Here is a 288,358-nt window from a genome sequence, read left to right as displayed (position 1 = left end):
TATTGAACCAAAAAAAATCAAATAAGTTAAAAATACAGTCACCACTCCACTGTAATATCTGAATGATATCTGAATATCTGAAGTCAGTGGATCAAGAGGGAGATCAGTGCACTTTCTCTCACCCCCGTCACTTAAATGGCAAATTGCTGCCAGTAGTCAGCTTACAGTGCCACTAAACACCTAATCTAAGTTGTGGGAGCGCGGAGCCGTCAACCCACTGAGACCGCAGCACACTAAGTGTTGCATGTGCTGTCATGCCAATATATATATCCTATTGACAGTGGCCACTGCAAACGGGCAAGGCTCAGCTTTTGATGCCGTGTCTAACTGCTAACACATGCTAGCACTGATAAGTAGGCCCGCAGGAATTGTTCGGATGACGCCAGCTTTATTAATGAATGTAACACTTTATATGATAGGTTCCGAGCAAGGGGGTACCCCAAAAAGGTTTTGCATCAGGCTTTTGCCAGGGCAAGTAAGATCAATCGGACAGAACTACTAAATGCTGCACCCAAGCCCCCTGGCCCATATGTGGTCAGATGTATTGGGACTTTTGATGCACAAAACAACCAAGTATTCCGAATTTTGAAAAAACACTGGCATGTCCTGTGGGCAGACAATGATCTAAGGACTGCTATTACGCAGAATCCCAGTGTCACCTACCGCCGAGGGAGAAACTTGAAGGATGTACTGGTCCATAGTTTTTACCGTCCTACACCGCAAAGAACCACTTGGATAACATCTAAACTAGTGGGCACTTACCCGTGTGGTGATTGTGTGTTCTGCCCCTTGTGAAAAAATGTCGGTCATTCACCAATCCTGTAGACGGAAAAGAATACCATATAAGACAATATATAAATTGTAAAACCAAAGGCATAGTATATGCCATTCAATGTTCTTGTCCCAAGATCTACGTTGGAAAGACGTCACAGGAGTTTAGGAGAAGGCTCTGCCAGCACATCAGTAGTATTAATACTAAGGCAGATACCTCCATCTCTAGACATGTAAGGGCCTGCCACAATGGAGATCATTCTGGGGAATTTGCAAAAAAACCCTAGGCGTCAGAAAAGGTGATATCGATACTATTATTTTGAAAGAAGAAACAAGATGGATTTACCGTCTTGACAGCCTTAATCCAAAAGGGCTTAATGAGGGATTTGCATTTACCTCTTTCCTCTGAAAATGAGGAAGGGGTGTTCTGCAAAGTGGTAATAATCATGTATTTTCATACATTTCACGTTCATCAATTCTCTTATTTCTCAAGTGTCAGCTGACACCTATACATATAGAGCCAAAATTCTGAGAACCGTAGACACTGGTTTAGAGTATTGTATACGTCTTATTCTTGCACACTTAGTGTGCGCGTCCATCTGTACTAGTGACAACAATATGAATGCGCGTCCATCTGTATTGGTGACAATAATATGAATGCGCGTCCATCTGTATTGATGACAATAATATGAATGCATCCTTCCAATAACAATCAGCAATAACTGTCATGCATAACAACAATGCCATGCCCTCAACTGTGTGGATGTGTCATTATACATAGGGATTGTGTGGCAACGGTGGCTGCATGTGTCACATAAAATCTCAGTAGTGTTTAATATGTTAGTCACCTGGGCAAAGTATCATTCACATACTCCGCAGCATATGCAGCTACTAGCATGTCAAAAATCCCACACAGTGTAGTACTAACACAGGGCATAAACTAGATGCACTGTTTGGGCCTAGGTCTAAGTGGCTGCGCAGCAGATGATCGCGCAGTGAATCCTTTCCGGTTGGAGTTAAAGACTGCGCGCATGCGCAGCTTGGGCTACTTTCGCACTACGGTTCAGAGCGGATCCGTCTGGGGTGGTGCAGACTTGGGATCCGTTCAGAACGGATCCGTCTGCATTATATTGTAAAAAAATTCTAAGTGTGAAAGTAGCTCCAGACGGATCCGTCCGGACTTTGCGTTGGGGGTCGGTGGGGGACGGATCTGTTTGAAAATTGAGCCATATAGTGTCGGGTTCGGGCGGATCCACCCCCATTGACTTGCATTGTGGGTCTGGACGGATCCGTTTGCCTCCGCGCGGCCGGGCGGACACCCGAACGCTGCAAGCGGCATTCGGGTGTCCGCCTGCTGAGCGGACTGGAGGCTGAACGCTGCCAGGCTGATGCATTCTGAGCGGATCCGCATCCACTCGGAGTGCATTTGGGCAGTACGGATGCGTTCGGGGCCGCTTGTGACCCCCTTCAAACGGAGCTTGCGGGCGGAGCCCTGAACACTAGTGTGAAAATAGCCTTAGTTAAATCGGGGTTAAAATCGTGTATGCATGTTTTTTTCCGAGTCGGCACGCATGCGCAGTTCAGGAAAATGAGATTTCCTGTTCTAAGCGCCTGCACAGCCGCAGTACGCACAGTATCTTTCCCCCTTCTGGAGTCTAAGTCTGTGCGCATGCGTAGTCCAACAATATCGGATCCTATGCTCAGAGTGCCGGCGCAGCCACCGGCTGGGCAGGACGTCACTGACGTCCGACCTCTGCGACCTGCATCATGATGGTGTGCCCTGGATGGAAAACCAGCTAGTAAGGTACGATGGGTGTGACACACCTCTTTAGGGGGTGGGATCCATGACGCTACCGGCTGACAGGTATTGTGTCACAAAGTTCATTGGATGCCTAGTCTGTCAATCAAAGCATGACCTATATATACTTCCACCAGGTCATGGTCACTCATTGCTGCCCATTCCCCTGAAGAAGCCAGGTTTACTGGTGAAACATGTTGGGGGGCAGACCCTGTTTTTAATCCAGTAAATCACTCCACTGTTAGACAGTTAGAAGTAGTCCAGCCGGCCTACTTATCAGTGCTAGCATGTGTTAGCAGTTAGACACGGCATCAAAGCTGAGCCTTGTCTGTTTGCAGTGGCCACTGTCAATAGGATATATATATTGGCATGACAGCACATGCAACACTTAGTGTGCTGCGGTCTCAGTGGGTTGATTAGGTGTTTAGTGGCACTGTAAGCTGACTACTGGCAGCATTTTGCCATTTAAGTGACGGGGGTGAGAGGAAGTGCACTGATCTCCCTCTTGATCCACTGACTTCAGATATTCAGATATCATTCAGATATCACAATGGAGTGGTGACTATTTTTAACTTATTTGATTTTTTTGGTTCAATAGTTTAAGTTCAATTAAAGGTACTGAGCACAAGTTTAGATATTAATCAGCAACAATAAAAGTGAAGTATTAATTTTCTCCTGGGGCAAGATAGGTTCAACGCCTGTATAGGCATTTGTAAATAAACTATTCAATAAACCCTACCCAGGTCATGTCCCGATTGTAAATAGGGGAACATAGTTACCCCTAAGACAACTCACTTTCCTCCCAAAATTGTGTAAGACTTACCTTCATAAAGATGAATCAGTTTGGATTAACCAGAATTTCTAGACACCGGTGCCTGATGCAACAGAATAGATTATTCTGTCACTAATGATCATACTGTATTCTGCTGCCACACTGGAATATTGTATAAAATGGGCCATTACTTCTAGACATGTGCTGCTGCTGCCACCATTCCGATGCTTCCACCCACCTAAAGCCACCCACCTGCTGCCTCTAATACCATTCCTGCATTGGGGCTTCTTGGCCTACTGATATGTACATTTCATTTTTACAAGGCTATACATACCACTGGCCCTTTCTATCACACTGCTGTTGTTGGGTTCTGCTACTACTGTTACCTGCCACCATCTTGTGCTGTGTGCCAATGCTGAATTCTCCCCTCCCCACTCTGTCATGGGGCCACCATAGTCACTGTTACTGCCACTGCTGCCACCCTCCCACTCTGTCATTGGGCCACTATTGTCACTGCTGCTGCCACCCTCCCCACTCTCTCATGGGGCCACTACTGTCACTGTTGGTGCTGCTGCCATAAGCTTCCCTGCTCTGTCATGGGGCAACTACTGTCACTGTTACTGCCACTACTGCTGCCCACCTCACCACTCTATCATGGGGCTACTACTGTCACTTGCTACTGCCACTGCTGCCACCCTTCCCACTCTGACATGGTGCCACTATCGTCACTGCTGCTGCCACCCTCACTACTGTGTCATGGGTCCACTATTGTCACTATTACTGCCACTGCTGCTGCTGTCACCCTACCCACTCTGTCATGGGGCCACTATTGTCACTGCTACTGTCACTGCTGCTGCTTCCATCCTCCCAACTGTATCATGGGGACATTATTGTCATTGTTACTGCCACTGCTTCTGCTGCCACCCTCTCCGCCATTCATGGGCCTCTACTGTCACTGCTAATGCTGCCACCCTCCCCACTCCACTCTGTCATGGGGCCACTACTGTCACTGTTACTGCCACTGCCTACTTGAATATTGGTGAACTGCACAGTTATGTAATGGCAATAAATTGTAGCAGACTCCTACTCATACTCTCTGCCTGCACTGTCTCTGCTGTTTAACTTCCATGCCTTCACACTGAGATTGGGCTACCAAGTGGAGAAAAAATATGGTTAGGCAGATTAGCCTGGGTATACCTGATTTATTGTGATTCATGACAAATTAATTCTGAATGAATCAAATTTCTTGTTGAACTTTGGCAAAGCTGCCCAATCAAATTTTTGAAAACTTTGTTTTACCTTAATTGAAATGCTAACTTATAAACTGCAGAAGTTTTTAAAAAGTTTTTTGGACAAAAATGCTGACTCTTGCACATAAGAATAGATTACTTTTTATTCATAAGTTTATGTCTCTTTTGTAGTGCCGCATTTAAAGTTATTTACAGCTCCAGCCCTGACTACAGACACACAGTATGCTAACTGCCCTTAGGCTACTTTCACACTTGCGTTTGGTGCGGATCCGTCATGGAGCTGCACAAATGCATCCGTTCAGATAATACAAATGCATGCATCTGTTCAGAACGGATATGTTTGTATTATCTTTGACATAGCCAAAACGGATCCGTCTTGAACACCATTGAAAGTCAATGGGGGATGGATCCGTTTTCTATTGTACCAGATTGTGTCAGTGAAAACGGATCCGTCCCCATTGACTTACATTGTGTGTCAGGGCGGATCTGTCTGGCTCAGTTTCGTCAGATGGACACAAAAATGCTGCAAGCAGCGTTTTGGTGTCCGCCTCCAAAGTGGAATGGAGACTGAAACGATGCAAACTGATGCATTCTGAGCAGATCCTTATCCATTCAGAATGCATTAGGGCAAAACTGATCCGTTTTGGACCGCTTGTGAAATCCCTGAACGGATCTTACAAACGGAAACCAAAACGCCAGAGTGAAAGTAGCCTTATACTGTCCCAAGTGATAAAACCTGACTTACTATCTAGTAATTCAGTCTACCTAACTAAATATAGCTTCTTCACAATCTCTACACTGTCCCTGCAAGACCCTTAAATGGCTGGCTTGTGTGTCTGTCACAGACATGGCAAACACATCCTATCACATCGGTTGCTGAGGTCACAGTAGTATTTGTGCTTGAGAGCTAGCAAAGAGCCTGGTAGAAGAGTGAATATCCTCCCCCAATTGGCTATCAGGCTGACTGCTAAGCATTGTGGGCAAGCCCTCTGACCGGGACCCCACCTGGGGTTGTGTGATCATCTGTTTTAATCTCCCCTGCCCTATTTCCCTCACTAATTAATGTACTGATTTTTAAAATGTAAAATGGCAGGAAAGTTATTTGTCTTAAGTGAATCGGCAAAAGTTTGGATTTGTGTAGAAGAAGTTTTTGTGAAATTTGTGACAAATCCTATTTGTTTAAAATTGATTCACTCATCTCTATTAAAGTCCATTATTACCCTCCCTGAGAGTGACCAACCAACAATGTTCACGCCAAGAGCGAGGCGTGTAATAGTCAGTGAGGTCACAAGGGAACTCAAGGTAACCTCAAAGAAACTAAATGCCTTTCCCAGATTTTGTTAATGTTCATTAGACCACCATCAGAAGGACATTGAATAACAGCGGTGTGCATAGCAAGATTGTAATGAGAAACCCTCTGTTTTCAAAAAAGACCAGTGCTACCCATCTGCAGTTTGCCAAAGAACTCCTGGACAAGCCTGAAGTCTACTGGAACACTGTTTTGTAGATAGATGGGGACAAAATTGAACTTTTTGGTTTAAATAAAAATTATTATACTTGGTGAAATGAAAACACTGCATTCAAGCATAAAAAACTCATCTCAGCTGTGAAACACTGTAGTGGTATGGTTGGGCCTTTGTTGCTGCATCTGAATCTCAAGAGATTATGGGTAATGCAGCAAGACAAATGTGTTGTAAACTGAAGTTCATGGGAGAAAACTCGCCAACATAGAGTTTATACTGTTTTGTATGGAAGAATGGGCTAAAATTCCTCCAAACCAATGTGAAGGACTAATTAACAATTACCAGAAGTAATACAGATAAAGAGAGGTGACGCACTGGATCTGGAGCAGATTATGGTAGAGGTGCTCTCAGTAAAAAGGAATCACCCTTCCTTTGATAAAATGTGCAAATGAAAAAAGATACTGGGCACTCTCTAGAATACAAGGAACCTCACAATTTATTATCAATAATACATATAAACATATAGACAGTTCATTTAATACCATTAAAACACCATAACATAAAATCCGGATAAATATACTAAAATATAGATATAAAACTAGATTCCTAATAGTCTAAAAATATATATAGGAATAAGATCGCCTCTGATTGTTCGGGGATAAAAAGTCTTTGTAAATAAATGTTCCTCCAACTTTGAGTTTGGGTATACTGTAGAAATATTCTTTAGGGTATTGATAGCCCAAATATAACTTCTCCTCCACAAATGAAATGAAATCTCAGTTTTTCAATACAGTGATTTAGTTGTGCGGCGTCCCGCTATTACTCACTGTTCAGTTGAAATGCTTTATTCCGCTGCTATGCCGGTACTTTGAGTTCAGGGATATCACATATGAGTTTCGTTCCCCTCTCTGTCTCGTAGGCGCCGCTCTATCAGTAGAAGAGCTGGCGCTCGATGGATATTGCAGGCTCCTTTTTCTGCGCTGGATTTGATTTGTGGATGAGGGTATGATACTCCTCAGAAAAGTCCTTTTGGAGTGCGCATAAGGTCTGCAGTGAGACACAGTTAATCCGGGTATCTGTGATACTTTAGCACGGAAAATCAATGTCCATCAGGGTGGATCCTAGCACCAAACGCGTTTCGGGGTCTGTTATCACCCCTTCCTCAGTGGTCCACTGAGGAAGGGGTGATAACAGACCCCGAAACGCGTTTGGTGCTAGGATCCCCCCTGATGGACATTGATTTTCTGTGCTAAAGTATCACAGATACCCGGATTAATTGTGTCTCACTGCAGACCTTATGCGTACTCCAAAAGGACTTTTCTGAGGAGTATCATACCCTCATCCACAAATCAAATCCAGCGCAGAAAAAGGAGCCTGCAATATCCATCGAGCGCCGGCTCTTCTACTGATAGAGCGGCGCCTACGAGACAGAGAGGGGAACGAAACTCATATGTGATATCCCTGAACTCAAAGTACCGGCATAGCAGCGGAATAAAGCATTTCAACTGAACAGTGAGTAATAGCGGGACGCCGCACAACTAAATCACTGTATTGAAAAACTGAGATTTCATTTCATTTGTGGAGGAGAAGTTATATTTGGGCTATTAATACCCTAAAGAATATTTCTACAGTATACCCAAACTCAAAGTTGGAGGAACATTTATTTACAAAGACTTTTTATCCCCGAACAATCAGAGGCGATCTTATTCCTATATATATTTTTAGACTATTAGGAATCTAGTTTTATATCTATATTTTAGTATATTTATCCGGATTTTATGTTATGGTGTTTTAATGGTATTAAATGAACTGTCTATATGTTTATATGTCTTATTGATAATAAATTGTGAGGTTCCTTGTATTCTAGAGAGTGCCCAGTATCTTTTTTCAATTACCAGAAGCAGTTACAGAAGGGGGTCACACCAGATACTGAAAGCAGAGGTTCTCATACTTTTGCCACTGACAGACGTGATATTGGATAATTTTCCTCAAATAAATGATCAAAAGTCAAATTTTTTACTTATGTTTTTACTTATTTGTTTTATTTGGTTATCTTTATCTACTTTGGGGACTAGTGTGAAAATATGATGTACTTTTAGGTCAAATTTATGCAGAAATATAGAATATTCTAAAAGGTTGAGATAAGCTGCAATATCATACATCCTATATATATATATATATATATATGTTTATTTATTCAATCTAACCTCACCCCCTACTACACAATTCTTTAGGTCCCTTTACATGGGACCATGGAGCAGGCGAATGTGGGGAAGGAAGTGTACCTTTTCAGGAAGCGCCTGCTGGCCAGTGAAGGAGACTGCTGTATAGTGCTGCGTTCACACTTAAAGGGGACCTTTCATATGGCAAAACATTGTGAACTAAGTGTCATGATCTGTACAGTAGTGCCCAGGGATATCACTGCACTTACTATTATCCCTGGGCGCCGCTCCTTTCTCCCGCTATGCCCTCCGGTATGTTCGATCACTTGGTTATAGTAGGAGGAGACTGCCCTTGTTCTCCTGGGCGTCATCTTCTCCCAGGCTGTAGCGCTGGCCAATCACAGCGCAGAGCTCACAGCCTGGGAGAAAAAAAACCTCCTACTATAACCAAGTCCCCTAAGTCTCCGCCTACTGTAACCAAGTGACCAAGCATACCGGAGGGCATAGCAGAAGAATGGAGCTGCGCCCAGGGATAATAGTAAGTGCAGTGAGATCCCTGGGTGCCGCTGTACAGATCATGACACTTAGTTCACAATGTTTTGCCAGATGAAAGGTCCTCATTAAGCTGGTTGTTTTTCAGCAACAGTAAGCAAACTTGTTATCAGTCATAATCCTAACTTTATCTCTACTAAAATCCAATGACAAAATATAGTAATATAAAGATAACAAAGCACGTTAAATGTTCTGCTGGTAGATTCCAGCTCAGAAGAGTACAGAACTGTAAATAAAAGTATGGCATGTACCGGTAATGAAATATGAAACATCTATTTAACTGTATTCTACTATGTTTCAACTGTAAACTAACATTCAAGGGTAGACCTAAAACTACATTTGTAAGGTGAATTCATCAACTCTCAGATAGCATGCTCTAAACACCATCCAAAGATATGGCCTTGGGTGATATTTGTAGAGGAATCATTTGTTACAATATAGTATACAGTGATGAGCGGCAGAGGCAATATTAAAATTTGCGATATTTTGTGAATATTTGGGCGAATATTCGTCATATATTAGCAAATTCGAGAATTTGTGATCTCCAGTCATTATTTTCTTAATTGCGAAAATTGGCAATCGGAAAATTTGTGATAAAAAAGGGCTATACGAAAATTTGCGATCAACACTACTTCTAAAGTCAAAGATATTGCAGCTTTCTCATTGGCCCACAAGCAAGAAGCAGTGAGGGATCATGGGTACTGATGAAAAAAAATCTAGAATATTCGCAATTACGAAGATATAGCACTATATTCTAGATATTTGCGAAAGTGCCAATATTCACACAAAAAAATTGCGATTACAATATTTGTGATCAACACTAATAGTATATAGACACAGTAACTGACTTCAAACCTCTACGGCACTATTCAATGCCTCTGTTTTATTTTTACCCCATTTTAGTAGAAGGCATTTTACAGACTTTTATTGTATAACAATACCAAAGAGTATCTCTTCATCCTCTATCCTTCTCAGACTTTAAATATAGCTTAAAAGAAGAAAGTGAGCCAGAGACATATTTTTAATCTGAGACGGCTGCTATGTACCTTTTTGATTTACCTTTATGATCCAGCCAAGCTCAACACAGGGCACAATACATAAAGATGTTTAGAATACATTCTGGTGATTTCTGCTAAAAGGGATCAAAACCAAGGCAAGTAAAATAGTTGTAAAGCGGTTAATAATTTTCACTTTTTTATGTTTCAGTTACAGCCATATAAAAATATTGTTCTGTTTGAGTGGAATAGACATACTGTCTATCACTCATTCCAGAAGGGGACAATGCAGCAGGACAAAACAGTCAGATAGAAGTCACCAACTTGTAAAGGTCATTCAAAGGCTACACATACTGTACAGTACATATTCAATCTAAATGTAAACCAGAAATCAGTATAACTCTGCTTAGAGCTTAAAAGGGTTGTGCAAGAATGTTTTTTTTTTTTTTTTGCAACCCCCTGCCATTCTGCCAGACCTCAGTGGATGTCAGTGGCCTGAGGAAGCGCACTAGCACAAAATGGTCATCACCAGTTGTCGCCTGTGTGGTATGTTTATCCACCCCTGCCTTGTCATCCAGTACATGCTTTTTGGATGGAATAAGCGAAAATTGTTCACTACGAAGGTGAGTGTCGCCTGTTTTTCTATTTTTGAATATTGTGCAGTTATCTTGAGGCTTGAGCACCGCTAGTAGTGTGAGAGGAGACCCGATTCTGGAGAGGCTTCATCCTGTCAGTATATAAAGGAAAGCAAGCAGTACCAGCCCTTCTTGGGTCTTTATTTTTTCTAACACTGTACCTGCTTTCTGGTGCTGGTTCTCCGCTCCTTTTCCTGTAGGCTTGTGATGCTTCACTGGGATCCATCGATAGGAACCACTGGTATCCATCATCAACATTCGGTTTGACATTGCCGCAGCCAATCACTGGCCACGGCCGTGTCCAGCTCCCCTTATGTCATGACAGATAGTCAAATGACACAAGGGGAGCCAGACACCAACGTGGACAGTTATTGGCTGCGGTAATGTCAAACCAAAGGTGGCTGTGCAACATGCTTTAATCTACGCCAGTAAATAAGCTAGAGTGGAAAATGATGAATGAGACGGACGGTTGGCTCACCCTCTTCCCCACTAACCTTTGCAAAAAATCTGCAACCCAAATATGCGAAAAAGTGATATAACATTTTAGCAATAGAAACACCTCACTTATTTTTACATTTTTAATACATACAACCTACTGCATGCCCGAACTGTGAGGGCCTGGTGCTACATATTCCTTTTCCAGGACCAAGAGTGTTAATGTATATTCAGTTGTGTGTTTGCATCCCTGTTAAGATATTATTATGCTGTTATTATAATATCAGCTGCTATTACTTAGCAGCATGGTATAACTGCTACTCTGTTATTAGCAGTGATTGCAAAGGTATCCGCTAGCTACTTTATATCACCAACAGTGATTACAGTTTACATATCTGACTTGTTTTATATTTCATTTTTTTTATTTTGGACTATTATTAGTTTAGTGTTTTATCAATTAAAATGTTTGATTTAACAACATTTTTGCCTGGTGTCCAAGTCACCTGAGAGACAGTCTGAATTACAATGATATTTTTCAAAGTTACATCTTCACGGTGTTTGTGATACAGTTCTAGCTTTTACTTAAAGGGATTGACCCATGAAAAATATTATACAGTTTTCAAACCAGCACCTGGATCTGAATACTTTTGTAATTGCATGTAATAAAAAAATTAGTATAGCCTTTGATTTATTAAATAAAATGTGACGCCACCTGCTTTTTTTATTTAATTTCTCTGTACGGCTGACTGAGAAGGCCGCACATGCTCAGTTTCAAACTTCGAATACCTCCTGAGCTGTGATAGGTAGGGAGCTGTAGGAGAAAAGACACTCCCCCTGTGCTGCAGCAGAAAGGACACTCCCATTGAGCTTGATATAAATCTAGCAGAACAATTGGTACAATGAATGGAGAAGTTTCTGGATGTGAGGGACAGCACTGGTTCTAGCTTTCTTAGAAAGAGATTGTCATGTACTATATGAAGTGTGGTTTTCTTTTCTTTTTTACATAATTTATTTAAAAAAAGCTTCAATAAAAGTACCTCTCAGCTAGAAGTGGAGAAGAAACAGGGTAAGCCCCTCCTTTACTTTTCCCATTCCTTTTCAATCTATGTCTGGCTTTGGCTCAATAAACTGGCTTTTTATTAAAATCTGTTAGCGTGATCATAAATTAGATATTGACTCACTAGCTAAAAACTAATGAAAGCATTTTCAATTAGTAAATTAACTGATTATATTTTTCTTGTATCGTTTAAGAAACATATTCTAATAGGGCAATGTTTTAGTGTTTTTATGTCAGTCACAGAAGCAGGAGTTCAGTGCAGGGTACTCCCTCCCGCTATGTCATCTGATCTGCCTCCATGGAAGGTACTGTACACCACTATATCCAAAATAAAAATAGCATGAAAGAAAAAATTCTAACATTTATTGAAGTTTTTTTCCCCATTAAAATCCATAAGAATCGGGGGGCGGAGCCTGCACCGGAGCTGAATGGCAGCATGAAGTGAAGCTCTGATGAAAAAGTATCCCTTGCAGCCTTATTTTTCGGCACTTGAGAACCAGGATGGTGAAGATCGGTGGCCCTAGACGCACTGAAGCCCAGGGGCATGCTAAAGCCCCAATATCAAACAAATCCATGGAAAAATTTATTAAAAAAGCCGCTGAGACGCATGTGGCTAAAGAATCCAAGATGGCGCCTGGAACGCCGAAAGCATCAGGGAGCGTTCTGAAAGCTACAGTGGCAGTTGAGAAGGTAAGGTATCGGCCCCTGGGGCCGATACCTTGCCCATCTCTAGATCTTTCCTGAAAGATGCCCTATTAGAAGCCCTGGAGCCCCTCAGATCCGATCTCACCTCCATAAAAGAGGACATGCTCCATATTGGGAGGAGAGTTGAAACACTGGAGGACACTCAGTCTGCCATGTTATTACACCAGAGCGCTGTCTCCTCCACGCTGACCCTGCACCAGAAGCACATGAACTCCCTATATACGCTACTTGAGGATCAGGAGAACAGGAGCAGACGCAATAACTTGCGGTTCAGGGGCATACCTGAGTCTGTAGGCCCTGCAGATATACCAGAGGCTGTTATGAATATCTGTCTCCAGCTACCTGGCCCTGACTCATCTCATGAGATCACCATTGAGAGGGCTAATAGAGCCTTACGTCCTAAGCCTCAGCCCACAGAACCTCCAAGGGACGTTATATGCAAGTTTCTTCACTTTCCAGTTAAGGATGCGATTCTTAGCAAAGCAAGAAATATCCAGCATCTAGCTCTGGATGATAGCCCTATCTTTCAAGACCTGGCTCAATCCACTTAAAAAAAAAAAGATCATTGAAACCACTTACTGACTGGCTCCGCAGCAAGAAAATCCTATACAAATGGCTATTTCCCTTTGGATTATCTTTTCTATATGAGGGACAGCGCATATCCATCTTATCTTTCAACGACTTACCTAAAGTGTATGACATTCTACAAATAAATCAGCTACCCATTGAAAACTGGGACTTCATTCAAAGCAATACTCCACTTCTGGATCTTCCATCTGCTGATCCCTGGGAGACACCCCGTCCTGGTAAACCCCAGAGAACCAGAAGAGGACGCCACTCGACACCGAGACGCCTCCCACTTAATGAATCCTGAGTGACTCTAGGTCTAATTCCTGGGATTCACATTCTATTTAACAAGAATACCTTAAGTATCCTTCCCAACTAAGTAATGTCTTAGAGAAATTATTTCCCTGGTCTTGGATTCAATCCTTTAAAGTTTTTGAGCTATGACATGTTTGTTAGAAATATACAGTACAGACCAAAAGTTTGGACACACCTTCTCATTCAAAGAGTTTTCTTTATTTTCATTACTATGAAAAATGTAGACTCACACTGAAGGCATCAAAACTATGAATTAACACATGTGGAATTATATACATAACACAAGTGTGAAACAACTGAAAATATGTCATATTCTAGGTTCTTCACAGTAGCCACCTTTTGCTTTGATTACTGCTTTGCACACTCTTGATGAGCTTCAAGAGGTAGTCCCCTGAAATGGTGTTCACTTCACAGGTGTGCCCTGTCAGGTTTAATAAGTGGGATTTCTTGCCTTATAAATGGGGTTGGGACCATCAGTGGTGTTGAGGAGAAGTCAGGTGGATACACAGCTGATAGTCCTACTGAATAGACTGTTAGAATTTGTATTATGGCAAGAAAAAAGCAGCTAAGTAAAGAAAAACGAGTGGCCATCATTACTTTAAGAAATGAAAGTCAGTCAGTCAGCCGAAAAATTGGGAAAACTTTGAAAGTAAGGGCTATTTGACCATGAAGGAGAGTGATGGGGTGCTGCGCCAGATGACCTGGCCTCCACAGTCACCGGACCTGAACCCAATCGAGATGGTTTGGGGTGAGCTGGACCGCAGAGTGAAGGCAAAAGGGCCAACAAGTGCTAAGCATCTCTGGGAACTCCTTCAAGACTGTTGGAAGACCCTTTCAGGGGACTACCTCTTGAAGCTCATCAAGAGTGTGCAAAGCAGTAATCAAAGCAAAAGGTGGCTACTTTGAAGAACCTAGAATATGACATATTTTCAGTTGTTTCACACTTGTTTGTTATGTATATAATTCCACATGTGTTAATACATAGTTTTGATGCCTTCATAGTCATGAAAATAAAGAAAACTCTTTGAGTGAGAAGGTGCGTCCAAACTTTTGGTCTGTACTGTATGTCTTTTGCTACGTGCCAATATACAGATAAAAAAGAGGGTACTGCAATAAGTCACATTACAATGTGCACAGTTTTCCCCCTTACCTACTACTGGAGTAGAATTGCTCTAGTTTCTGAGGTTTATATACTTACTTTACGTTTTAATATGTATTCAGCGTTATTTTTTCTTCTTTGGTTTTATGACAGGTACCACAAGAAGTCAACTATATACCCCCAAAAGAAGAGGGGACGCTTCTGCATCCCCATCACTCCGCCCTGATGGTTAAGTACACACAAAACTTACTCAAACAGCTCACACTAAAAAATGTCAGCGATGCACAGTTAGACATCTCCCTAATAAATGGCTGACCTGTGCATTGCCACCTTCAATGTTAAGGGTTTTAATGCCCCCTCCAAACGTTGTCAAATATTTTCCTATGCAAAAAAAGAGCAATGCTCAGTCCTGATGCTTCAGGAGACTCATTTCAAATTTAACAAATACCCTGACCTTTCCCGTTCCATGTTTCCACATTGGTACCATTGTGGATCAAACTCTGCTGCATCTAGAGGCGTGAGCATTGGGTTCCAGAGGGGTCTACCTTTCTCATATATTTCACATATTCAAGATGAAGAGGGCAGATACATGTTATTAAAGGGTACAATAGCCAATCAAACTTATACCTTTGCTAATGTATATGCTCCAAATGTCAATCAGATACCATGGTTGGTAGAGATGCTCGCCCTTTTGGAATCTTACAAGGAGGGTGTGGTAGTGCTTGGAGGTGATTTAAACGTTGCACTAGACCCATCTCTAGACTCATCATCTAAGAAATCTGCTTTATCTGCTAGAGCACTCAGACACCTTAAAGATAAATTAAAACAGGGAGCTATCTATGACATATGGCGACTTCGTTACCCCTCCAGGCAGGACTACACCTTCTTTTCCCACCCCCATAACTCGTACCAAAGGCTCGATTATCTATTTATGTCAAAAGAACATCTACACCTTTGTACTCATGCTTACATAGGTAACATGCTTTTATCCGACCATGCACCAGTGTTTATCACAATCCTAGCTCCAGAATTAGAACCCAAAGCATTTAGGTGGAGATTAAATGAACAGCTGATATCCAATGACGAGAACCTAAAGAACACCCAAAAGCTAATAGAGGAATTTTTCTCCTTCAACTCCTTACCTGAGACATCCCCCCAAATATTGTGGGACACCCATAAGGCCTACATGAGAGGCCAATTTATTAGTATGGGGTCAAGAATTAAAAAAGAAAGAAAAAAAAGAATAGATGATCTTTTAGCCCAGATCCATCGATTAGAAAATTTACATAAAAAATCCTTAACGGATTCTCACCTGAAAGAACTCACTGAATTGAAAACTATTCTAAAAAATCTTCTCAATACAGCATCAGCTAAATATTATCTCCATGCGCAGTATAAACACTACGCACATGGAGATAAAGCTTCTAAATTCATGATGCAACGTATTAAGCAGAGGAAATCCCATAACTATATACACAAGATTAGAGGCCCTAATAAGAAAGAAGTTTCTACCACCCCAGAAATAGCCAATTTCAAAAGTTTTACTACTCCCTGTATAATATAAAAGAAGAGGGACAGGAAAGCGGTACTTCCCCTCCCCACCCCCCAAAAGAATCAGTAACATAATTTCTTAACTCCCTCTCCTTACCTGCATTATCAGACTCTCAGGCTCAAATCCTGCAAGCCCCCTTCACATTAGATGAACTTACGTCGGCAATTAAACAACTTCCTAACGGAAATAGCCCTGGACCCGACGGCTACCCAGCTTTATACTATCGCACTTTTCAAAACATACTAGGTTCACATTTGCTATCCATATTTAATAACTCCCTGTCTGGTGTCCCATTATCTACAGATATGACTAGAGCACATATAACATTGATCCCGAAAGAAGGGAAAGATAGCTCCCAATGCACTAACTACCGCCCAATCTCCCTGTTAAATTTGGATTTGAAACTGCTAGCTAAGATGTTAGCTACTCGCTTGTCTATTTTTCTTCCATCCCTAATTAAAGAAGATCAAGTGGGCTTCGTCCGTGGTAGGGAGGGCAGAGATAATACCGCCAAAATGTTAAATGCTATATACTTTGCAAAAAAGTTTAAACGTCCTCTGGGCCTTCGATAGGGTTAGTTGGGATTATATGAGAGAAGTCCTTAAAGCAATTAAGCTCCCATTAACGCCATTTTTTCCTTATACACACATGCCTCAGCATCTATCATCATTAATGACTCCCTATCCCCCTCTTTCAATACCCGCAATGGCACCAGACAGGGTTGTCCAGGGTTGTCCACTGTCCCCACTATTATTCGTCCTGGTGATGGAAACACTACTCCAGGCTATTAGAAAGGAGACGGGGATTGAAGGCATTAGGATAGACCAACAAGAACATAAAGTAGCTGCCTTTGCGGATGATTTGCTTATACTAAATACTAACGGCGATTACCGCACATTAAATTTTTATTAATATTTTAATAGTTCAAACATTTTTGAATGAGGCAATACCTAATATGATATAGATATATATATATATATATATATATATATATATATATATATATATGTATGTATGTACCTAGGATCAGTATTAAGGGTTGAATGCTGGCACCCGGATTGCTATATACAAGGAGTGCTGCCTTGTTACGTGAATATATATATAATTGGGAATGAGGGGATGATTTAAACTTTTTTTTTTTTTTTTTTACTTTTACAGTGACAACTTTTAACCCCCTTAGGGGGCTAGAACCTGGAATCTTTTCATCCCTTGTCCTATTCACTCTAATCGCCATTACCTTTCATTGCGACCGGGTGTCTGTATGTATGATATAGCCTACACCCGCCGTTTATGGAGCGGACTCAAAATGCAGCAGCCCTCTCCATACATTCCCCTTAGCCACTGTGATGTACAGGTATACCTGATTTATAGCAATTTGTGATTAATTAATTCGGAATGCATCAAACGTCTTGTCAAAGATCAGCAAATTGACTCAAATCAAATTTTTTAAACTTGCAATTTTGCTAGTACTCTTTGTGTACCAAACCAATGACTTTCCATCCATAGGCTTCATAATAAAATGCCTAGTAAACAGAAGAGTGTGTAAAATAAAAGACACAGTCCTCATGATGTGCATAGTAGTGCAAACAGTGGTAACATTATCAGCCACCCAGCTTGTAGTATGCCACAGCTCTCCCTGGTTTCCGATAGGCACCACAATATTATTGAGGACAAAGACAATGAGACTGTGGACTGGATGGCTCACTCCTTCTTTCAGCAAATTCACATAATGCACAGCTTTAAATCTTCATTTACTCTCCATACTCCATTATACAAAGTATAAGCATCTTGTTTAAAAATGATTATAGTGCAGTTCCACATAAAGTGCTTTAAAAGATATGCTTATTGGTTCTGTGGCTCTGAAGCATCGATACTGTTCACAGTTGTCAGAGAGTAAAGTCAGTGTACCCACATGCTCGCTTGTCCCTGTGAACAGTCTTGATGCTACAGAGCCACAAAGCTGATTACTGCACTTTATGTGGAACTGCAACTTATTCATTTTTAAACTAGATGCTTGTATTTTGGATATTAGAGTATGGAGATAAAAATAAGATTCAAAGCTTTATCTGTGTGTTGTGTGAATTTGCTGGCCGTGCTGTGGAGAGTGGATGGCTCTCTGTACACATATATGTGCCGTTCAGGGGGTCACTTGGAGCTGCATATTGTTGTATTTACTCCTCCTCTCAGTCACAGCAGGATGATGCTGAAGTCACCGGTGAGTCTGACACCGGACCTTGGAGGCAGGGGTCACAGCATTCATCCTGCTCCTCTTCCTTGCAGCCCCAGAAAATCATTTCAGTTGCATCTTCTTTGTCTTTACTGCCCATCCTTGAGGGGCATCTTCTAAGAAACAAAACCTCTCAAAAGTACTCAAGATAGTCTTCCTGTTGATGACTTATGTGAGAAGCATCAGCATTTGGTCTGCCATCAGGAGAAGGTTGAGGCTGAGGTGGGGGACCCCATGAATAGCTGTGTTAGTGGTGTTAGTAGTAGTGGCACTTGTAGATACAATTGTGGAGGTAGGGGCAATGGCAGTGACAATGGTATTTGGGGCAAATACAGATAAGGGAATTCGGAGGGAGGCCAAGGAAGGAGCCCATGATGACAGTTCTGTCTCGTGAAAGTGATGGGGAGGGTAAGGGCTATGATTAGTGATGAGCGAAGTTTTGAAAAATTTGATTTGGCAACTTCGCTGAGGTTCAACAAGAAATGTAATCCATTACGAATGAATTTGTCACAAATTGTTATACATCAGGTATACTCAGGCTACTCTGTCTTAGGGTAAAGCCAAATGGAGTGGCCATGCTGTGGGAGGGTTGCGGCCATGCTGCGGTGAAGAATCACACAGCCAATTAGCCTGCAGCTGCCTTTCATTTAATAATACAGACCGCAATGTATAGTCAGTCTTCATTGTGAATGGCCATGCTGCACCTTTAATGCACTTTTAAACAGGGGTTGTACCCACTTCTCCAACCCTAGCACTCTCTTACAGGTGGGAGACCTTCTTCTGCCATCTGATTTTCCTCCTTTTCCAAATCATCTAATATTGATGAGTATATGTCATCCAGAACATCCAGCTCCTCCTCTCTCTGCATCTTGCTGACTTTTCTCGGACATGAAGATTTTGAAGGATGATTTGGAGGAAGTACAGCCAGCAAAAGATGAGGATGGTCATCATTAAGACCTGGCCCCCAAGGGATTAAGACTGGATGGTATTGGTTAGCACGCCGATAGTTTAATAATTAAGGCTTCCATCTTATTGATATTGAATTACACATCAGTGTATGGCTGATGTAGGAATAAGCAAATGTAGAAATAAATAAATAAAACTGATGCAGCATAAGACTTCCTGCACTCTCCCTACACTCTCCCTCGCCAATATTGTCCCTAGTGCATGAGCGCTTGCCACGTCTGTCCCTATGCTCAGCTCATAGGACAATTGCGGAGACCGCGTGAAATTAAGGTTTTATCACGGGGGACTGGCTGGCTGCACGGCATCATGTGTGATCTTGCTCTTGCTTGTTTCATCTCCACTTAGGTTTGCGTTGTAACATGTGCAGTCTCCATTTTAAACTTGATTTGTTACCATGAAGCGCGAGGAAATTCTGATTCATTATGAATCGAAGTTTTCCTAAACTTCGCACCAAATTCTGTTTCAAATTCTTCTCTTCGCTTAACACTAATATTAATACTAACAATCTTTATTCAAATGGTGCCAATATATTTTGCAGCACTTTGCAATCAAAGGGTCCATGGATAGGGATGAGCGAACCCGAACTGTATACATTTTCGTAAAAGTTTGGGTTCGGTGTTCGGCGCTTTCTTGGCGCTTTTTGAAAGGCTGCAAAGCAGCCAATCAACAAGCGTCATACTACTTGCCCCAAGAGGCCATCACAGCCTTGCCTACTATTGGCATGGCTGTGATTGGCCAGTGCAGCATGTGACCCAGCCTCTATATAAGCTTGGGTCACGTAGCGCTGCACGTCACTCTGCTGATTCAAGCATAGGGAGAGGTTGCTGCTGCGACGTTAGGGCGAGATTAGGCAGATTAAATCCTCCAAAACACTTCATTCTGTGATCGATCTCCAGCTGTGGATCATTGAAGTGCTAATATCGAATTGCTCACTTTTTTTAGGCTGCCCAGAGCGTTTTTATATCACTTTTTTCTGGGGTGATCGGCGGCCATTTTGTGGCTTGTGGTGCGCGAGCACAAGCTACCACCAAGTGCTTTTAACCATCAATAGTGTGGTTATTTTTTGCTATATCCTACATCAGCTGCAGGCTGAGCCTGTGTCACCGAAGTGCATTTAACCATCAACAGTCTGGTTATTTTTTGGCCATAGACTACATCAGGTGCAGGCTGAGCCTGTGTCACCCAAGTGCATTTAACCATCAATAGTGTGGTTATTTTTTGGCCATATACTACATCAGGGGCAAGTTGAGCCTGTCACTCAGCGCCTAAAAAATAGACCTGACATTTCTATTCAACCAAATCTGTACTGTTTTAGCTGGTCAAGTTATTTGTAGTGACCGTAAAAGCACAGTTTTTGTTCTGGGTTGAAAAACTATTCCCAAATTTGCCATTCTCAAAATAAGTAGTTTATGCTATATCAGGCCTACTTGAAATCTATCCCAAAAAGGATATCTTAGATTCAAGGTGCTGATAGTGTCATTCAGAAAAACTTAACACACACGCTACCGTGCAGATACAAGTCTAATTCTGTGATTAAACGTATACCTGTCACACAGCGCAAAAAAAAAAATAGGCCTCACATTTCTATTCAACCAAATCTGTACTGTTTTAGCTGGTCAAATTATTTGTAGTGACCGTAAAAGCACAGTTTTTGTTCTGGGTTGAAAAACTATTCCCAAATTTGCCATTTTCAAAATTGTGGTGAAAGGGAACAATGAGGAAAACATCTAATAAGGGACGCGGACGTGGACATGGTCGTGGTGGTGTTAGTGGACCCTCTGGTGCTGGGAGAGGACGTGGCCGTTCTGCCACAGCCACACGTCCTAGTGAACCAACTACCTCAGGTCCCAGTAGTCAGCAGAATTTACAGCGATATTTGGTGGGGCCCAATGCCGTTCTAAGGATGGTAAGGCCTGAGCAGGTACAGGCATTAGTCAATTGGGTGGCCGACAGTGCATCCAGCACGTTCACATTATCTCCCACCCAGTCTTCTGCAGAAAGCGCACAGATGGCGCATGAAAACCAAGCCCATCAGTCTGTCACATCACCCCCATGCATATCAGGGAAACTGTCTGAGCCTCAAGTTATGCAGCAGTCTCTTATGCTGTTTGAAGACTCTGCTGCCAGGGTTTCCCAAGGGCATCCACCTAGCCCTTCCCCAGGGGTGGAAGAGATAGAATGCACTAACGCACAACCACTTATGTTTCTTGATGATGAGGACATGGGAATACCACCTCAGCACGTCTCTGATGATGACGAAACACAGGTGCCAACTGCTGCGTCTTTCTGCAGTGTGCAGACTGAACAGGAGGTCAGGGATCAAGACTGGGTGAAAGACGATTCAGGGGACAATGAGGTCCTAGACCCCACATGGAATGAAGGTCGTGCCACTGACTTTCAGAGTTCGGAGGAAGAGGCAGTGGTGAGACCGAGCCAACAGCGTATCAAAAGAGGGAGCAGTGGGCAAAATCAGAACACCCACCGCCAAGAGACTCCGCCTGCTACTGACCGCCGCCATCTGGGACCGAGCACCCCAAAGACAGCTTCAAGGAGTTCCCTGGCATGGCACTTCTTTAAACAATGTGCTGACGACAAGACCCGAGTGGTTTGCACGCTGTGCCATCAGAGCCTGAAGCGAGGCATTAACGTTCTGAACCTTAGCACAACCTGCATGACCAGGCACCTGCATGCAAAGCATGAACTGCAGTGGAGTAAACACCTTAAAAACAAAGAAGTCACTCAGGCTCCCCCTGCTACCTCTTCTGCTGCTGCCGCCTCGGCCTCTTCCTCCGCCTCTGGAGGAACGTTGGCACCTGCCGCCCAGCAAACACGGGATGTACCACCAACACCACCACCTGCGTCACCAAGCATCTCAACCATGTCACACGGCAGCGTTCAGCTCTCCATCTCACAAACATTTGAGAGAAAGCGTAAATTCCCACCTAGCCACCCTCGATCCCTGGCCCTGAATGCCAGCATTTCTAAACTACTGGCCTATGAAATGCTGTCATTTATGCTGGTGGACACAGACAGCTTCAAACAGCTCATGTCGCTTGCTGTCCCACAGTATGTTGTTCCCAGCCGCCACTACTTCTCCAAGAGAGCTGTGCCTTCCCTGCACAACCAAGTGTCCGATAAAATCAAGTGTGCACTGTGCAACGTCGTCTGTGGCAAGGTCCACCTAACCACAGATACGTGGACCAGTAAGCACGGCCAGGGACGCTATATCTCCCTAACTGCACACTGGGTAAATGTAGTGGCGGCTGGGCCCCAGGCGGAGAGCTGTTTGGCGCACGTCCTTCCGCCGCCAAGGATCGCAGGGCAACATTCTTTGCCTCCTGTCTCCTCCTACTCAGCTTCCTCCTCCTCTTCTTCCACCTGCTCATCCAGTCAGCCACACACCTTCACCACCAACTTCAGCACAGCCCGGGGTAGACGTCAGCAGGCCGGTCTGAAACTCATATGTTTGGGGGACAGGCCCCACACCGCACAGGAGTTGTGGCGGGGTATAGAACAACAGACCGACGAGTGGTTGCTGCCGGTGAGCCTCAAGCCCGGCCTGGTGGTGTGCGATAATGGGCGAAATCTCGTTGCAGCTCTGGGACTAGCCGGTTTGACGCACATCCCTTGCCTGGCGCATGTGCTGAATTTGGTGGTGCAGAAGTTCATTCGCAACTACCCCGACATGTCAGAGCTGCTGCATAAAGTGCGGGCCGTCTGTTCGCGCTTCCGGCGTTCACACCCTGCTGCTGCACGCCTGTCTGTGCTACAGCGTAACTTCGGCCTTCCCGCTTACCGCCTCATATGCGATGTGCCCACCAGGTGGAACTCCACCTTGCACATGCTGGACAAACTGTGCGAGCAGCAGCAGGCCATAATGGAGTTTCAGCTGCTGCACGCAAGGGTCAGTTGCACAGTGGAACAGCACCACTTCACCACCAATGACTGGGCCTCCATGCGAGACCTGTGTGCCCTGTTGCGCTGTTTCGAGTACTCCACCAACATGGCCAGTGGCGATGACGCCGTTATCAGCGTTACAATACCACTTCTATGTCTCCTTGAGAAAACACTTAGGGCGATGATGGAAGAGGAGGTGGCCCAGGAGGAAGAGGAGGAAGAGGGGTCATTTTTAGCACTTTCAGGCCAGTCTCTTCGAAGTGACTCAGAGGGAGGTTTTTTGCAACAGCAGCGGCCAGGTACAAATGTGGCCAGACAGGGCCCACTACTGGAGGACGAGGAGGACGAGGATGAGGAGGAGGTGGAGGAGGATGAGGATGAAGCATGTTCACAGCGGGGTGGCACCCAAAGCAGCTCGGGCCCATCACTGGTGCGTGGCTGGGGGGAAACACAGGACGATGACGATACGCCTCCCACAGAGGAAAGCTTGTCCTTACCTCTGGGCAGCCTGGCACACATGAGCGACTACATGCTGCAGTGCCTGCGCAACGACAGCAGAGTTGCCCACATTTTAACGTGTGCGGACTACTGGGTTGCCACCCTGCTGGATCACCAGTACAAAGACAATGTGTCCACCTTACTTCCTACACTGAAGCGTGATAGGAAGATGCGCGAGTACAAGCGCACGTTGGTAGACGCGCTACTGAGAGCATTCCCAAATGTCACAGGGGAACCAGTGGAAGAGTAAGGCGAAGGCAGAGGAGGAGCAAGAGGTCGCCAACGCAGCTGTGTCACGGCCAGCTACTCTGAGGGCAGGGTTAGCATGGCAGAGATGTGGAAAAGTTTTGTCACCACGCCACAGCTAACTGCACCACCACCTGATACGGAACGTGTTAGCAGGAGGCAACATTTCACTAACATGGTGGAACAGTACGTGTGCACACCCCTCCACGTACTGACTGATTGTTCGGCCCCATTCAACTTCTGGGTCTCCAAATTGTCCACGTGGCCAGAGCTAGCCTTTTATGCCTTGGAGGTGCTGGCCTGCCCGGCGGCCAGCGTTTTGTCTGAACGTGTATTCAGCACGGCAGGGGGCGTCATTACAGACAAACGCAGCCGCCTGTCTACAGCCAATGTGGACAAGCTGACGTTCATAAAAATGAACCAGGCATGTATCCCACAGGACCTGTCCATCCCTTGTGCAGATTAGATATTAACTTCCTCCCCTTAACAATATATTATTCTACTCGAGGGCACTTCCTCATTCAATCCTATTTTTATTTTCATTTTACCATTATATTGCGGGGCAACCCAAAGTTGAATGAACCTCTCCTCTGTCTGGGTGCTGGGGCCTAAATGTGTGACAGTGGCCTGTTCCAGTGGTGGGTGACGTGAAGCCTGATTCTCTGCTATGACATAAAGACTGATTCTGTGCTGACATAAGGCCAGATTCTCTGTTACGGGACCTCTCTCCTCTGTCTGGGTGCCGGGGCCTAAATGTGTGACAGTGGCTTGTTCCAGTGGTGGGTGACGTGAAGCTTGATTCTCTGCTATGACATGAAGACTGATTCTGCGCTGACATAAGGCCAGATTCTCTGTTACGGGACCTCTCTCCTCTGTCTGGGTGCCGGGGCCTAAATGTGTGACAGTGGCCTGTTCCAGTGGTGGGTGACGTGAAGCCTGATTCTCTGCTATGACATGAAGACTGATTCTGCGTTGACATAAGGCCAGATTCTCTGTTACGGGACCTCTCTCCTCTGTCTGGGTGCCGGGGCCTAAATATGTGACAGTGGCCTGTTCCAGTGGTGGGTGACGTGAAGCCTGATTCTCTGCTATGACGTGAAGACTGATTCTGTGCTGACATAAGGCCAGATTCTCTGTTACGGGACCTCTCTCCTCTGTCTGGGTGCCGGGGCCTAAATGTGTGACAGTGGCCTGTTCCAGTGGTGGGTGACGTGAAGCCTGATTCTCTGCTATGACATGAAGACTGATTCTGTGCTGACATAAGGCCAGATTCTCTGTTACAGGACCTCTCTCCTCTGTCTGGGTGCCGGGGCCTAAATATGTGACAGTGGCCTGTTCCAGTGGTGGGTGACGTGAAGCCTGATTCTCTGCTATGACATGAAGACTGATTATGCGCTGACATAAGGAAAGATTCTCTGTTACGGGACCTCTCTCCTCTGTCTGGGAGCCGGGGCCTAAATGTGTGACAGTGGCCTGTTCCAGTGGTGGGTGACGTGAAGCCTGATTCTCTGCTATGACATGAAGACTGATTCTGCGCTGACATAAGGCCTGATTCTCTGTTACGGGACCTCTCTCCTCTGTCTGGGTGCCGGGGCCTAAATGTGTGACAGTGGCCTGTTCCAGTGGTGGGTGACGTGAAGCCTGATTCTCTGCTATGACATGAAGACTGATTCTGTGCTGGCATGAAGCCAGATTCTCTGCTATGGCATGAAGAGACTGATTCTCTGCTGACGTGAAGCCAGATTCTCTGCTATGGGACCTCTGTTCAATTAATATTGGTTAATTTTTATTTTTTTAATTTTTATTTTAATTCATTTCCCTGTCCACATTTGTTTGCAGGGGATTTACCTACATGTTGCTGCCTTTTGCAGCCCTCTAGCTCTTTCCTGGTCTGTTTTACAGCCTTTTTAGTGCCCAAAAGTTTGGGTCCCCATTGACTTCAATGGGGTTCGGGACGAAGTTCCGGTCGGGTTCGGATCCCGAACCCAAACATTTCCGGGAAGTTCGGCCGAACTTCTCAAACCCGAACATCCAGGTGTTCGCTCAACTCTATCCATGGATAAACAGAATCAGGCTACTTTCACAATTGCGTTGGGTGCGGATCTGTCTGGTATCTTCACAGACGGATCCGCACCTATAATGCAAACGATGGTATCCGTACAGAACGGATCCATCTGCATAAACAGCTTTTTCAGATCGAAGTTTTCACATCGTGAAAACTCAGATCCGACAGTATATTCTAACACAGAGGCGTTCCCATGGTGATGGGGACGCTTCAAGTTAGAATATACTAAGAACTGTGTACATACATAACTGCCCCCTGCTGCACCCGATCTCTTACAGGGGGCTGTGATCTGCACAATTAACCCCTCAGGTGCCGCACCTCAGGGGTTAATTGTGCGTATCATAGCCCCCTCTAAGAGATCAGCTGCCACCAGGCAGCAGGGGCCAGACCCCCCTCCCTCCGCCAGACCCCCCTCCCTCCCTAGTTTTAAATTCATTGGTGGCCAGTGCAAGCTGCATTTTGGGGTCCGCCTCCAGAGCGGAATGGAGGCGGAACGGAGCCAAACTGATGCATTCTGAACGGATCCTTATCCATTCAGAATGCATTGGGGATGAACGGATCCGTTTGGGGCCGCTTGTGAGAGCCCTCAAACGGATCTCACAAGCGGAACCCCAAACGCAAGTGTGAAAGTAGCCTCATACGTTACATAGCAAGCAACAAGTCAACAATTAAAACAAGAACAATGAGGGTCCTGCTCATAAGAGTTTACAATCTATGAGGAGATAGTGGTGACAGAAAAGGTAAATAAAATCTGTAACAGATTACTAGCAGAGTACTACCTGAAAATGGGTAGTTTTTGGTGCAGATTTCTAATTTGATGGTGGATTTAGAGGAATATCTTGGTGCCTTCACAATTGCTATATATTTTGTTGCAGAATTTTCAGCAACTTAAACTCAATTCCATTTTGTGAATGGGCAGTAAGCACATGAATTTTAGGTTCAGGTGAATGAAACTGATTTTCAGTTTAGAAAAATTCTGCAACATAATCTGTAGCATATGAAGAAAATCTTAGAAGTGCATTTGGTTGAGGATTTGACAGAGTATTTAAAAGAGTATTTAGAAGGTTTTGCCAGTGTTTTTCTTATCCAGAACTTGGTTCGGATATAATTCAGAAGCATTTTTGGTGACGGAAACACAGCTTCAAGCGCTTCTAAAACTGCTAGTGTTTTTTTTTATGCATCCCCCATTAACTTCAATACAAAATCCACTAACAATCCATTTCTTAGAATTAACATGCCACTTCAGAATAGGATTGTGACTTTTTTCTATTGACGTCAATGAAAAGATATTGATGGCTGTTTTCATGCCAGAAAGTGTCAGTTTTCCATGATGAAATCTATGGCAGATTTTATCCATGTCAACATACTATAAAAGTGCTTATTTTGTACAATGGTCCAGCCATCTCAACAAGATGTAGAAGTAGATATAAAGCTGCATGAGACAGTCACCTGCATATATTTGTAGTGCTTCTGAGTGCATGAGATGTGGTAGATATGTTTGATGACCGGAACCAGGTTTAGAAGAATAATGTTGAATGACGGAGAAAATGGAAAGAGTTAGATTAGGAGGTGTGATAGGCCACCCTACAAAGATGTATTTTTATTTAACGCCTAAAACTGTGGACGCTGTGAAATAACCTAAGTGCTTGGGATAGGGCATTCCAAAGGACTGATGCAGCCCGAGTGAAGTCTTCAAGAAGGGATGAAGGGGTTCGGATTATGGTAGATGATTGTTGTGTCATTTGCAGAATGGCAAGCACAGGTAGGGTAGTAGACAGAAATGAGGGAACTGATTTAGGGGGGATTCCTCTGTAGGTGAGAATACACAGCTTAAATTTATTCCTATACTGTGCGGGCAACAAATGCAATGACTGGCATAGGGTGGAGCCATCGGAGTAGCAGTTAGACAGATAGATGAGCCTGGCTGCCACATTTAGGATAGTTTGGAGATGGAAAAGTTTAGTGAGGGAATAAGACTGATTAATAATGAGTTATAATAATCAAGACGAGAATAGATCAGGGCAAGAATGAGTGTGTTTGTTGTTTCCACAGTAAGAAAGGGATGAATTCTAGAGATGTTTTTGATGTTCAAGTGGCATGAGCATTCAAGCTATTGAATTTATATATATTATACATTGAACTTAATAACTCAGTATACAATGAGCCCCCATGGCTTCTTTATGCAGCAAGGGTCCATGATTTAAAAAAATAAATAAAAGTTACTAGGGTGCTTTTTGCTCTTAAGTCAAAAAAATTTAGGGCCCAGATGGTTGCATTTGAGACTATTAAAGCCACCAACTGGAGGTCATTCAACATTATCATGCAGTGCGCACAGAAATTTAAAGGTGACTATGTAAAGAGGCACAGGTGGGAGTTAGCAAGAAATCTTTTTGTAGCAAATAGAGTTTTCCTGAATTACTTTGCTTACTTGTCTTTGTCAAAGAGGCTGTTCTAAAAATCTTATTGCACAGAAAACATGACTTGTGAGTGACCTGAGTTTAGCAGAATCAGATACCTCTAGGTAAAGATCGCTTTACACGGGTTGATGTACAAGCAGATTGTTGAGAAGGAAGTGTTCCTTCACGACAATCTGCTGATTGCTAGCGGAGGAGACCACTGCATTTATATGCACCAATCTCCTCCAGAGTATAAGGAGGAGCAGTCGCTATTGCCATTGCTCTTCCCCATACAGACTTGTTTTTTTTGTGCTGCACAAACATCAGGTAATCAGCGGTGCATTTACACCGCCAGATCATCGCTAACGAGAGTTACTATGAACGCTCGTTAGCAATAATCTATTCAATTCTTGGCCCATCTAAAGGGCCCTTAGGAAACAAAGGAAGTTTAAAAAATTATCCTATGTAAAAGCAATTCCCATTTCCAACTTTCTCCAACAATCTACTACAATGACAAGACATAAGGAGAGTTACATATGTTCAGATTGGAATTACATGCTACTGTGCATTTCCAGATGGTTTAATCAGCACAACAATACAATATGGCTGCTGTTAGCACTGACATGGGCATGTTGAGGATACAGCCTTTTATGACTGGTAGATAATTAATTAATGTAACTTTTGTGTGACACTCTGTATCTTTAGGGGGCATCAGCAGTATAACTTCTGATAAAACCGTTCCATTTTCTCTGTTGCCATGACACAGTTTAATTCTAGAATTTGTACAAATGCATTCTAACAAAGTAAGTGCCTGAATCAACAAAGGAGTTTTATCCACTCATTTGACCTTTTCTGGGCTTCAACTGCATTAGCAATTCACCTTTCCTATTAGCAGTACTGGATGAAGCTGGCGTGTATCAACACCTTGGCAATGAAATGACCTGCAAACTCTTTAGAAACATATCTGCTAGTATTTCTAGTGTGACTGTGACACGCAGACAAACCATAGTATTTTTAAAAATATATAAAACTGTAAAAAATGGAGCACAGATAAATTGTTATTGGGCTATGGCCTCAAGAATATGGCAAAGCAAAGGACATTTACCCTGTAGGATGGGAGAAGATGTCTTAGTAGGGAAAAAATAGTAACTTTAGCGTTGCCTACAATGAAAAATGTCACAATTTTATTTTACCACAGATTCACACAAAATTACACTGACCAAAAATATAAACGCAACACTTTCGATTTTGCTCCCATTTTGCATGAGCTGAACTCAAAGATATGAAACATTTTCTACATACACAAAAGACCCATTACTCTCAAATATTGTTCACAAATCTGTCTAAATCTGTGTTAGTGAGCACCTCTCCTTTGCCAAGATAATCCATCCCACCTCACAGGTGTGGGATATCAAGGTGCTGATTAGACAGCATGAATATTGCACAGGTGTGCCTTATACTACCCACAATAAAAGACAACTCTGAAATGTGCACAGTTTTGCCTTACTTGGGGGGGGGTGGGGGGTCAGAAAGCCAGTCAGTATCTGGTGTGGCCACCATTTGCCTCACGCAGTGCAACACATCTCCATCGCATAGAGTTGATCAGGTTGTTGATTGTGGCCTGTGGAATGTTGGTCCACTTGTCTTAAATAGCTGTGTGAAGTTGCAGAATATTGGCAGGAACTGGAACACACTGTCGTATACGCCGATCCAGAGCATCCCAAACATGCTCAATGGGTGACATATCCGGTGCGTATCCTGGCCATGCAAGAACTGCAATGTTTTCAGCTTCCAGGAACTGCGTACAAATCCTTGCAATATGGGGCCGTGCATTATCATACTGCAATATGAGGTGATGGTCGTGGATGAATGGCCGAACAATGGGCCTCAGGATATCATCACAGTATCTCTGTGCATTCAAAATGCCATCAATAAAATGCACCTATGTTCGTTGTCCATAACATACGCCTGCCAATGCCATAACCCCACCGCCACCATGGGCCACTCGATCCACAACGTTTACGTCTGCAAACCGCTCTCCCACACGACACCACACACGCTGTCGGCCATCTGCCCTGAACAGAACACCTCTCCAACATGCCATACGCCATAGAGTGTGAGCATTTGCCCACTCAAGTTGGTTATGACGTCGAACTGCAGTCAGGTCCAGACCCCTATGAGGACAACGAGCATGCAGATGAGCTTCCCTGAGACGGTTTCTGACAGTTTGTGGAGAAATTCTTTGGTTATGCAAACCAATTGTTGCTGCAGCTGTCCGGATGGCTGGTCTCACATGATCATGGAGGTGAAAATGCTGGATGTGGTCCTGGGCTGGTGTGGTTAAACGTGGTCTGCGGTTGTGAGGCCAGTTGGATGTACTGCCAAATTCTCTAAAACGCCTTTGGAGACAGCTTTTGGTATAGAAATGAACATTCATTGCACAGGCAACAGCTCCGGTAGACATTCCTGCAGTCAGCATGCCAATTACATGCTTCCTCAAAAGTTGCAACATCTGTGGAATTGTGCTGTGTGATCAAACTGCACATTTCAGAGTGGCATTTTATTGTGGGAAGTCTAAGGCACACCTGTGCAATATTTATGCTGTCTAATCAGCACCTTGATATGCCACACATGTGAGGTGGGATGGATTATCTCGGCAAAGGAGAAGTGCTCACACATATTTAGACAGATTTGTGAACAATATTTGAGAGTAATGGGTCTTTTGTGTATGTAGAAAATGTTTCATATCTTTGAGTTCAGCTCATGCAAAATGGGAGCAAAACCGAAAGTGTTGCGTTTATATTTTTAGTCAGTGTAAATGGAGGGGTCACATAAGCTCTCATGGTGCCCAAATGTGCCCCCTTCCTTCCTCAAAGTTTAGCAGAACTTAAAAGTAGTAATGCTTATAGAAGAAAATAATTCCATAAAACAGCATCTAGTGCATAAAAGTTGAAGCACATGGAGACACAATATGGTGCACAAGTTTCTATGACAACCACAATCCACATATGTGTGACGTAAATACAAAGAAAGCACCTGGACACAGGATCTATAAGTCACATCTTTATGTGTAGTCATTTCTAGACCAGGTAGACGGTTTGCCACAGCATGAGGCACCACCGTTACCTCAAGTGGATGCGCCGAACAGACACTCCATTGTAGGAGCACTTATATCCTGCTATAAAATTGTATTGCTGTCCTCAGAACAGGGATAAAGTTAAATGCTGCGACGGGTCACGGAAGCAATGTCTCCCTGCCCTGCTGTACCCTCGGAAAGGCTTCAGGCCTAGTGTCTGTAGCCTGACAAAGTCCGGCACAGGTGGCACAATCACATTATCCTAGCACCATCTGATATGGGCAGCATACAGCTCAAGACACAGACCAGAAGAGGCCTGTATCCTGCACTACATCTTATTTGAGTTTTGGGGGATTCATTATTATAACTGGTGGGCAGGGGGCACTACTGAGGGGTTCTACCAGGGGCCCTAAAAGGGAGGATTGTTTTGTACTGGCACACATAAATGGTGTTTTTTTCCACTTACACACATAAGGGGTGTTGCACTCTAGGGACATTGGTTCTACAGGAGCACTGAAAGGGGGTAATTATTTGTACTAGTAGACATTATAAGGGGGGATCATGTACTTGCACACTTAAAAAGACTTTTTTTGTACTGGCACACATAAGGGGACATTTTTTGTACTTGACTTCATTATAAGAAGGCATTTTTGTACTAACACACATTATAAGTGGAAGTATTACTGCCGGGGGGCTTATGGTGGGCTTTATTACTATTAGGGGACTATAGGAAACATAATTACTAGTATGGACACTATGGGGGCATTATTACTATTGGAGGCACTGTATGGACACTTTTACCATGGGGAAGTTACTAAAACATCCATGTTAGGAGAGGTTACAGGCCCTCATTAATTGTGTATTTGGCCTAATAGTGGTATGGAACTCTTCTCCAGCTGCATTTGGAGTACAGTATGCACATTGTGCCATTGAAGCTGAGGACAGTACAGCTTGCCTCACTTTGCTTGTGATCAATGTCTAGTGCATTTTCAATGAAGCACGATATAGTGTCCTCGGCTTTATCAGTGCAGCACACATGCATCCGAATCCTAGACTCTTCTCCTGTAAGCTTGAATTTCATTCATTATCTTTTATGGCAATTGATAGGTTTGCTATGGGTAGACTTGGGACCATAAACCCTAGATGTACAACAACATGCTGGTTGTTTAGTGTCCCGTAAAAATCTCCTAAACTACTATGATGGCTGCACAGCTCAAAAATACAGATTCAGAATATGTAGCTTGTATCTTTCCTGCTCACATATTCCTCCGCAGTAATCCCAGATTCAGTGTGCTGTATGCAAATGCATACGAAGGACTTCTAAGGACTATTATGGAGGGGACTCCTAAGCACTTCAGTGCACAGACACTTTGTGGGCTGACTTCAGGAGAATAAAAGTAAGTAGATTAAAAAAGAGACATATTGTCAATCTGTGTCTTTTGAGATATCCAGGCATTACAGCAATTCAGGAGCTTTTACATGGACTTCAGAACACTTTGATATTTTTGCATTTTTATCCTCATTATCAAGAGGAACCACAACTTTTTTTAGGCTGTTCACTATAAGTAACATAGTACATAAGGCCGACAAAAGACATTTGTCCATCCAGTTCGGCCTGTCATCCTGCAAGTTGATCCAGAGGAAGGCAAAAAAAAAACTGTGAGGTAGAAGCCAATTTTCGCCACTTTAGGGGAATAAAAAATTCCTTCCCGACTCCAATCAGGCAATCAGAATAACTCCCTGGATCAATGACCCCTCTCTAGTAGCTATAGCCTGTAATATTATTACGCTCCAGAAATACATCCAGGCCCCTCTTGAATTCCTTTATTGTACTCACCATCACCACCTCCTCAGGCAGAGAGTTCCATAGTCTCACTGCTCTTACCGTAAAGAATCCTCTTCTATGTTTGTGTACAAACCTTCTTTCCTCCAAACGCAGAGGATGTCCCCTCGTCACAGTCACAGTCCTGGGGATAAATAGATGATGGGATAGATCTCTATACTGACCCCTGATATATTTATACATAGTAATTAGATCTCCCCTCAGTCGTCTTTTTCTAAAGTGAATAACCCGAATTTTGATAATCTTTCAGGGTACTGTAGTTGCCCCATTCCAGTTATTACTTTAGTTGCCCTCCTCTGGACCCTCTCCAGCTCTGCTATGTCTGCCTTGTTCACTGGAGCCCAGAACTGTACACAGTACTCCATGTGTGGTCTGACTAATGATTTGTAAAGTGGTAGGACTATGTTCTCATCACGGGCATCTATGCCCCTTTTGATGCAACCCATTATCTTATTGGCCTTGGCAGCTTATACATCCCTAATAACTATTCATTTATGAAATTCCAGGATGGATCCCAGACCATAAGGAAGGACCCACAAGGATGTAATCCCCTTTGAGGATTCTTTCCTTATTGCTAATGCAGTTTTGGTGGGATTTTTCCATTATTAAGCCTAAATTAGGCAATGTTTGTGCTCAGCTAGGGTAACTGAGGAAGATTTTTTCTTTCGCTCAGCAACAGGGGTGCCATTAAATTGGGATATTGAAGGAAGCTGTCCTAGGGCTGGGAGCTGTTATTTCTTCAGACTTCTGGACCAGGGGCGGACATATGGCTGCACAGGGGCCCAGCGAGGGAGGAGGCCCTTTCCAGTGCCAGCAGGGGAGTTTTTATTATTTATTATTTATTATTTATTTATTTATTTTTACTCCCTTCCTCTGGCAACAGGGTCACCAAGTCAGGGGAGGGGAGGGGGGGAGGGCTGATTAGGACTTACTGTGTATCTGCTGCCGGTTGTGCATACACTCCATAGCTGAAAGACCTGCAATGACATCATAGTCATGTGATATTTTCAACAATGAAAGTGGTGGTAGGACCTGTGATCAGTGCAGCAGTGGAGAGAAGTTGGAAGAGACCTGTGATACCATTAAATGAATGTGAGTGCCAGAGAAATGCTGGGAGATGTGGTTATCCACTATTAAACCTCCTCCCTGCTTAGTGGGAGGGAAATATGTTATTTAACTGGGACTGTATGTTAGAAGGGCTCAGGGTGCTAGTTACATGTAGGGTTGCCACACAGCATTTTAGTGGCCCTGCCAGTGCTGGTAATTCTTTATTTTGCCAGTATTTTCCTACAAGGACTGCTACTAATGAGCACTTCCATTGCCGAGCGCTCATTAGTGCAGCCTTTACCTTTCCAACCCCCCCCCCCCTTGTGTTATAAAAAAATAATAATAAGCACTCACCTCCTCCTGAGGTGAGCTCTTTATTTTATTTTTATTTTTGGCAGAAACAGAGAAGGGGTCACTAAGAGTGGGCGTTATTCTTAAGGGGGCACTAATGGGTGGCATTGTTATTTCTGGGGGCACTAATGGGGGCATTATTATTCCTGGGGGCACAAATGGGGTCATTATTCTTCCTGGGGGCACAAATGGGGGCATTATTCTTCCGGGGGCACTAATGGGGGCAATTTTCTTACTGGGGTACTAATGGCAGCATTATTCTTACATGAGAGCACTAATGGGGGCATTATTCTTACTGGGGGGCACTAATGGGGGCATTAATTCTGGGTAGCACTAATGGGGGCATTAATATTACTGGGGGCACTAATGGAGACAGTATTAATTCTGGGGGCACTAATGGGGGCATTACTATTCCTGGGGGCACTAATGGGGACATTATTAATGCTGGGGGGCACTATAGGGGGCATTATTAATTCTGGGTGGCTCTAATGGGGGCATTACTATTACTGGGGGCATTAATATTATTGGGAGCCACAGTATGACAGTGACCTAACACCCCATGTTATGGGGTGTGGCTTATCTTGTCCGGTAATTTTTGTTGGGAAAGGTGGCAACCCTAGTTACATGGGACTGTATGTTATAGAACATTGGAGGAAGATGACTGATGTTATTTACATGGGACTGGATATTATAGAGAACTGGAGGGTAAGGGGTGATGTTATTTACATGGGACTATGTGTGGGAGGGGATTTCAGTTATTTGCATAGGACTGTATGTTATACACTGTAGAAGACTGTAAGACTGTAAAGAAAATATGTTATCTAGAGGACTGGTGTTATTTACATTGGACTGCATGGTATAGAAGACTGGAGGAGTGAAGTTATTTACATGGGACTGTATGTTATAGAAGATTGTAAGGAAGAGAGGTTATTTACATGGGACTGTATCATATAGGAGACTGGTGTGAGAGGACTCGTTTAGTCGTTTTATTTACATGAGACTGTATTGTATAGAAGACTGTAGGGAGAGGACAGGCATTATAATTTATAGGGGCACTACAGAGAAGATTATTACTCCAGGGAGTACAGCAGGAGGCATTATAATTACAGGGGGCACTGCAGGGAGCATTACAAATACTGTGGGCAGTGGTGGCGGGCTCTATAAAAGTGCCTTATAGGTTGTCCTTATTTCTATTAAGGGTTCCCTATAGAGGGGCCTTTTTAGTACTGAGGGCACTATAGGGAGCCTTATTACCACTGGTGGTAGTATGGTGGAGGGGGATTCTCCCTAGAACTGAGCCTGGAGACGTCACCAGAACTAATAGATGGGCTTTACCGCTGCCCTAGCTTGTAAAGCCGCCCATCAGAGCTGGTAATGTCACTATGAACACTGACTGCTAGGCAGAAGTCTCCGCCTAGCAATGTAAAATGTAAACAAAAAAGCTCTTAATATCTGGGCATCTGCTGTGAAGGGGGCTCATCTGTGCATAGCTACTGTGAAGGGGGCACAGTGTGGGCATTACTACTATGTGCTGGTACAAAGGGGAATTATTTCTATGTGGCAGCATTAAGGTGACTGGGTGTGTATAGTTATGCTTTGGGCATAGTTAGAGGCGTGGCCTTGAATTAAAAAAAAATATATATACATATTGACCCATATTAACAAGATGTATTGTATTTGCACGTATATGTTTATATCTGTAAGTGTGGTTTGGAGGGGGTAGGTACATTCTTTGCACAGGGGCCTTCTGCTGTCTGTGTCCGCCCCTATTCAGGATGGCTGTCTACTGCCCTCCTTCCCTTCAGACTTTTGAATGTATATTTGTATTCGGGTCGGCTTATGAGTAGTATACCTACCTACCTACCTACTTCTCCTTAAGCAGTAGGGGTATGCCGAGACTGCTGTACGGAGGGTAGGCTAAAGGGGCCCACCCCATTGAGTAGTTAGAATAAAGGGGACTTGGGAGGTTGGGGAGGAGGCTGTGGCTTATAGCGGCATGCCCCGCCTCCCCTCACACAAATGCTGCAAATAGTCATTTGCCTATAACTTACTATGTACTTCCTTTAAAAAAAACTTTTTATTAGAAGAAGGATTAAGTTGCTCTCTTTGTGAGTACACACCCAGTTAATAACTTAGGTTACTTCAAGCTTATGGCTGGACTAGTATTATGATGATTTTAATTGTTAACCCCTTGAATACTGGATTTTTTTCTTTTTTTTTTCTTTTGCGTTTTAATTTTTTGTTCCTATCTTCACAGAGCCATAACTATTTTTCGTTACACATAACCGTCTGAGGGCTGTATGGATACAGTAAATTTACTGTACCCATGTGTCTTATTTATGGCCTTTTAACTTGTTTTATGCACAGGCATCTATGGTGAAAAAACGTAATCTTTTTGATAATTGCCTCATCATGAGCTGAGGTGATTGCTGTATTTGCATTCTTTTGTCAGTGGGTGTGGAACCACTGTGTCAACCAACAGATTTGACTTTGGACTAAACCTAAGGCGATTATCCTGGTGGCCCCCCTGGTATTCACCCTTTAACCCCTGTACAGGGATCTGAACATCAAAGCAGCAGAACCACCAGACCGATAGCTTTTGAAGTTGTCTCAGTGTGATTGACAGCTGACCCATGGGGGTGAGAGACACTGATAGGAGCACTGAGGGGTCAGGCAAAATCCTAGTCTGGAACAGGCCGAGTTCAGGGCAGATTATGTGCTATATAGTAAATGATCTGATGTCAAGGCAGGCAGCAAAGTGTCAATATGGAGGTCAGGGACAGGTCAGGTCAGGCAGTGGTGGGTCAAAATCCAGTAAACAGGCCTCAGCCTGTCAGTATACGGGTAAAGCATCAAGCACACGACAGTGCCGTTTTTTGCGGTCCGCAAACCGCGGATCCGCAAAATACGGAAGCCGGCAATATAAATGCCTATTCTTGTTCGCAGGGCTGCGGAACGGAGCCACGGATGCAGACAGCACACAGAGTTCTGTCCGCATCTCTTGCGGCCCCATTAAAGTGAATGGGTCCGCATCCGAGACTCCAAAACGGCGGCTCGGATGCGGACCCAAGCAACGGTCGTGTGCATGAGGCCTAAACAACAGAATATGTCACGCCTTTGCAGAGAGCTAGCAAGCTAGACAACTTATTGCTCAGGCACTCTACCACAGGGAAAGGTTTCTTAAAGACTATGTAAATCTTCAGAGGTAATTTTTTTAAATTTGGGATTTTACTCATTTTGGGCTAAAAATCACTTTTTCAAATGGTGTTTAAAAATATTGAGCTGTTCTGTCACAAAGGGTTAAATGTTTGTCTAAGCTATGTGAATCATACTTTTTACATTTACTTTGTGCCATTCATCTAATAACCCTTATGTCTACTTTACTAAGAGGTTATAAACAATTATTTAAGCCGCATTCTTATCAGTAAGATAAGAACTGAGCTATAATGGGTGTTTATAATGTTAGAGAGCAGAGCTAAGGAGCCTGTCAGGTTAGCTGGCTGCCTGTACAGAAAAAAAGGATATCTCTTATATACAGTATATAAAAATGAGTTTCAGTCTGTCTGTTCTTTATGCGTGACCAAACGACTAGACCGATCTGCACCAAATTTGGCACATAGGTACATCAGGTGTCCAGTAAGATTTAAGACCAGGTATCAGCTCTCTAGGACATACCATTCCTAAGATATTCCCAAAAATTGCAAATATGGCACCATCACATGACCTGCATTAGCCAATAGAAGCCTACGGGTCTTTCACTCATATCCCAACTGCCATACACACGATCACATGACCCTTATCAGCCAATAGAAGCTCGTAGGCCTTTAGTCTCAACAAGTTTTACACCAGGTTTCCATAACAACCCAGCCACTTTTTCTTCACTGCTGTAGGTCACCTTTAAAGGGGCAGAGCACTGCGGAGGTCAGTGTTAAGGGGAAGAGTGCTGTAGAGGTCACTGTTAAGGGGATGGGTTAATGTGGAAATCACTATTAAGGAGATGGGGTACTGTGGCGGTCCGCTAGTTGTGGACCACAATGGCCTCAACTATAATAGAAAATGCCTATTCTTGTCCACGACTGCAGACAAGAATAGAACATACTCTATCTTTTTTTGTAGGGCCACAAAACGGAACCACTGATGCGGACAGCACACGGTGTGCTGTCTGCATCTTTTGCGCCCCCATTGAAATTACTGGAATTGCGGAACTGATGTAAACTCATTCATATGGCTGTCTGTATGAGCCCTAAGTCTTTTATGTTTAAGAGTTAATTGTGATTACTAATCCAATAATACTTGGTGAATCTATAGGTTAATATTAGTGATGAGTGAAGTTATAAAGAATTTGATTCGGCTGCGTCACTGAATTTCACAAAGAAATATGATTTGTGACAAATTACTACGTCACAAAGTGCATTCCTTTGTATGTTACTGATCGCGGCATCTGATGCTACAATTGAGACCTTTCACAGGTTAATCTGGTAAAAAAAAAAAAAGAAGCATACTAACCTTATCAATTTACTCTCTGAGAGGCCATCGTGGCTATCTTAGGGTACTTTCACACTAGCGTTAAAGTTTTCCGGTATTGAGTTCCATCGCATGGGCTCAATACAAGAATAAAACTGATCAGTTTTATCCCAATGCATTCTGAAAGGAGAGAAATCTGTTCAGTATGCATCATGATGTCTTCAGTTCAGTCCCTCAGTCCCTCTTACGGTATTTGGTCGGAGAAAATACCTCAGCATGCGGTATCTTCTCCATCCAAAATTCTGGAACACTTGCCGGATCCGGGATTATTTTCCATTGAAATGCATTAATGCCAGATCCGGCACCAAGTGTTCCAGCAAAACGGATCCGGTTTTACTGTCTGCACATGCGCAGACCTTAAAAAATGAGAAAAAATAAATACCGGATCTGTTTTTCCAGATGACAGCGGAGAGACGGATCCGGAGTTTCAATGCATTTGTTAGATGGATCCGCATCCGGATCCGTCTACAAATGCTATCCGTTTGCACATGGATTTCCAGATCCAGCAGGCAGTTCTGGCGACGGAACTGCCTGCCGGATCTTCACTACGCAAGTGTGAAACTACCCTAAGGGTTGCCGGAACTGCCTGACGGATCCGGAAATCTGTATGCAAACGGATAGCATTTGTTTCCGGATCCGGATCCGTCTGACAAATGCATTGAAACACCGGATCCGTCTCTCCGGTGTCAACTGGAAAAAACGGATCCGGTATTATTTTTTTCACATTTTTAAAGGTCTGCGCATGCGCAGACCGGGAAACCGTATCCGGTTTTCCCGAGCACTTGGTACCGGATCCGGCATTAATAAATTTCAATGGAAATTAATGCCGGATCTGGCATTCCGGCAAGTGTTCCGGAAATACCGTAAGAGTGACTGAACTGAAGACATCCTGATGCATACTGAACGGAATGCTTTCCATTCAGAATGCATTAGGATAAAACTGAAGTGTTTTTTTCTGGTATTGAGCCCCTGTGACAGAACTCAATACCGGAAAACTTTAACGCTAGTGTGAAAGTACCCTTAATTGAAGACACTGCACAATATTTTGCGCGGTATCTTCAATCAAGATAGCCGCGACAGCCTCTCTGCGAGCAAATGGAAGAGGCAAGTAAAATATATTTTTTTTTACAGCCATTACAGGAAAAATTGATTTGTTAAAACGAAGAATCACATTTTTCCGGAAATTCTGATTGAAGTCAATTTGTTTGACTTTGATTCGCTCAACACTAGTTATTATGTGTGTGTAAGCTTCTATGTTGTATGATAAGAATAGACAGACTTTCAAGTTTTAAACAGAAGTACTGTATGTGATCAGACTGAATAAATACAGTAAAAGCAAGTCCCTAATGTAAGCTACTCTGTCATTTAGGTTGTGCTCTTCTGAGGATTTAAGTTGTCAATAGATAACCAATGGCTGATTGTATCAGGTTGTTAGAAGACTTGCCTAGGAACCTTGCTATCATTATGTAACATCTAAAGAGAATGATACCAAGGATCAAATTCTGGTTCAACACTTTACAACATACACATTTAGACTCACTGATGTTTATGCCTCATTTCACCTTAATATGAAACCCATATTATAATGATATACATATATTTTTATATAGACCTGTTCCTAAAGAAAACTTTTGTGAACTCAAATTGACTAAAAAAAAATACTATAATGAGTAATGATACGTACTGTACCACAAAAAAAAAGATTATTCCCAGAAAGCAACGTGCTTGGGTACATTCCTCATATAGCACTATAGCTATTAATAGAGCTCTTAGATTTTCTTTTATTTCAATTATTGCATTAGATAGAAGCACAGAGGTATAAAAAATTATGATATTTTCAAACAGCAAGGCTATGTTTTTCCATTAATAAATCTTTCCATTTATCTGTAGAGGAGAATGATAATAACTAGGATTCTCTTTTACCCATCTTGTGCTTTGTTGCCTGATTTATTGTCTCATACACCATTTGATCCAGTTACAGTACCATATTTGTGTGAAACATGGGGATTTAGTGAATCATGGCCTATTTCTTTCTAGAAGCATTCACTTTCAGGTGAAAAGTACTTTACATTTCTGGTGGGATAAAGCATGTGTAGTTTCTTAAAGCAAGACATAAAACTCCTGCTGTCTTTGTCAGTTTTTGAATGATTGGGATGACTCCACGTCAACATAAAATATAAAATATACAGATTCTTTAGCAGCACCTACAACATTGTACCATCTCCTGCTTACATCATGAATGTTAATCTGTCTACAAGCATTCAGTACAATGGTTCAACATTTATAATCCCCTCTAGAAGACTTTCTTCATTTCTAGAGATGAGCAAATTTTTCAGAAATTAGATTCGCCGGTTCGCCGAATTAAAAAAAAAAAAAATGGTTCAATACAAATTTATTTCCGGCGAATTACATTAAAAAACAGCTTTTCCTGGCAGCGGATAGCCTTTATAGTGATGTAGAACACTGTTCCTTGTAGTAACACGCATAGGGAGTGCATTGTGGTAGTGAAATAATACTGTGAGTCCGTATGACATGCAGATGACAGGCAAGGTGACATAGTGGTGAGGTGGAAGCTGCATGAGGAGACTACAAAGTGGCCCAATGACAGAGTCTGTAGGTGGCGCCAGCATCATGAGGCTACAGAGTGGCAAGGTGACATAGTATGGAGGTGGCAGCAGTATAAGGAGACCACAGAGTTGCAAGGTGACATAGTTAGCAGGTGGTGACAGCATCAGGAGGCCAGAGAGTGGCAAGGTGACATAGTGTGGAGGTGGGTGGCAATACCAGTACCCGCTGAAGATGGTGGGTGAAAGAAGGAGTACTTGGCATCAGATGCGTGGCATTAGGCGGGTGGCAGCATCAGAATAGTAGCTGAGGCAGGTAGCCAGAAGAAACTGGTCTCTTTTGTCAAAGTGTTGTGCAGCACCATGGATGATCCAGTCTGATGCATAAGGAATTATCTGGTGTAAATCCTGGCTGATCCACACCTGATTGATCTTGACAAAGGTCAGTTTCTCCACATTTTGGGTGGACAGGCGAGTTCTTCTTGGCCCCTGCTGCACTAAACACCCGCTCTGATGCCACACTACTGGCCGGGCAGGACAGCTTTTCCAGGGCAAACTAGGCCAGTTGCAGCCACAAATCCAGTTTGGCTGCCCAGTAGTCCAGCGGATCTTCAATGATGGCTGGCAGGGTGCACTCCAAGTTTGCCACACCTGCTGGTTCAGGTTCTTTTCTACGTCTAGCTGCTGGTGAGCAGTTTCTTCACTATGTGGGTGAAGAAAGCTACTCATCAGCTGCTGCTGATGGAGCTGGTACTGCTCCTGCCACCCCACCCCTCCCCAGCATGCATGGCAGTGGAACATGAGCGCAGAGGGCCCCCCGGTCCTGCGAGAGGATGGACGATGGCACAGATAGGCAGCGGCCAACTGATTACATAGGATGTCTCTATAATAGTTCAGTTTGTCCTTCCTCTTAGTGGGTGTAAAAAAGGCCTCCAAATTGGACCGGTAGCAAGGGTCCAACAAGGTGGAAAGCCAGAAGTCATCCCTCTGCCGAATGGTGACAATTCGGCTGTCACTACCCAAGCAAGTGAGCATGCAGCGGGCTATTTTCGCATGAGAAAGGCTTGCATGCCGAAATGCGTCCTGGTTATAGGACATTTTCTTTCTTGAAATAAAAGAAACCTACTTGCAAAAGACACAGCTGCTGGGATTTGATGTTCCAATCTCCACTGCATACTGCCACGGTGTGTCTGGGTCCTCTGCCTCACCTCCCTGTTTGCCCTGTAGCTCCTCTGGCTGTTCCTGCTCCTCCTCTCCTGTCACCTGTGTAGAAAAACCACCCATTTCGCTACACATTGCTTGTGCTCCAATGTCCTCCTCCTCCTCTAGTTAAGGTCCCACAGGGCCCATGTGGCAGTGAGATCTAGGTGCCACGTCTCCAGTCCCTTGACCAGCCATATTTACCACCATTTGTTCCAGGTCATGAAGCAGTGCAATGAGATCATTCATCCCGTAGTCCTGGCGACTGAAAAATAATGTGGCCTCCTCAAAGATCCTGAGAAAATGGCAGGTGTCACGCATGAGCTGCCACTAGCTGACATTGAAGTTACACAGGAGAGTACTCCTGTCCGCTTGGATCATCAGGAAATTGTGTATGGCCGTTCTCTGTTCGCACAGTCAGTCCAACATATGGAGGGTGAAATTCCAACAGGTGGAAACGTTGCATATCAGCCTATGTTGGGGGATGGCATTCTGCCGCTGCAGCTCAAGGAGGGTGTGTTTTGTGGTGTACGAGTGGCTGAGATGCATGCAAAGTTTCCTGTCCATTTTTAGGATGTCTTGCAGATGGGTGGAAGACTTCCGGAACCACTTGAGAACCAGATTGAACATGTGTGCCATGCAGGGCGCATGGCTCAGACCTCCTTGACGCAGCGCCGACACAATGTTCTTCCCATTGTCGGTCACCATGGTTCCGATTTTCAGTTGTCACAGAGAAAGCCAGGATTCGATTTCTTGCTAAATACATGGAGCAGTTCCTCCCTGTGTGACTCAGTTCGCCCCCAAGCAAACGAGGTGAAGAACAGCATGATACCACCGTGCCCTGCACATGTGGTATGCTGGAGAGGCACTGTGCATTGTCCCTGCAGTGGAGGTTGAGGACACAGTGGAGGATGAGGAGGCCAAGGTGGACATTGTCGCAGGACCAATGGCGTGAGAACGTGGAGGATTAAGCGGTGTGACCTGGCCAAGTTGCTCGTGTGGCTGTGCAGGAACCACATTCACCCAGTGGGCCATAAAGGACATGTATTGTCCCTGACCTTAGTTACAGCTCCACTCGTCGGCGCTTCTGTGCAGCTTGGGACTCTCCACCTTAGCCCGGCACAAGCCATCAGTTCTCTGTAAGGTGCAGAGTCCACCACTTGGAAAGGGAGGGACTGCAGCACCAGCAACTTGGACAGGATCATGTTCCGCTTCTGTGCCGTTGGTTGAGTGCACGCATACTGCTGTCTCTTGGCTTCGGGGATCGATTGCTGGTGGGAATGAGTGATGAGGAGTAGTAGGAGGAGGATCATCAGGACCAGCAGATGATGGGAAGGAAAGACAGCTCTTTGGCTGAGGTGGTGGAGCTTTGATTGCCAGAAACCAGGTGCGTGCCACTGGGTGATGCAGCGGTTACGGCGACAGGCTGGACCGCCACATCGGAGCCCTGGTTCTCCCAGGCCACTTCATGGCGATGCTGCATATGTTGATGCAGGGCCGTACTGCCATAATTGGCACCCTGTCCACGCTTCACGCTCTGCTCACAGATTCTACATATAGTCACATTCGCCTCCAACGGCTGCTTAAAAAAAAACTTCCACACCGCCGAGTAGGCAATTTTACCCACAACACTACACAGTGACTGACTGCTACTGCCGCTGCCTCCTTAAACCATTGCACCGCTACTTCCCGGGCTGGTAGGCTTCCACGAAGCAGGTGGTGTACCCCGAGCGCGTTTGGCTACCGACCTCCTAATGCTGCCACCCTGCTGACTCCCACCCACGCTACCAACTTGCTAGCTCACGGGCAAGTTGCCATCCTCCTGATGATGATGAAGCCCCTTCGTCTACCGGCTCACAAGTGCAATCAGCTACATAATCATAATCAAACTGTCTGTACTTCACTGATGTCCTCCTTAACCGCTCGCAGCACTAGCTCCCACCACTCTCCTCATCACTACTTGCCCGTCTACCGGCGGAAGCGGCGGATGTCTCCTCCAGATCTTGGCTGGGCAGTAGCTTCTGACTGTCCTATAGTAGCTGTTCCTTGCTGAAAAGTGGAGTCGAGCCTACGGCATATAATATAGTTGTGTTCAAAATAATAGCAGTGTGTTTAAAAAAGTGAATAAAGCTCTAAATCTTTCAAATAGCTTTTATTTCCATACACACAAATGCATTGGGAACACTACACATTCTATTCCAAATCAAAACATGAAGAAAAATATATCAAACTTGTGTTGTTCCTCAAAAAATTTAAGAAAAGTGAATATTAGACTGTTCAAAAAAATTGCAGTGTTTGTATTCTTTTTTACAAACTCAAACATTCACTATATAAACTAAAAAATGTTTGAAGATTTTGCTTTCCTTTGAATTACTTAACTAATATTTAGTTGTATAACGACGTTTCTGAGAACTGCTATACACCTGTGTTGCATGGATTAAACCAACTTCTGGCACATGTGAACAGGTATTCCAGCCCAGGATGATTGGACTACATTCCACAGTTCTTCTCTATTTCTTGGTTTTGTTTTAGAAACTGCATTTTTGATGTCACCCCACAAGTTTTCTATTGGCTTAAGATCCGGGGATTGGGCTGGCCACTCCATAACATCAATCTTGATGGTTTGGAACCAAGATGTTGCAACTTTACTGGTGTGTTTGGGGTCATTGTCTTGTTGGAACACCCATTTAAAGCACATTTCCTCTTCAGCATAAGGCAGCATGACCTCTTCAAGTATTCTGATGTATTCAAACTGATCCATAGTCCCTGGTATGCGATAAATAAGCCCAACACCTTAGTATGAGAAACATCCCCATATCATGATGCTTGTGTATGCAAAAGTGAGGGGGCACACTGAGAAGGGAACCACTAGATGGATGGTAAAATAATATTTTAATACTTTAAAAACACACCCTTAAAATTTATATAAAACATACATCACACGTATGCAACATGTAACTTGTAATGTCCTATACACCAATCTCTAATTATGGGGTTAGTATACCAGCAATATAGTAAGTATAGTATATAACAATACGGTAGTAGTGGCAAATTGGCCAAATGTCCCAGTTAGAGTCCTGTTCTTATGAGGTAATGGTATAGAGGTGGCACTATGGCCAATTTAGTTGAAGCAGTAGTGGTGATATATTAGCAACGGCACTGTGGCCAAATCCTGATGGAGCAATACTGATACTAATGTCCCATTATCCAGTATTCTGGACGTACAGAGATATGTACAAAGTTCTTAACTCGGAGACTGAACTCCGGTTACTTACAGTCTCTCGCAGCTTGTGGTATTCCGGTCTTACCCTTCCTGGCTGTCTTTCCGCAGCGCTGGCTTCCCAGGCGGCTGTACACTCGCAGCGTCCCACGTGGTGTACTCGGCTGAAGCGTGGCATCCCACGTGACCTGGTTGTCTAGGGTACCGGCTAAACGCTGGACTGACGTCACTAATATGCGACTTGAACTCCGGTTCTATGCCGAAGAAGGATCTTGTGTATTTATATCTTAAAATGAAGAGCTTCCTTGTTCTTTCCAGGAATCCACGCTCACTCTGTATTGCCAGACGCGTTTCAGGGTCATACATCCCTTCCTCAGTGGCCACCATGCTTAACTGTCTTCACAGTGTACTGTGGTTTGAATTCAGTGTTTGGGGGTCATCTGACAAACTGACTCCAGCCACTAGACCCCAAAAGAACAATCTTACTTTCATCAGTCCATAAAGTGTCTCTTTAGGCCAGTCAATGTGCTCTTTGGCAAATTGTAACCTCTTCAGCACATGTCTTTTTTTCAACAGTCGGACTTTGCGGGGGCTTCTTTCAGATAGCTTGGCTTCACATAGGCGTCTTCCAATTGTAACAGTACTCACAGGTAACTTTAGACCTTTTTTGATCTTCCTGGAGCTGATTGTTGTTTGAGTCTTTGCCATTTTGGCTATTCTTCTATCCATTCGAATGGTAGTTTTTCACTTTCTTCCACGTCTTTCAGGTTTTAGTTGCCATTTTAAAGCATTTGCAATCATTTTATGCACTTCTTTATATGTTTTCCCCTCTCCAATCAACTTTTTAATCAAGGTACCCTGTTCTTCTGAACAATGTCTGGAACAAACCATTTTCCTCAGAATTTCTGAGAGAAATGCACTGTAACCAGCATGTATAACATTTGCTGCCTTCCTTCCTTAAATAAGGGCAATATTTGCCACCTGATTTTCAAAAAAAATAATGACCTCACTCATTGAACTCCACACTGCTATTATTTTGAACATGTCCCTTTCAATAAGTGATTGAATTACAGAGAATCAGCAGCATGCATGTCATGACTGTTGGGTCTGTTGGGTTCCTATTACTCTACTACACCTGCTAGTAAATTATTTGCCATGTAGAAATATCATTTCAACCAAAAACAGTGATTGATCAGGTTAATGATGTCTGACTGCTATTATTTTGAAAACAACTGTACTTCTCGGAGTGAGGGAACAGAAAAGGAAAGAGGCAGGTTAAGGACAGGTGAGGGCACAGAGCCTGTACGCGGGCCATGCCAACTAAGAGATGTGTCTGATGAACCCACCGACTCTTGGCTGGGGGTGTTTGATGTCACTTGCAACAAAGTCGAAGATCGAGTCAACCATTCAAGAATTGCTGGGTTGCTGGTCACAACATGACCGCTAGCTGACACTGGGTGCTCAGGTGTCTCGAAGTGATCCCTGCTGCCAAGGCCTCTTACTCTGCTACAACCTCTGCCTGCGCCACAAACTCCCCTGTGCATGGCCTGGCACTTCTCTGCCTGACATACAGATTGATCAAATAACCAAATGTTCGATCAAATATATCACTGCACCGCTAAACGACAATTAGACCTTATTTTTTCCCCACTTTTACACAACACAACAGGCTTGTCAACAGATAAGTGCAACGCTGAATGACGAATATATTTTAATTTTGCCACTATTACACGGCAAACTGGGCTTTAGAGTACAGGGTGGGCCATTTATATTGATACACCTTAATAAAATGGGAATGGTTGGTGATATTAACTTCCTGTTTGTGGCACATTAGTATATGTGAGGGGGGAAACTTTTCAAGATGGGTGGTGACCATGGTGGCCATTTTGAAGTCTGCCATTTTGAATCCAACTTTTGTTTTTTCAATAGGAAGAGGGTCATGTGACAAATCAAACTTATTGGGGATTTCACAAGAAAAACAATGGTGTGCTTGGTTTTAACATAACTTTATTCTTTCATTAGTTATTTACACGTTTCTCTTTGTTTACATCCATTGACATGTCGCCAAGGTTAACATGTGAGGAGCGGATAGAAATTATGTTGATGTCTGGTGAACGCAGTAACCGGGTCATTGCAGCAGATTTCAATGCAAGACACCCTACGAGACCACCCATCTCCCATGCTACAGTTAGCAAACTGCTTGCTAAGTTTCGTGAAACTGGTTCAGTGTTGGATTTGCCAAAATCTGGACGCATGAAATCTGTCTCTAATGAAGAAACATCAGTGGCTGTCTTAGCTTCATTCAGCAAGAGCCCACAGCATAGCACTCGCCGCATGTCACTGGAGAGTGGCATTAGTCGAACATCCCTTCGGCGGATATTAGCTACTCACAAATGGCACCCTTACAAACTCCAGCTACTGCAGCATCGCAATGAGGATGACCCAGATTGGCGCACTGAATGTGTAGAATGAGCAAAACAAAAATTGGAACAGGACCCTCAGTTTACGCAGAAGATTTTGTTCAGTGATGAGGCAAACTTTTATGTGAAAGGTGAAGTTAACAAACAAAACCACCGCTATTGGTCTGACACTAACCCACATTGGATAGATCCCTCCATGACTGTTGGAACAAAAAAATTGATGGTATTGTGTGGTATATGGGGTACAAAGATAGTGGGGATATTCTTCATCAATGGAAACCTCAAGGCCACTGGATATGCGAAATTGCTACATGATGATGTGTTTCCCTCTTTATGCACTGAAGCTGGCACGTTCCCTGAGTTTTTCCAGCAAGATGGTGCACCACCACATTATGGGTGTCAGGTCCGAGCATTCCTAGATGAACAGTTTCCTGGAAAGTGGATTGGTCATCGTGGGCCAGTTGAATGGCCCCCAAGTACTCCCGATCTGACCCCCTTAGACTTTTATCTTTGGGGTCATCTGAAGGCAATTGTCTATGCTGTGAAGATACGAGATGTGCAGCACCTGAAACTACGGATACTGGAAGCCTGTGCTAGCATTTCTCCTGTGGTGTTGCTATCAGTGTGTGAAGAGTGGGAGAAGAGGGTTGTATTGACAATCCAACACAATGGGCAGCACATTGAACACATTTTATAAGTGGTCAGAAACTTGTAAATAACTCATGAAAGAATAAAGTTATGTTAAAACCAAGCACACCATTGTTTTTCTTGTGAAATCCCCAATAAGTTTGATGTGTCACATGACCCTTTTCCTATTGAAAAAACAAAAGTTGGATTCAAAATGGCCACCATGGTCACCACCCATCTTGAAAAGTTTCCCCCCTCACATATACTAATGTGCCACAAACAGGAAGTTAATATCACAAACCATTCCCATTTTATTAAGGTGTATCCATATAAATGGACCACCCTGTATATCACTGCACCACACTAGGGCAATTAGGCCCTAATTTTTTTTATACTTTTACACAACACAACAGGCTTTTCAACAGATAAGTGCAATGCTGGACGGTGAATACTTTTTTATTTTGACACTAATACAGGGCAAACAGGGCTGAAGAATATATCACTGCATAGCTGAACGGCAATTAGGTCCTAATTTTTTTCTACTTTTACACAATACAAGAGGCTTTTCAGCAGATAAGTGCAAAGCTGGACGGCGAATATATTTTTATTTTGCCACTAATACACGGCAAACTGGGCTTTAGAGTATATCACTGCACCTCACAAGGGCAATTAGGCCCTAATTTTTTTCTACTTTTACACAACACAACAGGCTTTTCAACAGATAAGTGCAACACTGGACGACACAAACTTTTTCATTTCGCCACTAATACACGGCAAACTGGGCTTTACAGTATATTACTGCACCGCATAAGGGCAATTAGGCCCTAATTTATTTTTACTTTTACACAACACAAAAGGCTTTTCAACAGATAAGTGCAACGCTGGACGGCAAATGTATTTTTATTTTACCACTAATACACGGCAAACTGGGCTTTAGAGTATATCACTGCACTGCACAGGGACAATTAGGCCCTATTTTTTTTCTACTTTTACACAGCACAAAAGGCTTTTTAACAGATTAGTTCAACGCTGGACGGCGAATATATTTTTATTTTGCCACTAATACATGGCAAACAGGGCTGTAGAATATATAACTGCATAGCTGAACTGCAATTAGGCCCTCATTTGTTTCTACTTTTATACAACACAACATGATTTCAACAGATAAGTGCAATGCTGTACGGCGATTATATTTTTATTTTGCCACTAATACACAGCAAACTGGGATTTAGAGTATATCACTGCACTGCACAAGGGCAATTAGGCCCTAATTTTTTTCTACTTTTACACAGAACAAAAGGCTTTTCAACAGATAAATGCAACGCTGGATGGCGAATATATTTTTATTTTGCCACTAATACACAGCAAACTGGGCTTTAAAGTATATCACTGCACCTATGAACGGCAATAAGGCCTTCAATTTTTTCTACTTTTACACAACACTAAAGTCTTTTCAACAGATAAGTGCAACCCTGGATTGTGATAATAATTTTATTTTGCCACTAATACACGGCAAACTGGGCTTTAGAGTATATCACTGCACCGCACAAGGGCAATTAGGCCCTAATTTTTTTCTACTTTTACACTACAAAAAAGGCTTTTCAACAGATAAGTGGATGGTAAATACAGATGTACTAGAGTTAACACTCATGCTTTATGAGATATGTTATCTAAACTAAATGCGTTAAAGGGAACCTGTTACCGGGATTTTGTGTATAAAGCTGAGGACATGGGTTGCTAGATGGCCGCTAGCACATCCACAATACCCAGTCCCCATAGCTCTGTGTGCTTTTATTGTGTAAAAAAAAAAACGATTTGATACATATGCAAATTGACCTGAGTTGAGTCCTGTCCCTGATTCTTCTCACATACAGGACTCATCTCTGGTTAATTTGCATATGTATTAAATCGTTTTTTTACACAATAAATGCACACAGAGCTATGGACACTGGGTATTGCGGATGTGCTAGTGGCCATCTAGCTACCCATGTCCTCAGCTCTATACACAAAATCCCGGTGACAGGTTCCCTTTAAGCAAACACCTTCAATTGCTTTTTAATGGCTTTTGTTTCAAAATAACACGATGAGTTAAGAAATTTGAGTTAAGAGTTTGAGTGTTAACCCTGCTACATTTGTATATTTTTATTTTGCCACTAATGCACGGCAAAAAGGCTTAACATATAACTGAACCACAAAAGTGCAAATAGGATGTACTGTAGAAATGTTTCCTTGTAATAAACCCTGTTAATGGTTGTATCAAACAGCACTTGCACCCCAATAACAAGAACGGTTTGCTTGGAATTACAGAGCTGTATAATGGCAATTTGGATCCCCAGTCAGTGCAGCAAGGGGTAACCGGATTGTTCTTATTACCCAGTCAGTAGCCTCCCATACTGAACCCTGTTCTATATAAATGCTGTGGAATGATTCCTCCCTATTCTTTCTCTGCACTTATAAATATATATATTTTTTTAACACAATCAAGTCTTTAATGGCAGTATCAAACAGCACTTGCACCCCAATAAGAAGAACGGTTTGCTGGAATTACAGAGCTGTATAATGGCAATTTGGACTCCAGTCAATGCACCAAGGTGTAATAGGATTGCTCCTATTACCCAGTCAACCTCCCCTACTGAACCCTGTTCTACACAAATGCTGTGGAACGATTCCTCCCTATCCGTTCTCTGCACTTAAAAATAGTTTTTTTCAGCACAATCAAGTCTTTCCTATCACTGTCTAGCGCCTGCAGACATCTCTCCCTGCACTAAGTACACTGGTAAATGGCAGCATCTAAGATGGCCGCCGCTATTTATAGGGCATCGACATCACAGGGCTGGCTGGTTGCTTATTGGCTGCATGCATGGCATTATGGGTGATCCCACCTTCCCAGAGTTCCTTTCTCCATGTCCTCACAGGTGCAGCAGCCATTTTAGGAAAAAATGTGATTCGTTACCACGAAGCGCAAGGAAATTCACCTTCAGTGCAAAATGAATTTTTCCTGAAATTCAGAACAAATTCCACTTTGTCAGCTTTGATTCGCTCATGTCTATTCATTTCTTTACATACTGTAGGTTTCATGTTCAGAAGTCTTACAAGGAAACATATTGACATAGTAGATGCTGTTCCATTGTCTCTAGTAAATGGCAGGCAACATAAGATCACAGAATAGGATTTCGGACAGCTGAAATGCATAGGACATAGGAGTAATATATTCTTGGATGCATAACTTAGGAGTGGATGTCTAATTTGTCTTGGCAGCAGCATGGGCACACAAATTGTCAGAGGCTTCATGTCAAACTCAGAATCGATTCTCACTGCCTGAAAAAGTAAGGGTAATAATGGCCTGTGGCTGCAATAGTAGTCTAGTGCACTGAAGCAAGATTACTTTGGAATATTGACATTTGTGGACATTTGCCCTTTTTGCTACTATACAAAGACATCAACTACCTACTTTATTGCACTTTGAAAGGCTAATTTGCACTGTGATTTTATGCTGTTGTGCGCACTTATACTGTTTCATATTGTTGAACTGCAATTACACGTTTATTGTAATATATCTTGTTCATTTGCATTGCTATTACACTATAGCTGCTCTACATTGTGGAAAGGGTTAATGCAGAAGCAGCTATTACTGAGAGACTTTATACCTATGCAAAGTTTTGGAGGGAAAAAAAGACATAATGACCTTTAATGTCAGGTTTAGCTCTATATACTATATTATATACACCCATTTATTAGGATTGAAACTATACAAGTCTATGACAGACTAAAATTGGGACATTGTTCCTGTTTAGGCTGTGCTTCTCCACCCCTCCCATTTGAAGATTCTACTGTTAATAAGGAGAGCAGTCAGAGACTCAGAGCCCTTAGTTGTCTGCAGATAGGGATCAGGGCTTAGACTGAAAGACTCTGCTAGACTGCATGAATGACCAGAAGAAAACACTGAGATGGGTTTGCTGAGCCACAGACCCCAGGTTACCAGGCTGCTAGCCAGGAAGCCAGGTGTATGACTGAACCACAGACCCTTAGCCGCCAGCCTTGGCCATGGTACCAGCCTTATGAGAGAGAAAGCAAGAGACAGATAGCTCAGGCTTTTCCTCAGCATGAAACCTTCTTCTGCCCAGGAGGAGAATGGAGAAGCCAGCACAGTGTCTTGCTTGCATTGTTTTGTACTTCAACAACGACTGTGTCTGGGTGACCCAGAGTAGCATTGGGGCCACCCCAAACTCAGCCACTGCAGTAACAGCAGCAGTATCAGCATGGAACAGACAAGGCAGTAGATAGTAACATAGTACCATAATTTATAAGGCCGGAAAAAGACATCTGTCCATCTAGTTCGGCCTGTTATCCTGCAAGTTGTTCCAGAGGAACGCAAAAATAAAACTGTGAGGTTGAAGCCAATTTTCCCCACTTAAGGGGGAAAAAAATTCCTTCCCGACTCCAATCAGGCAATCAGATAACTCCCTGGATCAACGACCCCTCTCTAGTAGCTATAGCCTGTAATATTTTTATGCTCCAGAAATACATCCAGGCCCCTCTTGAACTCTTTTAGTGAACTCACCATCACCACCTCCTCAGGCAGAGAGTTCCATAGTCTCACTGCTCTTACCGTAAGGAATCCTTTTCTATGTTTGTGTACAAACCTTCTTTCCTCCAGACGCAGAGGATGTCCCCTCGTCACAGTCACAGTCCTGGGGATAAATAGATGATGGGATAGATCTCTATACTGACCCCTGATATATTTATACATAGTAATTAAATCTCCCCTCAGTCGTCTTTTTTCTAAAGTGAATAACCCTAATTTTGATCATCTTTCAGGGTACTGTAGTTGCCCCATTCCAGTTATTACTTTAGTTGCCCTCATCTGAACCCTCTCCAGCTCTGCTATGTCTGCCTTGTTCACAGGAGCCCAGAACTGTACACAGTACTCCATGTGTGGTCTGACTAGTGATTTGTAAAGTGGCAGGGCTATGTTCTCATCACGGGCATCTATGCCCCTTTTGATGCAACCCATTATCTTATTGACCTTGGCAGCAGCTGCCTGACACTGGTTTCTACAGCTTAGTTTGCTGTTCACTAAAATTCCTAGGTCCTTCTCCATGTCAGTGTTACCGAGTGTTTTACCATTTAGTATGTACGGGTGACTTCCATTATTCCTTCCCATGTGCATAACCTTACATTTGTCAGTGTTAAACCTCATCTGCCACTTCTCTGCCCAAGCCTTCAATCTATCCAGATCCCTCTGTAGTAGTATACTGTCCTCTTCAGTGTTAATTACTTTACACAGTTTAGTGTCATCTGCGAAAATTTATATTTTACTGTGCAAGCCTTCTACAAGATCATTATTAAATATATTGAAGAGAACAGGGCCCAATACTGACTCCTGAGGTACTCCACTAGTGACAGTGACCCAATCTGAGTATGTACCGTTAATAACCACCCTCTGTTTTCTATCATTGAACCAGTTACTTACCCACATACAGACGTTTTCTCCCAGTCTGAGCATTCTCATTTTATATACTAACCTTTTATGTGGTACAGTGTCAAATGCTTTGGAGAAGTCCAGATATACGACATCCATTGATTCGCCGCTGTCAAGTCTAGAACTTACCTCCTCATAGAAACTGATTTTATTAGTTTGACATGACCGATCTTCATGAAGCCATGCTAATATGGCGTTATTTGCTTATTTTCATTGAAGTACTCCAAGATATCATCTCTTAGAAAACCTTCACACAGTTTACCCACAACAGATGTTAAACTTACCGGCCTATAGTTTTTAGGCTCTGTTTTTGGACCCTTTTTGAATATTGGCACCACATTTGCTATGCGCCAATCCTGTGGAACACTCCCTGTCAGTATAGAGTCTGTAAATATCAGAAATAAGGGTCTGGCTATGACATTACTTAATTGTCTTAGGATACGGGGGTGCATTCCATCTGATTCTGGAGATTTGTCTATTTTAATCTTTTTAAGACACCACTGTACTTCTTCCTGGGTCAGACAGAACACTTTTAATGGGGAATTTACTTTTACATTCTGCATTTCATCTGAAAGTTTATTTTCTTAAGTGAATACCGTGGAGAAAAAATGGCTTTGCTTTCTCATCATTGCTGTCTGCAACTCCCCCTCATTACTCTGTAAAGGGCGTGTAGCTGTTTAGGGGTACTATTGGTAGTAGTGATGGCTGTGTAGCAATAAGGATAGTGACAGTAGAAGTAATGGAAAAGGCTGTAGTGGGATTAGCATTAGAGAGTAGCAACAGCGGTGGTGTCAGCATCAGCCATACAGAACAGAACATGATGTTAGGAAGGTAGACAGCAGTAGTGACATGATGGTAGGCAGACCGTAGCAGAGGCAGAATGGTGACAGCAGCTGCCATATGGCATAAAACAAGGTGGCAAGCAGGCAGACAATGGCAGTGGCATTATGGAGGCAGAAGCAGCAACCATACAATACGGAATATGATGGCAGACAGGCAGAAAGTTGCAGTTGCAAAATGATCGCAGCAGCCATGGAACATCATAGTGCACAGGTAATCAGTGCCAGTGGCACAATGAGACATCATCAGCAAGGGAAGATCTATTCAACAGTGCCAGCTAGACATGTATAAAAGTCCTCACTGATCAATGACTTGTGAAATTTGACAAAAGTGATGTTTTATAACATAGTAACTTCGTAACGTAGTTTGTAAGGCTGAAATAAGACATCTGTTCATCCAGTTCGCCTGTTATCCTGCAAATTGATCCAGAGGAAAGGGGAAAAAAACTGAGGAAGAAGCTAATTTTCCTCATTTTAGGGGAAAAAATCTTTCTTGACTCCTATCTGGCCGTCAGAATACTCATTGGATCAACAAAATATTATCCAGGCCCCTCTTGAACGCTTTTAGTGAACTCACCATCACCACCTCCTCAGGCAGAGAGTTCCATATTCTCACTGCTCTTACCGTAAAGAATCCTTTTCTATGTTTGTGTACAAATCTTCTTTTCTCCAGGCTCAGAGGATGTCTCCTCATCACAGTCCTGGGGATAAATAGATGATAGGAGAGATCTCTGTACTGACCCCTGATATATTTATACATACAGGTAGGGGAGTGTTAGGTCCCCGAGCTACTTGAGAAACCTTGGCGCGGTGGTCGGGCTCATACATGTCCTACACTGTAAGACATGTTGGCTAATCTCTCAATTTTAAAATCAGTTTGAAGGTTTAGTAAGACCGCAGAGTGCACCTGTCTTTGCTATTATTATATTGTTATATTGATTATCACATCCACATAATTGCTATCTTGTGTAGGATGTCTATTGTGGTACTTGTGGGTCGCTGCGGGCATCCTCCACCGTATGCATTTTTGCTGGGGATCGCCATTAGCAACGGGCCACAAGTGCAGGATTTGCTCCGCTGTATATACATGCACAACTGCAAGTGGGTTTAAGCACTTCCTGCCTGTTTAATACCACACCATTCTTTTCAGTTTGTATATATAGAGATTCCTGGAGGTGTATAAACTTAAATTTAAATGTGCCTGTTTTCCACCCACAGGCTACATTTAGGTGCACCTGTGAGGCCTGGGCCATACCAGACAGTCTTGAGTGGGACTCACAGACTCATCCCTCCTCCCATTGCTAGCATGGCTACATGCTGGAGGTAACTGGTCAGTTGTCTGTGAGTCGGACCTCACGCTCCTGTAATTCGCCCACTGGCCCCTGGTATTGCCCATACGGCTCAGGTAGGTGAGTGTTATGACCCGAGCTACTTGAGAAACCTTGGCGCGGTGCTCGGGCTCAGACATGTCCTACACCGTAGGACATGTTGGCTAATCTCTCAATTTTAAAATCAGTTTGAGGGTATTATTATATTGTTACAGAGGTCCTATAGTAAGAAATTACATATAATACGATGGCTTAATTTATCTTAATAACGTGCTCAAACTGATCATCTAATCTCATGGATACACAGAAATAAATATAAAGTGCAAAGTGTTATGCCAAGGGGCTAGTATAAACTGTATATATCCCAAGACATTAAAAATGAGAGCAGCAATGTATAAAGACCAATAGTGGAATCACATGTTACAAACACAAAGCATAGCCCAACATGATTGTGAATACAGACCAGTATGCCTACACCCCGGGGTGATAGGGCTATGCTTTGTGTTTGTAACATGTGATTCCACTATTGGTCTTTATACATTGCTGATCTCATTTTTTACTGTCTTGTTCACAATTTTGATGTAAATTAATAAAGTTATTATTTAAAATTGGTTTAGTGACTTATTAGTAATTACTTTATTCTGATTTGGTGTGCATGATTTAATTTGGCCCCTACGACCCCACCAGCAGTAATTAGCTAGTGGATTTTCTCTTTTTTTGTTTGAAAATAGGTAAAAGTTAATTTGTCTAAAACTGGACCCAAATTGGATAAGAATACAGACCATCTGGATCCATTATTCTAGGAAAGAAGAAAAATATTTCCTAGCATCTCTGAGAACATTTGGTACATATCAGGTCACCCTCCATCTAGAGCAATTTTCACCATTGTACTCCATATCAAGTGAAATATTCCTCCTTTCCTTACAATCTTCTTTCTCAGCACGATTACAAATGACCTTCAGAATGTATTCTAGGGCCAAGATGTTGTGTAACAGTGGAATAGATGATAAAGTTCATTAAGGATACAAATAGAACAAAATTAGGGTCCATTCACACGTCTGTAGTGTATTGCGGATCCGCAATACACCCGGCCGGCACCGCCATAGAACTGCCTATTCTTGTCCGCAATTGTAGACAAGAATAGGACATTTTTTTCCGGAGCCGCAGACCGGAAGTATGGTCTGCATCCATTCCTGCCCGATAGAGAACGAATAATTGCGGAACGGGTGCGGACACATTCTACGGACGTGTGAATGGACCATTAAGGTTCAGCTATACTATTACATATAAACCATAGGTATATAAGGTTAGCATTGACCATTACTCTCACAATGTTTTCCATAGGACTGCAAGTAAACCTATTGGGTATTAGAAATATAAAGTTGAATTTTGTAAGTGACATATTTATTTCTTCTTTTTCATTTTGTTGCATTATGAGAACCAATTTTTACATGTATTCCCATTTTAAACTTTAGTAATCAAGACCTGGGGATACTACTATTGGGTTCTTGCATTGATGCATTTTTATATCTTTTATATGTAATGTTATATATTTTGCATATACAGTGTCATTTTATCTAAAAGGAGAGGTAATGGTTGGCCACCCAATTCCACCCTTCTTGGTAAGAGTGGGCTGGTCTGACTTCTTGCCAGGAGTGTGAAATCTAGTGAGTTAGTGCTAGAAGGAGAGGAGATGCGAGAGGTCCTGTTGTTATAGTGGGGGAGTTGGAAAATTGCTCGTAGAGCACCAACTCCCATAAACCATATCAAAGTTCAGGATCCAGTTATCTTTCTCCTATCAGAACGACAGCTAACTTCAGCTTCAAGTAAAGTCTTGAGACTCTAGACAGCAGAATAATTAGCAAGATACAGCTCTAAAGACGCTGATGCAAGGTGAGGGATTAAAGCCATGTCACCCATCGCAAATTCATCATTAGGCCAGCATCACCTAAGTGCAGAACTGCAGCCGTCCAACCAGCCACCATACTTCCCCAGATGGTGCCAGAGAAGAACTCCACTAAAAGCCTGTTGCTACTGTATGTATTTTAAGTTCTACTTTGCACTTAGTGAAAGGAGTTTATTATGTCTGACAGTGGCCTCATTCTTCAACCTAAATCTTCACTGCATTTGACGCCAGGGAGTGACAGCCTGAGGTAGGGCACCTTGACACATCACCTCATTAGGGACACTATTTTCTGCTCTGGATCAGACAGGGGTTCGCTGTAAAACCACAAATAACAGATGGCAGCAGTAGTCACAGCTACTACAATTGCAATCACAGGCTAACCTTACCACAACAAGATTTTTAACTAGTGGTGTAAGGTCTCAGAAGACGTCATAGTTAGACTAGTGGATAAAAGGGGGCCTGTCAAAGAAAGTGTGATGATGTGGAAAAGATCCTGGTCATTGTCAAGAGCTTGTGTGCACAGGATCTTGAAGTGAAGAGAATAAGGGATCTAAATTATTATTATTATTATAATAATAATTATTATTTTGTCTGGTGTTGGTCTGTATTAATTTTATTAATGTTGTCTAAATTAATCTTGGGATCTAGTCAGAGGTCTTCATTAATTTTAAGGTCTCATCTGGGATTTGATACTCCCCATGCCCTCATCCTGCAGTTTTTACTTATGTGGTTGATAGTTTGTCTATGTGGTACCATTGTCCCATCGTGACCTGATAATTTGTACAGAAATTATGGTCCTTCAACTTGGTTGGCATATTTGCCAACCGGAAATTTCACATGGATCTTCACATGGAAATTTCAGGGATTAAGGGATTTATTCAAAAGCTTACTATGGGGCTAAGGATGTTCGAGTTATAGTTATAGACAATCAGTTCTAACTTATTGATTAATCCATTCTACATCTAATAGTTTCCATGTTATTGTTAATTTCTAATCTGTTGGCCAATTATAATCATTTGTGATAATTGCAACCATAGGATTAACTACAAATATGTCACTGTTTCTCCAATACAAGCACAAAAGTGACTGAATTGTAATTGTAGTGTACCTGTTTTGTCCTAAGCTCCAAAGTTAAGTACAGCTTTGACATAAAACCTAGCAGAAATGATCATCTCTTTTGTTGAAAACATCCATTGAAGTTTAAATATCTCATACTATGAGCAGGAACAGGGTAATCTCGTTGTACCTGAAAACAATATTCCTGTTAATCCCATTACTAAAATGAAAGTGCATTGATCGGGCCTGCTAGCCAGCAAGGGCATTTGTGTCAGCAGTGAATTCACATAAAAATATCCTGGGGGATGGATCGTTGGCACATCACTCTATACCATACTATACATAATGAGAAAACTCACTGATATATGATTTTATAATAAATAAAAATCCAGATACTGTCCTGAGGTGTGCTCTAAGCACCTTCACAATCTAGTAGACATAACATTTCCCCCTCATCATGAGAGGTTAAGGCTTTTGCGTCATTTTGTGATACACAAATTTTCACAGTAGCACAGAAAAGTAAAAAATCTTACTGAATTACCATCTATTTCTATGAATATACTGGAAGTAATCATAACACACATGGAGCCAGTCACTGCCTGACAATAGCAGAATTTACACTCCTGAATTTACACTTGGGATGTCACATTTGTGATATTCGAATAATATTACAATAGAATTTTACAATTTGCTTAGTTAGATTATAGTGGGCTAAAAATAAAACCGACTGAATTATTAAAAAATTTTTTTTTTGTATTTTGGTCTCCTCTGTGGCCTGAAATAGCTGTAAGGCATGACACACATTTGAAACCAGAAAGATTTTCTAAACGCTTTGAATAATATCAATGGTCATTTACTAAAAGTCAGGAAAAGATATAAAAAAATCAGAGACAGTATATTAAAATTTATTAGTGAGCAGAAGGAAGAGGAATCCAATTAAACCCTTTATGATATGCAGATTCTTGCAATAAAACTGCAACATTTTATATCTATGCTAAATAATCACAATTTAACAAGCATGTTACTATGAAATGGAAGCCAGCTGTTGATCAGATTATCAACATTTCAACTTCAGAAATACCCAATGATCATCCATGTCATATTTGGCTTCACACAGAGCTGCATATTTGTTTAATGGCAACACTATACTGGGGAGGCCCCATCCTAATTAATTCCCTATCAAAGCCACATATAGTAATGGTGGCCACACATCTATGGGAGTTATGGAAACAACAGAGCCAAAAGCCAACTCCCCACTTCTTAGATACATAGGAAATACTAAGAAAGTTTGAATGATACCCAAAGGCATATGCCTCAATGCACTGCCATTTGATTGAAGATCTCGCACAAAATCCCATGCGTGGTAACGTGGTATCCCATCATGGGCCTGACCCGAGAAAGCCGGCTGATGTGATAACATCATCACGGCCGCATGAGATTTTGCGCCAGATCTTTAATCAAGATGGTCGCGAGTAGAGATGAGCAAATTTAATGTTATGAAATTTGTTTACCCTTCATTTGGTGGTAAAAGCAGAATTGCGTTATGGATTCCGTTACCACGGACCATAAGGCAGTTCTATGATGGAATGCATAACGGAATGCCTTTAGAGGCATTCCGTTATTCATTCTGTGATAATAGACGTCTATGGGCTGCAAAACGGATCTGTCCCATTTCCATTATGCAGGGGAGTCCTCTCAAGTGCAAGTGCAAAAAAACTAATCATATAAGCAAATAAAAATGGGCTAAATAGAAAACGCCCATAAAGATGCCAGGTGAAACCACATATAATACAAGTCATAAAGTTACCATACCGACCGATGCGCGTTTCACCCAAAGCTTCATCCGGGGGTAAAGCATGATGGAAGTAGGGTGCTTATATATTGATCTAATATAATTAGGCATAAAGAAGCTGTAGAGACAGCTACAAGAAAGCGCACCATAGGGTAGTAGGTTCCACATTAAAATACTGGTGAATAGAATGAAAAATGTAGGCTCACCTTAGGTGGTTGTGCTAGGCATAGGAACAACACTATTGTAGACTTATTAGAAACAATTGTACAGTCACCGGGTATGTAGCCGAAGCGCCAGATTCTTCAGGAGTAGAGGCCTAGTCTCTCCAAAGTCAGTGTAATAGCAATATGGTAGTTCCGCACTTTTGGCGAAAATCACAGGTCAGGACAGATGTAGGTATGGTGAATATGTCTTGTTTAATGGAGATTTCTCATCAGGTAAAACAAATAAAATATGTACATTTATATGCATCTATTTAAACCTGATGAAGGGGGCCTAAGTACCCCTGAAACATGTTGTTTTATTTGTTTTTCCTTATGAGCAATTTATTTATTTTCATCTAATTTCCATGTATTTTGGAGTGCTGAAAACAAATAAAATATTGAAAAAACTCCTAGACGTCATGATTTGCCACAAAATGCAAAATTGTCTTAAAATTTATCTTTCTTTTTTAATTTTGGTATTTTTTTATATTATGGGTTTTTAACCAAATTTAAAGTCCAAATTACTATTAATTAATTCACATAAGTGCATTTAAGATATAAAATGCCAAAAAAACTTAAAGGGTTGTCAGTTATGTAAAAAAAATATATATAGCACTGTAAATCTGATGGTCAGCAATATATACATAAGCTAAGCAAGTTTTAGGGGGAAAAAAATCTATTTCCTCATTTCCCTAATTCTCTTCTTGGCCCTTTGTTGTTATTTGTAGGTAAACAATCTCTGCCCCCCCCCCCCCCTTCCTGCAAAGGGGGTGAATACAAGTGCTGCTCTGAGTGACATGTCTGACTACTGGGATACTCAGCAGCATGCTGTATGTGTAAGCCTCAGCCCTAAGTCTGTGCTTCTAATGGTAGAAGGGGTTAATCTTTCCTAAAGAATCTGACTTTGAAGATGATACAAGACCAAAATTGTTTTTTCAGGAGGAGATGAAAGATTTGGTAATCTTCCCAAAGATGCCGCTGAGTTACTCGGATCAAGACTGAAAAGCAGGAGTTTATTGTTGCCAGGGGTATCATATTCATGATTCAGACATCGTGAAAATGAGTTCGTTCCTTACTTCACCCAGGAAGACAAGTTGGTTCATTGCATTGATGTTGAAGGTCTGATGGGTCAATTTAAAATCCAATATGATTCAGAGCAATGGAGTATTTTTATAGATTCTTCAAAAAGAAGTTTCAAAGCAGTTTTACTCCACAACGGTGGTTTTTACACTTCCATACCTGTAGGTCATTCCGTACACTTGAAGGAAACCTACGAGACCTTGGAATTGGTTCTTCGTAAACTTAAATATGAAGACCATGGTTGGCAAGTGTGTGGGGACTTGAGGTCTTGTGCATGCTGCTCGGGAAACAAGCTGGGTATACCAAATACCCTTGTTTTCTGTGTCTATGGGACAGTTAAGACCGACAAAAGCACTGGACTAAGAAGATAGGTTGGCCGAGAGTGCTAACAGTCAGTGAAAAAAATGTCCTCCGAGAAACTTTGGCACCTTCCCATAAAATTCTTCTACCACCTCTCCACATAAAATTGGGATTGATGAAGCAATTCGTAAAATCACTTCCAAGATATGGAGAATGCTTCAAATATTTGGTCACCAAGTTTCCAGGCCTGTCAGAGGTAAAATTGAAGGAAGGTGTGTTCGTCGGACCAGACATTAGAAGGCTTATAGTTGATCAAGAGTTTGTCAATACCATGATGGATCCTCAAAAAGAAGGGTGGATTGCATTTAAAGAAGTCGTACAGAAATTTTTAGGCAATAACAAGGATCCTCACTACAAAAAGATCGTCAGACGAATGCTGAAAGCATTTCAAGCTTTAGGTTGCCTGATGAGTGCATTTCCTCCAGTCCCACCTTGACTGCTTTCCTGAAAATTTGGGAGCTGTGAGTGAGGAACAAGGTGAACGATTCCACCAAGACATTAAAGAGATAGAAAGGAGTACCAGGGAAAATGGAGCATTACAATGATGGCAGACTACTGTTAGATGCTTCAGAGAGACATTCCAGATGCTACTTACAAGCGTAAATGCACCTAGAGGAGCCTCACAGGGAAGAAGAATCGAGTTTAGTGTGTGTAGGTGAGCTCATTTCAGTTCAAAAAAGGATTTTCATGAATTTTTTTTAATAAAACTTACATTTTATGTCTATTTCCATATATTTTGAAGTATTGCCTTATTTACCATAGTTACCTAAATTGTCAGGAAACGTGATGTCCTATGTCGCAATGGAGGTCATTTTCGGATTCAGCGCACCAAAAAAGATAAAGATTACATGGAATAACCAAAACAGCTCTTGAAAATTTTGTTTTGCAGACCTGTGTAATTTAGCTACAAGAATTAAAGGGGTTGTCCTTTTTTCCTGTTATATTGTTGACCTATCCTTCAACTGAATAGAAAGGAACCATCCCATTGAAGTGAATGGGATGACGTAGTTGTAATTACATCTGCTCACAGCTCCAGTTGCTAAGGTGAGCAGGTAAAGAGTGAGCTCTTCTTTAATAATAATAATAATAATAATAATAATAATCTTCTTTATTTATAAAGAGCTAACATGTTCCTCAGCGTTTTACAATTAGGGGGCTCATGTACAAACAGTCAGAAATAACATAGCAGCAAACAGGTCAAAACAAAAGGAATGAGGGCCCTGCTCGCAAGAGCTTGCACTCTATGAGGAGATGAGGGTGAGACAAAAGGTTGTTTTGTACAGTGATAAAGCCATCTTAACACAATAGGAGATTGGATAAAAGGATGCCTGAACCAGTCACCAGCTGATATCAGAAGTACTTCTGAGTGCATGGGGTGTGGAAAATGCTGATAGATTAGATTCAGTGGAATAAATCTGAATGGGAGAGGGCAGTGAATGGAGAATGGTTAGATCAGGGGATGCAATAGGCTAACCTAAAAAGATGTGTTTTTAGGGAGCGCCTAAAATCGTAGATGTTATGAATTAACCAAATTGCTTGGGCTATGGCATTCCAGATAACTGGTGAAACTCAAAATAAGTCTTGGAGACAGGAGTGGGAGGTTCAGATTATGCAGGATGTTAATTATAAGTCATTGGCTAAACGGTGTTTAATTAGTTTGGCCCTGAAATATCATAACCCCACTAGTTATGCTAAAGTCAGTACATATTGTATATACATAACTCTCAAATCATTTAAATATAATACTGAGAATAGCCTCATGCACATGTAAAACAGAGTGGTCTCACTTTTCAGTGTAAACAGCAAGATTTTTTTTTTTTTGTGGGGGGATTTATCAAAGAAAAGTCACAAATTATAGTGCACCTCAATCCCACCAACAGGTGCTGTGGTTTAAAATCCATTATTAATAGCGAAAGGAGAAAAAAATTAGCTTTGTGGTAAAATACTTCATCACATAGCGCATTTCTTTGTAAATAACAGGTGCAATGACAGGGAACGGCGATTGCACAGCCCCCCATCATTGAAAAACTCAGATCATCTCTAATCGCGGCATCTGAGGTCCGTATTAAAGCATTTTATTGTTTGTAAATTAAAAAATTAAAAAATAAATCATACTTACAGTACCTCATCTATTTGATCACGAGGAGGCTGCTGTTGCCATCTTGCTTGAAGATCCAGCGCAAAATCACAATGGCTGGCGTGGTGATTCCATACATCACCCCGCATGAGATTTTGCACAAGATCTTTAAGCAGGATGGCTGCAGTGGCCTCTTCGCAAGTATGATTTTTTTTTTACATTTTTATTGCCATTTCTGGAAAAATCGATTTGTATCTACTAGAGATAAGCAAATCAAAGCTGACAAAGTGGAATTCGATCCGAATTTCAGGAAAAATTTGTTTTGCATCGAAGCCGAATTTCCTCTCGCTTCGTTGGTAATGAATCACATTTTTTCCTAAAATGGCTGCTGCACGTGTGAGGCCAGGAGAAAGGAACTCTGGGAATGCGGGATCACCCATAATGCCATGCATGCAGCCAATCAGCAGCCAGCCAGCCCTGTGATGTCACAGCTCTATAAATTGCGGCAGCCATCTTAGATTCTGCCATTTGCCAGTGTACTTAGTGCAGGGAGAGACGTCTGCTGGTGCTAGGGACAGTGACAGGAAATACTGGTGGTGAAAAAATGATTTATAAGTGCAGGGAAAGGATAGGGAGGAATCGTTCCACAGCATTTGTGTAGAACAGGGTTCAGTAGGGGAGGTTACAGACTAGGTAATAGGAACAATCCTATTACACCTTGGTGCACTGACTGGGGATCCAAATTGCCATTATACAGCTCTGTAATTCCAGCAAACCGTTCTTCCTAATGGGGTGCAAGTGCTGTCTGATACAACCATTAACAGGGTTTATTACAAGGAAATATTTCTACAGTATGTTGTATTTGCCCTTGTGCAGTGCAATTATATGTTGTAAAGCCCTTTTTGGTGTGTACTAGTGGCAAAAGAAAAATATATTTGCAAATTGGGGTAGGTTTTGAGAAACAGCTGAACCTCTAGGTTGAACATGTGCGCTTGGCATGGTATGTGTGTGAGCTTGCCGAGCTCCAAAGCAGCCACCAAGTTATGCCCATTATCAGACACAACCATGCCTGGTTCTAGGTTAAGTGGCGAGAGCCACAGGTCAGTCTAGTCTCAGTCTAGATCAGTTTAAGCAGGCCTGTTTCTGCTTCCCCACTGCAGTGCTACACTGCTTCCAGCTACTGACTGATGTCTGAATGTTGCTGCAAGATGATAATTCAGAGGTGGAAGTGGAGAAGGAAGTGGAGGAGGAGAAGTGGGAGTTGCAGCCACTAACGTAGGTGGTGGCGGAAACCCTGATGGAAATAGGGCCCACAATCCTTGGCATGTAACACAGCGGAAGAGGAGACAGTGGTGTGACCCGCAGACACAGATTGTGGACCCAGGCGTTCTCCCACTTTTTACGGTGCTTGGATGCCATGTGGCGGATCATGCTGGTGGTGGTGGTGAGGTTGCTGCTGTTTTGGTATGGCACAGGTTGCAAACTACTATTCTTTTGTCGTCCACAGTTTCCTAAAAAAAGCGCCAGTCTGCGGAACACCTACCCCTTGGCAAGCAAGATTTCTGCAAGGGGGTGCTCCGTGGAACAGCTGCGGGCCTCTTTGGTGTGGCCCACCTTCTCCCTTTTGCCACCCCACTGCCTCTTCTAGCCTGTTGTGGTGCTGCAGATCTCCCCCCCCCCTTCTGTACTGCTGTCCTCGCTCGGCTTTCCACCATTCCTGGTTGGGTCAGTGACTTCATTGTCCACCACCTCCTCTTCCACTTTCTCACTGGAAGTATTATCTGCTGCAATCCAACCGACCACCTGCTCGCACTGGTCTGACTTCGAGAGTGGTGTCCTGCGCCGCCCTGCAAACTGGGACATGAAGCTAAGTATCGTGGATAAGTGTGTTTCTTGTGCTCTGGCAGCAGGCACAGTTTCACCGCACCCAGGGCCTCTGCATGCACCATCAGCAGCACGACCACTTCCCCATCCCTTACTGCTAGCCTTGCACATATTAAATGTTATATATGCTTGCAAGTATGTCACACTTATTGTTGAGTGCGAATATTCTAAAAGCAAATTTTTATCGTGAATATCGGCACTTTGCGAATTTGCAAATCTTTAGAATAGAGTGTTATATAGTCGTAATGACGAATATTCTGTTTTTTTTGTGTTTTTTTAACACAGTACACATCAGGTGATCATCCCTCCCTTCTTCTAGCTTGTGGGCCAATGAGAAGGCTTTGTCACAGCTTAGCAATATCCCTAGCAACCAATAGAATAAGTTGCCTACCCCATGCCGGTATTTTGCGCGCATTACTCGAATAATACATTGCCGATTTTCGCAATCAAGAATATAATCTCGAATTCGCTAATTCGAGAATATATGACGAATATTCTACACAAAATTTGCGAAATATGGCGAATTCACCAGCGGATAATAAACAATTACACTGAATGAATGTCATTGATATTTAGGATGTGCAAACGTTATACAGGAGGTATAGTGCAAGTAATGTCCCTGTCACCAGCTGCTAATAAAAAATTACACTGAATGAATGTCACTGATATTTAGAATGTGCAAATGTTATACCGGAGGTATAGTGCAAGTAATGTTGCTGTCACCAGCGGCTAATAAAAAATTACACTGAATTAATGTCACTGATATTTAGGATGTGCAAACGTTTTACAGGAGATGTAGCGCTGGTAAATTTGCTTTCACCAGCGACCAAACAATTGCGCTGTATGTCACAGATATTTAGGATGCGCAAATGTAAAATAAAAGATATGGTAAAGGTTGTGTCGCTATCAGAAGTTGCACTAACAATTGCACGCAATTTAGCGCAGGTTATGCTTATAATAATATTGCTGCCAGATACAACAATAGTCCTTAGGCCTCATGCACACGACCGTTGTTTGGGTCCGCATCTGAGCCGCCGTTTTAGCGGCTCGGTTGCGGACCCATTCACTTCAATGGGGCCGCAAAAGATGCGGACAGCACTCCATATGCTGTCCGCATCCATGGCTCCGTTCCGCGGCCCTGTTAAAAAAATATTCCGCGCTTTGCAGACAAGAATAGGCATTTATATTGCCGGCGCCCGTTCCGCAAATTGAGTAAGGCAACACAGGAGGCTTCCGTTTTTTTGCGGATCCGCGGTTTGCGGACCGCAAAAAACGTCACGGCCGTGTGCATGAGTCCTTAAAAGGAGTTTTGGTTCTCTCTAACAATTCCACGCAATTTAGTGCAGGTTGCGCTAATAATATATATTGCTGCCAGATACAACAATAGTCCTAAAAGGACTTTTGGGTCTCTACAATTGCACGCAATTTAGCGCAGGTTGGGCTAATAATTATATTGCTGTCAGATAAAATAATAGTTTTTTTCACAAAAATATTACTATTTCACTCCCTATACTATCTGTCTCCTCTTCAGCACAGCTCTCCCTGACTAAAACTGAGCCGAACACGTGTCATCAGGTGCTATATAGCACCCGATGACGCGTTCCGGCCAGCCAATCACTGTAATGCCTGTAGCCAACACAGCTACGACATTACAGTGAGTGCCAGTACCTCTGCGCACGTCTATTGGCTGTGTAGCAGCCAACAAACGTGCTGGGAGGGGACTCGAGCATCGAGTAAAATTAGTGTTCAGCACAGCATGTTCGCTCAAACCCAGCAGGAAAGCAGCTCTGCCGATCTGCCGTGTGAAAATAATGCCACACTCATTTTGCCAGTGTGTTCTCCCTAATGTTTATCTTCTTGCTGTGCAGCAGCAAGTAAGTATAATTATAGCTCCTGCTGTCTCACTTCAATATTAAATATGAGTGAACCTGATGTTGTAACGCCGCATGTTTGACGGCGTTAATGAACAGCATGTTTAAAATCACACCTCTGCATAACATATGTTATGCTTTTTTCATATTCATACACCCAATACGTAACCACGCATCAAAAAATAATGAAAAATATATATACTCTTTATTTGATTCACAACATATAATATATAATAATGTTAATGCGATTAAAAGCAGATCCTAACAGGAGCATATGGTAGGTCAACAGCCAGCACAACAGTACATGCATATATTATCAATGTTGTTCATCACACACCCAAAAGTAAAAGTACAAAGGTACAAAAGCTGGAATTAAAGTCCACCAGACTGTGTCCCATATAATAATAGAATTAGCAGAAAGTGCAAAGTTCAAGGTAACAAAAAACAACAGATGGAAATATGCAATACTGACCGCAGGCTGGTGAGACCTCCAATGACTCCCCTACTCGCGTTTCATAGGGGCACTTTATATAGCTCTGTCTCTTCCGTATCGGATACAAATTACCCTATCCCTGTCGCTAACGTCATGATCCCAAACCCCCTCTCTCCGCCGCGCATGCCCAGCGCGCCGCGATCAAAGCGCAAGGAAAAACTCAGTCTAAGCGGAAGGAGCGGAGGCGCCATTTTGGAGAAGGTAAAGGAACGTCCGGAAGTCCGTACTTCTAATAATTACCGAACACTGCATGGCGATTATTGCGATAGACATCCCCCTCACCAACATAAAGAAAATAGAAAAGGTATGAGGGAACATTGGGATGAGAATCAGACATGACATATAAAACTCATCTGTAAAAACAAAAAAAAAAGAAAGAGCCACCAATGAAGCCCTAAAGAATGGTGGCTATAATATAATATAATAAAATATGATATAAGCAATAAAATGCAAAATTGTGGAGAAAAAATGCCCAAAGGCACCAACAGTGAACATGATAAGTCATATTGCCCAAAGTTAAATAAGATTAATAAATATAATAAAATAATAATATAAAATATCCTAAATACATATATTACAAATATATTACATTGTTGATAAATATCCATATAAACTAAGTGCAAAGTGCATAGTGCATACATAAAGAGATGAGTATACCACATAGACTAAGTGAAAAGTGCGTGATAAAGAGTGTAAAAAAAAATATATCCACATAACTAAGTGAAAATTGCATAGTGCATAATAAAAAATAAAATAAAATAAGAAAAAAAAAAAATATATATATATATATATATATACACAGTCAGGTCCATAAATATTGGGACATTGACACAATTCTAACATTTTTGGCTCTATACACCACCACAATGGATTTGAAATGAAACAAACAAGATGTGCTTTAACTGCAGACTGTCAGCTTTAATTTGAGGGTATTTACATCCAAATCAGGTGAACGGTGTAGGAATTAAAACAGTTTGCATATGTGCCTCCCACTTGTTAATGGACCAAAAGTAATGGGACAGAATAATAATCATAAATCAAACTTTCACTTTTTAATACATGGTTGCAAATCCTTTGAGGTCAATTACAGCCTGAAGTCTGGAACACATAGACATCACCAGACGCTGGGTTTCATCCCTGGTGATGCTCTGCCAGGCCTCTACTGCAACTGTCTTCTGTTCCGGCTTGTTCTTGGGGCATTTTCCCTTCAGTTTTGTCTTCAACAAGTGAAATGCATGCTCAATCGGATTCAGGTCAGGTGATTGACTTGGCCATTGCATAACATTCAACTTCTTTCCCTTAAAAAACCCTTTGGTTGCTTTTGCAGTATGCTTTGGGTCATTGTCCATCTGCACTGTGAAGCGCCGTCCAATAAGTTCTGAAGCATTTGGCTGAATATGAGCAGATAATATTGCCCAAAACACTTCAGAATTCATCTTGCTGCTTTTGTCAGCAGTCACATCATCCATAAATACAAGAGAACCAGTTTTATTGGCAGCCATACATGCCCAAGCCATGACACTACCACCACCATGCTTCACTGATGAGGTGGTATGCTTAGAATCATGAGCAGTTCCTTTCCTTCTCCATACTCTTCTCATCACTCTGTTACAAGTTGATCTTGGTCTCATCTGTCCATAGGATGTTGTTCCAGAACTGTGAAGGCTTTTTTAGATTTGGCAAACTGTAATCTGGCCTTCCTGTTTTTGAGGCTCACCAATGGTTTACATATTGTGGTGAATCCTCTGTATTCACTCTGGTGAAGTCTTCTCTTGATTGTTGACTTTGACACACACACACACCTACCTCCTGGAGAGTGTTCTTGATCTGGCCAACTGTTGTGAAGGGTGTTTTCTTCACTAGGGAAAGAATTCTTAGGTCATCCACCACAGTTGTTTTCTGTGGTTTTCCGGGTCTTTTGGTGCGTTCCTTCTTTTTAAAAATGTTCCAAACAGTTGTTTTGGCCACGCCTAATGTTTTTGCTATCTCTCTGATGGGTTTGTTTTGTTTTTTCAGCCTAATGATGGCTTGATTCACTGATAGTGACAGCTCTTTGGATCTCATCTTGAGAGCTGACAGCAACAGATTCCAAATGCAAATAGCACATTTGAAAAGAACTCTGGACCTTTTATTTGCTCATTGTAATTGGCATAATGAGGGAATAACACACACCTGGCCATGGAACAGCTGAGAAGCCAATTGTCCCATTACTTTTGGTCCCTTAACAAATGCACATATGCAAACTGTTGTAATTCCTATATTGTTCACCTGATTTGGATGTAAATACCCTCAAATTAAAGCTGACAGTCTGCAGTTAAAGCACATCTTGTTTGTTTCATTTCAAATCCATTGTGGTGGTGTATAGAGCCAAAAATGTTAGAATTGTGTAGATGTCCCAATATTTATGGACCTGACTATGTATAGCAGTATATAATGCCCTATATCTAGCCAGAGGGGTCATAGAAAGGGAACAAACAAATTTGTCTTGTTCAGTCCCTTTGGTACGATCGTATCCAAGAGGTACATCCATTTCGTTTCCCGTTGAGCAAGCAATCTTTTCCAATTACCCCCCCTGTGATGAAATCAAAACTCGATCAATTCTTCTGAACTTTAAGAGTGACCCATCCGAGTTGTGTTGATCATGAAAGTGTTTGGTAATTGACAATAGCGCATCGGCATCACTCACATCCTTGGCCAAAATGTGCTCCCGTATTCTCCTTTTAAAGTGCCTTGAAGTTATTCCCTCATAGATTTTCTAACATGGGCAAATTGCCCAATAGCCACCCCCTACTGTGGCAAAGGCCTCATTGAGTAGGGCGAAACATTGCCTGGGAAATAAATTGGGTCATCACCCTCTTACTAGAAATTGGAGTGCTGCCTCGTTCTTTTGACGTATTAGATAGATAGATATGGGATATATATTAGATAGAAGATAGATAGATAGATAGATAGATAGATAGATAGATAGATAGATAGATAGATAGATAGATATGGGATGGATATTAGATAGATAGATAGACAGATAGATGATAGATATTAGATAGATAGATAGATAGATAGATAGATAGATAGATAGATAGATAGATAGATAGATAGATAGATACATAGATATAAGATAGATAGATAGATTATAGATATATAGATAATAGATAGATATGAGATAGATAGAAGATAGATAAATAGACAGATGCTGACTTGTCTGTGATGAAATAACACCTGAGGTCCTGTTGCTACTATGGTATCACAGCTGGCCAGGGATGTCATGTGACTGCTCCTCTAAAGATGCTTGAAGTGATGCATGCTGGGATTTTTACTTTCACTTTGCAGCTGCTCCGCCCACACAGCCTCTATGGGAGCATACTATGCTGAACCAGTGGCGTCTCTAGCTTTCAAATTTTGGGGGGGCCCAAATACCTAAAACCGCAACAGGGAAGAAAAGTCCAGCTGTCTGTGGATGACACTTTTATAGAGAGGGGGATCTGTGGGTGACACTGCTATGGGGGGGATCTGTGGATGCCACATACCGTATATAGCATCTTATGCTATATGTGTCATCCACAGATCCACCCCATGACAGTGTCATCCCCATTTCCCCCTCCATAACAGTGTCATCCACAGATCTCCCTCCCTATAACAGTGTCATCCACAGATCTCCCTCCCCGCCTCTCACAGGAGTGTACATATATAAAATAAACATATTTCACATGAACACTTACAGTTACTTGGCTTGGCCCTTGGGGATCTCGGACGACACTTCCACACTTGGCCGGGGGCTCAGCGGAGCTGATGTTGTGCTTTATCCTAATGAGAAAGATTTCATAATAAGGATTTGGAGAAGGGGCAGAGGGATAGCAGAGCAGGGAGAGGCTGGTACTGCTACTAGGGGGTCATACCATGGAGGAGTAATAAAACCCACCATAATGCCCCCCAGTAGAAATAATTCTCCTTATAATGTGCAAAACATACCCCCTTATGCCCCCAGTTGAGCTAATGTCCCCCATAATGTGCCAGTATAAAATACCCCTATATAGTGCCCCAGTAAATGCCTCCATAGTGCTCCTCTCCCCCCTTCCTGCTAGTGCCCCCCATAATGTACCAGTATAAAATGCCCCATATATCGTGCCCCAGTAGATGCCCTCAGTGTCCCCCATAATTTGCAAGTATAAAATACCGCTTCTTAGTGCCCCCGTAGATGACTCCATAGTACTCCTGTCTCTCCTTCTCCATAGTACCCACCATAATGTGTCCCAGTATAAAATGCTACTGTACAGAGCCCCCCATATAAAACACCCCTTCTTTGTGGCCTCAGTAGATGCCCCTATAGTGCCCACCAATAATGTGCCAGTAATAAGTGCCCTCAATAACGTGCCACTGCCAGTAACAAGAGCCCCCCAATGTGCCAGTAATAAGCCCCCATCACGTGCCAGTAATAAGCCCCCCAATGTGCCAGTAATAAGCCCCCCATCACATGCCAGTAATAAGCCCCCATTACGTGCTAGTAATAAGCCCCCCCATTACGTGCCAGTATTAAGCCCCCCCATCATGTGCCAGTATTAAGCCCCCCATCATGTGCCAGTATTAAGCCCCCCATCGTGCCAGTATTAAGCCCCCCACCCATCATGTGCCAGTATTAAGTCCCCCCATCATCATGTGCCAGTATTAAGTCCCCCCCATCATCATGTGCCAGTTTTAAGTCCCCCCCCATCATGTGCCAGTATTAAGTCCCCCCCATTGTAATAAGCCCCCCCATTGTTCCAGTAACACTATTGTAAAAAACAACAAAAAAAAAAACACTTATACTTACCTCAGTGTCAGTGATGCGATGCAGACTCTTCCTGTGTCCCGCGCTGTAAGGCTCAGGCGGTGCGATGACGTCATCGCGCCGCCTGCGCCGGCCTCTGATAGGCTGCCGGCCTAGTGCCTGCAGCCTATCAGAGGAAGGGGAAGGGACACGCCTCTCCCTCCCCTGCACCTCCGCTGGCACAGGCAGATTACAATGGAGATGAGCGCAATGGAAGCGCTCATCTCCCTGTGCCCGGCGGCGGCTCACTTGGGGGGGCATTTTAGTTGGGGGGCACATGGGGGGGCACAGCATGATGTAGGGGGGGCCGTGGCCCCCTCTGGCCCCCCCCTGGCGACGCCACTGTGCTGAAGACAATAGAAAAATTATACATACACAGTGTATCTATCATTATACTAATACCTCTTGGCTTTAGTTATTATCTGGGGCCATTTTTTTTTTTTTATGCGTAAGGTGGCCAGCCCCTTTAAGGAATTCAAGGCAACTCAGTGGGAGTAGGATAATGTTCTGGAAAATTTAGCACACAATCAACTGTTATGTCAAGGTTTCTTGGGGTTTAAAGGAGCGGATAGATCATGTAGATATTTGCCAACCCTAATTAATAGTGTTGGGCTCGAATATTTGAATAGCAAATTTTATTCGCGAATATCGGCACTTCGAGAATTTGCGAATATTTAGAATAAAGTGATATACAGTAGATCAGGTAATTATTGGAGTAAATCTGTTCAAAATTATTCAATGCTTTCCAAGTGCTTAATTCATTAAAAATTGTAAATTTTGTGACGTGTTACAACAATTCTGACTTTTGATTTGTATTCCGCACACTCGATTTAGTATAGGACAAATGATTTTTGCCCAGTAGCAGACAAATGTTTTATTTATTTTTTGCGTGGTGTTATCTGTCAAAAACTTGGTTTTGCACTTCTGTCCTTTTAGCAGACCACCTCTTACAGAAAGCAAACAATAAACATATGACTTACAACTTCTAATATGTTTCAGATTCTAATTATTTCTGTCACATATTATGACACCTCGGCAGTGTAATCTTGTTTAATTGCAAAACACTATTAAAATTAATTCTAGTACACTAACACAGCCGCAATAACATAGTGCAAGAGGAAATACAGGTCTCATAAAACAGTTTCCAAAGTGAATGTTAGTAGAAGTAAATAACCATAAAAAGAAAATTCTAAAAAAAGGAATGCAAAACACATTTTGAATAAGATCAAAAATGGTCCAGCATATCTTTAGCCCAGATGTATACTGCTGTATGCCTATATAGTTGCATACATTTGCTATAGATTGAAATTTTACTTAATTATACTTTGTTATAAAGGTGTATTGAAAAGCATAGTTGAGCTAAAGCATTCAATATGGTTAAGTCACTTGCTGTTAGGAAGCTGATATGGATCTGCTGTGTCATTTGAACTGATTTGGTTTGGGGCAACTCCTAAGGACGTTATGTAACTGCCCCCCCTCCCCCTTTGCCCCATGGCATTGACCCTGTAAACCCGTTACTGTGATCTGGACTTCGCTGCAGGGGAAAAACCAGGCCGATACCTCTTGGAGCAGTCTCTAGTCAAGTGATGGCTAATTCAGGAGGTTCAAGAGACTTCAGTGCCAGAACCAAGGGACCAGGTAAAACCATAGTTTGTGCGATCCAATAAACAATTCCCATGATCAGGGCAGACAGCTCAGTAGTGAGCAGTGGTCATGTAAGGAAGCAAATCCAGGAAACAGACAGAGGTCGGTACACAGGCAGACAAAAGTAAAACTGCACAGCTTTGCAGGACACTAGTGGACTAGAACGTACCCCAAAGGGAATAGTGTCTTAAGTACCCCAAGGTAGCCAGTCATATGATGGTTAATATTAGAATGCATGCACTCTGGCTCTTTAACAGCTGGACTAAATATATAAGCCCTATGGGAAGAGATAGGCCTAGCTAGCAAGAAGCAGGCTGCAGCCTACAGTATGTGGAGGGGCACAGCTACAGCTACTCCAGAGGTCCAGGTCCACTGGGAAGTAGGGGAGAGAGGCTGGCGGATATAAGATTGAGACTAATTTATGAAATTCAAGTTGGATCAGGAAAGTTTTTGTATTAGGCTCAAGTTATATAGAATGCAAGGAAAATTTTCAAAGAATGCATACTTTTTGCGTCAAAATTTCTGTGAAGCTGCAAGTTCTTTCTAGAATAATTCTATCAAGCAGGAATCAAGAAAGAGTAAAGTATGAACTATTTCTTTAAAGTATTGCCTGAATGCTCCTGGTAGTAGGTTAGTTGCTAATGCATGTGGTTTGCCAAGAGAAAATTTAAACTAACTCATAGAAATAGAGTCAAAGCAGTGAGCTGTAATGATCCCACTACTATACAGATAAAACAAAAAACTAATGGATCAGAGACTGATATAGACAGAAGAGGGTACTATGCAAATAGACTATAAGGTCCCTTGCTTTATAATAGCCAAGTGGCCATTATAAGGTCCTCTATATCTAGCTAGACATGCAGGCATTCTGGCAGGCAGTAGAATGTATTGTAATATTTTTTTTATTTTTTTATAGTGGTGGGCCCTAATCTACAAAATACGGATGTAGTAGTGTTAACACTCAAACTCAACTCAAATTTCTTAACTCATCGTGATATCCTGTAAGAAAAGCCATTGAAGGCGTCAGCTTAACACTAGTTTAGTTAGCGCATCTAGTTAAGCATGTGTGTTAACTCCACTACCTCTGTATGTGCTGATATACAAATGAAAAACAGAGATCAATAAAGTACACAATCATGCAACTTACTTGTGCAATGGGGCTCTGCTTCCGAACAAGCATACTGTATTTTTTGTATTCTTGCAGCAGGAAAAGATTTGTTGAGCAGTTGTAAATATTCAAACTTTATTGGAGTCCATTAAAATCATCCCCAAAGACAGCTGCAGGTATACATGACTGTTTATGCATTTTGAATGCAATAATTCTTTAGAACTTCCTGAACAATACTGTTAAATTGGACAGTGTAAACTTGCCAGAACAAGTGGTATCTGCTATCAAGTGAGTGGAGTGGTTGGTTGAGAATAAAAGCAAAACTAGTGTTTAGATATGTTAGAAGCAACATCAAATTTGGAAATATCAAGGATCAGAATACAGACATCCAATAGTCAAGTTCCAGACCATGGCTAAATAAATACCGTATTTTTCAGTTTATAGGATGTACCAGATGATAAGGCACACTCCAGGTTTTAGAGGAGGAAATTTTTTCTTTTTTTTTCTTTTTTTTTTCTTTTTCATAAGACCTCATATCAGATCCTTAAATCAGACCCCCCACCCCAATATCAGGACATCAGATCAGACCCTCATATCAGGACATCAGATCACACCCCCATGTTAAGTGATCAGATCAGACCTCCATGTCAGACCCCATCAGACCTCAGGTCAGACCCCATCAGATCTCCATGTCAGACTCTTGTATCAGATCTCAGATAAAATAAACAAATGTACTCATCTCTCCTGCTCTGCTGCTACACTGAAGGTCCGGTGATCTCTGCAGCAATATACAGTTTCAAGAAAAAGTATGTGAACCCTTTGGAATGATATGGATTTCTGCACAAATTGGTCATTGATCTGATCTTCATCTAAGTCACAACAATAGACAATCACAGTCTGCTTAAACTAATAACACACAAATAACTAAATGTTACCATGTTTTTATTGAACACACCATGCAAACATTCACAGTGCAGGTGGGAAAAGTATGTGAACCCCTAGACTAATGACATTTCCAAGAGCTAATTGGAGTGAGGTGTCAGCCAACTGGAGTCCAATCAATGAGATGGGATTGGAGGTGTTGGTTACAGCTGCCCTGCCCTATAAAACAAAGGAAAAAATGTTTTTTGCCCCTTTAAATGGTGCCACGGACCCTTGGATGGAAATATATGTTGTAGGACCACTGATTGGAAGTAGATTGAGGTCTCTACAAAATGTCTTTAAATATATATATACGTATACAGACTCATAGTATACACATTTGGAGAATTGTTTAAAGATCAATTGGACAACATCATAGTGTAAATGAAAAGAAAATACAGATTTAACTCACTTCACCCAGGAGGTATCGGAAGGGATAAACTCAAGACACCCTCTGGAATACCTCCTGCGCCTGGGTAGCCTATAAGATTTCTGTCACGGCTGTATGTGAGCAACAAGAGCATGCACAGAAAATAGAGCTACTGACCGGACCCAAACTAGGGAGGATAAAGGGTTACCCCTGTCAGACCCTCGAAAGCTCTCCCTATGCTGCTAAGCCCATGCCCGGATCCAAATGGTGGAAGGAGGCATGCCCGCGTACCTAAGACTGATGACCACTGTAACCCCTACAATAGTGGAAGGGGCACGGCCACCGGTGCCCTGCTCAGTATATGGAGGGAACCGTGGTCGCCTCGGATCCAGTCAGAAAACACACAGATACACAACAATGTCTGCACACTTAGCTGAAGGGGCTGCAGCCGCAGTGAAGACGGATCCAGAGACAGGCTGGCAATATCCGGAGTACTTGCTACAGCAGAACACAGGTCCAGTGAAAGGATAGCATGCAAGGGAAGATACTCAAGCAAGAGCTACAACCCAAATGAGAAATATAATCCACACCTACAATAGGAGGAGGGGGAATATAAAGGCAGGGAAATCAAACGCAGCTGGGAGGAAGGAAACAGAAAACTCCTCCCAGCTCTAGTAGTGACATCATCACAGGGGTGGAGAAACAGAGCTGTGAGAACGTCCCAAAGCTCTGGTAGTGACAATTTCACAGAATGACAGCAGTCCAACCCTCTTACTTCTTGCCAATCGTCTTTATTGAACCACAGGGTAGGGGTGAAGGTATCTGCTCAACGCGTTTCGGGGTATAAGAGAGACCCCTTCATCAGGAGCATATGACATAATGCATGTTGTAGAGGGTATAAATACACAAAACATTTGAAAAATGGCGCTAAAACGGAGTGAAGAACCTCACTCCCGGTTTGCGCTCCAGCGTGGAACGCATCGGAAGTGACGTCCCGCTCACTCCACATCAAGATACAATTCCACAAAGGCTAAAATAATACAAGAGTTGGTAGTGATATTCGCAGTACTAAGAGTATATTAATATGTTCGCAGAAAATGCTTTCTTTCAAGCTATTTGCGACAAATTAGTTTATCGGAGCCAAGAACCGGAAGTACGTACTTGCCCTGGTGCATTTGATTTGGAACGCAAGACTGGATAACCCTGATCCGAAGAAGGGTCCTAAATAATGATATTTCTTTTTGGGGGCTGGCTTTTAGGGGGGGAATTACATAGTGGCACATATATATGTTAAAAACTTGATAGCATATACGCTGGTGGGGAATAATAATAGATATACTAGAATATATAAAGATATAATGGAAAAATGGGGAATAGAAGTAAAAGGTGGTTAGAACCACTTATATAAAACTCTGATATAAAACACTGACGAAAGACACTCAAATAATAAAAAATATTAATAGAAAAGTGATAGTAGTAGTGATAAAAATGATTGTGTAGAGATAATGCCTAAAAATCCATATAGTAGTGTATATAAATATATATACGTAAAAATATAAGCATAAATAGATACATAAAATCGGTTTATGTTTCTATTCATGCTTATATTTTACGTATATATATATATATATATATACTACTATATGGATTTTTAGGCATTATCTCTACACAAGCATTTTTATCACTACTACTATCACTTTTCTATTAATATTTTTTATTATTTGAGTGTCTTTCATCAGTGTTTTATGTCAGAGTTTTATATAAGTGGTTCTAACCACCTTTTACTTCTATTCCCCATTTTTCCAATATATCTTTATATATTCTAGTATATCTATTATTATTCCCCACCAGCGTATATGCTATCATTATTTTATATAAGTGGTTTCGACCACCATTCACTCCTATATATATTAGTTTTTAACATATATACAGTATGTGCCACTATGTAATTCGCCCCCCTAAAATCCAGCCCCCATAAAGAAATATCATTATTTAGGTCCCTTCCCCGGATCGGGGTTATCGAGTCTTGTGTTCCAAATCACATGCACCAGGGCTTGAACCTGCATTCCTGATATGCCTGCCTTGTCTGCTGGAGACAGGACGGATCTACTAAAGCCGTTTACTGAGGAGGAAGTTGCTAAGGTTCTCCATAGCATCCCATCTGGGAAAAGCCCAGGACCAGACGGTTTCCCTATAGTGTATTATAAGAAATTTGCGGAAATACTGACTCCGCATTTCACCAAGCTTTGCAACTCTCTCCTCGGTGGTTCGGTTCTCCCTCCACAGGCCCAGGAGGCGACTATCACTATCATTCCCAAGGAAGGGAAAGATCCTGAAGCGTGTGGTAGCTATCACCCAATCTCACTCCTTAACACAGATTTAAAATGGTAGGCTAAATTGCTAAGTCATCGTATAGCTGGTCTGCTGCCTGGGTTGGTGGGGGAGGAGCAAGTGGGATTTGTGCCTGGCAGAGAAGGTAGGCATAACGTTAGTCGAGTGGTAAACGCGGTTTGCTACGCTAAGAAGAAAAACATGCCTTTAATATTGCTAGGGACAGATGCTGAAAAGGCATTTGATAGGGTTGGTTGGCCTTTCATGCGTAGTACTTTATTGGCGTTTGGTTTCCCTGATACATTTGTTAGAGCAATTTTCTCCTTGTACTCAGCTCCCACAGCCTGTATTTTAGTGAACGGTACATTGTCTGATCCCTTCATTATTAAGAATGGTGCCCCCTCTCCCCATCCTTATTCATATTAGTCCTAGAAACGCTACTGCTGAAGTTCAGGCAGGATCCTAGTATTAGAGGAATTCAATTTAGAGGTGATACACAGAAAATGGCAGCATTTGCTGACGATTTGCTACTAATGGTCACCAACCCTACTGAAGCAATGAAGCAAATATTAGACACCTTTAAAACCTTTGGAGAGATTTCCAATTTTAAAATTAACATTTAAAAGTCTGAAGCCATTGGAGTTTCTCTAACCCCTTCCCAATTGAAAAAGATAAGGGGCAAGTCCCCTTTAAAGTGGCCCTCCACAGCGATTAAATATTTGGGAGTTATGATACCAGCCAACCCTACCCAGCTGTTCCATCTACAAACCGGATTCCAAAAAAGTTGGGACACTATACAAATCGTGAATAAAAACTGAATGCAATGATGTGGAGGTGCCAACTTCTAATATTTTATTCAGAATAGAACATAAATCACTGAACAAAAGTTTAAACTGAGAAAATGTACCATTTTAAGGGAAAAATATGTTGAATCAGAATTTCATGGTGTCAACAAATCCCCAAAAAGTTGGGACAAGGCCATTTTCACCACTGTGTGGCATCTCCCCTTCTTCTTACAACACTCAACAGACGTCTGGGGACCGAGGAGACCAGTTTCTCAAGTTTAGAAATAGGAATGCTCTCCCATTCTTGTCTAATACAGGCCTCTAACTGTTCAATCGTCTTGGGCCTTCTTTGTTGCACCTTCCTCTTTATGATGCGCCAAATGTTCTCTATAGGTGAAAGATCTGAACAGCAGACTGGCCATTTCGGTACCAGATCCTTCTCCTACGCAGCCATGATGTTGTGATTGATGCAGAATGTGGTCTGGCATTATCTTGTTGAAAAATGCAGGGTCTTCCCTGAAAGAGATGACGTCTGGATGGGAGCATATGTTGTTCTAGAACCTGAATATATTTTTCTGCATTGATGGTGCCTTTCCAGACATGCAAGCTGCCCATGCCACACGCACTCATGCAACCCCATACCATCAGAGATGCAGGCTTCTGAACTGAGCGTTGATAACAACTTAGGTTGTCCTTGTCCTCTTTGGTCCGGATGACATGGCGTCCCAGATTTCCAAAAAGAACTTTAAATCGTGACTCGTCTGACCACAGAACAGTCTTCCATTTTGCCACACTCCATTTTAAATGATCCCTGGCCCAGTGAAAACGCCTGAGCTTGTGGATCTTGCTTAGAAATGGCTTCTTCTTTGCACTGTAGAGTGTCAGCTGGCAACGGCGGATGGCACGGTGGATTGTGTTCACTGACAATGGTTTCTGGAAGTATTCCTGAGCCCATTCTGTGATTTCCTTTACAGTAGAATTCCTGTTTGTGGTGCAGTGTCGTTTAAGGGCCCGTAGATCACGGGCATCCAGTATGGTTTTACGGCCTTGACCCTTACGCACAGAGATTGTTCCAGATTCTCTGACTCTTCGGATGATGTTATGCACAGTTGATGATGATAGATGCAAAGTCTTTGCAATTTTTCGCTGGGTAACACCTTTCTGATATTGCTCCACTATCTTTCTGCGCAACATTGTGGGAATTGGTGATCCTCTACCCATCTTGGCTTCTGAGAGACACTGCCATTCTGAGAAGCTCTTTTTATACCCAATCATGTTGCCAATTGACCTAATTAGTGTTAATTGGTCTTCCAGCTCTTCGTTATGCTCAAATTTACTTTTTCCAGCCTCTTATTGCTACTTGTCCCAACTTTTTTGGGATTTGTTGACACCGTGAAAATTGGAATCAACGTATTTTTCCTTTAAAATTATACATTTACTCAGATTAAACGTTTGATCTGTCATCTACGTTCTATTACAAATAAAATATTGACATTTGCCATCTCCACATCATTGCATTCAGTTTTTATTCACAATTTGTTTAGTGTCCCAACTTTTTTGGAATCCGGTTTGTAAATTACTCTCCCTTATTAACAAAAGTTCAAACGTTTCTGAATAAATCCTTGTCACCCAGGATTTCATGGTTAGGACGGAAAAACGTATTAACCTCATACATCCTCCCCCAAATACTATATATGTTTCATTCCCTTCCAATAGCAATACCCAGAACATTCCTAAATAGATTGAGATCTATTATGGGAAAATTTTTATGGGGTAACAAAAAAGTTAGATTACCTTACTCCCTACTTATAAGGAAGAAGAGGCTCGGGGGAATCTCTTTGCCAGACATTTCTGCCTATGTCCAGGATATTCATCTAGAGAGATGGTTAACTTTAACTAGATCTGGAGATACTCCCCTACATGTACGCTTTGAAAGAGAAGTGTTAAGAAAAAAAAGTTCGCACTTGCTATGGCACAAACCTCCAACTTTAAGCTCTCTGGAATTTATAAGTGTTATAACTAAAAGTACTATTAAAGAATGTCAGAGGTCGTCAGCGTTAAACCTTAGCAAAGGATGTCTATCCCCTATTACACCCCTTAATACACTGCCTTATGTCCTTTCAGATAAAGTTATAGAGACCAATCCAGTATGGGATTCTGTATCAGAGCTCAGAGTGGGAGACCTTTTAAAACTGCCCCTCTCTTCTGATATCTATGAATCTCTCAGAGGTGAACCACCGAGAGTAGGTTCAGATATACAAAAATGGGACTTCGAGGTCACGTGTAAGAAGTTTAAGTTATTTAAACACCACCCGAGGGTAGATCCATCTTGGTTAGAGACCATGGTCTTATTGCCAAAATTGCCAACTAAAACTTTATCTATAATATACAGACAGATTCTGGAAAAAAGAGGGGATAACCCGCCCTCCTACCTTAAAGATTGGGAAAGGGAACTAGAGATAAAGCTTGATGAACCTTTATTCTGTCACACTCACATGGGTTTTCCAGATGTGTCAGAGTGCAGGAGAATTCACTCAAAACCTTAACCAGATGGTACCGTACACCTGAATTCCTCCAAAAAATCCACTTAATCAACTCAAGTGAGTGCTGGAGATGTATGGAGGGAGTGGGTAGCATCTCCCACATATGGTGGCATTGCCATAAAATTAGGCAGTTTTGGGACTTGGTAGAGAGTATTATGAATAAGATCTGTACAGGAAACTTGTCACTTACTGCCCCCCTAATACTGTTATGGAAACCCGAGGGCAAATTTACTCCTCATAAAAATAATCTTCAGACACATATGATAACGGCGGCCAAGTTACTAGTTTCAGCGTTGTGGAGAACTACAGAACCGCCTAGTATTTCCATGTGGTATGAGAAAATGAATCACCTCTGCAGAATGGAGGAATTGGCAAGTTGGGAGTCTCATAACAGACAAAGTTTTCTAAAAACTTGGCAACCTTGGCTGTCGCACATAGAAACTCAACAAGAACAGAGACCCTGAGATCCCTCCATCTGGAAAGGTGATTGAGGAATGGAGATATATATCAACCCTGGGGGGAACAGGCCAGAGAGCAAGGGTGGGTCTCTATCTTAACTTGTGTCTCATTATTAAGCTACCAGTTCAAGTGGAAGATAAATAGGTTTAAAACATACACTACTTAGTATAAGGATTTCAGATCATTGCTGATCAGGCTTAGGGAGTGAACCAACTCGACTTTCAGGTTTTGTTCTAAGATTATGTTTTATGTCCAATTTGTGGGTCTGTGAATTATTTTCTGTGCTACAAAGAGGGGAATCTAGTGTATAAAACTTGCAATATCACAATGCATGATAAGTTAGGTTTGTAAACCACATGTTGTCTTTCGATAGAGGTTATACTTGTGACTTGCGATATTCTGCTATTTAGACCAGTTGCACTGGTCCTGTCTTTTTCCCAAATACTCAAAAAGTATATGTAATTTTATGCTTTTATTGATGATTATTATAATAAAAAGAGAATGTTTAAAAAAAAAAAATAACCTGCGTTCCAATCACCGGAAGTACGTACTTCCGGTTTTTGGCTCCGATAAACGAATTTGTCGCAAACAGCTTGAAAGAAAGTATTTCATGCAAACATATTAATATACTCTTAGTACTGCAAATATTACTACCAATTTTTGTATTATTTTAGCCTTTGTGGAATTGTATCTTGATGTGAAGTGGGCGGCACGTCACTTCCGGTGCGCTCCACGCTGGAGCGCAAACCGGAGGTGACGTTCTTCACTCCGTTTTAGCGCCATTTTTCAAATGTGGAAATGATATCACTTCCGGTTTTTGGCTCCGATAAACTAATTTGTCGCAAATAGCTTGAAAGAAAGCATTTTATGCGAACATATTAATATACTCTTAGTACTGCGAATATCACTACCAACTCTTGTATTATTTTAGCCTTTGTGGAATTGTATCTTGATGTGGAGTGAGCGGGACATCACTTCCGATGCGTTCCACGCTGGAGCGCAAACCGGTAGTGACGTTCTTCACTCCGTTTTAGCGCAATTTTTCTAATGTTTTGTGTATTTATACCCTCTACAACATGCATTATGTCATATGCTCCTGATGAAGGGGGTCTCTCTTATACCCCGAAACGCGTTGAGCAGATACCTTCACCCCTACCCTGTGGTTCAATAAAGACGATTGGCAAGAAGTACGAGGTTGGACTGCTGTCATTCCGTGAGATCTTATAGGCTACCCAGGCGAAGGAGGTATTCTGGAGGGTGTCTTGAGTTTATCCCACCTGATACCTCCTGGGTGAAGGGAGTTAAATCTGTATTTTCTTTTTATTTACACTATGATGTTGTCCAATTGATCTTTAAACGATTCTTCAAATGTGTATACTATGAGTCTGTATACGTATATATATATATATTTAAAGAAATTTTGTAGAGACCTCAACCTACTGATTGTCACATTCCAATCGGTGGACCTACAATATATATTTCCATCCGAGGGTTTGTGGTGCCATTTAAAGGGGCAAAAAAACTTTTTTTCTTTTGTTTTCTCTGCCTTGACTTTACCCATTAAGGAACTCCCTTGATGGCTGTTTGCTCCTGGCAGCCTAATATCCCTCTTACTTAAACTGAAACCAAACGCAACCATTTACCCCCTTTAATACTTTCACAGGTCCTCCCTCTGGCGCCCTGCTAGGTACTCTCAAACTTCTTCCTTTGAAGATTAGAGATTAACCCCCCTTCCTTTTTATTCCCTCTACTGCCCTATAAAAAACACACACCAGTTCTGGGTTTGCTTTTCACAAGAAGCATTGCCTGATGTGAATGATGCCTCGCACAAAAGAGCTCTCAGAAGACCTACGATTCGGAATTGTTGACTTGCATAAAGCTGGAAAGGGTTATAAAAGTATCTCCAAAAGCCTTGCTGTTCATCAGTCCATGGTAATACAAATTGTCTATAAATGGAGAAACATCAGCACTGCTGCTACTCTCCCTAGGAGTGGCCGTCCTGTAAAGATGACTGCAAGAGCACAGCGCAGAATGCTCAATGAGGTGAAGAAGAATCCTAAAGTGTCAGCTAAAGACTTACAAAAGTCTCTGGCATATGCTAACATCCCTGTTAGCGAATTTTATGATACGTAAAACACAATAATGGATTTAATGGGAGGACACCACAAAGGAAGCCACTGCTGTCCCAAAAAAACATTGCTGCACGTCTACAGTTTGCACAAGAGCACCTGGATGTTCAACAGCAGTACTGGCAAAATATTCTGTGGACAGATGAAACCAAAGTTGAGTTGTTTGGAAGAAACACACAACACTATGTGTGTAGAAAAAGAGGCACAGCAGACCAACATCAAAACCTCATCCCAACTGTAAAGTATGGTCGTGGGGGCATCATGGTTTGGGGCTATTTTGCTGCATCAGGGCCTGGACGGATTGCTATCATCGAAGGACAAATGAATTGCCAAGTTTATCAAGACATTTTGCAGGAGAACTTAAGGCCATCTGTCCACCAGCTGAAGCTCAACAGAAGATGGGTGTTGCAACAGGACAACGACCCAAAGCATAGAAGTAAATCAGCAACAGAATGGCTTAAACAGAAGAAAATACGCCTTCTGGAGTGGCTCAGTCAGAGTCCTTACCTCAACCCAATTGAGATGCTGTGGCATGACCTCAAGAAAGCGATTCACACCAGACATCCCAAGAATATTGCTGAACTGAAACAGTTCTGCAAAGAGGAATGTTCAAGAATTACTCCTGACCGTTGTGCACGTCTGATCTGCAACTACAGGGAACGTTTGGTTGAAGTTATTGCTGCCAAAGGAGGTTCAACCAGTTATTAAATCCAAGTGTTCACATACTTTTTCCACCTGCACTATGAATGTTTACATGGTGTGTTCAATAAAAACATGGTAACATTTAATTCTTTGTGTGTTATTAGTGTCAGGGGTAGAGTCACGGGAATCAAGATAGAGCGAAGGTGCACCCCCTGAGCTGCCACCCGGTCCCCTATCCCTGCTTACTTGCACCACCCGCCATAGGTGACGGAGCACAACTGGGCGACAGTCCCTAACCTACTAAGTGCAAGGAGAGAGAAAGAAACAGCAGGAAAGAGGACAGAGGTAGAACAAAAACGGAAGGCGAAGCGGGTCAACTAGCCGAGGTCAGTCCAGGAGGTAACGTCAGAACAAGGGAAGAGGCAAAGACAAATCCATAAACAAGCCGAGGTCAAAATCCAAGAGGTAACGTCAAGGTGCAGGGAGCAGGCAGAAGAGGTGTCAAGAGGAGAATCGAGGTTCAATTCCAGAGGTAGCTTAATAACAATAAAGTACACAGCCTATAGGACGAAAATCACAGGCAACCTGTAGCCAGCAGGTCGCCTGTATTTATAGTGGGGAGTGAGGGTCATGTGACATGGCCAGTGTCACATGACCGACAGACAAACAAGTCGAGCACCGAGCGATTAGCTCGGCGCTCAAGGCAAACCTAGGAGCAGGGAGCCTCCCAGCTAGCAAGGCTGCTCTGGGAACGAGGCCAAACACAGATTCTCGCTCCCGAAGCTAAGCAGCAGGTCTGCGGCTGATGGGAGAACGAGTGCGCCTTCGGGGCCCCATTACAGTACCCCCTCTTTTATGAGGGGCAACTGGACCCAAGCATTGTGGACAAGGTTTCTCAGGGTGTTCCCGGTGAAATTTAGTAATTAACCTGGAGGCATGCATGCTAGACATAGGTATCCAGGACCTCTCCTCGTGTCCAAAACCTTTCCAGTGGACCAGGTATTGAAAGAAATTTCAAATCTTTCTGACATCTATTATTTTAGAAATAATGAATTCCTCCTGACTAAGGAGGAGTGAACCCGAACTGTATAGTTCGGATTCGTACCGAATTTTGGGGTGTTTGTGACACGGACCCGAACCCAAACATTTTCGTAAAAGTCCGGGTTCAGGTTCGGTGTTCGGCGCTTTCTTGTCGCTTTTTGAAAGGCTGCAAAGCAGCCAATCAACAAGCGTCATACTACTTGCCCCAAGAGGACATCACAGCCATGCCTACTATTGGCATGGCTGTGTTTGGCCAGTGCAGCATGTGACCCAGCCTCTATTTAAGCTGGAGTCACGTAGCGCTGCACGTCACTCTGCTCTGATCAGTGTAGGGATAGGATGCAGCTGCTGCTGTTAGGGCGAGATTAGGCAGTGATTTACTTACTGAAGTGATCGATGTACAGCTGTGTATCATACAACCTCTGCTATTCAATTGCTCACTGTTTTAAGGCTGCCCAGAGCGTTTTTCAGTCACTTTTTTCTGGGGTGATCGGCGGCCATTTTGTGTCTTGTGGTACGCCAGCACAAGCTGCCACCAAGTCCATTTTTAACCATCAATAGTGTGTGTTTTTTTTTTTTTGCTATATCCTACATCAGGGGCTTGGCTGTGCTTGCTATTTTATTGAGGGGTAAAATACAATTGCCAAAATAGCAGTACCCTAAATCTGGTGTTTCAGCTGTGGCTAGCCAATTGTAATACTGTCTGCTGTCTGCCAAAGCACAGTTTTTGTTCTGGGTTGAATACAATTCCCAACTTAGCAATTCCCTAAATAATTGTTTTCTGCCGTATCAGGCCAAGTTTAAATCTATCCATAAAAGCGTATATTAGATTGAAGGTGCGGATAGGGTCATTCTCAATAACTTCAAACGCTACCGTGCATCACCAAGTCTAATTCTGTCCGTAAACGTATATCTGTCCTCCACCGCCTAAATACTAGGCCTACAATTTATACTCAGCTAAATCTGTGGTTACTGCTGTGCCTCGCAAAGTTATTTAGTGTCTGCCAAAGCACAGTTTTTGTTCTGGGTTGAATACAATTCCCAACTTAGCAATTCCCTAAATAATTGTTTTCTGCCGTATCAGGCCAAGTTTAAATCTATCCATAAAAGGGTATATTAGATTGAAGGTGCGGATAGGGTCATTCTTAATAACTTCAAACGCTACCGTGCATCACCAAGTCTAATTCTGTCCGTAAACTTATACCTGTCATCCACCGCCTAAATACTAGGCCCATAATTTATATTCAGCTAAATCTGTGGTTACTGCTGTGCCTGTATTAGTATAATACGGTACCTAAGTAGATAGCTAGGTAGTGTTAGGTGCCTGTAAAAAAAAAAGGCCTGAATTTGAATTTAATACATTGGGCCAAATAATTTTTTTCTTATTGTGGTGAACAGTAACAATGAGGAAAACATCTAGTAAGGGACGCGGACATGGTCCCAGTAGACGCCAGAATTTACAGCGATATTTGGTGTGGCCCAATGCCGTTCTAAGGATGGTGAGGCCTGAGCAGGTACAGGCATTAGTCAATTGGGTGGCCGACAGTGGATCCAGCACGTTCACATTATCTCCCACCCAGTCTTCTGCAGAAAGCGCACAGATGGCGCCTGAAAACCAAGCCCATCACTCTGTCACATCACCCCCATGCATATCAGGGAAACTGTCTGAGCCTCAAGTTATGCAGCAGTCTCTTATGCTGTTTGAAGACTCTGCTGGCAGGGTTTCCCAAGGGCATCCACCTAGCCCTTCCCCAGCGGTGGAAGACATAGAATGCACTGACGCACAACCACTTATGTTTCCTGATGATGAGGACATGGGAATACCACCTCAGCACGTCTCTGATGATGAAACACAGGTGCCAACTGCTGCGTCTTTCTGCAGTGTGCAGACTGAACAGGAGGTCAGGGAGGAAGACTGGGTGGAAGACGATGCAGGGGACGATGAGGTCCTAGACCCCACATGGAATGAAGGTCGTGCCACTGACTTTCAGAGTTTGAAGGAAGAGGCAGTGGTGAGACCGAGCCAACAGCGTAGCAAAAGAGGGAGCAGTGGGCAAAAGCAGAAAACCCGCCGCCAAGAGGGTCCGCCTGCTACTAGCCACCGCCATCTGGGACTGAGCACCCCAAAGGCAGCTTCAATGAGTTCCCTGGCGTGGCAGTACTTCAAACAATGTGCTGATGACAAGACCCGAGTGGTTTGCATGCTGTGCCATCAGAGCCTGAAGCGAGGCATTAACGTTCTGAACCTTAGCACAACCTGCATGACCAAGCACCTGCATGCAAAGCATGAACTGCAGTGGAGTAAACACCTTAAAAACAAGGAAGTCACTCAGGCTCCCCCTGCTACCTCTTCTGCTGCTGCCTCGGCCTCTTCCTCCGTCTCTGGAGGAACGTTGGCACCTGCCGCCCAGCAAACAGAGGATGTAGCACCAACACCACCACCTCCGTCACCAAGCATCTCAACCATGTCACACGGCAGCGTTCAGCTCTCCATCTCACAAACATTTGAGAGAAAGCGTAAATTCCCACCTAGCCACCCTCGATCCCTGGCCCTGAATGCCAGCATTTCTAAACTACTGGCCTATGAAATGCTGTCATTCAGGCTGGTGGACACAGACCGCTTCAAACAGCTCATGTCGCTTGCTGTCCCACAGTATGTTGTTCCCAGCCGCCACTACTTCTCCAAGTGAACCGTGCCTTCCCTGCACAACCAAGTATCCGATAAAATCAAGTGTGCACTGCGGACCGCCATCTGTGGCAAGGTCCACCTAACCACAGATACGTGGACCAGTAAGCACGGCCAGGGACGCTATATCTCCCTAACTGCACACTGGGTAAATGTAGTGGCGGCTGGGCTCCAGGCGGAGAGCTGTTTGGCACACTTCCTTCCGCCGCCAAGGATCGCAGGGCAACATTCTTTGCCTCCTGTAGCCTCCTCCTCCTACTCGGCTTCCTCCTCCTCTTCTTCCACCTGCTCATCCAGTCAGCCACACACCTTCACCACCAACTTCAGCACAGCCCGGGGTAAACGTCAGCAGGCAATTCTGAAACTCATATGTTTGGGGGACAGGCCCCACACTGTGCAGGAGTTGTGGCGGCGTATAGAACAACAGACCGACGAGTGGTTGCTGCCGGTGAGCCTCAAGCCCGGCCTGGTGGTGTGCGATAATGGGTGAAATCTCGTCGCAGCTCTGGGACTAGCCGGTTTGACGCACATCCCTTGCCTGGCGCATGTGCTGAATTTGGTGGTGCAGAAGTTCATTCACAACTACCCCGACATGTCAGAGCTGCTGCATAAAGTGCGGGCCATCTGTGCGCGCTTCAGACGTTGACATCCTGCCTCTGCTCGCCTGTCTGCGCTACAGCGTAACTTTGGCCTTCCTGCTCACCGCCTCATATGCGACGTGCCCACCAGGTGGAACTCCACCTTGCACATGCTGGACAGACTGTGCGGGCAGCAGCAGGCCATAGTGGAGTTTCAGCTGCAGCACGCACGGGTCAGTCGCACTGCGGATCAGCACCACTTCACCACCAATGACTGGGCCTCCATGCGAGACCTGTGTGCCCTGTTGGGCTGTTTTGAGTACTCCACCAACATGGCTAGTGGCGATGACGCCGTTATCAGCGTTACAATACCACTTCTATGTCTCCTTGAGAAAACACTTAGGGCGATGATGGAAGAGGAGGTGGCCCAGGAGGAGGAGGAGGAGGAGGAAGAGGGGTCATTTTTAGCAGTTTCAGGCCAGTCTCTTAAAAGTGACTCAGAGGGAGGTTTTTTGCAACAGCAGAGGCCAGGTACAAATGTGGCCAGACAGGACCCACTACTGGAGGATGAGGAGGACGAGGGTGAGGAGGAGGTGAAGGAGGATGAGGATGAAGCATGTTCACAGCGGGGTGGCACCCAACGCAGCTCGGGCCCATCACTGGTGCGTGGCTGGGGGGAAACGCAGGATGATGACGATACGTCTCCCACAGAGGACAGCTTGTCCTTACCTCTGGGCAGCCTGGCACACATGAGTCATTATGTGTGCCACCCTGCTGGATCCTCGGTACACATGAGTCATTATGTGACTACTGGATTGCCACCCTGCTGGATCCTCGGTACAAAGACAATGTGCCCATCTTACTTCCTGCACTGGAGCGTGATAGGAAGATGCGCGAGTACAAGCACACGTTGGTAGACGCGCTACTGAGAGCATTCCCAAATGTCACAGGGGAACAAGTGGAAGCCCAAGGCGAAAGCAGAGGAGGAGCAAGAGGTCGCCAATGCAGCTGTGTCACGGCCAGCTCCTCTGAGGGCAGGGTTAGCATGGCAGAGATGTGGAAAAGTTTTGTCAATACGCCACAGCTAACTGCACCACCACCTGATACGGAACGTGTTAGCAGGAGGCAACATTTCACTAACATGGTGGAACAGTACCTGTGCACACCCCTCCACGTACTGACTGATGGTTCGGCGCCATTCAACTTCTGGGTCTCCAAATTGTCCAGGTGGCCAGAGCTAGCCTTTTATGCCTTGGAGGTGCTGGCCTGCCGGGCGGCCAGCGTTTTGTCTGAACGTGTATTCAGCACGGCAGGGGGAGTCATTACAGACAAACGCAGCCGCCTGTCTACAGCCAATGTGGACAAGCTGAAGTTCATAAAAATGATCCAGGCATGGATCCCACAGGACCTGTCCATCCCTTGTGCAGATTAGACATTTATAACTACCTCCCCTTAATTATATATTATTGTACTCCAGGGCACTTCCTCATTCAATCCTCTTTTTTAAATTTTACCATTATATTGCGGGGCAACCCAAAGTTGAATGAACCTCTCCTCTGTCTGGGTGCCAGGGCCTGACAGTGGCCTGTTCCAGTGTTGGGTGACATGAAGCCTGATTCTCTGCTATGACATGAAGCCTGAATCTCTGCTATGGGACCTCTCTCCTCTGTGTGGGTGCCGGGGCCTAAAAATATCTGACAATGGCCTGTTCCAGTGGTGGGTGACATGAAGCCTGATTCTCTGCTATGACATCAAGCCTGAATGTCTGCTATGGGACCTCTCTCTTCTGTCTGGGTGCCGGGGCCTAAAAATATCTGACAATGGCCTGTTCCAGTGGTGGGTGACATGAAGCATGATTCTCTACTATGACATGAAGCCTGATTCTCTGCTATGGGACCTCTCTTCTCTGTCTGGGTGCCGAGGCCTAAAAATATCTGACAATGACCTGTTCCAGTGGTGGGTGACATGAAGCCTGATTCTCTGCTATGACATGAAGCCTGAATCTCTGCTATGGGACCTCTCTCCTCTGTCTGGGTGCCGGGGCCTAAAAATATCTGACAATGGCCTGTTCCAGTGGTGGGTGACATGAAGCTTGATTCTCTGCTATGGGACCGCTCTCCTCTGTCTGGGTGCCGCTGCCTAAAAATATCTGACAATGGCCTGTTCCAGTGGTGGGTGACATGAAGCCTGAATCTCTGCTATGGGACCTCTCGCCTCTGTCTGGGTGTCGGGGCCTAAACATATCTGACAGTGGCCTGTTCTAGTGTTGGGTGACATGAAGCCTGATTCTCTGCTATGACATGAAGCCTGAATCTCTGCTATGGGACCTCTCTCCTCTGTATGGGTGTCGGGGCCTAAAAATATCTGACAGTGGCCTGTTCCAGTGGTGGGTGACATGAAGCATGATTCTCTGCTATGACATGAAGCCTGATTCTCTGCTATGGGACCTCTCTCTAATTGATATTGGTTAATTATTATTTATTTTATTTTTATTTTTATTCATTTCCCTATCCACATTTGTTTGCAGGGGATTTACCTACATTTTGCTGCCTTTTGCGGCCCTCTAACCCTTTCCTCGGCTGTTTTACAGCCTTTTTAGTGCCGAAAAGTTCGGGTCCCCATTGACTTCAATGGTGTTCGGGTTCGGGACTAAGTTCGGGTCGAGTTCGGATCCCGAACCCGAACATTTCCGGGAAATTCAGCCGCACTTCTCGAACCCGAACATCCAGGTGTTCGCTCAACTCTACTTCTGACCCTCAACCGCCACAGGTGGAGGAGGTTTTTTAACCGGAACCACTGGTGACACATATTTCTCAAGTAATGACTTATGGAATACATTATGTATACGGAGGGAGTCGGGTAGCTTAAGTCTAAAAGATACTGGGTTAATAAGCTCAATAATATTGTATGGTCCAATGAAACACGGCGAGAATTTCTTAGAACATTGTTTCAAAGCAAGATTTTTAGTCGACAACCACACCTTATCGCCGAGTACAAAATTTACCCCCTTGGAACGTCTCTTATTGGCGTGTTTACACTGGGTTTCCTGGGCCTTTTCCCAGACTGTGCACAGTCTAGAGGTAAAAGAATCGGCCTGCCGGTTGAGTGAGGATACAGAGGGATTAGAACTAAAGCGAGGATGTAAACACTGTTACATAAAAAAGGAGACGTGGAAGAATTAACCCGATTGTTGATGGCGAATTCTGCCAACGGGAGGTATCTCACACATAGGAGTTGATTATGCGATACATAGCACCTTAGAAAAAGCTCCACTGCCTGATTTAACCGGTCCGTCTGCCCATTGCTCTGTGGATGGAAAGCAGACGAAAAGGAAAAAGAGATGTCGCATCTTCTGCAAAAAGCCCTCCAAAAGCTAGAAACAAACTGAACGCCTCTATCAGAGATTATATTATCAGGGACACCATGCAGACGTACCACATGTTCAATGAACAAGGATGCTAAGGTCTTTGCATCAGGGAGCTTACTTAAAGGAACAAAGTGCACCATCTTGCTAAAACGGTCAACCACTACCCACACCACTGACTTCCCAGAGAGGGGAAGATCAGAAATAAAATCTATGGAGATGTGAGACCATGGCTTACAGGGAATGGGTAGTGGTTGTAGTTCACCAGCGGGATGTGTTCTTGGGGTCTTAGACCGGGCACAAACATAAGACCGTACATCTTTAGACAAAGTGGGCCACCAGAAAGACCACAGCAGCAATTCCTTAGTGGCAGCAATACCTGGATGACCACAGAGCACTGAGTCATGACATTCACCCAATAATTGAACACGAAAGCATTCAGGAACAAACAACTTATCTGCCGGTGTTTGTGGAGGAGCAAGTTGCTGAGCCTGTTGAATCTAAGAGGAAAGATACGCAGAAACTGCTGCCACAAAGATGTTTGTTGGCAAGATGGGTTCCGGGGATGCATCAGGAGGTTGAACGGCATTAAAACTCCAGGACAAGGCATCTGCCTTAACATTTTTACTTCCTGGTCGGAAAGTACCAGAAAAGTTAAAACGAGTAAAAAACAGGGCCCATCTGGCTTGTCTACGATTAAGGCGTTTGGCCGCCTTAAGAAACACTAAGTTCTTATGATCAGTGAGAACAGTAATACGGTGTCTAGCCCCTTCTAAAAAATGCCTCCACTCCTCAAATGCCCATTTAATAGCCAGTAACTTGCGATTTCCAATATCGTAATTTCTCTCAGAAGGAGAGAACTTGCGAGAGAAGAAGGCGCATGGCCTTAAATTAGTGAGGTTAGAGGACCCCTGTGATAGGACGGCCCCCACACCATCCTCTGAGGCATCCACCTCCACCACAAAAGGTTCCTCGGTATCGGGCTGAACCAAAACTGGAGCCATTTGGAAACAATTTTTTAGGGTATCAAAGGCTCGACAGGCCTCCAACGACCAGTTAACCAGATCTGAACCTTTTTAAGTTAGATCCGTGAGGGGTTTGGCAATAACAGAAAAATTCTTTAGGAATTTACGGTAAAAATTGGCGAATCCAAAAAAACATTGGAGTGCCTTTAAGGAAGATGATCTTACCCAGTCTTGGATAGCCTGAACCTTACTGGGATCTATTTTAAATAAATGAGGAGTAAGAATATAGCCAAGATAGGGGATCTCTTGAACTCCAAATACACATTTCTCTAATTTAACAGATGTTAAGGGGGAATATTAATTATTGATATTTATGCAAATCTCAATAATTAATATTCATAAATAGGCGTGAACCGTCTAGTGATGACTCCGCCAACTACCTCTGTTACCTATACACTTCACTGAACTACACTACGTGCGACTATTGATGCAGAGCCTTACTACTACGAAAGACTACACACTGTGCTTAAATAAAAGGTATTTATTAACACACTATACGTCACAGTCTAATATTTACTTATAATTATATATATCTATATCAATAGAATAGATACATATATTTATAGCAGCACACAGCAATATAAGTAAACACACTATAACAATACACTAATACGGTCCTAACTACAATTACAATAATACACTTACAATACAGCACTAAATATACAGTACTAAACTACACTACACAATCCCAAGTTCCACCCACAAACTAACTATACTATACACTCACACATTTATATTAGCAGCCCACCCACCTGGTTCTGCTTACTGTCCCTATGGGGTACGACAAGGGTTAACGGTGGCACTGCAGGGGTGTATGCAGGCCACAGACACAAATACAGTAATAGGGGTGAGGTACAGTGGAGGGGTGATCAGGGTTTACAATGGGGGTGTTCAGGGCTGTACAGCAATGCAGGGGTTAATACCCTACAAGTGTACAGTGACGAGTTGATCAGGGGTTATTCAGGGGAGTATGGGTTTGGATATGCAGGGGTTAACCAGGGGGGGGGATATATGCAGGGGTTAACCAGGGGGGGATATAGGGGTTAACCAGGGGGGATAATCGTACAATTGTTGTACTGCAGGAGTTAATACATACAGGCCAAGGAACACGGGGTAGTAACTATGCAGGGGTAATCCAAGAACACAGGGTACAATAATACAAGTCTAATTATACGCTATATCTATATATATTTATAGATCAATGGTTATAAATATATGTACATATAGACGCACACACCACAATACAAACCTAACTACACTAGACAATTCCCAATTCCACCCCACACTCTAGCTGTACAATACACATACATACATTACTTAGCAGCCCACCCAAAACACACACTCAGCTGCTACTGGGGTAAGCAGGCAGCAGTGAAGGGGTAAGATTACAGGGCAGCTACAGGGGTATGAGTTGGTGGCAGGGAAGGGGTGAATCAGGGCAGGTGTATTAGGGGTCTGGAGGGAAAGGGTTACTCAGCCATCTTCAGGGCCATGTGGCCTCTCTTCCTTCAGGGAGCAGTTCCCATGTGTCTCTGATTGTAGTCCAGGTTCCAAGAGCCCGCACCTCTGTCCGGCTTGGGCTAATATAGCCCAAAAGCAGCCCCCTCCTCCTTCTTCAACAGGAGGGTGATGACATCATCGTGGGCATGTGACGGAATGCTAGAACTGAAACAAAGGACTTCCTGCCCAAGCTGTAAGCCTCCCCCCCAGCTGCTACAACATAACATCACACACTCCCACGTCATAAACGAACCAGGCTGATCAATATATATATGTACACATATACACACTACACAACCTGGGGATCATATATATCCACCCAACCTGGGGGCACTTAGGTTTATACATCCATATAGATGTTTGGGGCACATCTACATGCATGTACATATACACAATATAATAAATGGGCAGTAATAAGCCCACCTGCATATGGATATATTATACATAGAGATGTATGCTGACAAGGGGGCATACATACATCTCCATGTATACACCCATACCACCTGGACCGGCCCAATGTATACATATATATTTAAATCCAACACTTCCCTCAACAACAGACAAATGGTTCTCCCTGAGGATTTTAAGAACCAGTCTGATGTGAGACACATGAGAATCCCAGTCAGGTGAAAAGACAAGAATATTGTCGATATAAACAATCATAACTTTGCCAATAAGTTCTCTAAAAATATCATTCATGAAATTCTGAAACACAGCTGGGGCATTGCAAAGACCGAATGGCATAACCAGATACTCAAAGTGTCCCTCTGGAGTATTAAAAGCAGTTTTCCACTCATCTCCCTCCTTAATACGAACTAGGTTATAAGCTCCTCTAAAATCAAATTTAGAAAACCAAGAAGAACCCAAAATCTGGTTAAACAAATCCGGAATCAACGGGATGGAATACTGATTCCTAATTTTATTCAAATTTCTGTAGTCAATGCAGGGCCTGAGACCACCATCTTTCTTTTTAACGGGAGAGGTGGAGGGCCTAATATGTCCTTTCTTGAGACTCTCCTGGATGTAGTCTTTCATGGACTTGCGCTCAGGACCGGACAGATTATAAATCTGTCCTTTAGGAAATTTGGACTCAGGTATCAAGTCAATAACACAGTCATAAGACCTATGGGAGGGAGAGTGTCTGTCTCAGAGGTGGAAAAAACATCTGACTAATCAGCAATAAAATGAGGAATATCTGATGAGACCCCAGCTTGAACTACGGTTAAGCAAGAATTACAGTTAGGCCCCCATCTCTTTAACTTGCCCAAACTCCAGTTAATAACCGGATTGTGTTGCTGAAGCCAGGGCATACCAAGGACTACCTGAACTGGAAGATTCTCTAAAACAAAGAAGGAACATTTTGGCAGATCCCTACACATAGGGTAACCTCCGGAGTACAGAGTTTTACTGTGCCCCCTAGCAGGGGGGTAGAATCAATGGCGACAACCTGGATCGGAGTGGGTAATTCTAGTATAGGAATTCCCATCTGATTAACGAATTTGTAATCAATAAAACTAAAAGCTGACCCTGAATCCACAAAGGCATTTCCTGACCCCTTTAAGACCCCAAAGGCAATAGAAACCGGCAGCAATAGTTTACTTCTTACCACCTCCGGGAGTACCTTGTCCTTGAATCCCTCAGACTTGGATGATTTTCCAGAAGGCGGAGCTTTAGGACACTGACGAATCCAGTGCTCGGGATCCCCACAATAAAAACAAGAGCCGCGACAACTACGTAGTTCTCTTCGCGTCATCCCGAGTTGCATGGGCTCGTCCGAGTGGGCTTCCATCCTGGGTTCAAGGGGGGGGAGTCTCAGGTTGAAGAAGGGTATGAGGAGAAAACAAATGCTCCCGCTGTCTCTCTGTGATCCGTCTATCTAGTCTGATGGCTAGCGTCATAGTCTACTCTAAAGAGTCAGGACAGGGATAACAAATCAACATATCCTTTAACTTTTTAGTCAAGCTTGCCCTAAATTGACATTTGAGCGCTGGTTCGTTCCAGCCCGATGGAACGCACCACTTGTGAAACTGCGTACAATAATCCTCCACGGGACGATTTCCCTGAGTAAGGGCCTTAAGATTGGATTCTGCCACAGAGGTTCAGTCAGGTTCATCATAAGCAACCTGTAAATCACAGGCAACCTGTAGCCAGCAGGCCGCCTGTATTTATAGTGGGGAGTGAGGGTCATGTGACGTGGCCAGCTTCACATGACCGACAGACAAACAAGTCGAGCACCGTTCTCAAGGCAGACCTAGGAGCAGGGAGCCTCCCAGCTAGCAATGCCGCTCTGGGAACGAGGCCAAACACAGATCCTCGCTCCTGAAGCTAAGCAGCAGGTCTGCGGCTGATGGGAGACCGAGTGCGCCTTCAGCGCCCCGTTCCAATTAGTTTAAGGAGACTGTGATTGTCTATTGTTGTGACTTAGATGAAGATCAGATCACATTTTATGACCAATTTGTGCAGAAATCCATATCATTCCAAAGGGTTCACATACTTTTTTCTTGCAACTGTATTAAATCACCCATTTCCGTAGAATGAAAAAAATACATAAATAACAAAAAATATAAGCATCGTGGGGATCACCGCATCTGAAAACGACCGTAATATTAAAATATTTTTTTTTAATATGGCGAATGGCGTAACGGAAAAATGGGTAAAAATGGCAAATTCGCCATTATTTAATCGCTTCTCTTACCCCCAAAAATGTAATAAATTGTGATCATAAAGTCACACACACTCCATAATGGTAGCAATAAAAACAATAGATTGTCCAGCAAAAAATTAGCTCTCAAACAGCTCAGTAGATATAACTTTAAAAAGTTCTAGGGGTCAGAATGAAGTGATGTAAAAAAAAAAAAATGCTCACATTTATTTTTATACTATTTAGACATAAAAACATGTGGTATTGTTGTAATCGTACTGACACAGAGAATGAAGAACACAGGTTAGTTTTGCTGCAAATGACATGCCGTGGGAATAAAACCCGTAAAGCGGTGGAGGAATTGTGTCTTTTTCCAATTCCACACTATTTGGAGTGTTTTTCCCGCTCCCCATTACTTTGTATGCCATAGGTAATGGTGGCATTAGAAAGTATAACTTGTCCCGCAAAAACTAAGCCCTCATACACCTATGTGAATGGAAAAATAAAAATTTATGGCTCAAGGAAGATAGGGAAGAAATATGAAAACGCTAAAAAAAACTAACCATAATGAGGTCACCACTCCAAGACTGAGTAGGAGGCAGTTTGGTCAGAACTAGGCAAAGTACTTCAATGACGTGTGGCATTTATTTTTATTTTTTTGTAGGGGAAGTTAAAAAGGTAGTCTCTTTACAGACAACACCTATAAAATCAGATAATTTCAATGGATCCTACTCCTGTAACAAAGTAAACAGATGATTTTGGCACTATGGCCAGCCAGCTATTTTAGGAGTTGCGGGGAAATACATATCTTTGAGTCCAGTAGAGTTGCTGCTTAACCATAGCACTGACTTTTATAGGGATAATTTTTATGACTTCTATATGTGTCCTAATAGACACACTAACTTCCTGCCAATAATTTTTGTATTCAATAAAATTGTGGATGGTTATAGTTTTAATCACTCAAGTTACGAAAGTTCATACAACAATGTAATTTAAGCAAAGAGAACAAGAATATGGATGATTAACATTAATAATTATACAAAATACAAATATAGGTCCAAAAAGTTCTAATGACGTTACTAGAGATGTGATAATTATTAAAAAATTCGATTTGGCTGCTTTGCCAAATTTTACATTTGCTTCATTACGAATTATTTAGTCACAAAGCATATTTCTTTGTAAGTAGTGGGTGCAATTAGAGGAATCGGCGATTGCGACGATCCCAGTCATTGTACCCCCCAGGTGCCACTTTCATACATGACATAAATAACAAAGTGTACAATAAAAAATAAAAAATCATACTTACCTAATTCATTTGCTGACGATGGGCTGGCCGCCACCATCTTGCTTGAAGATTGCCACAAAATCTCACGCGGCCTGTGATGACAGGATTTTGTGTGAGATCTTCAAGCAAGATGCCGGTGGCCGACCTGTCGCGAGTAAATGGATCAAGTAAGATTTTTTTTTGTTTTTTACACTATTTCAGGTTAAATTGATTTACTTCCATGAAGATTTGCGGAAAAAATTGAATTTATCCTGAAATTTGGATTAAAGTCCACTTTTGTGGACTTCAATTAGCTCAACACTAGACGTTACTGAAGTATTTTGCCATTCTCAATGACAATGAAAAAGTCATGAGCCAAGGGTTCTTGGCCACTCATTGCCACAGAAAGCTTCTTTACACTTTTTACCTATATATGTTAATAACAAAAAAATACTCATTACAATATTTTGTTAGCATTTTACTAAGAAATACAAGAAAATGAGGATTGCACATTCCCTGTTCTCGATAGTTAAATGCTTTAAAGAACTGACAGTATTGCAATGTTTGCTATCATTAGAAAGGCTGTTTAGTGTAATATGACAAGTCATACCATCTAGACTGACAAATAGGATCTAATCTGAACTCACTATATGGAAAAAGAGGAATAAGCTATGAAAGTAATTTCTAACATTAAGAAAAAGCATCAAGATTTTCCAAAGAAAATCTGAAATAAAATGAAATACAGCGGATATCTATGAGAAACTCAAAGCTACTTTAACCTTGAAAAGTCAGCGAAAAAGGAATTTAGTCAATAAGAAAAATGTACTCCTCAGCTTTTAGAATTACAATAAATAACTTAAATCAATGACTTTTGAAGGAAAGATTTTGTCTTAATATTCATTCTCTAGGTCAGTATTATGAGTCAAGGCTCAAACGCAGACTGTTTTTTAATAACATTTGATTATAATCTTCATAGGTAAAATACTGTATTACAGCTATGTTTTATTTTCCAAGTAAAATGAATAGAAAATTCATGACCATGTACAGTTGCAAGAAAAAGTATGTGAACCCTTTGGAATGATATGGATTTCTTTACAAATTGGTCATAAAATGTGATCTGATCTTCATCTAAGTCACAACAATAGACAATCACAGTCTGCTTAAACTAATAACACACAAATAATTAAATGTTACCATGTTTTTATTGAACACACCATGTAAACATTCACAGTGCAGGTGGAAAAAGTATGTGAATCCCTAGACTAATGACATCTCCAAGAGCTAATTGGAGTGAGGTGTCAGTCAACTGGAGTCCAATCAATGAGATGAGATTGGAGGTGTTGGTTACAGCTGCCCTGCCCTATAAAAAACAAACACCAGTTCTGTGTTTGCTTTTCACAAGAAGCATTGCCTGATGTGAATGATGCCTCACACAAAAGAGCTCTCAGAAGACCTACAATTAAGAATTGTTGACTTGCATAAAGCTGCAAAGGGTTGTCTGTAAATGGAGGAAGTTCAGCACTGCTGCTACTCTCCCTAGGAGTGGCCGTCCTGCAAGAGCACAGCGCAGACTGCTCAATGAGGTGAAGAAGAATCCTAGAGTGTCAGCTAAAGACTTACAAAAGTCTCTGGCATACGCTAACATCACTGTTAGCGAATCTACAATATGTAAAACACTAAACAAGAATGGATTTCATGGGAGGATGCCACAGAGGAAGCCACTGCTGTCCAAAAAAAAACATTGCTGCACATCTACAGTTTGCACAAGAGCACCTGGATGAAACCAAAGTTGAGTTGTTTGGAAGAAACACACAACACTATGTGTGGAGATAAAGAGGCACACCACACCAACATCAAAACCTCATCCCAACTGTGAAGTATGGTGGTGAGGGCATCATGGTTTGGGGCTGCTTTGCTGCATCAGGGCCTGGATGGATTGCGATCATCAAAGGAAAAATGAATTCCCAAGTTTATCAAGACATTTTGTAGGAGAACTTAAGGCCATCTGTCCACCAGCTGAAGCTCAACAGAAGATGGGTGTTGCAACAGGACAACGACTCAAAGCATAGAGTAAATCAACAACAGAATGGCTTAAACAGAAGAAAATACGCCTTTTGGAGTGGCCCAGTCAGAGTCCTGACTTCAACCTGATTGAGATGCTGTGGCATGACCTCAAGAAAGCGATTCACACCAAACATCCCAAGAATATTGCTGAACTGAAACAGTTCTGTAAAGAGGAATAGTCAAGAATTACTCCTGACCGTTGTGCACGTCTGATCTGCAACTACAGGAAACGTTTGGTTGAAGTTATTGCTGCCAAAAAAGGTTCAACCAGTTATTAAATCCAAGGGTTCACATACTTTTTCCACCTGCACTGTGAATGTTTACATGGTGTGTTCAATAAAAACATGGTAACATTTAATTCTTTGTGTGTTATTAGTTTAAGCAGACTGTGATTGTTTATTGTTGTGACTTAGATGAAGATCAGATCACATTTTAATGACCAATTTGTGCAGAAATCATCATTCCAAAGGGTTCACATACTTTTTCTTGCAAATGTATGTCCTAATTAATGTAATTCCCAGTAGTTGTCTCATCTCAAAACCCCTTTTTGAAATAAAACCATCCTAGCTATCAGCTAATTGATGACTTATTGTTATCAAGCTGTTTTCACGAAGGGATGTGGTTGCTGCTTTTGCTGAAACAGAATTATTTATTGAACATTTTAATGAATGATACCTACATTAGAGATGAGCGAATAAATAGCGGCAGCCATGTTAGATTCTGCCATTTACCAGTGTACTTAGTGCAGGGAGAGATGTCTGTAGGCACTAGGGACAGTGTATGTTCTATGTTATATGTTCTAAAGCATTTTTTGGCTTGTATAAGTGGAAAAAAAGGGCTTATTAGTCGTTGTTTGGTCAAGTGCGAATTTTTATCGTGTATTAGTGGCAAAAGTTAAAAATATTTGCCGCTCATTGGTGCAGTTATCTGTTTTAAAGCCCTCTTTTGCATGTATTAGTGGAAAAATTAAAAATATATTTGCTGCTCAGCGGTGCAGCGATATATTCTAAATCCCAGTTTGCCGTATATTACTGGCAAAATAAAAATATATTCGCCGTCCAGTGTTGCACTTATCTGTTGAAAAGCCTGGTGTGTTCTGTAAAAGTAAAAAAAAAACTAGGGCCTTGTGGGGTGCAGTGTTATACTCTAACTACATTGTTTACTTGATTGCAAAAAAAGGCAATGTAATATATTCACGATAAATTAGCGATTAGAATATTCAACACTATTCGCAAATGCGAATATATAGCACTATATTCTAAATATTTGCAAATTCTTGAAGTAGCAATATACGCGATTAAAATTCGTGATTCGAATATTGGCGCTCAACACTAGCAGTGATATACTCTAAAACCCTGTTTGATGTGTATTATTGGCGAAATAAAAATATATTCGCCGTTCATAGTTGCAGTTGAAAAGCATTCTGTATAAGGATTCATTCACACGTCCGCAAGTGTTTTGCGGTCCGCAAATTGCTTATACGCAAAACACGGACACCGGTGGACCGCACATGCCAGGCACTTTAATAGAAATGACTTTTGTTGTCCGTGTCTGCGGACAATAGGACATGTTCTATTTTTTTTGTCTGCATCATTTCCGGCTCCATTGAAAATGAAATGGGTCACAAAATTGAGAAACGGATGCGGACCCATTTGGTCAGATGTGTAAATGGACCCTTAAAGTAGAAAAAAATTACGGACAAATTGCCCTTGTGCGGGTCAGTTCTATACTCTAAAGCTTAGTTTGCCGTGTACTTGTGGCGAAAAAAAAAAATATATATATTCACCATCCAGTGTTGAGCTTATCTATTGAAAAGCCTGTTGAGTTCTGTAAAAGTTTAAAAATACTAGGGCTTAATTGCCCTTGTGTGGTGCAGTGATATACTCTGAAGCCCAGTTTGCCGTGTATTAGTTGTGAAATAAAAATATATTTGCCATCCAGCATTGCACTAATCTGTTGAGAAGCCTTTTGTGTTGTGTAAAAGTAGAAAAAAATTAGGGCCTAATTGTCGTTCAGTGGTGCAGTTAGTTGGGGTGTCTGGAGTGTCTAGGGAGGGGTAGTACCTCTTGTGGAGGGCATGTCATGCTCTTTTCAGGGCAGCTCGTACACCTTTGGTCCTCACCTGACACTCAGCTCTCACCTGTGGCTCCTAGCAGCTGTAACGTGCAGTGGCCACACCCAGTGCAACACTTTCGACAGGCTGGCTAAACTAGGTTGAGAGTAGCCATTGGGTCATTGACCTTCGGTAACAGAGGGATTTGTCAATCCCGAGCATGTGCAGCGGAGTGAGCAAATAAGCGCTACTAAATAGGACCAACGGTCATGAAGACGGTATCTGCAAGCGATGTGGTACGCTAAGAGCACGGCAAGACACAAAAGATGCCCTGGTCAACCACTGCGCCCAGCCCACCTCCAACCGTCTCGACTTCTTGCCTGCCATTGGAGCAAGATGTAATCTGAGAAGAGAGAGTGAGACTGATTCTGCGCACCTCTCCCTCACTTAAATCCAATTCACACGCAAGTCTTGATATCTCAACCAGTTCAACATCTTGTGGCGATAGGCGAGCGATGAAGCAGCAGGTGTGGAATCACTGGGAGCTGTGGACATGGACCTGCACACAAGCTGCTCAGGTCTAATGGTCGTCTTCATGCTGATGAAACAACAGCTGCATTCGGCGTCTACCAGAGTGACTGAGCACCTCTTTAGGATAACACTGCTCACCTCTGTAGTATGAGGAAGGGGCTAGGAAAGGTGCCCTAAACATTGTTGCTTCTCTTAAAATCCTGTCCAGCTTACCGCGGCTGGAGGGAATCCCATTTCATATGGTCGAAATACAAAACCCAAGATGAGACAAAAGGTATTACCACTTACTATTGGTACATGGAATGTACGTACGCATTAAGACAACCCATTAGCAGATCACCCAGAAAGAAGAACAGCTCTGGTAGCTAGAGAGCTTGCACGGTTCGACATCAACATTGCGGCCCTGTGTGAAACTCGCTTAGCAAATGAAGGTCAACTCACAGAAACAGGAGGCGGCTATACAGTATGTAGCAAAACATTTAATGTTAACATAGGCCTTATTAGCCATCTAAGGATACATCGCTAATGGCCGAAGATCTATCTATCAGATGTCAAGATCCTCATTGAAAATGATGGACACACCAAATATGTGGTGAAGCCCTTTTCGTGGGATGGACCGAATTACATAGTGGTGAAATATTTTTATGTGAAACAGGCTTTTTGGGGGAAAATTGATGGGTGATTGTAGACTTTCTTCTATATGAACCGAATTCTATTATCCTTTCATGGGTAAATTTTTTTATTTAAACCATGTTTTCTTCGGGAAAATTGATGGGTGATTGTACAGTACACCTCCTTTTGTGGTATGAAACAAATTACATAGTGGTGAAATTGTTTATGTGAAACAGGCTATTTTGGGGAAAATTGATGGGTGATTGTAGACTTTCTTCTGTATGAACCAAATTCCAATATCCTTTCATTGGTCAAATTTTTTATTTCAACCATGTTTTCTTTGGGAAAATTGATGGGTAATTGTAGACCTCCTTTTGCTGTATGGACCAAATTACATCGTCGTGGGTCCTGCAGTAAACATAATGAAGACGCTGATGACAACACACCAGCAGACTTTGCCTTTACCATCTATTCACAATTAAATCAAGAAGCTTCACTAAGTGGAAAACATTCATGTGTTTTTATCTGCTCTGTCTGCATTCGATCTCCACAGCACACAAGACATAACAAGAGAGCCTCTGCTTTGGAGTCCAAGTCCAGTTTCTTAAGATCAGGAGTTCCATCAGATTTGTGTGTAACAATCTTGTGCAAAGCCATTGTGTGTAACAATCTTGTGCAAAGCCATAACAAAAAGGACTCCATAGGCATACACATCAGAGAAAGCTGAAGTTGGTTGCCCCAATTTTAATTCAGGAGCAGTAAATAGCGGGAAGCAAATAGAGGTGGCTGCTCTGTATCTCTTGTGAAGTCAATGTCTCCTACAATGCCCTTCTTGCGATTTACAGCAAATACATTATTTTCATGTAAAGATCCAAGAATTATGTTGGAGGCATGTAGTGTATGCAAGCCATGTGCGACCCCTCTCAATTAAGGGCCTACTTGCCATTCTGCGGTGCAGTTATATGTGGTAAAGCCCTTTTTGCAGTGAAATTTTTTATGTGACACTGGCTTTTTTCAGAAAATATATGAGTGAATGTACACCTCCTTTTGCGGTATGGACCAACTTACTTAGTGGTGAAATTCTTTATGTGACACTTGCTTTTTTTGGAAAATGTATGGGTGAATGTACACCACCTTTTGCGGTATGGATTGAAGTACTTAGTGGTGAAATTCTTTATGTAACACTGCCTTTTTTTCAGGAAAATGTATGAATGAATGTACACCTCCTTTTGCGGTATGGACTGAAGTACTTAGTGGTGAAATTCTTTATGTGATACTGGCTTTTTTCCGGAAAATGTATGGGTAAATGTACACTTCCTTTTGTGGTATGTACCAACGTACTTAGGGTGGGTTCACACTAGCATTAGGGATTCCGTTATGGCTTTCCGTTATAACATGGTTGTAACGGAAAAAAACGTAATGCCCAGACAGAATGCAAAACGGAAGCCTTTAAAAGGCATTTCATTTGCTTTCCATCCTAATAGAAGTCTATGGGAAAGCATAACGGATCCGTCTGGGTCAACAGGACTTTGTTTTCCGTCTTGCATAACGGGACCCAGACGGATCCGTTTTGATTCCCATAGACTTCTATTAGAATGGAAAGCAAACAGAATGCCTTTTAAAGGCTTCCGTTTTGCATTCCGTCATAATACAAGTCTATGGGCAAAAGAACTGATCCATCCTTCTGTCTTATGGATTCAGTTATTTTCCGTTATAACCATGTTATAACGGAAAGCCATAACAGAATCCCTAACGCTAGTGTGCACCCACCCTTAGTGGTGAAATTCTTTATGTGACACTGCCTTTTTTCAGAAAATATGTGGCTGAATGTACAGCTCCTTTTGCAGTATGGACCAACTTACTTAGTGGGTGAAATTCTTTATGAGACACTGACTTTTTTTTCAGAAAATGTATGGGTGAATGTACACCTCCTTTTGCAGTATGGACCAACGTACTTAGTGGTGAAATTCTTTATGTAACACTGGCTTTTTTGGGGGAAAATATATCGGTGAATGTACACCTCCTATAGCGGTATGGAACGACTTACTTAGTGGTGAATTTCTTTATGTGACACAGTTTTTATTTATTTTTTATTTATGAGTGATTGTACACCTCCATTTGCGGTATGGGCCGAATTAGTAATGTAGTGGTGAAATGTGTTATGTGAAACTGGCTTTTTGGGGGAAAATTGATGGTTGACTGTACGCCTCCTTTTGTTGTATGGGCTGAATTACGCAGTGTTGAAAGTAAACTCCTCTGCTCTGTATCTCTTGTGGAGTCGATGTCTCCAAATATGTCCCTCTCGCGATTTACACCAAATACATTATTTTCATGTAGAGATCCAAGAATTATGTTGGAGGCATGTAGTGTATGCAAGCTATGTGCAACCCCTATCATCACTCTCATGCTGTTCTGCACCTGGTTTGCCTGGGCAAACAGAGTCACACAGGGGAGGAACTTCTCTGTGTCCTTCATCAAGAAATCGAATCCTGAATTTCTCTGCAAAAACTCAAAATCGGAACCATGGTGACCAACAACGGGAAGAACATGGTGTCAGCGCTGTGTCAAGGAGGGCTGAGCGATGCACATGTTGAATGGTTGTCAAGCGGTTCCTGAAGTCTTCCACCCATCTGCAAGACATCCTAAAAATGGCCACGAAACTTTGCATGCACTTCAGCCACTCGTACACCGCAAAGCACACACTCTTTGACCTGGAGCGACAGAATGGCATCTCCCAACATAGGCTGATATGCAACGTTTCCAACCATTGGAATTCCACCCTCCATATGTTGGACCGACTGTACGAACAGAGAAAGGCCATCAACTTTTTCTTGATGATCCAAGCGGACAGAAGTCCCCTGTGTAACTTCGATGTCAGCCAGTGGCAGCTCATGCGTCACCTGCCGTTTGCTCAGGCCCTTTGAGGAGGCCACGTTATTTGTCAGCCGCCAGGACTACGGGATGAACGATGTCATTCCACTGTAGAGTGAATGATGACACTGTGGGCAGTGGATCACATTTTTTTTATTCGCAATTCGCTTTTTTCTTATTTCACCTTTCCCAGCGCCCTTGCATTGATTAAAACACATAGTTGCATATCCCCCAATACAGCTGTATGTAAACAGCACATATACGTACAGCAGCCTTTGACCAATACGGGCCCACAAGATGTGCTTTAACTGTAGACTGTCAGCTTTAATTTGAGGGTATTTACATCCAAATCAGGTGAATGGTGTAGGAATTACAACAGTTTGCATATGTGCCTCCCACTTGTTAAGGGACCAAAAGTAATGGGACAGAATAATAATCATAAATCAAACTTTCATTTTTTAATACTTGGTTGCAAATCCGTTGCAGTCAATTACAGCCTGAAGTCTGGAACGCATAGACATCACCAGACGCTGGGTTTCATCCATGTTAGCCCAGCTACCTTTACCTGTGATTCTGTCCCCACATTCAGGTACGGACTCTGGCCTTCTTCACCCCTTCCGGCTGCTGCATGCCACGCCGACAGGTGCGGGCAGCGGGGTTCTTAGCTGTAGTTTGCATTCCTGCCACCAGCATTTCCTTATTGGCTCTGAGCAGAGCTTACACTCTGGCTCAGAGTTCCTTATGTGTATTTAGGGTGTGTTCAGGTGTGTCTCTCCTCCCTTTTTGAGGCAGCCTGTGCACACCCTCTATCTTCACGTGCCTATAGCTGGTCTGGAGGAGGTATTTAAAGGTGCCTCCTTCTACAGGAAGGCGCCTGAGCAACTTAGGTTCCTAACTTGTCAAGTTGCCTGTTTGAGCGAAGGTGTTCTGTTGGTTCTTGTCATTCTCTATATCGGACTTCGGATTACGTTTTACGGACTTTGCCCAATTGCCACCTGTCCTGACCCTGCCTGACTGCCACCTACCCTAAATTCTGCCTTTGTACCCTGACTACATTTTTGTCTGATCAGCCTCTGGCCTCCCAGAATCCACTGGGTGTATTTTGTCACCTGGAGGTCAGTCCAGTGGGTTCACACTCTGGTCCAGATTCCCTTCTGTTCCAATTCCCCTCTGAAGTAGCACCTGGTACACCCCTCGGGAAAGTCTCTCCTCACCATCAGAGGTATCGTGTGAAGAACAAGGGGTGTGCTTAGACATCACCCACAGAGAGAGTTGGTCACATGGGGCAGCGTTATTACCCGCTGGTCAAAACAGCCAGCTCCTGAGCTGAGTGGGCACCATAGCAACTTGGTGCCTGCTGTTTCATGTAGCAAGCATTCGTGGCTAATGTCCATGACCGGCAGTAATGCAGATCGTGAACATCAGACGCTGTGGTCGGCTTCTGAGCACACTAAATACTGCAAGCGCGTGCTCCCCCGTGTGGCGATTGGAGGAGCTTGAGCTTGCGAATGACAGGATGCTGTTGCACAGCATTTCCTATGGAGCCCTTGCTTATAGCAGGGCTCCATAGAAAAGTAGAAAAATCATTAGACTCCAATGCTAGTGCATTGGAGTATATGACAATATCAATCTAATGATTGCTTGTTATAGTTCCATATGGGAAATGTAGAAAAAAGTGTAAAAAACAGTAATTTTTCCCCCCAATTTTTTTTTTAAAATTCAAATCACCCCTCTTTCCCCAAAATGAGAATAAAAAATATAAAAAATACAGATCATGGGTATTGCCACGTGCGAAAACCACCGTACTATCAAAATATAGAACTATTAATCTCATGCGGAAAAAGGCAAATGAAAAAGGATCACAAATGGGCGATTTAGCATTTTTTGGTTGCTTCGCCTCCCACAAAAATAAAATAAAAAGTGAGGTCAGGGACATGCACAAGTGACAGGTGAGGTTGACACAAGTGACGAGCAAATAAATGTAGATGATGATGTAGCCAATCACATGTGGGAGGCGGGTGAAGAGGGGGCATAGTCATCATCAGGAGTCAAAGGTGGCAGCATTCCAGTAAGACAGCAGGGTAGAAATAGTGGGAGATCTGAAGCCAAAAGCGGGAGGGGTACACTGTTTGCTACTCGGGAGACTACCTGTGTGGAACACACTACCAGTGCATGGGTTCATAAAATCAGTGGCAGGCAGGCATCACACAGTGGTGGAGGGAAAATGCGATATTCGCCAGTGTGGGATTTTTTTGCAAAGTCACTGGGGGATGTTAGCGTGGAACTATGCAGGATGTGTGGGCTTAAGCTGAGGCACGGTCAGGGTGCTAACGTTTGCATGATAGCCTTGTGTCAATGCAAGGAGTGTCACCATGAAGTGGCGTGCGAAAACTGTGCCATTTATTTAGTGTTACAGCCTGATGCAGCAACCGCTGCATCTCCCACTGGCCTGCACCCCCTCTCCAGCAGTCAAGGCTCATCAACGTCAGCTGTCATTCCTTCTTGTCAACTTCAATGTCGTCAATTGCTCCTGATGCTCCTCCCTCATCACTTGTTTTGACAGCAATCGATCACCGAGGCCATTGCAAAAAGACAACTGTATGTGTGCACTCATTCAGTGGCGCAGGAGCTGAATGTGCACTCTACCAAGTTTCTGGTAATACATGGCTGTACCATCCCTGCACACACATACAGTGAGCAGAAGGTGAGCCAATCCTTGGTAGAGTTCAGGCCAGCTGTATGGAGTTGTAACTATGGTCAAAGACAATAAATGTCATTCACAGCCCTCTTGGAAAATGTCATTCTGGCACAGGCACATCAACAACTTAGCTGTGAGGGCAATGCCGCCTCCTCATCCATGACCTCAACCTCCCCAATAGGCACAGTTCACAGTTGTGCTCCATCATATTACCTATGCAAAGCTAGGAGTTGTCACACAGTTCTGCACCTTGTCAGCCTGGGCAAACAGAGCCAAATCAGAGAGGAACCGCTCTGTGTCATCAATAAAGAAATTGAACACTGGGTGCCTCACCAACTGGAGATAAGAACCATGGTTACTGATAACAGGAAGAACATTTTGTCTGTGCTGTGTAGGGGGGCTGATCCATGTGTCCTGCATGGCACACGCCTTCCATCTCATTATCACTCAGTTCCTTAAGTCTTCCACTGAACTGCAAGAGCTGTTAAGAATGTCCAGGAAACTGTGCATGCACTTCAGCCACTCTTACCATGCAAAACACGCCCTCCTTGAGCTGCAATACAAAATGGCTCCCACATCTCATCGCTATCTGAGCCCTGAAGAGGATGAACTGGCAGAGAAGGAGGATGAGGAGAAGGACATAAACATGAGGAGCTGGAGGTTGATGACAAAGACAGCGCAGTTCGAGAAGATATAAATGAGGGACATGAACATGTGAAGTCACTGTGGGTAGAAATACATGGAGGCAAAAACAATAATAAATTACTAATAGGAGTTGATTATAAACCACCTAATATACCAGAGTCCACAGAAAATCTAATACTAAACGAGATAGACAAGGCGGCAAAGCATAATGAGGTGGCTATTATGGGGGACTTCAACTTCCCAGATATAGATTGGGAAATTGAAACTTGTATATCTCATAAAGGAAACAGGTTCTTGGCAATAACCAAAGAAAATGACCTTTCCCAACTGGTTCAGGACCGGACTATAAGGACGGCCATACTGGACTTAGTATTAGATCAATAGACAACAGATGTGCAGGTTGGGGGACACCGGGGAAAGAGTGACCATAAAGTAATAACCCTCCAATTATCATTTAAAAGAGTATTTCTTCAGGGAGGAACAAAAATACCAAACTTCAAAAAAGGTAAATTTAGCCAACTAAGAGAGGCCATAGGCCTAACTAACTGGGACAAAGTCCTCAAAAATATAAATACAGCCACAAAATGAGAAATTTTTTGAAGCATCCTAAAATCGAATTGTGAGAGGTACATACCTTATGGGAATAAAAGGTTAAGGAATAAGAAGAAACCAATGTGGATAAATAGAACTGTAAAGAAAGCAATAAAAGACAAAAAAGCATTTAAATCACTAAAACCAATAGCGAAGAAGCACTGAAAAGGAAAAAAATAGAATATGTAATAAACAAATAAAAGAGGCCAAACTAGAGACCAAGAGATTACTTGCCAAAGAGAGCAAAACTAACCCTAAAATTATATAAATGGTAAAAAGTATAAATATGAAGGTGTCGGCCCTTTACAGAGTGATTAGGGGGGAGTTGCAGAGAGCGATGAGGAGATAGCAAAGCTATTAAATATTTTTTTCTCCACTGTATTCACTGAAGAAAATAGACGGATAAGATGCAGAATGTAAAAATAAATTCCCCATTAAAAGTGCCTGTCTGACCCAGGAAGAAGTACAGCGGTGTATTAAAAAGATTAAAATAGACAAATAGCCAGACCCTTATTTCTGATACTTATGGACTCTATACTGACAGGAAGTGTTCCACAGGATTTGCGCATAGCAAATCTGGTGCCAATATTCAAAAATGGTCCAAAAACAGAGCCCAGAAACTATAGGCCGGTAAGTTTAACATCTGTCGTGGGTAAACTGTTTGAAGGTTTTCTTAGAGATGCTATATTGGAGTACGTCAATGAAAATAAGCAAATAAGGTAAGTTCTAGACTTGACAGCGGCGAATCAATGGATGTCGTATATCTGGACTTCTCCAAAGCATTTTACATTGTATGCATAAAAGGTTAGTATATAAAATGAGAATACTTGTGATAGAAAACAGTGATAGAAAACAGAGGGTGGTTATTAACGGTACACACTCAGATTGGGTCACTGTCACTAGTGGAGTACCTCAGGGGTCAGTATTGGGCCCAATTCTCTTCAATATATTTATAAATGATCTTATAGAAGGCTTGCACAGTAAAATATCAATGTTTGCACATGACACTAAACTGTGTAAAGTAATTAGCACAGAAGAGCACAGTATACTGCTACAGAGGGATCTGGATAGATTTGAGGTTTGAGCAGAGAAGGTTTAACACTGACAAATGTAAGGTTACGCACATAGGAAGGAATAATGCAAATTACCCATACATACTAAATGGTAAAACACTGGGTGACACTGACATGGAAAAAGGACCTAGGAATTTTTGTGAACAGCAAACTAAGCTGTAGAAACCAGTGTCAGGCAGCTGTTGCCAAGGCCAATAAGATAATGGGTTGCATCAAAAGGGGCATAGATCCCCGTGATGAGAACATAGTCCTACCACTTTACAAATCACTAGTCAGACCACACATGGAGTAATGTGTACAGTTCAGGTCTCCTGTGAACAAGGAAGACATAGCAGAGCTGGAGAGGGTTCAGAGGAGGGCAACTAAAGTAATGACTGGAATAGTGGGACTACAGTACCCTGAAAGATTATCAAAATTAGGGTTATTCACTTTAGAAAAAAGACGACTGAGGGAAGATCTAATAACTATGTATAAATATATCAGGGGTCAGCACAGAAATCTCTCCCATCATCTATTTATCCACAGGACTGTGACTGTGACAAGGGGACATCCTCTGCATCTGGAGGAAAGAAGGTTTGTACACAAACATAGAAGAGGATTCTTTATGGTAAGAGCGGTGAGACTATGGAACTCTATGCCTGAGGGGGTGGTGATGAGGAGTTCACTAAAAGAGTTCAAGAGGGGCCTGGATGTATTTCTGGAGTGTAATAATATTATAGGCTATAGCCACTAGAGAGGGGTCGTTAATCCAGGGAGTTATTCTGATTGCCTGATTGGATTTTTTTTGCCTTCCTATGGATCAATTTGCAGGATGACAGGCTGAACTGGATGGACAAATGTCTTTTTTCGGCCTTATATACTATGTTACTATGACCCCAACAGACCGTGGCAGTAAACAGTGGAAATCGAGGCTGGGAGGCCCTCCGAATCCCTTGCGCTAATGACCAGATACATGCTGTCATGTTTCCGTAGTGACATCCACATTGTTAGGAAGGATTCGGCAGAGGAATGTCTTCTGGATATCCCCATTGTTAGACCCTCGCTAAAGGTCAAAAATTGGTGCATTTTTTAGACCTTCTGAGAGGGGTGCAAAAATAATCTCCTATAGACATATGCTGTGTATTTGTTTGGTCGCTACCTATGAGTGCCATCGCCCCTGCTCAGAAAGATCTGACTGGGGAAACCCTCTGCATTCACGCTCCACTGTCATGACAGGTGGGGGGAGGTAGCAGGAGCAGCACCAGCTCTATAAGCAGCAACTTAGTCTGGAGTCTCCAGTTTTCTTCAGCTGACTTCTTAAGAAACCACCCAGCAGCATTGAGACATGCATCAGAACCTCAACCAGCAGGTGGTGGCATACTTGGACTGCACTCTGTCATTTATGATCCAAGATCCCCTGGACTCCGTGGCGTAGCGTGTGGGGGTAGCCATGTGGGCCATTGCCCCGGGAGCAAAACTGCTATGGCCCCTGTCTAGAGATGAGCAAGTTTTTTTTTTTTATTCGATTCGCCGGTACAGATAATTTTTCGAGAAAAATACGGTTCGATCAGAATATATTTGCAGAGAATTACTTTAAAAAATGGCTATTTCCTGGTTGCTGAGAGCCTTTATAGTGGTGTAGAACACTGTGCATTGTAGTAACACGCATAGGGAGTCTGCTTTGGTAGTGAAATAATACTGTGAGTTCATATGACATGCAGATGACAGGTGCCGCTCTTATAATCACTGCACACTTCATTTATTAGGGCAGTCACGGGGTCAAAGCTGACCAAATAACTCAAGTATGAACTCAGCCTTACAGGTCGATGTTAGCTCCAAGAAGAAGCACACTCCTTTTACACAGTCATCAGCTGATTCCACATAGATGTCTACAGAACCTGTTCTATTAAACGCGTATACAAGTAGAGCCCCCTGGACAGAGTGCAGAGGGTGTCAGCAGTAAGTTTGTGTTGATGTCACTGATTCATCTGATCCATTAGAACAATAACCCACAAAAACCAGATCCTGTCTGTGGAGCATACGCCTTCACTCGGTCAGCATTTGCTCAATAATCCATCAGTATTGCTAATGCCCCAAAAAATTAAACAGAGATGACACGAGAATGGAATATTTGCATGTCTTCTGAGTTTTGTACCCACTCCTGCTTTTGGCTACCAAATCATAAGCCAATTCTGATGGGACCATACAGGCCTTACAGCTGCTACACAGACAGGATCCGTTGTGCGTCTCATTTTTCCTTCCTTCTGACAGATCAGAAGGAAGGTCAAATAAATCATGATGTCAGCCAGGCCAAAAGGCAAAATAGTAGTGCAGTCATGAAGTGGGGAGGGTGGGAACAGCATGAGAAGTCCACAAAGTGGACCTATGACATAGTGGTGAGGAGGAAGCAGCATGAAGAGACCACAGAGTGGCCCAGTGACAGGGTCTGGAGTTGGAAGCTGAATTAGGAGGCCACCGAGTGGCACAATGACAGAGTATGGAGGTGGCAGCAGTATGAAGGGCCACCGAGTGGCACAATGACATAGTCTGGAAGTGGAGGCAATATGAAGAGGTCACAGAGTGGCACAATGACTGAGTCTGGAGATGGTTGCATCAGGAGAATCCCACCGAGTGGCACAACAATGTGTCTGGGTCTTCTGTCTCATCTTCCTCATCGCCCTGTAGCTCCTCTGGCTGCTTATGCTCCTCCTATCCTGTCATCTGAGTAGAAAAACCACCCATTTGGCTACACATTGCCTGTGCTCCAATGTCCTCCTCCTCCTCTTCCAGTTCAGCCTCCAGAGGGCTCATGTGGACGTGAGATCAAGGCGCCATGTCTCCTGTCCCCTGACCAGCCATTGTTACTAGCATCTGATCCAGGACATGAATCTGTGGAATGACGTTGTTCACTCCGTAGTCCTGGTGACTGACAAATAACGTGGCCTCCTCAAAAGGCCTGAGCAAACGGCAGGTGTCACACATAAGCTGCCACTGGCTGACATCGAAGTTACACAGTGGAGTACTCCTATCTGCTTTCTCTGTTCGTATAGTCAGTCCAACATATGAAGGGTGGAATTCCAACAGGTGGAAACATCACATATCAGCCTATATTAGGGGAGGCTAATCTGCCGCTGAAGTGCATGCAAAGTTTCCTGGCCATTTTTAGGATGTCTTGCAGATGGGTAAAAGACTTCAGGAACCACTTGGCAACCAGATTGAACATGTATGCCATGCAGGGTGCATGGCTCAGCCTTCCTTGACGCAGCAACGACACCATGTTCTTCCTGTCGTCGGTCAGCATGGTTTCCAATTTTCAGTTGTCACGGAGAAAGCCAGAATTACATTTTTTGATGCATCACATGGAGCAGTTCCTCCCCTGTGTGACTCTGTTCACCAAGTGCAGGTGCAGAACGGCGTGACACTGCTGAGCCCTGCACATGTGGTATGCTGGAGGGGCACTGTGACTTGTCCCTGCAGTGGATGCTGAGGACATGGTGGAGGATGAGGAGGCAGAGTCTCATATTGTCACAGGATCAAGGGTGCGACAATGTGGAGACGGAAGCGGCGTGACATGGCCAAGTTGCTGGTGTGGCTGTGCAAGAACCACCTTCACCCAGTAGGCCATAAAGGACATGTATTGTACCTGACCGTAGTTACAGCTCCACATGTCGGCGCTGCTGTGCACTTTGGCAGACACCGACAGGCTGAAGAACTGGCCCACCTTCTGTTCTACATGTTTGTGCAGGGCTGGTTCTGCCTTTTTCGCAAAAAAATGATGGTTTGGGACTCTCCACCTCGGCTCGGCACAAGCCATCAGTTCTCTGAAAGGTGCAGACTCGATGACTTGGAAAGGGAGGGACTGCAGCACCAGCAACTTGGACAGGAGCATGTTCAGCTTGTGTGCCGTTGGATGCGTGCACACATACTGCTGTCTCTTGGGAATCACTTTGGTAATTGAATGCTGATGGAATGACTGACGAGGAGTAGTAGCAGGAGCATCTGGACCAGCAGAAGATAGGATTGACAGACAGCTACCTTTGGCTGAGGTGGTGGAGCCTTGACTGGCTGAAACTAGGTGTGCGCCACTGGGTGGTGTAGCGATAGCTGCGGAAGGCTGGACCACCACATCAGAGCCACGGTTCTTCCAGGCCACTTTATGGTGACGCTGCATATGTTGAAGCAGGGCCATGGTGCCAACATTGGCACCCTGCCCACGCTTCACCTTCTGCCCACATATTCTACATATGGCCATGTTGACCTCCTCTGGCGGCTTCACAAAAAACTGCCACCCCGCCGAGTACCTGATTTTCCCCCTAACACTACTCACTGGCTGACTTCTACTGCCGCTGCTTCCATGATCCCGTGCATCACTCCTTTCCAGGCAGGTAGGCTGCCATGCCCGTTTGGCATATGACCTCCCACTGCTACCACCCTGCTGACTCCGGGCCATGCTAGTGACTTGCTGGCTCCGCTGCTGCCTCACGGGCAAGCTGCCACCCTCTTCTCCTGATGATGACTAGGCCCCTTCTTCACCCGGCTTCCAAGTGTGATCGTCTTCATCATCATCGAGTAGTGTTTGCACATCACTGATGTCCTCCTCAACGGTCTCTGGGTCAGGAGCCTGACCGCTCGCAACCCAAGCTCCCGTGCCACTCTCCTCATCACTACTTGCCTGCCTAGAGGAGGATGTCTCCTCCCGATCTTGGCTGGGCAGGAGCTGCTGACTGTCCTCTAGTAGCTCTTCCTCAGTGAAAAGTGGAGCTGAGCCCACAGCATGTAGTACTTCTCGCGGTGAGGGCACAGAATTGGCCAGAGTCAGGTTGAGGACTGGTGAGGGCACAGGGCGTGCTCCCGGGCCATGCCAACTAAGGGTTGTGTCTGATGAATTCACCGACTGTTGGCTGGGGGTGTCTGATGTCACTTGGGATGACGTTGATGACCGAGCTAACCAATCAAGAACCGCTGGGTTGCTGTTCAAGACACGACCGCTGGGTGACACCGGGAGCTCATGCCTCTCGCTGCTACTCCTGCTGCCACAACCCCTTACTCTGCTGCAACCTCTGCTTGTGCGAGAAACATTCAGGCCTCTGCCACTCCTCTGTGCATGGCCTGGCACTTCTCTGCCTGACATACTTGTAGCTGAACTAAACAAATTAAACGGAAATTAATTTTGTACTGATATAGTCCACTAAACGCTTTCACCATAATTAACTGCAGAAATGCACTGAGAATATATTTGTCTTGTTGTACTGAAATACAACCCTAAACGCTTTGACCAGAAATCACTGCAGCAGTGCACTGAGAATACAGTCAGATCCATAAATATTGGGACATCAACACAATTCTAACATTTTTGGCTCTATACACCACTACAATGGATTTGAAATGAAAAGAACAAAATATGCTTTAACTGCAGACTGTCAGCTTTAATTTGAGGGTATTTACATCCAAATCAGATGAACGGTGTAGGAATTACAACAGTTTGCATATGTGCCTCCCACTTGTTAAGTGACCGAAAGTAATGGGACATAATAATAATCATAAATCAAACTTTCACTTTTTAATACTTGGTTGCAAATCCTTTGCAGTCAATTACAGACTGAAGTCTGAAAGGAATAGACATCACCAGACGCTGGGTTTCATCCCTGGTGATGCTCTGCCAGGCCTCTACTGCAACTGTCTTCAGTTGCTGCTTGTTCTTGGGGCATTTTCCCTTCAGTTTTGTCTTGAGCAAGTGAAATGCATGCTCAATCGGATTCAGGTCAGGTGATTGACTTGGGCATTGCTTAACATTCCACTTCTTTCCCTTAAAAAACTCTTTGGTTGCTTTTGCAGTAAGCTTTGGGTCATTGTCCATCTGCACTGTTATGCGTCGTCCAATGAGTTCTGAAGCATTTGGCTGAATATGAGCAGATAATATTGCCCGAAACACTTCAGAATTCATCCTGCTGCTTTTGTCAGCAGTCACATCATCAATAAATACAAGAGAACAAGTTCCATTGGCAGCCATGCATGCCCACGCCATGACACTACCACCACCATGCTTCACTGATGAGGTGGTATGCTTAGGATCATGAGCAGTTCCTTTCCTTCTCCATACTCTTCTCTTGCCATCACTCTGGTACAAGTTGATCTTGGTCTCATCTGTCCATAGGATGTTGTTCCAGAACTGTGAAGGCTTTTTTAGATGCCGTTTGGCAAACTGTAATCCTGTTCCTGTTTTTGAGGCTCACCAATGGTTTACATCTTGTGGTGAACCTTCTGTATTCACTCTGGTGAAGTCTTCTCTTGATTGTTGACTTTGACACACATACACCTACCTCCTGGAGAATGTTCTTGATCTGGCCAACTGTTGTGAAGGGTGTTTTCTTCACTACGGAAAGAATTCTTCATAGTTGTTTTCTGTGGTCTTCCAGGTCTTTTGGTTTTGCTGAGCTCACCGGTGCGTTCCTTCTTTTTAAGAATGTTCCAAAGTTGTTTTCGCCATGCCTAATGTTTTTTGCTATCTCTCTGATGGGTTTGTTTTTTTTTTTTTAGCCTAATGATGGCTTGCTTCACTGATAGTGACAGCTCTTTGGATCTCATCTTGAGAGTTGATAGCAACAGATTCCAAATGCAAATAGCATGCTTGAAATGAACTCTGGACCTTTTATCTGCTCATTGTAATTGGGATAATGAGGGAATAACACACACCTGCCCATGGAACAGCTGAGAAGCCAATTGTCCCATTACTTTTGGTCCCTTAACAAGTAGGAGGCACATATGCAAACTGTTGTAATTCCTACACCATTCACCTGATTTGGATGTAAATATCCTCAAATTAAAGCTGACAGTCTGCAGTTAAAGGACATCTTGTTTGTTTAATTTCAAATCCATTGTGGTGGTATATAGAGCCAAAAATTTTAGAATTGTGTCGATATCCCAATATTTATGGACCTGACTGTATAGTACAGTGTCCTTGTCATCATCATCATCATCAGTATCAGTTACTGCTTTTCCCACTCAGATTACTCCTGAGGTGAACGCTGCCTGGCCCTGTCAATCTAGTGTAGCAGGGCGTGGACAGAGGTGGACGAATGGAGCCTTTAGGAGCAGGGGCAACGCCCCCCCCCCCCCTGTTCCTAGAGGCTAATTAGCATATTATAAAAGTTATTTTTCTGGAGTAACGGGGGCATATATAAAAGTAGGAATAGGCTAGTTAGGTTCAGCTGACATTAGCACATCGCTAATGTTAGCTAGTTTAATAGGGTTATTTCTTGTGACAGAAACCCTTTAAGACAGTTAATTTACAGAGACCTTGTCTTTATCCAGTTAAATAAGGCTACTTTCACACTAGCATTTTTGCTGGATCCGGCAGGGTTAAGCAAAAATGCTTACATTACTAATAATACAACCATCTGCATCCGTTATGAACGGATGCGGTTGTATTATCCTTAACATTGCCAAGACGGATCCGTCATTAACTCCATTTAAACTCAATGGAGGACGGATCCGTTTTTTGATTGTTGCAAAGAAAATGGATTCATCCCCATTGACTTGCATTGGGGGTCATGCTCCGCATCAGAGGACGGAAAGCAAACTACAACATATTACAGTTTTCTCTAAGGTCTGGGAACGCAACTAAACGGAACAGAATGCTTTTTGGAGCATTCCGTTCAGTTTTGTCCCCATTGACATGAATGGGGACAAAACTGAAGGTTTTTTTTCCGGAATTGAGACCCTATAAGGAAACTCAATACTGGAAAACTTAAACGCTAGTGTGAAAGCCGTAGCCTAAGGCAATAAGAACTGTGGATTTCAAATTAATGTAACATCTTTCAAATATTATTTTAACAGATTCAAGACAAGATATGCATAATATATAATGAAATTACTTAGAACATTACCGTAATTATGTATGAAATGTTTACACCAGATGCATTTGCTTCTTTCTACTGTAACAATGTAATTTGCAAAGAAATGTGAAATACTCAGCCTCCCCGAGAACCTTTTTTGAAGACAAAAACAGTAAAGACTCTGCTGATGAGAATTAAGGAAAGGAATCAATCAATATTATTTTTCACATGAACTACTTATCTTTGTACAATGACTTATTCCTGTTTACTATGCATTCTGAACATAGAATATGCTAATGTAATTGTGCTCCCAAGGAAAGTATGTGCATTAAAATCTTTGATACACAGTGTAAATCTTCACTACCCATATGGATCCGTGTTTCAATATAAACAATATACTGTATAATCATACGTTAACAAGCTACAGTATGTTAAAGTGTTCCCTTATAGACCATATATAGCAATTTATATGGTATGTCAAGGTTTTGTCTAAGCATTATTCACATAAAAAACAAACATAATTTACAATCATGTTGATGGAACCGTAGTTGTTTTGCGTGTCTTCCATCACCCCTTCAAACATGTCTTGATATCAAATTCTATATTTAACCCATCGGGTTGCAGTGTACCCAGACGGTAAATCGATTCAACCTCTTTTTTATTTATTTTTTTGATCGAATAAATAAAAAAAATTAAAATAATAATAAATAAATAAAAAAGAGGTCGAATGTATTTACAGTCCGGGTACACTGCAACCCGATGGGTTAAATATAGAATTTGATATAAAGACATATTTGAAGGGGTGATGGAAGACACCCAAAACAACTACGGTTCCATCAACATGATTGCAAATTGTGTGTGTTTTTTATGTGAATAATGCTGGAGAAGAGGAATGTGGTTTTATTTGTATTGCAAGCTAATATCAAGATATGTGGGGGATTGGGTCAGCACAACCCGTATGTAGGTGCATATCACTATGGCGAAATACATATACAAACGGAAAATGCAAATGTGATCGCACACTACATCCAGCACTCTGCCCTGCCTCCATGCTGGATGAGACATTGGTGTACATTTTGGCCAAAGCGTAATAAGCCACTCACCGCGTCAAGGTCGTCTCATTTGAGTGGTCCCTAACACTAGTTCCTACCTGTTTATGGGCCATGACAGCCACACAAAATCCAGGGAATGCAGGTCAGCATGCAAGCCAAGCACACTCTGCTTTTAACCCTGTCCGGTGCCATTACAGCTTTCATCGGATCCAGGGATGCAAGTACCAACATGCATGCTGAACCCACCATATACTTCTCCTGGAGCCAAATGGCTACTGGTAGGTTCTATATAAGCAGACTCTGTTTTATACTGACTTTAAAACCAGCCTCCAGGACTGATTGACTGGTCAGGTGTGCATGACTCAAAGGAGATCGCCACGCCTCTAATATATACTACAAAGAAAAAATGTGGGGGATTGGGTCAGCACAACCCGTATGTAGGTGCACATCACTATGGCGAAATACATATACAAACGGAAAATGCAAATGTGATCGCACACTACATCCAGCACTCTGCCCTGCCTCCATGCTGGATGAGACATTAATATCAAGATATGTCTGAAGGGGTGTTAAGATCTTTTACAAAAATTGTATGTGAATAGGGGTGGAGAAGAGGAATGTGTTTTTTGCGCTATGTAACTTGTGAGATAGAAGAAAAATAATCCATTTGTTATATTAGAAAATGTGATGTTTGGGGATGATTTTATAGAAGACTTGTTTGTATTGCCGATTTTATGGAGTTTTTTGGAGTTGCACTTCTGGGATTGTTTAACCACCTCCGGACCGCCGTACGCAGCGACGCGTCCTGGAGGTGGTTGATTGATTCCGCCTGGACGCGCCGGCGCGTCCTCTCGCGAGACGCAAGATTTCCTGTGAACGCGCGCACACAGGCGCGCGCGCTCACAGGAACGGAAGGTAAGAGAGTGGACTCCAGCCTGCCAGCGGCGATCGTTCGCTGGCAGGCTGGAGATGTGATTTTTTGAACCCCTAACAGGTATATTAGACGCTGTTTTGATAACAGCGTCTAATATACCTGCTACCTGGTCCTCTGGTGGTCCCTTTTGTTTGGATCGACCACCAGAGGACACAGATAGCTCATCAATATGTAGCACCAAGCACCACACTACACTACACCCCCCCTGTCACTTATTAACCCCTTATTAGCCCCTGATCACCCCATATAGACTCCCTGATCACCCCCTGTCATTGATTACCCCCCTGTCATTCATCACCCCCCTGTAAAGCTCCATTCAGACGTCCTCATGATTTTTACGGATCCACTGATAGATGGATCGGATCTGCAAAACGCATACGGACGTCTGAATGGAGCCTTACAAGGGCGTGATCAATGACTGTGGTGATCACCCCATATAGACTCCCTGATCACCCCCCTGTCATTGATCACACCCCTGTAAAGCTCCATTCAGACGTCCGCATGATTTTTACGGATCCACTGATAGATGGATCGGATCCGCAAAATGCATACGGACGTCTGAATGGAGCCTTACAGGGGCGTGATCAATGACTGTAGTGATCACCCCATATAGACTCCCTGATCACCCCCCTGTCATTGATCACACCCCTGTAAAGCTCCATTCAGACGTCCGCATGATTTTTACGGATCCACTGATAGATGGATTGGATCCGCAAAACGCATACGGACATCTGAATGGAGCCTTACAGGGGCGTGATCAATGACTGTGGTGATCACCCCATATAGACTCCCTGATCACCCCCCTGTCATTGATTACCCCCCTGTCATTGATCACACCCCTGTAAAGCTCCATTCAGACGTCCGCATGATTTTTACGGATCCACTGATAGATGGATCGGATCCGCAAAACGCATACAGACGTCTGAATGGAGCCTTACAGGGGCGTGATCAATGACTGTGGTGATCACCCCATATAGACTCTCTGATCACCCCCCCGTAAGGCTCCATTCAGAAATTTTTTTGGCCCAAGTTAGCAGAAATATATTATTTTTTTCTTACAAAGTCTCATATTCCACTAACTTGTGTCAAAAAATTAAATCTCACATGAACTCACCATACCCCTCACGGAATCCAAATGCGTAAAATGTTTTAGACATTTATATTCCAGACTTCTTCTTACGCTTTAGGGCCCCTAAAATGCCAGGGCAGTATAAATACCCCACATGTGACCCCATTTCGGAAAGAAGACACCCCAAGGTATTCCGTGAGGGGCATATTGAGTCCATGAAAGATTGAAATTTTTGTCCCAAGTTAGCGGAAAGGGAGACTTTGTGAGAAAAAAAAAATAATATATCAATTTTTGCTAACTTGTGCCAAAAAAAAAAAAATTCTATGAACTCGCCATGCCCCTCATTGAATACCTTGGGGTGTCTTCTTTCCAAAATGGAGTCACATGTGGGGTATTTATACTGCCCTGGCATTCTAGGGGCCCTAAAGCGTGAGAAGAAGTCTGGGATCCAAATGTCTAAAAATGCCCTCATAAAATGAATGTGGGCCCCTTTGCGCATCTAGGCTGCAAAAAAGTGTCACACATGTGGTATCGCCGTACTCAGGAGAAGTTGGGCAATGTGTTTTGGGGTGTCATTTTACATATACCCATGCTGGGTGAGATAAATATCTTGGTCAAATGCCAAATCCTAAAGGTGCTCTTTGGAATGTGGGCCCCTTTGCCCACCTAGGCTGCAAAAAAGTGTCACACATGTGGTATCGCCGTACTCAGGAGAAGTTGGGCAATGTGTTTTGGGGTGTAATTTTACATATACCCATGCTGGGTGAGATAAATATCTTGGTCAAATGCCAACTTTGTATAAAAAAATGGGAAAAGTTGTCTTTTGCCGAGATATTTCTCTCACCCAGCATGAGTATATGTAAAAAGACACCCTAAAACACATTCCCCAACTTCTCCTGAATACGGCGATACCACATGTGTGACACTTTTTTGCAGCCTAGGTGGGCAAAGGGGCCCACATTCCAAAGAGCACCTTTAGGATTTCACAGGTCATTTACCTACTTACCACACATTAGGGTCCCTGGAAAATGCCAGGGCAGTATAACTACCCCACAAGTGACCCCATTTTGGAAAGAAGACACCCCAAGGTATTCCGTGAGGGGCATGGCGAGTTCCTAGAATTTTTTATTTTTTGTCACAAGTTAGTGGAAAATGATGATTTTTTTTATTTTTATTTTTTCTTACAAAGTCTCATATTCCACTAACTTGTGACAAAAAATAAAAACTTCCATGAACTCACTATGCCCATCAGCGAATACCTTGGGGTGTCTTCTTTCCAAAATGGGGTCACTTGTGGGGTAGTTATACTGCCCTGGCATTCTAGGGGCCCAAATGTGTGGTAAGGAGTTTGAAATCAAATTCTGTAAAAAATGACCAGTGAAATCCGAAAGGTGCTATTTGGAATATGGGCCCCTTTGCCCACCTAGGCTGCAAAAAAGTGTCACACATGTGGTATCTCCGTATTCAAGAGAAGTTGGGGAATGTGTTTTGGGGTGTCATTTTACATATACCCATGCTGGGTGAGAGAAATATCTTGGCAAAAGACAACTTTTCCCATTTTTTTATACAAAGTTGGCATTTGACCAAGATATTTATCTCACCCAGCATGGGTATATGTAAAATGACACCCCAAAACACATTCCCCAACTTCTCCTGAGTACGGAGATACCACATGTGTGACACTTTTTTGCAGCCTAGGTGGGCAAAGGGGCCCACATTCCAAAGAGCACCTTTCGGATTTCACCGGCCATTTATTACAGAATTTGATTTCAAATTCCTTACCACACATTTGGGCCCCTAGAATGCCAGGGCAGTATAGCTACCCCATAAGTGACCCCATTTTGGAAAGAAGACACCCCAAGGTATTCGCTGATGGGCATAGTGAGTTCATAGAACTTTTTATTTTTTGTCACAAGTTAGTGGAATATGAGACTTTGTAAGAAAAAAAAAAAAAAAATAAATCATCATTTTCCGCTAACTTGTGACAAAAAATAAAAAGTTATATGAACTCACTATGCCCATTAGCGAATAACTTAGGGTGTCTACTTTCCGAAATGGGGTCATTTGTGGGGTGTTTGTACTGTCTGGGCATTGTAGAACCTCAGGAAACATGACAGGTGCTCAGAAAGTCAGAGCTGCTTCAAAAAGCGGAAATTCAAATTTTTGTACCATAGTTTGTAAACGCTATAACTTTTACCCAAACCATTTTTTTTTTTACCCAAACATTTTTTTTTTTTTATCAAAGGCATGTAGAACAATAAATTTAGAGAAAAATGTATATATGGATGTTGTTTTTTTTGCAAAATTTTACAACTGAAAGTGAAAAATGTCATTTTTTTGCAAAAAAAACGTTAAATTTTGATTAATAACAAAAAAAGTAAAAATGGCAGCAGCAATGAAATACCACCAAATGAAATCTCTATTAGTGAGAAGAAAAGGAGGTAAAATTCATTTGGGTGGTAAGTTGCATGACCGAGCAATAAACGGTGAAAGTAGTGTAGGTCAGAAGTGTAAAAAGATGCCTGGTCTTTCAGGGTGTTTAAGCTATAGGGGCTGAGGTGGTTAAATGGTCTATTTAATTAGTGCTCATCTGAATATAAAAGGGTGGGGAGAACAAGTGTATTCAGAGCAGCCCCTGACGAAGCAAGCGAAGGCGAAACCCGGGTCGGACATGCGATTCTGAGCATCATTTTATACTTTTATATGCATGATACTTTTTATCTATGTGAGTATAATAAAACAAATTGTTTAATGAAGTGTTGCGGTACCTCACTATGTTCAGTCCTCTAATTTGACATCCAGGAGGTGAGAGATCTGAATGTGAAGGGAACCTTAAATCCAATGATCGAGTGCATCTAAAGATACCATCCACCCACCTTATTCATCCACGCTCCTATAGAAAGAGTTTGAGCTGTGCGGTCTTTTTTTTTGTACAAAGGACTGAGTGTGAATTGGAACCTACTTCACTACAGACCTGCTGCGCTCCAAGGGACTTTTGTAGTTTGGGACCAATTTTATATACAAATTTTGTATATTTGTGTTAGGATTTTTTTTTTAGCATTCCAGATGCGCTCCCTTGCCATGCGCTAGATTGCGCAGGGCAAAGGCTCTTTTGTTTACAATAACACACTGCCGGGCAGAAGCTTCCGCCCGGCAGTGTGTTTGGTGATGTCACCGGCTCTGATGGGCGTGCTTTAGCACTGCCCTAGCCGTTATATCTATGTTGATTTACGCGGTTATGTAGGGGCTGGGTCGTACGTCCTACGTACTGAAGGCCACATTTACACTCAATGAGATATATCACATAACATGTTTTGCAGGTCATGTGGTGTTTGATCGTGAACGTGGTCCCATTTTTATTTGAAGAAAACTGTGTGTGGTTATGTGTAATAACCTTACAGCATAGACAGGTTTTTGTTCCGCATTTGAAGCTGCCTTTTCGGGCTAGTTTATCACTTTCTGGGATTTTTTCATGTTGTTTTGGCTTGCTGGGAGCTAGCATGTTTTTTATAGTGGGGGCTCTTCTGTAGATTATTCTTGGTTGTTTTGATAGAAATTTGTCAAGGTAGGGGTCCTGTTGTAAGATATGCCAATGTTTGGCTAGTATTGAACGGATGGTTTTGTTGGATGTGTTGTATTGATTGATTAGGCTTAGATGCATTTCAGATTTTTGTTCATTCTTATTTGTTTTTTCCAGGCAAGTCTTTTGTGATATTTGTGTGGTTTTCTCATATGCATCTTTTATTAGTTTTTTTGGGTATCCTTTATCACTGAATCTTTTTTGTATTATTTTGGCCTGTAGTATAAAGTCGTCTCTCTGTGTACAGTTGCGTCGGATTCGTTTATATTGGCTGTAAGGGATATTCTGTAGCCATTTTTTATGGTGGAAGCTTGTAAAATGTATGTAACTGTTTGTGTCCACTGTTTTGAAGTATGTCTTGGTAATGAGCTGGTTGTCTATGTTGGTGATTGTGATGTCTAGAAAGTCTATCTGTTTTTTATTGTAATTGGGGGTAAAGGAAATTCCCCAGTCCGTGGCGTTTAGCTGTGAGCAGAATTTTTTGGCCTGCTCTTCATCCCCATCCCAGATGATGAACAGGTCGTCTATATATCTTTTATAGTATATGATGTTTTTGTTTGGTTTTTCTGTGTTTATGATGTATTTCTTTTCGAATTCGCCCATAAACAGATTAGCGAAAGATGGTGCCACTTTCGTCCCCATCGCGGTCCCCCTGCATTGATGATACGTGGTCTTGTTATAAATGAAGAAATTATTTTCTAATATGAATCTTAGGCTTTCTAGGAGGAAGGTTACCTGCGGTGGTTTTAGTTTTGTGTCATTAGATAGTATTGTGTTTATGCATTTTATTCCTAAGTTGTGTTGTATATTGGAATACAGTGCAGTGACATCCATGGTGAACAAGGCATAAGTATCTTTATATGGGATTTCGCTCAGTTCTCGAATCAGTTGGCAAGAGTCATGTAAATAGCTGGGAAGTGAACGGACATATGGTTGCAAGAATAGATCTAGATAGTGAGACAGGTTGCTGGTGGCTGAATTGGTGTTAGATACAATTGGTCTCCCTGGAGGTTTGTCAGGATTCTTGTGAATTTTTGGGAGGTGGTAGAAGTATGGAATGCATGGTGATTTTGGTGTTAAAAAGTTTTTTTCTTTTTTGTTTATAAGGTGTTGTTCGTGTGCCTTTTTGATTCGGTTGATCAGTTCTTTGTTAAGGGATGGGAAAGGGTTGTCTTGGACTGTTTGATAGTAGGTTAGGTCTTTTAGGATGTTTTGTGCCTCGTCCTCATAGTCCCTATAGTTTTGTAGGACGATGCCTCCTCCCTTATCCGCTGGGCGAATTATGATATCCTTATTATCTTTCAATTTTTTCAATGCAGTTTTTTCTTGTTTATTTAGATTTTCTGTGTCTATAGGTCTTTTTTTCTTTTTTGCTGTCATCTTTTTTATATCTGTTGATATTAAATCAAAAAAGGTGGGTATGAAGTGTCCCTGACTTTGTAGAGGGAAGAAATTGGACTTTGGATGTACCTCCTGATGTATATACGGTGAGGGTTCGTGGGTGGTTGCAGAGTTTTGAGTTGGGGTATCTTTGTTTTTTATGCTTATAGATTCGAAATGCCTTTTGATCGTGAGGTTTCTTCTGAATTTTTGTATGTCTAGATATAATTCGAAAGAGTCCACCGGGTTGTGTGGACAGAAAGAAAGACCTTTCTGCAATAATATATTCTCGGATGTAGAGAGGATGTGTGATGAGAGGTTGAATATTTTCACAGTGGTTGCTGTTTTTTTGGGGGGTGTTTCTTTATCTTCTGGCTGGATTGTGTTTGATCCTATTTTGTCTAGAAGGATTTCCCTTTTTTGTTTGCCTCCCCTACATCCTCGTGTTCTAATTTTCTTTTTCCCAGGTTGGGTTTGTAATACTGGGTGATGAGAGATGGCGTATTTTTTGGGGGGGATTTTTTTGGGGATTGGTTGTTGGTCATTGTGTATGTAGGAGGTGGGATTCTGGCAGAGCCTAAAAAAGGAACCAGTGCGGTAGCTCCTGGGATGGTGTTGTCAATGATGGTATGGCCGCCTGGGTGCGTGATGTTGTGCAGTGATGTCTCATGTACAGTTATATTGCTGATTGAGGTGTCTAGTAGAAGGTTGGTTTCTTCTAGGGTGGAGGAGACGTTAGGTTGTTTTGTATTGCCGTGGCTGGTGTTGATGTTACTTTTTCCATCGGGCAGGTGTAATGGAGTATGGGATGTGTTGGTGAGGTCGAGGTTAGTCCTAGGTTGTGAGCTATGCTTGGATCTGTGTTCGAGGTATTTTGTCCTTAGAGCTCTGAATTTTGTTAGGAATTCATCTGGGGGGGGGGGGTGTCAGTAGTGTCAGGTGTAATAAGGGTGGTTTGACAATTGTCGATGCTAGTCTCAGGGTGTTTGGATGAGGACTCTAGGGGATCCTTGAGTGTTTGAAATGACTGGTGACTGAGTGGCAGCGTATTGATATCTTGTCTTAGGAACGGAGTGGGCAGTAGGGGAGATGGTAGTGATGGTGCTGTCCTAGTGGTAGCAGTGAGCATTAGTGGGTTGGTGTATGTGTATCGTGGATCTCTGCTTGTAGTTGGGTCTCTGTATGTATGACCAAGGGGGGAGGTTAGGTGACATAGTTGTGGTTTCTTTCATCATGTTGGTACTGGTGGGTAATCCAGGCTTGGTGTAGGTGTAGCGTAGATCCCTGCTTGCGGTCTGGCTATTGGTTGTTATTTTGGGTGTCTGATTGCTAGGTTTTTTGTGCAGATTGTTTGTGAAAGAGCGGGTTCTGGTGGTATAAGCTGATGTAGTTCTTTGGTTTTGTGTATTTGTTTTCGGCTGCGTATTGTAATTGGGTGGTATTGTTGTGGGATCTTGTATTCCTTCAGAAGGGCGGGGATTTCTGTTTTTGGGTAGTCTGTATCTATTTTTCTCTTTGTCTGCTCTATCTCTTTGGAGTTTATTTGCTTTGTTGGCTATAATGTTTTGCTCATTCTGATATATTCTATTTGTAAGATTGTGATTTATAATTGAGAATTCTGGGTGGGATGTAAAATCCTGTAGTATTTTTATTTTTTCGTCTATTCTGTCAGTGTGGTGACTTGCAAGGGTTTTTCTTTTGTTTGTGATAATTTTCATTAGACCTGCTGCGCATTGGTCGAGGTAGTCATTCCATTCATATACAAAGTTCATATCTTCTGGAAAAGTGGGGGGGATATCTATCCTGAGACCTCTAGGGGCTATATTCTCTTTCAGATAGATGTTTAAAAACATAATGTCCAGGGAGTGGAAAAGTTCCGACTTTAAATTGTCCTCCAGGTTGTTGAATTGGTCACACATATATTTTGTATCTTCAGGGGAAAAATTTGGCGTATTAAAATCTTCACCTGTTTGTGTGTCCTGTTGTAGGCAGTCTTTCTTTGCTGTATAGCGGGATATCATAGATTTTCTTTGTTGGATCCTTTGCGGGAAATAGTCAATTTTTCAATCTTTATTGTATAGTTCCACTGGCTGCTGGGCCTCCCTCTGCTTGTTTGGACAGTGTATGCCCCCCGGAGACTGTATGGATCCACACCGTTCCGGTTATTTGCTTGGAGAAAAAGAGACAAAAGGAGACAGGAGGCCGCGCCTCGTGTGTGTGGCTGTATTACAGTCTAAATGCACTTTATACAAGATGCACTTACCGTGTGATGTTGTGTGGAGCCACAACAACTTTTTAGAGCTTGTGTCGGTATTCTCCCGTCCAGCATGCGGGTTCCTGTACTGCTGCCAAGGTTTCTTTTTCCCTGCCCCAGTTGTGGCAAGAGAGGTAAAATATTGGAGATAAAAAGAGAAATTTTCTGAACCTTTTTTTTCCCGGCGCTGAACACAGGAGACGTAGATGCTTCTTTAAAAGGAAAGTTGTTTTTTTATTATTAATGTCAACGCGTTTCAAGGGCGTACAGCCCTCTTCATCAGGACAATAAAAAGGTATATGTTGGGAGATGACAGAACCTCGTTTTTAAACAGTATTTTGGCGCGCAGGCCAGTGGTTTTTGGAGGGGCGGGGGTCTGGTAACTATGACGCTACTTGTGATGTCAGGTCGACACACCCCCTATCTATTTATCTATTTGGCTGTCACTGAGAATGCAGCGCTTCTTGTTGTGAGATGACTAGTTATTATACAACTCGTTTATCTATTAGCAGGATTTTACTGAATACCAGATAAGATTTTGTGGCTGTCCTATTTTTGTATTATTAATTTTTTCCGTGTATTTTACTGCTGCCAGCACGGTACGGCAGTAGGGTTAGGTCAGACTTCAGTGTCGCTAAGGGATGTTGCAGATAGTGCCCTGTGGTCTGCTGGCTGCGTTCTAGGTATCAATCTTATTATTATTTCTTTGCAGGTCAGTTGCTGGCAGGGGAGGGGGGCATCATAGGTCACAGTGCCGCAGATCTTTGTGATGGTTTGTGAAAACTGTTGCTTGATTGAAGCAGCAGTTGCGGCAGTTGGATTTTGGTAGGGATTTTTGTTATGCTTTATAATGCAGTGTCCGCCCGTACATTTTCTCTAGGTGCTGGTGCTGGGGGTCCCACACTCTATGTCTAGCTGTGGGCTCCTCTGACTGTTCCCCTCTTTTTTATATTTATTTTTTATATTTTAGGAATCAGGTGATTACTAGCAGTCAGGGGATGCGTAGCGCTGGGTATGGACGTGATGATATTGTATCGGCACTAAAGGACATAATAACGGGGAGATCCACAGGTGGACGACACTATCACCACCATTTCGGCTTGGGACCGGCAGGTAGTTGGCCTGTGGTCAAAAGTCGGTGTTATTGTGTTTTTGTTTTGTTTCTGCCGTGCGGAAAGGTATACCGATGTGGCGACGGCTATTTTGTAGCAGCATGATTATGTGTTTTGATATTATGAGGATTGTGACACATTTGTTGCAGCATGTTTGTATGTTTTTAGAAAGGGATACAATGCTGATGATAAAAATCTATATATGCACCATTATTAATAGAAAATAATGGTGGTTGATCGGGAGGAAAAAAAAATATATATAATAAATAATAATAAATGTAACACAGCTAGGAAGTTGTCTTACATTTAAAACGGGCTCTGGGTGCGCCAAAGTTATGAAGATGCCTGCACCTCTTGATAACTCCAGCGGATCCACCGCCAGCTTAGGGGTTTATTAAGACCGACGTCTAAAACGTCTGTCTCAATACATCTGCACCTAAGTTTCTTTCTACATTGCTGATCTTCCATCCCTGGTCTTGTAGCCCAATGAGGATGGCGTGCAGAAACCATAGGAACCACTCAGTATTGCAGTACATGCTAGTTGTGCCTTGAGCACAATTACTGACGATGAACGGCAATTGCCCATGTAATTTCATGGTACAAATGTGGTCCTGCCCATGGTGCACTTTTTCTTGGTAACTAAATTGCTGGACCACCTTTTCCCCATACATTATAAATACTCTGGTAGTTCACCCTGACGAGATGGTACGGAGTTTCTTTTTAAAATGAATCTTCTTCCAGAAAACAATGTGAGGCACACACAGGCATACACAGGTTACCTCCATATTTGGAGGGTGGGCACCAAGATCTCCACATTTTGGTGACTCATTGAGTCCATGATACAGAAGGTTTGTGTATCAACCTTTAATATCTCACCAGGCTTGATTTTACTCTGGACCCCCTTCCCAAATCTCTATCCAGTGTGAGACAGTGACAGGTCTCACTCAGGTTAGAGGCAAGGAAGGGGTGGATAGTGTGGTCCACACCCCTGTTCCACCACAGGTGAGAGATGCTGGAGGTAATCAGCCTGGCATAAGGCACCTCCCAGAGTGTCAGAAAGGGGGTAGTGTGTTACCTGTGGACAGAGGCCTGGAGGCTCTGTCTGTGTGGTCTCAGCTGGGCAAGGCTGAGGGACCACAAGGCTGGGAGATAGCCTGGAGTTGGGGGACGCAGCGACGCCTGGGAGGGTCGCAGGGCCATAGTCAGGTGGACTACTGAGCCCCAATCCCCCACAAGAAACACTGGACTAGAGACAGTGGGCGTACTGTGCTCTGTACAGCCAGGAGGCTGTGGGACATTGGCTGACAAAGGCGCATGTGTTCACAGGGTGTGAACTGTGACTTTAGGTGAGTCAGGATATTATATGTTTAGTTGGAGCCCAGCCGGGCAGGTGTTTATTTTGTACCATTTATGTTTGGATTGCTGAGGAGCCAAATAAAGTGATGTTTGGACCAGAAACTTGGTGTCTGGCGACGATATTTGTGTGAATCACCCCCGGAGAAGAGCTAAACCCCTACACCAGTTAAAAAGGCCCTAAATACTTTTCTCATTACTGTTGCAAAACTACTTATCCTTCTGCTGTGGAACTCAATGAAACTTCCATCTATTCCTACATGGATCAAAAAAGACAATCAAATAATGTACACTGGTTGGAAGAATTTTCCAGTTGGGAAAACAGATGTTGCAATAAATTTATGAAGACCTGAGCACCCTTTGTTAAACATAGGAACTCCATACTTACCATATAGGCCGTCCTACTACTAATATATCCTCTCTACTTTCTCCCCTTATCTATTCTCAATCTTAATCTGATCAACCCCTGTACATCTAACCCTTTCTCTTAGTGTATGAAGGCTTTAGACCATAGGTAACTGTGCCCTGTGGTTGTTTCCTCAAGAGCTCTGTTATTGTTTGCGTTTATAATTCTTTTTTTACTTATTTCATTTAGTTTACTCACTTATATAGCACTGACATATTTCCACAGCACTTTACAGACTTTATCATTGCTTGCTGTTTCCAATGGAGCTAATTTCTGGGAGGAAAATTAAGTACCAAAATAAACCCATGCAAACACTGGTTCCTTTTCTTTTTACGACCTATGCACCTTCGATCTACTGCACCTTTATTCAGTATCTAGTGAAAATGGCGCCTATGGCAAGCACTGAAACTGCGCCCCTGTCAAAATATTTTAAACCCATCTTTCAGATAACCTTAACAAAAAAAAAAACACGATAGCTCTTTTGTAGAACCCCCATAAAAACTTAGTTACTTGACTTGGCCCTTGGGGATCTCGGACGCCACTTCAACACTATGGCCGGGGGCTCGGCGGAGCTGATGTTGTGCTTTAACCTAATGAGAAAGATTTCATAATAAGGATTTGGAGAAAGGGCAGAGGGATAGCAGAGCAGGGAGAGGCTGGTGCTGCTACTAGGGGGTCATACCATGGGGGAGTAATAAAGCCCACCATAATGCCCCCCCAGTAGTAATAATTCTCCTTATAATATGCAAAACATTTGTAATGCCCCCAGTTGAGCTAATGTTCCCATAATGTGCCAATATAAAATACCCCTTCTCAGTGCCCCCGTAGATGACCCCCATAGTGCCCCCCCCTTCCCCATAGTACCCACCATAATGTGTCCCAGTATAAAATGCCCCTATACAGAGCCCCCATATAAAATATCTTCTTTTTTAGCCTCAGTAGATGCCCCTATAGTGCCCCCCAATAATCTGCAGTAAGATGTGCCCCCATAGATGCCCCCAATCATGTGCCAGTAATAAGAGCCCCCCCACCATCATGTGCCAGTAGCCATAGCCCCCCCATATCATGTCAGTAGCCAGAGGCCCCCCATATCATGTGTCAGTAGCCAGAGTGCCCCCAATCATGTGCCAGAAATAAGAGCCCCCCCACCATCATGTGCCAGTAGCCAGAGCCCCCATATCATATGCCAGTAGCCAGAGCCCCCCCATATCATGTGCCAGTAGCCCCCCATATCATGTGCCAGTAGCCCCCCTTATCATGTGCCAGCCCAGTAGTCCCCCCTTATCATGTGCCAGCCCAGTAGTCCCCCCTTATCATGTGCCAGTAGCCCCCTTATCATGTGCCAGTAGCCCCCCATATCATGTGCCAGTAGCCCCCCATATCATGTGCCAGTAGCCCCCCTTATCATGTGCCAGCCCAGTAGTCCCCCCTTATCATGTGCCAGCCCAGTAGTCCCCCCTTATCATGTGCCAGCCCAGTAGCCCCCCATATCATGTGCCAGTAGCCCCCCATATCATGTGCCAGTAGCCCCCCATATCATGTGCCAGTAGCCCCCCATATCATGTGCCAGCCCAGTAGTCCCCCCTTATCATGTGCCAGCCCAGTAGTCCCCCCTTATCATGTGCCAGCCCAGTAGTCCCCCCTTATCATGTGCCAGCCCAGTAGCCCCCCATATCATGTGCCAGTAGCCCCCCTTATCATGTGCCAGCCCAGTAGTCCCCCCTTATCATGTGCCAGCCCAGTAGTCCCCCCTTATCATGTGCCAGCCCAGTAGCCCCCCTTATCATGTGCCAGTAGCCCCCCATATCATGTGCCAGTAGCCCCCCATATCATGTGCCAGTAGCCCCCCTTATTATGTGCCAGCCCAGTAGTCCCCCCTTATCATGTGCCAGCCCAGTAGTCCCCCCTTATCATGTGCCAGCCCAGTAGCCCCCCTTATCATGTGCCAGCCCAGTAGTCCCCCCTTATCATGTGCCAGCCCAGTAGCCCCCCTTATCATGTGCCAGCCCAGCCCAGTAGTCCCCCCTTATGTGCCAGCCCAGTAGCCCCCCTTATGTGCCAGCCCAGTAGCCCCCCTTATCATGTGCCAGCCCAGTATTGTACCTATATAAAAAAATAAAAAAAAATAATACACTTATACTTACCTCCAGCAATGCGATGCGATGCAGGCCACCTCTTCCGTCTGTGTGTCCCTCGCTATACGGCTCAGGCGACGACGCGATGACGTCATCGCGCCATCACCGGCCTCTGATAGGCTGCCAGCACTAAGCCGGCAGCCTATCAGAGGAACAGGAGGGGACACACCTCTCCCTCCTCTGCCGCAGCACAGACAGCCATCTTTATCTCTGTCCTGAGGACGGCAATACAGATGACTATGGAGATGAGCGCTTCCGCAATGGAGGCGCTCATCTCCTGCTCTGCCCTGCCGCCGGCCGCGGCCGCCCCCACTTGTCACCAGGGCCGCAGCGCTGGGGTGCGGGGCCCGGGCACCCACTGCACCCCGTGTAGGATCGGCCCTGGTCGCCCCCCCCGCTTGGCGCCTATGGCACTAGCCATGGCTGCCATAGCTTGGATACGCCACTGCCTTTATTGTACGGTAATGGGTATCATTTAATTAGTTTTTTTTTGGAACCAGTAATAAAAAGAGATTTAACTTAACCCATTAAAGGGCATCTGTCACCACATACCATGTAAACGGTCAGCAGCTGGAAAACATAGAGATGCCAAAGACTTCATGGACACAGCCAGATTTCAAGGGGTTGTCTCTAGGGATGAGCGAATCGACTTCGGATGAAACATCCGAAGTCGATTCACATAAAACTTTGTTCCAATACTGTACGGAGCAGGAACTCCGTACAGTAATAGAATGTATTGGCTCTGATGAACAAAAGTTATTGCTTCGCTTAATAAATTCATGAATTAGTTTGAACTGTAAAAGAAAAATCCTGAACTCGGGTTTGGTTCCAAGTGGTACCTCATCGGAACCAATACATTCTAATGCTGTACGAAGCTCCAGCTCCATACAGTATTTAAATGAAGTTTTATGCAAATCGACTTAGGATGTTTCATCCGAAGTCGATTCTCTCATCCCTAGTTGTCTCACCTGGAACATTGGTGGCATATCGCTACATTTTGCCACCAATGTCAGATAGGTATGGGTCCCACCTCTTGTACCCACACCTATGTCTAGAATGAAGCTCCTAAAGAGAACAAGAGTACAGCACACATGTGCGACTGTCCTCCATTTCTTTCTATGGGAGTGCTGAAAATAGCCAAGCAACATGCTCAGCTATTTTTGGAAGTTCCATTAAATTAATGGAGAGCATACTGTGCAAGTGAGGCCACCACTATATACACTTCTATGGAACTGCCAGAAATAGCCAAGCCAGTGCTCATTTATTTTCAGCACCTCCCAAATAATGAATGGAGCACACCCACACATGCACGGTGCACTCTTGTTCTTTTCGGGAGCTATGTTTTAGAGATGTCCACACCTAAAGTATCTGACATTGGTGGCATATGCTAGCAAAATGCTACCAATGTTCCAGGTGAAACAACCCCTTTAAAGGCCAAGCCTAATTTTGAAAATCTGACATGTGTCATTCTATGTAGTAATAAATTTGGAATGTTTTTACTTATCCAACTGATTCTCCATATATCTACTTTATGTTGTCATAATTTGTAAATGTAATTTTATATTTTTTTTTTTAACATTATAGAAAGCTTAGAATTTTAGAAGCAATTTTTCACATTTTCAAGAACATTTCCACAAAACAGCTTTTTTTGTAGGACCAATTGAGGTCTCTTAGAGGGACTTACTAGAAACTGCACCTCAGTTATTTAAACTTCATTTAGAAACGTTGTTAACCCTATAGGTGTTCCACAGGAATTAAAGCAAAATGGAGGTCAAATTTAAAAATGTCACTTTTATTTGCAGCTTTTCCATTTTATTCCATATGCTCCTTGTTAGCCCAGTGGTCCATGCCCGCGGGCATGGGCCCCCTCTTTCCCTCCTGCTGCCATGCACTGCGCTGACAAACACAGGCAGCAGATAGCTTAAATGTTGTATCTGCGCTCCATGCCAGAGATTACTTCATGCTCGACTCCTATACTGTTGTTAGGGCATGCATGGGCGTGTCTCTCCTCCCTTGTGAGGCAGCACGTACACACCCTCTATCTTCCCAGCCTGTGACTGGGTTGCAGGAAGTATTTAAAGGTGCTTGTAAGGGTGGCACAACCAGTGTAGTATATGATCACAGGAACCAGGCAGGTAGCAGTTTTACACAACTTTACTTCTGTAATAAAAAAGTCTGGGTTGCACAATGACATTAGATCAGTCGGTGCAGATCTCCACAGACCACTGACACTCATCTCCCCTTAGTCTTCCAGTCTTTACCTGCCACCTCTCAGTGATAAGAATCCCAGCAGCTCTCAGCCGTTCTCCTGTAGCTGTGTTGTTGTTAACCCTGGCCTCAGTTGTCTTATCTCTCTCTAGATGTGGCTCTCTTTGATGACTCTCCTCTCTGGGGTCTCTACAATCCTTTCAGACTCTCCTCTCATCACTCTCCATAACACTTCCTCACAGCACCGAGCCCCTCCCCCTCCTTCCTAGCTCCTCCTACAATGTCTGACTCCGGCTGTCTGAGCATGTTCAGTGCACTCCATCACATATAGTAATAAATTCTACAGTCGTGGCCAAAAGTTTTGAGAATGACACAAATATTAGTTTTCACAAAGTTTGCTGCTAAACTGCTTTTAGATCTTTGTTTCAGTTGTTTCTGTGATGTAGTGAAATATAATTACACGCACTTCATACGTTTCAAAGGCTTTTATCGACAATTACATGACATTTATGCAAAGAGTCAGTATTTGCAGTGTTGGCCCTTCTTTTTCAGGACCTCTGCAATTCGACTGGGCATGCTCTCAATCAACTTCTGGGCCAATTCCTGACTGATAGCAACCCATTATTTCATAATCACTTCTTGAAGTTTGTCAGAATTAGTGGATTTTTGTTTGTCCACCCGCCTCTTGAGGATTGACCACAAGTTCTCAATGCGATTAAGATCTGGGGAGTTTCCAGGCCATGGACCCAAAATGTCAACGTTTTGGTCCCCGAGCCACTTAGTTATCACTTTTTCCTCATGGCACGGTGCTTCATCGTGCTGGAAAATGCATTGTTCTTCACCAAACTGTTGTTGGATTGTTGGAAGAAGTTGCTGTTGGAGGGTGTTTTGGTACCATTCTTTATTCATGGCTGTGTTTTTGGTCAAAATTGTGAGTGAGCCCACTCCCTTGGATGAGAAGCAACCCCACACATGAATGGTCTCAGGATACTTTACTGTTGGCATGACACAGGACTGATGGTAGCGCTCACCTTTTCTTCTCCGGACAAGCCTTTTTCCAGATGGCCCAAACAATCGGAAAGGGTAGGGATGAGCGAACCCGAACTGTATAGTTCGGGTTCGTACCGAATTTTGGGGTGTCCGTGACACGGACCCGAACATTTTCGTAAAAGTCCGGGTTCGGGTTCGGTGTTCGGCGCTTTTTGAAAGGCTGCAAAGCAGCCAATCAACAAGCGTCATACTACTTGGCCCAAGAGGCCATCACAGCCATGCCTACTATTGGCATGGCTGTGATTGGTCAGTGCACCATGTGACCCAGCCTCTATTTAAGCTGGAGTCACGTAGCGCCCCACGTCACTCTGCTATGATCAGTATAGGGAGAGGTTGCAGCTGCGACGTTAGGGCGAGATTAGGCAGATTAACTCCTCCAAAAGACTTCATTCTGTGATCGATCTGCAGCTGTGGATCATTGAAGTGCTATTATTGACTTGCTCACTTTTTTGAGGCTGCCCATAGCGTTTTTAGATCACTTTTTTTCTGGGGTGATCGGCGGCCATTTTGTGACTTGTGGTGCGCCAGCACGAGCTATCACCAAGTGTATTTAACCATCGATAGTGTGGTTATTTTGTGCTATATCCTACATCAGCTGCAGGCTGAGCCTGTGTCACCGAAGTGCATTTAACCATCAACAGTCTGGTTATTTTTTGGCCATATACTACATCTGGTGCAGGCTGAGCCTGTGTCACCCAAGTGCATTTCACCATCAACAGTGTGGTTATTTTTTGGCCATATATTACATCAGGGGCAAGTTGAGCCTGTCACCCAGCGCCTAAAAAATAGACCTGACATTTCTATTCAACCAAATCTGTACTGTTTTAGCTGGTCAAGTTATTTGTATTGACCGTAAAAGCACACTTTTTTTTCTGGGTTGAAAAAGCATTCCCAAATTTGCCATTCTCAAAATAACTAGTTTCTGGTATTTGAGGCCTACTTGAAATCTATCCCAAAAAGAAAATCTTACATTGAAGGTATTGATAGTGTCATTCAGAAAAACCTAAGACACACGCTAGCGTGCTGATAGAAGTGTGATTCTGTAATTAAACCTATACCTGTCACACAGCGCAAAAAAAAACAGGTCTCACATCTCTATTCAACCAAATCTGCACTGTTGTAGCTGGTCAAGTTATTTGTAGTGACCGTAAAAGCACACTTTTTTTCCTGGGTTGAAAAAGCATTCCCAATTTTGCCATTCTCAAAATTGTGGTGAACGGGAACAATGAGGAAAACATCTAATAAGGGACGTGGACATGGTCGTGGTGGTGTTAGTGGACCCTCTGGTGCTGGGAGAGGACGTGGCCGTTCTGCCACAGCCACACGTCCGTTTGAACCAACTACCTCAGGTCCCAGTAGCCAGCAGAATTTACAGCGATATTTGGTGGGGCCCAATGCCGTTCTAAGGATGGTAAGGCCTGAGCAGGTACAGGCATTAGTCAATTGGGTGGCCGACAGTGGATCCAGCACGTTCACATTATCTCCCACCCAGTCTTCTGCAGAAAGCGCACATATGGCGCATGAAAACCAAGCCCATCGGTCTGTCACATCACCCCCATGCATATCAGGGAAACTGTCTGAGCCTCAAGTTATGCAGCAGTCTCTTATGCTGTTTGAAGACTCTGCTGCCAGGGTTTCCCAAGAGCATCCACCTAGCCCTTCCCCAGGGGTGGAAGAGATAGAATGCACTAACGCACAACCACTTATTTTTCCTGATGATGAGGACATGGGAATACCACCTCAGCACGTCTCTGATGATGACGAAACACAGGTGCCAACTGCTGCGTCTTTCTGCAGTGTGCAGACTGAACAGGAGGTCAGGGATCAAGACTGGGTGGAAGACGATGCAGGGGACGATGAGGTCCCAGACCTCACATGGAATGAAGGTCGTGCCACTGACTTTCACAGTTCGGAGGAAGAGGCAGTGGTGAGACCGAGCCAACAGCGTAGCAAAAGAGGGAGCAGTGGGCAAAATCGGAACACCCGCCGCCAAGAGACTCCGCCTGCTACTGACCGCCGCCATCTGGGACCGAGCACCCCAAAGGCAGCTTCAAGGAGTTCCCTGGCATGGCACTTCTTCAAACAATGTGCTGACGACAAGACCCGAGTGGTTTGCACGCTGTGCCATCAGAGCCTGAAGCGAGGCATTAACGTTCTGAACCTTAGCACAACCTGCATGACCAGGCACCTGCATGCAAAGCATGAACTGCAGTGGAGTAAACACCTTAAAAACAAGGAAGTCACTCAGGCTCCCCCTGCTACCTCTTCTGCTGCTGCCGCCTCGGCCTCTTCTGCTGCTGCTGCCGCCGCCTCGGCCTCTTCCTCCGCCTCTGGAGGAACGTTGGCACCTGCCGCCCAGCAAACATGGGATGTACAACGAACACCACCACCTGCGTCACCAAGCATCTCAACCATGTCACACGGCAGCGTTCAGCTCTCCATCTCACAAACATTTGAGAGAAAGCGTAAATTCCCACCTAGCCACCCTCGATCCCTGGCCCTGAATGCCAGCATTTCTAAACTACTGGCCTATGAAATGCTGTCATTTAGGCTGGTGGACACACACAGCTTCAAACAGCTCATGTCCCACAGTATGTTGTTCCCAGCCGCCACTACTTCTCCAAGAGAGCCGTGCCTTCCCTGCACAAACAAGTGTCCGATAAAATCAAGTGTGCACTGCGCAACGCCATCTGTGGCAAGGTCCACCTAACCACAGATACGTGGACCAGTAAGCACGGCCAGGGACGCTATATCTCCCTAACTGCACACTGGGTAAATGTAGTGGCGGCTGGGCCCCAGGCGGAGGGCTGTTTGGCGCACGTCCTTCCGCCGCTAAGGATCGCAGGGCAACATTCTTTGCCTCCTGTCTCCTCCTCCTCCTACTCAGCTTCCTCCTCCTCTTCTTCCACCTGCTCATCCAGTCAGCCCTACACCTTCACCACCAACTTCAGCACAGCACAGGGTAAACGTCAGCAGGCCATTCTGAAACTCATATGTTTGGGGGACAGGCCCCACACCGCACAGGAGTTGTGGCGGGGTATAGAACAACAGACCGACGAGTGGTTGCTGCCGGTGAGCCTCAAGCCCGGCCTGGTGGTGTGCGATAATGGGCGAAATCTCGTTGAAGCTCTGGGACTAGCCGGTTTGACGCACATCCCTTGCCTGGCGCATGTGCTGAATTTGGTGGTGCAGAAGTTCATTCGCAACTACCCCGACATGTCAGAGCTGCTGCGTAAAGTGCGGGCCGTCTGTTCACGCTTCCGGCGTTCACACCCTGCCGCTGCTCGCCTGTCTGCGCTACAGCGTAACTTCGGCCTTCCCGCTCACCGCCTCATATGCGACGTGCCCACCAGGTGGAACTCCACCTTGCATATGCTGGACAGACTGTGCGAGCAGCAGCAGGCCATAGTGGAGTTTCAGCTGCAGCACGCACGGGTCAGTCGCACTGTGGATCAGACCCACTTCACCACCAATGACTGGGCCTCCATGCGAGACCTGTGTGCCCTGTTGCGCTGTTTCGAGTACTCCACCAACATGGCCAGTGGCGATGATGCCGTTATCAGCGTTACAATACCACTTCTATGTCTCCTTGAGAAAACACTTAGGGCGATGATGGAAGAGGAGGTGGCCCAGGAGGAAGAGGGGTCATTTTTAGCACTTTCAGGCCAGTCTCTTCGAAGTGACTCAGAGGGAGGTTTTTTGCAACACCAGAGGCCAGGTACAAATGTGGCCAGACAGGGCCCACTACTGGAGGACGAGGATGAGGAGGAGGTGGAGGAGGATGAGGATGAAGCATGTTCACAGCGGGGTGGCACCCAAAGCAGCTCGGGCCCATCACTGGTGCGTGGCTGGGGGGGAAACACAGGACGATGACGATACGCCTCCCACAGAGGACAGCTTGTCCTTACCTCTGGGCAGCCTGGCACACATGAGCGACTACATGCTGCAGTGCCTGCGCAACGACAGCAGAGTTGCCCACATTTTAACGTGTGCGGACTACTGGGTTGCCACCCTGCTGGATCCCCGGTACAAAGACAATGTGCCCACCTTACTTCCTACACTAGAGCGTGATAGGAAGATGCGCGAGTACAAGCGCACGTTGGTAGACGCGCTACTGAGAGCATTCCCAAATGTCACAGGGGAACCAGTGGAAGCCCAAGGCGAAGGCAGAGGAGGAGCAAGAGGTCGCCAATGCAGCTGTGTCACGCCCAGCTCCTCTGAGGGCAGGGTTAGCATGGCAGAGATGTGGAAAAGTTTTGTCAACACGCCACAGCTAAGTGCACCACCACCTGATACGGAACGTGTTAGCAGGAGGCATCATTTCACTAACATGGTGGAACAGTACCTGTGCACACCCCTCCACGTACTGACTGATGGTTCGGCCCCATTCAACTTCTGGGTCTCCAAATTGTCCACGTGGCCAGAGCTAGCCTTTTATGCCTTGGAGGTGCTGGCCTGCCCGGCGGCCAGCGTTTTGTCTGAACGTGTATTCAGCATGGCAGGGGGCGTCATTACAGACAAACGCAGCCGCCTGTCTACAGCCAATGTGGACAAGCTGACGTTTATAAAAATGAACCAGGCATGGATCCCACAGGACCTGTCCATCCCTTGTGCAGATTAGATATTAACTACCTCCCCTTAACAATATATTATTCTACTCCAGGGCACTTCCTCATTCAATACTATTTTTAATTTCATTTTACCATTATATTGCGGGGCAACCCAAAGTTGAATGAACCTCTCCTCTGTCTGGGTGCCGGGGCATAAATGTGTGACAGTGGCCTGTTCCAGTGGTGGGTGACGTGAAGCCTGATTCTCTGCTATGACATGAAGACTGATTCTGCGCTGACATAAGGCCAGATTCTCTGTTACGGGACCGCTCTCCTCTGTCTGGGTGCCGGGGCCTAAATGTGTGACAGTGGCCTGTTCCAGTGGTGGGTGACGTGAAGCCTGATTCTCTGCTATGACATGAAGACTGATTCTGCGCTGACATGAAGCCAGATTCTCTGCTATGGCATGAAGAGACTGATTCTCTGCTGACATGAAGCCAGATTCTTTGCTATGGCATGAAGAGACTGATTATCTGCTGACGTGAAGCCAGATTCTCTGCTATGGGACCTCTGTCCAATTGATATTGGTTCATTTTTATTTTTTTAATTTTAATTCATTTCCCTATCCACATTTGTTTGCAGGGGATTTACCTACATGTTGCTGCCTTTTGCAGCCCTCTAGCTCTTTCCTGGGCTGTTTTACAGCCTTTTTAGTGCCCAAAAGTTCGGGTCCCCATTGACTTCAATGGGGTTCGGGTTCGGGACGAAGTTCGGATCGGGTTCGGATCCCGAACCCGAACATTTACGGGAAGTTCGGCCGAACTTCTCGAACCCGAACATCCAGGTGTTCGCTCAACTCTAGGAAAGAGGCTTCATCGAAGAATATGACTTTGCCCCTGTCCTCAGCAGTCTATTCACCATACTTTCTGCAGAAGAACAATCTGTCCCTGATGTTTTTTTTGGAGAGAAGTGGCTTCTTTGCTGCCCTTCTTGACACCAGGCCATCTTCCAAAAGTCTTCGCCTCACTGTGCATGCAGATGCACTCACATCTTCCTGCTGCCATTCCTGAGCAAGCTCTGCACTGGTGGCACTCCGATCCCGCAGCTGAATCCTCTTTAGGAGACTATCCTGGCGCTTGCTGTACTTTCTTGGACTCCCTGAAGCCTTCTCAACAAGAATTGAACCTCTTTACTTGAAGTTCTTGATGATCCTATAAATTGTTGATTGAGGTGCAATCTTAGTAGCCACAATATCCTTGCCTGTGACGCCATTTTTATGCAACGCAATGATGGCTGCACGTGTTTCTTTGCAGGTCACTATGGTTAACAATGGAAGAACAATGATTTCAAGCATCACCCTCCTTTTAACATGTCAAGTCTGCCAATTTAACCCAATCACCCTGACAATGATCTCCAGCCTTGTGCTCATCAACATTCTCAGCTGAGTTAACAAGACGATTACTGAAATGATCTCAGCATGTCCTTTAATGACAGCAATGAAATGCAGTGGAAAGTTTTTTTGGGGATTAAGTTAATTTTCATGGCAAAGAAGGACAATGCAATTCATCTGATCACTCTTCATAACATTCTGGAGTATATGCAAATTGCTATTATAAAAACTTGAGCAGCAACTTTTCCAATTTCCAATATTTATGTAATTCTCAAAACTTTTGGCCACGACTGTACATAGATAGGAGCATAACTGAAAAATTAGACCTACTTAAAACTTAACTTTTATATAGGATATTCATTAAAATAAATCCCACAAACATAAATATATGTTTTAGATGACTGCAGATAGTTATTTAGCGGAGTTTTTTAGGGTATATAACACCTTAAAACATATGATGATGTTTGTTGTTACACTGAATTGTTTGTAACCACTCAAGGTTTGATGTACAATATCTTCAGGTGTCTGTGATGAGTCCAGGGTCTCAGGTCCAAGAAGATAGAACAGATGATTCTTTTATCAAGCTGTAGACTTGGCTTTTCCACTGTAGGGAATGGTGAGAAAGGGAGGTAATATCCCTATAGTACTACTAAAGTCCTGCCTAAAAGCGGAGAGGTCTCCCGCCTAAATGCGGGAGAATCACCCCCTAGTAGAGCGACCCCACTTATCGGTGGCTGGCCCTAGAAACAACTTGCCCTAAAAAGATAACTCCCAAAGAACTAATTCCCGACGCATTTCCTCTATCACAAATATTATGACAGAATCATCAAAGAATCATCAAAGATAAGAATGTGGCCTAATAGCTCCAAGCTGGATAACTTTCTGGTCCTCCAAATGTTAATATGCAGTCCAGAGTGGAATCTGAAACTGCTACCTTAAATTCCTTAAATGATTAAACAAAAATCCATACCAGTGTGCTGGTTGCTGGGTTCAAACGGCGTGCGTTCCATCGTCATGCCGCCAGTCCGGAAGGAAGTGTCTGCCGGAAGGACGCCGTGGAACGTACTGACGTCAGTGTGGTGCGTCCCGGAAGTGCGTCCACCGGAAATGTGTATGCCCGATGCCGTGAATGGAACGCATATGGAGCGCAACCCAGGGCGCAGGCGCTGACCATAATATAATATACTCTGCGCCTGCGCTACTCATTCAGATAAGGGTAGAGACTGGAATCTCCTAAACATATATATATATATATATATATATATATATATATATATAAATATATATATATATATGTTTATGTTCCATACTGTTATTACCTTAACTATTCATGATAAAAGGACTACAAGGATAATATGATAATGGATTGTGATTTATATTCAGTAATAATTTGTATTTCGCCATCTAGGCGCTATTACTCCAGCAAGAGCCAGAGTTATCACTATGGATTTTATATTAGTGTATATTAAACATGGGGTATCCGTTATCTTAATACATATATATGGGAAAGGGGTCTTTTCAGGGATAGGGATATTAGTTACTCAAAATCACCAAACAACCCATCTCGAGGTCCTTATTCACCCAAAATAAATTATACTTGTTGGACCTTTTTCGGTCGGATACTTATTATTGATTCTGACAGATCAGGATATACTAAATACACAAGGTCTCTAAATATACTCTCAGAAAATATTGACACAATGAGGGGTCAATTGAAACACCCGAAGGAAAGCATCTCATTGAGGCCCAGTGGGCTCACAGTTTTTAGTCTGTGAGTCCAATCCGCCTCTTTCTGTAATATCCTCCTATTTAGATCCCCACCTCTAGGGGAGGGACGCACAACCTCCACAACACAAAAATTCAATGCCTTTTCATTTCCATCATGGAAGAGTTGTATGTGTCTAGAGATAGCTGTGTCTCTTTTATTCCTTATGTCTCCCAAATGATCCCCAATCCTTCTTCTTAATTCTCTTTTAGTTTTTCCCAAGTATTGAAGTCCGCAGGTGCCACTACCCAAATACACCACTCCTGTAGTTTTGCAATTAGCAAAATCTCTAATAATGTATGTTTTATTTGTTGCATTGCTAGTGAAACTTTTAGTTTGACAGATGTAGGGGCAGGCTATACATGATCCACACCGAAAGGTGCCAAGAGGTCTTCTATCTAACCACGTGCCTAATTTCTTGATGGGTGTATAGTGGCTATGGATAAACCTGTCTCCTAATGATCTTCCAATTCTACATGTGATGGCTGGATATGTGGGGAGCATATCCGGATCCAGACGAAGCATTTCCTAATATTTTTTCAAGATATTTCTGACTTCCTTGTTACAATTATCAAAAGTTCCCACTATGCGGAAAATTGGATCAGTTTCTTCTTTTCTCCCCTTCTTCGGAATCAACAGCTCCGTTCTTTCAGCATTTTCAGCCGATTTAAAGGCTCTATGGAGGGGTTGATCTGGGTAACCTCTCTGATTAAATCAAATTTTTAGATCTCTGGCCTGGTCGTAGAAGTCGTTTTTTGTACTACAATTTCTGCGGATACGCAGGTATTGACCCTTTGGTATGCCACGTTTTAGATTCAAATGGTGATGGCTTTCCCACCTTAGAAAATTGTTGTTGGTTGCCGTGGGCTTTCTATATGTCTTAGTTTTAATAATGCCATTGTTTAACCACCTCCGGACCGCTGTACGCAGATTCGCGTTCCGGAGGTGGCAGCCCTGCCCTCAGCGACGCATATACGCGTCATCTCGCGTGAGCCGGGATTTCCTGTAAACGCGCGCACAGGAACGGAAGGTAAGAGAGTTGATCTCCAGCCTGCCAGCGGCGATCGTTCGCTGGCAGGCTGGAGATGTGTTTTTTTTTAACCCCTAACAGGTATATTAGACGCTGTTTTGATAACAGCGTCTAATATACCTGCTACCTGGTCCTCTGGTGGTCCCCTTTGTTTGGATCGACCACCAGAGGACACAGGTAGCTCAGTAAAGTCCCACCAAGCACCACTACACTACACTACACCCCCCCGTCACTTATTAACCCCTTATTAGCCCCTGATCACCCCATATAGACTCCCTGATCACCCCCCTGTCATTGATTACACCCCTGTCATTGATCAACCCCCTGTAAAGCTCCATTCAGACGTCCGCATGATTTTTACGGATCCACTGATAGATGGATCGGATCCGCAAAACGCATACGGACGTCTGAATGAAGCCTTACAGGGGCGTGATCAATGACTGTGGTTATCACCCCATATAGACTCCCTGATCACCCCCCTGTCATTGATTACCCCCCTGTCATTGATCAACCCCCTGTAAAGCTCCATTCAAATGTCCGCATGATTTTTACGGATCCACTGATAGATGGATCGGATCCGCAAAACGCATACGGACGTCTGAATAAAGCCTTACAGGGGCATGATCAATGACTGTGGTGATCACCCCATATAGACTCCCTGATCACCCCCCTGTCATTGATTACCCCCCTGTCATTGATCAACCCCCTGTAAAGCTCCATTCAGACGTCCGCATGATTTTTACGGATCCACTGATAGATGGATCGGATCCGCAAAACGCATACGGACGTCTGAATGAAGCCTTACAGGGGCGTGATCAATGACTGTGGTTATCACCCCATATAGACTCCCTGATCACCCCCCTGTCATTGATTACACCCCTGTCATTGATCAACCCCCTGTAAAGCTCCATTCAGATGTCCGCATGATTTTTACGGATCCACTGATAGATGGATCGGATCCGCAAAACGCATACGGACGTCTGAATGAAGCCTTACAGGGGCGTGATCAATGACTGTGGTGATCACCCCATATAGACTCTCTGATCACCCCCCCTGTCATTGATCACCCCCCCTGTCATTGATCACCCCCCCCTGTCATTGATCACCCCCCCCCTGTCATTGATCACCCCCCCTGTTATTGATCACCCTCTGTAAGGCTCCTTTCAGACATTTTTTTGGCCCAAGTTAGCGGAATTATTATTATTTTTTCTTACAAAGTCTCATATTCCACTAACTTGTGACAAAAAATAAAATCTCACATGAACTCACCATACCCCTTACGGAATCCAAATGCGTAAATTTTTTTAGACATTTATATTCCAGACTTCTTCTCACGCTTTAGGGCCCCTAGAATGCCAGGGCAGTATAAATACCCCACATGTGACCCCATTTCGGAAAGAAGACACCCCCAGGTATTCCGTGAGGGGCATATTGAGTCCATGAAAGATTGAAATTTTTGTCCCAAGTTAGCGGAACGGGAGACTTTGTGAGAAAAAAATAAAAAATATCAATTTCCGCTAACTTGTGCCAAAAAAAAAAAAAATTCTATGAAGTCGCCATGCCCCTCATTGAATATCTTGGGGTGTCTTCTTTCCAAAATGGGGTCACATGTGGGGTATTTATACTGCCCTGGCATTCTAGGGGCCCCAAAGCGTGAGAAGAAGTCTGGTATCCAAATGTCTAAAAATGCCCTCCTAAAAGGAATTTGGGCCCCTTTGCGCATCTAGGCTGCAAAAAAGTGTCACACATCTGGTATCGCCGTACTCAGGAGAAGTTGGGGAATGTGTTTTGGGGTGTCATTTTACATATACCCATGCTGGGTGAGATAAATATCTTGGTCAAATGCCAACTTTGTATAAAAAAATGGGAAAAGTTGTCTTTTGCCAAGATATTTCTCTCACCCAGCATGGGTATATGTAAAAAGACACCCCAAAACACATTCCCCAACATCTCCTGAATACGGCGATACCACATGTGTGACACTTTTCTGCAGCCTAGCTGGGCAAAGGGGCCCACATTCCAAAGAGCACCTTTCGGATTTCACTGGTCATTTACCTACTTACCACACATTAGGGCCCCTGGAAAATGCCAGGGCAGTATAACTACCCCACAAGTGACCCCATTTTGGAAAGAAGACACCCCAAGGTATTCCGTGAGGGGCATGGCGAGTTCCTAGAATTTTTTATTTTTTGTCACAAGTTAGTGGAAAATGATGATTTTTATTTTTTATTTTTTTTTCATACAAAGTCTCATATTCCACTAACTTGTGACAAAAAATAAAAACTTCCATGAACTCACTATGCCCATCAGCGAATACCTTGGGGTCTCTTCTTTCCAAAATGGGGTCACTTGTGGGGTAGTTATACTGCCCTGGCATTCTAGGGGCCCAAATGTGTGGTAAGGAGTTTGAAATCAAATTCTGTAAAAAATGACGAGTGAAATCCGAAAGGTGCTCTTTGGAATATGGGCCCCTTTGCCCACCTAGGCTGCAAAAAAGTGTCACACATCTGGTATCTCCGTATTCAGTAGAAGTTGGGGAATGTGTTTTGGGGTGTCATTTTACATATACCCATGCTGGGTGAGAGAAATATCTTGGCAAAAGACAACTTTTCCCATTTTTTTATACAAAGTTGGCATTTGACCAAGATATTTATCTCACCCAGCATGGGTGTATGTAAAATGACACCCCAAAACACATTCCCCAACTTCTACTGAATACGGAGATACCAGATGTGTGACACTTTTTTGCAGCCTAGGTGGGCAAAGGGGCCCATATTCCAAAGAGCACCTTTCGGATTTCACTCGTCATTTTTTACAGAATTTGATTTTAAACTCCTTACCACACATTTGGGCCCCTAGAATGCCAGGGCAGTATAACTACCCCACAAGTGACTCCATTTTGGAAAGAAGAGACCCCAAGGTATTCGCTGATGGGCATAGTGAGTTCATGGAAGTTTTTATTTTTTGTCACAAGTTAGTGGAATATGAGACTTTGTATGAAAAAAAAAAAAAATCAGCATTTTCCACTAACTTGTGACAAAAAATAAAAAATTCTAGGAACTCGCCATGCCCCTCACGGAATACCTTGGGGTGTCTTCTTTCCAAAATGGGGTCACTTGTGGGGTAGTTATACTGCCCTGGCATTCTAGGGGCCCAAATGTGTGGTAAGGAGTTTGAAATCAAATTCTGTAAAAAGGACCTGTGAAATCCGAAAGGTGCTCTTTGGAATATGGGCCCCTTTGCCCACCTAGGCTGCAAAAAAGTGTCACACATCTGGTATCTCTGTATTCAGGAGAAGTTGAGGAATGTGTTTTGGGGTGTCTTTTTACATATACCCATGCTGGGTGAGATAAATATCTTGGTCAAATGCCAACTTTGTATAAAAAAATGGGAAAAGTTGTCTTTTGCCAAAATATTTCTCTCACCCAGCATGGGTATATGTAAAATGACACCCCAAAACACATTCCCCACCTTCTCCTGAGTACGGAGATACCAGATGTGTGACACTTTTTTGCAGCCTAGGTGGGCAAAGGGGCCCATATTCCAAAGAGCACCTTTCGGATTTCACAGGTCATTTTTTACAGAATTTGATTTCAAACTCCTTACCACACATTTGGGCCCCTAGAATGCCAGGGCAGTATAACTACCCCACAAGTGACCCCATTTTGGAAAGAAGAGACCCCAAGGTATTTCGTGATGGGCATAGTGAGTTCATAGAACTTTATATTTTTTGTCACAAGTTAGTGGAATATGAGACTTTGTAAGAAAAAAAAAAAAAAAAATCATCATTTTCCGCTAACTTGTGACAAAAAATAAAAAGTTCTATGAACTCACTATGCCCATCAGCGAATACCTTAGGGTGTGTACTTTCTGAAATGGGGTCATTTGTGGGGTGTTTGTACTGTCTGGGCATTGTAGAACCTCAGGAAACATGACAGGTGCTCAGAAAGTCAGAGCTGCTTCAAAAAGCGGAAATTCACATTTTTGTACCATAGTTTGTAAACGCTATAACTTTTACCCAAACCATTTTTTTTTTTACCCAGACATTTTTTTTTTTATCAAAGACATGTAGAACAATAAATTTAGAGCAAAATTTATATATGGATGTCATTTTTTTTGCAAAATTTTACAACTGAAAGTGAAAAATGTCATTTTTTTGCAAAAAAAATCGTTAAATTTTGATTAATAACAAAAAAAGTAAAAATGTCAGCAGCAATGAAATACCACCAAATGAAAGCTCTATTAGTGAGAAGAAAAGGAGGTAAAATTCATTTGGGTGGTAAGTTGCATGACCGAGCAATAAACGGTGAAAGTAGTGTAGGTCAGAAGTGTAAAAAGTGGCCTGGTCTTTCAGGGTGTTTAAGCACTGGGGGCTGAGGTGGTTAAAGTGATGTACAAATCCAAAAATGCCGGGCCCTTATCATTTATCTCAGAGGTGAAGTGCATACCAATCTGGTTCTTATTTAGATCCGCCAGAAAAGCCGAGAATAGCCCTCTGGGGCCGCCCCAAAAGATTAAAATATCATCGATATAGCGGCCCCAGAAGGCTATCCTAGGTGAAGACCACCGTGTCCTCCCACCAGCCCAGAAACAAATTAGAATATGTGGGGGCACACACGCTCCCTATTGCTGTGCCCCTGAGCTGGTGGAAGAACTTGGAGTCAAATAAAAAATAATTGTGTCGTAGGACAAAATCCATAAGTTTGAGTACCACACTGTTATGTGCTGTACATTGAGTACCTCTACTTTTCAAAAAATGGTTCACTGCACATAGACCCAGATCATGGGGAATATTACTGTAGAGTGCTTCTACATCTATGGATGCCAGTAGAGTACCCTCTTCCAGATGTAATTCATCAATTTTGGTTAATAGGTCAGAGGTATCTCTTATATATGACGGGAGTGCCGTGACAAAAGATCTCAAAATCCGGTCAATGTATATGCCTAAGTTCTGTGACAAAGAGTTTATCCCTGCCACTATTGGGCGGCCTTTCAATGGGGTTAAACCCTTATGGATCTTTGGTATAGAGTAGAATGTTGGAATCTGTGGGTGTGGTTTTAACATAAATTTAATCTCATCACTAGACACTAATTTCTCCTCAAAGGCCTCCAGAAGCAGAGTTTCTAAATCAGCATAAAAACTAAATGTAAGGTCTGTCCTAAGTATACTATATCCTTTGTCGTTGTTAAGGATAGCATAACACATTTGTTTGTATTCATGGTGGTCCATAACCACCAAGTTTCCTCCTTTATTGGAGGATTTTATTATAATGTTATGATCCGTTTCAACTCTGATCATGGCTTCTATTTCACTTTTTTCCAGATTAGATATTTTGTTGCCCCTACTCTGTTTTTCTTCTAGTCTATCCAATTCCTTGGTGACTATGTTAAGAAACAGATCTATGCTGTTTGTCTCCATTTGGGGGGGAGATTTTGTACTTTTCGGTTTGAGATCCGTAGATGGATCCTCTCCGGGTTTCTTTTCCCCTTCTATTAGGAGATCCGTCATTGCTCTAGCCAAGGGGATATCCTCCAATGGAACACCCAGTTTAATGCTCTCCCCTAGGTCGTTTTGTTTAAAGAATTTTTTCCACTTTAATTTACGACAAAAGAGATTGATATCGTTCGTTAATCCATAGGAAAGAATTATATCTAGTAGTGGGTATGAAGGATACCCCCTTGGCAAGAACAGACAGCTCTGCCTCTGTAAAGGTCTTTTGTGTTAGATTAATGATCTGGCCACTCAAATTTCTATATATTTTTCCTGCCTAGGGCGATCCCTCAGATGGTATAGGGTTTCCCCTGATTCTAAAAAACTCGATGGTAAACCAGAGGGTCCATAGGAGCATTGCTCCTCTGTATTTCTCTGGTCATTTTTGGTTTGGTTTGCCCATCTTTTGTTTTTTGATCCTCTCTGCCCTCTGTTACCCCTATATCTAGGTCTGCCTCTAAAGGAAAAGTCTGCCGATCTTTCTGTGTCCGAAGTTTCTACTTCTGATGAAGACACTTCTTTTATATTTGGTTTGTTTTTATCCCCTATATGACTATAAGCTTGTTTTTCTTTGAATTCCAGGAGATCCTTTTTATACGGTTTGTGTTTCCTTTCCTTAATAGAGGTGTGGTATTTTTCCACAGATATTTGCAAATTACTTTCTTTTTTCTGGAAATCAGGGTCGTTTTTCAATTTAAGTGTTTGGTCTATTAATTCGTTCAATTTTGCTGAAGTTCTCTCTAATGTTATTTTCTCTTCGGTAAGTAACAATCTCATTAAATTAAGTGAGATTTCTGTAAGTGTCTGTTCCCACTTAACCAGTAGATCCGGTGTTTGTGATCTTATCGCCGGTGTAATAAAAATATGCAGACTCCTGGGGACAATTCCTGCCTTGATGTAATTCTCCAGGGACTGAGTTTCCCACCAGGATTTTATATTATCTCTATAACATGTGTTAAGTTTCTTAAATAGTCATTTTAGATTGCACGGTACAGCCTCATTCTCAATATTTTTCTCAGAAAAAAACTGTGATGCTTCAGCAAGCCATTGATCCGTGTTTATAGGACCCGTCAGAAAACTTGCCATTATCATTAACGAATCACAGTCATCTTAATGCATATTAGGTAGTTATATAAACTGTAAATCACTGAAAAATTAGACCTACTTAAAACTTTTATATAGGATATTCATTAAAATCCCACAAAAATGAATATATGTTTTAGATGACTGCAGATAGTTATCTAGCAGAGTTTTTTAGGGTATATAACACCTTAAAACATATGATGATGTTTGTTGTTACACTGAATTGTTTGTAACCACTCACGGTTTGATGTACAATATCTTCAGGTGTCTGTGATGAGACCAGGGTCTCAGGTCCAAGAAGATAGAACAGATGGTTCCTTTATCAAGCTGTAGACTTGGCTTTTCCACTCTAGGGCATTCCCTGCCCTGACTTCAGACTTCCTGACCACGTCCTTCCCCTCGGTGCTTGCACCGGTATCTCTGCCACTGACTCGTCAACTGCTCTGGAGTGGCACCTGGCAACTACACTAATGACCCAAGGCTATCCTCCCCATCAGAGGCTCTAGTGAAGACAAGGTAGTTGTTTATTCACGCCCCTCCAGGGTATAGTCAGTAAGTAGTGAAGTGGGTCCACACCCACTTACATAACATTCCTATAACACAGCAAGGGTTAACAGCAAAACAAACCTCAATACTACTTACCGTTATTCTACAGTTTACATAATCATCCCATATGTTGCCGTAAACTGCTGTGTGCCCACATATGAAGGCTCATAAAGGAAGGAGTACCATATGGTTTTTGGAGCTTAGATCTAGCTGGAATTACTAGGCACCATGTTGCATTTGAAGAGACCCTGAGGTATGGTACCCTTACAGTGGAAACCCCCCAAAAGTTAACCCATTTTGAAAACTACACCCCTGGATCAATTAGTGATCATTTTAACCCAATAGGTGTTTCACAGAATTTAGAAACACTTGGTTGTGAAAAAAAAAAAAAATGTTTACAATAAAATGCCTTGTAGCCCCATATTTTTCTTTTTCACAAGGGGTAACAGGAAAAAATGCACCCTTCAATTTATTATCCAACACTGCATTGTTATTTTGCTGGTGATCAGACTCATTATTGAAGTGCACTGTGTGTTTTATAGTACCAAAAAATTCATTTTTGAACCAGTGATATTAAGCACATACATAGAAACATAGAAACATAGAATGTGTCGGCAGATAAGAACCATTTGGCCCAACTAGTCTGCCCAATATACTGAATACTATGAATAGCCCATGGCCCTATCTTATATGCATGCTTAAACTCCTTCACTGTATTTGCAGCTACCACTTCTGCAGGAAGCTATTCCATGCATTCACTACTCTTGGGTTTTTATGCCCCAGGTGCATTATCTTGCACTTATCAACTCAAAATCTTAACACTGTTACAAATCTTTGTGTCATCAGCAAAAAGACACACCTTACCATCGAGGCCTTCTGTAATTTCACTAATAAAGATATTAAACAATATGGGTCCCAGAACAGATCTCTGAGGTACCCCACTGGTAACAAGACCATGGTCTGAACATACTCCATTGACTACAACCCTCTGTTGTCTGTCCCTCAGCCACTGCCTAATCCATTCAACAATATGGGAGTCCAAGCACAAAGACTCTAATTTATTGATAAGCCTTCTATGTGGGACAGTATCAAAAGCCTTACTAAAGTCTAGATAAGCAATGTCTACTTCACCTCCGCCATCTATTATTTTAGTCACCCAATCAAAAAAATCTATAAGATTAGTTTGACATGTTTTCCCTGAAGTAAACCCATGCTGTATTTCATCTTTCAATCCATGAGATTTTAGATGTTCCACAATCCTCCCCTTGAGTATGGTTTCCATTAATTTCCCCACTATTGATGTCAGGCTTTCTGGCCTATAGTTGCCCGATTTCTCCCTACTACCTTTCTTGTGAATGGGCTCAACATTTGCTAATTTCCAATCTTTTGGGACGACTCCTGTTACCAGTGATTGGTTAAATAAATCTGTTAATGTTTTTGCTTGTTCACCGCTAAGCTCTTTTAATAGCTTTTGGTGTATCCCATCAGGCCCCTGTGACTTATTTGTATTAATTTTAGACAGCTGACTTAGAACCTCTTCCTCTGTAAAGACACATGCATCAAAAAATTCATTAGTCTTCCTCCCTAACTGAGGTCCTTTTCCTTCATTTTCCTTTGCAAAAACGGAACAGAAGTATTCATTGAGGCAGTCAGCTAGTTCTTTATCTTCTTCCATATACCTTCCTTCTTTTGTTTCTATTTGGTAATTCCTTGTTTTAGTTTCCTTTTTTCATTTATGTATCTGAAGAATGTCTTATCACCTTTTTTTCACTGACTGAGCTAATTTCTCTTCTGCCTGTGCTTTAGAAGCTCTTATAACTTGCTTGCCTCTCTCTGCCTCATCTTATAAATTTCCCTGTCATCCTCGTTTTTTTTATTTTTATTACTAAATGCTATCTTTTTGTTTTTAATGATTTTGGCCACTTCTGCTGAGTACCACAGTGGTCTCTTTCAATTTTTTTTTCTTTTACTGACAAGCCTTATGCAATTATCTGTTGCCTTCAATAGTGCCACTTTTAAGTAGTCCCATTTCTCCTGGACTCCATTGAAACTGTTCCAATCTGATAGGGACTCGTATACCACTAATCTAAATTTAGAAAAGTCCGTTTTTCTCAAATCTAAAACTTTAGTTTTTGTGTGGTGTGACTCACTGTACTCATAGTAAACCACACTGACTGGTGATCACTAGATACCAAGCTACAATTTTCCCAATACTAAATCTAAAATGGCCTTCTTCCGGGTTGGCTCCTCAACTACTTGCTATAGAGATAATCCCAGTAGGGAATTTAGAATATCTGTACTCCTGGCAGAACTAGCTATTTTGGTTTTCCAGTTTACATCAGGAAGATTAAAGTCTCCCATAATGATAACTTCCCCTTTCAATGTAATTTTAGCTATTTCCTCAGCTATTAGATCATCTAATTCTGTGACTTGGCCAGGTGGTCTATATATCACACCTACATGAGTTACCTTATGATTATCAAGCAGCAACGTAACCCAAACTGACTCTAAATTGGTCTCGCTAACTTGTATTAAATTAGATTTTATGCTATCTTTCACATACAGGGCCAGCCCTCCCCCTTTATTGCCTTCTCTGTTTTTCCTATATAGAGAGAACCCTGGTATTGTTATATCCCAGTCATTACTCCCATTGAACCACGTCTCAGTAACAGCCACTAAATCTATATTCTCAGATGCCATTATAGACTCAAGTTCATTGATCTTATTGTCACGGCTGAGGATGAGGAAAACCCTCAGCCGTGCGGTATCAGCAGATGGATGGTCAGTGCAAGGCCAGGAATCAGGGAGCAGGTCACCTCCTATCAATCCCTAATTGTGACCCTGTCTCCTAGCCGTATGAGCCGACCCTGATGGTAGGAGGGCTCATACTCCGGAACCCCTTCTAGCCCTCAGGGTGGCCCTAGACTAGGAGCAGGGTAAGACGACCTGTTCCTGCTAGATGCGGAGGAACAGGAGTCTCACAGGCCAATGCTACAAAGACAGGGGAACATAAACAGACATATAGCAATGACAGGTAAGTGAGACTAGTACCACATTTACCTGCCACAGACACACAACCTGGAACCCAAGTACAAGTGCTGCTGTCCACAACAACACAAAGGACACAGCCCACAACAGACATCACACAGGAACCCAGGAAACCATATGCTGCAATAACAAAAGACCAAACAAACATCTACTAAACACCATACATGAACTTTTGACCACAAGGGTGACCCCCACTGGCAGATGGTATAACAGGAGGCTGTCTCCAGCAACCATGGCTGAAGAACCCCTCAGCTAACTGAAAACAGCAGAGGCTTTATAGCCCAAAGTAGCCACACCCACACTCAGACACATCAGGTGATCACACACACAGAAGGGAGTTAACCCTTCCAACACAAGGCAAGGGAAGAGAGCCACTTAAAGGGGAAGTACACACACTTCACTTGTTGCCGCGGGCAACGGCATGCGTGGCAACCATGTCCTGGGGATCAGCCATAGGGCTGAGACACTACCACCACATGCAAACACCACACCACACGTTGCCATGGGCAACCAAGTGAAGGAAAGTGTCACAAAACACACCATAGGCCGTGACACTTATTCCCTAAACTGCAAGCATTTGTAGACAAGACTCTGAGCTTGTCATTTCTTAACCTATGTGCTACTGGCATCTTCTGGCATTGTTCCGGGGGGCAGTCGAACTGCTGGATTATCACTCTTTTGCCCCCCGCTTTCCTAGTTTAATACATAGTTTAATGTCACCACCAACACTGTATTATTCCAATAGTAAATTGTCAATAGCAGTGTTCTGTAGGAGGAGGAGTCAGTGGTGAAAGAGCAGGAGGGTGATGATGATGATGATGATGATGACAACGCCACTGACCAAAAAGAAAAATGATCTCATTGGGAGGCAGAGCCAGAAAAAACTGGGTCCTACGGCACACTAACCACAATGTCCAGCTGTATGCTTGCTTGATTATGTAATGACAGTCATGTCATTTACATAAAGCAGTCTGATGATTGCAAAATAGCATGCACTGGACCAAGCACCTCCATTTTGGCTCCCCTGCAGCCCATTCTCTGGCTTTTACAGTGAGGAAACTGCAATTGACCTGTCAGTATTGACTGGCCAATCACAGTAATCAGGTCGACTGTGGGGGGCCACAAATTCACTCTGCCCTTGACTTTTATATTTCTTTCCTCTCTGGATTATGGCTGTTATAATGTCTATTTGTTGTACTATTTATTTAAAATATTATGGTATACACTAGTTTGGAGTTTGGTGCTCTACAAGCTACTTCCCTTTGGAGGCTTCTGTTACTTGCTGTTATATCTTCTGGCTACCAGAGAACACGTTCCCCTTGTTGCAACTGCTTCCATGGCAAGCATAGCTTATCCTGCATTGGCTGTTATAGGCACGTCTGGCTGTGACCGTGCCCAGTCTTACAATTCACTGTCTAGCCTAGACTAGAATAATATAGCACTGCAGCTCCTCCCTTCTGGTAGGAAGCAGGGCTGGCCCACTTCTGCCCAAAGGTGGTAGAATAGAATGGCAAGTTCCATTCTATCTAATTATCTGTCTCTCTGCCATATACGCTGAAAACTGCTGGTGAACCAGGCATATTACATGAACACAACAGGTATATGATAGTAAAATCAATTCACACTTGTGAAGGACCTGGAAATAAATATAAGAGTGACATAGGTGTTAGCAACAAAAGAGAGCAGCGGAGTGAAAGAATCCTCCAACTAGGCAGACTGCTCATGATTGTTCCCTTACGATAGGCAAACCATTTCAGTCAACAGGTATACATATACTCCCAGAAGAAAGAGTATAACCTTATAAACAGTAAGGAGTAAATATTAAGAAGTGTTCCCACCTGTAATATTAATAACCTCATCATAGCAAGGTCAAAGAGCTGGATTTCCCACCCAATACCATGAATTTCAACACTAAGGCTGGGAGGAGAGGGGGTAAGGTGGCATTACAAATCACAATATAGCCAATGCTGTATCTATCAGCTCACCTATGTTATGGGGGGGACGGGGACTTTTTAATATCTAATAAAAATGTATGTACATGTAAGAGAAGCTGCACTCTCCCTGCAGGCAGAACTTAGCAGAGTATCTAGGTGCTGTGTGTCAGCAAGAGAGAGGTAGAACCAAAGTTCAGGAGACAGTTACGGATGTTTTAGGAGTTTGCACCAGAAGCTGGGATGAAGCAAAAAGAGAGACTGTAGTGTGGTCTGGACCGAGAGATGACAGAAAGAGAGGTGTTAAAACTAGGGTGGAGCGAACCTGAACTATAATGTTCGGGTTCGTACCGAACTTTAGGATTTTTGGACCCTGTACCTGAACCCTAACTTTACAGTAAAAGTTCAGGTTCGAGTTCGGTGTTCAGCAATTTAATGGCGCTTTTTGAAAGGCTGCAGGGCAGCCAATCAACAAGTGTTTAACTTGTGTGCCCTTAGAAGCCATTACAGCCATGCCAAGTAAAGTAGCGTCGCACATCACTCAGCTCTTACTAGTGTACTGATATGATGCTGCTGCTGTGAGGGAGAGAATAGGAAAGAATCTGTTGTCAGGACTTGTTGTTAACTCTGCGATCTACAGCAATTTTTTTTGTGGGGGCAATGCAACCTTTTTGTACCCTTCCCTGAGCCCACTGACACAGAAAAATAAGTTTTATCCGTCTGTTAGTTAGGTGGGCATCAGCGGACATTTTGTGCAAGTTCAGTGCACCAGCACTGCATATGTGCCAGGGACAATAATTAAATCCTGTTCTTTTAGTTCAGTGGGCAATATATACCCATTTTTAAAGTGCACCTGCACTGCATATGTGCCAGGGGAAGATAAAAAAATATAGGGAATCTCTCTGAGTTCAAGGACCCATGGGGTGACATATTCACATTTTTTTTTCAGAAAAGTACAATCCAAGTAAATCCATCTGTTAGATTCTGTGGGGACACTTTTTTTTTTTTTTTTCACTGCATTTGTGATAGTGAAAGAAAGTCTGTTAAATCCATCTGTTTAATTGTGGGTGAAAAAATCATATATTTATTTTTTCCATAAAGTACCTTTGCAGGCCTGCACTACAAATCTGATAGTGAAATAAAATCAGTAAATCCATCTCTTTCACTGTGGGTGAAAAAATCATATTTTTATTTTTCCATAAAGTACCTTTACGGCCTTTGCTGCATTCGTGACAGTCCAATACAAGCGTTAAATGCTGCTGTTATATTCTGGTTTAAAAAAACACCCATTTTGTGCAAGACTAGAGATGAGCGGACACCTGGATGTTCGGGTTCGACGGGTTTGGCCGAACTTCACAAAAAAGTTCGAGCCCCGAACTTGCCCCCGAACCTGAACCTGAACCCCATTGAAGTCAATTGGGACCCAAACTTTTAAGCACTAAAATGGCTGTAAAAATGTAATGGAAAGGGCTAGAGGGCTGCAAATGGCATCAAAATGTGGTAAAGAGCATGACAAGTGCTCTGCAAACAAATGTGGATAGGGAAATGACTTAAAATAACATAAAATACGTAAAAATTAAAAATATATAATCTTGATCTCAGAGGACGAGGTCCATATGGAGTAGGAGGTTGAAGAGGCGGTTGATGTGGCGGTGTAGGTGGAACCGGCGGTGGAGGAGGAGGAGGAGGTAGCCTACACTGCTTTTTGGTTTTAAATTTATTTATATTTTTTTAAATTAGGGTACACCCCAAAACATTGGGAAATATAACCTGTGATAACCCCCTCCAGTCGTGCTAAACATACGTTCAGACAATACACTGGCTGCAGGGCAGGCCAGCACCTCCAAGGGGTAAAGGGCAAGCTCAGGCCATGTGCCCAATTTGGAGACCCAGAAGTTGAAGGGGGAAGGCCCATCAGTAAGTTTGTGTAGGCATGTGCAAACATACTGCCCCACCATGTCGCACATCCCCGTGATGTTCACGATCCAATTGGATATCTGCACTATCAACTTCTGATGTTCTTTTCTGCGCCTACCATGTTGATATACGGTTAGCGGCGAATCAGTGTTCCACCCAGGAGAGGAAGCGTGAGAAAGAGCGACCACATCCAAGGGAGATCAATCGCTGAAATTTAATTGTGATAAAGTGGAAATGTGGGAGAAGCTATAGAAGAATTGGAGGAAAGGAGGGGGCGCGCGGCAATTACCCACTCCCGACTCGGGGATATCCTCTGTCTACTAGGTATAGCAGTGTTATATCACCACCAACAATTGGTGAATTTCACCCAGAAATGTAACAGACAAATTAGTGTTTTTTTTTTTACCTGTCTACTAGGTAGAGCAGTGAATTAAAAAAACAGAAACAACCATGGGCATCAGATGCCGATTAAATGTACACTAAAATAGTGCGGCTATATAAACAGACTTCCCAATAATCCGTGTAACCGGACAAGCTTCTTTGTACAAGAAAAAAGACTACGGAAAACAGAAGCTCATCGACATCCAATTATGAAAAATAAGTATACTTTATTGTTTACAAAATAGAGGGTTAATAAATTACCATTAACAAAGGGGATGTAGGGAACAGAAACACCATCCTGGCAATACAGATCAATAGTTATAGGTGTATTTTCTAGGTAGAGCAGTGGTATATCGCACCCAAAAATTGGTGTATTTAACCCAAAAATGTAACAGACAAATTATTGATTTTTTTTTTTTACATGTCTACTAGGTAGAGTATGGGAATATTACACCCAAAAATTGGTGAATTTCTCCCCAAAATGTAACAGGCAAATTATTATTTTTTTTTTTTTACCTGTCTACTAGGTATAGCAGTGGTATATTGCACCCAACAATTGGTGAATTTCACCCGGAAATGTAACAGAGAAATTAGTGATTTTTTTTTACATAGAAACATAGAATGTGTCGGCAGATAAAAACCATTTGGCCCATCTAGTCTGCTCAATATACTGAATACTATGAATACCCTTGGCCCTATCTTATATGAAGGATGGCCTTATGCCTATCCCATGCATGCTTAAACTCCTTCACTGTATTTGCAGCTACCACTTCTGAAGGAAGGCTATTCCATGCATCCACTACTCTCTCAGTAAAGTAATACTTCCTGATATTACTTTTAAACCTTTGCCCCTCTAATTTAAAACTATGTCCTCTTGTAGCAGTTTTTCTTCTATTAAAAATTCTCTCCTCTTTTACCTTGTTGATTCCCTTTATGTATTTCAAAGTTTCTATCATATCCCCTCTGTCTCGTCTTTCTTCCAAGCTATACATGTTAAGGTCCTTTAATCTTTATTGGTAAGTTGTATCCTGCAATCCATGTACTAGTTTAGTAGCTCTTCTCTAAACTCTATCCAAAGTATCAATATCCTTCTGGAGATATGGTCTACAATACTGCGCACAATACTCCAAATGAGGTCTCACTAGTGCTCTATAGAGCGGCATGAGCACCTCCCTCTTTCTACTGGTAATGCCTCTCCCTATACACCCAAGCATTCTGCTAGCATTTCCTGCTGCTCTATGATATTGTCTGCCTACCTTTAACCTCTTAAGGACATAGGGCGTACAGGTACGCCCTTGTGCCCTGGTACTTAAGGACACAGGGCGTACATGTACGCCCTGTGTATTTTCGATCACGGCCGCGCGGCGGGCGGTGATCGGAACCCCGTGCCTGCTCAAATCATTGAGCATGCACTTGGGGCAAATGCGCCGGGGGGTCCGGTGACCCCCCCATGTATGCGATCGCAGAAAACCGCAGGTCAATTCAGACCTGTGGTTTTCTGCGTTTCCGGGTTGTTCGGGTCTCTGAAGACCCGATAACCCGGAACAGGATGGTGATGGTGGTGTGATTTCACCCCACCAATCACCATCCAGCGATCCTGAGTGGTGATGGTGACATCACCACTCAGGATCGCTTCCTGATTGGTCTGTGGGCGGTCCGGCGGCAAATTCAAAAGAGGCAGGCGCTCCTCTCTTCCTCCTTTTGTGTTCCGGAGCCGGAGGAGAGAGGAGCTGCCTGCACGTGTGTCTGCCAGCACCCCCAGGACCCGATCTGTGCCCCCAGGACCCGATCTGTGCCCCAGCACCCCCCATCAGGTACATAGGGACAGCATAGGGAAAGTTTGGTTTAGGCAGGGAAAAAAAAGGGAAAGTTAGTTCTTGAACTTTTCTAACTTTTATTGCATCACCCTAAGTTAGGGTGTCTGGGGTCCACAGCACAGCTGTGTGACCCTAGACCCCCCAGGGGTGCTGCCACTTGCCCCCCCTTCCCCCTGCCCCCCCCCCCCACCTTTTTTGGGGTGCATTTTTTTTTTTTTTGTGTACGCTGATTGTGGCCGGCACTTAGTGTCCGGCCACTGTTAGCGCATCGCACACCCCACCGCTGATCAACTTCGGACGGTTGATCAGCGGTTTTGATTTTTTTTCCCCACATTTTTTGCATTTTTTTTAGTTAGTTTATTTTATTTTTTTTCTGTTAGTTTTAGGGTGAGTTCGTGAACACCCGTGCCCCCACACACACGCACACAAAATAAAGAGCTACACACACGCACATATACAGGCAGACACACACTCCCCTATGGCCCGCCGGACGTTCTCGGCCGAGGAGGCATACGCCCAGCTTGCCTCCGACTCCGAGAGTCCCAGTGAGGATGAGGATGACCCCACATTCCTGTTGTCATCCGCATCCTCCTCATCATCTAGCGATGATGATGAGCCCCCAAGGCGGCGGAGACGCTGCCAGGCAGAGCAAGGGGACCGCCATGTTAGGGACCCTGTGGCCCAGCCTGGTACGAGCAGCTCTGGGGCTCGTACTGGTTTCCCGGCCCACCAGTTAAATCCACCGGAGCCCCATGCCGGTGAACTTGTCTGGTGTAGCCCAGAGCGATACGAGCCTGTGATTCCTGATTTTGTAGGCCAATCAGGAATCCAGATTTCCACAGTGGGCTACACTGAATATGACTTTTTTTGTCATTTTTTCAGTGACCCACTGGTAAATCTGATGGTGGAGCAGACGAATCTGTACGCCCAACAGTTCGTCGCTCAACACCCGGGCTCCTTTTTGGCCAGGCCCGGTGGCTGGACGCCGGTCAGTGCAGCCGAAATGAGGACATTTTGGGGCCTCGTGCTGCATATGGGCCTGGTCAAAAAACCCAGTGTCAGGCTGTACTGGAGTGGGGACGTCCTATACCAGGCCCCACTTTACAGTACAGCCATGACACGCTCCCGGTTTGAGGCCATCCGGAAATGTCTGCATTATTCCGATAATGCAGCATGTCCCCCCCGAGGTGATCCTGCCCATGACCGTCTGTATAAGATACGGCCGGTCATCGATCACTTTGGGGCCAAATTCATGGAGGCCTATGTACCTGGAAGGGAGGTCGCGGTTGATGAGTCTCTCATTGCGTTCAAGGGGAGACTCATTTCCCGCCAGTATGTGCCCTCCAAGCGGGCGAGGTATGGCGTAAAGCTATACAAAATTTGTGAGAGTACCTCAGGGTACACTTACAAATTTCGTGTGTACGAGGGGCGAGATTCCCGGATTCAACCCCCAGAATGTCCCCCCACTCTGGGTGTTACCGGGAAACTTGTGTGGGACCTTATGTACCCACTGCTGGATAAGGGTTACCACCTTTACGTGGATAACTTTTATACCAGTATCCCCTTGTTCCAGTCCCTTGCCGCCAGATCCACGTCCGCTTGTGGGACCGTGCGGAAAAAATCAACGCGGCCTCCCTGCCCACCCCCTCCAGGTACCTATCCCCAGGGGTGAGACCCGTGCCCTTACCACTGGAAACCTGTTGCTGGTCAGGTATAAGGACAAGAGGGATGTCCTTATGCTGTCCACAATTCATGGTAACGGCATCACCCCTGTCCCTGTGCGAGGTACCGCGGCAACGGTCCTCAAGCCCGATTGTATCGTCGCCTACAATCGGTATATGGGAGGAGTTGATCTCTCTGATCAAGTCCTCAAGCCATATAATGCCATGCGCAAAACCCGGGCATGGTACAAAAAAGTTGCGGTCTACTTGGTGCAGGTTGCCATGTACAACTCTTTTGTACTATCCCGAAGCGCTGGCAGCACAGGGACATTCCTCCAGTTCTATGAGGCAGTCCTCAAGGCCCTGATCTTTTCGGACCGGGAAAGAGCAGGCCGGAGTACCTCGGGAACTGTAGGCACCCGGATCGTCCCTGGCCAACACTTTCCAGGTGTGGTCCCCCATACTGGAAAGAAGGGACGAACCCAAAAAAAGTGCAGAGTGTGTCGCAGGAGGGGGATACGGAAGGACACGACTACTCAGTGCGACACGTGCCCTGATCATCCGGGCCTCTGCATTGACGGTTGCTTCAGGGAGTATCACACTTCCATGGAGTACTAAATTTATATCCCAATTTAGCACTGACATCGGATAAAAAAAAATGGTTCTCAGACCTGAGACACCCAAAAAAACTAAAATAATTTATTAAAAGTAGACATATTAGGTATCGCCGCGTCGGTAATAATCTCCTCTATAAAACTACCCCATGACCAACCCCCCCAGATTAACACGGTCAAGAAAAAAAAAAAAAAAAAAAGGTGCAAAAAAAGTTTTTTTTTGTCACCTTACATAATAAAAAGTTTAATAGCAAGCGATCAAAAGTCATATAGCCCCCAAAATAGTGCCAATAAAACCGTCCGCTCATCCCGCAAAAAATGAGCCCCCACATGAGATAATTGGATAAAAAATTTTTTTAAAAATGACCCTTAGATTTTAGAGATACCCAAAAAATAATTTGTATCAAAAAAGATAATATAGTCTAAAACCTAAATAATTGTAAAAAAAGTAGACTTATTAGGTATTGCCGCGTCCGTAAGAATCTCCTCTATAAAAATACCCCATTACCCAACCCCCCAGATTAACATGGTCAAAAAATAAAAATTAAATAGGTGCAAAAAAAGAATTTTTTTGTCACCTTACATAACAAAAAGTTTAATAGCAAGCGAAAAAAAAGTCATATAGCCCCCAAAATAGTGCCAATAAAACCGTCCGCTCATCCCGCAAAAAATGAGCCCCCACATGAGATAATTGGATAAAAAAATTTTTTAAAAAATGACCCTTAGACTTTAGAGATACCCAAAAAAAAGATTTGTATCAAAAAAGATAATATAGTCAAAAACCTAAATTATTGTAAAAAAAAAGTAGACTTATTAGGTATTGCCGCGTCCGTAAGAATCTCCTCTATAAAAATATCCCATTACCTAACCCCCCAGATTAACACGGTTAAAAAAAAAAAAAAAAAACGGTGCCAAAACCGCTATTTTTGGCACTTTTCCATTTCAATCCGTTTTTTCCGGTAACAAAACAAGGGTTAACAACCAAACAAAACTTAATATTTATTACTCTGATACTGCAGTTTACAGAAAAACCACATTTGTGGTCGTAAACTGCTGTATCAGTAAAAGGGAGGCCGCAAAAGGAAAGGACCGACATGGTTTCTGGAAGGCCGATTTTGATGGCCTTTTTTTATTGACACCATGTCCCTTTTGAAGCCCCCCTGATGCACTCTAGAGTAAAAACTCCCCAAAACTGACCCCATCTAAGAAACTACACCCCTCAAGGTATTCAAAACTGATTATACAAACTTTATTAACCCTTTAGGTGTTCCTAAACAGTTAATGGCAAATGGAGATGAAATTTCAGAATTTAAATTTTTGGTAACCTTGCCTCACAAAAATGTAATATAGAGCAACCAAAAATCATATTTACCCTAAAAATAGTCCCCAAAAAAATGCCACCTTATCCCGTAGTTTCCAAAATGGGGTCACTTTTAGGGAGTTTCTACTCCAGGGGTGCATCAGAGGGGTTGAAACAGGACACGGTGTAAATAAACCGGTCCATAAAAATCAGCCCTCCAAAAACCAAACGGCGCACCTTTCACTCTACGCCCCGCTGTGTGGCCGTACATTAGTTTACGGCCACATATTGGGTGTTTCTGTAAACGGCAGAGTCAGGGCAATAAAGATACAGTCTTGTTTGGCTGTTAACCCTTGCTTTGTTAGTGGAAAAAATGGGTTAAAATGGAAAATAAGGCAAAAAAATGAAATTTTCAAATTTCATCCCCATTTGCCAATAACTCTTGTGCAACACCTAAAGGGTTAACGACGTATGTAAAATCAGTTTTGAATACCTTGAGGGATGTAGTTTCTTAGATGGGGTCACTTTTAGGGAGTTTCTACTCTAGGGGTGCATCAGGGGGCTTCAAATGAGACATGGTGTAAATAAACCAGTCCATAAAAATCAGCCCTCCAAAAACCAAACGGCGCACCTTTCCCTCTACGCCCCGCTGTGTGGCCGTACAGTAGTTTACGGCCACATATTGGGTGTTTCTGTAAACGGCAGAGTCAGGGCAATAAAGATACAGTCTTGCTTGGCTGTTAACCCTTGCTTTGTTAGTGGAAAAAATGGGTTAAAATGGAAAATTAGACAAATAAATGAAATTCACAAATTTCATCCCCATTTGCCAATAACTCTTGTGCAACACCTAAAGGGTTAACGACGTATGTAAAATCAGTTTTGAATACCTTGAGGGGTGTAGTTTCTTAGATGGGGTCACTTTTAGGGAGTTTCTACTCTAGGGGTGCATCAGGGGGCTTCAAATGGGACATGGTGTAAATAAACCAGTCCATAAAAATCAGCCCTCCAAAAACCAAACAGCGCACCTTTCACTCTACGCCCCGCTGTGTGGCCGTACAGTAGTTTACGGCCACATATTGGGTGTTTCTGTAAACGGCAAAGTCAGGGCAATAAAGATACAGTCTTGTTTGGCTGTTAACCCTTGCTTTGTTAGTGGAAAAAATGGGTTAAAATGGAAAATTAGACAAAAAAATGAAATTCACAAATTTCATCCCCATTTGCCAATAACTCTTGTGCAACACCTAAAGGGTTAACGACGTATGTAAAATCAGTTTTGAATACCTTGAGGGGTGTAGTTTCTTAGATGGGGTCATTTTTGGGTGGTTTCTATTATGTAAGCCTCGCAAAGTGACTTCAGACCTGAACTGGTCCCTAAAAATTTAGTTTTTGTAAATTTCTGAAAAATTTCAAGATTTGCTTCTAAACTTCTAAGCCTTATAACATCCCCGAAAAATAAAATATCATTCCCAAAACAATTCAAACATGAAGTAGACATATGGGGAATGTAAAGTCATCACAATTTTAGGGGGTATTACTATGTATTACAGAAGTAGAGAAACTGAAACTTTGAAATTTGCTACATTTTTCCAAATTTTTGTTAAATTAGGTATTTTTTGGTGCAAAAAAAAATAATTTTTTGACTTCATTTTACCAGTGTCATGAAGTACAATATGTGACGAAAAAACAATCTCAGAACGGCCTGGATAAGTCAAAGCGTTTTAAAGTTATCAGCACTTAAAGGGACTCTGGTCAGATTTGCAAAAAATGGCCTGGTCCTAAGGTGTAAAAAGGCTGTGTCCTTAAGGGGTTAAGTCTTCTGAAATAATAACCCCTAATTCCCTTTCCTCAGATACTGAGGTTAGGACTGAAAATGTATTGGCAGAATGGGGTGGCTCTACTAATCAATGAGGATGGGATGGTGCTCAATATCTCAGTGTGAACTCCACACACCAAAAGGTTAATGCAAAAAAATAGTCAAGAAAGATATGGCACTCATATATCCGGAAGACTGCTTATTATGTTAAAGGCTGAGGAATAGGGTATTCGTTGAACCTATGTGCCTAGCAGTAAATGTAGTCAGGTCATCGAATAAAGGTGATCGTTCAGGCTGGGTGTCGATCAGACCATCACCATATATTCGAAAACCACAAAAATTCAATAACCGCAATTCACAATATACTCTGGTTAACAGCTATAATAGTCATTCAAACCAGAATCTCGATTGGATGGTCACCAAATATTCGGCATTAGTAGTCGCCATTAGACATGTTGGAATGCATTTGTATAATTTTCCCAGATAGCAAAACGTAGTTTCAGTTCGATTATTGGCTGTGAGTTGCAAGTGTTGTATCGATCCAACACTATATATTTGGTCGGCTCACAAAGTCAATATTTCGTTATAGAAACACTGTATCAATTTCACAGATTAACTTGAATAATTTGGGATTCCTGCTCTCTGGTGGCGTCCCACCTCTTTATGAGCTGTATTACTCCCTTACCTCCAAAGCGCAAAAAAGGCTTTCCTCTGGTCTCTGCTGTTTCAGCGTCCCTTGTGCTCAAATCCTGGGTTGCTCCAATTAAGGTGGAGTGGAACAGTGTGGCTCCAGGGAATTCTTTAGCAGGCACGGGGCAATCTGTTCTCAGCCAGCAGATAAGAGAGAGGTGCAGATCCTGATGGTCTGTAGCGTACGCAGAAATGGTGGTATTAAAGGGTCCAAATTTCTACCAGACGCGTTTCAAAGTCTTATGGGTTCTGACTTCTTCCTCAGTGGATGGTTAGGACTGTATCACTGATTTTATATTCTGCTCTTGGGTTTTTACGCCCCAGGTGCATTATTTTGCACTTATCAACATTAAATTTTAGTTGCCAGATTTTTGACCATTCCTCTAGTTTTCCTAAATCATTTTCCATTTGGTGTATCCCTCCAGGAACATCAACCCTGTTACAAATCTTTGTGTCATCAGCAAAAAGACACACCTTACCATCGAGGCCTTCTGCAATTTCGCTGACAAAGATATTAAACCATATGGGTCCCAGAACAGATCCCTGAGGTACCCCACTGGTAACAAGACCATGGTCTGAATATACTCCATTGACTACAACCCTCTGTTGTCTGTCCCTCAGCCATTGCCTAATCCATTCAACAATATGGGAGTCCAAACACAAAGACTCTAATTTATTGATAAGCCTTCTATGTAGGACAGTATCAAAAGCCTTACTAAAGTCTAGATAAGCGATATCTACTTCACCTCCGCCATCTATTATTTTAGTCACCCAATCAAAAAAATCTATAAGATTAGTTTGACATGATTTCCCTGAAGTAAACCCATGCTGTATTTCATCTTTCAATCCATGAGATTTTAGATGTTCCACAATCCTCCCCTTGAGTATGGTTTCCATTAATTTCCCCACTATTGATGTCAGGCTTTCTGGCCTATAGTTGCCCGATTCCTCCCTACTACCTTTCTTGTGAACGGGCACAACATTTGCTAATTTCCAATCTTCTGGGACGACTCCTGTTACCAGTGATTGGTTAAATAAATCTGTTAATGGTTTTGCTAGTTCACCGCTGAGCTATTTTAGTTTTGGGTGTATCCCATCAGGCCCCTGTGACTTATTTGTATTAATTTTAGACAGCTGACTTACAACCTCTTTCTCTGTAAAGACACATGCTTAAACAGATTCATTAGTCTTCCTTCCTAACTAAGGCCCTTTTCCTTCATTTTCCTTTGTAAAAACTGAACAGAAGTATTCATTGAAGCAGTCAGCTAGTTCTTTATCTTCTTCCATATACCTTCCTTCTTTTGTTTTTAATTTGGTATTTCCTTGTTTTAGTTTCCTTTTTTCATCTATGTATCTGAAGAATGTCTTATCACCTTTTTTCACTGATTGAGCTAATTTCTCTTCTGCCTGTGTTTTAGAAGCTCTTATAACTTGTTTGGCCTCTCTCTGCCTAATCTTATAAATTTGCCTGTCATCCTCGTTTTTTGTTTTTAATGATTTTCGCCACTTCTGCTGAGTACCACAGTGGTCTCTTCCTTTTTTTTTTTGCTTTTACTGACAAGCCTAATGCAATTTTCAGTTGCCTTCAATAGTGCCACTTTTAAGTATTCCCATTTCTCCTGGACTCCACTACTAAATCTAAAATGGCCTCCTTCTGGGTTGGCTCCTCAACTAATTGCTGTAGAGATAATCCCAGTAGGGAATTTAGAATATCTGTACTCCTGGCAGAGCTAGCTATTTTGGTTTTCCAGTTTACACCAGGAACTCCCATAATGATAACTTCCCCCTTCAATGTCATTTTAGCTATTTCCTCAACTAGTAGATCTAATTCTTTGACTTGGCTAGGTGGTCTATATATCACACCTACACCTTATGATTATCAAGCTGCAAGGTAACCCAAACTGACTCTAAATTTGTCTTGCTAACTTGTATCAAATTAGATTTAATGCTATATTTCGCATACAGGGCCACCCCCCCTTCTTGCCTTCTCTGTCTTTCCTGTATAGAGAGAACCCTGGTATTGTTATTTCCCAGTCATTACTCCCATTTAACCACGTCTAAGTAACAGCCACTAAATCTATATTCTCAGATGCAATTATAGCCTCAAGTTCATTGATCTCATTCCCTAAACTGCGAGCATTTGTAGACAAGAATCTGAGCTTGTCATTTCTTAATTTTTGTGCTACTGGCATCTTCTGGCATTGTTCCGTGGGGCAGTCGGACTTTTGCCCCCCTTTCCTAGTTTAAATGCTCCTTAGCAAATACTTGGAACTTTTCACTGAGGACATTTGTTTCCTTGAGAGAAAGATGCAAACCATTTTTCTTGTACAGTTCTTTTCCATTCAGAGAGCTAACATGAGACACAAAGCCAAACCCTTGGTTCAGACACCATTCACCAAGCCATACGTTGAATTCATTAATGCGCATCTTCCTGTCATGCTGAAGCTTATGCACATGCAAAACTGCAGAGAATGAAACAGTTTATGCAACCTCCCGTATATCATTTACAAGTGTGTGAAAAGCTTCCTTCACCTTTGAAACCTCATTGCAAGCCAGATCATTTGTCCCAAGATGGACAATAACATCCAACTCCCTTTCCTGCTTTGCTTGCCTAACAATATTAAGGATCCGTCGTCTATCCCTGCTAGCGGTAGCACCAGGGAGACATCTCACAACACCATTTTCCTCAAACTTCACACCTCTTATGATGGAATCGCCCACCAACAACTGCTTACTATCAGTCCTCACTATTTCCTTTTTGTCTTTGGCTGCAGTCTGTTGTGGAAATTTTATTAGGATGTGTTTCTAATATATTGTGTATTGTCATCATGTCTCTCAGTGTCAGGGTAAACCATTGAAGTGTATATCTTCCTGTGTATGTCCTGTCACAGCTGCTGGGCGCAGAGGTCTCCATCTGCGAATGGTCCATGTGCTAAGCACTGGGCTGTGGGCCGTGGGAGACTGATGTGTTCAGCAGAGCAGTGTTTTGTTGGCTGATGTATGGGCGCCGGCTAGGGCCCCCGCGCAAGACGCAGATTTATTGGCTTGGCGTGGATGCATTTGTTAAGAGAACAATATATGAAAGGAACATGCGTTTGTTGTCTCTAGTGCGCCTGATCAGCCGCTGGAGATAATGACGCTGTCCTGTAAATAAACATGCATGAGGATCATAGTAACTTTATCTGGCATTGATCACTGAGCAAGGCTGGATAAAGTTAACTCCAGTGGCTATAGGATATGTTATGGGAGGTTATAGTATACATGTGTTTGTTAGCTGGCTATGTTATTCTAAATGATGGTGTCTTGTCTTCCTATGTCATCACTTCCTGTATGTCAGCACTTCCTGCATCCTTGTTACATGAAGTAAGTGGTCGGGTGATGGGCCAGCCCCTTTTCTATTGTTACACCTTTTGTGAGTAAATAAAAGAAACAGACTGGGCAGGGGGAGGGGCGGTTGCTCAGCAGAACTCAAAATGGTAACACCTGTGTCTGACTCTGACTGCGGTTGAGAGATTTGCCCGTCCTTACACAAAGTCTGATGAGAGCGGATTTCTACTATTAATATTTTTATATCAAGTCTTGCATATATTAGGCATGGGAGATGATTGTTTCTCACCCACTGTGCTTGAGCCATCCTCCATGTTGCTCTTGCACTCTGAAAGTGCAGCAAATTAATTATGGAGAGCCACAGACTGTGGGACATGTCTTCTATCCACAACTCTCAGTCTACCAGAACCTACAGTAACCCATCTTCGATTTCTAGGGGGCCTCTGTGGCAGTGGCACTGCAACGTTCTCAGCCTGAGTTTGTTTAACCGTTAATTTACAAATCTCAGATTTCAAAAATGTGATTTCCTGCTGCATTATGGAAAGCTGTCTACAGATCAGACAGTATCCAAACCTCTGAAGAGTGGAACCTGAAATAAAAGCACAACAATTCCTGCACAGAATCAGGTATGCCATTTTAAAGAGGGGAAAGATTATAAGCAAACAAATCTTACAGATGTACCATGGTTATCACTCCCGCTGTGAACTCAAATTTCTTAACTCATTTCATTATCTTGAGACAAAAGCCATTGAAAAGCAATTTAAGGTGTTTGCTTAGATTAGATAACCAAACTCAGAAATCTCAGAAAAAAGGATTGCTAAACATGTGACAATGTACTTGTTTAGATTGTATCCACCTCCAGATTACCTCCTGAGTATCTCCTGAATATCTCCAATGCACTTATAAAAATCAGCACTTGGAAAAAGCAGCAAGCTATAATTAGGCAAGCAAAAACTATTTGGCTATATATACACACACACTCCCACAAAAGCTCCTCCCCCGACAACAAATTTATCACCTTAATCACCTATTTTATTTGCAATCAGATAATAGTGATAACTAGAGTTGAGCGAACCCGAACCCGAACATTTACGTAAAAGTTTGGGTTCGGGTTCGGTGTTTGGCGATTTTTATGGCGCTTTTTGAAAGGCTGCAAAGCAGCCAATCAACAAGTGTCATACTACTTGCCAAAAAGGGCCATCACAGCCATGCCTACTATTGGCATGGCTGTGATTGGCCAACAGCAGCATGTGACCCAGCCTCTATTTAAGCTAGAGTCACGTAGCGCCGCCTGTCACTCTGCTCGGATTAGTGTAGGGATAGGCTGCAGCTGCTGTGAGGGAGAGATCAGGGAGAAATCTTATGAAGAACTGCTTCTTTACTCAGCGATCTACAGCAAATGTGTTTTGTGGGTGCAGTGCACAATTGTTTTAAGCCTGCCCTGAGCCAACTACTGCTGAAAACAAACTTTTTTTCCTTTAGTTAGTCAATATCAATACATAATCGGCAGCCATTTTATGCAACAATAGTGCACCAGCATAGGATATCTGCATGTCTGCAAGTCCAGAAATACTGCTTTGAGACACTGGGGTTAAAAAAAAAACAACTTTTTTTTCATATAGTGCACATCTAGGATTATCGCTGCATAAGTGACTGTGAAATTTAGGCCAGAAATACGGCTCTCTCATATTGGGGCATACTGGAGTGAAAAAAAAAAAAAACATCTGTTTCATATAGTGCACATCTAGGATTATAGGTGCATAAGTGAGTGTCACATTTAGGCCAGAAATACAGCATTTTGCTTACTGGGGCTAAAAAACCCACTGCTATACTGCACATCTGGGATTAGACGTGTATAAGTGACTGTGAAATTTAGGCCACAAATACGGATTTTTGCTTACTGGGGTTAAAAAACCCTCTGATATACTGCACATCTTGGATTAGACATGCATAAGCGAGTGTCACATTTAGGCCAGAAATACAGCTTTGTGCTTACTGCGGTGAAAAAACCCTCTGATATACTGCACATCTGTGATTAGACGTGCATAAGTTACTGTGAAATTTAGGCCACAAATACCGCTGCCATATAGAGTAAAAAATAAATAATTCGAGTGCAATACCCTACATCAGGGTTTTTATTGGCGGTTAATTATTTTTAACAGACTTAACCACTTTTTACTTTGCTTTGTGAACGCTAACTATGAGGCAAACATCTAATAAGGGACGCGGTCATGGTCATGGTGGTGGTGTTGGTGGAGCCTCTGGTGCAGGGAGAGGACGTGGCTGTTCTGCCACAGCTACACGTCCTGCTAAACCTACTACCTCAGGTCCCAGTAGCCACCAGAATCTACAGCGATATTTTGTCGGGCCTAATGCTGTTCTAAGGATGGTAAGGCCTGAGCAAGTACAGACGCTAGTCAATTGGGTGGCCAACAGTGGATCCAACACGTTCACATTATCTCCCACCCAGTCTTCTGCAGAAAGCGCACAGGTAGCACCTGAAACCCATGCCCATCAGTCTGTCACATCAACTCTGTGCATATCGGGGAACCTGTCTGAGCCTCAAGTCATGCAGCAGTCTCTTATGCTGTTTGAAGACTCTGCTGGCAGGGTTTCCCAAGGGCATCCACCTAGTCCTTTCCCAGGGGTGGAAGACATAGAATGCACTGACGCACAACCACTTATGTTTCCTGATGAGGACATGAAAATACCACTTCAGCACGTCTCTGATGATGACGAAACACCGGTGCCAACTGCTGCGTCTTTCTGCAGTGTGCAGACCGAAAAGGAGGTCAGGGAGGAAGACTGGGTGGAAGATGATACAGGGGACGATGAGGTCCTAGACCCCACATGGAATGAAGGTCGTGCTACTGACTTTTAGAGTTCGGAGAAAGAGGCAGTGGTGAGACCGAGCCAACAGCGTAGTAAAAGAGGGAGCAGGGTGCAAAAGCAGAGCAGCCATCGCCAAAACAGTTTGCCTGCTACTAGCCACCGTCACCAGGGACAGAGCACACCAAAGGCAGCTTCAAGGAGTTCCCTGGCATGGCACTTCTTCACACAATGTGCTGACGACAAGACCCGAGTGGTTTGCACGCTGTGCCATCAGAGCCTGAAGCGAGGCAATAACGTTCTGAACCTTAGCACAACCTGCATGACCAGGCATCTACATGTGAGACACGGGCTACAGTGGAGTAAGCACCTTCAAAACCAAGAAAGGACTCAGGCCCCTCCTGCTCCCGCTTCTGCTGCTGCCTCGGCCTCTTCCTCCGCCTCTGGAGGAACGTTGGCATCTGCCGCCCAGCAAACAGAGGATGTGCCACCAACAACACCACCTCCATCACCAAGCATCTCCATCATGTCACACGGAAGCGTTCAGCTCTCCATCTCACAAACCTTTGAGAGAAAGCGTAAATTCCCACCTAGCCACCCTCGATCCCTGGCCCTGAATGCCAGCATTTCTAAACTACTGGCCTTTGAAATGCTGTCATTCAGGCTGGTGGAGACTGACAGCTTCAAACAGCTCATGTCGCTTGCTGTCCCACAGTATGTCGTTCCCAGCTGCCACTACTTCTCCAGGAGAGTCGTGCCCTCTCTGCACAACCAAGTATCGGATAAAATCAAGTGTGCACTGCGCAACGCTATCTGTGGCAAGGTCCACCTAACCACAGATACGTGGACCAGTAAGCACGGCCAGGGACGCTATATCTCCCTAACTGCACACTGGGTAAATGTAGTGGCGGCTGGGCCCCAGGCGGAGAGCTGTTTGGTGCACGTCCTTCTGCCGCCAAGGATCGCAGGGATTCATTCTCTGCCTCCTGTTGCCTCCTCTTCCTACTCAGCTTCCTTCTCCTCTTCTACCACCTCCTCATCCTGTCAGCGACAGACCTTCACCACCAACTTCAGCACAGCCCGGGGTAAACGTCAGCGGGCCGTTCTGAAACTGATGTGTTTGGGGGACAGGCCCCACACCGCGCAGGAGTTGTGGCGGGGTATAGAACAACAGACCGATGAGTAGTTGCTGCCAGTGAGCTTTAAGCCCGGCCTGGTGGTGTGCGATAATGGGCGAAACCTCGTTGCAGCTTTGGGACTAGCCGGTTTGATGCACATCACTTGCCTGGCGCATGTGCTGAATTTGGTGGTGCAGAAATTCATTCACAACTACCCCGACATGTCAGAGCTGCTGCATAAAATGCGGGCCGTCTGTGCGCGCTTCCGGCGTTCTCATCCTGCCACTGCTCGGCTGTCTGCTCTACAGCGTAACTTCAGCCTTCCCGCTCACCGTCTTATATGCGACGTGCCCACCAGGTGGAACTCCACCTTGCACATGCTGGAGAGACTGTGCGAGCAGCAGCAGGCCATAGTGGAGTTTCAGCTGCAGCACACACGGGTGAGTTGCACTGCGGAACAGCACATCTTCACCACCAATGACTGGGGCTCCATGCAAGACCTGTGTGCCCTGTTGCGCTGTTTCGAGTACTCCACCAACATGGCCAGTGGCGATGACGCCGTTATCAGCGTTACAATACCACTTCTATGTCTCCTTGAGAAAACACTTAGGGCGATGATGGAAGAGGATGTGGCCCAGGTCGAGGAGGAGGAAGAGGGGTCATCTCTAACACTTTCAGGCCAGTCTTTTAGAAGTGGCTCAGAGGGAGGTTTTTTGCAACAGCAGAGGCCAGGTACAAATTTTGCCAGACAGGGCCCACTCCTGGAGGATGAAGAGGAGGATGGGCATGGAGCATGTTCACAGCGGGGTGGCACCCAACCCAGCTCGGGCCCATCATTGGTGCGTGGCTGGGGGGATACGGAGGATGCAGACGATACGCCTCCCACAGAGGACAGCTTGTCCTTACCTTTTGGCAGCCTGGCACACATGAGCGACTACATGCTGCAGTGCCTGCGCAACAACAGCAGAGTTGCCCACATTTTAACGTGTGCTAACTGCTGGGTGGCCACCCTGCTGGATCCCCGTTACAAAGACAATGTGCCATCCTTAATTCCCTCACTGGAGCGTGATCGGAAGATGCGCGACTACAGGCGCACGCTGGTAGACGCGCTCCTGAGAGCATTCCCTACTGACGCCAGGGGACAAGTGGAAGCACAAGCCGAAGGCAGGGGATGAGGAAGAGGTCGCCAACGCAGCTGTGTCAGCGCCAGCACCTCAGAAGGCAGGGTTAGCATGGCCAACATGTGGAAAAGCTTGGTCACCTCGCCGCAACAACCGGCCCCAACTGCTGATATGGAGTGTTTTAGCAGGAGGCAGCATTTGAACAACATAGTGGAACAGTACCTGTGCACACTCCTACACGTACTAACTGATGGTTCTGCCCCATTCAACTTCTGGGTCTCCAAATTGTCAACATGGCCATAGCTTGCCCTGTATGCCTTGGAGTTGCTGGCCTGCCCTGCAGCCAGTGTACTATCTGAACGTGTAATTAGCAGCCAACGTGGACAAGCTCACATTCATTAAAATGAACCAGGCCTGGATCCCACAAGACTTGTCTGTACCTTGTGCAAAATAGACAGTTCTAACAGCCTCAACCATCTATCCTTATACTCAAGTGAATTTATTCCTTTTTTTTATTTTTTTATATTTCCCAATAATTTGGGGGATACCCCTATGTAAACATGCAAAATAACACACATCTGTGTTGGCTACCTATTCCTCCTTCGCCGCCGCTTTCACCTAGACCGCCACGTGAGCCTACACGGCAACATCCACCCATTCACCGCCTCCTCAACCTCTTCCTCCTACATCATTCCTAATTTTTTTTTTTTTTAAGGTCTTTTATATATTTTTTTTTTTCATTTCCCTATCCACATTTGTTTGCAGAGCATTTGCCATGCTCTTGAGCACATTTTGCTCTTTCCAGGGCTATTTGAGAGCCAATTTAGTGGCCAAAAGTTCGGGTCCCCATTGACTTCAATGGGGTTCGGGTTCAAGTTTGGGTCAAGTTCGGGTCCCGAACCCAAACTTTTTTTCAAGTTCGGCCGAACCCGAATATCCAGGTGTCTGCTCAACTCTAGTAATAACCTGTCTAACAAATTCCTCACCTGTTTTGAAACACAGTGTCTGAGTATCCACCAGAAACACTGATTAAGTTCTGCTGTTTTGAAACACATTGTCTGAGTATCCACCAGAAACACCGCTGAAGTTCTGCTGTTTTGAAACACAGTGTCTGAGTATCCACCAGAAACACTGCTGAAGTTCTGCTACAGTGTAAAAGCTCTGAGTTAGTCTCCTGAATATCTCCAATGCACTTATAAAAATCAGCACTTGGAAAAATCAGCAAGCTTGCATGTCTACTAGTTAGAGCAGTGGTATATCACACCCAAAAATCGGCGAATTTCACCAGAAAATTTTACAAATTTGTGAAATGACATAAAATAAAATACGTACAAATAAAAAAAAAAAAGTAAAATTATTTATGAGGTGGAGGTCCATATGGAGTAGGAGTTTGAGGAGGCGGTGGACATAACGGTGTAGGTGGAAGCAGCGGTGGAGGAGGACGAGGTAGCCAACACTGGTTATTGGTTTTAATTATTATTTTTTTAAATTAGGGTACACTCCAAAAGAGTTTGAAATATCCAAACTGCAAGAATGAGCAATTGTGCTGTAGTAAAACAATGGCTGGTTAAGGCCGGTATACACAAGGTACGGACAAGTCCTGTGGGATCCATGCCTGGTTCATTTTAATGAAAGTGAGCTTGTCCACATTGGCTGTGGACAGGCGGCTGCTCTTGTCTGTGATAACGCCCCCTGCCGTGCTAAACACACGTTCAGATAATACATTTGCTGCAGGGCAGGCTATCACCTCCAAGGCGTAAAGGCCAAGCTCAGGCCATGTGCCCAATTTGGAGACCCAGAAGTTGAAGGGGGCAGACCTGCCATTCAGTAGGTGTAGGCATGTGCACACATACTGCTCCACCATGTTGGTAAAATGCTGCCTCCTGCTAAGACGTTCCATATCAGCTGGTGGTGCTAGTTGGTGTGGCGTTCTGACAAATCTTTTCCACATTTCGGCCATGCTAACCCTGCCTTCTGAGGTGCTGGTGGTGCCCCAGCTGCATGGCGACTAGAGATGTCGCGAACATAAAATTTTCCGTTCGCGAACGCAAATTTACACAAATGTTCGCGAACGGGCGAACCGCCATAGACTTCAATAGACAGGCGAATTTTAAAACCCACAGGGACTCTTTCTGGCCACAATAGTGATGGAAAAGTTGTTTCAAGGGGACTAACACCTGGACTGTGGCATGCCGGAGGGGGATCCATGGCAAAACTCCCATGGAAAATTACGTAGTTGGCGCAGAGTGTGGTAAGTTGAATTTGCAATGCGATTAATATAACCTGCATTAATCGCACTGCGAATTCAACTTAGAGCTAAGTTCCTAATAGTTGTATTGCTAGAATTGACGAATGTAACGAATATAGCACTATATTCTCAATCTTCGTTATATTCTAGCAATACAACCATTAGGAACCCAGCTCTAAGTTGAATTCGCAATGCGATTAATATAACCTGTATTAGGCTGAGTTCACATGAGCGTGTCCGGATAAGGTCCGGATGCGTTGCGGCAAACCCGCGCGAGTAGGTACCCAATTACAGTCAGTTTTTACTGCGATTGCGTTCCGTTGTTCAGTTTTTATTGCGCGGGTGCAATGCGTTTTGCACGCGCGTGATAAAAAAATGATTGTGGGTTCGGTGTTGTGTAGATGTTATGTAGATGTTATTATTTTCTCTTATAATATGGTTATAAGGGAAAATAATAGAATTCTTTAATACAGAATGCTTAGTAAGTGGTCAATTGAGGGTTAAAAATAATTAACTCACCTTCTCTTCTTGATCGCGTAGCTGCCGGTCTCTTCTTACTTCTTTAATCATGAGCTGCCTGCTAAAGGACCTGTGGTGACGTCAGATCACATGGTCCAATCACGGTGATGGATCATGTGATTGGACCATGTGATCTGACATCACCACAGGTCCTTTAGCCGGCAGCTCATGATTAAAGAAGTAAGAAGAGACCGGCAGCTACGCGATCAAGAGGAGAAGGTGAGTTAATTATTTTTTTATTTTTTAACCCTCAATTGACCACCTACTAAGCATTATGCTATTATTTTTCCCTTATAACCATGTTATAATGGAAAATAATACAGTGAATAGTCATCTTAGCAACCATGCGTGAAAATCGCACCGCATCCGCACTTGAATGCGGATGCTTGCGATTTTCACTCAGCCCCATTCACTTCTATGGGACCTGCGTTGCGTGATAAACGCACAATATAGAGCATGCTGCGATTTTTACGCAACGCATAAGTGATGCGTGAAAATCACAGCTCATGTGTGCAGCCCCATAGAAATGAATGGGTCCAGATTCAGTGCCCTTGTGAACTCGGCCTTAATCGCATTGTGATTACAACTTAGATCTGAGTTCCTAATGGTTGTATTGCTAGAATCGACGAATATAACGAATATAGCACTATATATCTCAATCTTCGTTATATTCTAGCAATACAACCATTAGGAACCCAGCTCAAAGTTGAATTCACAATGCGATTAATATAACCTGCATTAATCGCATTGTGATTACAACTTAGATCTAAGTTCCTAATGGTTGTATTGCTAGAATTGACGAATATAACTAATATAGCACTATATTCTCAATCTTCATTATATTCTAGCAATACAACCATTAGGAACCCAGCTCTAAGTTGAATTTGCAATGCGATTAATAAACCCTGTCAAATTTGTGACACTGTTGTCCTTGCTTTTTGATAGGATGTGGGAGGGTTTGGGAGGGAGGGTATGCTGATTGGCTGGAATGTGTCTGTTGACTGTGAGGTACAGGGTCAAAGTTTGCTCAATGATGATGTATAGGGGCGGACCAAACATCGCATATGTTCGCCTGCCGCGGCGAATGCGAACAAGCCATGTTCGCCGGGAATTGTTTGCCAGCGAATAGTTCGGGACATCTCTATTGGCAATCTCTTTCTCCTCCTCTGCCTTCGCCTTGTGCTTCCACTGTGCCCCCGCTGTCAGGTGGGAATGCCACCAGAAGCACATCTGCCAGCGTGCGCTTGTACTCGCGCCTCTTACGATCACGCTCCAGTGAGGGAATTAAGGACGGTACGTTGTCCTTGTAACGGACATCCAGCAGAGTGGCCACCCAGTAAACAACAAAAGTTAAAATGTGGGCAACTCGGCGGTCGTTGCGGAGACACTGCATCATGTAATCGCTCATGTGTGCCAGGCTGCCCAGAGGCAACGAAAAGCTGTCCTCTGTGGGAGGTATATCGTCTGTGTCCTCTGTATCCCCCCAGCCATGCACCAGTGATGTCTATGAGCTGGTCTGGGTGCCACCCTGCTGTGAACATGGTTCCTCCTCCTCCATCTCCTCATCCTCCACCTCGTCTATCAACAAATAGACGGACCATGCCTAGCAACCCTACTTTAAGCACAGGTAAAAGTAGACAGTACAGGGAACAAAAATGTGGAATTAAGGGGGAATTGAATACACAGTGAAAAGTTGAAATAGAGCCACCAAGGTGATATTAATCACCACAATCCAATACTCAAAAAAAAAAATATATATGACAGTTATCCTTTAAGATTTTTGCCCAAAATGGGTGTTTTTCTAATAGCAGAATAGAACCACAGTATCTAAATGGTGTATCTCACACATTCAGATGTAGACTAGGCCGCAATTAAAGATTTTTGCCCAAAATGGGTGTTTTATTAATAGCAGAATAGAACCACAGTATCTAAAGAGTGTATATCACAATGACGTATGCAGCAAAGGCTGCAAAATTAAGTTTTTTGCCCATTATGGGTGTATTTTTTACTAACAGAATATGACAGCAGTATATAACGCTTGAATTTCACACGTGCAGATGCAGCAAGGGCTATAAATTGTGTATTTTGCCCAAAAAGGATGTTTTTTAAAACCCCAAAAATTATAGCTGTATTTCTAGCTTAAATTGCACACTGACTAATGCGGCAGAGGCCCGAGATGAAGGTTATTGCCAAAAATTGGTGTTTTTTGAAAGCCAGAAAATTATTGAAGTATTTCAAACTTATTTTTAACCATCACAGATGAAGCAAGGGCTGCACTATTAAGTATTTTGCCCCAAAAGGGTGTTTATTTACTAACAGAATATGACAGCTTTATATAACGCTTGAATTTCACACGTGTAGATGCAGCAAGGGCTGTAAAATTGTGTATTTTGCCCAAAAAGAGTGTTTTTGAAAACCCAAAAAATTATAGCTGTATTTCTAGCTTAAATTGCCCACCGACTAATGTGGCAGAGGCCCAAGATGAAGGTTATTGCCAAAAATGGGTGTTTTTTCAAAGCCAGAAAATTATTGAAGTATTTCAAACTTGTTTTTAACAATCACAGATGCAGCAAGGTCTGCAATATTAAGTATTTTGCCCAAAAAGGGTGTTTTTTTACTAACAGAATATGACAGCTGTATATAACGCTTGAATTTCACACGTGCAGATGCAGCAAGGGCTGTAAAATGGTGTACTTTGCGCAATCTCAAAAATAATCTCGAATACGAATATTCGCAAATATGAAACCAATATTCTAGCGAATATTTGCAAAATATCTCTATCACTCTATCACTAATGAGGACATGGGAAGACCACCGCAGCACGTCTCTGATGATGTCAAAACACAGGTGACAACTGCTGAGGCTTTCTGCAGTCTGCAGACCAACAAGGAGGGCAGGTGTAAAGAGTGGGTGGAAGATGATGTGGAGGATGATGAGGTACTAGACCCCACATGGAATCAAGGTCATGCGAGTGACCTGTCTAGTTGGGAGGAAGAGGCAGTGGTCGCACAGAGGCACCAGCACAGCAAAAGAGGGAGCAGGGTTCAAAAGCATATGTTACATTCTTCGGTGACATTTTACAATTTTCGCCGTGAATAAACCCCTGCTCTGCATAGTTGACAGGGACCAAAATTTTTTAAAAATTGTCTGTTCCATTGGTGGGTGACATTAACCCATTTTTGCCAATGAAAAACCCCTACTCTGCATAGGTGACAGGGACTTAAGTTTCTAAAATTTGTCTTTAATTGACGCACACCCCCTCTTTTTATTTGATCCTTCCGCTTTAATAACTTGTCCTACATTTCCGCTCAATCACATTTCAGCCATTGACCTCCCTTGGATGTGTTATCCCTTTCTCACGCTAACTCTCCGGCGTGGAACCCTGATTCCCCACTACCCTTGATCACCATGATAGGCGCGGAAAAGAACATGGAAAGTTGATAGAGAAGATATCCAATTGGATCGTGGACGTCACGGGGATGTGCGATCAGGTAGAAGTTTTCTAGAGTCAACAAAGCGGCAGCAGGGCCTCTCCTGTCTAATGTTTCCAAATAAAAAATACCCCAGTGACATTCCCTGTAATTTTTTATTGATCATTCCAATAACAGGGCATCTTAGGAGTCCTGTATTGTTATTTATTGGCACTACTTTCCCGAGTCGGGAGTGGGTTATTGCCCAGCGCCCCCTCCTTTACTTAAAAATAATAATATGTCCTACATTTCCGCTTGATCACATTTAATTTCATCCATTGACCTCCCTTGGATGTGGTATCACTTTCTCACGCTCCCTCTCTGGCATGGAACCCCGATTCCCTGTTACCCGTGACCACCATGGTAGGCGCATAAAAGAACATCGAAAGTTGATAGAGAAGATATCCAATTGGATCGTGGACGTCACGGGGACATGCAACATGTTTGAGCAGTATGTGTGCACACGCCTACACATACTAACTGATTGGTCTGCCCTCTTCAACTTCTGGGTCTCCAAATTGGGCACATGGCCTGAGCTTGCCCTTTACGCCTTGGAGGTGCTGGCCTGCCCTGTAGCCAGTGTTTTGTCTGAACATTTGTTTAGCACAGCAGGAGGGGGTTATCACAGACAAGTGCAACCGCCTGTCCACAGCCAATGTGGACAAGCACCTTTTGCAGAATAGACATCTATACCGGCCTCACTTAGCCATTGTTGTACTCCAGCGCACTTTCTCTTTGTTTTATTTTTTATATTTCCCAATGTTTTGGGGTCTACCCAAATTTAAACAAAAAAATTATAATTATAATAAAATAAAATAAAAAACAAAACCAAAAAACTGTGTTGGCTACCTCTTCCTCCTCCACTGCCGCTTTCAACTACACCTCCACATCCACCGCCTCCTCAACCTCCTACTCCTTATGGACCTCCTCCCCCTAGATCAAGATTATTATTTTATATTTTTACCTATTTTATGTTATTTGAAGTAATTTCCCTATCCACATTTATTTGCAGAGCACTTGCCATGCTCTTAACCACATTTTGCTGCCATTTGCAGCCCTCTAGCTCTTTCCATGACTTTTTTAGAGCCATTTTAGTGCTCTAAAGTTTGGGTCCCCATTGACTGGGTTCGGATTCAGGGTCAAGGTCAGGACCCATCGAACCCGAACATCCATGTGTCTGCTCAACTCTAGCTGTAATGTCAAATTACTTTGTGATCAAGAGTTCTTCCTCAGTAAAAATTGCTGCCAACCATGTTTTCCAATCTCCTCAAACTTCGGGTAGTTTGAAAACTGGGACACTCCTCTTTTTCGCATGTGCAGTAAGCAAATTTTACATTACAATTTTCCCATTAAAAAAAATAATGAGCGAAGATAGCGAATTCGCAAATATATGATGAATATTCGCCCAAATATTCATGAAATATCGCAAATTCGAATATAGCCCCTGCCGCTCATCACTAGTTAGATAGGGATATAGTGTAGCTGATAGGTTCCAATGCAAGGTGTTAGATAGTCTGATAGGCATTACTGTGCACACATATGTGTTACATACATGCTGCAGACATAGTGCTGTGATGTCACAACAATACTTAGTCCACCAATCAGTAATATCTACTCAGACCTGATAAAATGTGAAGTTGCATGTATTGCGTCAAAAATATGCGCATCATTAGTGCCGATTTGCGAAATCGCAAATATATTGAAGCACTCAATCAGGAGTTGCTGCCAACCATTTTCTTCAGTTTCAGGAAACTTCTAGCAGCTTGACAAATGTAGCAAAAGTGAGCCATGCCTGTATTGCACGCACAATACGCGCAAATTACATTGCCGATTTTCGCAATCAAGAAAATAATGACTGGAGATTGCAAATTCTAGAATTTGTGAATTTATGGTGAATATTAGGCCATAAATTTGCGAAATATCGTGAAAACGAATATTGCCTATGCCGCTCCTCACTAATCTGTATAGCACCACGAGCCATATCTTGTGTTAGAAGCTGTGGTAGTTACAGGGAAGAGCTACAGCAGAAAAGACAAGCCCCCTGAGCTGCCATCCTGAAATAAATCTAGCAGAACAATTGTTAGAGCAATGAATGGGGAGATCTAGTTCCATGTGAGATACAGTTAGTTGTAGCTTTGTTAGAAAGATTGTCATTTACTATATGATGTCTGATCATTTTTTACATCAATCCTGACCTAACCTTTTTAATGACATGAATAGAAAAGTAAGTGTGCACACAAAATTGGCCAAATAGTAGTACTGAGCAAAGCGTGCTTCGGATCCAAGATCCCTAGTCGCTTCACTCCAAACTTTGTTTTAATGCTGTACGGAGATCCGTCTCCGTACAGCATTAAAATATATGCACTCTGGCAAAGCAAACTTTGGAACCAGGTTTTTTAATGGTTTTCAAGTTCAAAAATAAAATCCCAAAGTTATTAACCAAAGCGGACTGATTGGAGGCAGTCCCCTATATCATTGTGTGTTGTGTACACTTGCATTTGTCATGAATAAGGATTTTAATGTTTTAATTCGAAACGTGTAGATAAAAGTGTTTTTTTCTAAGGGAGTTTTTATCGCTTGTTCAATGAAGACCATTGTTTTTATTGGGAAGCTGGAATTTGTTCCTCTTTTTTGGAGATATATATATATATATATATATATATATATATATATATATCCAACATGTGTAGATTGCAGAAGTGTTGGTTTGTATATGTCTAATATGCCTATTTTAGTAGGGTAAACCTTTGTCCATTCAGTAGCCCTGTAATTTCTATTCACAGATATTAGTGCAGGCTAGATGAGACATGCTAGGGAGAGAATGGCAACTTTAGCACTTAAGCATCTCCTGCACTGCACTATGGACTAGAGCATCTCCAGGCAACATATGACCAAGACATTTCACCTTTTTGGAGCATCCTAGCGTGACTTCTAAGTGGCCAGTGCTACTTTTTATAGATCTTTTATCAATATTAAATTTCTGTCATGAGAAATTTTATGCTACTTGGCTTGTTTTTTAAGGTATTAATTAAAAGTTGTTTCAGTTGCACCAACACAATTTTGTGTGTATTTTCTTTTTAAATAATCAATGGAACAATTATGTAAGGGAGTAAGATGTTTCAAAAACTGGTTACTGAAGGTGAAGCAGTGGGTACTAGGTCTAATAATGCAAATTAGTGTACCAGTGCCAAAAAAGAGTGTCTACAGGAGATTAGGATACTAAAGGGCATTTAACTGACATAAAAGAAGGAGGATTTTAACTGACAGGGAATGAGCTGAAACCTTTTAGAGTTCTTTTCCTTTGTGTTATTCCTGGACTGATCCAAGTCAAATATTCAGGTATATACTGTTAGGGAATATTATAGTAACCATCTGGACCACCTCCAGTGTACCGTAAAACTTCTACTAGCCTTCCCAAACCACTTTGGATAGTATGAGGCTACCCTAGGTATCCACTAGAGCCTCAGCCCACTGCAAGACAGGATGGACTTGGCAGCTAGGAACAGAATACTAGTGAGGACACACTAGTAGCAGACCTGCCAAACATGCCAGAAGTCAGATGACCAGATAAAGTCTGTATTAAGTCGCACAGTATAGAGCCCTTAAAACCAATAAAATAACAGGCAATGTTGATAGGAATCAGCTGTCTTAAATCTCCTGCCTAGCTCTAGGATTGGGCACACAGTCAGAAACCTGAATGGCTCAGTTTCCAGTCACCCTGATAGGTCTAGAAGTCATGGTTTATCCGGTTGGCAGGGCTACCCTCCCAGTACAACGGTGCATAGTGGTGCGAGGTACACGCGTGACAACCCTACATATATTATTTGCGCTGACTTTGTCCTGATTTGGAGTGCATTATAACTATACAGAAAATAAAACTGCACAGAATAAAAATAGGGTTTTGGTTTAAAGAGGCAACTTTTGAATTTTGAATGTATGAAGCTAAAAGTGTCAGAGTTGTATGCAAGATTTACTTACAGCTGTTCTTTTACTTGTAAACTTTCAGAGTTTGCAAAATGTAGCGAATATTTGACTGATTTTTAGCATAATGTTAGTGACTATAATAAAGAGTAAGATAAAATGCATCCCAGTCATAACTAAATTGCCTGTCTTTTTTGTGTCTTCAGCAGCGCTTGCTGAACTAAAAATTATGTGAGTGTTTTCATAATGAGCATGCATTCAGATTGCAAATGTCTTCTGCTACTGAAATCTACATTCAGTAATTATGATAGAATGGCTTATATCCACTTTCATTAGCAAACTCATCACCATTATCCAAAGTGTATGTGTGCTCGCATGTGAGTAAAGGGTAACTGTGAGGTGTCATTTTGGGTAATTTTTATATTAGAAAGAAAGAAAAAAGCTATTTGACATGGTATAATCTTTGCTGTCACCTTTTATAAATCCATTGATTCCACTCATAAAACATTATCCGATCGCGGAAGACTTAATGGAAGTTTTGTTTGGCATTTTAATCTTGGTTTTGACTTTTTTTTCCATTAAAAATAATGCTATGAAAGAGTGTCAGATTCACTTCAACAAGTAAAATTAATTTTATGTTGTAGGCAGTGACCCTGAGTAGGGATGTGCGAACTTCATATTTTGAAGTTTGAGTTTGTGTTCAGGTTGGGGCATATGCTGAATTGCTTTATGGATTCCATTACCACGGACCATAACGCAATTCTATGACGGAATGCATAACGGAATGCCTTTAGAGGCATTCCGTTATTCATTCCATCATAATAGAAGTCCTGAGAGTCCTCTCCTGCATAACAGAAACCGGAAGGATCCGTTATGCAAGCCATAGACTTCTATTATGACGGAATGAATAACATAATGCCTCTAAAGGCATTCTGTTATGCATTCCGTCATGGAATTGCGTTATGGTCCGTGGTAACGGAATCCATAATGCAAGTCAGCATATACCCCAACCTGAACACGAACTCGAACTTCAAAATATGAAGTTCGCTAATCCCTACCCATGAGTATTAAGCCCCATTCACACAAATGATTTTTTAATTTTCATTTCCGCATTTTATCCACATTTTTTGCAATGGGCCACAAAAAATGCGGAAAAGGACACCACAGTTCAATTCCGCAGCTCCCGCAAAAAAAAAAAAAAGGGAGTGTGTCATATTTTGTTCTTTTTGAGGATGAGTAAAACGAGATTTATGGACTGCAAAATGGAGACAGTCTTGTGAAATCCCCCTTAGGGTCAGAATGTTCAGATATAGTGTAATATTATGCTACAAAAATGCCATTTCTCTTAGGTGAGCTTTCTTCTTTCCTATAAGCTCTCCATGTTAAGATCCACCACCATAAAGTCCCGTGTTGTGAACGCTGTCAGGATAGAAGCCTAAAGGTTATGGACACCTTTAACATTGAAAAAAATACTTTTTTCATATGTTTGCAGTTACCTTGATTTGAAAAAAAAAAGTTGTGCTAAGTTTTAGTCTGCAATCTTCATTTTGAGACCCCACTGATACAAACCGGATTCCAAAAAAGTTGGGACACTAAACAAATTGTGAATAAAAACTGAATGCAATGATGTGGAGATGGCAAATGTCAATATTTTATTTGTAATAGAACGTAGATGACAGATCAAACGTTTAATCCGAGTAAATGTATCATTTTAAAGGAAAAATAAATTGATTCAAATTTTCACGGTGTCAACAAATCCCCAAAAAGTTGGGACAAGTAGCAATAAGAGGCTGGAAAAAGTAAATTTGAGCATACGAAGAGCTGGAAGACCAATTAACACTAATTAGGTCAATTGGCAACATGATTGGGTATAAAAAGAGCTTCTCAGAGTGGCAGTGTCTCTCAGAAGCCAAGATGGGTAGAGAATCACCAATTCCCACAATGTTGCGCAGAAAGATAGTGGAGCAATATCAGAAAGGTGAAACCCAGCGAAAAATTGCAAAGACTTTGCATCTATCATCATCAACTGTGCATAACATCATCCGAAGATTCAGAGAATCTGGAACAATCTCTGTGCGTAAGTGTCAAGGCTAGAGTTGAGCGAACACCTGGATGTTCGGGTTCGAGAAGTTCGGCCGAACTTCCCAGAAATGTTCGGGACCCGAACTTTTGGGCACTAAAAAGGCTGTAAAACAGCCCAGGAAAGAGCTAGAGGGCTGCAAAAGGCAGCAACATGTAGGTAAATCCCCTGCAAACAAATGTGGATAGGGAAATGAATTAAAATTAAAATGAAAAAAATAAAAATGAACCAATATCAATTGGACAGAGGTCCCATAGCAGAGAATCTAGCTTCACGTAAGCAGAGAATCAGTCTCTTCATGCCATAGCAAAGAATCTGGCTTCATGTCAGCAGAGAATCAGTCTCTTTATGCCATAGCAGAGAATCTGACTTCATGTCAGCGCAGAATCAGTCTTCATGTCATAGCAGAGAATCAGGCTTCACGTCACCCACCACTGGAACAGGCCACTGTCACACATTTAGGCCCAGGCACCCAGGCAGAGGAGAGAGGTCCCGTAACAGAGAATCTGGCCTTATGTCAGTGCAGAATCTGTATTCATGTCATAGCAGAGAATCAGGCTTCACGTCACCCACCACTGGAACAGGCCACTGTCACACATTTAGGCCCAGGCACCCAGGCAGAGGAGAGGTCCCGTAACAGAGAATCTGGCCTTATGTCAGCGCAGAATCTGTCTTCATGTCATAGCAGAGAATCAGGCTTCACGTCACCCACCACTGGAACAGGCCACTGTCACACATTTAGGCCCCGGCACCCAGACAGAGGAGAGGTCCCGTAACAGAGAATCTGGCCTTATGTCAGCGCAGAATCTGTCTTCATGTCATAGCAGAGAATCAGGCTTCACGTCACCCACCACTGGAACAGGCCACTGTCACACATTTAGGCCCAGGCATCCAGGCAGAGGAGAGAGGTCCCGTAACAGAGAATCTGGCCTTATGTCAGCGCAGAATCTGTCTTCATGTCATAGCAGAGAATCAGGCTTCACGTCACCTACCACTGGAACAGGCCACTGTCACACATTTAGGCCCAGGCACCCAGGCAGAGGAGAGAGGTCCCGTAACAGAGAATCTGGCCTTATGTCAGCGCAGAATCTGTCTTCATGTCATAGCAGAGAATCAGGCTTCACGTCACCCACCACTGGAACAGGCCACTGTCACACATTTAGGCCCCGGCACCCAGACAGAGGAGAGCGGTCCCGTAACAGAGAATCAGAGGAGAGGTTCATTCAACTTTGGGTTGCCCCGCAATATAATGGTAAAATGAAATTAAAAATAGTATTGAATGAGGAAGTGCCCTGGAGTAGAATAATATATTGTTAAGGTGAGGTAGTTAATATCTAATCTGCACAAGGGATGGACAGGTCCTGTGGGATCCATGCCTGGTTCATTTTTATGAACGTCAGCTTGTCCACATTGGCTGTAGACAGGCGGCTGCGTTTGTCTGTAATGACGCCCACTGCCGTGCTGAATACACGTTCAGACAAAACGCTGGCCGCCGGGCAGGCCAGCACCTCCAAGGCATAAAAGGCTAGCTCTGGCCACGTGGACAATTTGGAGACCCAGAAGTTGAATGGGGCCGAACCATCAGTCAGTACGTGGAGGGGTGTGCACAGGTACTGTTCCACCATGTTAGTGAAATCTTGCCTCCTGCTAACACGTTCCGTATCAGGTGGTGGTGCACTTAGCTGTGGCGTGTTGACAAAACTTTTCCACATCTCTGCCATGCTAACCCTGCCTTCAGAGGAGCTGGGGGTGACACAGCTGCGTTGGCGACTTCTTGCTCCTCCTCTATCTTCGCCTTGGGCTTCCACTGGTTCCCCTGTGACATTTGGGAATGCTCTCAGTAGCGCGTCTACCAACGTGCGCTTGTACTCGCGCATCTTCCTATCACGTTCCAGTGTAGGAAGTAAGGTGGGCACATTGTCTTTATACCGGGGATCCAGCAGGGTGGCAACCCAGTAGTCCGCACACGTTAAAATGTGGGCAACTCTGCTGTCGTTGCGCAGGCACTGCAGCATGTAGTCGCTCATGTGTGCCAGGCTGCCCAGAGGTAAGGACAAGCTGTCCTCTGTGGGAGGCGTATCGTCATCGTCCTGTGTTTCCCCCCAGCCACGTACCAGTGATGGGCCCGAGCTGCTTTGGGTGCCACCCCGCTGTGAACATGCTTCATCCTCATCCTCCTCCACCTCCTCCTCATCCTCGTCCTCCTCGTCCTCCAGTAGTGGGCCCTGTCTGGCCACATTTGTACCTGGCCTCTGGTGTTGCAAAAAAACTCCCTCTGAGTCACTTCGAAGAGACTGGCCTGAAAGTGCTAAAAATGACCCCTCCCTCTCCTCTTCCTCCTGGGCCACCTCCTCTTCCATCATCGCCCTAAGTGTTTTCTCAAGGAGACATAGAAGTGGTATTGTAACGCTGATAACGGCGTCATCGCCACTGGCCATGTTGGTGGAGTACTCGAAACAGCGCAACAGGGCACACAGGTCTCGCATGGAGGCCCAGTCATTGGTGGTGAAGTGGGTCTGATCCACAGTGCGACGGACCCGTGCGTGCTGCAGCTGAAACTCCACTATGGCCTGCTGCTGCTCCCACAGTCTGTCCAGCATATGCAAGGTGGAGTTCCACCTCATGGGCACGTCGCATATGAGGCGGTGAGCAGGAAGGCCGAAGTTACGCTGTAGCGCAGACAGGCGAGCAGCGGCAGGGTGTGAACGCCGGAAGCGCGAACAGACGGCCCGCACTTTATGCAGCAGCTCTGACATGTCGGGGTAGTTGCGAATGAACTTCTGCACCACCAAATTCAGCACATGCGCCAGGCAAGGGATGTGCGTCAAACCGGCTAGTCCCAGAGCTGAAACGAGATTTCGCCCATTATCGCACACCACCAGGCAAGGCTTGAGGCTCACCGGCAGCAACCACTCGTCGGTCTGTTGTTCTATACCCCGCCTCAACTCCTGTACGGTGTGGGGCCTGTCCCCCAAACATATGAGTTTCAGAATGACCTGCTGACGTTTACCCCGTGCTGTGCTGAAGTTGGTGGTGAAGGTGTGTGGCTGACTGGATGAGCAGGTGGAAGAAGAGGAGGAGGAAGCTGAGTAGGAGGAGGAGGAGACAGGAGGCAAAGAATGTTGCCCTGCGATCCTTGGCGGCGGAAGGACGTGCGCCAAACAGCTCTCCGCCTGAGGCCCAGCCGCCACTACATTTACCCAGTGTGCAGTTAGGGAGATATAGCGTCCCTGGCCGTGCTTACTGGTCCACATATCTGTGGTTAGGTGGACCTTGCCACAGATGGCGTTGCGCAGTGCACACTTGATTTTATCGGACACTTGTTTGTGCAGGGAAGGCACGGCTCTCTTGGAGAAGTAGTAGCGGCTGGGAACAACATACTGTGGGACAGCAAGTGACATGAGCTGTTTGAAGCTGTGTGTGTCCACCAGCCTGAATGACAGCATTTCAAAGGCCAGTAGTTTAGAAATGCTGGCATTCAGGGCCAGGGATCGAGGGTGGCTAGGTGGGAATTTACGCTTTCTCTCAAATGTTTGTGAGATGGAGAGCTGAACGCTGCCGTGTGACATGGTTGAGATGCTTGGTGAGGCAGGTGGTGGTGTTGGTGGTACATTCAATGTTTGCAGGGCGGCAGGTGCCAACGTTCCTCCAGAGGCGGAGGAAGAGGCCGAGGCGGCGGCGGCAGCAGCAGCAGAAGAGGCCGAGGCGGCGGCAGCAGCAGAAGAGGCCGAGGCGGCAGCAGCAGAAGAGGTAGCAGGGGGAGCCTGAGTGACTTCCTTGTTTTTAAGGTGTTTACTCCACTGCAGTTCATGCTTTGCATGCAGGTGCCTGGTCATGCAGGTTGTGCTAAGGTTCAGAACGTTAATGCCTCGCTTCAGGCTCTGATGGCACAGCGTGCAAACCACTCGGGTCTTGTCGTCAGCACATTGTTTGAAGAAGTGCCATGCCAGGGAACTCCTTGAAGCTGCCTTTGGGGTGCTCGGTCCCAGATGGCGGCGGTCAGTAGCAGGAGGAGTCTCTTGGCGGCGGGTGTTTTGATTTTGCCCACTGCTCCCTCTTTTGCTACGCTGTTGGCTTGGTCTCACCACTGCCTCTTTCTCCGAACTGTGAAAGTCAGTGGCACGACCTTCATTCCATGTGGGGTCTAGGACCTCATCGTCCCCTGCATCGTCTTCCACCCAGTCTTGATACCTGACCTCCTGTTTAGTCTGCACACTGCAGAAAGACGCAGCAGTTGGCACCTGTGTTTCGTCATCATCAGAGACGTGCTGAGGTGGTATTCCCATGTCCTCATCATCAGGAAAAATAAGTGGTTGTGCGTTAGTGCATTCTATCTCTTCCACCCCTGGGGAAGGGCTAGGTGGATGCCCTTGGGAAACCCTGCCAGCAGAGTCTTCAAACAGCATAAGAGACTGCTGCATAACTTGAGGCTCAGACAGTTTCCCTGATATGCATGGGGGTGATGTGACAGACCGATGGGCTTGGTTTTCATGCGCCATCTGTGCGCTTTCTGCAGAAGACTGGGTGGGAGATAATGTGAACGTGCTGGATCCACTGTCGGCCACCCAATTGACTAATGCCTGTACCTGCTCAGGCCTTACCATCCTTAGAACGGCATTGGGCCCCACCAAATATCGCTGTAAATTCTGCTGGCTACTGGGGGTGAGGTAGTTGGTTCACTAGGACGTGTGGCTGTGGCAGAACGGCCACGTCCTCTCCCAGCACCAGAGGGTCCACTAACACCACCACGACCATGTCCACGTCCGCGTCCCTTATTAGATGTTTTCCTCATTGTTCCCGTTCACCACAATTTTGAGAATGGCATATTTGGGAATGCTTTTTCAACCCAGAACAAAAAAGTGTGCTTTTACAGTCACTACAAATAACTTGACCAGCTAAAACAGTGCAGATTTGGTTGAATAGAGATGTGAGTCCTGTTTTTTTTTTGCGCTGTGTGACAGGTATAGGTTTAATCACAGAATCACACTTCTATCAGCATGCTAGCGTGTGTCTTAGGTTTTTCGGAATGACACTATCAATACCTTCAATGTAAGATTTTCTTTTTGGGATAGATTTCAAGTAGGCCTCAAATACCAGAAACTAGTTATTTTGAGAATGGCAAATTTGGGAATGCTTTTTCAACCCCGAACAAAAAGTCTGTTTGACGGTCACTACAAATAACTTGACCAGCTAAAACAGTGCAGATTTGGTTGAATAGAGATGTGAGACCTGTTTTTTTTTGCGCTGTGTGACAGGTATATGTTTAATCACAGAATCACACTTCTATCAGCATGCTAGCGTGTGTCTTAGGTTTTTCTGAATGACACTATCAATACCTTCAATGTAAGATTTTCTTTTTGGGATAGATTTCAAGTAGGCCTCAAATACCAGAAACTAGTTATTTTGAGAATGGCAAATTTGGGAATGCTTTTTCAACCCAGAAAAAAAAGTGTGCTTTTACGGTCAATACAAATAACTTGACCAGCTAAAACAGTACAGATTTGGTTGAATAGAAATGTCAGGTCTATTTTTTAGGCGCTGGGTGACAGGCTCAACTTGCCCCTGATGTAATATATGGCCAAAAAATAACCACACTGTTGATGGTTAAATGCACTTGGGTGACACAGGCTCAGCCTGCACCAGATGTAGTACAGTGGGGGAAATAATTATTTGACCCCTCACTGATTTTGTAAGTTTGTCCAATGACAAAGAAATGAAAAGTCTCAGAACAGTATCATTTCAATGGTAGGTTTATTGTAACAGTGGCAGATAGCACATCAAAAGGAAAATCGAAAAAATAACTTTAAATAAAAGATAGCAACTGATTTGCATTTCATTGAGTGAAATAAGTATTTGAACCCTCTAACAAAAAAAGACTTAATACTTGGTGGAAAAACCCTTGTTTGCAAGCACAGAGGTCAAACGTTTCTTGTAATTGATGACCAAGTTTGCGCACATTTTAGGAGGAATGTTGGTCCACTCCTCTTTGCAGATCATCTCTAAATCCCTAAGGTTTCGAGGCTGTCTCTGTGCAACTCTGAGCTTGAGCTCCCTCCATAGGTTTTCGATTGGATTAAGGTCCGGAGACTGACTAGGCCACTCCATGACCTTAATGTGCTTCTTCTTGAGCCACTCCTTTGTTGCCTTTGCTGTATGTTTTGGGTCATTGTCGTGCTGGAACACCCATCCACGACCCATTTTCAGTTTCCTGGCAGAGGGAAGGAGGTTGTCGCTCAGGATTTCACGATACATGGCTCCGTCCATTTTCCCGTTTATGCGAATAAGTTGTCCTGTGCCCTTAGCAGAAAAACACCCCCAAAGCAAAATGTTTCCACCCCCATGCTTGACGGTGGGGACGGTGTTTTGGGGGTCATAGGCAGCATTTTTCTTCCTCCAAACACAGCGAGTTGAGTTAATGCCAAAGAGCTCTATTTTGGTCTCATCAGACCACAGCACCTTCTCCCAGTCACTCTCTGAATCATTCAGGTGTTCATTGGCAAACTTCAGACGGGCCTGCACATGTGCCTTCCTGAGCAGGGGGACCTTGCGAGCCCTGCAGGATTTTAATCCATTGCGGTGTAATGTGTTTCCAATGGTTTTCTTGGTGACTGTGGTCCCTGCTAATTTGAGGTCATTAACTAACTCCTCCCGTGTAGTTCTAGGATGCTTTTTCACCTTTCTCAGAACCATTGACACCCCACGAGGTGAGATCTTGCGTGGAGCCCCAGAGCGAGGTCGATTGATGGTCATTTTGTGCTCCTTCCATTTTCGAACAATCGCACCAACAGTTGTCACCTTCTCTCCCAGCTTCTTGCTAATGGTTTTGTAGCCCATTCCAGCCTTGTGCAGGTCTACAATTTTGTCTCTGACATCCTTGGACAGCTCTTTGGTCTTTCCCATGTTGGAGAGTTTGGAGTCTGCTTGATTGATTGATTCTGTGGACAGGTGTCTTTTATACAGGTGACTAGTTAAGACAGGTGTCCTTAATGAGGGTGACTAATTGAGTAGAAGTGTCTAACCACTCTGTGGGAGCCAGAACTCTTAATGGTTGGTAGGGGTTCAAATACTTATTTCACTCAATGAAATGCAAATCAGTTGCTATGTTTTATTTAAAGTTATTTTTTCGATTTTCCTTTTGATGTGCTATCTGCCACTGTTACAATAAACCTACCATTGAAATGATACTGTTCTGAGACTTTTCATTTCTTTGTCATTGGACAAACTTACAAAATCAGTGAGGGGTCAAATAATTATTTCCCCCACTGTATATGGCCAAAAAATAATCAGACTGTTGATGGTTAAATGCACTTGGGTGACACAGGCTCAGCCTGCAGCTGATGTAGGATATAGCACAAAATAACCACACTATCGATGGTTAAATACACTTGGTGATAGCTCGTGCTGGCGCACCACAAGTCACAAAATGGCCGCCGATCACCCCAGAAAAAAAGTGATCTAAAAACGCTATGGGCAGCCTCAAAAAAGTGAGCAAGTCAATAATAGCACTTCAATGATCCACAGATGCAGATCGATCACAGAATGAAGTCTTTTGGAGGAGTTAATCTGCCTAATCTCGCCCTAACGTCGCAGCTGCAACCTCTCCCTATACTGATCATAGCAGAGTGACGTGGGGCGCTACGTGACTCCAGCTTAAATAGAGGCTGGGTCACATGGTGCACTGGCCAATCACAGCCATGCCAATAGTAGGCATGGCTGTGATGGCCTCTTGGGCCAAGTAGTATGACGCTTGATGATTGGCTGCTTTGCAGCCTTTCAAAAAGCGCCGAACACCGAACCCGAACCCGGACTTTTACGAAAATGTTCGGGTCCGTGTCACGGACACCCCAAAATTCGGTACGAACCCGAACTATACAGTTCGGGTTCGCTCATCCCTAGTCAAGGCCGTAAAACCATACTGGATGCCCGTGATCTCCGGCCCCTTAAACGACACTGCACCACAAACAGGAATGCTACTGTAAAGGAAATCACTGAATGGGCTCAGGAATACTTCCAGAAACCATTGTCAGTGAACACAATCCACCGTGCCATCCGCCGTTGCCAGCTGAAACTCTACAGCGCAAAGAAGAAGCCATTTCTAAGCAAGATCCACAAGCTCAGGCGTTTTCACTGGGCCAGGGATCATTTAAAATGGAGTGGGGCAAAATGGAAGACTGTTCTGTGGTCAGACGAGTCACGAGTCAAGTTCTTTTTGGAAATCTGGGACGCCATGTCATCCGGACCAAAGAGGACAAGGACAACCCAAGTTGTTATCAACGCTCAGTTCAGAAGCCTGCATCTCTGATGGTATGGGGTTGCATGAGTGTGTGTGGCATAGGCAGCTTGCATGTCTGGAAAGGCACCATCAATGCAGAAAAATATATTCAGGTTCTAGAACAACATATGCTCCCATCCAGACGTCATTTCTTTCAGGGAAGACCCTGCATTTTTCAACAAGATAATGCCAGACCACATTCTGCATCAATCACAACATCATGGCTGCGTAGGAGAAGGATCCGGGTACTGAAATGGCCAGTCTGCAGTCCAGATCTTTCACCTATAGAGAACATTTGGCGCATCATAAAGAGGAAGGTGCAACAAAGAAGGCACAAGACGATTGAACAGTTAGAGGCCTGTATTAGACAAGAATGGGAGAGCATTCCTATTTCTAAACTTGAGAAACTGGTTTCCTCGGTCCCCAGACGTCTGTTGAGTGTTGTAAGAAGAAGGGGAGATGCCACACAGTGGTGAAAATAGCCTTGTCCCAACTTTTTGGGGATTTGTTGACACCATGAAATTCTGATTCAACATATTTTTCCCTTAAAATTGTACATTTTCTCCGTTTAAACTTTTGTTCCGTGATTTATGTTGTATTCTGAATAAAATATTAGAAGTTGGCACCTCCACATCATTGCATTCAGTTTTTATTCACGATTTGTATAGTGTCCCAACTTTTTGGAATCCAGTTTGTATATAGTTTGCAACCTGCACTTGTAGGGTGTCTTTCCTAGTGATGCCGCTATCTTCCTCCTGCAAGCTGCCTTGTGTTTGCTTTGCCACCTAGCTACAGCCTATGTTAGCTAGTACCTCCCTTAGTACAGAAAAAATAGAAACAGAGTTCTGATGGATTTATGTCAGACTCAACAGCAGCTAGGTGAAGGATATCCACAGACTCTGCAGATGCAAAATGTTATAATTTTTTAATGGAGACTATTTAGAAAGTTTCTCAATCTTGCATTTTGCAAAGAATTAAATGCATCAGTGCAAAGGTGCCCATTGACCTTACATATTATATTATAGGAGTGGATATAGATCTGAAATCTACGGGTGGTTTCAGAAAAGTAGCTTGGCAGTGCATATCTGTAGCTTTTGCTTATGTCAAGAAAAAATATAGTCAATCATTTTTCTCCACCTTTCCCTCTGTCAGCTTTACACTTTTAAATATTACCATGTTATAACCATTGATTTTACTTTTTAGAATGCATATAAGCTAAGCTACACACTGTTTGTGTACAGTACAATTAATAAAAATGTATGGGTTTTAGATCATGTCCTAACTTGGTCTATTTCTTGGTCTATAAAATTACAGTGAAGAGATTTTGATGTTCAAGTCTTAAATGGTTTGATGTTTTTTAAGAAACTACCTTACCTTTCTGTTAATTGTTGAAAGCCATCGTAAATCTCATACATAACGCTAATGAGTTTTCTATATTCTGCTCTTCACAATTACATTCAACCCTCACTTTTGTTTTGTCCTTGTTCATATTCTTGTAATTTAGTATTTTTGCAGTTTCCAAACTGAGAACCAAAATATATCAGTATAAATCATAGTACTTGACCAAACACACACAAATTTATAACCACATAAAATGTCATAATAAACAATGTCTCTGGCTGTAAAACAACTATGTTCAAGTGAAAACTCTACTGCACCTCTGTTGAAATGACATTCATTTTATTAATGTTAGGTACTGTACAAGTTCATAAATTTGGATGATGTTTCTGCTAGGATAATAGCTTTTTCTTTTTGTGAAACAGTCACTGGTGCACTTCAATTATTTACAAAATGCTGGTGATCATGGATAAAACATAAAAATTTTACCAATGAGATTGGTCATTACATTTGATGAAGCATTACTTTAGACATATACTTTATAGTAGTACTTTTGTCCATGGCTATTGTCTCTATTATCACTATACACACTTTACATATGTATGTATATATACATACACTAGCCCAGTAGAGGATAAGAGTAGTGATAGTAGCAATAAATACAGTTGTAGTTACTCACTTTGATGATCCCTTGGGATATCCAGGGAAGACCTGGGATGTGCAGGGTAGGGTACACCTTTCCTCCCTTCAGTGCACACACTGCTCTTAGAGCTTCTCCTGCTTGATGATGGTAGGGGTGCCTTTGATGGCAACAAGTTGTGCAATGCAAGATAGAATCCCGTGCAGAGGTGGAGGAGGCAATGATAAGGCAGATGTGCAGCAGAACAGATCTCTACTGAAGATTCAAGTTCAAGTATTCAAAAAGGGTCCAAACACAGAGCACGGAAACTATAGGCCGGCAAGTTTAACATCCATCGTGGGTAAACTGTTGGAAGGTTTTCTAAGAGATGCTATCTTGGAGTACCGCAATGAAAATAAGCAAATTACGCCATATCAGCATGGCTTCATGAGGGATCGGTCATGTCAAACTAATTTAATCAGTTTCTATGAGGAGCTAAGTTCTAGACTTGACAGCGGCGAATCAATGGATGTCGCATATCTGGACTTCTCCAAAGCATTTGACACTGTACCGCATAAAAAGTTAGTATATAAAATGAGAATGCTTGGACTGGGAGAAAACGTCTGTATGTGGGTAAGTAACTGCCTCAGTAATAGAAAACAGAGGGTGGTTATTAATGGTACACACTCAGATTGGGTCACTGTCACTAGTGGAGTACATCAGAGGTCAGTATTGGGCCCTATTCTCTTCAATATATTTATTAATCATCTTGTAGAAGGCTTGCACAGTCAAATATACATTTTTGCAGATGACATTAAACTGTGTAAAGTAATTGACACAGAAGAGGACAGTATACTACTACAGATGGGTCTGGATAGATTGGAGGCTTGGGCAGAGAAGTGACAGATAAGGTTTAACACTGACAAATGTAAGGTTATGCACATGGAAAGGAATAATGCAAGTCATACATACTAGTAACAGAGTAACATAGTACATAAGGCCGAAAAAAGACATTTGTCCATCCAGTTCGGCCTGTTATCCTGCAAGTTGATCCAGAGGAAGGCAAAAAAAAACCTGTGAGGTAGAAGCCAATTTTCCTCACTTTAGGGGAATAAAAAATTCCTTCCCGACTCCAATCAGGCAATCAGAATAACTCCCTGGATCAACGACCCCTCTCTAGTAGCTATAGCCTGTAATATTATTAAGCTCCAGAAATACATCCAGGCCCCTCTTGAATTCCTTTATTGTACTCACCATCACCACCTCCTCAGGCAGAGAGTTCCATAGTCTCACTGCTCTTACCGTAAAGAATCCTTTTCTATGTTTGTGTACAAACCTTCTTTCCTCCAAACGCAGAGGATGTCCCCTCGTCACAGTCACAGTCCTGGGGACAAATAGATGATGGGATAGATCTCTGTACTGCCCCCTGATATATTTATACATAGTAATTAGATCTCCCCTCAGTCGTCTTTTTTCTAACGTGAATAACCCTAATTTTGATAATCTTTCAGGGTACTGTAGTTGCCCCATTCCAGTTATTACTTTAGTTGCCCTCCTCTGGACCCTCTCCAGCTCTGCTATGTCTGCCTTGTTCACTGGAGCCCAGAACTGTACACAGTACTCCATGTGTGGTCTGACTAATGATTTGTAAAGTAGTAGGAATATGTTCTCATCACGGGCATCTATGCCCCTTTTGATGCAACCCATTATCTTATTGGCCTTGGCAGCAGCTGCCTGACACTGTTTTTTGCAGCTTAGTTTGCTGTTTATTAAGATTCCTAGATCCTTTTCCATGTCAGTGTTACCGAGTGTTTTACCATTTAGTATGTACGGGTGACTTGCATTATTCCTTCCCATGTGCATAACTTTACATTTGTCAGTGTAAAACCTCATCTGCCACTTATCTGCCCAAGCCTCCAATCTATCCAGATCCCTCTGTAGCAGTATACTGTCCTCTTCAGTGTTAATTACTTTACACAGTTCAGTGTCATCTGTGAAAATTGATATTTTACTATGCAAGCCTTCTACAATATCATTAATAAATATATTGAAGAGAATAGGGCCCAATACTGACCCCTGAGGTACTCCACTAGTGACAGTGACCCAATCTGAGTGTGTACCGTTAATAACCACCCTCTGTTTTCTATCATTGAGCCAGTTACTTACCCACTTACAGACGTTTTCTCCCAGTCCGAGCATTCTCATTTTATATACTAACCTTTTATGTGGTACAGTGTCAAATGCTTTGGAGAAGTCCAGATACACGACATCCATTGATTCGCCGCTGTCAAGTCTAGAACTTACCTCCTCATAGAAACTGATTAAATTAGTTTGACATGACCGATCCCTCACGAAGCCATGCTGATATGGCGTTATTTGCTTATTTCCGTTAAGATGCTCTAAGATAGCATCTCTCAGAAAACCTTCAAACAGTTTACCCACAACAGATGTTAAACTTACCGGCCTATAGTTTCCAGGCTCTGTTTTTGGACCCTTTTTGAATATTGGCACCACATTTGCCATGCGCCAATCCTGTGGGACATTTCCTGTCAGTATAGAGTCCGCAAATATCAGAAATAAGGGTCTGGCTATGACATTACTTAATTCCCTTAGGATACGGGGGTGTATGCCATCCGGTCCTGGCGATTTGTCTATTTTGATCTTTTTAAGTTGCTGTTGTACTTCTTCCTGGGTCAGACAGGACACTTTTAATGGGGAATTTATTTCAACATTCAGCATTTCATCTGACAGTTTATTTTCCTCAGTGAATACATTGGAGAAAAAAATATTTAACAGCTTTGCTTTCTCCTCGTCTCTCTCTGCGAATCCCCCTCTCATTACTCTTTAAAGGGCCGACACCTTCAGATTTATACTTATTAACATTTATATAATTGAAGAACATTTTAGGGTTAGTTTTACTCTCTTTGGCAATTAATCTCTCGGTCTCTAGTTTGGCCGCTTTTATTTGTTTTTTTACATGTTCTATATTTTTCCTTATAGTTTTTCAGTGCTTCCGTGCTACCCTCCTGTTTTAGTGTTTTATATGCTTTCTTTTTGTCATTTATTGCTTTCTTCACAGTTCTGTTTATCCACATTGGTTTCTTTTTGCTCCTTAACCTTTTTATTCCCATACGGTATGTACCTCTCACAATGAGCTTTTAGGATACTTTTAAAGGGTTTCTATCACTTGGTATGACATAATTAGCTCTCAGACTCTAGCGATCTGCTAGTGTCTGCTCTGGCCAACCATCCTACTATAATCACTTGTGGGGCAGCGGTTTTGCTAAAAAACTAACTTTTATAAATATGCTAATGAGCCTCTAGGTGCTATGTGGGCGTCATTAGCACCTAGAGGCTCCGTCTACCTTCATACACAGCCGCCGCCCAGCGCGTCCCTCCAGCCCGCCCATGTCCTCCTCCGTGTGACGCAGCGGACGAGTTCTCGTGCATGCGCCGTGCGCGGCTGTATTCGGCGCATTTGAGATCTCAGCTCGGAGCGGTCAGACATTCAATGCGCATGCGCCGAATACAGCCGCGCATGCGCATTAAATGTCTGACCGCTCCGAGCTGAGATCTCAAATGCGCCGAAGACAGCCGCGCACGGCGCATGCGCGAGAACTCGTCCGCTGCGTCACACGGAGGAGGACATGGGCGGGCTGGAGGGACGCGCTGGGCGGCGGCTGTGTATGAAGGTAGACGGAGCCTCTAGGTGCTAATGACGCCCACATAGCACCTAGAGGCTCATTAGCATATTTATAAAAGTTAGTTTTTTAGCAAAACCGCTGCCCCACAAGTGATTATAGTAGGATGGTTGGCCAGAGCAGACACTAGCAGATCGCTAGTGTCTGACAGCTAATTATGTCATACCAAGTGATAGAAACCCTTTAAAGATATCCCATTTTGTTGCTGTATTTTTGGGTAAAACTGACATGAAAAAGGACCTAGGAATTTTTGTGAAAATAAAACTAAGCTGTGAAAAACAGTGTCAGGCAGCTGCTGCCAAGGCCAATAAGATAATGGGTTGCATCAAAAGGGGCATAGATGCCCGTGATGAGAACATAGTCCTACCACTTTACAAATCACTAGTTAGACCACACATGGAGTACTGTGTACAATTCTGGGCTCCTGTGAACAAGGCATATGACATAGCAGAGCTGGAGAGGGTTCAGAGGAGGGCAACAAAAATAACTGGAATAAGGAAATTACAGTACCCTGAAAATTTGGGTTATTCACTTTAGAAAAAAAAGAAAGACAACTAAGAGGAGATTTAATTATGATGTATAAATATATCAGGGGTCAGTACAGAGATCTCTCCCATGATCTATTTATCCCCAGGACTGTGACTGTGACAAGGGGACATCCTCTGAGCCTGGAGGAAAGAAGGTTTGTACACAAACATAGAAGAGGATTCTTTACGGTAAGAGCAGTGAGACTATGGAACTCTCTGCCTGAGGAGGTGGTGATGGTGAGTTCACTAAAAGAGTTCAAGAGGGGCCTGGATATATTTCTGGAGTGTAATAATATTACAGGCTACAGCTACTAGAGATGAGTTGTTGATCCAGGGAGTCATCTGATTTGCCTGAATGGAGTAGGGAAGGAAATTTTTTACCCTTAAGTTGGGAAATTTGGCTTCTACCTCACAGTTTTTTTTTTTGCCTTCCTCTGGATCAACTTGCAGGATAACAGGTCGAACTGGATGGACAAATGTCTTTTTTCGGCCTTATATTCTATGTTACTATGTAAGTACATCAATAACAGTTCTCAGCTAGCATGGACTGGCAGATTTTATACAAGTGCACTTTCCACCGATCTTAATGGTTACACAGCTGCAAAAATTATTAATAGGCCAAGATCTCTCTTTAACCTCTTCCCACCCAACACTAATAAGTAGAGTTTAGCGGACAACTGGATGTTCGGGTTTGACGGGTTCGGCCGAACTTCACAAAAAAGTTCGAGTTCGGGATCCGAACTTGACCCCGAACTCGAACCCCATTTACGTCAATGGGGACCCGAACTTTTGAGCATTAAAATGGCTGAAAAAAAGTCATGGAAAGGACTAGAGGGCTGCAAATGGCAGCAAAATGTGGTTAAGAGCATGGCAAGTGCTCTGCAAACAAATGTGGATAGGGAAATTACTTAAAATAACATAAAATATGTAAAAAAATAAAATAAAATCTTGATCTTGGAGGACGAGGTCCATATGGAGTAGGAGGTTGAGGAGGCGGTGGATGTGGAGGTGTAGGTGGAAGCAGCGCTAGAGGATGAGGAGGTAGCCTACACTGCTTTTTAGTAAAATCTGTTTTTATTGAAAAGGTAATAGTTCACAGTTTACATAAAGTAAAAGCAGACCATGTACAATTACATTGAGGCAGATAACAGATTGCAATTTTTCACATTGACATATTCTAGTACAATCTAGGCTTCCAGGGCATTACCCCGACAACACAGGTAGGTGAATAAGTACAATCACGTCAAAGCAGGTCTGTTAATCACCAAATGTATGCATAAGTGAGCTGGAAAGAACAAAATAAAATACAAAAACATAAAGAAAACAACATAAAAACATAATAATAATAATAATAATAATAATAATCCTGTCCTCTATGACTCTTTTCCAATATTCACTAGGTTTTGTCACCTACTTGATCAAAAGGCTAGGCTAAAGGTCAAACTGAAATGTTATGTTATGTCTAGGTCAGACCTAATGGTCAAACATATTCTCCAATACCCTGGATAGATTCTCTAAGGCAAGCTTGCCCACTCGGTAGCACCAACTCCAACTAATCTCTGTCGCTCCCACTCTCTTTAGTATATTTTATCCATGGTTCCCATACTTGCAAATATTTATCTCTAGTATGACATGTCCAACCCACTAACTCATTCATTCTGCACATGTCATTCATTTTTTCATGCCACATCTTTAGGGACGGTGGATCCTTATCCTTCCATTTTATAGGGACCAATAACTTAGCAGCCGCTATCATATGTGTGGGTAGATTCATTCTGCCCGGTCTGAAGTCGGCCAAGGGTAGCCACAGTAGGACTAGCTCCGGTGTAAGCTTCAGATTTACGGAACAAATCTGGTTAATCATCTTTTCAATATCTTCCCAGAACTTCCTCAGACTCGGGCAGAACCACCAGATGTGTGACAAAGATCCCTTATCATTCCCGCATCTCCAACAAAGATCATCCGGCACTAATCCCATTTGAAATAGCCATTCAGGAGTTCTGTACCATCTAGTGAGTATTTTCAGGGAGTTTTCTTGGGTCTAAATGCACTTGGAGAATCCATGTGAATGAGTCAGAACATATCTCCTGTCTCTATCATCTAGCACGCAGTTCAGCTCTTTTTCCCAGGCTCCAACGTAAGAAGGTATACTGCTGTTCCCATCCCTCAACAACTGCGTATATATGAGTGAGATGCATTTCGGGGGTGTTTTGGGAAGCAAGGTGTATGTTTCTAGCCAAGTAGGATCTGCAAGTGGGATAAACTTGGACTTTTTGATCTTGGCACACGTGATTTCAAAATCCCTTTCTTGAAGGAAATCCCATTTTGTACCCTTTTCTCCAACGAAGGAGACATAATACTCTTGTTGGCTGGTCGTTTTCGCAAGATCCCCTACCACTACCCCCGGTAAGGACTTCCATATAGGACTTGCCTCTACATGAGATGCGTTTAGTATCTGGGACAACATTCTGAGTGGCGTCAAAGGTGACAGTTTCCCCTTCCCCATGTTAAGCACTCCTGCTTTGTTGCATGCAATGACAGTACTTTTCGTGATGACACTAAGCAGAGAATCTTTATCTGGCTTTTTGAAAGGGAACCACAGCATATAATCTGCTGAATTTCCCATTAGGGCGAGCTCCATCTCTACATGCATGGGTGGCGGCGTAGGTCTCGTCAAGGCAATCCACCTCTCTAAGTGTATAGCTTGTATATATTGTTCTACGTCTGGGAGTGATATGCCTCCTTGCTTCCTTCTCCTAGTAAGCAACCCAAAGGGGAGTCTAGCTTTTTTGTTCACCCAAATATACCTCCCAATCATCAATCTGATCTTGGATATGTAATTGGCTGGCAAATACAATGGGAGAGATCTAAGGGTATATAACAGCTGAGGCAAAATGTAGGCCATAATCACGTTTTTCCTCCCTAGCCAGGATAGGGACGGCAGAGAGCTTTTGGTTAGAAAGGTTTCAATCCAGTTATTATAGAGCAATTCAAATGAGGTTGCATTCTGAGATCATAAATCTAAAAGTGGATAAGATGGGCTGTCAAATAGCGAGGAAGCTGTTGGGACCCAGAGGGATAGCTATGTTGTGGGCTGTAGGCCAAAAACACCAGAGGGGTCTTAAGGTTCCTACATTACTTAAAGGGGTGGCTGACTCTTGGCATAAAATGTCTGAATTTTTGCATCCCAGGGCTTTTCCCCAGTGGGATGGTGTCCAGAACTTGCGTCACCTCCTCTGCTGTAAAGGGCCTAAGTAACTCTAAGCTGATCGCCTCTGAGATGGATGGGATCTTAATGGAGCTTAAAAATTCCTTAATCTGCAAGGCCATATCAGGACCGGGATTTTTATCTCTCAAGTTATACAGGGATTCATAGAACTCCCTGGCGATGGCAGGCGTGTTTGTAAGTCTGTTCCCTTCTGAGGATTTTATCGCTTGGATAAAGGACTTATCTCTCTGATGTTTTAAAAGAGCAGACATCAATTTGGTGCTTTTATTACCGTGAAGGTAATGTTTAAAACGCAGGGTCTGTAGTATTTTGGCTGTTCTAACATTGAGGAGATCTTTCACTTGCTTACGTAGGGAGGTAAGGGAAATATACACCTCTTTAGACTGCGACTTTTTGTGGAGGCTCTCAAGCGTTGATATTTGCAGCAATAAAGAGTTCAGCTCTTTTAACCTATGTCTCTTTATCCTGGTGCCTAAACTAATAAGCTCACCCCTAAATACCTCTTTGTGAGCCTCCCATAGAATGGAGCTTGATACCTGACCTGAGTCATTATTAAAAAATAATCTCTCAGCTTCTGCGAGATTGACTGTGCATGTAGTACATCATCTATTAGTGTGGTGTTTAATCGCCAAGTCCAGGATCTACGTGGCAGATCCGCAAACCTCACCTTTACACTAATGGGAGCATGGTCAGAAATAACCGCACTGTCTATCTTGGCGTCTGTGACTAATGGGAGCGCTTGGTTAGATAAGAAAATATAATCCAATCTCTGGTACGAATCATGTACCCTGGAATGAAACGTATAATCCTTATCTTCTGGATGTAACAACCTCCAAACGTCCGATACTCCTAGATCCGATAATGCAAGGTGAAGTTTGCAGAGTTGTTTAACAGACGAGCTCCTGGACCTAGACGTGGTGTCTTTCATAGGATCAAAGATCATGTTCAGATCACCTCCCATGATCAACAATCCTTCCGCAAAGGGCCTCAGGGTCTCAAGCGTCCGCAAAATCCATCTAATTTGATTACAATTGGGAGCGTACAGGTTCGCCATAGTAACGGTTAAATTAAGGATTTTACCTTTAACCAAGAGGTACCTGCCCTCTGGATCTGCGATTTTTGCTAACATTTGAAACAGGATATTTTTCCCTATACCAATCAATACGCACCTTGAGGCTGATGAGTGGGACGCATGAAACCATAAGGGGAAGTGTTTGCTGATCGCATTAGGAATATGCATATGTCTGAAATGAGTCTCCTGTATAAAGGCGATGTCAGCATGTTCATTCTTTAAAGTGTGATATAACTGGCTCCTCTTTTGAGGGATATTAGCGCCATTAACATTGAGGGAGTAAACCTTCACTTCAGCCATATTCAAACATACATTTTCCTAGGTGACTAGCAGTATTGTAGATGTCAAGCAAGACAGGACATAGACAGCAACAGTCAAAAATAACTATGAACAAAACAAGTGGGCTATAGGGCCCAATGGCATCTCGAGACGCTGTAATGCATACAATGGTCAAGTAATCGAGGCCAGCGGGGGGGAACATGTGTGGAGAAGCCACTGGGACTCATCTCCATCTACCCGGCCTATCAGGCTGGAAAAGGAAAACCAGTAATTACATTATTAAACTATATGTAAATACAAGGGTTAAAACATGTAGGTTAGTGTTAAGCCCCTAACTGGGGAAGGTAACTCTGCTACCTCAGTGGTAAACGCAGACATATGTAAGGTGACTCACTATGAATATACCAAAAATGAGAACTTTAGAAGAATAAACTTCTCTTGTAGGGTCAAAGTCCTGCTCCTCAGGTGGTCCTCTTCTTCGGCGAGCGGCTTTTACCAGTTGTTTGCCAGTGCAGATTCTGCGGGAGCTGAGGCAGATCTGGCGGGAACGATGTCGGTAGCCATGATGGGATTTCCAGTGGCTCCATCTGTAGTGCATCCCACATCTTAGGTAAATCCTCTGGTGCTCGTACAGTAAATTGCCAACCCTCAATAGTGGTTGTTAAACCAAAAGGAAAGAGCCATTTCGGCGGGAGCTTCCTCTCCCTTAAAGCATTTTTCAGTGGACGGAAGGCTCTCCTTTTAGCCAGTGTATTAGCTGCCAAGTCCTGAAACAGTAGGATCTTATGCTCTTCCAGTGTCAAGGTAGTTCAGGAGAGCACATACCACATCTCTCGGTGGCTCTGTGGCTGGCGGTTTTGGTCTCAGGGCTCTATGGGCTCTTTCAATAACAATGGCGTCTGCGCGTTCTTTGCCTATAAGCATTTCAAACACATGCGTTATTCACCTGTTTACAGACCGAGGCAAATTGAGATTGCATCCCTGCACTGTGCTGCGTCATGAGGGAGTGCGAATCCTCCAGGGCCTCTACTCTGTGGCCCATATGTAGGACCTCTGTTTTAATGTCCGACAGCTCTTTTAGGACTGGCGACAGAGCTTTGTCCAGTGATTGGGCTAGCAACTGCTGCAGGAAGGCTCTGGTAATCGGCAGGGCGTCCCGCTCACCTTGAAGCTCAGAGCAGGCATCTGAGCTATCACCATCAGAGTCGTCTTCCCGCGTCTCCACTGCTGGCATGCTCCGCGCTGCCTTCCCTAGCTCCAGCTGAGAAGAAATCTTGTTACTGAGGTATTTATTCATATCGCTTTGCGAGCTTTTCAGTTTCGGGGTGCTCTCCACTTCCCCTCTTCTTTCCCTACCAATTTTCCCCATAATCGCGACGGGTAGCTTTGAAATAGGCTAAAAGACCGGGCTTATGGTGAGGAGCTCAGACGCACACGTCCTCCACCATGCTCAGTTGGCTCTGCCCCCCGCCTACACTGCTTTTTGGTTTTATTTTTAATTTTTTGTTTAAATTAGGGTACACCCCAAAACATTGGGAAATATAACCTGTTATAACCCCCTCCATCCGTGCTAAACAAACGTTCACATAATACACTGGCTGCAGGGCAGGTCAGCACCTCCAAGGCGTAAAGGGCAAGCTCAGGCCATGTGCCCCATTTGGAGACCTAGGAGTTGAAGGGGGCAGACCCATCAGTCAGTACATGTAGGCATGTGCACACATACTGCTCCACCATGTCACACGTCCCCGTGATGTCCACGATCCAATTAGATATCTGCTCTATCAACTTTTGATGTTCTTTTCTGCGCCTACCATGTTGATCACGGTTAGCGGCGAATCAGGGTTCCATGCCGGAGAGGGAGTGTGAGAAAGGGACACCACATCCAAGAGAGGTCAATGGCGGCAATGTGATCGAGCTGAAATGTGGGACAAGTTATTGAATCGAAAAGATCGAATGAAAGGGCCAATTAAAGACAAATTTTATTCCCTGTCACCTATGCAAAGCAGGGGTTTTTAATCGCCAGAAATGGGTTAATGTCACCCACCAATGGAACAGATGATTTTTAAAAATGTCGGTCCCTGTCACCTATGCAGAGCAGGGGTTTATTCACGGCAAAAATGGCAAAATGTCACCCAAGAATGTAACAGAACAATTTGTAAAATGTATTAACCTGTCTACTAGGTAGAACAGGGGTATATCACACCCAAAAATTGGTGAATGTCACCCGACAATGTAACATAAAAATTTATGACATTTATTAACCTGTCCACTTGGTAGCGCAGGGGTATGTCACAGCCAAAAATTGGTGAATGTCACCCAACTATGTAACAGAAAAATAAGTGAAATGTATTAATCTGTCCACTAGGTAGTGCAGGGGTATATCACAGCCAAAAATTGGTGAATGTCACCCAACTATGTAACAGAAAAAATTGTGAAATTTATTAACCTGTCAATTAGGTAGAGCAGGGGTATATCACAGCCAAAAATTTGTGAATTTCACCCGAAAATGTAACAGACAAATTAGTGAAATTACATAATTTTTTTAATTTGCACGGATTTTATTTTATCTTGATGTATGAGGTGGAGGTCCATATCGAGTAGGAGGTTGAGGAGGCGGTGGAAGCGGCGGTGGAGAAGGACGAGGTAGCCAACACTGTTTTTTGGTTTACATCTTTTTATTTATTAGGGTACACCCCAAAAGAGTGGGAAATATCAAAAATACAATGAGCAATTGCACTGTAGTATAACAATGGCTGGTTAAGGCCGGTATACATGTCTATTCTGCACAAGGTACGACAAGTCCTGTGGCATCCATGCTTGGTTCATTTTAATGAACGTGAGCTTGTCCACATTGGCTGCGGACAGTTGGCTGCGCTTGTCTGTGATAACGCCCCCTGCCGTGCTAAACACACGTTCAGATTATACACTGGCTGCAGGGCAGGCCAGCACCTCCAAGGCATAAAGGGCAAGCTCAGGCCATGTGCCCAATTTGGAGACCCAGAAGTTGAAGGGGGCAGACCCGTCATTCAGTACGTGTAGGCGTGTGCACACATACTGCTCCACCATGTTGCTAAAATGCTGCCTCCTGCTAAGACGTTCCATATCAGCTGGTGGTGCTGGTTGTTGTGGCGTGCTGACAAAGCTTTTCCACATTTTGGCAATGCTAACCCTGCCTTCTGAGGTGCTGGTAGTGCCCCAGCTGCATTTGCGACCTCTTCCTACTCCTCTGTCTTTGCCTTGTGCTTCCACTGTGCCCCCGCTGTCAGGTGGGAATGTACTCACGCATCTTACGATCATGCTCCAGTGATGGAATTAAGGATGATACGTTGTCCTTGTAACGGGGATCTAGCAACGTGCCACCCAGTAATCAGCACAAGTTAGAATGTGGGTAACTCAGCGGTCATTGCGGAAACACTGCAGCATGTAATCGCTCATGTGTGCCAGGCTGCCCAGAGGCAACGAAAAGCTGTCCTCTGTGGTATGTGTCCTCTGTATGCACCAGTGATGGCCATGAGCTGGTCTGGGTGCCACCCTGAATATGGTTCCTCCTCCTCCATCTCCTTCTCCTCATCCTCTACCTCATCATCCTCCAGAACTCTGCCCTTGTTGGACAATTGTGTACCTGGCGTTTGTGGGTGCAGGAACCCACCCTCGTAGCCACTTGTGAATGACTGGCCTGAAATTGACACGGATGAAGTTTGCAGATAACTGGAACTTATAAATAAACGAGCGACTGGCTTGATCCCAAACTAAGGAGCTTATAGGTGAGCCCTATAAAACCCTAAAAGCTCTCCCTGACTGCTACGCACATGCAAGGATCTTTATGGTAGACGATTGCATGCCCACGTACCTAAGTCTGTGTGACACCTGAAAACCCTATAATAGTGAGGGGACACGACCACCGGCTCCCTGCACTTAATACGGACGGAGTCAGGGTCACCTAGAATAAAGCCAGCAAGGAGACACAATAAAGTAAAGGACTTATCTGAGCAAACAGCAGACAGAGCCTCCAGCAGTGAACTCCTCATCCAAAAAATAGTATAAACCGCAAAGTGAGGCAGTATGGGAGGGAATATAAAGGAAGACGATTAGTCTAAATAAGTGACAGCTGGGAGAAGGAAAGGAGATGAGAAAGTGAAACCAAAACAAAGAACATCATACAAGAGGTAGAGAAGAACGTCTGCCAGACCTTCTCACAGAACTCGCGGTGACAGAAATCCTATGAAATGATCCCTCTTCCTCCTCCTCCTTCTCCTATGCCACATCTTTTTCCATCATCACCAGAGGCGTTTTTTTTTAAGAAGGCATAGAAGTGGGATAGTAACGCTGAGAACGGCTCTGGCCATGTTGGTGGAGTACTCGAAACAGCGCAACCAGCAACACAGGTCTCGCATGGAGGCCCATTATTTGGTGGTGAAGTGGTGCTGTTCCCCAGAGCGACTCACCCGTGCCTGCTGCAGCTGAAACTCCACTATCGCCTGCTGCTGCTCGCACAGTCTGGCCAGCATGTGCAAGGTGGAGTTCCACCTTGTGGGCACGTCGCATATGAGGCAGTGAGCGGGAAGGCCGAAGTTATGCTGCAGCACTGACAGGCGAGCATCAGCAGGGTGATTACACCAAAAGTGCGCACAGACGGCCCGCTTTTTCTACAGCAGCTCTGACATATCAGGTTAATTTTTAAGGATACCTCTGCACCACCAAATCCAGCACATGCTCCAGGCAAGGGATGTGCGTCAACCAAGCTAGTCCCAGAGCTGCTACAAGATTTTGCCCATTATCGCACACCACCAGGCCGGGCTTGAGGCTCACTGGCACAAACCACACATCAGTCTGTTGTTCCATGCCCGTCCACAGCTCCTGCGCGGTGTGGGGTTTGTCCCCCAAACAGATAAGTTTTAAAACTGCCTGCTGATGTTTACCCCTGACTGTGTGGAAGTTGGTGGTGAAGGTGTTACACTAACCGGATGAGGAGACGGTAGAGAATGAGGAAGCGGAGTAGGAGGAGGAAGCAACAGGAGGCAAACTGAAGTGCCCTGCAATCCTCGGTGGTGAAAGGACATGCGCCAAACTGCTATCCACCTCAGGCCCAGCCGCCACTGCATTTACCCAGTGTGCTGCTATAGAGATATAACGTCCCTGACCGTGCGTACTGCTCCACGTATCCGTAGTTAGGTGGTCCTTGCCACAGATGGCATTGCACAGTGCACACCTGATTTTGTCCCCCACTTGGTTGTGCAGGGAAGGGATGGCACGCCTAGAAAAGTAGTGTTGGCAGGGCGCCATAAGGCTTTTAAAACTTTCCGTCTCCACCAGACGGAATGACAGCATTTCAAAGGACAGTAATTTTTAAATGCTGGCAATCAGGGCCAGGGATCGCGGGTGGGTAGTGGGGTACTTCCTCTTCCGCTCCAGTGTTTGGGAGATGGAGAGCTGAACGCTTCCGTGGGACATTGTGAAGATGCTTGGTGACCCAGGTGGTGGTGTTGCTGGCAGATCCTCTGTTTGCGGGGTGGCAGGTGGCACTGTCACTTCAGAGGTGTATGAAGAGGCCGAGACTGCAGCAGAAGAGGAAGCAGGAGGAGCCAGAGACCTTTCTTGGTTTTTGAGGTGTCCACTCCCTTGCAGCTCATGCTTTGCACTTAGATGCCTGGCCATGCAGGTTGTGCTCAGGTTGAGAACGTTTATGCCTCGCTTCAGGCTCTGATTGCACAGTGTGCAAACCACTCGTGTCTCTGAAGAACTGCCACACCAGGGTACTCCTAGGAGCTTACTTTGGTGTGCTCGGTATCTTGTTTTGGTGGGCAGTAGCAGGCGTACTGTCTAGGGGATGGCCGCTCCGCTTTTGCACCCTGCTCCCTCTTCTGCTGTGCTGGTGGCTCTGTGTGACCACTGCCTCTTCCTCCGAACTACACAGGTCACTCGTATGACCTTGATTCCATGTGGGGTGGAGGACCTCATCGTCCTCCACATCATCTTCCACCCAGTCTTCACCCCTGCCCTCCTTGTCGGTCTGCACACTTTTGAAAGCCCCAGCAGTTGGCGTCTGTGTTTCGTAATCATCCAAGACCATGTACTCATCTTGAAACATAAGTGGTTGGGCATCGGTGCACTCAATCTCTTCCACTTCTGGTGCAGGGCTAGGTGGATGGCCCTGGGAAAGCCTGCTAGCAGAGTCATCAAAAAGCAGAAGAGACTGCTGCATGACTTAGTGCTCAGACTGCTTGGCTGATTTGTAAGGGGGTGAGGTAAAAGACTGATGGACATCGGCGGCAGGTGCCAACTCTGATCTTTCAGCAGAAGACTGGGTGGTAGACAATGTTAAGGAACTGGAGGCACTGTCAGCAACCCAATCTACTATCGCCTGTACTTGTTCTGGCCTCACCATTCGTAGTGCCGCATTAGGCCCGACCAAATAACGCTGAAGGTTCTGTCGCCTACTCGCACCTGAGGAAGGTGTTTCACTTGTGCGTGTAGCTGGCACAGATCGACCACGTCCTCTCTAGTGATGAAGGTAGGTCCCATATTCTAATTCGCAATATTTCACGAATATTCACTAGAATATTCGTTTTATATTTGTGAATATTTGTATTCAATATTTTTTTTGCGATTGCGACCAATTTAAATTGTAAAAATCGCGTAATGCGAAGTTGATCAAAAAAGAATATATAGCAGTAAATATAGTGCTATATATTTGTTTTAAGAATATTCGCCATATTCTAAATCAAGAATATATAGCAATATAGCGAATATTCGTAAAATACACATATAGACTGCAATTTAGGTAATATAGTGCTATAAACTTTTTTTCATAGTCGTAATTTTTTTTCTTTTATGAACTTCAGATTTGAAGAAGAATTAAAACGTTGAAAAAAAAAGGTTATAGCATTATATTACCTAAATTGCAGTCTATATGTTTATTTTACGAATATTCACTATATTGCTATATATTCTTGTTTTAGAATGACAAATATTCTAAAAAACAAATATATAGTGAATATTCGTAACATACACATATAGATTGCAATTTAGCTAATATAATGCTATAACCTTTTTTTTTCAAAGTTGTAATTTTTCTTCAAATCTGAAGTTCATAAGTTAACTTTTTGGGCAGTCTAGACTCTATATAAGCTTGAGTCACATAGTGCTGCATGTCACTCTGCTGTTACAAGTGTAGGGAGAGGATGCTGCTGGACTTGTGATTTCAGGGAGAGAATAGGAGAGAATCTAACTCTGCGATCTACAGACAAATAGTTGTGTGGGTGCAGGGCACTATCGTTTTACCCTGCCCTGAGCTCATTGACCAAAAAATATAAACTTTTAGAATTCTGTTAGTTAGGTGGGTGGCGGCGTTGGCCATTTTATGCATGCTCAGTGCACCAGTACTGCATCTGAGCTTTTGGGACATTGCAAATCACAATTTTTTTGGGGCAAACTACAACATCTGGATTAGTCAGTGTGCAATTTAAGGTAGAAATGCACCCATCATTTTCTGGGGTTTTAAAAACACAGTATCTTTTTCAAAAAACAGTATTTTCCAGATCTGCAAGTGTTAAATTCAAGTTTAATATATACAGCTTTCATATTCTGTTAGCAAAAAAAGACTTTTTTGGCAATCTACAACATCTATATTAGTCAGTGTGCAATTTAAGGTAGAAATACACCCATCATTTTCTGGGGTTTGAAAAACACACTCTTTTGACAAAAAACACTATTTTCAGGCCTTGCAGCATCAGCACGTGTGAAATTACAGGCTTATATACTGCTGTCAAATTCAGTTTTTAAACAAACACTCATTTGGGCACAACAATTTTAGTTGACAGCCTTTGATGCAGATGTCATTGTGAAATACACCCTTAATACATTTGGGTTACATTCAGAGATTTTAAATACCACCATTTGGTGCACCAATATTGAATTCAGGCCTACAGAGGTTCAGGCTCTCTGAGATACTAACTCTACATAGAGGGGTTTGAATTAGGCATTTGAAATACAGCCACTTTGTGCAAAGATATATTTACTGCAGTCAAAACACTAGTTCAGGCCATATGAGATACTACCTCTACATACAGGGTTTTGAGTTAGGCATTTGAAATACAGCCATTTGAAATACAGCCATTTTGTGCAAAGATATATTTACTTCAGGCCTACAGAGGTTCAGGCCCTCTGAGATACCACCTCTACATACAGGGTTTTGAGTTAGGCATTTGAAATACAGCTATTTGAAATACAGCCATTTTGTGCAAAGATATATTTACTTCAGGCCTACAGAGGTTCAGGCCCTCTGAGATACCACCTCTACATACAGGGGTTTGAATTAGGCATTTGAAATACAGCCATTTGAAATACAGCCATTTTGTGCAAAGATATATTTACTGCAGGCCTACACTGGTTCAGGGCCTGTGAGATACTACCTCTACATACAGGGGTTTGAATTAGGCATTCGAAATACAGCCATTTGAAATACAGCCATTTTGTGCAAAGATATATTTCCTTTAGGCCTACACTGGTTCAGACCGTGTGAGATACCCCCCTACATACAGGGGTTTGAATCAGGCATTTAAAATGCAGCCATTTGAAATACAGCCATTTTGTGCAAAGATATATTTACATCAGGCTTACGGAGGTTCAGGCCCTCTGAGATACCACCTCTACATACAGGGGTTTGAATTAGGCATTTGAAATACAGCCATTTGAAATACAGCCATTTTGTGCAAAGATATATTTACTGCAGGCCTACACTGGTTCAGGGCCTGTGAGATACTACCTCTACATACAGGGGTTTGAGTTAGGCATTTGAAATACAGCCATTTTGTGCAAAGATATATTTACTTCAGGCCTACAGAGGTTCAGGCCCTCTGAGATACCACCTCTACATACAGGGGTTTGAATTAGGCATTTGAAATACAGCTATTTGAAATACAGCCATTTTGTGCAAAGATATATTTACTTCAGGCCTACAGAGGTTCAGGCCCTCTGAGATACCACCTCTACATACAGGGGTTTGAATTAGGCATTTGAAATACAGCTATTTGAAATACAGCCATTTTGTGCAAAGATATATTTACTTCAGGCCTACAGAGGTTCAGGCCCTCTGAGATACCACCTCTACATACAGGGGTTTGAATTAGGCATTTGAAACACAGCCATTTGAAATACAGCCATTTTGTGCAAAGATATATTTACTGCAGGCCTACACTGGTTCAGGGCCTGTGAGATACTACCTCTACATACAGGGGTTTGAGTTAGGCATTTGAAATACAGCCATTTTGTGCAAATATATATTTACTTCAGGCCTACAGAGGTTCAGGCCCTCTGAGATACCACCTCTACATACAGGGGTTTGAATTAGGCATTTGAAATACAGCTATTTGAAATACAGCCATTTTGTGCAAAGATATATTTACTGCAGGCCTACACTGGTTCAGGGCCTGTGAGATACTACCTCTACATACAGGGGTTTGAGTTAGGCATTTGAAATACAGCCATTTGAAATACAGCCATTTTGTGCAAAGATATATTTACTTCAGGCCTACAGAGGTTCAGGCCCTCTGAGATACCACCTCAACATACAGGGGTTTGAATTAGGCATTTGAAATACAGCTATTTGAAATACAGCCATTTTGTGCAAAGATATATTTACTTCAGGCCTACAGAGGTTCAGGCCCTCTGAGATACCACCTCTACATACAGGGGTTTGAATTAGGCATTTGAAATACAGCTATTTGAAATACAGCCATTTTGTGCAAAGATATATTTACTTCAGGCCTACAGAGGTTCAGGTCCTCTGAGATACCACCTCTACATACAGGGGTTTGAATTAGGCATTTGAAATACAGCCATTTTGTGCAAAGATATATTTACTGCAGGCCTACACTGGTTCAGGGCCTGTGAGATACTACCTCTACATACAGGGGTTTGAATTAGGCATTCGAAATACAGCCATTTGAAATACAGCCATTTTGTGCAAAGATATATTTCCTTTAGGCCTACACTGGTTCAGACCGTGTGAGATACCCCCCTACATACAGGGGTTTGAATCAGGCATTTAAAATGCAGCCATTTGAAATACAGCCATTTTGTGCAAAGATATATTTACATCAGGCTTACGGAGGTTCAGGCCCTCTGAGATACCACCTCTACATACAGGGGTTTGAATTAAGCATTTGAAATACAGCCATTTGAAATACAACTTTTTTTTGCAAAGATATATTTACTGCAGGCCTACACTGGTTCAGGCCCTGTGAGATACTACCTCTACATACAGGGGTTTGAATTAGACATTTGAAATACAGCCATTTTGTGCAAAGATATATTTACTTCAGGCCTACAGAAGTTCAGGCCCTCTGAGATACTACCTGTACATACAGCGGTTTGAATTAGGCATTTCAAATACAGCCAGTTGAAATACAGCCATTTTGTGAAAATATATATTTACTTCAGGCCTACAGAGGTTCAGGCCCTCTGAGATACCACCTCTACATACAGGGGTTTGAATTAGGCATTTGAAATACAGCCAGTTGAAATACAGCCATTTTGTGAAAATATATATTTACTTCAGGCCTACAGAGGTTCAGGCCCTCTGAGATACCACCTCTACATACAGGGGTTTGAATTAGGCATTTGAAATACAGCCATTTGAAATACAGCCATTTTGTGCAAAGATATATTTACTTCAGGCCTACACTGGTTCAAACCGTGTGAGATACCCCCCTACATACAGGGGTTTGAATCAGGCATTTGAAATACAGCCATTTTGTGCAAAGATATATTTACTTCAGGCCTACAGAGGTTCAGGCCCTCTGAGATACCACCTCTACATACAGGGGATTGAATTAGGCATTTGAAATACAGCCATTTGAATTAAAGTCTTTTTGTGCAAAGATAAATTTACTTCAGGCCTTCAAAGGTTCCGGCCCTTTGAGATACCACCTCTACATACAGGGGTTTGAATTAAGCATTTGAAATACAGCCATTTGAAATACAACTTTTTTTTGCAAAGATATATTTACTGCAGGCCTACACTGGTTCAGGCCCTGTGAGATACTACCTCTACATACAGGGGTTTGAATTAGACATTTGAAATACAGCCATTTTGTGCAAAGATGTATTTACTTCAGGCCTACAGAAGTTCAGGCCCTCTGAGATACTACCTGTACATACAGCGGTTTGAATTAGGCATTTCAAATACAGCCAGTTGAAATACAGCCATTTTGTGAAAATATATATTTACTTCAGGCCTACAGAGGTTCAGGCCCTCTGAGATACCACCTCTACATACAGGGGTTTGAATTAAGCATTTGAAATACAGCCATTTGAAATACAACTTTTTTTTGCAAAGATATATTTACTGCAGGCCTACACTGGTTCAGGCCCTGTGAGATACTACCTCTACATACAGGGGTTTTAATTAGACATTTGAAATACAGCCATTTTGTGCAAAGATATATTTACTTCAGGCCTTTACTGGTTCAGACCGTGTGAGATACCCTCCTACATACAGGGGGTTTGAATCAGGCATTTGAAATACAGCCATTTTGTGCAAAGATATAATTACTGCAGGCCTACACTGGTTCAGGCCCTGTGAGATGCTACCTCTACATACAGGGGTTTGAATTAGGCATTGGAAAAACAGCCATTTTGTGCAAAGATATATATTTACTTCAGGCCTACAGAGGTTCAGGCCCTCTGAGATACTACCTCCTACATACAGAGGTTTGAATTCGGCATTTGAAATACAGCCATTTGAAATACAGCCATTTTGTGCAAAGATATATTTACTTCAGGCCTACAGAGGTACAGGCCCTCTGAGATACCACCTGTACATACAGGGGTTTGAATTAGGCATTTGAAATACAGCCATTTTGTGCAAAGATATATTTACTTAAGGCCTACGCTGGTTCAGACCGAGTGAGATACCCCCCCTACATACAGGGGTTTGAATTAAGCATTTGAAATACAGCCATTTGAAATACAACTTTTTTTTGCAAAGATATATTTACTGCAGGCCTACACTGGTTCAGGCCCTGTGAGATACTACCTCTACATACAGGGGTTTTAATTAGACATTTGAAATACAGCCATTTTGTGCAAAGATATATTTCCTTTAGGCCTACACTGGTTCAGACCGTGTGAGATACCCCCCTACATACAGGGGTTTGAATCAGGCATTTAAAATGCAGCCATTTGAAATACAGCCATTTTGTGCAAAGATATATTTACATCAGGCTTACGGAGGTTCAGGCCCTCTGAGATACCACCTCTACATACAGGGGTTTGAATTAGGCATTTGAAATACAGCCATTTGAAATACAGCCATTTTGTGCAAAGATATATTTACTGCAGGCCTACACTGGTTCAGGGCCTGTGAGATACTACCTCTACATACAGGGGTTTGAGTTAGGCATTTGAAATACAGCCATTTGAAATACAGCCATTTTGTGCAAAGATATATTTACTTCAGGCCTACAGAGGTTCAGGCCCTCTGAGATACCACCTCAACATACAGGGGTTTGAATTAGGCATTTGAAATACAGCTATTTGAAATACAGCCATTTTGTGCAAAGATATATTTACTTCAGGCCTACAGAGGTTCAGGCCCTCTGAGATACTACCTCTACATACAGGGGTTTGAATTAGGCATTTGAAATACAGCTATTTGAAATACAGCCATTTTGTGCAAAGATATATTTACTTCAGGCCTATAGAGGTTCAGGTCCTCTGAGATACCACCTCTACATACAGGGGTTTGAATTAGGCATTTGAAATACAGCCATTTTGTGCAAAGATATATTTACTGCAGGCCTACACTGGTTCAGGGCCTGTGAGATACTACCTCTACATACAGGGGTTTGAATTAGGCATTCGAAATACAGCCATTTGAAATACAGCCATTTTGTGCAAAGATATATTTCCTTTAGGCCTACACTGGTTCAGACCGTGTGAGATACCCCCCTACATACAGGGGTTTGAATCAGGCATTTAAAATGCAGCCATTTGAAATACAGCCATTTTGTGCAAAGATATATTTACATCAGGCTTACGGAGGTTCAGGCCCTCTGAGATACCACCTCTACATACAGGGGTTTGAATTAAGCATTTGAAATACAGCCATTTGAAATACAACTTTTTTTTGCAAAGATATATTTACTGCAGGCCTACACTGGTTCAGGCCCTGTGAGATACTACCTCTACATACAGGGGTTTGAATTAGACATTTGAAATACAGCCATTTTGTGCAAAGATATATTTACTTCAGGCCTACAGAAGTTCAGGCCCTCTGAGATACTACCTGTACATACAGCGGTTTGAATTAGGCATTTCAAATACAGCCAGTTGAAATACAGCCATTTTGTGAAAATATATATTTACTTCAGGCCTACAGAGGTTCAGGCCCTCTGAGATACCACCTCTACATACAGGGGTTTGAATTAGGCATTTGAAATACAGCCAGTTGAAATACAGCCATTTTGTGAAAATATATATTTACTTCAGGCCTACAGAGGTTCAGGCCCTCTGAGATACCACCTCTACATACAGGGGTTTGAATTAGGCATTTGAAATACAGCCATTTGAAATACAGCCATTTTGTGCAAAGATATATTTACTTCAGGCCTACACTGGTTCAAACCGTGTGAGATACCCCCCTACATACAGGGGTTTGAATCAGGCATTTGAAATACAGCCATTTTGTGCAAAGATATATTTACTTCAGGCCTACAGAGGTTCAGGCCCTCTGAGATACCACCTCTACATACAGGGGATTGAATTAGGCATTTGAAATACAGCCATTTGAATTAAAGTCTTTTTGTGCAAAGATAAATTTACTTCAGGCCTTCAAAGGTTCCGGCCCTTTGAGATACCACCTCTACATACAGGGGTTTGAATTAAGCATTTGAAATACAGCCATTTGAAATACAACTTTTTTTTGCAAAGATATATTTACTGCAGGCCTACACTGGTTCAGGCCCTGTGAGATACTACCTCTACATACAGGGGTTTGAATTAGACATTTGAAATACAGCCATTTTGTGCAAAGATGTATTTACTTCAGGCCTACAGAAGTTCAGGCCCTCTGAGATACTACCTGTACATACAGCGGTTTGAATTAGGCATTTCAAATACAGCCAGTTGAAATACAGCCATTTTGTGAAAATATATATTTACTTCAGGCCTACAGAGGTTCAGGCCCTCTGAGATACCACCTCTACATACAGGGGTTTGAATTAAGCATTTGAAATACAGCCATTTGAAATACAACTTTTTTTTGCAAAGATATATTTACTGCAGGCCTACACTGGTTCAGGCCCTGTGAGATACTACCTCTACATACAGGGGTTTTAATTAGACATTTGAAATACAGCCATTTTGTGCAAAGATATATTTACTTCAGGCCTTTACTGGTTCAGACCGTGTGAGATACCCTCCTACATACAGGGGGTTTGAATCAGGCATTTGAAATACAGCCATTTTGTGCAAAGATATAATTACTGCAGGCCTACACTGGTTCAGGCCCTGTGAGATGCTACCTCTACATACAGGGGTTTGAATTAGGCATTGGAAAAACAGCCATTTTGTGCAAAGATATATATTTACTTCAGGCCTACAGAGGTTCAGGCCCTCTGAGATACTACCTCCTACATACAGAGGTTTGAATTCGGCATTTGAAATACAGCCATTTGAAATACAGCCATTTTGTGCAAAGATATATTTACTTCAGGCCTACAGAGGTACAGGCCCTCTGAGATACCACCTGTACATACAGGGGTTTGAATTAGGCATTTGAAATACAGCCACTTTGTGCAAAGATATATTTACTTAAGGCCTACGCTGGTTCAGACCGAGTGAGATACCCCCCTACATACAGGGGTTTGAATTAGGCATTTGAAATACAGCTTTTTGAAATACAGCCATTTTGTGCAAAGATATATTTACTGTAGGCCTACACTGGTTCAGGCCCTGTGAGATACTACCTATACATACAGGGGTTTGAATTAGGCATTGGAAAAACAGCCATTTTGTGCAAAGATATATTTACTTCAGGCCTACAGAGGTTCAGACCCTTTGAGATACTACCTCTACATACAGAGGTTTGAATTCGGCATTTGAAATACAGCCATTTTGTGCAAAGATATATTTACTTCAGGCCTACAGAGGTACAGGCCCTCTGAGATACCACCTGTACATACAGGGGTTTGAATTAGGCATTTGAAATACAGCCATTTTGTGCAAAGATATATTTACTTCAGGCCTACACTGGTTCAGACCGTGTGAGATACCCCCCTACATACAGGGGTTTAAATCAGGCATTTGAAATACAGCCATTTGAAATACAGCCATTTTGTGCAAAGATATATTTTAGAGATGGGACGGGGACTTCGTCGAAGCCACGAATCCCTCGAATCTTGCTGGATTCGTGGGCTTCGTGGACTCGAATCCCGACGTAATTTACAGGATACGAATCCCGGTTGTGCCCAGACTGGTGGTGGCGGCGGCAGGGCACTCTAAAAGACGAGCGTTTCGCTGCTGTGACAGGGGAGGGAGAGGCGTTTTCTTTCCCTGTTCCTCTGATAGGCTGCCGGCACAAGGCCCACAGCCTATGAGAGGCCGGTGCAAGCGGTGCAATGACGTCATCGCGCCGCCTGAGCCGTACAGCGCGGGACACAGGCCAGAAGAGGCCTGCATCGCAGCGGAGGTAAGTAAAAGTGTTTTTTTTTTAATCTGTTACTGGCACATTGGCGAGGGGGAGAGGTGAGAGGCACTATGATACTACTGGCACATTGGGGGGGGAGGCACTATGATACTGGCACATTATGGGGGGAGATGGCACTGATACTACTGGCACATTGAGGGGGAGGCACTATGATACTGGCACATTATGGGGGGAGATGGCACTGATACTACTGGCACATGGGGGGGAGGCACTATGATACTGGCACATTATGAGGGGAGATGGCACTATGATACTGCCACAATATGGGGGGAGATGGCACTATGATACTGGCACATTATGGGGGGAGGTGGCACTATAATACTGGCACATTATGGGGGGAGGTGGCACTATAATACTGGCACATTATGGGGGAGATGGAACTATGATACTGGCACATTATGGGGGAGATGGCACTATGATACTGGCACATTGGGGGGGAGATGGCACTATGATACCGGCACATGGGGGGGAGGAGAGAGGCACTCCGCACTTGATACTGGCACATGGGGGGAGGAGAGAGGCATTTGATACTGGCACATGATTAGGGGGGTATCTATGGGGACACTTACTGGCACATTATTGGGTGGCACTGTGGGGCAACTTCTTATTGGCACATTATTGGAGGGCACTATGGGGGCATCTACTGAGGCCACAAATAAGGGGTATTTTATATGGGGGGCTCTGTGTGGTACTAGTATTATCAGGGGTATTATCTGTTTCTGCAGTATAGTATTGGGGAGCACAGCGGAACAGTATTGGGGGTGTTAGGATGATTTGTCCAGAAGATGGGAGGATGATGGAAAAGTAGTAAACTATGATTTTTTTTTTGTCAAACTGCAGAGACGAAAAATGGCAGAAAAATGGTGGTCTGGTCTGAAAGGAGAAGATGAGGAAAGAGAACATCTACATCAAAGGAGACGTCACTGGATGTAAGAGGTATGTGGCGCTGTATTACCCTGTATGTTCTGTAGTGATAGGAGCAGGGGTCATCGCAGTCATATAGGGTGCGACCGTGACTGGGAGGTGGAGGTTCAGACAAACTGACGCTGTCTGACTTTGTTTCTTACACCGTGCGTTCACACAATTATGTACAGGATTCGTAGGATTCAAGATTCGAAAGATTCAATATATTCGAGAACCTTTTCGGATTCGGATTCGAAAAAAATTGGATTCGTCCCACCTCTAGTATAAACGTTACAAAGGAGAAATACCGCAAATAATGTTGCTGATGTCACCAGCGGCTAATAAAAAATTACAGGGAATGTCACAGGTATTTGAGATGTTGAAACGCTACACAGAAGATATACCTCAGATAATGTCAATGCTTTCACCAGCGGATAATAAAAAATGACAGGCAATGTCACAGGTATTTGGGATGTGGAAACGTTACACAGCAGAAATACCGCAGATAATGTCCCTGATGTCACTAGCGGCTAATTAAAAATTACAGAGAATGTCACAGGTGTTTGGGATGTGGAAACATTACATAGGAGAAATACCGCAGATAATGTCGCTGATGTCAGCAGCGGCTAATATAAAATTACAGGAAATGTCACAGGTATTTTGGATGTGGAAACGTTACACAGAAGAAATACCGCAGATAAAGCAGTGGCCGGACTGAGGGGGGGGCGGAGCCCCCTTTAGGGGCGGCCCCCATGACGGGGGTTTGGTTTCAGTGAGCTGGGGGGGGAGTGGTCGGGCTAGGGGAGAGGGAGGGGGCTTTGGCAGGGAGAATAGGTTAGGATAGGTTAGGGGTGTGAGGGGGTGGAGTCGAGGGGTTAAATAGGCAGGGAAGAAGAAGGCTAGGGGCCATTTTAGGTAGAGAGAAAAGCTGGTACATCACCTGAGAGATGGAGCGTCTGGAGGCCATGATCGGCGAGTTGCGGGCAGCGGCTGAGGTGAGAGGCCCAGCGTGGGTCCAGGAGCAGATCCAGCTGCTGCTGGGGGGGCCGAGTGAGGTGCCTGTCTTGCCTCACTCACCGGTATTACGGCCGCGGCGGGCAAGGCCGCCGGCACGCCTTTCCCCATCTACTTCCCCCCCTAGGGCTCAGCGCCGTATTAGGAGCCCCTCTCGGGACCCTCCACGTCGGGTGCCGCCGACACCAGCTTCTACTAGGCCCCGGCGTGGGAGGAATCCCTTACTATAGGCGGAGCCTTGTGGGCGGCTGGGCCCGGCCGTCCACTCCTGCAAGCGGGGACGGTGTGGGAGCGGGATCAGGTACTGCGGGCGCCCCTGTAACTCCTGGCATTCAGGTCAGGCATTCAGCGCGGGGCTGCTGCATGTGGATCCGGTGGTAGCAGCAGGCCCCAGGTTGCAGACAGCTCGAGAGGCTCCGCCCCCAGGAGCAGTTATGATGACATCGTTAACCCCGGCATCCCTGGTTTGCATAGAGCCAGGGGACAGGAGCCGACCGAGCCCAGAAGATGTGAGGAGGTCTGGACCGTGGAGGGATCCTGTTGCAACGCGCGTTCCTGCCCTGCCAGGAGGCAGGGTGAGGATGAAGGTTCCAGCGGCATGGTCTATCCGGGAGATGACGTCCCTGGTCCCAGCGGGTCCAGGGGACAGAGAGACGGCGACAGCGTGACGCAGAGGAGGGATCTTCAGGAGTCAGGACTTGCGGCTGATGGGAACACAGCGCCCAGGCAGCCAGGTGAGATTGCATGGGGTCCACTTGCGCAGGTAGTGCAGGGTGTGGGGGCTGGGGTGGGGGGTGTTTCCCAGTTAGAGTTGAGTAAGGGCCTGGGGCAATTGTTGGGGGGTCTGGCGGGGTTGGTTGCTAGTTGGGGGTTGAGTGGGGGGACACCGTTGCAGGCCTGGGGCGTGCAAGGTTTGGCTGCGAGCGCAGGGTCGTCGGTGGAGCCGCAGCGGGGGTTGCTGGGTGTGGGAGTGTCGGTACAGACGCAGGCGGGAACGGAGGGGGACGAGGATTCTGTGCGGGTTGATGATAAAGCAAAAGGGGAGGTTTATGTTTGTTTTGAGGGTCCGTTGGGGGCGCATTTGAAGTCGGAGGTGAGGGAGAGGATTTGGAAGGGGGAATATGTGGAGATATTTTCCCTGCTTCCTTTGGAACGCTTCAATCTGGATAGGGTGCGAAGGGAAGATGGTAAGCGGGAGGAGGAGGAGAAGCGCCGGTATAGGTTAATACCGAGGACGTTTGCAAACTGGTTGCAGGCGTTCGCGATATTGGCGAGTGTGTTTGGGGAGAAGACTCCGGAGGCTTGTTCGGGGTTGTTTTGTTATTTGGACGCAATCGGGGAGGCGAATCGGGTGTATGGGGGAGTGGCGTGGTTGCGGTATGACGAACAGTTCCGGCAGAGGAAGGCAGTTCACCCTGAGATGCGGTGGGACCATAAGGATATTGCTTTATGGCTGAAGGTTACGGCCCCAGTGCGTTCGGGGCAGCTCTTTCGTGGGGAAGGTAGTAGTGGGGGGTCGGGCAATACAGCGGTTGCCTCAGCGAGGGGACTGTGTTTTGCCTTCAATGAAGGCACCTGTAGGTTCGGGCCTAAATGTAAATTTAAGCACGAATGCTCAGGCTGTGGAGGGAATCACGGGGCAGCGCGGTGTTTTAATGGAGGCAAGCAGAGAGGGGGGGATGGTTTTGGAAAAGGGGGTGACGCCGGTTCGGCTGGAAAGGATGCAACCGTACTTAGATAGGTACCCCAATAGGAAGGCGGCGGGTTTGTTGGTTTTGGGTTTTGCGGAAGGTTTTCGAATTCCGTTTGTTCCGGGTGAGGCGGTGTTGCTCAGAAAGAATTTGCGGTCTGCTAGGGAGCATCCAGAGGTGGTGGGGGAGAAGTTGGGGAAGGAGGTGATGCTGGGGCGGATGGCGGGTCCGTTTTTAGAGCCACCGGTTTACAATTTGCGGGTGTCACCGCTGGGGGTTGTACCTAAGAAAGAGGCGAATAAGTTTCACTTGATTCATCACGTGTCGTTCCCGAGGGGCTCCTCGGTCAATGATGGTATTGACCCGGCGGTTTGTTCTGTAGTATATACATCGTTTGACGCGGCGGTCGATTGGGTGAGGCGTTTTGGGGCGGGAGCGTTGATGGCAAAGACGGATATTGAGGCGGCGTTCCGGTTGTTGCCGGTTCATCCGGATTGTCAGCATTTGTTGGGATGTTTTTGGGATGGGGGGTTCTTTGTGGATCGGTGTTTACCCATGGGGTGTTCATTGTCGTGCGCTTACTTTGAAACTTTCAGCTCGTTTTTGGAGTGGGCAGTGGTGGACTCGTCGGGTTGTGAATCGCTGATTCATTACCTGGATGATTTTTTGTGTATAGGCCCCCCGGGGTCGCCGGTTTGCGCATTATTGTTGGCAACGTTGAGTTCGGTTTTTGAGAGGTTTGGGGTCCCGCTGGCGGAGGGTAAGACAGTGGGGCCGGTGTCAGAATTGAGTTTCCTTGGCATAGTGATTGACTCAGTGAGGATGGAGTGTCGGTTGCCGGGCGATAAGCTGGTAGATCTGAAAGGCTTGGTGGCTAGGGCGATTCGGGCAAAAAAGTTGCAGTTGAGGGAGCTTCAGTCGCTGTTGGGGAAGCTTAATTTCGCTTGCCGGATAATGCCCATGGGGCGAGTGTTCTGTATGCGGTTGGCGCAGGCAACTGGGGGGGTGGTGGCTCCGCATCATTATATTCGGTTGGGTAGGGAGCTGCGGGCGGACTTACAGGTTTGGAGTTCTTTTCTGGACCAGTACAACGGTCGCTCGCTGTTCATGGGGGAAGTTGTTGAGGCGTTTGATTTTGAATTATTCACGGATACGGCGGGGGGTTCAGGTTTTGGGGCTTTTTGTGGAGGTCAATGGTGCGCTGGAGTGTGGCCAGCTGTTTGGGTTGAACGGGGGTGGGTGAAGAATCTGGCTTTGTTAGAGTTGTTCCCTATTGTGCTGGCGGTTGTGTTGTAGGGAGAGCGGTTCCGGGATAAAAAGGTTCGTTTTCACTGCGACAACATGGGGGTGGTTCAAGCGATAAATGGGCTGTCGGCATCGTCGCCATTGGTGGTGCGGCTGCTGCAGTGGTTAGTGTTAGAGTGCTTGTCACTTAATGCTTGGGTTGTAGCGGTGCATGTGCCGGGGGTTGACAATTGTATTGCTGACGCCCTTTCTCGTTCGCAGTGGAATCGTTTTCGGCAGTTGGCTCCGGAGGCGGAGGTGATTGGATTGGAGTGTCCGGGTTGCCTGTGGGAGCTGCTGGAGGAGCATTGATGGGGCTTATTCGGGCATCATTAGCTCCGGGTACGTGGGATGCGTATATGAGGGCTTGAAGGGTGTGGGAGGACTGGTGTGCCGCTTTGGGAGGAGGGATTGAGGAGCCGGAGTTAGTTTTGCTAATTTTTTGGGTCACGGTAGGGAGCAGGGTTGGTCGGTTAGCAAGATAAACAGTTACATGGCCGGGTTGGCTTTTGGTTTTAAGGCTCGGCGGATGGTGGATGTGACAAAGTCATTTTTGGTGGTGCAGGCATTAAAAGGTTGGAGGAGGATGGGTGCTGGGGTGGACGGGAGGAGGCCAGTCTCGTTTGGGTTGTTGCTTAAGTTGGGGGGGCAGTTGCGGACGGTTTGTCGGTCAGAGGGGGAAACGAGGTTGTTTCGGTTGGCTTTCTCGCTGGCCATTTTTGGGGCTATGCGGGTGGAGGAGTTGGTTTGTCCGTCGGTGAGTCAGGTTGGGGGACTTTTGAGGAGGGATGTTGAGCTGTTTGATGATAGGGTAGAGTTTATTATTCGGCGGTCAAAGACGGATACGTTGGGTAAAGGGAAGAAGGTGGTGCTTTTCCGGGTGGAGGATTGTGACATGTGCCCGGTTCAATGTTTGCAGGATTATGGGTTAAGGGGGGGGACGGGTCCCCATTGTTGGTTCATATGGATGGCACCTTTTTGTCTCGCTTTCAGTTTTCTGCTATTTTTTCGAGGTGTTTCAGCCGGGTGGGGGTGGATAAGGTGGGGTATTCTAGCCACTCCTTTAGAATCGGGGCAGCGACAGAAGCGGCTAGATGGGGTGTGGGTGAAGACGTTATTAAAAGGATTGGCCGTTGGGAATCGGCGAGGTTTAAATCTTATGTGCGTTTGGATCGCTTGTAAAGTGTGGAGGGTTGGTTGGTGTTAGGTTTATTGTGTTTGTGCAAAGCTGCGGTATTGTTCTTTTTGTTCTCTCGTTACAGATACAGCGCCCGCTCTGGTGTGGATTGTGGGGTATTCCTATGTCTTCTGGGGGGGGGGGGGGGGCGTCCGGGCAGCGGTTCGGCCGGACGGTCAACAGCTAGGATTTGACAGGGAGTCTGCGGTGGTAAGGTGGATTGGAAGGCGGGGTATGGTTTGGAAAGGGGTGCTGCCTGAAATTCATAGGTTCGTGAGGATGGATAGGGCACCGGAGGTGTTGGTGGTACATGCGGGGGGCAATGATTTGGCGGCGAAGCCTATCCGGGAGTTGATTAAGGAGATCAAGTGGGATTTCTTACGGTTGTGGTCGTTATTTCCGGATATGGTGACCATATGGTTGGATATTGTCCCCCGGCAGGTGTGGAGGGAGGCTAGGTCTGTGGATGCGGTGAATAAGGCGAGGATAAAGGTGAACAGGGCAGTTGGGCGTTTTATGGCTGGTGGTAGTCAGGCATAGGGATTTGGAGGCGGGAACGGGGGCTTTTTGGAGATCGGACGGAGTGCATTTGAATGCGGTGGGGTTGGATATGTGGAGTTTGGCGTTGCAGGAAGGCATTGAGGTGGCCCTGAGGTTGTGGAGGAACGCCCGGAGTTGAGAAGGTCAAGTCCGGTCGTTGGTGGCGGTGGGGGGGGGGTCCTTGGAGTTGGGCACGGTGGAATCTGAGGACAATTGGGGGGGCCCCACGGTGGGGGCTGGACTCCCAGGTGGACCGAGCGGTTGTGGTGAATCGACGGGGGGTCATTCGATGGTGCCTTTGAGCTGGGCGGTACGGCTGGAGGCAAGAATGGCTCACCCTGGTTTGACAGCTCGATGTTTTGGGGCTTCAAGGACCTCCCCCCATTGGGGTTTTATACTGTATTATGTTATGTTATGGTTGTAAATGTTATTTAATAAACGGCTGCTGTGGCCATTACATTTCCAATTGGTGGTCCGAGTTTTATTGGGATTAGGGCTCTGGGGGGGAAAGTGTAATGGTGGTTAGAGGTGAGTAAGGTGGGTATGAAAGTAATGGTCGAGGCGAACATGGATAACCAATACCCTCGTCATGTCACTGATGTCAGCAGCGGCTAATATAAAATTGCAGGGAATGTCACAGGTATTTGGGATATGGAAACATTACACAGGAGAAATAACGCAGATAATGTTGCTGATGTCAGCAGCGGCTAATAAAAAATTACAAGGAATGTCAGAGGTATTTGGGATGTGGAAACATTACACAGGAGATGTACCCCAGGTAATGTCACTGTCCTCAGTACACTGGATGTCACAGATATTTTTGGGATGCGCACACATTACACAGGAGATGTAGTGCATATAATGTCGCTGTCTGCAGCGGCCTAACTATTGCACACTATTCAGCGCAGGATGTGCTAAAAATAGATATTGCTGCCCACACACAATAGTCCTTAAAAGTACTTTTGGGTCTGTAAAGTTTTAGCAATTTAGCGCAGGTTGCGCTAAAAATATATATTGCTGCTGCCAAATACAATAATAGTCCTTGAAAGGACTTCTGGGTCTCTGACAAGTTTTTCAACTTAAAAAAAAAAAAAATAATTCACTCCCTACACTATCTTTCCCTTCTTCAACACAGCTCTCCCTTCAACACTGAGCTGAACACTTGTCATCGGGTGTTATATAGCACCTGATGACGCGTTCCGGCCAGCCAATCACTGTAATGCCAGTATCCAACATAGCTACCGCATTACAGTGATGGCAGTACCTACCTGCACGTTTATTGGCTGCGTAGCAGGCAACAAATGTGCAGGGAGGAGACTCGAGCATTGCGCTCGAGCACATGCAGTATTCGGCCGAACATGCTCGATCAACACTAATGGCTATCTGAGTACAGAAAATGTAGTAGCGTTACCTGCAGTCCTATGTAAAACCACAGATGATACTAGTGCTAATAATGTGTTAGTGTTACCTGCAGTCCTATGTAAAACCGCAGATAACACTAGTGATGATAATGTGGTAGTGTTACCTGCAGTCCTATGTAAAACCACAGATGACACTAGTGTAGATAATGTGGTAGCGTTACCTATGTCCTCAGTCTGCCTCCCGATGTCTCTCCCATGGACTCTATGCTGACAGCGCTGCCTCCTCTTCCATCTTCTTCTTCTTGCCCCGCACAGAACGTCCTGATGATGCTGCGTCAAGACATAGGAACACTGTGGGCATGGTGATGGTGACACACAAACGCAGGGACACACATACATAGGGACAGACACACACACACACACAAGGAGAGACACACACAGGGACAGACACACACACAGGAACAAGTGTTGAGCAACAAGCAAATTTTTATCTCGGATATCGCCACTTCGAGAATTCGCGAATATTTTGAATATAGTGCTATATATTCGTTATATCGAATATTCAACATTTTTTACATCTGAACACATGATTCCTCCCTGCTTCTTGCTTGTGGGCCAATGAGTCATTGGCCCGCAAGCAACTTAAACAGGGAGGAATCATGACTTCAGATGGAAAAAAATTACGAATATTCTAAAAAATGAATATATAGCACTATATTCAATATAGTGCTATATATTCGTATTTTAGAATATTCGTCATTTTTTTTCCATCTGAAGTGAACACTGAACACTGTTCACTTCAGATGGAAAAAAAATGCCGAATATTCAAACAAACTAATATGCAGAACTATATTGAATATAATGCTATATATTCGTTTTTTAGAATATTCGTCATTTTTTTTCATCTCAAGTCATGATTCCTCCCTGCTTAATTTGCTTCTGGGCCAATGACTCATTGGCCCACAAGTAAGAAGCAGGGAGGAATCATGTGTTCAGATGGAAAAATTACGAATATTCTAAAAACAAATATATAGCATTATATTCAGTATAGTGCTATATATTCATATTTTCCAATATTCTAAAGTGAACAATGTACTGCTAAAAAGAAAAGGCAGGAAGGGGTGGAGACTTGATGGACATGTACAGAGAGAAAGAGAACTGAGAGTGAAAAAAGCCAGCAGCAGATGTGCTGAGATTATGATCTTACTGAAAGTCAAATTTATATGTTTTGCTGTTATTTCTGAATAAAACCCTGTTGTTCATAGTGCTACGCCTGATGGAGATCTTAATCCACTGCCAACAGCAATGTTGAATTTCATTGAGTTGGCATGTTGTGGTGTGGATTAAACGGTGAAGGCCATTCTGTCTCTGGCATCCAGGAGAGCGTTCATGGCCACATTAGAGTGGCTGATGTATTTGGACAATCAACTAAACTTTGCCAGCATCTTGTGCAAGCCAGTGTACTTATTTAGAAAGCACTGCACCACTAGATTGATGACCTGCACCATGCAGGGAGCATGTGTTATTTCACCCAGGTTCAGGGAGGCCACGATTTTGGGCCCATTGTCGATGACCACATTGCTCAGTTGGAGTCGGCAGGGTGACAGCCAGCAGGATGTTTGCTGATTGATTTACTTTAGCAACTGCTCGCCAGTGTGGCTACTCTCTCCCAGGCAGATCAGCTCCATCACAACGTGGCAATGCTTGACCTGACACATGTGATAGGAATTAGAGGTTGCGCAAGCAACCCCGTGCCCAGTTGTGCACGGGAACGTGTCCATGGAGGAGGCAGATATGTGCCTGGTGTGCGAACCAGGCTGACACAATCTTGGGGGATCAAAAGGACCTGGCTTCATTGCCGGGGTGTTGCATCATCACTGCCGGAAAAAACATTGACCCAGTGAGCCATGAAAGACATGTACTGTCTCTCCCTGTAAGAGCTGCCCCAGGTTTCCACCGTGGCGTGAACCTTGGTTCACAGCGAGAATCGCAGGGTGGGACCCACATTGTGCTCCATGTACTGTATGAGTACAAGGCAAGGATGGCTGTTTGCCATCACCTCCCTAAAGGCAGCAGACTCGACTAAATGATACGGAAGCAACTGCACTGCCAGCAACTTGGACAGGTTCGACTTTAGCTTGTGCATCGAATTGTAGAGTTATTTCCTGGCCATGCATTCCGTTATCGATGGCTGACAATGGAGCGGAGGAGGAGTCTGAGTAGGAAGGGATGATGATGTGAAAGACTTGGTAATGCTAGTGGATGCGGCCTGGGATCTTCTGCCACGGTGGCTGGCTGCCACCTATGTTTGTCCATGGGATGGGGTGATGCCACTTCATGTGGTTTAATAGAGCTGTGGTGCCTACATTTGTGTTGGCCTGCCCACATTTTATTTTGCTCTTGCACAACTTGCACAAAGCAATGCTTTTGTCATCCAGCAGCATGGAGAAAACCTGCCAGACGGGAAATACTCGCGCAGGGGTAGAGGCAGCTGAGCTGTGCTTGGTCCTGGCACGTTTTGGGCCCAACCCGCCACTGCATCAGCTGCATCACCAGATCCCGAAGCAGATGTGGCCCTGGCTGTTTTTTGGGAGGTATGTGGCCTCTGCTCTTTATTGCTGCCACCATCACCATTCTCCTCTGATATTGCCTCCTCCTCACTAGTGTTGAGCCCGAATATTCGAATAGCAAATTTTTTTTGCGAATATCGGCACATTGCTAATTCGCGAATATTTCAAATATTGCACTATATTTTGAATATTCGTTTTTTTTTATTGTTATATTTTTTTTCTTTCTCACTTCCCAAAAGTAGTTCTTACCTGTCCTGAGGATTCCTGGCTGCTCCAGTCAGTGCCCGTTGCAGCTTCTGCCGACTTCCGTGCTCATGGAGCGTCCCCATCACCATGGGAACGCCTCCATACTAGAATGTACTGTCGGATGTGAGAATTAAGTTGAAATCGCAATGAGACTACTTCAAGTTATATTAATCGAATTGCAATTTCAACTTAGCACTGCTATATTCCATATTCGTTAACTTCGTTAATTCTAGCAAGCTGACCCATTAGAAGCACAGCTCTAAGTTGAAATCGCAATGTGATTACTTCAAGTTATATTAATTGAATTGCGCTTTCAACTTAGAGCTGTGTTTCTAATGGGTCAGCTTGCTAGAATTAACGAAGTTAACGAATATGGAATATAGCAGTGCTAAGTTAAAATCTCAATTCGAATAATATAACTTGAAGTAATCGTATTACGATTTCAACTTAGACCTGGTTTACTATGGTTGGCTTGGTAGAATTAGCGAAGATGACGAATATGATGAATGTATTCGTCATATTCCTCAAAACAAAGATAACAAAGTATTCTCCATCTTCGTTTTAGCTCCATATTCGTCAACTTCGCTAATTTTAGCAATCAAATAGGAAAGTTGACTATAGAGACAGCTGTGTTTAATTCGCTATGCGATTATATTACTTTCCTTTTTTTATATAAATAGAATAATTATAATAATTATCAAGTATTATAAATATTTTATTTATTTAAAAAAAAGCAAAGTAATATAATCACATAGGGAATTAAAAACGTTGCTGTCTCTAGTCAACTTTCCTATTTGATTGCTAGAATTAGCGAAGTTGACGAATATGGAGCTAAAACTAAGATGGAGAATACTTCGTTATCTTCGTTTTGAGGAATATGACGAATACATTCGTCATATTCATCATCTTCGCTAATTTTACCAAGCCAACCATAGTAAACCAGGTCTAAGTTGAAATCGCAATGCGATTACTTCCAGTTATATTAATCGAGTTCGCTAATTCTAGATATCAAACCAATAGGAAAGTTACCTTAAGTTAAAATCGCAATACGCGATTATTTAAATCGCATATTAATCGCGATAACTAGAATAATGACGAATATTCGATTTAGATGAATATGAGACGAATATTCAAGTGAATATTTGGGATTTTTTTCGAAATCGAATATGGCACCTCCCGCTCATCACTACTCCTCACCACTCTGATATGGCTCCCAGTTCCTGTCAGCACACAATCGTCATCGGAGTCCTCACCCACCCTTTCACTTCTAACAGACTGTGAGATATCATGGTGGGTTCTTTGGCCCCCCTCCCTGCTCTTCCCCGACTGCTATTGTGGCTGCCCTCAACGCCAATATCGCGGCTACAAGGGTCACTACTACTACTACCACCACCAACACAGCTATGCCTGGGGTTTTTCAGCCTCCTACTTCACCTCCTTTTAGGGCAGTACAAATGCTGACTGCTCTCACACAAGTCGTCAACAGAAACTCTCCAGACTATCTGCCATAGGGCATGGTGGCATTTTCTTGCCACTTCTTAGGAAAAAGGAAGGTGCTCTGGGTCTTTCGTTTGGAACCCTTCGTAGCCCAGACACTTTGGGCCTCTCAGATAATGTTGTGCACCATCCTACTAATCAAGATGGCATATAACAATGAACTGCAAGCCTCTCGTCCCACCCTGAACCAGCTGCCAAGTTACCTACCCATGTTGCTGCTGTAGGAGGTATGACGAAGCCTACGTGGCAAAACACGTGTCGAGGTTGAAGCAGTGGGGAAATCGTGTTACCATTCTACAGCAGCAACATGGGTAGGTAACTTGGCAGCTGGATCAGGGTGGGATGAGAGGCTTGCAGTTCATTGTTATATGCCATCTTCATTAGTAGTATTGAACCGTCCATTGACACCTCACAGCATCCTTGGACAGATGTTGTGAACAATAGTCAGGTAGTTGTTTTATACTAGGGATTAGCAATTGCACCCGCAACTACACTTTTGTTCACGGCCTCTGGTAAATTGTTGTTCTCTGCTCTTTATGGTCACATTATCCCCCATTATGATTCTCCACATTGTATAGCCCTTTGTGGCTCAGTCTCCATGTCCTGTCCCTTTTGAGCATTACCTGTAATGATCATGTGATTTATATTGAATAAAATGAGATTTTTTACCTTGTAAAAATCCTTGCTTTTTTTTTGTACAAGACAAGCATGGAAGAACAGACCGATGAGTGGTTGGTGCCACTGAGCCTCAAGACCGGCCTGGTGGTGTGCAACAATGGGAAAAATCTCGTAGTAGCTGTGGGCCTAGCTGGTTTCATGCACATCCCTTAACTGGTGCATGTGCTGAATTTTGTGGTTTCTGAAAAATTACCCCGATATGTCAGAGCTGCTGAAGAGAGTGCTGAGCGTCTGTGCACGCTTTCGGCCCCCCTCACCCTGCTGCTGCTCACCTATTTGTGCTACAGCGTAAGATTTGCCTTCCCGCTCACTACCTCATATGGGACGTACCCAAAAGGTAGAACTACACCTTGCACATGCTGGAGAGACTGTGCAAGCAGCAGCAGGCAATAGTGGAGTTTCAGCTGCAGCACACACGAGTGAGTCGCTCTGCAGAGTGGGCCTCCATGCGGGATGTGTGAGCCGCGTTATGCTGTTTTGAGTACTCCACCAACATGGCCAGGGCCGATGACGCCATCCTCAGCGTTACTATCCCTCCTTTAAAAAAACGCTTCGGGTGATGATTAATGAGGATGTGGCACAGACAGAAAAGGAGGAGGAACAGGGATCATTCCCATGGTTATCAGGCCAGACTCCCCAGGTGGCTTGAAGGGTGGATTCCTGCTTCAACAGCGGACAGGTATACAACCGTCCAGCCAGGGCACAGTTTTGGAGGATGATGATGAGGATGATGATGGGAAGGAGCTCACAGACATTACTGGAGCATGGCTGGAGGGATATAGAGGACACAGACAGTACACCTCCCACGAGGACAGCTTGTCATTGCTTCCGGGCAGCCTGGCACACATGAGCGACTGCATGTAATCCAAAGATGTGTGAGTACAAGCGCATGCTAGTAGACATGCTACTTTTGGAGTTGCAATGGGTCCATGGGTTACAACATCTGGGGTATCCCTCGCCCCAAGGAACCAACTGACTGGTGGCACTGATCCTGATGGGATGCACCTCTCTTATCAGGCACGGGCGTATCGTCGGCCACAGGTCCACTAGTGGGGGAAATATTCCATTCCTCCTCCTGGGCGGCAGAATAGAAGATTCAACTGCCTTCGCTATACCAGCAGATGCAGGGCTTTCTTGTGGATCTCCTTCAGGGGCTGGCTGCTGCTCCAGCAGTCCGATCCTCCATCGGGGCCACTCAGGGTGCGCCATGTTGTCTTTTCTTTCATGGGCCAAAGCTGGAGATGAAGGAGGGGCCATAGGGGTGGAGTCCTCACTTCCTCCCTCCATAATGCAAAGTAGTTCCCTGTTGGCAGGGCTAAGTTTTTGCGCTTCCAGAGGGGGTATTCCTGTAGTTTTGGGCCTCTGGGCATGTAGAAGATGCTGTGCCATAGACTGTAAAAATGGCGATTTAACTGTTTGGGCGAAGGCGCGCAGCACTTTTCGCCGGTCTCTCCACAACAAAGTCATTAAAGTCACTTTCAACGGCAGATTTGCAAATCCAACAGGTAAATAAAGTTGGTAGGCACACAATTTAGTTGTTTGACTCCTGTTCTTTAGTATAACACTATGCAGCACACAGTATGGTTTTGTCAGAATCCTGTTCTTAGCGGCACACAGTATGGGCTTGTCAGGATCCTGTCCGTGATGCCACTTGGATGAAACAGGCCCACGGGTTACAGTGTCTGGGGTATCCCTCGCTCCTTGGGAGGTTTCTACAAAATATGTCCCTCTTATAGAGCAAGTAAATGATACACCAGCTGTGATTAAGCAGCGGAAGCACAAGGGTCCATTTGTAGATGATAACATTTGTACCCAGAGGTAGGATTGCCAGAGTGGTGCCGGGTCACCTACAGTCTCTGTAGATGTTATGTACACGTGTCATGGTGTTCCTACCTGGATATCCGTGGATCCCAGACGTGATGTGGTCCGAAGCAGTGCAAAAGGGGTAGGTGAACTTGGATGATGGACGAGCGGAATAAATGGAGTCCAGACTTTGTAGTAACGTTGAACAGTTGCTTTTACTTGGCATAAATGGGTAATCAAAACAGCTTGCAAACTATATTTTGGTCATCAGCAGGTATTGGCTTAACTTTGGCAGGCAAATACTTCTCTGCAGCTATCTCAGCTCTGCTATGTGGTAGCTCTCTCAGCTCTGCTATACTTGGCTGGATAAATAGGAAACTCTTCCTCTTCTGCTGGAACTTAAGTTAGCTGTAGTCTGTCTTATTATCCTAGGAACTTCTTGTCCTGGCTTTAGAGTACCTCAAGCTTTGGCTCAGATGGAAGGAAGCAATGCAAGCCCAGGAGCGGACAAGCAACCATGTAGACTTCAGAGGCAGGGCCCGGGCCTAGCAGAGCAGGCAGTGCTCTGCTAGCCAGCACACAACCTCTCCTTAAGGAGAGGTGAAGGAGAAAAGTTGGGCCGTGAACGACTGGAACGTCAAGAAGGATGTCTCAAAAAACGGCCCTGCTCACATATATGACAAACAAAGGACAAACAAACAAATGACAGCGCCACTCTCAGCAAAGAAGGGTTATATTAATGGCCCATAAACTAGCCTCAGGGTGAATAACTATAACACCCAAGTGAATAACAATACAACTAGCGTGCTATTTGTGCTAAGTATTGTCTATATATAAGAAGAAAAAACAAGCATATAATGGTCAAATAAACACTGAAAAACGTGTTGGATAAATTCAAACCAGGGAGACACCCTGAAGCACTCACTTCACAGGGGGTGTGCCACCAGGATAAAGCTCAAGACACCTGGAGCACAACCCCCCAGCCAGGATCTCCTGTAGTATGTAGAAGATTATATGTCAGCGCTCCGGTCGTGCCAGGATGGAGATATACGGCACGTGGGACAGCGACTCTTCATCAATCTTTTTTATTCAAATATAAAATGGCTCAATGCGTTTCGGGGAGAACATAAAATCCCCTTAATCAAGAGAAAAGTTAACTGGCTGGGGGGTTGTGCTTCAGGTGTCTTGAGCTTTATCCTGGTGGCACACCCCCTGTGAAGTGAGTGCTTCAGGGTGTCTCCCTGGTTTGAATTTATTCAACACGTTTTTCAGTGTTTATTTGACCATTTTTATGCTTATTTTATGCTTGTTTTCTCTTCTTAAATATTGACAATACTTAGCACAAATAGCACGCTAGTTGTATTGTTATTCACTTGGGTGTTATAGTTATTCACCCTGAGACTTGTTTATGGGCCATTAATATAACCCTTCTTTGCTGAGAGTGGCGCTGTCATTTGTTTGTTTGTCGTTTGTTTGTCATATATGTGAGCAGGGCCGTTTTTTGAGATGTCCTTCTTGACGTTCCAGTCGTTCACAGCCCAACTTTTCTCCTTTACCTATTCATTAAGTGTGTAGCTTTGCTAACACTGGCTCCAGCTGCCTTCTCTATTATACTGTCACCGTCATTATCCTTTTCCATCACCTTTGGCGCTTCTGGTTCATTTCTACCTTTTGTATACTCTGTACCTAGGTAGTCTCTGGTAACCACATCCTCCTTTTTTCCATTTCTATATATCCACTCTCCTTAAGGATGGTGGACTAGAACTGCTTCACTAACTAACTAACTAAACTCCTCCCTCTAGCTACAGAGGGCTGGAAGGAAGACAGAAGGTTCCTCTCCAGGGAAGCTAATACTGCCAATATTGTTGCCGCCATCTGCTGGTGGACCAGGTCATTACACTTGAACACAACAGTTTCGGAATAAATATGTACACTATAGGAAATACATTAGTTGAGATAGATTAGCACATGGAAATAGTAGAAAGGTATCAAAATAAGTAGTAATGGCGCTCTGAGTCATTACAGCATTCCCACCTGACAGCAGGGGCTCAGTGGAAGCATGAGGCGGGGGAGAAGAAGGAGGTCACCAACGTAGATGGGACACCACCAGCAGGAGGCAGCATTTCAGCAACATAGTGGAACAGTACGTGTGCACAAACCATAAAAACAAAAACATTTTCTGGAAAAAAAATATAAAAAAAATACATTGGCTGCCTCTTCCAACTCCACCTCCTTGCTCAAGATTATTATGTCTTATCTTGGGCAGAGTAGAAAAGTATACCGGCCACATGTACTTTGTGCATTTTTTGGCTATTTCCCAATATTTTGGGGCCTCCACAAACAAAAACAAAAAATGGAAGAAAAATAAAAAAAAATTAAAAACAAAATAAATAAATAAAATATATTGGCTACCTCTTCCACCTACACCTCCACATCCACCTCCTCCTCCTCTACTCAGACCTCCACCTCCTGGCTCAAGGGCTCAAGATTATTATGTCTTATATTGGCAGAGTAGAGAAGTATACTGGCCGCACCCAAAAAATGGCTAAAGGTTACACACAGAATTAACAGACAAATAAAAAAAAAACACATAAAAACTTTGTTGGCTTTCTCCTCTGCCTCATTCATCTACACCTCCACATTCACAGCCTCCTCAACTTCCTAATCCACTTGGACCTCCGCTTCCTGGTTAAAGATTATTATTTTTTAATTTTATGTATTTTATGTTTTATCTTAAGTCATTTCCCTATCCACATTTGTTTGCAGGGCAATTGTACAGCTCTTACCACCATGTTGGATCCTTTTGCTGCCCTCTAGCCCTTTCTATGACTTTTTTTACAGCCATTTTTCAGCCCCAAAGTTCGAGTCCCCATTGATTTTAAAAGGGTTTAGTGTTCGGGGTCAAGTTTGGGATCTGAACCAAACTTTGAAACAAAGTTTGCCCAAACCCGTTGAACCCGAACATCCACTGGTTCGCTCATCACTAGTCTTGATACTTATGTATGTCAATGCAATTTTTTAGTTTTTCTTTTTCAAGAAATTAGAAAAGAGTTAGAATATTTTATTTTCACATTATCATTATAAAGTATTAATTACAGAATTATGTTGTATTTTTACTTATTTTTCTTATTTTATCCCCAGGTTGCAACATAACAAAATGTGAGAAAAGTGTCTGAAAACATTCCAAATGCATTGTATATACACAGGAGCGGATTAAGTGCATGATAGGCCCGGGGCTGTCTACCCAACTCCGCCCCCCCCCCCCCCCCACGTCCATTTTAGTTTTATTTTTTCTTCTGTATGAAGAGGCTTTGGTGCTTCGTAAGCACCAAAGTCTCTTCCTAGGCCATATGACATCGTTCACATGGTCTAGGTGCAGCTCTGTCCCATCTGAGTGATTGGGGCTGAACTGTAATACCAAGCACAGTGCTATCAAATGGACAGCGCTGTGCTTGGTAAGGAGCAAAGAGGCTGCGGCGCTCACTGGAACATCGCGATCACCTCAAACAGCTGATTGGCGGGGGTGCCAGGAGTCAGACACCCACCATCTCATAACTCTGAATACAGATTTCATAGATGTTACCTGCAGTCCTATGTAACACCCCACATTAGCACAGTGAACTATTGTGTTATGTGGGGTGTTTCATAGGACTGCATTGAACATCTACTACATTATATGTACACAGAAAGTTATCACTGCTATCTGGGTTGTTACATAGAACTGCAGGTGACAAATAAAAATTTTTGTTGCCAAATTTAAAATACATGCGATTATGATAAAAATAAAAAAAAAACTTGGAGGAGAAGATGAGACACAGGTCACAGTAGTGAGCCAGCTCTACATATAGGGGAATACAACATCACATACCTGTTACATCCAGTGACATCTCCTGTCATGTAGATCTTCTTTTTCCTCTTCTCCTCTGTTTGACTCAGACCGCCATGACAAATTCTTTCAGCAGCATCTCGTCTCTACAGAGTTTGTTACACAGACACATTAGATTTCTCATAATTGGGGTAATTTATCAAACTGGTGTAAATTACAACTGGCTTAGTTGCCCATAGCAATCAAGCAGATTCCACCTTTAATTTTCCAAAGGAGCTGTGAAAAATGAAATGTGGAATCTGTTGCTATGGGTAACTAACCCAGTTCTACTTTACACCAGTTTGATAAATTACCCCAAAGGTCCCTATAGTGTCTACAGCAATTATAATGTCCCCTAGATTGCCCCCAGTAATAATAACACCCTATATTGTGCTCCAGGTAATAAAGCCTGTATAGTGTCCCCAAAAATAATGTCCCCTAATAGAAACAACCCCCCACTGCCCCCATATAGTAATTTCCCCCACACTACCCCATATAGTAATTTCCACCACACTGCCCCCATATAGTAATTTCCCCCTCACTGCCCCATATGGTAATTTCCCCAACACTACCCCATATAGTAATTTCCCCCACACTGCCCCATATAGTAATTTCCCCCACACTACCCCTATATAGTAATTTCCCCCTCACTGCCCCATATAGTAATTTCCCCCTCACTGCCCCATATAGTAATTTCCCCCACACTACCCCGGTACAGTAATTTCTCCCACACTGCCCCATATATTAATTTCCCAACACTACCCCCATATAGTAATTTCCCCCACACTGCCCCATATAGTAATTCCCCCACACTACCCCATATAGTAATTTCCCCCACACTACCCCCATATAGTAATTTCACCCACACTGCCCCCATATAGTAATTTCCCCCACACTACCCTATATAGTAATTTCCCCCACACTGTCCCATATAGTAATGTCCAACTCAGTGCCCCATATAGTAATTTTCTTAATGGAAGTGGTGTCTTTCAGCTGGATAATCCATCCTACTACACTGAAAACATTTCTTCAGGAATGTCTTGAGGAACAGAAAAAAAGTTTGAGATGTTGATTTGGCCTCCAAATTCCTCTGGTCTCAATTTAATCAAGCATCTGTTGGATGTGCTGAAAAGCATGTCCAATCCACGGAGTCTTCACCTTGCAAACCCCTTTCCTATATTCACCATACAGCAGACTTTGGATCTTTAACCACTTCCTGATGTAATGATTTTCTTTTATTTATACTTATTTATTTGTTTTCATTTTTTTTTTTTAGTCCTTGCCTACCTGGGGACTTAACTTTTATTTTTTTAATTCACATGGATGTATGACAGCTTGTTTTATGTGAAAAATGTTGCACTTTCTAATGGTACCATGTAATGTTGCATAAAATGTAGTGGGAAGCTGGAAAAATGTTTAAATGGGTGGAACTGGTAAAAAAATAAATAAACTTTTATCATGGTTTTGTGGGTTTTAATTTAGCAGTGTTCACTGTGCAGTAAAAAATGATGCATTATCTTGATCTGCGGGTCAATACAATTACAGTGATAACGTATCATAGTTTTACTTGTCTTTTAATACCTTACAAAGAATCTTTGAAAAATTAAATCCCTTAGCATTGTCATATTTTGACCCCCATAACTTTCTTTTTTTTACATTTACATGCTGTTTGGGGCTCATTTGTTTGCAGAGAGCTATATTTTTTCATTGAAACCATTTTGGGTGTATGAGTTTTCTGCCACTTTTTATAAAAAAAATTGGGAATTGATACAAAATAACAAATGCAACTTTTGTTTTTTTTCTCTCGCTACAATGGCAAAATTACATTTCTCTCCAAATTTTTTCCACAATTTCAAAACATTTTGGATTTTTTGTCCCTTCCCATTACGTTGTGAACAATTAGAAAGTACAACTGTCCTCCCAAAAAAACAAGCATTGACATGGCTATTTGAACAAAAAACTTTAAAAAAAAAGTTATGGCTCCTGAAAGGCAAGGATTAAAAAACAAGAAAAAATGGAAAATGACTATATCAGTGAGATGCCAGATACCACCAACAAATCTCAGAGGTATTATGTATTTTATGAGTCAGAGATGTTTTGGTGGCATAAGGGACTTATATAGGGGACCACAAGGTGATTTCAATATTATCACTGATTTGTGTGTGTGAGCAGCCTATATGGCCTAAGTGTGTTACCACGAGCTGCAGCTTCTCTGGACTTGTCTCCCATCATGCGTGGCAGAACATTCCACAGACAATCATTGATGACTTCTTTGATATGATGCCAATGCATGCACGTGTGTGTATTTCTGCGCAAGGTGCTTAAACTTAATAATGAATAAATTGAGATATTTTCATTATTTTGTTTCAATCCTGTTATTTCCATAATACTATGACTATTTCTTTTTGGTGTTGCAAGTTCAATGTTGAGGACTGAGGAGCGTCCATATGTTTGTACTGTACTGTCTGTATGTGTGTACAGTACATACATATAACACTATAGTAATATCCAATATTGTATAATTGAGCTTGGATTACTTAGATAATATTATGATTAATATTCTAGTGTCTAAGTATGTGTAAAAATGATCCTTTTACAGTGCAACAATGTCATGTTTGCTATTGCAGCTAGAATAATCAAATTACGCTCACAGCTACACTGGTTCTCCAGCCACGACCAAGGTAACATAAATCACAGTTGTCAAAATTAGACATACAGTCAACTCCAAATTTATTGGCACGCTTTATAGACCTGAGCTAATGTCAATAGATATTGTAAAATTGATATATTAGAAAGAAATGTACAAATATTTAGACTATCCTATTAATTGGCATACATGAACCTAGAATCATGTGTTAAAACTTGGACACATCCCCTCCCCCAGTGTTCTGAATTAAAAAATAAATTAAAAAAATCTTGCCATATTGTTCCTCTGTTATTAATATTTGTGTGTAATTTCTTACAATATTGTTTTTTAGAATTTTGCACATTTCAATCTCTTTCAATGCCAAGTCAGCATTTAAAGTAGTAATCCCAAAAATATTTATTGTCTGACCTGTTAGAAAGGAACATGTAATCTTCTTACCAGTGACTGATTCCTAGCTGTGTCATGTCACCAATTCTCTGATCTCCAACTCACAGGACAGGAAGTCTGTTACTTGTCCAGAGACGGATTGGCCATAGACTCTAGAGAGAAAGTTTTTGGTGATCCGATGCCCAAGGGGGCACTCGAGCCCTTCTCATGGCTGCCAGCTGGATACATAATGATCTGAATGATATGGTAAAGCCTCATTCACATGTCCATATACATGCTCAAATTCGTAAGCAGGTGGTCAGTGATGCATCCGTGAAGGATCCTTGTTGGGTCCTCTTGTCTGTTTTTTTTCTGTCTGTGTTTCACCTATGTTTCACTGACACTGAACAGCTGAAAAATAATTTTCGAAGCATCTCTTCTTAATGATCCGTGTAACATGAATGCAATACGGATGGCATCTGTGTTGCATCCGTTGTTTTCACAGACCCATAGACTATAATGGACATGATGGATGCGTGAACACGGACAAAATAGAGCAAGCATCCGTGCTAAAAACACTGACCCACGGACCGTGCTAAAACAATGATGTCCGAATACACACATTAAAATGAATGGGGACGTGTGCTGTCCATGGAGAACACGTACAGCACACGTCCGTGAAACATTGACGTGTGAATGAGGCTTAACATTGCAACACAGTTTGTAAGGCTGAAAAAAAAGACATCTCTCCATCCAGCTCAGCCTGTTATCCTGCAAGTTGATCCAGAGAAAGGCAAAAAAAAAACCTGTGAGGTAGAAGCCAATTTTCCTCAATTTAGGGGGGAAAAAATAATTCCTGACTCCAATTAGACAATCAGAATAACTCCCTGGATCAACGACCCCTCTCTAGTAGCTATATCCTGTAATATTATTAAGCTCCAGAAATACATCCAGGCCCCTCTTGAATTCCTTTATTGTACTCACCATCACCACCTCCTCAGGCAGAGAGTTCCATAGTCTCACTGCTCTTACCGTAAAGAATCCTCTTCTATGTCTGTGTACAAACCTTCTTTCCTCCAGACGCAGAGGATGTCACCTCGTCACAGTCACAGTCCTGGGGATAAATAGCTGATGGGATAGATCTCTGTACTGCCCCCTGATATATTTATACATAGTAATTAGATCTTCCCTCAGTCTTTTTTCTAAAGTGAATAACCATAATGTTGATAATCTTTCAGGGTACTGTAGTTGCCCCATTCCAGTTATTACTTTATTTGCCCTCCTCTGAACCCTCTCCACCTCTGCTATGTCTGCCTTGTTCACAGGAGCCCAGAACTGTACACAGTACTCGATGTGTGGTCTGACCAGTGATTTGTAAAGTGGCAGGACTATTTTCTCACCAAGGGCATCTATGCCCCTTTTAATGCAACCCATTTCTTATTGGCCTTGGCTTAGTTTGCTGTTCACTAAAATTCCTAAGTCCTTTTCCATGTCAGTGTTACCCAGTGTTTTAATATTTAGTATTGTTATCGAACCTTAATCAGGTTCCACTGATCATGTGAAATCCAAATTAGTAGACAGTTAAGAACTCCGAGAATAACTTGAGACATGCACAGTATGTGTCCAACAAGATCATTCCACTTTAATGAGACAGTGTGTAAAATTGTATAATACAGAAAATGGGGGGGATACAAGCCAACCTTCATAAACTATAAACATAACATTTGATATTTACATTGGTTGGAACAGAAGGGTGGGGGGGATATATTTTACTTCCGTCATGCTTATCTATGTAGTCTGTTTGTTTACTCTTTGGCTGCACACCCAGAACTGGCGCGCTTACCATAATCATGACTAGATAGTCTGCAGACTATCTCAAGGTCAAAGAAGACAGATGAATATAATTCTAGAAGGAAGTTAATACTGACATAGCATATAATGTAATGCAACAAGAGAGAGAGAGGGGGCGGCACCAATGCTCCGGCTGGATGCACGAGGAAAGGGACGCTGTATATGGCTGAGGAGGACCCACACGGTCGGCGGTGCTCAGCTAGGAGGCAAGATGCAAAGAGCACGGTAATGTAGAAGAAAATGAAATAGCGGCACTCACCCGTGTGGAGTAAAACCAGCGACTTTATTATTCAAAAGCTACATCAGGCAGGGGGCGGACAATTCCATACACACGCATTGATCAGCGGCGGCCGTTTCGCGCAAAATGCGCTTCTTCTGGCTGTGCGTCAATTCGTGTCCACATATCACTCCTCTTAAATGCTGGCGCAGACAGCTGTCAGCAATCGACAGATCAGGCTACGTCAGCATCCAGGTGATATGCTAAATGTGGGAATACATTATAGACACAGTGTAAAAACAATGTATATGCAACAAACAAAGAAACATGCATAGAATTGCACAACGGAAAACTTGGCACATTGAGACATTCACAGGAACGGACTTAGATCATTCCTATCATTTAGTCCTAACTCCCCTAGGGCTTGTGTTCGTAGAATCCATTTAGCCTCTCTCTGCAGGAGGAGGCGATGTCTGTCTCCTCCCTGCACAGGGGCAGACACAGTTTCAAGGCCGGAAAAAGACACACAACTAGTATCACTATTGTGGGCACTTCTGATGTGCTCTATAAATCTGGGACAACCTTTCCCTGTCTTAATAGAGTTGAAGTGTTCTCTCACACGTTCGAACAGGCATCTGATGGTTTTACCGATGTAGAAGCGCCCACATGTGCACAACAATAAATACACCAGGTAAGTACTGCGACAGTTAATAAAGGTATTGATAGTGTGCCTGATGCCAGCAAATTCAACACTCTTTTTCTGTGAATTATTGGTGCATAGTGAGCAGCTTCCACACCTGTAATTGCCTTTTGGCAAGTTGCTTTTAAGCCAATTCCTGCTCCTCTCTTTTTGTAACCTACTCCTGACAAGCTTGTCCTTAATATAATGTAATGCACTTTTTAACATTGTTGCACTCACAGTATGTACGGGTGACTTGCATTGTTCTTTCCCATGTGTATAAAATTGCATTTGTCAGTGTTAATGTCACCGCCAGTTCTGTGAGAAGGTCTGGCAGACGTTCTTCTCTACCTCTTGCATGACGTTCTTTGTTTTGATTTCACTTTGTCATCTCCTTTCCTTCTCCCAGGTGTCACCTATTTAGACTAATTGTCTCCCTTTATATTCCCTCCCATACTGCCTCACTTTGCGGTTTATACTCCTTCCTGGATGAGGTGTTCACTGCTGGAGGCTGCTGCTGCTGTTTGCTAAGATAAGTCTTTTTCTTTATTTGTGTTTCTTTGCTGGCTTAAATCTAGGTGACCCTGACTCCGTCCGTATTAAGTGCAGGGAGCCGGTGGTCGTGTCCCCTCACTATTATAGGGTCTTCAGGTGTCACACAGTCTTATGTACGTGGGCATGCAATAGTCTACCATTCAGACCCTTGCATGGGCATAGCAGTCAGGGAGAGCTCTTAGGGTTTTATAGGGCTCACCCATATGCTCCTTAGTTTGGGATCAAGCCAGTCGGATGTTTATTTATAAGTTCCAGCTATCTGCAACATCATCCGTGACCTTATCTGCCACTTTTCAAGCCTCCAATCGATCCAGATCCATCTGTAGCAGTATACTGTCCTCTTCTGTGTTAATTTATTTTACACACTTTAGTGTCAGCTGCAGAAATTGATATTTAACTGTGCAAGCCTTCTGCAAAATCATTAATAAATATATTGAAGAGAATAGGGCCCAATACTGACCACTGTGGTACCCCACTAGTGACAGTGACCCAAGCTGAGTGTTTACTGTTAATAACCACCCTCTGTTTTCTATTACTGAGCCAGCTACTTACCCACATACAAACATTATCCAAGGCACAGCATCATATGCTTTGGAGAGGGCAGCATGGTGGCTCAGTGGGTAGCAGTGCTGTGGTCCTAGGTTCAAATCTGACCAAGGACAACATCTGCATGGAGGTTGTATGTTCTCCCTGTGTTTGTGTGGGTTTTCTCCCACACTCCAAAGACATACTGATAGGTAACTTAGATTGTGAGCCCCATTGGGGACAGTGTGCCTGTAAAGCGCTGTGGAATATAGTAGTACTATATACAGTAAGTGCATAACATAAATTCACTCAGCATTAATTAGTGCATAGAGCATCAGGTACTTACAATATTTACCTAGCCCTTCTGAGTTCAAGTGTATGACTGTCCTCAGGATAGTTGAATTCTGTGATGAGGACAGTGGTATGTTATGTAGAAATCACAGTGCTGGTCACATGACACAGCTGAGGGGATAAATCACAAATACAGTTACTGGTGAGTAGATTACTTTCACTACAGATTATGTAATGCACCTTTCTGACAGGTCAGAGAATAAAATTTTTGTGGGAGTTCTTCTTTAATGAAATTGTGGCATCCACACTTCATAATTAGGGATGAGCGGACCCGTGGATGTCCGGGTTCGCCAGGTTCGGCTGAACTTCGGGTCAAAGTTCGGGTTTGGGACCCAAACTTGACCCGAACCTGACCTCCATTGTAGTCAATGGGGACCTGAACTTTGGTGCACTAAAATGGCTGTAAAATAGTAAGGGCTAGAGGGCTGCAAAAGGAAAGCAAAATGGGAGTAAGAGCGGGACAATTGCCCTGCAAACAAATGTGGATAGGGAAATGACTTAAAATAACCTGGAAAATAAAAAAAATATTAATCTTGAACTAGGAGGCGGAGGTCAAAGTGGAGTAGGGGGTTGAGGAGGCGGTAGACAAGGCGGTGTTGGTGGAAGCGGTGGTGGTGGAGGAGGAGGAGATAGCCAGGACTGTTTTTGTTTTTTTTTGTTAGTTTTTTTCATTTATTTATTTATTTTTTATAAGGTTGGGAAATGGAAAAGAGAACGCAAAGAGAAAGTGTGCTGGAGTATAACAATGGCTGGGTGCGGCCGGTATACTTGTCTATTCAGCACAAGGTAACATAGTAACATAGTACATAAGGCCAAAAAAAGACATCGGTCCATCCAGTTCGGCCTGTGAGGTAGAAGCCCACTTTAGGGGAATAAAAAATTCCTTCCCGACTCCAATCAGGCAATCAGAATAACGACAAGTCCTGTGGGATTCATGCCTGGCTAATTTTAATGAACGTGAGCTTGTCCAGGTTAGCTGTGGACAGGCAGCTGCCCTTGTCTGTGATCATCCCCCCCCCCCCCCCATGCTAAACACACGTTTGGGCAATACACTGGCCACAGGGCAGGCCAGCACCTCCAAGATGTAAAGGGCAAGCTCAGGCCATGTGGCCAATTTGGAGACCCAGAAGTTGAATGGGGCAGACCCATCAGTCAGTACGTGTAGGCGTGTGCACAAGTACTGTTCCACCATGTTGCTGAAATGCTGCCTCCTGCTAAGACGTTTCGTATCAGCTGGTGATGCTGGTTGTTATAGCATGCTGACAAAGCTTTTCCACATTTCAGCCATGCTAACCCTCCATTTCAGCCATGCTAACCCTCCATTCTGAGGTGCTCGCGGTGCCCCAGCTGCGTTGACGACTTCTTCCTCCACCTCTGCCTTCGCCTTGTGCTTCCACTGAGCCTCCGCTGTCAGGTGGGAATGCCATCAGCAGCGCATCTACCAACGTTGTCCTTGTAGTGGGGATCCAGCAGGGTGGCCACCCAGTAATCAGCACTGGTTAGAATGTGGGGAACTCTGTGGTCATTGTGCAGGCACTGCAGCATGTAGTCACAAATGTGTGGCAGGCTGCCCAGAGGCAAAGACAAGCTATCCTCTGTGGCAGGTGTATCTTCTGTGTCCTCTATATCCCCCATGCCACACTCCAGTGATGCCCATGAGCTGCTTTGGATGCCACCCTGCTGTAAACACGGTTCCTCCTCATCATCATCCTCCTCCTCATCCTCCAGAACTGTGTCCTGGCTGGACAGTTGTGTATCTGGCCTCTGTTGGTGCAGGAACCCACCCTCTGAGCCACTTGTGAATGGCTGGCCTGATAACCGTGGAAATGATCCCTCTTCCTCCTGTGCCACATCCTCTTCCATCATTGCCCAAAGCATTTTTTTAAAGGAGACATAGCAGTGGGATAGTAATACTGAGGACGGCGTCATCGGCATTGGCCATGTTGGTGGAGTACTCAAAACAGCGCAACATGGCATACACATCCCGCATGGAGGCCCACTCATTGGTGGTGAAGTGGTGCTGTTCCGCAGAGCGATTCACCCGTTCATGGTGCAGCTGAAACCCAACTATTGCCTGTTGCTACTCGCACAGTCTCTCCAGCATGTGCAAGGTGGAGTTCCACCTTGTGGGTACGTCGCATATGAGGTGGTGAGCGGGAAGGCCGAAGTTACGCTGCAGTGCAGACAGGCAAGCAGCAGGGTGAGAACACCGAAAGCGTGCACAGACGGCCTGTACTTTCTGCAGCAGCTCTGACGTATCGGGGTAATTTTTCAGGAACCTCTGCACCACCAAATTCAGCACATGCGCCAGACAAGGGATGTGTGTCAAACTGGCTAGGCCCAGAGCTTCTATGAGATTTTGCTCATTATTGCATACCACCAGGCCGGGCTTGAGGCTCACTGGCACCAACCACTCATCAGTCTCTTGTTCCATGCCCGTCCACAGCTCCTGCACGGTGTGGGTTTTTCCCCCCAAACATGAGTTTCAAAGCAGCCTGCTGTTGTTTCTCCATGGCTGTGCAGATGTTACGCTTGATCGGATGAGGAGGTGGTAGAAGAGGAAGCAAAGTAGTAGAAAGAGGCAACAGGAGGCAACTAGAAACATACTGCAATCTTCAGTGGAGGAAGGACATGCGCCAAACTGCTATCCGCCTCAAGCCCAGCCGCTTCTGCATTTACCCAGTGTGCAGTTAGGGAGATATAATGTCCCTGCCCGTGCTTACTGGTCTACATATCGGTGGTTATGTGGACCTTGAACACAGATGGCGTTGCATAGTGCACCCCTGATTTTGTCTGCCAATTGGTTGTGTAGGGCAGGGATGGCTCACCTGGAAAAGTAGTGGCGGCTGGCAACCACGTACTGTGGAACAGCCACCGCCATAAGGTTTCTAAAAGTCTCCATCTCAACCAGACGGAATGACAGCATTTCAAAGGCCAGGAACTTTGAAATGCTGGCATTCAGGGCCAGTGATCGCTGGTGGGTAGGTGGGTACTTCCTCTTTCTCTCCAGTGTTTGGGGGATGGACAGCTGAACGCTTCCATGGGACAGTGTGGAGATGCTTGGTGACAGTGGTAGAGGTGGTGGTGTTGGTGCCACATCCTCTGTTTGAGGGGTGGCAGGTGCAAATGTCACTCCAGAGGGGGAGGAAGAGACCGAGACTGCAGCAGAAGAGGGAGCAGGAGGAGCCTGAGATCTTTCAAGATTTTTGAGGTGTGTACTTCACTGCAGCTCATGCTTTGCATTTAGATGCCTGGTCATGCAGGTGGTGCTCAGGTTTAGAACATTTATGCCTCCCTTCAGGCTCTGATTGCACAGTCTTCAAACCACTCTCGTCTTGTTGTCAGCACATTGTCTGAAGAACTGCCACCCCAGGGAACTCCTTGGAGCTGGCTTTGGTGTGCTCAGTCCCTTGGAGCGGTGGGCAGTAGCAGGCGTACTTGCTAGGGGACTGCCACTCTGCACCCTGTTCCCTCTTTTGCTGTGCGGCTGGCGATGTGTGACCACCACCTCTTCATCCGAACTGCACATGTCACTCGCATGACCTTGATTCCATGTGGGGTCTAGGACCTCATCATCCTCCACATCATCTTCCACCCACTGCTCACCCCTGACCTCCTTGCCGGTCTGCACACTGCAGTAAACAGCAGCAGTTGGCACCTGTGTTTTGTCATCATCAGAGATGTGTTTCAGTGGTCCACATCCTGAAACATAAGTAGTTGGGCATCAGTGCACTTAATCTCTTCCACTTCTGGTGCAGGGCTAGGTGAATGGCGCACGGAAACCCTGCCAGCAGAGTCATCAAAAAGCATAAGCATAAGAGACTGCTGACTTGGGGCTCAGACCTCTTGCCTTATTTGCAAGGGGGTGAGGTGAAAGACAGATGCCCATGGGCATTACAATAGAGGGAGGGGGGGGGCCGCACTGGCCACCAATGATATTCAAACTGGGGAGGGGGGGAGGGTCTGCCCCCTGCTGCCTGGCAGCCCTGATCTCTTACAGGGGGCCGTGATCAGCACAATTAACCCCTTCAGGTGCCGCACCTGAAGGGGTTAATTGTGCTGATCACGGCCCCCTGTAAGAGATCGGGTGCTGCCAGGCAGCAGGGGGCAGTCTTGTACACAGTTTGTAGTGTATTCTAACTAGAAGCGTCCCCATCACCATGGGAACGCTTCTGTGTTAGAATATACTGTCGGTTCTGAGTTTTCACGAAGTGAAAACTCAGCTTTGAAAAAGCTTTTATGCAGACGGATCTTCGGATCCGTCTGTATAAAAACTAACCTACGGCCACGGATTACGGACACGGATGCCAATCTTGTGTGCATCCGTGTTCTTTCACGGACCCATTGACTTGAATGGGTCCGTGAACCGTTGGCCGTGAAAAAAATAGGACAGGTCATATTTTTTTCACGGCCAGGAAACACGGCTCACGGATGCGGCTGCATTTTCCGTTTTTTCCACGGACCCATTGAAAGTCAATGGGTCCGCGAAAAAAAACGGAAGACGGCACAACGGCCACGGATGCACACAACGGTCGTGTGCATGAGGCCTTACTCTCAGGGTGGTGATGAAAAAGACAATAAAATATGGCATTTCTGACAGAAAGCCCTACAAAACTTGGACACAAACTGCACACCCGTCAGATACAATATTCTCCGGAATACCATGTAAACGTACAATATGTTTCACAAATATAGACGCCAGGGTATTAGCATTCAGGAGTTTAGACAGGGGAATAAAATGAACCATTTTGCTAAACCTATCGACCACTACCCAAACCACAGTCTTACCCTCTGCAGGCAGCAGGTCAGTGATAAAGTCCATCGAGATATGGGACCAGGGTCTACTGTGAATGGGTAGGGGTCGTAGGTCACCAGCAGGGCAAGTCCTAGGGGTTTTAGACCTAGCACAAACCTTGCAGGCCACATAGGAGACTTGACATCCCTAGTTGATGAGGAGTCAGAACATGACCTTGAAATAGTATCTCCTGTACCTCAAAGACAAATTTCTCTTGTTTAGCGGATAACTGATTCTCCCTCAAAACCTCCAACACTTGTCTAACATGAAACACATGAGATTCGAAATCAGGGGAAAAAATCTAAATGTCGTCAAGGTAGACAATGACAAATTTACCCAAGAACTCCCTGAGAATATCGTTCATGAAGTTTTGGAACATAGCTGGGGCATTGCTGAGTCCAAAAGGCATAACCAGATATTGAAAGTTTCCAGCCGGAGTATTGAACACTGTCTTCCATTTGTCATCCTTCTTGATTCGGATTAAGTTATATGTCCCCTTTCAGGCCAATCTTAGAAAACCAGGCCGCCCCTAGTACCTGGTTTAACAAATCAGGAATCAATTCCGGATAGTAATCTTATTTAATTTCCGGTAATCGATACAAGGTCTGAGACCACCATCCTTCTTCTTAACAAAGAAAAACCCTGCCCCCATCAGAGAGACAGTGGGTCTAATGTGCCCCTTAATGAGACTTTCTCTAATATAATCATCAATGGCCTTGTGTTCGAGCTTGCACCTGGCACCCTCTACTAATTCTATGGCGCAATCATAAGGTCTATGGGGTTGTAGAGCCTCCGGGGCCGATGATGAGAACACTTCTGTATATTCCTTAATGACTGCGGGTAATGTATCGGATTCTACTGAGACCCCAACCTGTTCCACAGACAAGCACGAGTTGCACTTAGGTCCCCATCTCACAAACTCCCCTTTGCTCCAATCTATAGTGAGGTTGTGTAATTGGAGCCAAGGCATCCCCAGTACCACCTCGACCGGTAAATTCTCCAGGACTAACAGGGAGCATTTCTAAGAGTGACACACCCCCACAGTTAAAGAAATCTCTGAGGTATACGACCTCACCATACCACCCACCAGAGGAGTGGCGTCGATAGCCATGATGTGGATAGGCATAGGTAGAACAAAAATTGGAATACCCAGTCTTATTGCATACTCACAATCAATAAAGCTGGCCACTGAGCCAGAGTCAATAAAGGCCTTACCCGACCACTTATTTACACCCAGAGATATCGTTATAGGTACTAAAAGCTTACTTTTTGTAATATCAGGGTGTACCTGGTCTTTAAGTTGCCTTGCCTTGGGAGATTTGACAGAGAGGATATTCTTAGGACACTGGTTAATCCAATGGTCAGGATCGCCGCAGTAAAAACAAACTCCATGTCTGCGGCGCAGATCCCCTCGGGTCATGCCTACCTGCATGGGTTCTTCGGAAGAGACCTCAGCTCCGTTTTTGGGACAGACCTCAGGCTGGAGCACCACCTGAGAAGAGAACTGGCATTCCTGTCGTCTCTCTCTAACCCAGCTCGGTGCTCAGGCTTAATCTGGTTGTGGGGGGAACCGAGGACGCCGGCCGCGCTGAGGAGACGTGTGCGGCCGGGTACATCCCGCCCCCCATCACCTAGGAGACGAGAACGCTGCACGCGTCCTCGCTCCTGCACAGAGGTGGGGCGCCATTGGCGCTGCGGAGAGTAAGCGCATCGCCGCCGCCCCGTGACAATTAATTTTCCTGTCACAGATGCAGCACAGGTGTACCTCACACATAAAATGGGTATATGTCACCCACCAAACTAACAGATGGATTAACTATAGTAATTTCCCTGTCACAGATGCAGTGCAGGTGTACCTCACACAAAAAATGGGTTTATGTTATCCACCGAACTAACAGATGGATTAACTACATTAAATACCCTGTAACGTATGCAGTGCAGGTGTACCTCACACCAAAAATGGGTATATGTCACCCACCGATCTAACAGACGGATTAGCTACATTAATTCCCTGTCACGGATGCAGTGCAGGTGTACCTCACAACAAAAATGGGTATATGTCACTCACCAATCTAACAAACGGATTAACTATTATATTTTTGTGTCGGGGTAGAAAGATGGTGCATTACACCCACAAAAAAATTGCTATAGGTCACCCACAGAATTAACAGCCAGATTAATTATTACATTTCTGTGTCAGGGGTGTAAAGATGTTGCATTGCACCAACAAAAAATCGCTATAGGTCACCCACAGAATAAATAGCCAAATGAGATTCCTATTTCCTAACAGTCTCCCTTACTTTAGCTGCCTGCTTCCTGTCCCTGCACTACTCAGATCTGATGGGCGGTGCTACATGTGATCCAGCTTGTATAGAGTGCCCACAGCTTAAAAGCTTGTTGATTGGCTGTCCTGCAGCCTTTCAACAAGCTTTATTAAATGCCCGAACACCGAACTCGAACCCAAACTTTTGCTGTAAAGTTCGGGTTCGGGTCTGGGTACTCGAACTCGCAAAGTTCGGTACGGACCTGAACTTTGCGAGTTCGGGTTCGCTAAACACTATTCATAATTCAATTCAAAGATGTGCTGCTGGCAAACAATAATTTTCTGTTCTACACAAAAGACAAGATCATTCACTAAATGGGCATTTTGTTGATTTGTGGAACGATCAACTACACATTTACATGGGGGAGTTAGCAGATATTATCATCCTGATACTCAACCCATGTAAAATTATCTTTAGTCCGGTAGCTATTTCTTAGCTGATACTTTTACTGTTTAGTTAGACTAGAGGCTCATGCAAAAAACATGGATGTGCTTCCTATTACTGCACTGCGCTGCCCATGCAGCTGTTTGTACAGAGCAATGGTTCGAGAGGATATTACCCTGCATATGTAGACCAGTGGAGCATACTGCAGTGTCTGTAACAGAAAAATCTTCTTTGTGCCTAGTTATGAAATCAGAGGCATATTGTGGTAAAGTAGAGTCCCTATTTAACCCCTTAAGTACCGGGTAAATTTTTTATTTATTTGGCATTATGATTTTTTCCTCCCCATGTTTCAATAGCTATAACTTTTAAAATTTTCTGTTCATATAGCTATATGAGGGCTTATTTTTTGTGGGATAAGGTGTATTTTTATTCTTGTACTAGAAAACGAGAAAAAAAATCTTTTTGGTATTAAGCAAAAAAAACACAATTCCAACAAGTTTTTGGGGTTTTGATATTACAGCATTCACTCTGCACTGAAAATTACATGACTTCCTTATTTTGAGGCTCAATACTATTATGGCAATACTAAATGTATGTACTTTTTTTTGTTTTACTACTTCTAAAAAGATAAAAACTTTTGAAAAAAATCTAACTTTTTTTGCATCTCTATTTTCTGACAACCAAAACTTTTTTATATATCCACCCACAGAGCTGTTTGAGAGCATGTTTTTTGTGGGGCGAACTGTCATTTTTATTGGTCCAATTTTTGGTGTACATACAAGTGTTGAGCGATCACCAAAGTGCTCCTGTGCTCGGGTGCTCTGGATGAATACATCGGTATGCTTGTGTGTTCTACCGAGCACAATGGTAGTCAATGGGAGAACCCCAGGCACCCCCTGCTCGGAAGAAAAGAGGGTGTCTGGTTCATAAAAAAAGGTTAATGCTGTTGCCAATCCATTTTGATGAGGTTTCCATCAATTTCTAAGAGGATAGCTGGATGTGTATTGGACTCCTATTATGTGCGACAACATACCATAGACAACCACACAAAGGTTATATGTCAAAAGCCAGGTATGTGCAAGTCATCAATCTATCCATGAGACAGATAACAGCCAGCATACCTTACAATGGCAGCCTTGTGCACTATGAGATATAACCTTTCTATACAATTTTGTCATGTAAAAACTCATTTACATAAACATAGGAAAGACAAGCTTATTAGTGTAGCCTTTTGCATGGAAAATTTGCGATAAAAATTTGCGACTAGAATATTTGCGATCTACACTAGAATGATATCTGACACTAGGAAAGCTGGGTAATAACTCAGTGATAAAATCTGACACTGTGAAAGCTGGGTAATAACTCAGTGATAAAATCTGACACTGGGAAAGTTGGGTAATTACTCAGTGAATATATCTGACACTGGGAAAGCTGGGTAATAACTCAGTGATAAAATCTGACACTGGGAAAGCTGGGTAATTACTCAGTGATAAAATCTGACACTGGGAAAGCTGGGTGATAACTTACGATCTACACTGAGTTATTACCCAGCTTTTCCCATTCAGATATTATTACTGACTTACTACATAATTATTACATAATATTCGCTATATTGCTATATATTCTTTTTTTTAGAATATTCCGAATAGTCTAAAAAATTTATATAGAACAATATAGCGAATATGATCTCAGCGAATAGTCTTGTCATTACACTATGCAACTAATAGAGGGTGCTGTTCATGAGAGATTCTGCTCAATTGCATGTCTTTCCCATATGCCCATGTTTATGCAAATTTGTTTCTACATGACAAAACTGTATAGAAAGGTTATTGAATATTATGTTAGGACAATCTGAAAACTTTTTGTCGCCCTAATGATATTGATCTAGGTGTGCAGGTCCACCCAAGCCATCCAACAGATGCAAATGAACTTTGAGGTTTATTGGATCTCAGTCAGATGAGAGCTGGTTTGGAATATCTCATAGTGCACAAGGCTGCCATTATAAGGTATGCTGGCTGTTATCTGTCTCCTGGATAGATTGATGGCTTGCACCTACCTGGCTTTTGGCATCCATCAATTTCTAACCTTTTTTTTATGAACCAGACAACCTCTTCTCTTCCGAGGCAGGGGTGTCTGGGGTTCTCCCATTGACTTCCATTGTATTTGAGCACCCAAATTATTGGGCTGAGCACTCGGATCTGCTCGCTCAACACTAGTACATACAACTTTTTGATCCTTAGAGGGGCTAGAACCTGGGTTATTTTGATCCCTTGTCTCATAGTAGAAATCTATTACAGCGAATGGGATCTGCCACTCTGCCTGCTGAGCTATACCTTGTGCACAGCTTAGCAGGCAGATCCCCATGACAGGCAAGGGAAGCTTCAGCAGGCCACTGGCTGTCATGGTAACTAATCAAAGCCCCACAATTTCACTGCAGTAGCTCCAATTGGAAGGCAGAGGGAGTTACATCCCTCTGCCTAACCTCACAGATGCCACAATCACTATTAATTGTGTCATCTGAGGGGTTAAATGACCAGTTTCAGTGTCATCATCAATCCCGTGCATTGCGGCCGGGTGCCTACTTAATTATACAGCTGGCACCCACTGCATATGGAGTGGTCTTAGTGCAGCAGCCCGTCCATACATTCCTTCAGCCACTGTGATGTACAGGTACTTCACAGTGGCTGAAGTGATTAAAACATAGGCACAGTTCTTATTCAAAATGGAGCTATACTAAGGCAATGTCGTGCATGAAGCTTTACATAGATCTCACTAGTTCTATGCTTATTAACCAATTTACTACTTTTTAGCACTAGGAAATACACATACTCTATTAATGTAAGTCATTATATGATATTTTTCCCATCAGGTCAACATATGCCTGATCTTTTATTTATCTACCAGCAAATGGCAAGATTTGTAGATACTTTTCTTTATACCATCTGCACACAGAATTATTATCCTTAGCTGTGGAATAGAATGCTATGTATAAGTTGTCATTTCTCATGATCCACAATTATCTTTATGAACCCTAGAAGCTATCCCTGCAGCCTTCAACTGACAAACAAGAAATCAAGCACATCCGCTGGGTCATACAGATAAAGAAAATGTTACCCTTTCTAGTCTCATTTTAATGAGTCATTTTCTGCTGGATTGTATTTTCTCCTGTGCTATTCACTGACACAGGATGAGGAAGTTAAATTTGAGTTGTCACTCATGTAACTTCTTGAAAGTGCAAAAAAAACAGTGCCAGACTGACACTGTAATGAAGACACATGGGGACAGTCAGTGGCATAACTTCCAAATAGGCAGAACACATAACCGCTATAGGCTCTGTGGTCAAAGGGGTCCAGTAATAAAGTAGATCCTGTCATGTATATGTGAGGGGGATGTATTAATGCTCCTTGCCAGTTTTATGGAGTAGAAAAATTGGAAGTTTAGGAGCACAGAATTTGTGCACAAAAAATATTTAACATTTTGGGCATTTTACACACTTAGCACTTAGATGCACACCAGATTTATCTGCTTCAACTTTTTAAGAAGTTGGAATAACAGAACCAGTCTTACTCCAGTGAAAGGAGAGTGTACAAAAACTATAAGTATCAGCAAAAGTGCTATTTTTAAAGAAGCACCATATTTACTAAATGATGTGCACTGTTTAATAGCACAAATTATGGCAATGCATGACTCAAAGCAAAATCCTCTGATGAAAAATCTCCCCTACAGTATTTTTTTAAAATTCAATTCTATGGGGACTCACTGCATAGAGAATTTTACTGCTCCTTTTGAATTCAGTAATAGTTATGACTATTATTTAGCTCTCCTAATCTCTCTATGTAAAAAAAAAAAAAAGATTAGACACAAGCAATTCAAGTATGGTCGGAAATAAAAAGAAATGGTAGAGTACCTTGATGGGAAGGTGAGAATGGGGGAAATGAAGCCCATTCTGAGTTTTGTTATGCCCCTAAGGGACAGCCTTTGCTTCATATCTTCACATTTACTGAGGTTGGAAATATATTGAGGTAGGATCTCATGCCATTATGAACTTAAATAGGATTATTTGCTTGTAGGAGTTAAAGAAACAAAGACTTCCTTTGCTTCATTTTTCTTCTAGAGTAATAAAAATCTTCTTGTCACCCTGTGCTCATTCTGTATCACAAAGAATCAATGAGGCTGGCATACCAGAATGATACAGATGTTTGACTAGAATTCAATCATTTTAGGCTGCAGGCTCACAGAATGTGTGTATCATCTGCTGGGTGTGAGAGCATTTGCATGATTGATTCCTAAAATCTGCCCTAATGGTGTTTGTAAAACGTTTGTAGCCCAGATAAAATGGAGCAATACAATTATTTTCTACAGGTTGATATGCCCAGTTGGCCAACCTGGTGAGAATAATTACTTACTTGACTTGTGCAATAACAGATAATCAAGTAAATGAGACCCATGATGCTGGATGCATGCTCTGGAAATGTTACTTCTGATAAGTAATGAACCTGTCAGCTTTCAGGTGGATGTCTAGCGTGATAGCTAACTGATGGAAAGCTTGGTTCACGCATGCAAATTAAGCTCTTTTGGTGCTCCTTGATGAAAGGATTTTGAAGGCAGGGTGACTTTCGCTACAGTAATTCAAAAGCATGCAGGTAATCAGCCTTACCTTTTAGTTCCACTGGCAAGTCTGTACAATATATGCATCTCAGCCCACTATAACTGATTTGTACACATACAGGAAACTGCTCAACAGTACTAAAACCATAACAAACAATTAAACATTTCATTTTATTATTGATGTTCTAAATACTGTAGATGAAATGTATTTATGGTTTATAAAATATGTGCTAGCAAATTCCTGAGGAATTCTGCTTGTTATACAATGATAGGGTTCCTAGTTACAGCATCACTCTATTTTGGACACCTACACTTTAAATGTTTCTTTGGACACTTGGTAAACTTGATGGCGTTCAATATCAAATTATCATCATGTTTATGCACTTTTGCACTTTATCATAGGTTTTCAAGTAATTATTGCATTTTATATACCCTTTATGGACAAAAGTATTGGACACACTACTTAATCATTAAATTCAGAGTTGTGTAAAGAGCACACCAATTTTGAGCCTGGTACTGTAATAGCATGCCACCATTGCACCATCAGTTCTTGAAATTTCTTCCCTTATATATATTCCACAATCAACTTTGCGTGGTATTATTTTAAGTGTAAGCATTTAGGAACCACAGCAACTCAGTCACTAAGTGGCAGACCATATAAAGTTAAAGAACATAGTTGCTGAGAGCTAAGGCACATAGTACATAAAAGTTGGCAACATTCTGTTTGACAAGTTTCAGAAACAGTGTTGTAAAACACACCATCATAGGTCTCTGTATCTGGCAGTCTGATGGATGAATCAAGGTTTGGTGAAGGCCAGGAGAATGTTACCTGCCTGAGTGCATTGGGCCTTCTAGAAAGTTGGGTAGGTTTGGTGGAGGAGAGATAATGCTATTGGTTGTTTTTCAAGAGCTTGCTTAGGTCCATTAGTACCAGTGAACGGGAAATCTTAATGCTCTAGCACATCAATACATTTTGAACAATTGTTTGCTTCCAACTTTGTGGGAAGAGTTTGCTCTTATTGGCTCAGTGGCTGAAAGATGGTCCCATCAGCCATTTAATGGGGCAGTAGGCACGGGGATCCAATGCTGACCTAAAAAGAAGCACCATACTATGTTCAGTTTCTGACTTGGAAAGAGTGTGTCTGGCAGTGTCTGACAAAAGAAAATGTTAGATGTGGTGTGTGTCACGCTTCGGTGTGTGAGGAAAATCTGCACCAAATGTAGGAGGGAAAGGGGTGATGGTAAAGGGCCTGGAAACTAGGGAAAGGAGCAGACAAATATTTAGACAGCACTCCTTACGTGATGATAATTAATGCTTTTATTTCACTTCATATTATTTCAGCCGGAGTAAGTGGTATATCAGTTGCAACGTTTCGGGCTAACAATCGCCCTTCATCAGGCTGACAAGACATAATATACAGAAAAAAGGGAGTTCATATGGCGTAAATAAATCATAAATTCATAATACATGATTATATAGTTATGTGCACAACTGCATGATTATACAATTAGTGAGCAAAACATGATTATTAAATATTAATGGTCCATACAACAATGTTATCGTCACATGATTGGTAAAGTAAGTACTTGTGAATGAGAGGAGACAAAAACCATACTGTGTCACCAAGTACATACATAACTAGTTCAAAGGCTAAGTAGCATTGAATGAGACTAGGTTTGGCTGCGTCCAATCAAGGTCTGCAGGTACTATATCTGTACAAAGTCCAAGCTGTAACCAGAGAACATGGGGCATTGAATGGACCCTGGGTACAATACCATACAGGGAGAAGTATATCTGTTGCAGGATCCGGCCATAGGACAAGGGAGATGGCGGGGTAGTCAGGACGTGCCCGTGGAATAAAGGGCTGCCACAAGCCTGCCCTAAGCACCACGCCACCTTGGACGAGTTGAAATAACATGAAGAAACAAAATGCGGAAGTACAGGTAAGAGTCTCCTGAGAATGCGTCATCATACCTCTAGGAAAAAACATCCAAAGGCATGGAGGGGGGGCCAGAGAGACCAAGGGTACCCATTACATTGATAAGGAAACAGACTGATGCAGAGAAATATACATATTTGCACATAGATGAAGAGAACTCACCACTCTGAAGACCACAGTCTGCTTACAGCCGGCGCTTAATGTGGTGTGGGAAGCGCCATGTTTAAATAGAGCCCAGCAGCATTAGATTGGTGGATCAGGGTCGTCTGACCCCCATGGGTGGGGGGATCCATTAACCAGACCGAGGCCTGGAGCGCAGTCAGCCGGCAGTGCAGTAAGCCAGCAGTGCGCCAGTAGTGGAAGTGGTGTGCGTGTCAAGCGGGCGGAAGTAACACGCGCGTCATGTGAATAGTCACATGATTGCGCTACAGGATAGGGAGACAGGTAGCGCCGAAGATATCTGGGGCGGGGATACTGGCACGATACATAGTAATGTAAGGCGCTCAAATGTAAGCCGGGGGTGTGTCAGGAACCATTTGTGGGAGGTAATCGATGAGGCGCAAAGCAGGGGGTTTCAAATTTCAAAGAGACATGGAAACTATAGGCCGGTAAGTTTAACATCTGTTGTGGGTAAACTGTTTGAAGGTTTTCTGAGAGATGCTATATTAGAGCATCTCAACGGAAATAAGCAAATAACGCCATATCAGCATGGCTTCGTGAGGGATCGGTCATGTCAGACTAATTTAATCAGTTTCTATGAGGAGGTAAGTTCTAGACTTGACAGCGGCGAATCAATGGATGTCGTATATCTGGACTTCTCCAAAGCATTTGACACTGTACCACATAAAAGGTTAGTATATAAAATGAGAATGCTCGTACTGGGAGAAAACATCTGTATGTGGGTAAGTAACTGGCTGAGTGATAGAAAACAGAGGGTGGTTATTAACGGTACACACTCAGATTGGGTCACTGTCACTAGTGGAGTACCTCAGGGGTCAGTATTGGGCCCTATTCTCTTTAATATATTTATTAATGATCTTGTAGAAGGCTTGCATAGTAAAGTATCAATTTTCGCAGATGACACTAAACTGTGTAAAGTAATTTACACTGAAGAGGACAGTATACTACTACAGAGGGATCTGTATAGATTGGAGGCTTGGGCAGATAAGTGGCAGATGAGGTTTAACACTGATAAATGTAAGGTTATGCACATGGGAAGGAAAAATGCAAGTCACCCGTACATACTAAATGGTAAAACACTCGGTAACACTGACATGGAAAAGGATCTAGGAATTTTAATAAACAGCAAACTAAGCAGCAAAAACCAGTGTCAGGCAGCTGCTGCCAAGGCCAACAGGATAATGGGTTGCATCAGAAGGGGCATAGATTCCCGTGATATGAACATAGTCCTACCACTTTACAAATCTAGTCAGACCACACATGGAGTACTGTGTACAGTTCTGGGCTCCTGTAAACAAGGCAGACATAGCAGAGCTGGAGAAGGTCCAGAGGATGGCAACTAAAGTAATAACTGGAATGGGGCAACTACAGTACCCTGAAAGATTATCAAAATTAGGGTTATTCACTTTAGAAAAAAGACGACTGAGGGGAGATCTAATTAATATGTATAAATATATCAGGGGTCAGTACAGAGATCTCTCCCATCAGCTATTTATCCCCAGGACTGTGACTGTGACGAGGGGACATCCTCTGCGTCTGGAGGAAAGAAGGTTTGTACACAAACATAGAAAAGGATTCTTTACGGTAAGAGCAGTGAGACTATGGAACTCTCTGCCTGAGGAGGTGGTGATGGTGAGTACAATAAAGGAATTCAAGAGGGGCCTGGATATATTTCTGGAGCGTAATAATATTACAGGCTATAGCTACTAGAGAGGGGTCGTTGATCCAGGGAGTTATTCTGACTGCATGATTGGAGTCGGGAAGGAATTTTTTATTCCCCTAAAGTGGAGAAAATTGGCTTCTACCTCACAGGGTTTTTGCCTTCCCCTGGATCAACTTGCTGGATAACAGTCCGAACTGGATGGACAAATGTCTTTTTTCGGCCTTATGTACTATGTTACTATGTTACTATGTTACATCAAGGACTACACCACGAACCAGGTCTACCGTACAGTCCCCCGGAACTTCCCAACCGCAGACACTGCCCCTGCTTTCACTTCAGGCTCCTCAAGTGCTAGTGAGGCCGATTTTTTAGACAGAGGTACTGGCCGAAACAGAGGCAGAGGCCGCCAAGGAGGGCGGGGAAGAAACATAGGAAGAGGCGCACAGAACTTCCGTTCCCAGTCACGGGACCCAATCCGAACCAGATTAACATACAGGAACTAGATAAAGATTCTTCTAGCCCTGAGGATCTAACCATTAACTTATCTAAAAGAATTCTCTCCACGGATGAAGTATCTGCACTTAACCTGGGACTTGGCTTCGTCCCAACTAACTTTACTAACCCATACTTACTGGATAAAGAAATGTCTCGCTTCTTTCGCGCTATCAGACTAAGGGCCTACCTGGACATCGAGAAACCACCCTGGATGAATGAACAACTACCACTCTCCTCACCATTCCAAGAACGAACCAAGGGATGTAAACCACCAAGCACATATATGCCACCAAAGAAATGATATGATCAAGAAATATATATCAAAGGTCCAGGACGAGGTGAACAGCCTTGAAAAGAAATCATTCACAAGAAATGTGAGATTGAATCTATCTAGGGGTCAGAAAGGCGCATTAAAAGAACTTGCTAATGATAGGAACATAGTCATTAAGCCAGCCGATAAAGGCTCGGGGGTAGTAATTATGGATCGTTTTAAGTACAAAGATGAAATCCTAGGACAACTGAGGGAACATGGTACCTATTTACCATTGGACCAGGACCCCACTAAGAAGTTGTTAACAGAAATGTCTGGGATCGTGGGAAATGTCCATAAAAATGGTATTTTGATGAACAAAATGGTTGATTACCTGGTTCCTCAACACCCTCGTATCCCCGTAATTTATACGTTGCCTAAGGTCCATAAAAATAAGGAAAATCCCCCCGGGAGACCCATCGTGTCCGGGTGTGACTCTATGTTCCAGGCAGCAGCCAAAATGCTGGACAACCTACTTAGACCCTATGCCTTGAGTGGTAGGTCTTACACCCAGGATACTACGGATTTCTTGAACAAAATCCATGAGGTTCAACTTGGGGACAATGACCCATTCTTGGTAACCATGGATGTAACCAGCCTATACACCAATATCCTCACAGATGCAGGAATTGAATGCGTTAGGGCCGCTCTGCTTAAACAGGCAGAATTCTCACCAATTGAGCAGGAATTCATACTGTCCCTGTTGTCATTTGTCCTCAAACGTAACTATTTCCTATTCGAGGACCAATTTTACCTACAGACATCCGGGACAGCGATGGGGTGTAACATAGCACCTACGTTCGCCGTCATCTACATGAATTCCTTTGAAGAAAAGGTTGTATATCCCCATGTGATGTTCAACGAGTATGCCTACTGTTGGGTTAGATATATTGACGATATCTTCTGTATTTGGCAGGGCACACAGGAAGATCTCCTTGCCTTTCATCGGGACATCAACGCCGGCGTCTCCTCCATCTGAGCTCCAGTCGGTCCGAAATCTCCTTTCTAGATGTCTATCTGAAGGTAAGGGATAAAACTATCACCACAGATCTGTACACCAAACCTACAGATAGAAACAGTTTGCTGAGGTTCAACAGCTTCCACCCCCCAGGTTTAATCCGATCATTACCCCGATCACAGCTGATGAGGGTCAAACGTATCGTCTCGGCTTCATCTATGATAGACCTAAGACTAAATGAGATGTCATCCAAATTCATTGTGAGGGGTTTCCCGTCCCATATTTTACATTCAAATATTCGTAAAGTATCTGATATCCCGAGGGGTAACCTCCTGACACCCAAAGTACGTACCGAAACACCTACCCAGAAACGGATCCCATGTGTGACCACGTTTTCACATCAGAGCATGGAGGTCAAAAGAATAATAAATAAACACTGGCATATCCTCACCAACAATTTTCCCAACATCTTTAAGGATATGCCACTAATGTCCTATAAAAGGGCTAAGAACATTAGGGATCTATTAGTCAAATCGGACCTTGGGAGCAGTAAGTTCTCCCACATCCAGACCACCATCATAGGTTCTCCCATCAACGGTACCTACCCTTGCCTCTCATGTGCCCAATGTAGTAGTGTCACCAAAGGCCCTACTTTTACCCACCCTACGTCAGGTAAAACATATAATATCCAGGGCCACTTCTCGTGCCAGACTAATTTTGTCATATACCTCATAAAATGTCCCTGTGGTCTTGGCTATGTTGGCCAGACCATCCAGAAAATGAAAGAACGCATCTGCCAACATAAGTCCAATATCCGTACCAAAAAGACGGACGCCCCATTGGTCGAACATTTTATTGAACACAAACACGCCATCAGCCAATTACGGTTCCAGGTAATTGACTGGATTCCTCCTCTAAGAAGAGGCGGGGATCGTCAGGCGGTGCTACGGGAGAGAGAGATGTCCTGGATCCGTCGGTTATGTACCCTACAACCAATTGGGTTGAATAAGGATTACCTTTAGGTCAATCACCAAACATGTCTCTCCATGTGCCTAATATGTTACTTACATCTGTTCTGTATACTTCCCTTGTAGGACCAGAATTGTCCAGTAGCGGGTGGTGACATCCGTCAAGCACACTTTACGGTCCCGACTTTCTCCATGTTAAGCATCAAAAGGGTGAATCCAAGGCTACCTGAGATCTCTGTAAAAGACTTCTGTAGAAGAATCTACAAACAGATGGTATTACAATGTTCCAGCTTCATCTCCATTCCACTATGGATATAGACGACTGTGTTATTCCTCCCTTAAGATTATCATGTATTACTTATGGGTTCCTCCTTAGATCATATAACTCCACGGTCATCCTCTTTTGATGCCCCTGGAGCTATATAGCCTGGTATATATTTCCCAGTATAAAATTATAGGGCTATATATGTATATGACGTTGTCTCAGAGATCTCGCTTATTATTTTTAGTTTGATGTTACCATTATGTATTTCTGCTGATCCAAAGAACGTCACCTTTTGTAAAATGGCTGCCCAGGAATACCAGGGTAGATGTGCATGCGCCATATAGGGACAACCACCTGCTTTGCGCCTCATCGATTACCTCCCACAAATGGTTCCTGACACACCCCCCGGCTTACATTCGAGCGCCTTACATTACTATGTATCGCGCCAGTACATGACGCGCATGTTACTTCCATCCCGCTTGACACGCACACCACTTCCGGACGCGGCTCATCCCCTGACCGGAAGTGACGTACTGGCGCACTGCCGGCTTACTGCACTGGAGGCTGACTGCACTCCAGGCCTCGGTCTGGTTAATGGATCCGCCCACCCATGGGGGTTCAGACGACACTGATCCACCAATCTAATGCTGCTGGGCTCTATTTAAACATGGCGCTTCCCACACCACATTAAGCGCCGGCTGTAAGCACACTGTGGTCCTCAGAGTGGTGAGTTCTCCTCATCTATGTGCAAATATGTATATTTCTCTGCATCAGTCTGTTTCTTTATCGATGTAATGGGTACCCTTGGTCTCTCTGGCCCCCCTCCATGCCTTTGGATGTTTTTTCCTAGAGGTATGATGACGCATTCTCAGGAGACTCTTACCTGTACTTCCGCATTTTGTTTCTTCATGTTATTTCAACCCGTCCAAGGTGGCGTGGTGCTTAGGGCAGGCTTGTGGCAGCCCTTTCTGCCACGGGCACGTCCTGACTACCCCACCATCTCCCTTGTCCTATGGCCAGATCCTGCAACAGATATACTTATCCCTGTATGGTATTGTACCCAGGGTCCATTCAATGCCCCATGTTCTCTGGTTACAGCTTGGACTTTGTACAGATATAGTACCTGCAGACCTTGATTGGACGCAGCCAAACCTAGTCTCATTCAATGCTACTTAGCCTTTGAACTAGTTATGTATGTACTTGGTGACACAGTATGGTTTCTGTCTCCTCTCATTCACAAGTACATACTTTACCAATCATGTGACGATAACATTGTTGTATGGACCATTAATATTTTATAATCATATTTTTCATGATAGAATAATTTGATAGAAACATGAATCTGACAAACACTGTTTGAATTAAACCTTGGAGGAGTTGGACAAATTTAGAAGTCAAATATTTGTGTGGGCGCAAGTATTTGAGTTTTTGAAGATGTCAATCTTCAATCATATGAACAGGTCGGTAAGTCCTTTGTCTATTATTTGTCATGTTCTGTCTGTGTTCCTTTCTAATCCAACTGTTTACCCCTGCTTTTGTTCTCTTTTAAGCTGTTGATGCAGCCTTTTATCCCCAGATCAGACCACCCTTTCTCTCCAGAGGGAGGATTCTCTCTCTCTCTCTGAGTTTTGCCATCCCTAGTAATATAGTGTGTGACTGGTGATAATGTCGATCACAGACATTTAACCTTTTAGATATTCTGGTCTAAATGCTGAAACCCCAGAAATGCTGCATTTCTGGGCCAGGAACAGCTTCTCCATGCAGCGATCAAAGATGCCATTCCTTCACTCTGATAAGCTGTAGTTCCTATGGAGGTGTGCAGGTGGCAGGGCTCCATAGGACAAGAGAAAACCTGGCTTACATTGTTGTTATATAAAAAAAAAATTGCAATTTCCAAAATTCTGATAAAAAAAAGAAAGTGTTTATTCACCCATAAGTGACACAACGTTTCGGCTCCAACATGAAGACTTTCTCATATATTCTCTATCTCTCTCTTTATTTATATATATATATATATATATATATATATATATATACATACTGACCAAAAAGTTTGCATGAGCTGAACTGAAAGATCTGAAAAATTTTCTACATACACAATAGACCCATTACTCTCAAATATTGTTCACAAAACTGTCTAAATCTCTTAGTGAGCACTTCTCCTTTGCTGAGATAATCCATCCCACCTTACAGGTGTGGCATATCAAGGAACTGATTAGGCAGCATGAATATTGCACAGGTGTGCCTTAGGGTATTTTCACACTTGCGGCAGGACGGATCCGACAGGCTGTTCACCATGTCGGATCTGTCCTGCGGCTGTTTCGCCGTGCCCCCGGGCCGCCGCTCCGTCCCCATTGACTATAATGGGGATGGGGGCGGAGCTCCGGCGCAGCACGGCGGTGCACGGCTTAAGGCCGCCGGACTAAAATTACTGCATGTCAGGTTTTTTAGTCCGGCGGCTTTCTCCGTGCACAGCCGTGCTGCGCCGGAGCTCCGCCCCCATCCCCATTATAGTCAATGGGGACGGAGCGGGGGCACGGCGAACAGCCACAGGACGGATCCGACATGCTAAACAGCATGTCGGATCCGTCCTGCCGCAAGTGTGAAACTAGCCTTAGACTGCCCACAATAAAAGGACACTCTAAAATGTGCACAGTTTTGCCTTACTGGGGGAGGGGGGGGGGCAGAAATTCAGTCAGTATCTGGGGTGGCCACCATTTGCCTCACGCAGTGCAGCACATCTCCATCGCATAGAGTGGATCAGGTTGTTGATTGTGATCTATGGAATGTTGGTCCACTCCTCTTCAATAGCTGTGCGAAGTTGCAGAACATTAACAAGAACTGGAACACACTGTCGTATACGCTGATCCAGAGCATCCCAAACATGCTCAATGGGTGACATGTCTGGTGAGTATGCTGGCCATGCAATAACTGGGATGTTTTCAGCTTTCAGGAATTGTGTACAGATCCTTGCAATATGGGGCCGTGCATTATCATGCTTCAACATGAGGTGATGGTTGTGGATGAATTGCACAACAATGGGCCTCAGGATCTTGTAACAGTATCTCTGTGCTTTCAAAATGCCATCAATAAAATGCACCTGTGATCGTTGTCCAGAACATACGCCTGCTCATACCATAACCCCACCACCTCCATGGGCCACTCGATCCACAATGTTGACTTCAGCAAACCACTCACCCACTGTCACGGTGTGGAGTGGGGGGGAAGTTCCCCATCGTATAACGTAGGATAAGAGGGAAGCAGCTAGGCCTGGACACCAGGAAAAGTGAGCAGGTCACCTCTTAATGATGGCCTAATCCTGGCCTTGACTCCTAACCGTATGAGCAGACCCAGATGATAGGTGGGCTCATACACAGAAACCTCAGACCCTGAGTTGCCCTGAAGATCCCTGCAATGAGGTTAGGTGCAGGAGACAACCTGTTCATCATAGACGTAGATGAACAGGAGTCTCCACTGACCTAGCTACAAGGAAAGGGACAGCCAGTGAACAGCCATTGGATCAGCAGGTAAGAGCCCAGAAACAACATGCTACCTGCCGCGGCCACAACAACCACCAGACCCCATGCAGACAGGAAGCATGGCGGCCCCAGGCAGAGCTGCTCACCGACTGTGATTCTGTCACGGCTGGGGATGGGGGAAACCCTCAGCCGTGTGCCAGAAGGAAGATGGTCGCTGCTTGACCAGGACGAACAGGATTAGGGAGCAGGTCACCTCCTAACAGCGTCCCTAACCTGACCCTAACTCCTACCTGCATGGGCCGACCTTGAAGGTAGGAGGACCCATGCGCAGGAACCTCGGATCCCTACTCGCCCTCCGCCGGTCCCTAGGCTAGGAGTCAGAGTAAGACATCCTGTTCCTTCTGGATACGGAGGAACAGGAGTCTAACTGGCCAAGCTGCAAGGAAGGGAGAACAAGTGCAACCTGTGGCAGTGGCAGGTACTAGCCACAAACATCACACTGACCTGCCACAGACAACCAAGCCTGGAACCCATGTGGGTGTACTGCCCACAGACAGCAGGACTCAGCACACAAACATACAACACACGGGAACCCAGGACCACAGGTGCAATAAAACAACATAAAGCAAACACATCTTCAGACACCAAAGGACATATAAAAGCTTATGACCAGAAGGTTGGCCCCCACTGGCAGTTGGTAAGTAACCAGGAGGATGTCTACAGCCAGCATGGCTGAAACACCCTCTCTGGCTACTGCCTACAACTGAGGCTTTATAGGGCCAAGAGGCCACACCCAACAGTCAGACACACCCCGTGACTCAGACACACAGAAAGGGAGTTAACCCTTCCAATACCACAGAAGGGAAAACATACCTAAAAGGGGAAGTGTCAAAACTACAAACACACTGTGGCTGTTGCCGCAGGCAACGACATGGGTGGCAAGCGTGTCCTGGGAGTCAGCCCGAAGGCCGTGACACTGCCACCACATGTACACATACAACCAAACGTTGCCACGGGCAACCACAGTGAAGGGAAGATGCCAGTGCACACCACACACAAAACAGAGTGCACACAGACATACAAAAGTGCATACAAACGTGCACATAACTCCAAGGGAACCGCACACATCGCTGTTGTCCGCGGCAACCGCACCTGAGGCTAACTACATTATGCCTCAAGCTGCGGTTGACACTACAACCCAAAACCGCGGGCAACAGTATGCGGCTCCCAAGGAGTCACGGCCATAACCGTGGCCGTGACAGATTCCCCCTTCGGGAAACCCTGACACCCCCTTCCGGAGGTTATGTGACTTACAGGGGAAATGTCTAGCAAGCATGCTGGAAGACAGACACCCACAAGCCAGAAATGTAACGACCACTAGACATACAACAGACCCTGCACATAACCCACACCAAACAGAAATACAAGGGAAGGTAAAGACATAGGGAACATATGGGAAACATCAAGGTGACATTGATGTCTAACTCGGAGGCCCTTCCACTGGATGGCAACTGACCTCAGACTCACAACACCAGGATATAAAGAGCCAAGAGGCCACACCCAGGACACACCTAGATACCCACCAGCCAGATAGTTAACCCCTCCAGCACCAAACAGGGAAGGGAAGCAGGTAAAAAGGGGTAGGCACCTACATGCTGTAACAAACACACATTGCCGCTGGCAACAGCATGCAGGGCAACTGTGTCACGGCGAACACAACAGAGGCCGTGACATACACATTGCCGCAGGCAACAACATGAATGGCAACCGTCTCACAGCGAACACAACAGTGGCCGTGACACCCACACGACGCCACACACGCTGTCTGCCATCTGCCCTGAACAGTGAAAACCGGGACTCATCCGTGAACAAAACGCTTCTGCAATGTGCCAGATGCCATCGAATGGGAGCATTTGCCCACTCAAGTCGATTACGATGACGAACTGCAGTCAGGTCCAGACCCCGATGAGGACGGCGAGCATGCAGATGAGCTTCCCTGAGACAGTTTCTGACAATCTGTGCAGAAATTCTTTGGTTATACAAACCGATTGTTGCTGCAGGTGTCTAGGTGGCTGGTCTCAGACGATCATGGAGCTGAACATGCTGGATGTGGAGATCCTGGGCTGGTGTGGTTACACGTGGTCTGCGGTTGTGAGGCCGTTTGGAAGTACTGCCAAATTCTCTGAGATTCTTTTGGAGACGGCTTATGGTATAGAAATGAACATTCATTGCACGGGCAACAGCTCTGGTAGACATTCCTGCAGTCAGCATGCCAATTGCATACTCCCTCAAACGTTGTGACATCTGTGGCATTGTGCTGTGTGATCAAACTGCACAGTGGCCTTTTATTGTGGGAAGTCTAAGTCACACCTGTGCAATATTCATGCTGTCTAATTAGCACCTTGATATGCCAAACCTGTAAGGTGGGATGGATTATCTCTGCAAAGGAGAAGTGCTCGCTAAAACAGATTTTGGCAGATTTGTGAACAATATTTGAGAGTAATGGTGAGAGTAATGGGTCTTTTGTGTATGTAAAAAATGTTTCAGATCGTTGAGTTCAGCTCATGCAAAATGGGAGCAAAACCGAAAGTGTTGCGTTTATATTTTTGGTCAGTGTATATATATATATATATATACAGTACAGACCAAAAGTTTGGACACACCTTCTCATTCAAAGAGTTTTCTTTATTTTCATGACTATGAAGGCATCAAAACTATGAATTAACACATGTGGAATTATATACATAACAAACAAGTGTGAAACAACTGAAAATATGTCATATTCTAGGTTCTTCAAAGTAGCCACCTTTTGCTTTGATTACTGCTTTGCACACTCTTGGCATTCTTTTGATGAGCTTCAAGAGGTGATCCCCTGAAATGGTCTTCCAACAGTCTTGAAGGAGTTCCCAGAGATGCTTAGCACTTGTTGGCCCTTTTTCCTTCACTCTGCAGTCCAGCTCACCCCAAACCATCTCGATTGGGTTCAGGTCCGGTGACTGTGGAGGCCAGGTCATCTGGCGCAGCACCCCATCACTCTCCTTCATGGTCAAATAGCCCTTACTTTCAAAGTTTTCCCAATTTTTCGGCTGACTGACTGACCTTCATTTCTTAAAGTAATGATGGCCACTCATTTTTCTTTACTTAGCTGTTTTTTTCTTGCTATAATACAAATTCTAACAGTCTATTCAGTAGGACTATCAGCTGTGTATCCACCTGACTTCTCCTCAACGCCACTGATGGTCCCAACCCCATTTATAAGGCAAGAAATCCCACTTATTAAACCTGACAGGGCACACCTGTGAAGTGAAAACCATTTCAGGGGACTACCTCTTGAAGCTTATCAAGAGAATGCCAAGAGTGTGCAAAGCAGTAATCAAAGCAAAAGGTGGCTACTTTGAAGAACCTGGAATATGACATATTTTCAGTTGTTTCACACTTGTTTGTTATGTATATAATTCCACATGTGTTAATTTATAGTTTTGATGCCTTCAGTGTGAATCTACAATTTTCATAGTCATGAAAATAAAGAAAACTCTTTGAATGAGAAGGTGTGTCCAAACTTTTGGTCTGTACTGTGTATATATATATATATATATATATATATATAGAAGAAAAGATAGCCAGCAGCACTCCGAGATATTAAAGGCAAACAGTGGTTTATTAGACCCAAAGTCAAGCGACGTTTCGACAGCTTGTTGCTGTCTTTGTCAAGCATAGTGCACATGTGACATAGATGTGGTATAAATAGGGATGTCAATCCAGAATATATTAACATCAATCATCTTCATTATAATATAAATATACACTTTACAAATCAAAAGTGATTACAAACTGTACATGTAATAAAACGCCAATGTCTGGCAAACAAAGTGCATAAAAAATAATACAACATCAATATAGTGTATCTTTTGTACTGAGAAAAAACCATAATTGGTGCAGGTGATACTAATGATGACGTGAATTAAAAAACTCACTGTCCGGTGGGGAACTGTATGCTGCATGGATCGTGTGCAGTGGCGTCCCGGTTCTCTCATTGCGCATGCGCGAGAGCGACAACATCCCGCGATAACCGCGGTGGTCACAGACCAAGAACCAGCCTAAACAAAAATGGCCACAGCAGTCTCATATATGATGTGCGCATGTCCGGAAAATATGCGGTGCCGCCCAGCTATCACTATACTGGCGTAGTCATGGAAACAATGATAAATAAACACTACCAGCCGGTCATGCGATCCGAAAAGAGAATCGGCGTTACTGACCACGGGTCTATCAGACAAAGTCAATGAGATCACCGGGCAGACGCCGAGCTATACGATGATCGCAGATGGATATAATAATATAGGAGATGGAGCGTCACCCGATTATGACGGATCAAATTATGAGCCATCAATATAAGAGGGAGAGATGAGCGTCACCGGAATATATCCACGGACTATCATCCATCCCTCATCAGGGGGCGCCACCATTTCTCATATTAATGGAAAAATAAGGAAGGTATAATATAGGTCTAAATATCAAAAAATGTAAATGTATATAAACTAGATGGGTGGACTTCCAATGCTAAATAAACAACAGCATATGTAAATAATATATCGGACGCAAAAATACATATATGGCAATAATTGAACATAGCAGGGATGACCCATTGCAACCACGATATATGACGTGCCATACAGAGCCCCAATCACGGCAGTGAAGTTGAAAAGAACCTAAAAACAAAGGAGAATATATTAGCATATTTCTCATAGACAATAACTTGGTTAAACATGCATGTTTATCTACATGTGCATTATACCCACAGCAAAAAATCTGGTTACAGCAATCACTGGACAGAGACACTAATGGTGTACAAAAGGTGAACCATTCACACCTTGAAGTCCACGTTAAGCCCATTCGGTCTCAACGTTTGCAACGTGTAGATCCAATATAATTCTCGTTTTTTGAGGAGAGCTTGTCGGTCTCCCCCCCGTCTCCCCAATTCAATTTGTTCCAAAATGCGGAATCTCAGATCATTCTGAGTGTGTCCCGCTTCCTTAAAGTGTTTAGACACGGGTAGATCTAATTTTTCTTTCCTGATAGAATAACGGTGTTGGTTCAACCGTGTTTTTACATCCCACGTGGTCTCACCAACATACCACTTCCCACAAGGGCAGGCAAGCTGGTAGACCACGTAGGATGAATCACAGGTCAGGAATTGCGTGATTTTCATCATCCTATTAGTTGCCGGATTAAGGAATGTGTCTCCCTTAAGCATCAATTTGCAATTAATGCAGTGGTAGCAAGGGTAGCAACCAGTTCGAGTGGAGCCACACATTGTTCTCACACTCGCCCTGGTGCTGCCCACATCTGCCCTTACCAATTTGTCACTCAAATTCCTCCCTCTCCGGTAGGAGAACAAGGGGGGAGTTTGGAATTCAGCGACAAGGGGAAAACTATTCCCAATCAATTTCCAGTGTCTTCGAATGACGCCCACTATTTGTGAGCTGTCAGTTGAAAAGCTGGAAATAAAAGGGATACGAGGAATTGGAGAATCTCTCTGTGGCTTGGTGATGGTAGATTGATTTTCAACCTTTTTGATGCTATCCCTAATTAATTTCTTAGGGTATCCGCGTGTGGCAAACTTGTTGCCCATTTCTTCAAATCTAATGTATCTCACCTGTTTATCCTTAACAATCCGCTGTACTCGTAGGAGCTGACTAAACGGTAGAGACCGGACCATGGAACGAGGATGATGGCTATCATAGCGTAGCAAGGTATTCTTGTCAGTAGGTTTCACAAATAAATCTGTACTCAAACCTCGTCCCATGATCCGGACCTCCGTATCAAGGAACTGAAGTTTGTCATTGGACTGGACCATAGTAAATTTCACAGTGGGGTCAATCTGATTAAGGAATGCGTGGAAGGCGAGGAGGTCCAACGTGTCGCCCATCCACACCAAGAAGATGTCATCAATATAGCGCCACCACCCCAGAACTTGTCTGAAGTGGTGGCTGCCATAGATGAATGACTCCTCAAGGTGGGCCATATAGATGTTTGCATAAGTGGGCGCCACGTTGGACCCCATCGCGGTTCCACGCATCTGGACAAAAAAATCATCCTGGAAAAGAAAATAATTCTTTGTTAAAACAAATCTAAGTAATGTGCGAAGAAAATTACGACACCTCATGGAGTATTCTGAATGGATAAGGCACTTCTCTACAGCCTGTAGGCCGCGCTCATGGTCGATCGACGTGTACAAACTGCACACGTCGAACGAAACCAGGACCGCCCCCACAGGAATTTCGAGGTTATCTATCTTAGACAGAAAGTCACTTGTATCCCTGATATATGACTTGGTGGAAGAAGCAAAACGACCCAACATTTTATCCAAAAAAATGGCAACATTATAGAAGAGGGACTCTCTGCCAGAAACAATTGGGCGGCCCGGGGGGGGGCGACACCCCCTTGTGAATTTTGGGCAGGGTGTATAGTAGAGGCGTGCAAGGTTTGTCACGATACAAATAGCCAAACAATTTATCATCAATAATATCTGCCTCACGGGCCTGATTTAAAATATCACGTAGTTCCCTTAGTAAACCAAATTTAGGATCCTGTGCTACTCGTTTGTATACATGTGAATCATCCAGCTGGCCCTGGATCTCCCGGATGTACTCACTGGTGACCACGACTCCACCACCCTTGTCCGCAGATTTGATGGTGAGGCCGTGGTCGGAGGCCAGAGAGCACATCGCGGTGATCTCACTGCCTGTGATATTAGCAAATCTGAGGTCATTATTTTCAGAAGCACGTTTTAATTCGTCTAGGTCCCTCCGTATGGCCAAAGAAAAGGCTTCAATGGCAGGGTGATCTATAACTGGGTTGAAATTACTTTTAACATACAGCCCTGTGTTGCTCAATGTTAGCTCAGTTTGCCTATCTCCTTCATCTCTCACAACCTGGTTCTGGGTGGAGAACCAAATTTTGAGTTTAATACTCCGCAAAAATCTATGTATATCAAGTTCTATGTTAAACCAATCCGTCTTGGACACAGGACAAAAGGAAAGACCCCTGTCCAAGACGGATTGTTGTGCATCATTCAAAACCAAGGATGAGAGGTTTACCACTATGTCCGTTTTTTGTTCACCCCCTTCTGACGTTGGGGTCTGTGATTATTGTTCTTGTCCACGCCATTTTCTATGACGTTTCCCGCCCCTCCTGGTTCTATGGAATCCGCGTCCAGTCCTAAAAAAGATTTTGGTAATATTGCTTGTGAATTAGATTTTCCCCGTTCATGGCTTTTACTGCGAGATTGAGGTCGTGTGTATCTTTTATCCGCGGAGTAATTCTGTCGTCTGTCACCTCCTCTAGAACTCCTGGGATCACGTTGCCACACGTAGACAAAACCTTGTGTATAGTCCTCCATGTCACGTGACCATTTTTGACGTTTTTTATCTTGCAGTTCACTTCTTAATTTATCAAAGTGTGGTGAACAAGACGCCATATATAAAGCGTAATCTTCAGCTGACATTAACTCCTTCAATGTCACTGTAACTTTCTGTAAAGTCTCTTGTATAGAAACAATCTCCTTCTGCAAAAACTCAATATTAAGCAATATCATGTCAAATGCAAATTTGTTGCATATATGGGAGAATCTGGTGCAAAAATCGGCATCATTTGGAAATAAATCAGGTCGCAGCTGTGACCTCATACCGCGTGGTATCCTGTGGTTTTGATGGTACTCACATAACGTGATCATATGGAGCTCCAAATTGATGAGACGTTTGGAATCATACTCAAAACGTTTCTTGGCATCCAATAGTGAGGGCGTGAACAAGAAGGTTGTGTCTCTCTCTGTGCGTTGCAGAATCCTCAGTTCGTCCTCTTTGCTGTAGCTGAAGACATCTGGGTCGAGGTTTTCACAAGGTGTAGCCATGGTAGGTGCAAGGCGTCCTCAGGTGCAGAAATCAAATTGGAAAAAATGAGGAGGCAGCACACTGTGTAGACAAGGGGTGCACGTCTGGCAAAAGTGGACCAGCACCTAGGCCCAATAAGCTAGAAGAAAAGATAGCCAGCAGCACTCCGAGATATTAAAGGCAAACAGTGGTTTATTAGACCCAAAGTCAAGCGACGTTTCGACAGCTTGTTGCTGTCTTTGTCAAGCATAGTGCACATGTGACATAGATGTGGTATAAATAGGGATGTCAATCCAGAATATATTAACATCAATCATCTTCATTATAATATAAATATACACTTTACAAATCAAAAGTGATTACAAACTGTACATGTAATAAAACGCCAATGTCTGGCAAACAAAGTGCATAAAAAATAATACAACATCAATATAGTGTATCTTTTGTACTGAGAAAAAACCATAATTGGTGCAGGTGATACTAATGATGACGTGAATTAAAAAACTCACTGTCCGGTGGGGAACTGTATGCTGCATGGATCGTGTGCAGTGGCGTCCCGGTTCTCTCATTGCGCATGCGCGAGAGCGACAACATCCCGCGATAACCGCGGTGGTCACAGACCAAGAACCAGCCTAAACAAAAATGGCCACAGCAGTCTCATATATGATGTGCGCATGTCCGGAAAATATGCGGTGCCGCCCAGCTATCACTATACTGGCGTAGTCATGGAAACAATGATAAATAAACACTACCAGCCGGTCATGCGATCCAAAAAGAGAATCGGCGTTACTGACCACGGGTCTATCAGACAAAGTCAATGAGATCACCGGGCAGACGCCGAGCTATACGATGATCGCAGATGGATATAATAATATAGGAGATGGAGCGTCACCCGATTATGACGGATCAAATTATGAGCCATCAATATGCGCAATGAGAGAACCGGGACGCCACTGCACACGATCCATGCAGCATACAGTTCCCCACCGGACAGTGAGTTTTTTAATTCACGTCATCATTAGTATCACCTGCACCAATTATGGTTTTTTCTCAGTACAAAAGATACACTATATTGATGTTGTATTATTTTTTATGCACTTTGTTTGCCAGACATTGGCGTTTTATTACATGTACAGTTTGTAATCACTTTTGATTTGTAAAGTGTATATTTATATTATAATGAAGATGATTGATGTTAATATATTCTGGATTGACATCCCTATTTATACCACATCTATGTCACATGTGCACTATGCTTGACAAAGACAGCAACAAGCTGTCGAAACGTCGCTTGACTTTGGGTCTAATAAACCACTGTTTGCCTTTAATATCTCGGAGTGCTGCTGGCTATCTTTTCTTCTAGCTTATTGGGCCTAGGTGCTGGTCCACTTTTGCCAGACGTGCACCCCTTGTCTACACAGTGTGCTGCCTCCTCATTTTTTCCAATTTATATATATATATATATATATATATATATCACTCCCCTTTCCCCAGAATAAAATAAATAAATAAATTAAAAAAAAACATAAAAATATAAAAATATTTATCCCATATAGGGAATGTCTTCATTGAAAAAAAAATCTAAATTCACAATTTCTGCATTGCTCCAAAATTGTGATCACTCCAAATATGTAAATCAAACAAAAACTACAAATCATCCTGCAAAAAACAAGCTCCCACCTCCGTAGATGTAACTATAAAAAAGTTATGGGCGTCAGAATATGGCTATGAAAAGATATATATATTTTTTTTTAATGTTTTTATTTTTCAAACTACAGTATATGCTTGTGGTATTGTTGTAATTGTAAAGTAAAAATAAAGAATAAGCTGAAGAACCTTGATTATGGCATTGTCATCAGGAGACTTGGAGCCAGGTTGAGATACGGTGATCTAGCCAGCTAGTTCACTTGTCCAGCACTCATACTACGATTGCCGCTTTGTTCCACATCGCTGAGCATACTTTTATGTACAGTCCATTACCACTGTTGTGTGGTGGAAACAAAATAAAGGCATCAATACATGAATACATCTCTAGTTGTACCATAGTAGTAGGCCCTTTGTTGCCATTGCATATTGTAGATATAGATGGAACAACTTCAATTGGCTTTGAGTGTGGTATTACAGTGTTCAATGTCATGTTGGAATGACAGTAATGTATGCAATTATTAATCATATTGATACAACCATTGGCATAAAAACAGATGTGGGAAAAACAAGCAGCTACAGTTTAGTTACAAATACTGTAGAAATAAGTATTGGCTAATGAGAGAGAAGAAAACAAGCCGCTACTGTTAAGTTACAAAAGGTTTTCATGCCAAGTTAAACGGGTTGTCTCACTTTAGCAAATAACATTTATTAGGCTACTTTCACACCAGCGTTTTTGCTGGGTCCGTCATGGTGGCAGGGACCTTGCTAGCACACATAGGCTAGTGATTTTCTCTGATGGTGCCCAAGCACGACCACCACCGATAGATTGCATGGTGGCCGTAACCATGGAAATGAGCAGTGTAAAATGTGATGGAAAAATTAATCCAGTCAACAAAGGAAGCAATAAGGATAATAACAATACATTAGTAAGTGACTTGCATTAACTTCCTCTACATAATAAATGCTATTTGCTGACGTGAGACAACCCCTTTAACCCTTTCTACCCCGGCCAGTTTTCACCTTCCTACCCAGTTAATTTTTAACAAATCTGTCATTTTATGTGGTAATAACACATTGGAACACTTTTACTTATTCAAGCCATTCTGAGACTGTTTTCTCATGACACATTTTACTTCATGACAGTCATAAATTTGAATCAATATATTTCACCTTTATGAAAAAAATCCCAAATTTACCAAAAATTGTGAAAAATTTTCACTATTTTTTAAATGTCATTTTTTTTAGGACGTTAGAAGTCTTACAACCAATTCTTATAATAAAGGAAATTTTCAAAACCCACTTTTTAAAGACCAGTTCAGTTCTGAAGTCACTTTGTGAGGCTTACATGGTAGAAACCACCCATAAATGACCCCATTTTAGAAACTACGCCACTCAAGTTATTCAAAACTGATTTTTGTGTACCCTTTAGACGTTCCACAAGAATTAATGGAAAATTGAGAGGAAATGTCAAAATTTAACTTTTTTGGCAGATTTTCCATTTTAATAAAAAAAAAAAAAATCTGTAACAGATCAAGGGTTAACAGCCAAACAAAACTCAATATCTATTACCCTGATTCTGCAGTTTACAAAAACACCCCACATGTGGTAGTAAACTGCTGTAAGGATACACGGCAGGGCGCAGAAGAAAAGGAGAACTACGGGATAAGGTAGCAGTTTTATTGGTATTATTTTGGGGTACATGTGATTTGAGGTACATATTGATCGCTCTATATAAAAAATTTTGTTAGGCAAGGTAAACAAAAAATGGCTGTTTTCATTTTTTGTTTTTTACTGACAGGATAGATCATGTGCTATTTTTAGAGAGCAGGTTGTTATAGACGCGACAATATCAAATATGTCTACTTTGTTTCATTTTTACATAATAAAGCATTTTTGAAAAACAATTATGTTTTTGTGTCTTCATTTTCTGAATGCCATATTTTATTTTTTATTTTTCTGCCGATCATCTTGTGCAGGGGCTCGTTTTTGCAGAAAGAGTTTGCGTTTTTATTGAAACCATATGATTTTAATTCAATATTACATTCTGTGGGGCAAGGTGACTAAAAAATTGGTTGTTTTGGCACAGTTTTTATTTTATCTTTTACAGCATTCTCCCGTGGGGGTAGGTCATGTGATATTTTTATAGAGCAGGTTGTTTACGGATGTGGCAATACCTAATATGTATACTTTTTATTTATTTATTTAAGTTTAACACAATAAAAGCATTTTTGAAACAAAAAAAATGTTGTCTTAATTAGGGGCTCTTTTTTAAAGGATGAGGTGACAGTTTGGTATTTTTTGTGGTGCATATGGCATTTTGATTGCTTGGTATTACACTTTTTGTGATGTAAGGTGACAAAAATGTTTTATTTTTTTACATTGTTCAGCTGAGGGGTTAGGTCATGTGATATTTTTATAGAGCTGGTTGTTACGGACATGGCAATACCTAATATGTCTACTTTCTTTATTAATTTCACTTTAATACAATCAAAGCATTTTTGAAACTAAAAAATATATATACTATATTTTAGTGTCTCCATAGTCTGAAAGACATATATATATATATATATATATATATATATAAGTATTTTTTTTAATTATTATTATTATATTTTTTTTTTGTCTTATTTAGGGTCCCATTTTTTTGCGGAATGAGGTGATGGTTTGATTGGTACTATTTTGGGGGCATACACCTTTTTGATCGCCTGGTACTTTTTGTGCTGTAAGGTGAAAAAAAATAGCTTTTTTTGGCAATGTTTTTATTTTTATTTTTTACGGTGTTCACCTGAGGGGTTAGGTTGTGTGATATTTTTATAGAGCAGGTAATTACAGACATGGCCTAATATGTATACTTTTTTATTTATTTAAGTTTTACACAATAAAAGCATTTTTGAAACCAAAAAATGATGATTTAGTGTCTCCATATTCTGAGAGCCATAGTTTTTAATTTTTTAATTCGCTCTGGGACTTCAACTGTTGGGGGTCTGATCCCCTCTGTAATGCAGAACAATACATCCCTCAACCGCCGCAAACATGATTCATGCCGCGGTCAGCTCTGGCCGCAGCATAGAAGGGGTTAATCTGTCAGCATCGGCTTTTATAACAATGCTGGCAGATACAGCAGGGCCCCGGATATTAGTGACTGCCAGGCGCCTGCTCTGATTTAGCAGGCACCAGAGCGGTGCCCGCCCAATCAGCATGACATAATAGTATGTCAAATTGCAGCAAGTCACCTGCCACT

The sequence above is a fragment of the Bufo bufo genome, chromosome 6, assembly GCF_905171765.1.
Source record: "Bufo bufo chromosome 6, aBufBuf1.1, whole genome shotgun sequence".
Lineage (NCBI taxonomy): Eukaryota > Metazoa > Chordata > Amphibia > Anura > Bufonidae > Bufo > Bufo bufo.
This window is presented reverse-complemented; position numbering follows the sequence as displayed.